We start from the raw sequence: 265,469 nt of genomic DNA on the forward strand, positions 1-265,469 counted from the left end.
TCGAACCTGCGACTTTGTTTCGCAGCCCGAGCTCAATCCACTGAGCTACGCCAGCCAGGAAAATGCAAGATTTTGAAGTGACAGCTGATGCTCACTGAATCATCTCCTGACCCTGCTAATCTGACCTTTCCTGAAAGTGTCCTTACTTTTCCCGGCAATGCTAACGTTTCTGTGGGTTCACTAGGAGCCTGTCACTCCTTTCACCACGGCCTACCCAGAAACTGGTGACGAACCCCGGGCTGGCGGGCTGGCGGTGCGCTGTCCTCCTGCTGGAGCTGCTCGTGACGCGGGTGTGATGGGCCGCTCTGATGGGGCTCGGGCTGGCCGCCGGCGTCAGTGCTCACACAACCCTGCCGTTCTGTGGGTTCTGGGCCCTACAAGTGATCAGGAAGGTCATTCCCTGCTGGGCCCAGGAACTGAGAAATTTGCCCAAATGATAGGAAGTGTGTTTCTCACCTTGGGAAAACAAGGAACAGAGCCTTTTGGAAGTCAGTCTGAGGCTTCTTATGAAAATTTCAGCAAAGCAAACTTAAGGCGGTCCAGGTGGTCTGGGAGCATTTGGAGCACCACACAGGCAGCGGCCGCGCTGGTTAAGGGGGTTAATAGCAGCTGCCCTTGAGGGCCCCGAGCGACCCTTATTTGAAATCTCCTGTGCTACTCAGAGGGCAGCTCAGGTGGTTAGAGTGTCATCCGATACACTGAGGTCGTAGGTCTGAGCCTCTCCCCGGCCAGGGCACACACGAGAAGTCGCCCAGTGAAGGCACACATGCACCAGTGGAACAGCAAGTCAGCGGCTCCCTCTCGCCCTCAGATCAGTACGTAAAGGGTTTCAAAAAGTCAGAGGGGTAGGGAAGACCGTGATGAAAATTTTAAACTTCGGGGTAAACAGAATACATTACTGATGCTTCCGGCGGGAGCCCTCGCGGGGTCTGCGTCCACCCCTGTGGATGTCGCAGGTGAGTGACGGCAGCACCTGCCCTTCCTTTTCACGGGCGTGCCAGTCACCTCGGTCCCCTGGAGACACTGCTGTTCGTCTCGCCTCTGGAAGAACCGTCTCCGTCTTTTAAAAATTCAGTTCAGCCTTCCTGCACTCCATATAAATCCGAGGTTTTGAACTTCTCTTTTGAACTTAGAACCACACTCCTGGTTCTCTCATTAGTTAATGGCCTAAATAAACCTCTGACACACTGCACTAGTTTTTGAGTTGCTGGTGGAACAAATTACCACAAACTTGGTGGCTTACAGTGACCAAAGTTGATCCCACCACAGTGCTGGAGGCCCGAGTCAGAAACCAAAGTGAAAGTGTGGAGGGGGGAGGTTTGCTGGCTCCTGCTGGAGGCTCCCGTGCGCGGGACTCTGCTCCGGGCCCCTCTCCAGCCCGCGCAATTCCCGACAGGTTGTGGCCCATCACTCCTGCGGCTGTGTCTTCACGGGGACTTTTCCGGTGTCTCAGACCTCCTCCTCCTCCTTGTCCTTGCCCTTCGAAGGGCACCAGTCACTGGATTTAGGACCCATCCTCATCCAGGATGATCTCATCTAGAGAACCTTCATTGTGTCTGTAACAACCCTATTTCTGTATAAAACCACAGGACAAGTCTGGAGCATACTGCTTGGATATATCTTTGGGGATGGGACACATTACTCATTTTATATCTGTGTGATAGTCATCCTTCTTAACACACTTCTTTTTTTTTTTTCTTTAACAGCAGTTTTGGAGACTCAGGGGCTTGGGGACACGGGGATGCTGGGAGATTCTGAAGACGGGTTTGGGCGTGGGGAACTGAGGTGGGGAGGAGGGTGGAAGTCAGGGGTTTGAGCAGAATGAGCGTGGTAGTCACTGGAGGGACTGTCTTCTGGCTGCCCCTGGGGCCCAGCAGCCCCATTTAGGGGAACTGACTCCACACAGCTCCGTCAGGGGTGGGGGACCCCCATGCAGTCCTGGGGCTTCTGCCCTGCTGTGGAGACGGAGCCCGGCAGCCTGGGACAGAAGCCAGGCCAGTGCTAGTGCCCCTTGATGTAGAAGTACGACAGAGTTCATTCCTTTGTTCGTGTGGGGTGGGAAACTGCTGTCCCTTGTTCCCCAAGAGTGGACAGGACAGCCCTCCTCCGGCCCCCAACTCCCAGCCTCAGGGCAGTCCACGGTCCAGGCATTCAGCAGTGCGTGTCCCGCACAGCCGGGCTCACGCCCTGGTGTTGCCACTCTCAGATGCCCGGGAAGCACTTCTGCGGGGGCCTGGCCTATTTCCTGGACCCGTTCCACAATAAACAGATGGGGTTGGGTAGGGAGGCCGACCATGTGCAACTGGGAATGTTGGCGGGACACCAGGACACAGGTGAAGGCGACACGGTGGGCAGAAGCTCAACTAGGACGGCGGTCGGCGGGCAGCCTGGAGGCGGTAGGGGCCCGGAGGTGCTGCGGCACTGGCGGCAGAAGAGGGTGTTGGCTGTTGGGGGGCGGAGGCCGGCTTCGCCTGAGCCCGGGGACGGGGGGAAGAACAGGCCCCTCCGGGATCACCGCGTGGAAGACGGCGCCACGGGGGGTGGGGTGGGGGGCAGACTCCCCGGAGGCTGGCGTCGCCCACCCCGGGGCGTCGCTGCAGGGACGTCGGCAGCAGGTGGACGCGGGCAGTGTGGCGGCCGGACCGGAGTTTGCAGACTGTGCCCGGCAGCGGCGAGCGGAAGCGGGCGAGGGCCGCGAGGACCCGCGACGGCGCGCGGGCCCTGGAGCTGCGCCGCTAGGGGCCGGCAGGGGGCGCCGCGGCGCCGCAGTCGCGGGCGCGCTCGGGGCCGGGCTCCGGGCCCGCGCGCCCTCGCCGCCGGGCGCGCGTGCGCAGTGCCGGCCTCCCGCGGAGACTGCTGGCCGCGGCGAAGCCGGTGCACCGAAGCGGCGCGGAGCGGCGGCCGAACATGTGGCGACCGGTGAGTCCCTTCCCCGGCCGCCGTCGGCCGCCCGTCCGGGACTCTCGGGGCTCCGCGACCCGCTTCCCCGCGCACCACAATGGCGCCTCGCCCGGGCCCCGTCAGAGACCCCGCCGCCCGGGCCCGCGCCCCCGGACCCTCGGGGACCCTGCCCTTCGGACCCCCCGCGGGGCCGAGACCCGGCGGCCGAGGCCGGCGCCACGGAGGAGCCTGCAGGCAGACGCCCCCCGCACCCCCGGGTCCGCGCGGGCCCCGCGGCTTCCGCCCTGGCTTCGGGCCGCGGGCCGTCCCGCCCCCGCGTGTCCGCGGACCCTCGGGGCGTCGGGCTCGGCGGGGACCCGGGCCGGAGGCCTTCTGCCGGCGCCTCTGCTGCTCGCGGGGCGCCCCGGCCCCGGCCCGCGCCCGGGCCCGCGGGTTCCGACCCTGGCGCCGGCGGCCGGGGGGCCCCTCCCGTCGGCGGCAGCTCCGCCGCCCGCCCGCCCTCCCCAGGGGCCCGGCCCTCTCCCGCCGCGGTGCGGGGCGAAGGGCCGGGGGCTCCGCGGCACGTGCACTCGGGGCGTCTGCGGCGCTCGAGCCTCCCGGCAAGCCCGGCCGTGCGGGGCCAGACGCGGATTCGCGGCGCCGGGGCCCCCGTGGACCCGGGGCTGGCGGCGAGCGCCCGCCCGCCCGCGGGTGTGGCTCGGGCCGGAGCGGAGCCCGTCACAGCTCGTACCGCGGCTCCGCGCCCCGGATCCCCGGGGGCCCCAGGCCTGCCCCCGGGGTGAGCCTGGGGGTCGGGGCGCAGGGGCGGGGTTGGCCCCGGACTGTCCCCGCGCCCCGCTTCTAAGTGCAGCGGGCGCGGCCCGCGGGGCTGAGGGTCACGGGCGGCCGCGGTCCCTCCTCCCCGCCCCTCCCCGGGCGCGCTTCCCCGCTCCCCGAGGACGAGGACGGGTCTGGGCCGGCCCCCCCGCCCGTGCGGGGTGGGTTGACCCTGAGGTTCACCCGCGGGGTTCTCGTCCGCTCTCTGCCGGGTCCTGCTGCCGGGGGCCCAGCCTTTCCGGGCCGCGCATTAAATACACAAACGCTCAGGTTCATACAGAAAACAGGTTTTAAGTGAATTTACAGTTTTGTGCTGGGCCGCACTCGCAGCCAGCCTGGGCTGCATGGGGGCCCGGCGTGGACCCCCCTGTTGACAGCATCGCCCTGAGACTCAGCGGAGGCTTCTGGCGGCTGCGGCCCGCAGGCCGGCCGGCGGTCTCCCCCCCTCCGACGGGCAGTGTCCCGTCTGATCTGCGCGCGATGGGGAAGGGAGCAGCCGCGCCAGCGCCCAGCACGCGGCTGCCCGCTCGTTGTTCCGAGTTAAAGAGTACGTTTATGAGCTTCGTGATAGCGATTGCAGTGTCCCCGTGCCAGCTGGCAGGGACCTGCGGCGAGGTGGCGTTGTGGGCACAAGGCCTCTCGCTTGCAGTCCTGGCCGGGCTTCTGCAGGGCTGCTCACCTCTGCTGGCCGTGCCCTCCTTGGCCTGTGGCCCACCAGGTGTCCTCCCCTGGGCCCCCTGGCTCCGGGCTGCTCTGGAGCAGTCTCAGCGCAGCCAGTGCGGGCGAAGCGCATGCTAGACCCCAGAGGTGCAGACGGGATGGAGGGGGGGCCCTGCTCAGGCTGCCGGGGACACGGAGGCTATGCTGACAGTCACTCCTGTGTGACAAGGACAGCGGAGGAGGGACACACCAGGACCGGCGGTTGAAGGCCACTCCCTGCAGGCAGGACAGCAGCTCAGAGAACAGGTCTGGGCGGAGCAGGGCCCACCCCCTCCCCCGGCCCCGAGTCGGGGAGCCCCAGTGAGGAGTCAGGAGCCAGGGCTCCCGTGAGGTTCCAGGGAGGTCCACTCGGCGCTGTGCCGTCTGGTGCTCAGGAGCCTGGGCCTCCGGCCCTCCGGCCCCCCAGCCCTCCGGCCCCCCAGCGTCCGCCCCAGGGGCCCTGCCCCGGCCTCGGGCTTCACTGTCCAGTGATTCAGACGAGTGTTCTCTCCTGTAGAGGGACAGCATGCTCTGTTTCTATTTAGTCATTTTACCTACAATGCAGTCCATAGTCACATAGTCGTTCAAACGATCCTGTAGTTATCAGCTGGTTGATAATTTATGCTAGAACAGAAAAAAAGTTAAATTATTTTATTGGATTGCTTGGGGTGGGATTAAGAAAGCTGTGTGTTTTATTGCATTTTTTCCATTGCTATTTACCCCTCCACCCTCTCCCACCCCGCCCCCGCCCCCAAGAGGGTGTGTAGTGTCGAGGTGGTGTTGAGGGCTGTCCCTGAGGAGGGGGGCTTGGTAGTTTCTCACCACACCCTCGCCTGCGAGGGGCTCTTGGGGGCAGGGTGCTCCGCTCCGGCTGCCAGCACCCTCTGCACTAGGGGGTTTCGGGGCGGCCGGTCCAGGACCGGGAATGGTGCCGCCCGCTGCCGGCTCTGCCCGGAGCTGCGTGGCAAATGCCCGCCCTCCCTCCTGCGGGCGCCTGCTAGGGCCCAGCCCTGAGTGTTGTGCTGTGCTTCCACCACCGCTCACCTTTCCAGCCTTGCAGGGGGACACTGCCGCCCCCATGCAGAGACGCAAGGTGTCAGGGTGGGCGTTGGCCCGGCCCAGGTGAGCGAGTGAGGCTGCAGACCCGTCTGCCTGTCCCAGAGCCTGGTCTCACCGGGGTCACTGGGAAGCCCTGGGGGCCATGACCCGCTGGCTCCTCTGGGAATGAGTCCTCTCTGCGCGTCCCTCCCCCGAGGGCTGCGGGCTTCTCCAGGAGGGGGGTCCGGCTCCGCTCGCCCCGCCCTCCTCACTGCGGCAGCCCCCCTCACCCCTGAGCACACACTGTCCGGCCGCACAGGTCTGCCCCTCAGAAGCCCGGGCCCTGTTCTGGCTCCGGGCCTTCTCGGACACTGTGTCCGCCGCCCATGACACCCTCAGTGTCCCCGGGGACGTCCCCTCGCTGCCCGGCCACGGGAGCCTGGTCACACACGGGGCCCACTGTCAGGCCGGCCCCCGTGGCAGGGCGTGGTGGTGGACGGCACGTGGTCAGGTGAGGGCATGGGGCGGTCTGGACGGGGCCTGCACAGCAGTGTGGGGGGGGCGGGCAGGGCAGACCCCCTCCCCCAGCACTCACTGACGCTCGTGCAGAGCTGGCCACCGGGGTGCTCACAGGTCGGTCCCCGGGGCTGCTCTCCCGTGGCGGGGGCGCTGGGGCACAGAGAACGCCTGGCTGCTCTGGCCCTGGCCGTGCGTGGCCTTGCTGGCGGAGGCTTAGTCAGCGCCGCCCGCTCTGGGCGCAGCAGGTCACGGGCACTGCCCCTAGACTTCTGCGCGGGCGGCTGTCCTTGAGGCTGTTGTCAGGCTGCTCTCGGGGCGTGCCGGCCCGTCGGCGCCTCATCCGGCCCGGAGTCCAGCTCAGGGGGCCCTCGGGGACAGCCCAGGGCAGTGCCGTGGGCCACGGTTTGCTGTGCGCACCCTCAGGCGCCCTTCTCCCTGGAAACCACGACTCCGCAGCTCGGGAAGCTGCAGGCGAGGGGCTCTGGCGCGTCACAGTCGAAGTGAGTGGGCTACCAAGGTCGCCCGTGAGCAGGGGGCCTCCCAGGGGCCTCGCTCCTCGGCGTCCGTCCCGCCGGCGGCCTCTCCGCGCTGCCTCTGGGCTGGGAGGACCGGTCCCCGGGGCCTTCATCTGCTTCCTGGGCGACGGCCTGGGCACGGCCCGATTCTGGTCTTCGTGATTGTGACGACCGTGTGGTTCAGCGTTCTCTCTGCTCATTGGTTTAGAGAGAGGAAGGGAGAGAGAGGAATGTCGAGCTGGAGTTCTGCGTATTGGTGCGCCACTGGTTGCTTCCTGCGTGTGCCCTGACCGGGGCCCCGGGACCTTGGCAAATGGGGACGACCCTCTGACCAGCTGAGCTCGCCAGCCAGGGCCCGCGTTTAGGCATTCTTCACAGTCCCGTCCGGAGAGTGCCTTCCCCAGGCCGTGGTCCGGGGGTCTCAGCAGCAGGAGACAGGACCGCCCCCCGGGCCCCGACAGTGCCGGCGCAGGGCCCAGGGCGGGGGGCTGCCCCGCCGACCCCGTGCTGTCGCTCACTTTGCAGTTGCCCCTCTGCCACGTCCACTGTGCTGTGCTGCAGGGCAGGCCGCGGGGCTGGCCGGTCCCCGCCGCCCGCCTCAGGAGAAGCCTCAGGATCCTGCCTGCCCGAGGGTGAGTCCTCCGCAGCCTCTGGATCTTTGGGGGGCCTGAGGGTGGACCTTCTCTGAACACCCCCCTCCGCCCAGCCCAAGACAGGCTGCGTCCGGCTCCTGGTGAGGTGGGCTAACCTGGGGCTGGGGTTCAGGGGCAGGTCCCCTGCCACCACATCACTGTGAACAGTCGGCAGCCAGAGCTGGGGCTCCCACAGTGGGGGGGGGGGGGGCCTAGCAGGGCGCAGGGGCAGGAGGGTCAGAGAGCACGCTCTGCTGACTGACCACACAGGCGCCTGGGACCGACCCGGTCGTGCATCGTGTCCCTCCAGGTCCTCGAGGCCCCCGCCCCTGTGGAAGAAGGTGCTCTCCGCCACGGCGCTGGGGCTGCCCTTGCTCCTTGGCGTCCGCTACTTCTCAGCAGAGCCGCAGGAGAGGAGGAAGATGCGGCTCATGGTGGACGGCGTTGGGCGCTTTGGCAGGTGGGAGGGCTGGTGCCCCCGCCTTCATCCCCCCCCCCCCCACCGCCCCGAGCCCTGGTGGAGCTCATCTCCCGGGAGCAGCCCCACGGGCCGCGCTCCTGCCCTTGGTCAGACCCAGGAGGCCCTGTAGCTGCAGAGCCCTGAGAGCCAGCTCTCGGCCCTGAGTGAAACCTCCGCTGACCCAAACGGGCCTCCCCGCTCCCCCCACCCCCCAGAGGGCCGGGGAAAGGCCTCGTGTGGGGCCGCCTAGGGCGGGCCTGACCCACGGTGGCTGTGAGTGCCTCTGCCTCGCAGACCTGGGCCGCTTGAGGCCAGGGCCACTGAGACCTTCAGGCTCTCAGCCAGAAGCTTCACTGAGATTTGCGCTCAGGCCAGAGGCGCCAGGTGGCTGCCCGCTGCCCGCTCCTGCCTCCCGGGTGAAGCAAGCTCGAGGCTGGTTCACAGCAGAGCTGGGAGTCAGGTCCACTTCTTCTTCTGTGACCACCGCGCCCCCCTGCTCGCCCCCCTGGGGCTGTCCCTCTGCCGCTGGGCTCTGCACTGCCTCGTGACCAGCTGGGGCGCATCTCACCACCCCTCTGCTGGGGCCAGGCCCCCGCAGTCTGCGCCTTCTCGTCAGCTCGAAGCCTTAACAGCTGCTGGGATGGGCGGGCCTGCTGCAGGCCGGACACACGGCGGGGCCTGGGCACCTGGCAGCGCGGGTGCAGGAGCCCGGGAGGAAGCAGGGTGGGGGTAGACCCTGAGACGCCGGGCGCCCGTCCCCTGGCAGGACGGCCGAGCGGACCAGAGTGGGGGCAGTCTGCAGCCGGGCCTGGCCTCTGTGTGGGGTCTCCGGGCCCTCCCCCACTTTTTGGTCACAGCCTCAAAGGTCCAGAAAAGTTGCAAGAAGAACAGAACTTTTTGCTTGAAACTTTTGTTGCAAGTGCATCATCGGCCTGGACTCCCGCTTTCCCCCGTGGGTTGCTCTGTTCGTGTCAGTGCTATTTTGTTGCTGAACTGTTCCAGGGTGGCAAATTGGCACCGTTTTGACTTAGCTCTTTTTTTTAAAGATTTTATTCTTGTTTTATTTTTAGAGAGAGGAGAAAGGAAGGAAAAAGAGAGGGAGAGAAGCATTAATGTGTGGCTGCCTCCTGCACGGCCCCCACTGGGGACCCAGTCCGCAACCCAGGCCTGTGCCCTGACTGGGAATTGAACTGGCGACCTTTTGGTTTGCTGGTGTGGCTCAATCCACTGAGCCACACCAGCCAGGGCTCAGCTTAGCTTTTGTGACCCTTTTTAAGAATCAGCATTTTATCGTAAAACATTTCAAATGTAGGTGGGGATGTGCTTCGGAGAACTGAGATTTTACCACTAACATCGCCAAATCTTTTGGACATGTCTCCGTTTTCGAGCATTTTTTTTCCGCACTGCAGAACAGTCCAGGCTCATGTTGTCCCTTCACAGTGCTGGCGTTGGCCGCGGGCCCTTGGGGTGGACACAGGCCGGAGGTCTCAGGGCCGTGATGAGCAGGCCCGTGTGCAGCTGGGCCCCAGGCCTCCGTGGACGGGAGCCCTGCGTGCTGGGCCGAGTCGCGGGCGCCCACCTCTGCGTTCACGCAGACGCAGCTCGCTGTCTCTCTATTTGTAGCTTATTTTCTCCAGCTGCGAAGCACCTGGCTCCTCTCACCCACAGCCAGGGACGTGCTCCGTGGGCACCCCACCCCTGTGCAGACCTCGCCCTGGGTCTGGGGCTGAGTTTCTCAGGAGGGGCCCTGCCCCCAGGTCACCGGGGAGCTCCGAGTGCCGGTCTCACTCACGCTCGCTTCCTCCCGGACAGCCCTGTCCGCGCCTGTGCCGTCTGTGGTGCTGGTGGCCGGGGCGGGGCGTGGCCAGGCGGGAAGGAGGGGCTCGGGACTGGCCCTGGGTCCCGCCAGGGCTCCCGCCTTGAGGGACAGGAGCCCCACGACCCTCCTGCGGAGGCCGGGGTGTCTGAAGCCCGGGCTCCAGGCCTGGGTCCCCCTTCCTGTCCCACCCAGGGCTGCCCGTCCGGAGCCTGAGGCGCGGCGAGCGTCCGTGAGAAGCCGCCGACAACAGACAAGGCCTGGGCCTCCGGGGTCGTGCTGGGCTGTCCCACTGGCAGGAGCTCTGGGGGTCCCCGACCCGGAGCTGACTCCCCGGGGGCTCCTGTTCACGGGCAGGCCTGGGAGAGGCGGCCCAGGAGTGCAGAGGGGGCGGGGCGGGGAGTGCGGGTGCGCCCGCGGAGGGTCGGCGTGGGGCTGGCGACAGTGGCTGTCTGGCCGGCAGCCGCAGCGTGCCGGGTCCTGGTGGGCTTCCTCTGTGGCAGGAGCTCCGCTGGGGCGGAAAGACCGTGTGCATCTGGTTGCTCGGGCCTGAGGCCCCCCAGCTCTCACCCTTCCCTTCGGCCTTGGGCACCTGGCAGCGGTGTTCGGGGGCCGAGGGTCGGCTTGGACGCCGGCGGCCTCTTCTGCAGACCAGCAGCCGACACTGACGCAGTTCAGAGAGCGAGGCGGCCGGGCTGCGCGTCCTCTGTCCCTGGTGCGCCGAGGGGCCGGCAGGGCCCGGGCCCGCGGTGCTGAGGGAGCCTGTGCCGGCAGGTCCGTGAGGATCGGCCTGCAGATCTCCGTGGACTACTGGTGGTGCACGAACGTCGTCCTGCGAGGGGTGGAAGAGGTCTGTCCGTGCGTCCCTGGTGGTGGCGGGGCCCGCCTGTGCCGTGGGGCGGGTGTTGGGTGGACTGAGATGCCCGCCTGTCCCCATCCCCCGCCCCTGCCTGTGGTCAGAACAGCCCGAGGTACGTGGAGGTGATGTCTGCGTGTCATCAGCGGGCGGCGGACGCCCTGGTGGCCGGCGCCATCAGCAACGGGGGCCTGTACGTGAAGCTGGGCCAGGGGCTGTGCTCCTTCAACCACCTGCTGCCCCCCGAGTACATCAGGACGCTGCGCGTGCTGGAGGACCGGGCCCTCACGCGCGGCTTCCGGGAGGTGAGCCCCGCCCCCCGGGGGTGGAGCTCTGGGAGGCGGCGCCCGGCAGCGGCCTCCAAGCTGCTGCAAGGCCCCGCTCTGGCCAGGTGGACGAGCTGTTTCTCGAGGACTTCCAGGCCCCGCCCCAGGAGCTCTTCCGGGAGTTTGACTACCAGCCCATCGCCGCCGCCAGCCTGGCCCAGGTGCACCGCGCCCGGCTGCACGACGGCACTGCCGTGGCCGTGAAGGTACAAGGCACCCGCCCCGGGCGGGGGGAGGCAGCAGGCTGGGGGGGGGGGGGGCGGGAGTGGGCTCGGTGGCGGCAGCAGCCCGTGCCTCCCCGCCCTTGCAGGTGCAGTACATCGACCTGCGGGACCGCTTCGACGGGGACATCCACACCCTGGAGCTCCTGCTGCGGCTCGTGGAGCTCATGCACCCCAGCTTCGGCTTCAGCTGGGTCCTCCAGGTGCCGCCGCCCGCGGGCCGGCCTGGGGCGGCTCCTGCCCGGGCTGCGCCGCTTGGCGCCCGACCCTGACCCCCCGCTGCCCGTGTGGCCCTCAGGACCTGAAGGGGACGTTGGCCCAGGAGCTGGACTTCGAGAACGAGGGGCGGAACGCCGAGCGCTGCGCGCGGGACCTGCAGCACTTCCCCTACGTGGTGGTCCCGCGCGTGCACTGGGGCACCTCCAGCAAGGTGGGCGGGCCTCCCCCCCCAGGGGGGCTGGGGGCTGGGGGCTGCTCGGGCCTGCGCGCTCAGCCTCCCGCTCTCTCCCAGCGCGTGCTCACCGCCGAGTTCTGCGAGGGCTGCAAGGTCAACGACGTGGAGGCCATCAAGGCCATGGGGCTGGCCGTGCGGGATGTGAGTGCCGTGCGTGCGTGCGTGCAGGGCGAGGGAGGGGCGGGCCTGTGCGTGCGTGCGTGCGTGCGTGCAGGGCGAGGGAGGGGCGGGCCTGTGCGTGCACCCGGCAGGGGCACCCGGCAGGGACACCCGGTCGCTGTGTGACGGTGTGGCCCTGTCCTCGCCCCAGATAGCGGAGAAGCTCATCCAGGCTTTTGCAGAGCAGATATTCTACACGGGCTTCATCCACTCGGACCCCCACCCTGGCAATGGTAGGGAGGGCCCCGGGGCGGGGCGGGGCGGGCCGTGGGGCTGGGGTGGGGCTGGGGTGGGGCTGGGGCGGCCTGAGTGAGCCCGCGTGCCCTGCCCCTAGTTCTGGTGCGGAAAGGCCCGGACGGGAAGGCGCAGCTGGTGCTGCTGGACCACGGGCTCTACCAGTTCCTGGACGAGAGGTGAGTGAGGTGGGGGGAGGCTGGGCCTGGCCTCTCCTGTCCGGGCCTCGGCCTCGGCTCACTCTGGGCCCCGCAGGGACCGCTCGGCCCTGTGCCAGCTGTGGCGGGCCATCATCCTGAGGGACGACGCCTCGATGAAGACGCACGCGGCTGCGCTGGGGGTGGAAGGTGAGTCTCGGGGGGTGCTTGCGGGGGTGGGGCCGGCGGCCGCGCCGCCGGCTCAGCCCCGCCGCAGACTACTTCCTGTTCTCGGAGGTGCTCATGCAGAGGCCGGTGCGCCTGCGGCAGCTGTGGCGCTCCCACCTGCTGAGCCGCGAGGAGGCGGCCTACATGCAGGCCATGGCGCGGGAGCACTTCGAGGACATCATGGCCGTGCTCAAGGCCCTGCCGCGGTCCATGCTGCTTGTGCTGCGCAACATCAACACCGTCCGATCCATCAACACCACCCTCGGCGCCCCGGTGGACCGCTACTTCCTCATGGCCAAGAGGTGGGTGCCGGAGGGGGGCCCGGGTGGGGGCGTGGGGAGTCCGGGCTGACTTTGTCTCCCGCAGCGCGGTCAGGGGCTGGAGCCGCCTGCTGGGCACAGCGCAGCCGAGCGTCTACGGCGCCAGCCTCCTGCGCCACCTTAGGGTCGTCTGGGAGACGTTCAAGTTTGAGGTCGCCCTGAGGTGAGTGGGCAGTTGGAGCCCAGCGGGCGTGGCGGGGGCCAGTGCCTGCTCCCCACTGACCTCCCCCCCTCCACCTCCTTGCCCAGGCTGGAGACCCTGTCCATGCGGCTCACCGTCCTCCTGGTCCGAGCGCTGGTGTACCTGGGCCTCATGCCCCAGACCGAGGGGCTGTACGAGTACCTGGAGACCTAGGCCCCGGCAGCAAGACCAGTGCTGGCCAGGGCTGGAGGCACTGGATGGGGGAGATACCTGGGGCTCTGACCACTGGTGGGGCCAGTGGCCCTGCAATGACCACACACACTTCTCAAACCCAACAAGTCTCTTTTCTGTGTTTTGTACAAAAAGGGGGTGGGGCTGTGTCCAGGGGTCTAGAAGTGGGCAGTGACACGGTCTGTCTCCAACAGGTCGTCCAGGATCTGTGGGGAGAGGGGCGGGTGAGGGTGCTGAGGGCCGCAGTGGGGGCAGGGTGAGGCGCGGGCTGGGCAGGCCACTCACAATGTCCGGCGTGGTGCCGATCTTCTTGGCCAGCTCGCTGCGCTCCATGGTGCTGAGGTACAGGTAGCGGTTGAGCAGCTCTCCGTCCAGGATGTTGCGCACGGCGTTCTGCAGGGTCCGCCGGTCCACGTGCAGCATCCTAGGGAGGCGTTAGGTGGTGGGGAGCTGCGGCAGACCTGGCGGGGGGGGGCAGGGGGGCGGGGGGGGAGGGCAGGCGGGCTCACCGGAAGGCGCGGGGGTTGAGGCCGGCGTGGTGGGGCAGCATGGTGGTCAGTGCGTTCTGCAGCATCAGCAGCCGCCGGTAGGTCTTCTCCTGCATGGGCAGCAGGAGCCCGATGCCACCGTCCAGTGTGGCTGTGGGGACAGTGTGACCACAGTGTGACCCCCGCACCCCCGCCCTGGCCATGTGCCCCCCGCCTGCCCGGCACTCACCGAACCAAGTGATGTGCTTGTTCTCCCACACGACCGACTTCTTGCTGGGGCCCTCGGCGGCCCCCCGGCACGGCGTCCTCCAGAAGGTGTTCACGTGGGCACCCACGTGGAAGTCGGCCCGGCGCAGCAGGCGCATGCCGCCGAAGCTCTCTTTGGCTGGGCAGAGGGACCTCGGGTCAGGGTCCGCCCCGCCCCCGCCCCACCCCACCCCCACCGCGCCCCCGCCCCGGGGAGGGCGTGCTCACCCTCCGGCAGGTACATGTACACCATCAGGTTGCGGTCGCGGTCCGACACTGTGGGCAGAGCCCAGAGTCAGCCGGGCCCTGGCCGCAGTTCCGGGGGCACCCTGGCCCCAGACCCTGCACTCACCCAGGAAGCCCAGCTGAGCGTTGTCCACCATGAAGTCCACGCTGTACACTTCCAGGGGCTTGGCGTCCTGGGGATGGCGGGAAGGGGGCGTCAAGGCCCGCCCAGGCACAGGGACCCCCAGCACAGGGTGCCCGCCCCCCCGGGTACCCTGGACACGAGGCTCAGCGTCTTGCTGTCCTCCTGGTAGCGCAGCAGCGAGATGCTCTTCATGACGTCCGCGGCCAGGATGAAGTTCTTGACGCTGATCATCTGGTGGATGTAGAGCTGGGTGTCGATGAAGGCCATGCCCGTCAGCTCGCTGGCCCGCAGGCTCCACAGGAAGATCTGCGGGCAGGAGGGAGGGCTGGTCGCCAGCGGCTCGGGGGACGGGGGGACAGGCGGGGTGGGGCAGAGACGCACCTTCTGGCCGATGGCAGACACCAGGTGGCCGTTGCAGTGGCACAAGGCAGTCACAGGCCCCTTCTGCTCCTTCTCATACAGGACCTTGAACTTGTTCTTGGTCAGGGGCTGGCCAGGCTCGGGCACCACCTCAATCACATCCATGATCAGGATCTGCACGCAGGGAAGGTGGCCGGTGACTGGAGGGCACACCACAGGGGGCTCCGGTGGGCCCGCCCCGGCCCCCGGCCCTTACCCGCCCGCGGCACGTGACCTCCTCTCCCTGCATGAGGCAGGTCCCGGCGGCCACGTAGCCCTTGAGGCCCGACACGGTCTCCTCGCTGCGCAGCGACACCGTCTTCATGCACGTCACGTGCTCCCACTCCTCCAGCTCGATCCTGCAGGGGCTGGGTCAGGACGCAGACCGGGCCGCCCGCCCGCCCGCCCGCCGCCCACCCGGCCCAGCCTTGCCTGGCATTGGGGATGGCCTCCCAGCTGACCGGGGAGATGAGCTGGATGGAGAAGGCCTCCTGCTGGGGGTGGATGTACCGGTCGTCTGCGGAGACAGGGTGCTGGTCAGGGAGGGGCGGCCCCCCGGGCAGGCCCAGCCCGGGCGTCTCCTACCTCGCTCGATGGTCTCAAACTCCTTCTCCTCGCCCGTCATGCGTGGGATGCGGGTGCAGGGTGTGTTGGTGCTGGTGGCCACAGCGTACACCTGGGGGAGCGGAGAGTGTCACACACCGGAGACCAGGCCCAGAAGGTCCCTGGCCTGGAAGAGGGTTCAGACCTTGGACTCCACGTGGTAGGCCACGTAGTGGGCCGTACAGCGCAGTGGGATCTTCCTGACAGGCCACGGGGCGTCATAGGACAAGTAGGCAGGCAGGACACTGATCCTCAGCTCGCCCTGGGGGGAATGGGGGGGGTCGGTGAGACTGGGCACCTGCTGAAAGCAGCACAGGTGACTGCAGGCCCGGGGGTCCCTGGGGTCAGCCCTCGGCCCTGCTGGAACCCCTGCCCCTCTCCTCCTCTCTGGCTCGTCCAGGGTTCGGGTGCTGGCCACAGCTGTGGTTGGGGCAGGGCAAGGGAGGGCCAGGGCCAGAGGGCACAGGAGGCCAAGGGTGGCCCACACTTGCCCTGCAGAGAGGTGAGGGAGCCCCTGCCAGGGCCCCGGCCCCCCCCTCACCCAGTCCTGGGCGCATCAGCACCATTGTCCCTGAGCCCTCGGAGTGGCCCTGGGGTCACTGCCATCATCTGCCTGACACAGATGAGGAAAGCGAGGTGGGAAAGGTGGGCACGTCAGACAGTCACACGGCTCCTAAGGGGCCGAGCTGGGGTCCCAGCTCACTGAGCGGTGACACTGACTGCGCCCCGGCCACCCAGGCAGGTCCCCTGGGCCCCCCACAACCCTTCCCAGCGTTAACCCCCACACTTCACCTCCTCGGCCCCGGCCCCACCACCTCTGGGTGCCCCACCCCAGTCTCCAAGGGCCTCGTTCCAGGCCCCAGCACTCGCTCCTGCCCTGGGTGCTCCGGCCGGGCACCTACCTGTCTGTTGAAGTACAGGAAGCCCCGGGGGCAGTTGACGTTGTGGAATGGGGCGAAGGAGTCGATGGGGCCGTCGATGCCCATGGGGTGCAGCCGCAGGGCCCCGCGGCCGGTCACCAGCAGCCAGTGGGGCGAGGGGCCGCAGACGAACACCTGGGGGGCAGCGCCGTGAGGTGGCCGCAGGACCGGGGTGCCCACCACACCAGCCCGGCTCCCGCAGAGCCGCCTGCCTACCCCCGAGTAGCCGTAAATGTCCTCGAAGTAGCGGAACCGCGCCACACGCCCTCGGGCCCCGGCCCCCTCCTCGGCGCCGCCGCCATCCGCCTTCTTCTTGGACGGCTTTGGCCTCTTCTCCCGGAAGTTGATGTTGTGGGGAACCTGGGGTGGGGGCGGCTGTGAGGGCCGGGTCCCTGCCCCCGCCCCACCCTGCCCCTCGGTCGCCACCGCACCTTCTTGAAGCGAACTTTCAGGTTTCCCTGGCCGAGCTGCGAGTCGTGGGCGAAGGCCTCGTAGATGAGCAGCTCCTGGTCCACGTGCACCTGAGGACGGACAGTGTCCGGTTGTCCGGCTGTCAGGAGGCCCGGGCAGGCAGGCAGGCATGGGGCGGGGGGGCAGGTGCGCACCGGCCTGTGCTCACCAGCAGGTAGGGCCTGCTCTGGCGACTCCCCAGGGCCACCAGCAGCACCTCCTTGACGAGGGGCAGCTCCCCCTGGCGCGTGGCCTCCTCCTTGCGGGCCTCGCCCTGTGTGGTGGGCTGGCCGAAGGAGCTGTCCACCAGGACCCGCTGCCCCACGGGGAAGTTCTTCACGAGGAACACCAGCCGCCAGTCGGGGAGCTGGTAGATCTGTGGAGGGAGCGGCAGTGGGCACAGGAAGGCATGGGGGATGGGCCGGGCGGGGCCGAGCCGCGGTGCCGGCACAGGGTGCCACCCACCTCCATGGTGCCGTTCTCCCGCACCAGCAGGCACCAGTGGGTGGGCTCGGCCCGGAAGGGGGCGGGGTCCCGATCGGCCGGGGGCTGGCTGCTCCGGCGGGCCTCCTCCTTGCCGGGGCTGAAGAGGGAGCCTGAGTCCCCGTAGAGCATCTCCTCCTCGTCATCCACTGTGGGGCTGCGGGCACACGCGTCACGGGCGGCCCACCGCAGGGTGCAGGGCCCCCCGGCCCCCTGGCCCCCGGGCCCAGCCCCCCACGCACCTGGTCTCTGAGCCCTGGCCCTCCGCCTCCGAGCCGCTGCGGCCCCCTAGCTCATCACGGGCCCCGCCCAGGCGGCTCTCGGTGGTGAACATGCCGCTGACATCTCGGTACACGCACATGGCGATCACCTTGGATTGCTGTGGGGAAAGGCGGGCTGGGTGCTGGGTGCTGGGGAGGGGTGGGGGCAGCGGTGCAGGGATGGTGCACTCGGGGGGGTGGGGGGGCCTACGTGATGCAGCGGCGGCTTGTGCAGCGCCAGGCGGTGGTGGCGGCCCCCGTAGGAGTCGCTCTTGAGCAGGAACATGGCCACCTGGCCCTCGGCACTCATGATGACCACGCAGGGGTCGGCCACGGCGCACTGCACGATGGGGGAGCCCAGGTCCACGGGGATGAAGTGCAGCTGGTTCACTGCAGGCACAGGGCGGTCAGCACGTGCCACCCTGGCCCCGCCGGCCCGCCCACCCGCCCACTCTACCCACCTCCTTCCAGCAGGCGGATGCCCAGTGGTGACACTTGGACGATGTAGCGATTGTCCCCGATGTTGCCAGCAAAGACCGTGGGGCCCTGAGTGGCAAAGCCACTGGTGTCCAGCTCCATGATCTCCTGCCCAGTCTGCAGGATCTGTGGGAGACCATGGTGAGGCGCCCCGCACCAGTGGGACCCCGACCCCCCCGGTGGGTCCCACCTGCCAGCAGACCCCTCACCATGGTGGAGTCCTCCCGGCTCAGGATCAGGAACCCGTGTCTCCGCCCGTCCTCCTCCGTTTCAGGGGCGCTGGGCTCCTGCTCCGTACCCTCACTCTTGGGGGTCTCCTCCTGTGACACGAGGGCAGAGAGAGCACAAATCCCAGCAGACAGCCGGGGGTGCTCAGACAGCGGGCAGGCCCACAGCTGAGCCAGAGCGAGCTCTCGACGCAGCCCCTGGGGCCCGCGCAGCAGACCCCGCTGAAGCCCCACCGCTCACAGGCCGCCCCCCCCCCCCCCGGCCTCACGAGGACGGAGCACCGGGTCACCGCCCCTCAGGGCCTCCTTGAGGTGCTGAGCGCACGTACCTGCTCCTTGCGCACTGGGGCAACCACCGTCCACATGTCGTAGCAGCCAGGAAGTTCGAAGGTCGTCACCACCTGGGGCCGGATGCTCTTCTGGAAGGACGACGGAGCATGTCTCTCCACCCAGGCCCCCGGGGGACACCAGCCCCAGCCCCCACCCACGCACCTGCAGCACGGACAGGGCCCCGTTCTTGCCGTAGCCAGAGCACATCACGATCTCCAGGTCCGGCTCGGGGCTGTTCTGAAACTGCGGGGCCGAGGTGAGGAGGGGCCCCCCGCAAACGGCCCCTCCACCCGGCAAACCGCCCCCGCCCGCCTCCCCAGCCCAGGCACCTCTTCGGACAGGAAGGCGGGCTCGCCCATGGCCGCATTGGCACAGGGTCCGATGTTGAGGATGCTGTCACACACCTGAGGGCACAGCAGTGGTCAGGTGGGGGGTGGGCCGGCCGGGGCGGGCCCCTCTGTGCACAACCTCACCTCGAAGGAGTAGGTGGCCAGCTGTGTGCCCGACTGGGCCTCGCTGCCGTACACCTCGATCTCGTCCACCTCGTCCTGCGGCACCGACTGGCCCCCTGAGGCACAAGGGAGCCCCTCTGAGCCGCCGAGGTCCCCTGGCCCCGCACCTCCACCCCACCCCCACCCGGCCCCTGGCCCTCACCTGACCAGCCCACTGTGGAGTCCACTCGCTTCTTCTTGGATGAAGGCTCTTCCTGGGAGGTGGGAGACAGTGAGCGGCCCTGGGCACACCCTGCTCAGGGTGGTGTCCCCCAGAGTCAGGGCCGCGCGCAGCCCCGGGAGGCTGTGCATGCGGTCCAACACAAACCGTAAATTCACTTAACACGTTGAGATTTTGGGTGATGACACATCGCAATGTATTTACCGTGTGGCCCGGAGACGCCCGAGGGCCGCACACCCTGCACTAGGCAGCCCCGGGCACCCACCTTGTCAGCGGCCTCGCGGACGGCGCTGGCTGGGGCCTCCTGCAGCTTCTCCGTGTACTTGAGAAGGAGGGAGTTGCCCAGGCGAGAGCCCAGGAACAGGTACCCGGGCTCCATGGTGACCATCTGAGGGAGGGAGGGAGGGAAGGAGGGAGATGGGTGGTGAGGGGGCCCAGGCCCAGGCCCCGGGCCCAGGCCCACCCCCAGCCCCGACTCACGCTGCTGGTGAGTACACTGGCGGCAGCCTTGTCGAAGTGGAAGGAGCGGACACTGCGCATGCCGTCGGTGATGAGGGTCAGCACGTAGCTGTGGGAGGGAGGACCCTGAGCTGGACGCAGGGCTCGAGGGGCAGGGGCTGGGGGTGACACCCCCGAGGGGCACAGGGCTCACTGAGGGGAGACTCACATCTCTCCGCCCTTGAGGGAGATGACCATCTTGTCATAGGAGATGAAGGCCGCCTGGGCACAGTCGAGGGTGATCCTCACGCCCTCCTGGGTGCCTGTTCGGTGGGGGTGTCAGGCGGACTCAGCAGCACCCCCACCCCAGCCCCAAACCCACCCTGAGCCCCGTGCCACCACACTCACGCAGGGGGAAGGCAGTGGTGCCCGAGGTGAGGCTGTTGAGGGCCACACCGTATGGGGGGACACTCTGGTTGAGGTACAGCAGCGAGTTGACAGCAAAGATCACCACCCCACCTGCAGGAGGACATGCTGGTCGGCGGGGCCGGGGTGCTCCACGCCACCCCGACTGCCACCGCCACTCCCCTCACCTATGGGCTTGGGCACAGCGAGGGCCTGGGTGCAGTCGAAGGGCAGGCTGGTGAGGGACCAGATGACGGGGTGGACCTTCTGCGTGATGTTCAGCGAAATGGCCACGATGGAGCACGTGTCCTGCCGCACAGCCACCCGCCTGGGGCCACAGCAGGTGGGTTAGCCGGGGGACCCCGCCCCTGCGCCGCCCCCTCAAGAGGCCCATGGCAGGGGGCCTCACCCGGGCCAGGTCTGGTTGGGCTCAAACAGGATGAGCAGGGTGGGCTCATAGTAGCCGTGCAGGAACTGCAGGTCGACGATGTTGAGGAGCTTCTCGTCCAGGGCCCGCACGTCGATGATGTAGCTGGGCAGGAAGCTGGACCTCTGCCTGGGGGAGCGGGGGCTTCAGCGGGCGGGAGGTGGAGGCGGCGGGGTTCAGGCACCGCCCTGCCCCCACACTCACCCCTCGCCCATGAGCCCCTCGTGTTCCTCGGCCAGGCTCTCCCTGCGGAAGGGCAGCACCACCAGCCGTGTGCCGTAGATGAGCATGGCGGCGCAGCGCCCGTCGGGGTCCACGCGCACCCGCGGCGTGTGCACGTTCTGCACGAAGCCGTCCTGGGGGTGGAGGGCCACGGGGCTGACCACGGGCAGGCGGGAAACCCCGAGGGAAGCAGCGGGGCAAGGGCTGGGGTGGGAGGGGAAAGGACAGGCAGGAGGGGGCAGGGGTGCGGCCGGGCCCTACCCGGAGCTCCGGCTCCTCGAAGTAGTGCAGAGACAGCGTCTTCAGGTCATGGGTGCCCGGGTCGTACTCCACCACCGACAGCTGGAGACAGCAGGTCAGAACCGCAGCCCACCCGCCGCAGCCCTGCCCAGCGGGCTGCCCCCACCCACCACTGTGCCCAGGACCTCCCGCCAGGCCCACCACCCACCTTGGCATCCTTGAAGCTCAGCAGCAGGGCGTCCCGCTTGGCGCCTGCCAGCTGCACGCTGGCCATGGACATGACGTTGCCGAAGAAGGAGAAGGAAGCCACCAGTTCCAGCTTCTCCCGGTGCTCCCTGTGGGCCTTCCCCTCTGGGGCAGAGGTGGTGGGTACAGGTCGGGTTCCCCGGCCCCAGCCGCCTCGCCCCCAGACACGTGGCCGGGACAACCACCCGTGTGCTCACCTGTGCTCCTGTCATTCTTGATTGGTGCCTGGGGGGGGGGGCAGGGAAGAGACACACTGCTGCCATGGGCGGCCCCACCTTACGGGGGGACAAGGGGAAGAGACCACCCACGGCCGGCCCTGCCGCCAGCAGCTCTGACCGAACTCTCAGGGTAGTGGGGACACGGGGCCAGGCACTCCTGGAGGCAGCCACACACGCCCCGGCCCCACGCGCACAACGCCACGCTCAGCCTGGGCCCCCAGCCTGGGCCCCCAGCCCGGCCACAGGCTTCTCCTGAGGAACCCACCCCGCAAGGGGGCCTAAAAGGGCAGAGGCGGGGCAGCCAGCTGCCAGGCTGTGCCCCCACAGACGTGAAACACAGGACCCCAGAACAAAGGGTGAGGGCGTGCGCAGGGCTGCAGCGCCACAGGGGTTCTGTCCTTCGGGGCAGAAGCCCTGGTTTGGAGGCGGACTTGCCGCCTAACGTGACTGATAAGAAAAACAACACGGACTACGCACCTGAAAGCCACTAGCGAAAATAAGTGAAATAAAAATACCTGGCTAACCCGAAACAAAGCCAAGAAGGAGGAAACAGAAAGAAATAAAGGAACGTGCAGAAAGACACAGAGTAAGATGGTCACTCAGACCTGGTTTTGCAGGAAAGCACATCCCATGTAGACAAAAACTCCAATGAGAGGACAAAAGCCACCAGAAAGATAAACAACCATTTGCTATGGAGTCAGTTTAAACAGCAGGACACAGGTTTTAAAAGGGCGTCCCCCATAACGGCGTGAGATAAAGCAGGCTGGGGTGGCCACATTACTACTGGACAAAGTGGATCTAAAGGTAAAAAGTATTTGAGATAAAAAAGAAGTTTCATGACAAAAAGGTCAATTCAAAAGTAAAACAATATGTATGTTTTAAAAGTAAAACTAATATTCTAAGTTTGTCTTAAATGTACCTAATGACACACCTTTAAAATAAAGATTCTTAAAAATCCTGTCAGGCAAGTGCATCACCTTGTTTATGTTTAAAATTATCTTGGGCCCTGGCTGGTGTGGCTCAGTGGATTGAGCGCCGGCCTGCAAACCAGAAGTTTGCGGGTTCAATTCCCTGTCAGGGCACACGCCTGGGTTGCAGGCTGGGTCTCCAGTAGGGGGCGCATGAGAGACAACCACACATTGATGTTTCTTTCCATCTCTTCCTCCCTCCCTTCCCCTCTCTCTAGAAATAAATAAAATCTTTTTAAAAAACCCACACATTTTAAAAATAAAATTACTTTGGATGTCATTAATTTTTTACTCTTTCATGTAAATTTGAGAATTGGATTACTAAATCTAGACAGAAACCTTACTGCAACAAATTTATTGTTGTTTGAGATAAAGAACAATAAATTTATTAATTAACCTAGGGATGGCTGAAATCTCTGCAATGAGACTTCCTGTTTGTAACCCTGACATGTTTTCTATTTACTGGGGTCTCTTATTAATTTCAATAAAGTGCTACATGGGTTTGCCTCCCAAAGGTAAAGGGCCTGCCTTGTGGATGGCTGTCACATTACACCTGCCCCTGGCAGGGCACCTGCCCACCTCCCGCGCAGCTTCTCCATCCTCTGCCCAGCCTCAGAGCAGAGGCCAGGGGTCCCGCAGTCCAGGCTGTGCCCCATCCCAGCTCCCGACCCACCCACAGCCATGCGCGACCAGGACAGGCTGTTTCGGGTCCATGACTGACTAGTGACCCCTCTCACCCACTCCAGGCCCCTGTCCAGCTCTCCCTCTGCATCTCTTCCCACCCCACACTTTACTCTCCAATGTGAGAGGTGGCAAACTTTTTGGAAAGGGCCAGACAGCAGATAACTGACTTAGCAGTCACATCTAGTCTGTTGAGGATTCTTCTTTGGAATTTTTTCGCAACTCTGTAAGGGTGTACAAAGCGTCCTTAGGGCTCTGTGGGCTGTGCCCACAAACCCTGCTCTCACGGCTCATTCCCTTCTTGCACAAACCTGCTGCTGTCTGCTCACCTCCAAAAAGAGCCTTTTCCTGCCAGTTACTGCTCCATCCCTTCCTTCCCTGTGTACCAACCTCCTTCAGGGACCTGTCTGTGCTCACGGGACCGACTCTCCCCTTCCACTCTACATCCCAGTCCAATTTTCCACGCCCTCAGCTGCTCCGGCTTCCACCCCGGGCGTTCCTACTGCCTGGGGCATCCTCCACTCACACGCTGAGCCTTACGACGAGCTCACTTCACTTCCCTAAAACTGGGTCTGTCCCCATCCTAAATCCAGCCCGTTCCCTTTGCCGCAATGTTCTCCCGGACAATTTCCTGGTCAGCCAGCTGGAAACACATAGCCTCCTTCCTAACCTGTTTCCGCCGTTGCACAGGCTGCAATCTACAAGTGTGCTTACAGGTGTGTCTTTATTTGGAGGAGTTCCCCTAGCCCGTTTGTTTCAGGTTTTGTACCCCTACTGCCTAGCCCACAGCAAGTGTTCACGTCGTCTAATCAGTTAGATGCACGAGGGCAGGGCTCGTGTCCACAGCAGCGCCGGGGGTGGGGGTGCAGAGTCACGTTCGGGCGCTGCAGACCAGCGGGCTTCTGGTTCTGCACCTGGGCACCCGCTCCCGCGAGCGGTGGGAGGTGGAGGAGGGGGAGCCGGCGGGACTTGGGCCTACCTCGGCGTCGCGGTTCAGGCGGTACACGTACAGCTGCGAGGTCCCGGCCACCACGAGGTTGCGCTCGCTGTTGTTGAAGAAGTTGCAGTACATAGAGAACTCGAGCCCGGTGGGCGGGTGCGCCTGCTTGTACACGGCGTACATGGCGCCGAGCCCGGGCTGCGCGGGGCCAAAGGCGACAAAGTGAGCGAGTCGCCGATGACGGCTGCCCACCTGGCAGTTGGAACCGGCGCGCGGGGGACCCGGACAGCGGTGAACACGGTCCGGCGGGGAACACGGCCCGGCGCCGCCCGGAAGCTGAGCGTGAAGGTTCCGGGCTCGTGCGTCTGCGCAGTGGCGCCTCGGTGGAGACGCTGGGCGGGGGGGCGGTGCGACAGCGGCCCCTGGTGGCCGCGGGTAGTCAGGAAGCCTTGCGGCTCCGCCGCCCGCTCCGCGTCTGCTGCTCCGAGATCCCGAACTCGCCTGAATTCCCGGATCCCACTGAGGCGGAGCGCGGCAGGGATGCGAAACTCAGGGCAGGCTGGGTCCCCTGCCTGACCCAGAGTGGGGTCAGCGTGCAGCCTCTCCCCGCAGGAAGAGGCGAGTCTCCTTTCCCAAGGCCTGGTGCGAGATGCCGTGCCAGACGCTTGGCCCCTGGGTGAGCTAGGCGAGCCCCGAACTCGCGGAGCCGGGAAGGCAGGCACGGCCCGGCAACTGACCCGGTGTGGAGGAGGCCCGACCAGCCCTGGGCTGGGAAAGCTTTCCGGAGACATCCCGTGCCCCGTCTCTGCTCTGTGCTCCCTCCTCAGAGCCACCCCACCACCGTTACCATCAAAGCCTGGGCGCTGAGGGCGTTCAGTCCCCGGCGCCTGGGGACACGTGTTTGCCAGCCTACACGCCCACACCCTGCAGTGAACCCCTCTCCCTAGCGCGGCGATTTTCTCCTGATCTTGCTCGCTCCCCAGGCCTGGCACGGTTGCCCACCTCCAGGATCCTGGAACCAGGACTTCACACAGCTGAGACTTCTCCAATGCTGGGGAGTCACCCCAGATACACAGGGACAGGCCTGGGCCTTAGAAACAGAATCATAAGAAATAAAACAAGCAGGCCTGGCTGCTGTGGCTCAGTGGACTGACCCCTGGCTTGCAAGATCAAAGGTTGCCAGTTCAGTTTCTAGTCGGGGCACATGCCTGGGTTTCAGGCCAGGTCCCCAGTTGGGGGCGCACGAGAGGCAACAAGTTGATGTTTCCCGCACTCATCAATGTTTCTCTCTGTGTCTTTCTTCCTCCTTTCCCCGCTCTCTAGAAGCAAGTAATAAATAAAACAAGCAAGTATAGTGACGCTTGAGAAAATGGCACGTGAACTTGTGTGCGTGGTGTGCAGGCTGGGCTGCTTGCTCGGGTCGGCAACAAGGCTCCGAGTTCGGGCCGTGGAGCAGAGTACAAAGGGGCCACTTGGATGCCCAAGCAAGTGTGTGACCCCTGAGCCCCCCCCGGGCCCCTTCACAAGTCACAGGTCCTGAAGCCAGGCCTGGGAGGGTGTGCTGGCGGAGGCAGCTCAGGCAGAACACTCCTTCTCAGCGTCACTGACATGCGGACAGTCAGGGCACCGGCGTCACAGGGCGCCGGCGATAACTGAGTAAGTCCATGCCCACGGGGCTGTCAGACTGGGGACCAGCACCTGGCAGGAGCTCCAACACCTGAAGAAACACTGTGGGGCGGAAGTGGTCCCTGCACAGAGCCGGATGCCCTGCAGGAGCATGCCCAGGGAGGGCAGCAGCAGGTAGGGTGAGGCTCCAGCCCAGGCAGAGGGGCTGCTGGCCCCAGGCCTGGCAGGGGGGCGGCCAAGGTGCGCCGACCTGGTGGACCCTCTTTCTCCATCGGTGGAGGAAGGTCTGAGGCTGGGGCGCATGGCTGAGTTGGCTCCCCATGAGGGCCCCCGGCGCTGCCTCACTCATCAGCGTTTCTGGGTGGAGACCCTTCCCTCCCAGCAGGAGCAGCAGGCTGGGCAGCAAGGGCAAGAATGCCTTTATTGAGTCGGAGCTGCTGGGGCCTGGGGGAGGGAGACTCTCAAAGGCCTGGGGCACTCCAGGGTACCCGGCTGTGGCTGAGACAGCACAGGCCAGGAGCCAGGCTCGGGGTCCCAGACGTGGAGCGGAGGCGTCAGAGGATGAAGCTGTCCTCGTAGAGAGACAGCAACAGCAGGATCGCCCAGCCGCCCAACAGGCCCACGTTGTGCAGCAGGAAGAGGAGCCAGGGCCGCCGGTCCCGCACGCGCAGCATGGCCGGGAGCTGAGGAGGTGGCATCGCGTCAGCGGTCAGCCCGGCGCTCAGCTCCCGGCCTGGGCAGTTCCCTCCGCGCCCTCCGCACCCTCCTCGCCCTAACCATGTCGCAGAGCGCCACGTAGAGGAACAGGCCGATGGCTACCGCCAGGATCCAGGACTCGCTCTCCTCACCGACGCCCATCGCGAGCGCGACATAGAGGCCAGCGAAGGCGGTGAGCGCCGAGGCCAAGTTCAGCAGCAGCGCCCGGGGCGCAGACAGTCCGGCGTGCAGCAGGGCCGCGAAGTCCCCTGGGGCGGCAGGTGGGGGTCAGGCGGAGAGCCTGAGCCCCGACAGGCCCCGCCCCCGCCCTGCCCGCCACACCCTCCACCGCGGGCTCCGCCACTCCTGGCTCACCCAGCTCGTGGGGCACCTCGTGGCAGAACACCGCCAGCGAGGTGGCCAGCCCAGTCTTCCAGGAGGTGGCGAAGGCAGCGCCCAAGGCCAGCCCATCCGCGAAGTTGTGTAGGCCGTCGCCCAGCGTGATCATGTAGGGCAGCAGCCTCAGTTCTGTGGGGGCAGCAGGCATGGGCTGGCGTCGGCCTGGCCACCAGGAAACCTCACGCCTCAACCCGTGGGGGACCTCCCCAGGGCTTACCTGGTTTCAGTCTCCGGGGCCCGGGGTTCAGCAGCTCAGGGCTCTCCTCTGCCACCTGGGGTGGGGTGGGGGCATGGTGCACGTGGATGAGCCTCTGGACAGGTGTGGCGGGGCTGGGGCCCCAGACCAGCCTCAGAGGCCGGGGGCAGGTGCCCAGTGGTGGGGGCTGGGGTGTAGGTACTAGAGGGCCCTTGTGGAGGGGCTGTGTGAGGTGGGGACGCCTGGGCAGGGAGGCTCACCAGGTCTGCTCGGGAGCCCTCGTGGGGCTGCTTGGGCTGCCGGAGCTCCCTGGGCGCCAGCTGCAGGGACATGCCGTGGCTGTGGCCACCGTGACCAGTGTGGCTGCAAGGCTCGTCCTTCTGGTCCTAAAAGGACAACAGCTCAGGGCCTGCTACACGTCCTCCCCACCCACCTACCCTGCCCAGTCCCCACAAGCCTGACCTCTGGGTCCAGGGGCAGCAAGAGGTCGCAGAGTTTCTCGAACAGAAAGAAGGTGTAGAGGCCCCCTATTGCAACCAGGAGGCGCCAGGTGGGCTGTGGGCTGTGGCCGTCCCCTCCGTGCCAGCCATGCTGGTGCAGCCCCAGAACCTGGGTGGGGGAGGGGGCACTGGGCTGGCTGCCTCGGGGTCCCCCTCCCACAGATGAAGAAGAGGGCTTGGGGTTTGGGGAAGGGCCTCAGGAGGGTGTGCCCGGAAGGAGAACCAGGCAGGGGAGTCCCTGGGGTGGGGGAGGGAGGGTCCTGGCAGGCTGGGGCGGACCTTGGGTGTCAAGTGCAGGAGGGCGTCTCCCGTGAGCGCGCCCACGGCCATGCCCAGGAAGGCCTGGACGACGTAGTGCGCGGCCTCGCTGCAGCCGGTGCAGATGAGGAGCAGGAGGCCGAAGACCGAGCAGAGGCCGATGAGCAGTGTGGCCAGCGAGCCGTACAGGTACTCTGGGGCGGGGCGGGGGGTGGCCAGGGCCGAGCTGAGAGCATGCCTGCGGCCCTCGGCCCTCGGCCGTCGGAGGGGAGGCCAGGGAGGGCGTCCAGGGGTGAGCCACAGCTCAGCAGGGCTGCAGGCGACCAGGTGCCGGCCAGGCCTCAGAGGTCCTTCCTCCTCCCATCCAGGCTGCCCTCACACCCCCCCACCCCGTCTCTTCCTGCCAGCCCGGCACTGACCCCTCCCCCCTGGGAAGCCCCCCACCCTGCGGCCAGCACCCCCAGACACAGCTAGGCAGGCAGGCTGGGGGAACAGGCACTCACTCTGCGCCTGGCTGAGCTGGTCCTGGGCCGGGCTGCTGGGCTGGGGGCTGCAGGCCCCGCTCAGCTGCTGCTGGAGCAGGGCGGGGCTCAGCCTGGCCCAGGCATCTGGGGCCACCCCGGTCTGCTCAGACAGCCCGTACACGGCCATCACGTCCCCAGCACTCAGGCACACCTGGGAGGTGGCAGGACGAGGGGTCAGGGACCGGGCAGGCCCACAGGCCCCGCCTCTCCTCGGGACGCCAGCGCCTGGCTGCTCACCGAGTCCCACACGCTGGAGCTGCCGTTGCGGGCGGCCGGGCCGGCCCTCTTTCCCCGGGAATGGTGGTGATGGTAGAGACCGTGGTCGCCGTGGGGCTCGGGCATGCCGCCCACCCCCAGGCGCTGCATCAAGGCCTCCAGCTCTGGCAGGGAGGACAGAACCGGCGTTGGCGTGGGCCCCTGGCCGCCCCCCAGCTCCGTGCCCTGCTCAGCGGCCTGCCCAGGCCTCACCGTCCAGCGTGATGTTGGGGGAGTCACTGTGGTGCTGCCGGAACACGAAGTCCACAAAGTACTGGGGGGTCGGCAGGGCATGGAAGCAGGACCCGTTTCTGACGTGGTCCAGCAGGGCAGCCAGCACGAAGCCGGGGCTGCCGGGAGCGCCGGCCCCCGCCGCCTCACCCAGCAGCTGAGGCAGGTCCACGCAGGCCTGGGGGGCGGGGGGCTGGGCCTCAGTTTCACCTCCACTGTGGTCCTCCCGGCCTGCAACGCTGCCACCCCCCAGTGCCCCCGAGGTGCCAATGGCCCCAGGATCCGGCCCAGAGTGGCTCACCACCCCTTCCTGCTCACCTAAGACCCCTCCCCTTCCCTCCCCGCCCCCAGGGGCCACAGGCCCCTAAACCCTCGGTTCTCCTGGTCCCGGCTGCGACCCTCTGGGCACTCCCTGTGGCCCCAGGAGCCTCTCAGCCCGTCCCCCAGTAAGGGCATGAAGGCACCTCCAGGGCTCCTGACGTCTCCGCCTGGCCCAGGGATGAACACGCATGAGACGCCCCCGCTGGCCAGGCCTGCCCCAGAGTGTGTCCCCAGACACCCTCAGGCGCCCACAAGGGTTGGCGGACTGTTCTCCCCACCACAGCCAGGGCCAATCCCCTGGATGGGTGCCCCCTCGGTCCCCCTCACCCGCCCCTGGCCTGCCCACCTGCCTGGGCCCTCACCTCCTCTGTGGGGGGCTGGCCGGCGGTGTGGACCCGAATCCTATGCAGCAGCCTGCTCAGGCCTGCGGTCAGGGCCTTGGGGCCCTCGAGCAAGGCCAGGAGGCGGTCAGCGCGGGAGGCCCAGCGGCCCGCCTGGACATCCTCACACGTGCCCTCGGGGTCACTGAGGTAGAGGACGGCGGCCGCACTGAGGCGGGCGATGTGCGCGGGCCGCAGGGCCGGCCCCGGGCTGGGCCCCGGCTGCTCAGGCCCGCCCAGGGCCAGGAGGTCGTCCACAGTCAGGCACTGCGGGCACAGACGGGTGAGCGGGGCCGCGCCCCTCTGTCGGCAGCTCCCACGCACTCCCCCCAGTTACAGGGGTGCATGCACACAGGTGCCCCCCTTTCGGATGGCTTCTCCCTGGATGCACTTCCCGGGGGCCAGCAGGGGAGGTGGGCCTGGCTTCCTGGAGCTGTGGGTCCCCGTCACGGCACCCCCACCCCAGGGAGGAGAAGGGTGGGCTTGGGGCGGCAGGCAGGGCCCGGGCGCCGGGCCGCTTGGCCTCTGCCCGCCCCCTGGAGTTTGCCCAGGCCTTCTGCCGCCAGCCCTCGGGGTGGAGCAGGCAGGGCTGGGCCGGCGGGAGGCCCGTCGGGTGGGGCACTCACCTTTCCACACGGCCCTGAGGAGCAGTGCACACGGGCCGCTAGTGTATTTAACAGGCTGCCCAGGGCCACGCGGTCCAGAGCGCCCTGGCCCGAAGACAGCGAAGTCAGCAGGTGAGCAGGCTGGGCCGCTGTCCCGGCCTCCACCAGCACGGCCAGCAGCAGCCAAGGCCAGCGGCAGCCCCGGGCCGAGACCGCCATGCTCAGGCCACAGACGCTCGGAGCTGCGGAGGGGAAGCCCGGAGACCAGGGCGGCACTCGAGGGCCGAGGGCCGGGAGGGCTGCCTGGGCCGGACTGGGGCCAGGCCCAGGATTGCTCCCAAGTGTTTCCTGCAGGGCTCTGTGATTGGCTGTCCGCGGAGTGCAGGTTAACCATTCCAGGGGCAGGTCCTCCCCGAAACAAGTAGCCGCTGCCTGTGGGGCAAGAGCTGCCTGGGGCCAGGATCTTCCCCAGGTATTTCCTGACTGTCTGACGGGAGGCACCAGGTGGAGCATTCCAGCCACGGGTCCTCCCCGAAGCCGAGGCCGGGGGCTATGCTCCTGGGGGCGGGGGGGGGGGGGAGGGCTCGGCCCCTGTCCCTGGACCGGGAGGCCGGAGCATGCACCTGCCACCCCGAGGGCCTGGGGCAGAGCCGCATGGACACCACACCCAACATGCCCCTGAGGGCCCCCCTGCCCCCCATCCCAGGGGTCCTCCCAGGCTCAGGCACCCAGAGCCCTGGGCAGCGACCTTCTGGGCCCCAGGCTGCGGTCTCCCGGCTGGGGGTGGGCTGGAGCCGGTGGAACCACTAACCTGCCTGTTGGCTGAGTCACCTCTCCCTCCCCAGACCCTCCTGGGAAGATTCCTCACAGGAAGCCCAGGTCATCTCCCCTTTGGCACCTGGCGAGGGGCTCTTGGGTGTGACTCCCTGCCCCACCCCTGTCCGCAGGCTCCCACTCAGGCCTTGGACCCCCTCCCCACCTTGTCTCGGCCTCCTCTCCGCGGCCACAGCAGAGCTGGCACCCGGGGAAGGGGCGGGCTTGCCTTCTGGAGGGAGCCTCTGGGCTGAACCCCTCTGCTCAGCTGACCCCTGACCCTGCGCCCTGTGGAGTGTGGCCAGGGTGGGGCAGAAGCTGCAAGGCAGCCAGGATCCCAGGTCCAAGGAGTGTGTCGCCAGCGCTCCGTGTCGCCCGGGGGCAGGGCTTCAGGCCAAGGACAGCGTGGGGCCGAGGGGAAGGCTTCTGCAGCGCCTCACCCGGACCCAGAGACCACAGGGCACCGTCTGTGGGCTGGGGCCCCTGTGGGCCGGGGCGGAAGGCGCAGGGGAGGGGACAGAGAGAGCCTGGAGGGCTGGCAGGTGGCTCCTGGACGCCTGGGCCGGCGAGGGGGGAAGCTGGGTTCAGGCTCTGCTCACGCAGTTCTGGAGGCTGAGCCCAGACTGGCCTCCCCCCTCCCCCCCCCGCCCAGAACCCACAGCAGGCTGGAGTCCTGGGTCCGGGCTGCCCCTCAGGCCACCCCCCGCCCCCTCCCACTCCCGCAAGCTCAGGGGCCTGTTAGCTTCTGAGCAAGGTCTCATCCCAGCCTTCCCTCCCTGCTGGCGCCCACCTATTCCCACCGCTGACGCCCTGACGCCTCTGCCTGGTGCAGTTGGGGGCGGAGGGGGCCACCAGTGGCCCCCGGGCCTGGTGCTGGGCTGCCCAGGAGGTGCCGGGCCCCCTCCTCTGTCCCCAAGCCCCTCCAGCATCACCCTGTCGCCTAATAAACTCGTTGCAATCACCGCTGTCTTCAAACACACACCCAAGCCCACAGCAGGCTAACTGTGGACACGCTGGGCGTCCCCCACCCGCCGCTGCCGGGGAATGGACAGTCAGTCGCCACGTCATCTGACCGCACCACGGGATGGGGGTCAGCCTTCAAAGGAAGAGAACGGTGCTGAGGGAAATAAACCCGCCCTGCCCTGCCCCTCCCCACAGGCTCCCTCGGAGACCTTCGACCCCGGCTTTATCTCTGCCTAGCTGGCACTTGGGGGAGGGGCAGGCCCCAGGGGGCCAGCCCACACCCCTGCGGGTTTCTGGTCAGCTTTGCCTTACAGAGGGGGCCGCCCCCTGGTTCAATGACCTCCAGACCCCTGACTCTGAGCCCCGAGGAGGCGGGTGGGGTGGGGCGGGAGCTCGTGGCGGCAGGGAGACCAGGCCCGAGGACTCTGTCCCCACTGTCCTGTGGCACATGGGCAGGGCATCAGGCTGAGGGCAGTGTCCCGTGTCCTGTGTCAGGTGTCTCTGCCTGCCACCCACCTCCCCCACACACAGAACGAGGTTCGCCCAGCCCTGGCCGGGGTGGCTCAGTCGGAGCAGTTGCCCAAATGGAAAGGTTTTGGGTTCGATTCCTGGTCAGGATGTGTACAGGAGGCAATCAATCGTTGCTTCTCTCACATCATATTAATCTCTCAATCTCGCTCCCTTCCTCTCTCTAAAAGCAATAAAAAATGTCCTTGGGTGAGGATTAAAAAAAGACTTTTTAAAAGTGGTCTTGATGTTGGAAAACTTTTAGTTTCATGTAATTGCTAATAAGCTACACTGGCTGGTGTGGCTCAGTGGACTAAGCGCTGGCCTGCGAACCAAAGGGTCGCTGGTTCGATTCCCAGTCAGGGCACATGCCTGGGTTGTGGGCTAGGTCCCCAGTAGGGGGCGTGGGAGAGGCAACCACACAGTGTTATTTCCCTCCTTCTCTTCTCTCTAAAAATAAATAAATAAAATCTTAAAAAAAAAGGAAAGGCTAATAAGCTTAGCAACCAATGCGTGTAAAAGCTATTGTTCAAGGAGCTGAAGGTGTGACCTGCACTGACTCCAGGAGACCACAAGCAGTTCGACTTTTGTGCCCCAGGAGAGGGTGCCTGAGCCATCGGGCTCCGGGGGGGTGGGGTGCGTGCCCACCACCCAGGGCACAGCTGAAAGCACGCTGCAGCTTTTATCTGGTTAAATTTCCCCCTCAAGTCCAAGCCCCTTACCACACTTTTCCCCTCCTTGTAAAAAGGGCTGGTTTAAAATGGGCACTGAGACGGTCTGGGAGGGCACGGGCCCACTGTTCCCGCAGACCGCCGTCCGTCCGAAGGCAGCGCTCGAAAAGACGCGACCCCATCTCTGCTTGGTGGGTCTGGTAGGCGACGGGCGGCAGGAAGGCCGGCTTTTCCGGTTTCCTGCACTGGTGACCCCACACGGGGACCCGTTTGGGGACCCTCTCTGGGAGTCTGGGTATTTGGCAGGGAGCCCCGTTGGCCGCCTGGACTGGGGGGCCCTGGGGTGAAGATCTGGAGACCACCTGGCAGCTGCCAAGCGGTTTCACTCGGGGACTCTGCTCTGACTCTGGGCACTTCCTGCCCCTTCACGTTTGATTGAATCATCGTGCTTTTCAGCTCAGATTATAGTCCTGGTCAAGAGTCAGTAATCAGGGTGCTTTCCGGCTCACAGAACTCTGTCTGGTAGAATGGGGGTGGGGGGGGCCTCCGTTCAGGGAAACAGCCCTTTGGGGCACGTTTGGGCTGATTGGTCGACCTGTGCTGACTGCAAAGAAAGTGGGATTTACTGCAATGCCTTTTGGCTCGTGTGCCGCATAGTCTAGACTCCGGGGAGCCCTGGCCGCTGACCGGGTGGGTCCCTACTGCTTCTGCTGCAGCTGGAGTTGTTCTGTCCAAGGCGGGGAAGTGGGACGAAATGCCCTTCCTAGGAACTTTCCTGAGTGTCTATAGCCACGGTGCGGGGCTGAAAGGAAACAGGTGGGTGAGTGGTCCAGACAAGAGGGCGTTTGCCTGTGAAAGACAGCAGATGCTGGAGGACGGGCCCGGGGAGGTCTGGGCGTCATGGCTGCTGTCAGGGTTCCCAGGCCCTCCAGGCCCAGGGCGGGGGTCTTCCTCCGTGCTGGGCTGAGGGAACCGGGAAAGTGAACTGGTCTCGCAGTCTCGACCCCGTCAAGGAACCAGATTCAGAGGACAAGCCCCTGCCGGGGCCGGGCGATGCCCTTTGTGGAGACTCCCGGTGGCCCCAGGGCCCGAGGGCCAGCCTGCTGGGCGTTATTAGGCACATGCTCTGCTTCTACGTCAGGTCTGTTAAACTGGAGAAACTCTGGAAGGGCCAGAGCGCATCCCTTCAGAAGGGACGAAGGAGTGCACCCAGGCTTCCGAGTCCCTGGAGGCACTCCTGGCTTCTGCACCGGCCTTGGGGCTTCCAAACCCGCCGGAGCCCTTTCAGTGACACTGATCTTCAGATTCGGGAGAGGCAGGAAGTTGCCCCAGGCGTCTCCACACACAACCCCCGGCATCCTTGTCAGGGAAACTAGACCACACTGTCCAGGGGCGGCCAGCCCCCTGCGAGCTCTCGCAGGAAGCTGGAGTCTTCCCTGGGGCAGCTCACGCCAGCTGCGTGCCCCAGCGAGTGCTGAGCCTGCTGGGATGGAAGGGACGTTCGAGGCCCACTGCTGGAAGGAGGGGCAGGTACGAAGCCATCCTTCTGGACAATTTCAACATCTCCCTCAAAACTGTAGGTTAGATCCTGCCTCTCTCCTCCCGGAGCCTGGTCCAGCTGCAGATGCATGACTGCGCTGAGAGATCATTGGTGAAGTGCATCCTAGCAGAGTTGACTTCCAGGACCGACCTCTAGGAGAGGCGGCCTGGACTCTCTCCGCAGATGGAGGCAGTTAGGTGGACAAGGGAAGCAGAGAGACTGGGCGTGCAGCTGTGACTCCTGAAGGAGCAGTGGAGGCCAAGGCCTTGCCGCCAGGGGCCTCTGCCCAGAAAGCTGAACTGATTGCATTGACAAGGGCACTGGAATTGTTGCAGGAAAAGAGAGTGGAAAGTCCTGGCTAGTGCGGCTCAGTGGACTGAGTGCCAGCCAGTGAACCAAAGGGTCACTGGTTCCATTCCCAGTCAGGGGACATGCCTGGGTCCCCAGTAGGGGGCGCACAAGAGGCAAACACACACTGCTGTTTCTTTCCCTCCCATCCCGTCTAAAAAACATATTCACTACTTTTTGTTTAACCCCATGTTATGGAGAACTTGTTCCTTTCAAATGAGATAAAAATATTTAGGTATATTTAACAAAAATGTTCTAAACATCTCTGACTTCTGTCTTGCAGGAGGAACTTACGTAGAACAACTTCCACCACATGTCTTATAGGTGTTTGTACTCCCCTGGGAAGCTGCTGAAATTATAGTTTGTTTCAGCATATCAACAACAAAACACTTTACTTATAATGGGGGACCTGGGATAACTCTGAAGGACAAGAAAATGCTGCCTTAAAAGTCACTAATGCAGGAACTAGGGGAGTAAGGTACACACACAGAAAAAAGTCACTAATGCAGCCTCAGCTGGAGAGCGCAACTTTTGTCAATTGTGCTAAAAACTGTTTTGTGCTTTATTAGGGCTCGTTGCTGCCTACAACATGTGCTGTTATGTGGATCTGCAGTGAAATGTCTTTCTGGGCCCCTACCAGGCGGTCTAATAGGTGCTCAGCAGCAAAATGAGTGCTTCCCTGCGGAAGCGTTCGCCTAAAACTGAGATGGTAAGCCCTGGCTGGTGCAGCTCAGTGGATTGAGCGTGGGCTGCAAACCAAAGCATCGCAGGTTCGATTCCCAGTCAGGGCACAGGCCTGGGTCACAGGCCATGGCCCCCAGCAACTGCACGTTGATGTTTCTCTCTCTCTCTCTCTCCCTTCCCTCTCTAAAAATAATCTTTTAAAAAAAATGAGATTGTTTAAACTAACCGTGGGGGGATGGTGGGGAATTCCAGAGTTGTAAAATTATAGTTTAGGTGATTGCTAATAAGCTTGGTAACTGATGCATGCAAAAAGCTAGTGTTTGGGGAACGGAAGGAGCGACCCACCCTGACTCCAGGAGACCACGAGCAGCCCCACCTTGGTGCCCGAGGAGAACTGGGGGCAGTTCCAGATGGAATCTGGGCCATCAGGCTCCAGGGGGAGCTGCCCACCGCCTGGACACAGGTGACAGAATGCTGCAGCTTTTAATCTGATTGGCCTGTTCCCTGAATTCCAAGCCCCTTACCTGCACCTTTCTTTTCTTTACAAAAAGGGCCGGTTTAAAACGGGCTGAGGCGGTCTGTTAGGGGACAAGCCCCCGTCCTCTCAGATGGGTCTGCCAGCCTTGCGTGTCCAGCCGCCCACCCGACAGCTCCCCAGTCAGACACGGGTCCAGCTCGCCCTCTGCAAGCTGGGCTCTGGCCTCCCCGTCACAGCATGCTGTGCCCTGCAGGCGTCCACGCTCCCACTGGCCCTCCTGTGCTGTCGCTGACCCCACGCCACGGTGCCAGCTCGGACGGACTCTCCCCGCAGCACACACGGGGCGCACCGCCCCGCACAGCCTGCACCCAGCACTGCCGGCCCTGGCGCTGACCCCCACACAGACACCCTGTCTCTGCTCTCTGCCTTGTGCAACACCAGCGAGGCCCCTCCCTTCACTGCCTCTAGCCGCCACAGATATGGAGAAACACCGTCAAGGAGAAGATGCCGATTAAACCCTGGCTCGTCTCTTCTTCAACTCCACAGGTGCTCGGGGTGAAACACCTCCGGGGCCCCGAGCCCTGGCCGCGCCTTCCGTCGCCGTCTGCTTGGGTTGCTGCCAGGCCTGGCCCAGGTGGAGGCCCCACCGCCACTTCACGTGTCCAGGCGGCACCCCCAGGGAGGCGGGCACCCCAAAGTGGGGCCCAGGAGGCCCCTCCCCGACGAACTGTGTGCAGAGCCCCCGGGCCCCAGGGCAGCAGGGTCCGGGCGAAGATGCAAACAGGCCCTGGGGGTGGGACGCCCACCGCAGCCGGAAGCTCAGAAGACATGTTTATTACGGGGAAGGGGCTCTGGGGCCGAGACCCCAGGGACAGAGGGCTGCTGTGGAGAGTCCAGGGGCCTGCGGGCCGCAGGCCACGCTGGGAGGCCAAGAGGCCCCGCTCCGGCGGCGGGGGGGGGGGGGCCGGACTCAGGCGTGCAGGAAGCGGTTGAAGGCGTTGTAGGCCGACTCCAGGTCGAACAGCATCTGGCGCACCTGGGAGTCGTCCAGCTCGTCGGACGCCGACATGCCACTCAGGGTCTGCAGCCTGCGGGGTGGGCGCGCAGGGGTGGGGGGCTGCTCGGAGGGGCCCGGAGCCCCCAGGAAGGGTCGGTGGGGGGCTGCTCGGAGGGCCCGGGGCCCCCAGCAAGGCCCGAGACTCACCACTGGCTGACCGTCTGGCGGCCCTCGAAGTCGGGCGGCAGGTGGCTCATGCGGTGCATCGTCTCCATCAGCTCCCGCAGGTCAGGCTGGATCTGCCAAAGCCACGCGGTGAGGCCCCCTCCCCGGCGCCCCGCCCTCGCCGGCAGGCCCGGGAACGCCACGCACCTCGTCCATGGCGCGGATCTCCAGGCGCAGCTTGTCCATCACCGTGATGAAGAGCTGGGGCAGGCGCGTGCGTGAGGAAGCCCGCCCGGCCCCGGGGCTGCCCAGGCTCCCGCTCAGCCCCTCTCCGGCCACGGGGGCCCAGCCTTTCCCTCCTCAGCCTCCACCCCCTGGTCACCGGACTCCTCCGGCAGTTCTGTTCCATGGCCCTGGGCTACCCCAGGGGGGTCCCGGGCTGCGGGGGAGACTCAGGGGCCTCCTGGACACTGCCCCCCCCACCCGAGGAGGGGCCTGCCCACCCCTCTCACACGGAGCCACAGGCCCCCTGCTGTGCAGGGGGTCAGTGCCGTGCAGCTGGGAAGCCCCGGGACCCTCGTCCCCGAGGCCGCGGCGGGCTCACCGAGACCACGTCGGCGATGCAGCGGTTGAGGTTGCCCTTGTCGTCCTTGATGGTGATGGGCCGGTCCTCCTTGATCCTCTCCATGGCCAGCGGGCAGTCCAGCTGAGGGGGGCACGGGGGTGTTGGCCGGGCCACTCTCGGCAGTGCCCACGTGGGCCCCCTCCTGCCCCCCTGGGGACGCACGCGGAACTTGCGGCAGAATTCGTCAATGGAGCTGATCTCGGAGCCCTGGACCTGCCGGAAGGCGGCTTTGTACTGAACCAGGAGGCGGGAGCAGGCTGCAGTGTACCTGGGGAGAGGGCCGGCCTCGGGCTCAGCACGGCTCACCTGGGTCCCCACAGGGAAAGAGCTCTGGTCGGCTGCCCCAGGGTGCCAGGCCTGCAGCGGGCAGTTTGGCCCCAAGCCCAGCGCCGGGCAGAGGCCCAACAGCGCCCTCTGCCCGCCCTCCCGGGCCACGCTGGTCCTCCGAACCAAGGCTCCACGGCCCTCCCTGCAGCACCGGGTCTGGCAGGCAGCACCTCACAGCCACCCCCTCCCCAATTCTCCCCTCATCCTCTGATGCCCTCACACTGCCAAGGACACCTGCACCCAGGGGAGCAGGCTGGCGGCCAGGGTGGTAGATGCACCTCTCCCTGCGGACACTGCAGAAAAGCCAGGACTTCCAGGCTGTGAAGGTGCCCAGGCTGCCAGCACCCAGGGGTGGCTGCCCAGCCTGACCGGGTGGCGGAGGCCCCCAGCAGACCCCCCTCACTCTTGCTGAGCACCCAGGCCCTAGAGGGCGGAGACAAGCCTCCGGAGCCAGGCAGCCGTCGGTGGGCCCAGATAGGACCCTCACTCGTTGGGGGTGACGCAGTCCTTGATGTACGCCTTCTCCAGGGCCTGCATGGTCTTCACGACGGCAAACAGCTCTGCCATGTTGTCATACCTGAGGAGAGCATGTCCATCAGGTGGCCGCCAAGGCCCCCAGAACCCAGGGCACGGCTGCGGCAAACCCCGCCCTTGGCCCAGCCCGACCGATGTCCCCCAGACCCTCGGAGCGCGCCCGGGCGGCAGCCTGGGTGCCGGACTCACTTCTCCCGTTCCCGTGCATTCTTGTACAGCTTCACTTCCTGTCGGAGAGAGGGGCCGTGTGGGCACGGGGTGGCTGCCCACCCGAGCGTGTGCTGCTGGTGAGTGCCCTCCAGGCAGGTGCCTGCCACTCACCTCGTACAGTTCCGGCTTGTTTCCAGGGGCTGCAACAGAGCAGGCGCAGAGCTGGCAGGCCTGTCCGTCCGCCCAGCCCCTCCCAACACCCCGCCCCCCCGGCCTCTGTCACACAGTCTGCCGGGGCCCGGGAATGCTGTCAGCTTGTGGGGAGACTTGGAGCCTGGACCCCCCGTCCCACCACTGCTCGTCGGCCCCCTCACCCTACAGCAGGGAGACCATACCCTGCTCACATGACGTGATGGGGCACACATGTTTGTCACATGCACCATGCGTGATCTCGCCCCTGGCTGGGTGACTCTGGCACGCCCAGAACCTCCTGGGGTCCCAGCCACACTAACGCTGTCATGTCCGTGTGCAGCCCCTGCCTGGAGGGGGTCTCTGGGCCCCGGTGATGAAATGCACCGGCCCCTGAGGCTGTTATTGCGGAGGACACATAGACACCCCCCTACAGCCCTTGGCCACGGCTCCCATCAGTCTCTGCAGCAGGCACTTCCAAGCCTGGGCGTGCCCTGCCCCTGGGCACAGCTCAGGCACACTCACCTCCCATGCCTGGGGTGGCTGGGATCCCGTGAAACATCCTGGAAGGTCAGGTGGCCGCAGCAGACACCTGCGGAGCAGAACCAGCAAGGACTCGAAGGGGGCCCCTGACTCCTCACCAAGAGCTTCCCCACCCTCAGCAGAGATGGATGAGAAGCAGAAATGGACACACAGGACAGCGAATGCTGTGCAGGGCCCCCGGCCTTGCCCTGGACACTGTCAGGGGGAAGCACCTCAGGGGAGCAGTCGAGGTGCAGGGAAGGGCAGGCTGCTCAGAGCCCCGAGACCAGGGGAAGATGGACAACCCGAGGACCCAGAGGGGTGTCTGGGCAGAAGAAACAGCACAGGTGACAGCAGGTCTCCGTACAGGTGCTGATGTGGGGGAGCAGACAAGCGGGGGTTAGAGGGCTTTGAGTGAGGAGCATCCCAGGGGCAGGTGGGGCGGAGAGGAGGGAGAGGAGGCAGGGCCACCGTGCACAGGGCGCACAGGTCAGGGGTCTGAGTGTGAGCTTTCCGCTGACTCAGTGGGAGCCCCTGGAGGGTCCAAGACAAGCTCTGGGGGTTCTGGGTGGGCAGTGGGCTGGAGGAGGGGAGGCAGGAGGCCATTGGTAGGGTCCTGGCCAGTCAGGAAGCAGATGCAATGGCTGGGGCTAGTTCCAGACATGTTCTGGAGACCGACCCGTCCCTCTGAAGGGTTGGAAAGGGGCGTAAAGGAGCCAAGTACGACACCCTTGTTTTGGGCCCAACGGCACCACGACGGTAAGATGAGCTGAGGAGCAGGTTTACAGGCAGGCAGGGGGGGCAGGGAAGTGCACCCTGGTTCGGATATGTTAGCCTTGAGGCTCCATTAGACACCCAAGACGAGTGCAGAGGCAGGAGGAGGTCAGTGTTGAGCTGGTGCTGTCCCGCGAGGGGCAGTTAGGGGCAAACGAAGATAAAAAGGAACCCTGGGCCACCCAGCTGCAGGCGCTGGGCATGGGGCAGGTAGGGTGAGTGCTGGGAGAGCGCAGCGTCGTCCAAGCCGAGCCGCGCATCTCGGAGAAGCAAGGGCCGGGACTGAGACGGCTGGTGCAGTGACAAGAGCCCACTGGGTGAGGGCACGGAGACTGTGGAGCGGCCTTCCCGGAGGCCCAGGGAGGGGGCGCCCAGGCGGTGTGACAGCCGCATTCCCTTCAGCCACGCAAACCCTAACCCTAACCCCCTGGCCACAGGCGAGTACGCGGCTGAACCTCGCAAACCGGACCTGAGCCAGAAAAGCGAGTTTCCAGGGAATGCCCGTGATGTAGGAGACATCGGGTCTAGGCCAGCAGCGAGTCCACCGGGTCCAGGCCAGCAACGAGGCGCCCAGAGCGGGGGCACACTCGGGGCCCAGAGCCGGCCGGAGGGGGCGCTCAGGCGGGGGCTGTGGGAACGTACCCCGGGCTGCTACCCACCACTGCCGGGCTCGGAGACGCCAATCCCGGGGCCCGGGAGAGGACGCCCCAAGACGAGGGGCCAGAGCTCGAGGAAGGGTATCGTCCGCGGGGTGGCGGCGCCCACGGGCCGAGGGCCAAATTGCCCGTCCCCATCGGGTCAGCCGACCCTTGCCCGCCCGCCCCCCAGTTCGCAGTACCTGGGCAGGACGCACTGGTTGGAGAGATGGCGCCGGGGCGGGGCCGGTGCCGATCGACCGCTCGGCGATCCCTCGCGCCTGCGCAGGCGCGCGGCTCCCTGCCATCTGCACTCAACTCTCACGCCTGCGCCTGACCACGATAGCCCCGCCCCCGGCGAGGCGGCTCCGGGGTTCCGGCGCTCAGACCCGTGAGCATCCCGCGGGCCCGGACGGACTGACTGACGCGGGAGGAGGAGCCGGGCCAGGGCTCTGCCGTCGCGCACCAGGCCTCTCAGTGGCCGCGCCCGCCCTCGACTCTGCGGCGGCTTCCCGGCAGCAGTGCCGGCCGAGCGCGTCTCCCGCCCACCCCGCAGGAACAGCCGGGGTGAGGCGACAGCAGCATTCTTTATTGGGGACACCGGGAGGGTACAAGGCGGCGCCGGCGTCAGAGGCACCGGAAGAACTTGGAGCCTCGGTCCAGCGTGCGGGAGCCGGGGCCCGGCTGGCTGGGCAGCAGCTGGCGCAGAGCGGCCCGGTCCTCGGAGGAGAGCTTCCTGCTGCACAGTTGCAGCTCCTGCAGCCGCGCGGTGATCTGGTCCCGGAGGCCCGGGTCCAGGGGACCCTGGACAGCGCAGCCTGCGGAGGAGAGGCAAGGCAGGCCTCAGGGAGCTGCTCCCAGCTGGCGCACCGGGCGGCCGCGGTGCGCGGGGGAAGGACCGCCCGCAGAGAGCGAGGTGGGGAGCACTCTGGGAAGGGGTGTGCTTTCCCAGGGGGCCCGCCGGGTCCCTTTTCGCAGTCAGTGGTCAGGTAAGGGGGAGACGGGCTGGAATAAACGCTGCGTTCACAGCTGCGCCTCTGAGCGTGTCTATGCCGCCGCCCAGGTCTTTTCATCTCTCAAGTGTGCACAGTAGGGCTGCTGGGGTGTCGCAGGCACATGGGGCTTGGTCCTCAGAAGCCATAGCATTCTGGGAGGCCCGGGACCCCAGGGAGCATGGTTAGGGCGCAGAGGCCTGCTTTCAGGGCTACCTTCCTGGGGCCCCATGTAAACCCCGCCCCCAGCCCTTGCCCGCCCGCAGGCGGACTGTCCGGCCCAGGCTCCAGCTCGATGCGTTTGGCTACTGGGTGGCCTGCGGTCATGGAGGTAGCTCCAGCAGGGTGCTGTGGGTGTGTGGCCCGCACTGGGACAAGCTGAGTCAGGTCCCAGGCTGGGAAGGTAGTCTGTCAGCCCCCGACGAGAACTGGGAGGGTCCCTCGGTGGCAGCTTTCACCACTGTTCCCCTGAGCTCCCTTCCTCCGCTTGACAATGGGAATTGGATGGTTCCCTTGGAAGGGGGTCCCACACCCTGCACCATGATCCCTGAGGGTCTGGCCAAACGGGCCAGAGGCAGAGACCCCATGCTCCTCCTGCCCCATCATTTTAGGAACTGGGCTGACACCCCTTTCCAGTCACCTGTCCTGCACTGTGTCAGCCTCAGGGGCCCTGCCCACCATGAGGAGGAGGCACCTGGGCCTCAGGCAGGTCCCCGAGGAGGAAGCTGTGTCACCAGCCCTGGTGTGGCAGGACAGCACCATACCCAGAGCTCACCTGCCAGGCCCAGGAAGCTCAGGCCTTGGGGCCGCTCCTGGAGGGCAGACAGGAGCTCCTCCAGGCCGGCACAGCCAACCTCGGGGTTGGCAGACAGGTCCAGCGAGACAAGTGAGGGGCACAGAGGGAGGCATCTGGGATGACGAAAGAAGTGAAGGGGTCAGTTTCCAGGGAGGGAGGCCCCCAACACGGGGGAAAGCTGCCCAGACAAACCCACGGTTCTGAGGGCCACCAGCTAGGCCCAGTAGGTCCTGCCCCCCGGCCTGGCATGGGCCCAGGCGTCCCCCCAGGGTGTCAGGGCACTGTCAGGGGCCAAGATCGCAGTGGCAAGGCTTGGGGCGCACTCAGGAGAGAGCTGGCAGCACTCCCTGTGCCCTTTCCCCGCCTGACCTAGCACCCCAAACCCCAGGCTCAGGGGCCTCGATACGAGAACCCCCTTCAGGACGTGGGCAGGACAGTGTTACCTGCTCAGCTCTCTCACTGCCTTGTTGCCCAGGTGGTTTGCGGACAGGTTCAAGTGCACCAGAGCGCAGCCCTCCTAGAAAGCGGAGGCCCAAGGCAGGCTGCAGTGAGCGGGCACTTGCCCCCCCGCCTGCGGTGCCGGCCAGACAGCTTTCCTCTCTCCTGGGAGTGAGGGGCGTCGGAGGGAGGCGGCGTCTCCTCAGTTTCCAGGTGAAGGCCGCACCTGGCACACTGTGACGGGAGAGTCTCGGGGACCCAGCCTCAGCGGGAAGAGAGGGCCTCATCCCAGGAGAGAACCGGGAGACGTGGTTCTTGGGACCTGCCCGGGGCAAGTGAGGCCACCTGGGCCCCCAGTGTCCTTCCTGCTGGAATTCACAGCCCGAGGTGGGCAGCTTCCCCATGGCAGCTCTGCCTCAGAGGCTGCGACACTCTCCCCAGCCTCAGGCTTCAGATGTGGGTTGGCTTTTGTCCCCACCCATATACCTTGGTCAGGTATCTGACCACGGGGTCCATGAGGCCGGCGTCGCTCTTGCTGGCCACCACGGAGCTGACCTCCAGGCGCAGGAGGGTCTGGGCAGGCAGGCTCTGCAGGGTCTGGGCCAGGGCGGTGGTGCCCAAGATGTTGTAGGACAGGGACAGGGTCTTCAGTTGCTTGGCATCTGAACCGGGGGCCGGGGCCCACGTCAGTGCCACCACCCCGGCTGTGCTGCGGTGTCCTGCGCCCCGAGACTGTGCGAGGAACAGGCTGCTGCTGCCCAGGGACACGGGGCTGGGGAGGGCATGAGCCAGCCTCCCGAGCCCAGGGACCCGGCATCTCCCCACCCTTTCTGGCCTCAGCCTGCCCTGACCCACAGCCGGATGCCCAGGTTGCCCGAGATAGGCCCTGGGCAGGAACTGGTGTGGTGGGGTTAGGGAGTGCTCAGAGCCCCGAGCCCCACCCCCGAGCCCCACCCCTCGGCAGAAAGGCCCCGGTCTCAGTTCTGGGGCAGTGGCTCTCGAGGCCCTGGGGGCCTGCAGTGGAGTGACCGCAGGCCCACGCGTGGGACAGGGCCAGTGGGACTGCTGGGACTGGGGCTCTGTCCTGCGGTACGGCCCCAACTGGGCAAGTACCAGATGCCCCGGCGCCCAGCAGGTCGCGCACCCACATCTGTCTACCCACGTGTGTCCAGAAGCCAGGCCAATGCCTCTTGCTCAAGGCACAGCCCCTGGGGCCAGGGAGTGGACGTGCAGTCAGCTCACCTTGGAAGGCGCAGCCCAGGGCTGCCTGGTGGCTCAAGAGGAAACCGGGGCCAAAGCCACAGGCCCGGAGGTGCAGAGTGCTGAGCGCAGGGCAGGCCCGCAGGACGGAGGCCAGGGCCTGGCCACAGCCATCCCCAAGGGGGTTCATGCTTAAGTCCAGCTCCTCCAGGTTCTGAGGAAGACACAGGCCCCAGAGCACCTGGTGTCCTTGCCGTCCCAGCTCTGGGCCTCAGCCAGCACAGCACCCCCGGCTGCACCCTCCCACCAAGGCCTGGCCCAGCGCGGGTGGCCGAGTGTTCCGACGCCGCCCTGTCACCGACCTGCTGCTCCCCGCGCCTTTACCTGCAAGGTGGCCTGTCCCGGGAAGCCTGCGGCAAGCTGCCACAGGCCCTCGGGGCCCAGGTGGTTGGAAGAGAGGTCGAGGATGGTCAGGCCGGGCACAGTGCTCAGGAGAGCCAGCAGCTCGGCGGCACAGCCGTCCCCCAGCCGGTTCCCTGCCAGGCGCAGCTCCCGGAGCGCCGCATGCAGCTTGAGGGCCCGCAGCAAAGGGGCGAGCTGGGCCCGGCGCAGGGCCAGGCCGCAGGCTCGGAACGCGGGCCCCAGGCCCTGGCACTCCACAGCTCGCAGAACCTGTGGGTGCTCCCCTGCGAGGGGCCGGGGCGTCACTGGGGCCGGAGCCCACCTGTCCGCCAGCAGCCCCCCTCACTTCCCAGCCCACCTTCTCCAAGCCCGTGGGCCCCAGCGCCGGCTGGTGAGCGGTGCTGGCCGCACCTGCCCCGTCGGACCCTCCCCAGCGGAGCCCTGGCCTCTGCCAGCCACCCCCCATCTCAGCCTGGCGGCTCCGGGGTCTCTGCCAGGTCTCGTCTCCACGCGGAGCCACTTTCCCCACTCGCGCGTGTGGACAGCGGTCGGGGAGGAAACCCTGAGGACAGGTGGGCAGGGGACCCAGGGGTCTGGGACTGCCCGTCACGGTGGGAGCCCACGTGCCCAGCCCCTCTACCCAGGCGACTGGGGGCCGCCGGGGCCCTTACTTTGCCCCAGGCTCTGGCAGGCCCTGCGGTAGCGGTCTGTCAGCGGGGGGAGGTCCCACGAGGTCACTTCGGCCAACACCTGGAAAGCACCGTCCGGTCAGTGGCCCCGGGAACACCCGGCACCAGGGATGCCCCCCACTCAGGGCCTGGCTCCTGCCGCTCACCTCCTCGTTGCTCTGCAGCACGTCGGGGATGGGGTCCTGTGGGGCCAGCAGGGCCCCCTCCTTCTGCAGGGTGAGCCTCGGCAGCAGCCCACAGGCCTGGTAGTAGCGTTGGGCGGCCTGGTCGGCCAGCCAGGCCACGGAGTGGGCCTCCTTGCTGTGGGGACAGAGGGCACACTGAACCCTGGGGGCCAGGCCAGGCCCCTACACACGCAAGGAAAGGTCCTGGGGTCCTGCCGTTCGTGCTCTTGGGTGAAAACCTCCTCATCTGGCTCCTCCTCCCCGACCTGCTCAGGATGCCTGCAGCCCAGCCCACCTCCCACTCCCAGGCCGCTCCCAGGGCCGCAGGACCTCACCTGACCCTCCGGGGCCCAGGCTGTGCTTGTGCAGAGTGGCCCGACCTTGCTGCTGCCCTGCCTGCTCCGCAAACCCCCGGGCTCTCGGCTCCCACCCCTGGCAGAACCCATCGGGGCACACGGAGCCGGGGCCGGGAAGGACAGGGGGCACCCTACCTGTGTGGGACAGGGATGAGGAAAAGGCTATCCCGTACTCGAACTCGAACCCGGATGGCAGGGGGCAGGACTGGTCCCTGGCAGAAAGGGGCAGGGAGATGGCAGAGTTACAAAACACAGCCCCCTGCCCACCTTCAGCCCCCTTCGCAGGGGCCGGCTCTGGTCTGGGCCTGTGCACCCACCGGGGCACGGCCTGCCGCAGGGGCGTCGCCGCCAGGCACCTCAGGGCTCCGTGGGGGATCCGTGGGCGCGCCGCAGCCTCCGCTCGCTCGGACCCCTGCACCCCGACTGCCGAAGCGGTGCAGCCGGCTCTGCCGGGCCTGGGCCTGCGGCCTGACGGGGCTCTCGTCGCTGCTCGACCCCGAGGCGCTGCGCCGGGCCCTGTACCCTTGGCCCCGGCGGCCGTGGGTCAGCAAGTCGTCTTCCAACCAGGCCCCCGCCAGGCACTCCTCCTCGGGGATCAGCGCCGACGGCGGGGTGGGGGCCTTGCCTGGGCCCCGAGGCGGGTCAGGCCCCAGGCGGCAGCTCTGGGCACTGCCCACTCCCTGATCGGCTGTCCGGCCGCCTGTCGCTGCCTCCCTGGTGCTGCCGTGGCCAGGCACCCGGGCCCTGGCTCGCTGCCCCGGGGCTGTGTGTCGGGGCCTCTTCGGCATTGGCCTGGGCGGGCCCGCGCTGGCCTCACCCTCCGAGCTGCTGCTGCTGGCCAGCTGGTGCCTGCTCCTCCGGACCCTGGCCGTGGCTGGCCCTGCCTGCGCCCCTGAGACTCCGGCGCTGGCCTGCGAGGCCTCTGGGGGTCCTGGGCAGGGTCTCGAGGAAGGGGAGGTCTCGGGGTCAAACAGATGGTCACTCGGGGGGGACCGGGGAGCCAGGGGGCTGTGGGGAGCTGTGGGGAGATGGAAGCTGCCGTGAGGCGGGCCCGACACACTCCTGCCCCCCGAGTGGGCGTGCCCAGGGGGCCCAGGGGACCCTTGGGCTGGGGGCCCCTCCTCGCCTCGGCCGGAGGAGGACGCCCGGAGCAGCCTCTCCATCGCGCTGGCCTTCTCCCGCGTCTCGCTGTCCAGGTCCCTGTGGTACAGCTTCACCCACTGCCGCAGCGTCTCCAGTGGGCTGTGGCCCTGTGCGGCACCCACCTGAGCAAGGCTGGCGGGAACAGACCCGCCAGCCATGGCCCAGCCCACCCGGCCCTTGTCCCCGCCCACCTTCCTGGTCCGGAGGGTGACCGATGCCCCCCGTTCAACGAGCAGCTCGGCCACCTCGAAGTGGCCGCAGTTGAGAGCATCGTGCAGGGGAGTGATGCCCTCGCAGCCCGGGCCGCCCGGGTCATCCACCGCGGCCCCGTGGTCCAGCAGGAAGCGGACGATGTCTGTGGGATGGGGGACGTGAGCCGGCTGCCAGAGCCTCCTCGGACCCTCCCCGTGGCGCGACAGCCCCCGGGCCCAGGCTCACCCAGGTGCCCGTAGTTGCAGGCCTCGTGCAAGGGTGTCCAACCGCAGTAGTCCCGAGGGTTCAGCGGATGGCCCTGTGACCAAGGTCAATGGCAAGGAGCCTCACCGAGTCCCCGTGGCCTGGCCTCCCCTCTCCTCGGGGCTCTGAGGCCTGAGGAGGGCCAGGTCCCGGGCTGCAGAGCCCAGAGCAGGTCCCGAGGGCCCAGCCACAGCCTGACCTGGCCCAGGTCCCACCCGCGCGGAGGAGACGCCCCCCCACCGAGAGGCAGAGTCCCTGGCGGGGCCCCACAGGGACGGCACTCCCTCCCACCCCCTCGGGGCAGGCAGGGCACCCAGCCCGAGAGTCCCCGCTGCGCCCCGAGGGGTGCGGGGACACGCGCAGGCCCACCTGCCTCACGAGGTCCTGGACGCGGCGCAGCTGGCCCTCGATGCAGGCTCGGTGCAGCAGGGTCTCCCCCACGTCGTTGCGCCGGTTCCACTGGGGGTGCGGCCACCGCAGAACAGGGGCAGAGGGTGAGGGGGCCAGGCCACGCCAGCGAGCGCCAGAGGAGACACCCACCCACGGTCCTCACCTTGTTCACCTGCCGCCGGCCCAGGCAGCCCCGCAGCTCCTCGTCCTCCTCCAGCGGCTGGGACTGGCCGTCCGCCTCGCCCTCTGCGACAGAGCCCAGCCGGCACCCCCGGTGAGCCCAGCCCCCGCCTGCCCGGCCCCCGCCTGTGGCACGCAGGCCCCGCTGGGTGGGCAGTGTCCTTCCTCTGCTGAGACGTGTCCTCATTGGGACAGGTTGTACTCATGTTAAGAACAGCTTGTCCTTGAGCCTGGGAGCCCTCTGCCTGCCCAGCCCACTGCGGCCCCTCCCCCTGCCTCTCCCCTCCTGTGCCTCCGGCCCCTTCTAGAGCCTTTCTTCACTGACCACCTGCTGAACAGCATGGCCTAAAGTTTTCTCTGATCCTCTCTCTGCGCCCTGTGGCTCCCTGCACTTACCCCCCGAGTGACATCCAGCCCGACCCCCTTTGGCCAGGCCCTAACCTCCCTGCAGCCCCTGGACAACCGCCAAGAGCTTCTGAAGGCCCCTCAAGCCCAAAACTGCACTCCTGGCCCCAGCCCCCCTTCCCTGTCCCCCCACCCTGCAACTGCTGCGGCCCATGCCCACCCCAGATGCCCCACACGTCCACCTGCCACAACGCCGACCACGCGGGCAGGGGAATCTGCACCAGCTCTCGGGGTCTCGGGAAGCGCTGAGCCCCACACCCTCTCACCTGCCCGTGCTCGCAGGGTGCCTGGTCTGCAGCTCTGACCCTGTGCCCCCTCCCTGGGGTGCCTACCCACCCCCATCACCAGCCCTTCTGGGAAGGGTCTGGGGCAGCCCCAGGCTCCTGCACACACCCCTCTGTCCTGCTCACCGGCACTGGTCACCCCCCTTGCATGAAGGTGTCTTCCATCACAAACCTGGACGCAGGCCCACGAAGGCACCACCCTCAGCAGCTGCAGCCCAGGGCCCAGCTTGAGCAGGTGTCGGGGAGCAGACCCCAGGGCTGTCAGCGACACTCGGGCCTCACCGCTGTCTGAGAGCTCCAGCTCGCTGGCCTCCAGGGTGCTGCTGTCCTCGTCACCCTCCCCGTCCTCCTCGTCCTCACCCTCGCTCTGGTCCGCACTCAGGTCCTGCAGCCTGGCTTCCGTGCTCGGGGCCTCCTGGGGCTGCAGCCGGAGCTGCACCGTGTGGAGATGCTGCAGGACCTGCCTCTGAGGAGCAGAGCACGCCCGGTCACGGCCACAGACACAGCAGCCACACCGGGCGGGGAGACACGGCGCAGGGGGCGGCGGGTACAAGGGTTAGGGACGCACCTGCAGCCGGGGCTGCTGAGCCCGCTGGGCACAGCAGAGAGCCTTCTGGAAGCACGGCGCCAGCTCCTCGTAGGCGTCACCAGCCTCCTCGCGGGACAGCGCAATGTTCAGCCAGGTCTTGGCTTCCTGGAGCAAGAGGAAGAGTGAGCTCAGCGTTGGCCTCCCCTGTCCCCTCAAAAGAAACGCCCACCCCACCCACCCCCAGAGCGGCGGTGCCGAGGCCGAGCTGTGGGGACAGGCGCAGAGACCTGAGTGCGCCGCCGCCGCTCACCTCCAGGGCGTTGCCGTCCCGCAGCCTCAGCTCCTCCTCGTAGTGGTGCACGGCCCGGCGGTGGTCCCTCATGTCCCCCAAGGTGGTGGCCAGGGACACGTGGATGACAGCCAGCTCAGGCCCCGGCCGGCCCAGCTGCTCTGCAAAATCCAGCTGGGGACCAGACAGTGAGGCCAGGGCCCTGCACACCTGGGGAGCCCAGAGCGCTGCGGTCCCTCCCTCCCACCTGCCCAGGTGTGCACCTGCTTCTCGTAGGCCTCGGCTGCCTTGGGGAAGTCGCCTGCCTTGGAGAACAAGTCCCCCAGCTGCTCACAGAGGGCCATGGCGCCACGGGGGTCGCTGCTCTCAGACTCCTCCAGGCGCTGCTGCAGCTGGGTCACCGCCAGCACTGCCGGGAAGAGCCCCGTGCGAGCGGCGGTGCAACGCGGGGTCCAGCCCAGCTCTGCCGCCTGTTAGCTGTACACCCTTGGGTGGGCCGCCCGCCCTGCCTGGCCCCCACCCACCCGTCCGCAAGACAGGTTAGCCGGAGACTCGGCCTTGTGGGGTTTGTTACAAGGACTGAAACAAACAGACGACGCCTCCGAGCACTGCTGCCTCGAGTCACAGGCAGGCCACTGCCGGCCACTGCTGACGCCGCCCGCCAGCACCCCGGGCCACACACTGCGCCCGCTCTAGGTGGGACGACATTTGTCCAGTTTGCCAAAGATCCAGGTTCCCGGGGAATGCCCAGCCAGGCTCCTGACCTGCCCCAGGGCTTCTCCAACACTGAGCTGAAGACTCGGGGAAGCAGGACTCTCCTCCCAGCAGGAAGTGGGGAGCTGCCACCTCCTCAAGGACACATGCCCGGTCCCCTCTGCTGAGGGAGGGGAGCCCCAAGCCCCAGGGTGCCGTCCGGGCTCACCATGCTTGAGGGCCCGGCACACGGCTGCCTTCTGCGACGGTTTCTGGGAGCCCAGCCTGTAGGCCTTCTTCAGTGCTCTCTTGGCAGCCAGAAAATCGCCCAGGTCTTGGAGGACCTGGGGGTGAGGGAGGTCAGGCTGGGGCCCCAGGCTGCCCGAGGCCGAGCCTGAGCCCTCGCCCATGAGAGGGCACCTGTGAGATGAGCAGGCAGCACTCGCTCTCCATGAGCCCCTTCTTCATGGCACGCGCGCACTCCCGGGCCCCTTCCAGGCAGCGCATGGCCTGGGAGTGCTGCCCGTGGCGCCAGCGGATGGCGCCCAGGTTGTAGCGGGCACGGAACAGGTCCTCGTACAGGTGGTTTTGCCTGCGGGGGGTGGCAAGTGCTCAGGGCGCTGCACGCTGGGCCCAGCCGCCCGGCGGCCCCTCCCCCCGCAGGAGGCGGACTGGCCAGGCTGCCCGCCCCACAGCTGCTTCCTCCTGGAACGGGGGACTCTGCTCCCTCCTTGGCTGAGCAGGGCAGGCTTACTCAGCGAGAAAGATGCTCTTCTTGAAGTAGTCGTTGCACAGGGCAGCCTGCTGCAGGCTCTCGAAGGTGAGGCCCAGGTTGAGGTAGAGCCGGGCCCTCATCTCACTCAGCTCTCGCTTGGACAACGTCCCTGGAAGATGACCTCTGGACACTCAGGGCCTTGACCCCAGTTAGGGTCTCCAGCTCTGAGCCCTGTCCCCCACCCCTCTTCCTGCCTCTCTCGGGGGTCGCAGCAGCCACGCTGCGAACAGTGCGGAAAGACAGAGAGCAGAGGGCTGACTTCCAGCGCTGATGCTGCCAGGAGTGTGGGTGATGTGCCCCCTCTTTAGGGGGCTAATGAGAACAGATCCCAACCCTACCCACACAGGTGGAGCTGCAGTTTCCTGGGCCCATAGCCCTGGACACAAAGGGTGGGGAGGGCTGCACCCCAGGGCACCCACTTTGCAGCTTCTCATCCACAATAGCCAAGCTCTTCTCGAAGGCAGCCCGAGCCTGCAGCAAGGCGTCCTGGGACTGGCAATGGTAATAGACGTCCAGGTGGGTGCGGCCAATGGTCGCCCAGGCCCTTTGCAGCTCCGTGTGGTTGGACAGGGAACGGGCCAGCTCCAGGTACAGGTGCTGGTGCTGGTGCGCAGAGGGATAAGTGGCTGTGAGCCAGCTCCTGCCTCCAGCAAACCCCACATTGCAGGGGCTCGCTATCCTTGCACAGGAGAGCCCCTGCTCCCCAGAACACCCCCTCCGTCCAAAACATCTCCTGTATGCCAAGGGCTACCTGTGGGGACACCAGTTCCATAACCCAACGGGTACTTGTCAGGACAGGGGCGGGAGGGGGAGCGGGGTGTGTGGACACAATGTAAAGGCTGGGTTACTACAGCCCCACCCAGAGCCAGGCCACCACCCCCTGAAGGTGAGGCCCAGTTGCACACAGCACGTCACCGTGCTGCCAGAGGCCGGAGCTTTAGAGACTGTGCCTCAGTCCTCAAAAAGGGATGCCCACGAAGGACAGGCCCAGGACGCCTGGGTCCGGCCTGGGTCCGGTGTTGGGTGTGCCGCCCACCTGCAGGGCAGCCGAGTAGTCCTCCATCTCCGCCAGCCGCTCCCCGATCTTCCGGTGGGCCACGGCGCAGCCCAGGGTATCGTCCGTGCTCTCCAGCAGCCGCAGCTCCTGCTGATGCTCCTGCAGGGCCTCGAGGTAGCGGCCTGGAGGGCGGGAGGGTGGGCGGGCTTCAGCAAGGCTGGGCAGTCGGCCCGCCGGGGGCCGCGGGCAGGGCGCTAGACAGCGCTACCGCCCCCATCCTGAGTGCGCCGCCCCCCCCCCCCACGGCCGTGGACGTCCCCACCGCCGGGCTCCGCGCGAGACACGCACCATGGCTGGCCAGCAGCTCCCCCAGCTGGTGACAGAGCGCGGCTTCCTCCCGCAGCTGTCCGCTGGTCTGGGCCTTGGCTTTAGCCTTGCTCAGCTCTGCAGAGAGAGAACGAGGCCGGGAAGCTGAGGCCCTCCACCCGCGCCCGCCAGACCGCTCCCGGGACCGCGCTCGGGCGGTCGGCTCGGGGACTTACGTCGGAGCTCTCTGTCCAGGCTCATCGTGGTCCGGTGCCGCTCAGGGATCCGGACTTCCCGCGCTCTCACGGCCCCGCCCCCCGCTCCCGCGCAGGTCCAGCTCCTCCCCGCCCCGCGCGTCGCGGAGCATCCCGGGAAGTGTAGTCCGGCCACCCGAAGCATCCTGGGAGCTGTAGTCTGACCGGCTCTGGACCGGAGGAGCGGCGAGAGGTCTACCGCCTCCAGGGACCCCCGAGGTCGTGCGGACGCCGAGGCGCCCCCGCGCCGGCCCCGCGGCGGCTCCCGCCCCGTCCCGCCGCCGACCCCACACTCACCCAGCCTGCCCGCAGGTGCGACTTTTCCGGAGGAGCGTACTGCCGTCGTGTAGGAAGTGACCCGTGATCTCGCCGGCTGGAGCTCTCGACGTACCCGTGGTCCGTCCCGTCTGGGGACGCAAAGCCAGTGCTGCCGGGGGAGGGGGACGTTTTCCGTTAGAGCCGCAGGCCCACCCTGTGCTGCGAGAGGCGGCAGGAGTGGGTCTGGCCATGAGCGCGGGGACCCGCCGCTCCTGCGTGGACCCCCAGACCCCGGACTCGAGTGCCCGCACCTGCCGCGCCAAGGGCTCTCGGCCCGGCCGCACGGCACGCCTAGCCCAGGGCGCCGGAGCCACGGCCAGTGTCCCGAAGGCCCCAGAGGAAGCCTGGAGGGAAGGAGTGGGAGATGGACGTTCTTATTTTCTATGGAAATAGAAAGACACCCAGTGGGGTCAGAGCCTCGGGCAGTGTGTGGACGTTAAGGTCTGATAGGGAGGCAATGATGTGCGGGCGGAGGGGTCCTTAGGTCTGAGAAAGGCTGCCCAGGACCCGGCCACAGGAGCGGCAAGGGGAGGGCAGCTGGGCCCTTGGGCCACCCTCACCACCCCGAGGAGTGTGACCCCCGCCAGCCCACTGGGCAGCGAGGCTCTGAAGCAGGCTGGCTCAGCCGAACAGGAGGAAGGTGGAGGGCACCGTCTCAGAGCTGCCGCGGAGATGTGGCCTGGCTTCTCCAGCAACCCCGCATTCTCAGGGCAGCCAAGTCCTGGGGGCCCCACTCCCTTTCGGGGAGGACCCAGCTGCTCTGTGCCTCAGTTTCCCCACTGATCGGCCGGTGTGTATAGGAGTCGGTGCTGAGCAGAGGCTGGAGGCTGGGGATGGAGAGGCCCCGGGCTGGGAGCCCGCAGGGGCAGAAGCTGAGCCCCGCCGGAGGCCTCCAGAGCTGAGGGAAGCCCACCCAGGAGGCTCTCTTCTCATAAAGAAACAGACAAAACATGGTTTGGAATTCTTTTTAAACTACAGTTACATACAAATGATATCCGGAGAACTCAGACCACAAAAGTGACATGTAAGTCATTTCCAACAGCGGTAAAAACACCTCTCCAACCGCTCTTTAGAAAATGTTTATTGTTTTTGTAAATATCTCACTCTGGGTGAACTGAGGATGTAGTGTTCACAGTGTGTGCGGTTGAGAAAGGGGACAGGGCCGGCTCGGGCGCCCCCAGGCCTCCCCACCTGGGCAGAGGTGGCACCCCCACCAGCTCCAGGTCCGGATGCCAAGGTGGCAGGGGTTCCTGGAGACAGACCACGGTTGTTTCCGCACACCAGTAGCCTCCAGCAACACGCCACAAGGTTTGCAGCAACTCCGTGGGGGCTAGGGTCCCCCAAGGTACCGGGCTGCCCTAAGCTGTAAGGTGGCCATCACAGGCTGGGACATATCGGCAGTCCTCTTGGGCACCCCAGATGCACACCCATGCCCCGGACAGGGAGGGTGGGCCGGCCTGGTCCCTCTCCCACACACACCCTTGGTGCGGGAAGTGTGGGCTGGAAGCCCCGACAGCGTGGTGGAGCCTCCTGCCACACACATCGGGCTGTTTGCCCCAGGACTGCCCAGCCCTGTCTGGCAGCCATGTACTTTCACTGGTGCACAGAAATCTGCCATCTCCCACCCTGCCCACCCCCACACTGCCCAGAAGAGCCAATGGGGCCGTCCTCTACTGACTCACACAAGCCACCCAGACACCTGTGGGCCCGGCAGTTCCTGCCCACACCGTCTCCTGGAAATCCAGGAACTCTCCAGGGGGTGTCAGGCCTGAGAGAGGCCGAGATGCAGGGGCACAGCACAATCTCCTACACACAGGACACCTGGCATGCATCTACCTGCGTGCCGTCCTCTGCACCCACCAGGCAGGGGCATCAGCCGAGGGCGGTGGGACTCACACCCGGGTTGAGGCTGAAGGGGGGGGGCTGTGGTGGGACCTTTGTAGAGGGCAGAGAACCCAACACTGTCCCCTGGTCCCCTCAGTGGCCAGGCCATCAGCTTTGAAGGAGGGGAATCCCCCAGAGCCCCATACCCTGGGCTTGGAGCAGGAAGCCAAACAGGATCCTTACAGTAGCTTGGGGAACCACCCTGGCAGGAAGGAGGAGCCCCCAAGAGAGGCCAGGCGATGGCCGCACTGCCCGTCAAGCCCTGCAGGGCTGGAGCAGCGGGGCTGCTCTGAGGCATGGGGCGGGCCTGGTCAGGGTCAAAAGAAGAGTTCTTTGGTGTTGAAGCTGCAAAAACCCATCGCGGAAGAGCCACGTCTCCTGAGAAAGGGTGGGGGGCGCAAGCTCTCCAGTAGCTCCGGGGGTCCCAAGGTCCTCCAGACAGGGCTCTTTTGCTGAGGCCCCCTTACTGGCACACTCACTGAGGCTGTGAGGACAGCAAATTTAAGGCTGGAAAGGGACCACATCTCTCTAGTGAGAAACCATGCTGCCCAGGCACTGACCTCCCCAGGGGGCCCCAGCGCAGGACCAGCAGCTGGTGCCTGAGCGTGGGGGCAGCTGGCTCACTCCGACCCTTACCCGGCCAGGCTGGGCCACTGCCAGCAGCCCCCAGAGCTTTCCTCACAGCCAGGTCACAGAAAACAGATTCTCTCTCACTAAATGTGCGTAACTTATAGAAGAGCCTATAAAGAGTTTCATTTATTTCCTGGGAAGAGACAGAATTTCACCCTGCATTCCGAAACGCCAGCTGAGCCCAGGCGGCCAAGTCCTGCCTCCCTGGAGCAGCTGGGAGGTGCGCCGAGGATGCTGTGAGACCCCTGATCCTGCCCACTCCCCTGCCGGGGCCCGTCACAGAAGGGGCAGCATCTCCAAGTGTCTCCCAGGGGGCACAGTGGAGGACGAGCAGGCTCTGACCCCCAGGCCAAACCAAAGCTCCCACACTGTCCAATCATAGCCACGCCTTACCCTTGAACAAGACAGAAAGTAGGAAACAAGGGTGCCTTTTTAATTGCAATCAAATATGCTGTCTGAAGCCAGCGCCCTGTGAGCCCGGCCCAGGAGCCGTGTGCGTGCGGCCCAGGGCAGGTGGGGCGCCCTGCCGCGGGACAGGGACCGGCAGGTGTGCTGTGTTCGCCTCGCGGTGTCCCTGGACCAGCTTCGGTGCCCTGGCCGGGGGCAGAGGGCGAGGTGGTGAGCGCGCACACCTTCACACACGCATGCAGACTCCCCCCGTGTTCGCATCTGCTCCTCCTCCTCCTCCGCTGGAACGGTCAGACAGCACTGCGAAGCCGAGGCTGGGCAGGTGTGGGCAGCGCCGCGGGCGCCTACTTCTGGATCTGGAACAGGAAGAGCCGCAGGTTGATGTTCTTGGCGGCCAGCAGCTTGTTGCACTCCACGGAGTCCACGATGGGCAGTGGCACGTAGTCCGTCTCGTTGCTCTCGTTGGTGAAGACGAAGTGGTAGATGACGGGGCTGATCTTCACGTCGTCGTAGGGGCCCTTGAGCAGCAGGAAGGAGCACTCCAGGGGGGCCGTGACCTTGCTCTTGAGCAGCAGCTGGAAGGACAGCGTGCGCTTGCAGGACAGGTTGGGGTTGCGCTCGGAGTCGTTCACGCGCGCCTTCAGGACCCACGTCTGGTTCAGCACCGTGAACCGCGGCGTCTCGTAGTACAGGCGCGTGATGAAGTCGTCCGTGCGGTACGGCCGGAACTGGACCTCTGTGGAGACAGACAGGCCGGGAGGAGCCGGCAGTCAGGCTGGGCCGGGGCAGCGGCGGCGCCTTCCCACCAGCTGAGAACACAGGCTCAGCCGGGGCGGAAGGCAACTTACCGGGCGGACACGGGTGCTCTACTTGTCACAAGGCAAACCAAAGGCAATTAGGGCAAACGGAGGCACACACAAGCTTTGGGGGGAGAACTACAAACAGAAGTGACACGCGTTAGCGGCAGGGAGTCCAGAGGCTGCAAAGTGGGCGGCAGCCCACCCCCTGGCCTCCCCCTCCCCCGGGCCCCCCGCCCGCCCGCCCGCCCGCCCCAGGACCGTGGGTAAGCAGACACACAGACAGGATGCAGTTCTGAGAACAGTGCACTTTATTGGTTCCATACACAGCTGCCAGAAAGTCGGCAGGCAGGCAGCCGGCACACGGCATCCGGCCAGAGTCGAGCGCTGGTGTGCGGCCCGCTGCTGGGCTCTGCTGTCAGTCCTCAGCACGGCCCACGCCCAGGGCTGGCTCGTCCCTCCACGGAGGTGGTCAGTCCTTCCTGCGTGGACGGGCTCCCTGCCCTGTCAGCGCCCAAGTCAGGATGCCTTGGCCGCCCAGGCACAGAGGCCTGGCCCGGACTGTCTGTGCCACGGCGCCCACCAGGGAAACTGAGGCTGTAACTAACCGAGCCCCGGGGCCCTCAGCCTCTCAGGCCTGTGCAGGCTCACGCTAAGCCAGGCCCAGTCCAGGCAGCCTGGCGGGACTGGCTGCCAGCGACAGCCCTCGGCGCTCGGAGGCGGCCCCCGGCGTGGGTCGGGCGGTGGAGGACGGGCGTCTCCCCGAACGGCCTCAGCAGCAGCAGGTGCCTCTGGCTGTTCAGTGTCTAGACCAGGCTCTGGCCCGGCTCCTCCTCCCGGCACGTCCAAAGGCAGTGGCCAGCAGAGCCCACGTGATCCAGTGGGCCTGGATGCAGTCCAGCCTGCCTGTGCCCGGGCGTCCACTCCCGGCTCTGTATTTTGAGCTCGGCACCCTCAGCTCGCTCTGGAGCCCTGGCCCTGAGCATCTTCTCGCTGGCCTCAGGAGGTCTGTGGCCACCGCGGCCTCACACCCACAGGCAGGACCCAACACGCCGACATGTCTTCTCGCCTTTGGCTCTGCAGGGCCGGCCACCGGCTCCTGGGCCCCCCGAGACACACCCACCTGTGGCTCAGACTGACTGTCCTAAGGCTGTACGGCCCCATGCAGTGAGGATGCCACCTGGCTGAGGTGGCAGGGCTGGGCTGGGTGGGGAAGATGGGTGGGAGGGGCCTCTGTGAGAGCCATGCAGGTGCCCCTGAGGTCCTGCCCCAGCCCCTCCCCTGCTCAGCTTCTGGGCCATCTTCTCCCCCAAGCTGTCCCCCCATTCACCAGGAGCTTGTCCAGAGCCCAGCCGCCTGGCACAGCTGTGCCCGGTGCTCAGAGCCCACCGCTCCCCAGGCTCCCAGCTGCCAGCCCCCAGGCTCTGCGGCGGGCTGTGGGCGGTGGGCGCCTCACCTGTGTAGCCGATCTTCTCGAAGCTCAGCAGGCTGAAGATGCTGTTGTAGAGCTGCATCTCCTTACGGTGGCTCTGGTCCATCTCATCCAGGATCTCCATCAGCTCGTTGCCCGTCTTGGTGGGGTGGGCACAGGCGGCCTCGTGCACGGTCAGCTCGTGGAAGGGGCCGTGCCACGGGCAGCCGATTCGCTTGTACTTGCACTGGGTGACCCTGGGGGGCAGGGCACCATGGTCACAGCCTGGACCCCACGCCTCCGCTCAGCCCTGCTGCCTCGCGAGCCACTCCCCGAAGGACACACTCGGCGCGTGCTGCCCCCAGGGAGAGGCCGGAGCGTGTGAGCGGAGGAGGAGCTGTGCGAGCCGTGAGTGCACCAGCCAGCCACACCCACTGCTGTGGGGTCTCTGTCCTGCTCGGAAACAGTGGCTGCTGACCACAGTCCTGGACCCTGTACAGCTTCACCCCAGCAAGGCTCGGGGCTGGACCCAGTGGCCAGGGACAGCAGAGTAGCTGGGGTGCCGAGAGAGACGCTCACCGAGGTCCCAGAGCTCCTGAGCTGGCTATTCTCTCCTGGGCCCAGGGACGCCAAGAATGGCCTTTAAGAGGCCACCACACAGCCAGAGAACCTTGGAGAGCCAGCCAGGGTGATACGCAGACAAGACAGCCACTGTGCGCAGAGGCAAGCCCCCCACCCTCCGTGGGCCCATGTCCAACCTACTACAGGGCCTGGACCCTGAGCAGCTTCACGCTGGCCCAGCCCTGCAAGGTCACCCGAGGGCGGTGCGTACAGAACCTGAGACCCAGGCAACAAGGGCCAGCCAGCGCGTGCTGCACGCTGGGGCCTTGCCTGCACCAGGGGCCTGCAGCCCGGGCGGTTACCTGTCTTGGCATTCCTCCTTCTGGTGCCTCTCCAGCAGGGAGCGGGGAAACTGGCGCAGGCAGAAGCCACACTCAGAGGGCAGCTCGCTCACGGCCTTCTCCACAGCCAGGTTGCGGCAGCAGAGGCTCTTACTGATCTCGCAGCGGCAGTTGGGGCATGTGGCCTGCTCCTCCTTCAGCCGGGCATCTGCTAGTAGGTGGATAAAACAGCCAGCGCACATCAAGTGACCGTTAGTGCACTGCGGAGAAGGAGAGGGAGACGAAGCTCACAGACCTGCGGGACTCGCACACGCGCACGCGCCGCCCGCCGGCCCCAGCCAGGGCCCGGTCGGGCCACCCTCGGGGGCTCGAGCTGCCGGAGGGGCTGCTGTGACCACAGGCGCTGGCGTGCTGGTGCTTTGCGCAGAGGGACACCGCTCAGGAGGGGCAGGCTCTTGCCGGGAGCCCTGCGCGGACACAGCCAGCTGGGCTCCTGTGTGAGCTGCCGGGGCGACTGGCCACAGTGCAGCTGGGGGCCTGGCCCTTCCCCACCCTGGGGGTCAGAGACAGTCCTGAGTGCCCTCAGGCCCCGATTTCAGGACGCCCACAAGACCCTGGATTCTTGGCCACGCACGGCAGCAGCACCAAACCAGCAGCTGCCGAGGGGGCAGTGGATACTGCTCCCTGGCCTTCCGGGGGGCCGCTCACATTGGGGGTCGGCCCCTCCCCTCCACGCCTCCTCGACCAGCACAGGTGAGAAGGCAGCTGTCGCCCACCCAGCGAGGACAGCTACCCTCAGGGCTGGTGCAGGTGGGGAGACCTAGTTGGCCTGGGACAAGGGTCCATGGGCAGCACACACCGAGGGGAGGTGGGAACGGGGCAGGGAGGGGGAGAAGCGGACGCGCTGCTGCCTGGGTCAGGAAGAGCCAGGCCTCCACCCCTTTCTGAGCCTGAGGATCGGAGACCCGGACGCTGCCTGTCACCAGCCGGCCCCTCCTGCTGGGAGTCTCTGCCTGTGGACGGCAGGCCACCAGCTCAGCTCCTGTCCATCGTCTCTCACTGGGCCCACACCAGGGGCTCGGCGTTGGGGGAGGAGAGACCCACGAAGGAGCCAAGAGGTACAAGAGTAAAGACTGGAGCCGAACTCTGGCCCGCAGCTCAGTTGGTTGGAGTGTTGTCCCGATACACCAAGGTTGTGGGTTCAATCCTCAGTCAGGGCACATACAAGAATCAACCAATGAATGCATAAGTGGGTGGAATAACAAATGGGTGTTTTTCTCTCTAAAACCCATTAAACAAACAAAAAAGAAGAGTTGAGCTGAGTGTCCCCTTGGGGCAAACACAGCTCCTCCCAGGCCCGGCTCAGGGGCAGGTGCAGGGGCGGTGGTCGCATGGAGCCCAGCAGGGCCCAGCGAACACGGTGGGCAGCCGCTGGCTGGTGCAGGCGGTGCACCGGCTGCAGCAAACCTCCAGAAAGCCAGTGGCCACAGGATTCCCTTGGGGTCCAGGTCCCTTTTGAGAGTGGGGGCAGCGTGGCAAAGGTTTGCCGGGCCGTCGCCAGGCCTTGCCCACATGCGCGGGGTCCCAAGCAAACATTAGCTGCCGTCCCACTGCTTCAAGGGTCTACGCACCCCGAGCTGAGGAGCGATGAGACCTGTGAGCTAAGGACCAGCACTGGGGGCACCGCGAGTGGGGACGAAGGCCTCCTTTGCAGAATCCACGCCACACACACACGGCAGATTATCTGCACTTGAACCTCGATTCCTAAGGCGGGCCGAACATTAGAACATGCAGGATGACGGGGAGTCGGCCGGGCTCAGGCTGCAGGAGCAGGGTGGAGAGGCAGTCTGTCCTGCCCACCCTCCAGGGGTCAGTGTGACCCAGAGAGGCAGCGAGTGGGGCAATGGGGGGAGGGGAACGTGTGCTGTGGCCGTCCGCTGCCATGGCAGGGCCTGAGCCGGCAGAGCCCGGAGTCCTCGCTGCGCCACGGTGTCCAGAAGAGGACTGCCACGGCCTCCAGAGGCAGGGAGGGCAGCGACACACCACCTGGCCACTTGTTCACGTTAAGAAACTTCAGGCTGAGCCCCATAGCCCCAGGCTCAGAGACACCAGCATGGAGACCCTAGGGCCTGGACCACACCCCTCGGGGCCCGGAACCCCCTGCTGAGCAGTCCGGCAGGGCAGACGGCACAGCGCGGGGCCCACGCCCAGCTTCTCTTCTGTCTCTGGGAGCCCAGTCAGGGCGCGGGACTGAGGAGGAGACTCAGGGCACACGTGGGTGGGTGCAGAACGCACACCCCCACAACGGTCGTCGTGCAGCAGAGCTGGGACAGCCCCCCTCTGCCTGGCCACAGACAGCTCACTGCATCCAGGCTGCACAGGCCAGGGCCTCCGCCTGGGCCAAGGGGGTAAACGGACCGTCTGGACTCACGAGGAGGAGCCCTGACCCTGGGACTTGGGTCTTAAGCAGGTCCTAGAAAATCCCTCCCCTCAACTCCCCTGAACCACGCCCATGGTCAGCAGGCCTTCCGGGCCCTCTTTCAGGCCCGCGGTGCGCGGTGGCCTGAAACGCTGCCCCCGCCCCGCCACACTGCACTCTCCCTCTAGAGGAAGGCTCCGCACGCAGCCCCAGGGGAGCAGCCCCAGCCAAAGGCCCCGAACGGACAAGTGCCACTTGGCCTAGCAGGGCCTCAGGCACCCCACGTGCTCGGCCCAAGGTGTCCACCTCTTCAGTGGAGGTGCCTGGGAGGGGCCGTGCAGCGTGTGAGGCCCACAGCTGTTTCGATGGGAGCCACACCTCGAGCACGGTCCACAGCGCTGAGCCAGCGGCTCCTGCTGCCCCGCCACCCGGACAGCCAGGGCTCAGGTGGGAACCCGTCACTCCCAGAGAGTCGAGCTCTTCGCCGCCAACACAAGTGCTGCCTGGATCACGAGTCAGTCCAAATGACAAACCACCGCAAGCACCCAACCTCCCGTCTAGGCAGAGCCCAAAACCCCTCTCTCTGCCCTGGCTTCGGACGCCTAGGCAGCTGTGCCTCCAAAGCTCCCCTCTGCCACCTCTCTTGCCTCAAAGCACGAGCCGCCTGCAGCCCGAGAGCAGCCCAGGGGCTGAGGAGGACCCCAGGCCGCGGGGCAAGGCGTGCCCACTGAGACCCGCTTGGAACGGCACCTGCAGCCCCAGGTCTGCCGACAGCTGCTGAGGAGGTGTGCCTGGTGCCTGAGGCCTGTGCCATGCCCACCGGCGCCCGGGCAGAGAGGGAGCCAACCCTGCTTCTGGGCCCCACCTTGTGCCAGGACCTGGGCTGAGTTCTGGCAGAGACAGGAGGCCTTAGGGGTGGGAGGTACAGCAGGATGTACCCAACTGTCACACAGCACAGACATGTGCAAGTGCCCTGGCCTCCTGTAGCAGGGAGGGGGCAGTCCCAGCAGGGGGCGCTGCTCAGCAGGGCCCATGAGGATGAGCAGGAGGGGCACCCAGGCAGAAGGGGTGCAGGAGCAACAGGATGGAGGAGCAGGCCCAGGTCTGAGGCCAGGAGTCGGAAGTACGGGGGTCAGAGGGCCAGTTGGGGCCACGTCCCAGAGCCTCCTTTTCCCTGAGGAGGACCCCAGGGAGCTTCTCTGGCTGAGAGCCGGTGAGGAGGGGGGAGCTGTGCGGCCCCTCCCTCCGACGCCACCCCAAGGCTCAGGGCCGCAGCTGCACTCAGCAGGACCAGACGGAGGATGAGCTGGGCCTCATGCGAAGGGCCGGGGGAGACCTGGGAGGGCGGTCAGGGATCAGGCCTCAGCTGCCACGCTCCAGGCACCTCCGAAGCTGTTTGTCCCCGAGCAGGCACTCTTAGGGCAGAGGGTCCCGTGGCTGTGACCACACGGCTGCACCAGAGGGAGTGCTGACTGGAGTTTCAGGCCATCCACCGCCACACGGAGCAGCTCCTGCAGCCCTGCTGCCCCCCACGCCAGGCACCCACCTGCAACTGTGGAAGGTGGCCGCGCACCTTGTCAGGCCAGTCACCAAGGACACGCCTAACACCCACACACCGAGAACATCAAAGCCGGCACCTGCTGTACCTGCTCTGGCCTTGACCTGACCTGACGCAGGCCACAATGAGAGCGCCGAGTGCCTCTCTGCCGTCTGTGGTCTGAGGCCCGAGCAGGTCTCCCAACCCAGGCATGTGGCGTGATGGGTCAGGACAGCCAGCCCTGTGGGGCCGAGGGCTCAGACTCGAGAGCAGGTGGACAACCCCACCCGATCGACCCGTGTCTGCCCAAGGCGAGCTCTGGCCGCCATCGAGGCTTCCCCAGTAAAACAGGGGTGGGTGGGGGCTGACGGCCAGAGTGCAAGCTCTTGAGCGACCAAGCACCCAGCCAGCTCGAGGCTCATAGAGGGTTTTTCTTTATTTTATTTTAATCTTTGTTCAAGTACAGTTTTCTCCTAGGCTCATAGAGTTGTTCCCATGCCCCAGTGCCAGGTGCAGCTCACAGGGACACCGTCTGAGACAGCCCTCAGAGGCACAGCCTGGCTACTGCCCGCCCCGAGCCATGGGTCTGCAGGGGGTCAGGCAAATGTGGCCCAAACTAGTTCACTGCCAATGGCCCATCAACACGGCTCCCCAGAGAAGGCCAGCAGAGGGGAGAGGCTGCGTCCAGACCCACAGATGGTGGCCAGCAATGACTCTGGACCCAGCATTTCAAGGCACCATGTGGAACCCAGATCCTCCCAAGAACAAACCCAGTACTGGTGCTGACCAGGCCCACCTGGACTCCTGCCCTCAATATCCCCATGCAGGCTCACTGTGAGGGTGAGATGGGACTCTACACACAGCAGCAAGCCACCAAGAAGCTTTCCCTTCTTCCCCCACCCCTGTCTCAGGCCCCTCCCACCCCAGCTTCAGCACCAGCCCTGCCCCAAGCCCACACCCCCACAGCAGATCCTCCGGCAGCCACAGCTGAGTTCCAACCAGGACAGGGCTCCCTCCCATCAGCCCCTCTAGAGCCAAGGACTCTCCTACTGATCCCGCATGCTGGGGCTTTCTCCAGGCCTCTTGTGGCGAGAAGAAAACCATCCCAACCAGGCCCAAGCGTCACTGGGAAGCACAGGGCTTGCGTGGGGTCCAGTGCCAGAGCCGGAGCTCAGCGTCTGTGGGCTGCCCTTGCTCTGCGAGCATGTTCTCAGGGAAGCCACGGGCAGAGCCCACTAGGCCTCGGTCAGTGCCGCCCCAGCCCCTTCACTCCGCATCACAGCTGCTCAGCTCCCAGCACCGTGCAGGCCAGTTGGAACCGGCCAGGCTCAGAGGCCTGGCCGCGGCATCTCTGGCCACAGGCAGAGCTGCCCCTCTCTGTGCTGAGTGGCCCAGGAGCCGGCACCCTGGGTCCTGTCGTCCTGCCAGGTCCAGCTCCAACCCACTCACTGGGGAAGAGATGAGGAGACCCCCAAATCCCCCTGGGGCACTCCACCCACTGGCTCGGCTTCCTGGGCTCTCACCCGAGGCCCAAGGAAGTCCTCCCACCTGGGAGGATCCAAAGATCCTGGGCAAGGGAAAAGGGGCTAGACAGAGGACATGTCCTGAGGAGCACCCCCGAGGCTGAGGGGTTGTGAGACGTGCTCCCCCAGTTGGCCCCAGACCAGAAGGCCTGCAGCATTCCCGACCTGCGGCCTCTGGCCAGGAGCTCCCCAAAGGCCAGGAGGCCGGGTGGAGACCTGGACCCACTTGGTCACCAATGCCTTCTCTTCCCATCACTGGCATGCCTCGGTCCTCCCAAGCAACCTCCTAGCACAGCAGAAAGGATCTGGAGATCCAGGTGCCGGGGAAGTGGCAACCCAGATGAGCCCCGCACGGCTTACTACAAAAATGGCCTTCTCGCCCACAGTCTCCAGACGGAGGAGAAGCAGGTGCACAAGGCCCTATCAGCTAAGCCCTACACTTGCAGTGCAAAGAAAAGTGACAAGAAACCTGTTTCATTCCTCAAAGGGACTCAGAGGGGAGGGGTGGAAAGGTGAGGGGGTTGAGGTAGAGAGATAAATGGACACAGAAGGCAGGACCTCGTACACCAACTCTGGGGCCAGGGCGTGGTCCCTGCTGCTCCGTGGTACGTGGTTAAGACCCACCTGGGCCAGTTCTCCTTGAGAACGGCCCTGAACTGCTTAAGGACTCTGACAACAACCACGTGGAAAGTGAGGTGGACAGACCTCCTGGAGTGCCTGGAGTGCCGGTAGCCTAGGAAGCCAGGCCTGGCGTGGGTGAGGCAGGCTGGGCTGGGGAGCCTCCCCTGAGGCACAGCATGTCCACAAGGAGCAGGGGGTCAGACTGGGGTCCCAGACTGTGCGGCTCGATGCAGGTGGTTCAACCCAATCCAGGAATGAGGGGAAGGGAGGAGGAGAGGACGGAAAAGAGGCGATCCCCTCCCTTCTCAGTGTTCTTCCGGAAAGAACAGGGGGCCAAGGGGGTTCTTCCACTCAGGAGGGAGGAGGGACACAGAGAGCCTGAGGACAGGTTTGGTGTGCAGCCGGCGGCAGCCAGAAGAACAGAGGAGCCCTTGAGTGAAGAGGGAGCTCAAGAATGCGGGAAGCAAGCTCTGGAGTGGGGGAGGGGCGTGGGCATCTGTCACCAGCTTTCTCTGGTGTCAGCTTGGGAGGGTGGGCCGGGCAGTGCAGAGGGGGCAAACGGGGAGCTGAAAAGACAAGCACCATCTAGGTAGGAAATAGCAGATTCAGGTCGTGAAATAAGGGGAGTCGGAACAAGTCAGAAAGGGTCTCGGAGCAGGAAACAAAATCCTGAGAGAAGAATGAGCAGCTTCCGAAGAGACGCCGGAGTCCCGACCGCTGGGCCCCGGGGCTCGGGCCTGGCCTCCAAGGAGACGCGGTGCCCGGGGCGCCGGCCGGATCGGGCCGGCGGCCCTACCTGGTACACGGAGGCCTTGGGCAAGTCCAGGCAGACGGTGCAGCACAGAACCGAGTAGAGCCGCTCCTCCAGCTTCCCGCTGCCCGCCGCCGCCGCCTCGGCTGCCTCGGCCGCCCGCAGCCGCTTCTTGGGCGGTGCGTCGGGGTCGCCGGCTGCCTCCTGTAGCTGCCGGGCGCCGGCCAGGCCCGCCTCGTCCGGGAGCCCAGGACCTGCCGCTTCGCCCAGCGCCGCCGCCGCCGCCGGCCCCGCGGCCGCCCCGGGCCCGGCCCCAGCGGGCACGGCGCCGGCAGACCCCGTAGCCGGACCGCCTCCGCCGGCCTCCTCTGCGCCGGACATCGCTGCCGGCCGGCCCGGCGGGCGGGTGCGGGCGCGCTCCCGCGGCTAGAGGTTAGAGGCGCCGCGCGCTGCCGCCGCCCCCTCGCCGCCGCCGCGACCCCGCAACCCCACTCCCTGTGTCGCTGTCTCAGGGAGTCTGGCCCGCGCGCCAACCTGCAGCAGCCGCGGCCACCGACCCCAGGGCGGCCGCCATCTTTGTTTTTGCTGCGCTCTTCCCCACCCCCACCGCCCCCCTGGGTCTCCCCGGTCACGGGACACTCTCGAGCCAATGGGAGGGCTATACGGCGCTGCGGCCAGAACCAATCGACGCGTGAGGGCCTGCCCCTGCAGAAAGTGGGCAGGCAGGAGGCGGAGCCCAGGGCTGCCCGCGGAGGGCACAACTGGGGCGCCGGGAGCTGGTGCTGCGCTTCCGGTGGTCCACAGCGCGGGCCCCGAGGACGCAAAGAGCAACCGTGGGCGCTCACGTCGGGGTGTGCCCGAGTCTTTGTCTCTCCACACTCGAGCTTGAGTGCACAGGGTCCACGGGAGCGAGAAACTCCGTGGCCACCCCTCTCCCTCCTGTGTGGGACCAGCTGTGCTTACACAGTACGCAAGCAGAGGGGCTCCCAGAGGAAGCACTCAGGGCCCCGGACTCTAACTCACTGCTCGGCCCAATCTCGTTTCCTACCCCTGGGGCAGGTGGCTGAAGAGGGGTGCATTGAGGAAAGTGAGCGTCTTAGAAAATCATGACTTGCCTTGCATAGGCTGGAAGGCAGACAGGCAGAGGGCGAGTCAGCCCTGGAAGGGGCCTGTTCGTTTCCGGGAACAGCTGTGATACAAGCCTCCCTTGTCCCCACCCCAGCCAGCAGCCCGTGAAGGTCACTGTCCCAGAGGGCCTCTTGCTAGGCTGTGCAAGTGTGTTCAGAACTCCACCATGTCCCCAAAGAGGAAGCTCCCAGGGTTACGTCTTCTTAGTCCAGGGGCCAGCAGGAGGACAGGCTGGGTGAGGACCCAGACTGCTGCCGGTACATCCCCTTTCTTTGCTCAGGGAATCTACTTGCTGACCTGGGAACCTTAGAAAGCTCACTCCCTCTCAAGAACGGGCAGATCCCATATTCTTGCTTAATCCCTAAGGTTTATTGGAGACCAAGCCTCTATTTGGATCCACAACCATGGCCTGCCCAGTATCAGGTTTCAAAATGTGCCTGAACCCCACCCCCTTCATTCTGGTCTAGGCAGGTCCCCATACTCCACCAGAGGGACAGGGCCCAGACTCTGCCCCTGACCAGTCATCCTGCAGCAAGCCCACTGTGGGAAAAAGGAGATCTATCTCTAGGGAAGGAGGCTCCAGGAGGGGAAGTGGTACCCGGGTCACCTGCCTTGCAGTCTCCAAACATCACTCCCACTGCAGGCGCTGTGTGTGCAAGGCCCGATGGTAGGCCCAGCTCCCTGCAGCCAGGACCCAGCGACAGACGTCCTCCTTCGGCATCAACAGCAGTCTGTCCTGCTCTAGCCGACTCAGGAGGCCTGCAGCACCCAGCATCAAGCCCCCCCACATTCCGTAAGTGTTGGTCGTGAAAACGGCCACAATAAGAATGGTTACTGCCACCACGAGCACCACCGCCTGACCAGCCACAGAACGGCCCTCCGCGCCAAGGTGGTCACCAGCCACTGCCAGCACCATGCCTCCTCCCAAGAGCAGGTTTGCAGAGGAGCGGTCCCCATTCACCCAGTGAAAATCGAAGGCCAGAAGGGGCAGGCCAATGACAGTGGCCACCCAGGCTCCAGTAAGACAGTCTTCATCTGTGCCCTGCCCTGAGGCCAGCATGGTGGCAGCAGCCAACGCCTGGAGCAGGAAACCAGCAGCAGCCCCTCGACTTGCCTGTCAACACAGGGAGGGGAGATGTGGGAAAAAGAGGACAGGACCTTACTCTAAACAGGGAAAAGTTTAGGGGTCTCATGGAAGCCTGACCCCTACACTCACCTCCCACCACCCTCCCTGATCCAAGGCACTGGATAGGCCCTTGGGTTTGGGGAATGGGATCCTCCCCTATCCAGCCCCTGTGTACTCACCTGGGCAGTGCTCAAAGCTGCATGCAGAGACACCACTCCCAGTGCCATGTGGGACAGGGCCATGCTCCACTCAACCCACGGTTTGGGTGCCATGGCACCTAGGACGGTAGTAAGTTTGAGGAGACCGGAAGGGGCTCGTCAACTTTGGAGAGGACGAAGTAACGCAGAAGCCGGGGACCGGGATCGCTAAGGGTGGCTCTCCAGGACTCCCAGTTTCCAGAGCCTCATTTCTGAATGTTGGGATAGGCTCATCAGAAACTTTCTGTAGCTATGAGGTCACTGGACACAACTGTGGGGAAGAAAAACTTATTTGGCCGGGAAAAGAAAAGAGAAGACAGAGGCGGGCCTGTGTTAGGCGGGAGTGAGCCTTGGAATCCAAGTGGGGGCGCCGGGCCTGGGGGACAGCGGCGCGGGACGTGCGCAGGCCCACTCGGCCTGGTCCCCGCGCTCTGGAAGGCGTCGTCTTCAGAACCCAGCCCCGGAGGTGCGACAGCACAGGCCCTCAGGGGCGACCCCAACGCAACGGAAAGCGGGAGGCCGGAATTTGTCCACCGTACCGCCCGCCCGTCCGCTGCTGCCCCGCCTTCCGCGCCCAGCCAGTGGAGACTCGAACCAACGAGAAGAGCGGAGGCTAGAGCGTCGGGGGGGTGGGGCCGGGGCTGAGGAGGGCTGAGCCAACGGGTCGAGGGGAGGGCGGGGCTTGAAGGAGGGCTGTACGAAAATAGGGTGTTATTGCCCAGTGATTTGCAGGGATATGTGGAGGGGGGAGGGGCCTGAAGAGGGGCTGCGGGCGGGGGGCGGGGAAGAGTCTGAGGGCGGGGCAGGGAAGAGAGGGCTGTGGGAGGAGCAGCGCGCGGCAGGGGAGTAGGCCTAAGCCTGGAAATGGTGGGTGGGGCTGTGAGGAGAGGGGCGGGGCGCGGTTGTCCGGGGCAGGTTTCTGGGAGGGGCTGTACGAGGAGGGAAGGGCGGTACGAGGTTGTGATGGGTGTGGCTGAAAGAGAGAGGGGGCGGGGCTGTAAGGGGAGTGGAGACAGGATACCCGTGGGCTGATGGCTCTAGGGGGCGAGAGCAGTGGAAGCTTCCTCGGAGATCTGGCAAGGATTCCGTGAAAAGGAGGTGCGGAGTCGTGGGTGATTTCAGCCTGGGGTCTCCATGAAGTATGGGTAGGGGCGGAGGGCAGGTGTCCTGGTGTGGGCGAGGGGACACCTGTCTCTGCACCTCTTTCCTCCGCCGCGCATCCTCCACCCGCAGGAGCGGGGCCGTGGGGGCGGCCGTCCCGAGCATGCGCACCGGGTCTGCTGCGGGCAGGCGAGCGGGCACGGAGTCCGGGCGCGGGGACGCGGGGCGGCGCGAAGCCGGGCCCTCTGCCGCCCCGCGCTCCCATGTACGCCTTTTACTCGCTGCTCATCTACATTTTCTACAGCCTCTTCCGCAGGGATGGCGGGGCCAAGGCGACCGCCGACCCCAGGGACCCCAGCCAGGTGAGCGGGGGCGGGTTGTGCAGGCCCGCGCAGCGTAAGTCTCCAGGGCTGCTGCTGCGGAGAGGACTGTGCTGAGGATCCCCGTGTCTTCTCTGGTGTTGCCATCAGAGACCTCAGCCCCAGAGGGAGGCTGCGGGCCTCTCCTCAGGCGCTTCCCGTGCTCCCTTCCTAGAGTGCCAGCTGCAAACCCGAGGGTAGCCGCCGCCCTGACCAGCCCCCTGCAGAACTCTGGACCGAGCTGACCGGCCTGGTCGGTAGGTGCTATCGTGCATACGGAGCGCTGCGTCCCCGGGGCCATAAGAGAACCCCACCGTCCGAGAGAGGGGGAGGTGTCGGTGACCTCATTGGGAGCGAGACCCGACAGGTGCCATCTGGCTGCCTACCCTTCACCACGTGACCCAGCACGACTTCCCTTCCCACTGTCTGGCCTCGCAGGACGCTCGGAGTCAGAAGATGGGCCGGGAGGGGGAGCCGAGGGCCGCCCGACCGAGGTCTCCCTGGAGGAGGCTCTCGTGCGCCTTGCTGAGTTCCTCTCAGTCCAGCTGGGGGCGGAAGAGAGCTGTGGCTATCCTCCCGATCTGAGCAAGGTGAGCCGGGCTGTTGGGTGAGTGGGCTGGCGGTCTTTCTCCAGCAACCTGTCCTCTCTCCCCAGGCCTGACCTCCACACCCCGGCCCGCCTCAGTCTCCTGAATTCTGATTCTTCTCTCCTTCACAGCCTGGTGATGTCCCCCCACTGTTGACTGTAACTGGTCAGCTCTTGGCCCTCCTGGCATGGATGCGGAGCCCCAGGGGGAGGCAGGCCCTGCCCCAGGGGACTCAGCCAGCCTCGGGGGTGCAGCCCCCTACTCCAGCTGGTGCGTAAGAAGCAGTGAGTTGAAAAGTGTGTGCATGGAGTGAAGCCTACCAGAACCTGAGTGCCCTGGAGCACAGGGTCCTAAGCCCTGCTCCCAAGGTGCCTCCCCTTCAGGGCAGAAACCCCAGTTAGTCCTAACTGGGTATGCCCCACCCCAGGACCCACACCCCCAGAAGAAAGCCCTTCCTTTTCACTGAGGGGTGAGGCCCAGGGGCAGCAGGCCTCGCAGTTGGAGGAGGATCAGAGGGCTTGGCAGCGGCTGGAACAGCTCATCCTTGGACAGGTGAGGGGCCTAGGAGGTGGTGGGCGCTGGGGAGGCTGGGAGGAGTTTTGCCACTCCAACCCCCTTCCTCCATGCCAGCTGGAGGAGCTGAAGCAACAGCTGGATCTGCAGGATGGGCTGGGCCAACTGCACCTGGGAGTGGTGAGCTGTGGGGCTGTGCACAAGCAGGAGAGGGGAGTGGGGCCAGGGCTTTCCCGTGAGTCCATATGACTTCCTCTCCTCCAGGGGGCGACAGATTCCGAGAAGAGGGTTCAGCATCTAACCCTGGAGAACGAGGCCCTGAAACAGAGTCTGATCCTCACTCAGGACCTTCTGAGGCACTGGGGTCCTGGCCCCCATACCAGGGCCCCCCAGGTATTCTCAGCTGCTGCTGTCCTCTGCAGGCTGGCTTTCCTGCACACCTGGTCTCCCTCAGGACCTGGGGCTCTGGAACAGAGGCAGGGTGTTCTCTGGCTTGCCAGGGCCAGGGCTAGTACTGTGGACAGGCCCAGTGCCATCAAGGAGGCTGATGCCCATGGGGGAACAACCCCCTCACAACCTCCCCACCCCCATGGCTCCCTCAAGTGACTGACCCCAGGGGAGCAAGGGACTTGGGGGAAAGCCCTGCATGGATTCATGACTGGCTCTTTTGACCTGACTTCCCCTCACGTGAAATGGGGCTGTTAGAATGCCCCTCCCAAGTTTCCTCCTGGCTCCACAGTTCACGGGGCTCCCACCCCTCCCGCAGGAGGAGGCAGAGGCCCTGGTAGAGCTCCAGGGCCAGCTCCAGGAGGCCCAAGACGCCACAGAAGCGCTCCGAGTCCAGGTGGGCACTGGGCCCAGGGGCTGGGAAGACTGGGAACACTGGAAAGGGGGAGGGGATGCCTGAGGCAGGGCCTGGTAAGTGCCTATTTCCTCAGTGACGGGGTGGGGCGGGGCAGCTGGGGGTCCAGGAGGTGCAGCTACAGGGCCTTCAGGGGGCCCTCCAGCAGCTCCAGCAGGAGACGGAGCAGAGCTGCAGAAGGGAGCTGCAGCAGGTGCACGGGCAGCTGGCAGGTAAGGCCTGGGGCAGTGGGCTCCTGGGAAGCCCACTGGGCCTAGGCTTCCTCTCACAAGCACCTTCCCTCACCAGGACTTCGGGCACGCATGGCCAGCCTCCGCCAGGGCTGTGGGGACCTCCGAGGCCTGGTCAGCACCTTTACCCAGAGCTGTCAGGGTTCACTGAGCGAGGCCCGGGGCCAGGTCAGGACCAGCTGCTCGCTCTGCAGCGGGTGCTCCCTGGTCAGCCCGGTCACTGTTCTTGCCGTGGGGAGCCCCTTTCTCCCATCCCGCCCCTAGGGAGCTGCCTGCTCTAATGGAGGTTGTAGGCTCTAGACCCAGGACAGCTCCCGTGGCCCAGGGTGTGACCTCACTTCTGGGTCTCATTCTTGTCCTGTGCAAAGGAAGGTGACAGCGAATCCCTGACAGGGTTGTCAAGAAGCCCAGAGGAGACAGATGACGCCCTTGCCCATGGTCCTCCTGATTGTGGGCTCCACCCCAGGCCCACCGAATGATACCCCCGGGAGCCCTAAGCCCCTGAAAGTTGTGGATCACCACAGCTGGTGGCCACACAATGGCTCCATATTGCCCTTAGCACCCCACCCCAGCTACCTGGCTGTCCCCGCTGGCTGGCTTGCTCACATCTTTGTTCCTCCAGGTATCCTGGGCCCTGGGGGCACTGTCAGACAGTGGGGCTGGGACTCAGCTCCCTGAGGAGCAGCTGGGGCCCCCAACTGGATGCCCAGGGCGGCTGCTGGAGCTCAAGGGTATGGCCGCTTGGGGAGCGGAGGAGTGGAGCCGGCGGACCGGAGCAACTGCGGCCTCCCCGTGCCTCAGGGCTTGGGAGGCAGGCCAGTGACCCGATCTCCACCCCAGGAAATATCCGTGTGCTATGTCGGCTGCGGCCAGGGACACCCTCCAGCCTGGTGAGCTCGGAGCCTGGCCCAGGCGGCACGGTCACCACCTGCTATCGCGGGCACCAGCATCGATTCCGCCTGGACTGGGTGTTCCCTCCAGACGCCAGCCAGGAGGAGGTGAAGCTCCACCCTCGCACCTGTGCTGGCTTCCCTCAGAGTCCCCAGGGGCTCTGGTCCCCTTCCCTGCCCTTTCGCCCTCCCAGGAGCAAGACTGGCTAGATTCCAGCAGGGAAGGGGAAGGCAGCGGATGCAGGACTGGCAGCCGAGCTGGGCACCGCGGTTCCTTCCAGGGTCTTCCCTCTGTGTCCACCCCTCCCCCCAAGCTCTGCAGGCCCAGGGGAAACATCTGGTTTAGACAGGAAGGTTAACGTTTTCAAAAATAATTTTTTTACCGGGAAACTAAGGAACATGAACCTGTGTGAGGTGATGGGCACTGTTCACACAGGGCTGGCTGTGGGGCACAGCGTGATGTGCTGGGACCATCCCCCAAGGCGTCGCTGGCCGCGGGGTCCAGAGCCTGGCCACTGTGAGGACAGGCACCTTTCCTTGCCTTGTGACCGAGGGCACGGAGCAGGGCACTGGCGAGCAGGCCAGCCTCAGCCTCAGCCCTCTCCGCTGCCCTGTGCTGGTGCCGCCCTCCTTTCCTGCTGGGCCCAGTGGAAAAATGGAGGCGCAACCCAGCCCACCACCACCTTGCTTCACACACGCCAACTGTTACACACACATTTTGCTGGTAGGGCTTCCACAGCTCAGGAAATGGAGGCAGACCCAGGAGGGGATTAGGCCAGGGGCAGAGCTCAGACCCCTGTTGGCCTCAAAGGGTGGCCAGGTCTCCCTTCCCCCACTTTCTGGGGTCCCACGGCTGTTTCCCACCTGCCTCTCTATCCAACACACTCCCCAGGCTTCAGCCCCACCGTGCAGCCCTGCACGGGCCCCTGGTACTGGACAGGGCCCTCCAGCGTAAGTGACCCAATGAGAGAAGGGAAGGCACCCATCACTGTTCTGCAGGTCTGCAGGGCACCACTGTCGCCCCCAGGGCCCCCTCCCAGTCGTGGAATTTTAGGGACCCAACTGCAGTTCTGGATTCTGCCCCCATGGCTGGCAGCCAACACCTCCAGCAGCACCGACAGTTCATTCTGTTACCAGCCTCCTGTGCAGGAGAGCTGGCCATGCCACCGCTCAGAAGACTGCGGTCGCTGGTGCTGGTGCTGCAACGGGACACAAGCCCCAGCCCCATCTGCCCCGCCACCGCCTCCCTGCACCCTCCCTGGGCCCAGGTCCCAGCAGTCCTGGCTGGCCACTATCCCCCACACCCCACCCACAGGGCCCTGTCTGGAGTCGCCCTCCAGGCACACGTGCCCCCTGACCCACACAACAGGTGCCACTATAGTCCCTGCCCCCCGGGCGGGGGCACCTCGGCCGTCGTCCACCTCGGATTTGAACCGGGCAGTGAGCCCAGTGTCCGGGCTCTTGACTGCTAATCCCCTTGGCCTCCCGAGTGGTGGCCGGGACTCCAGTACTCTGCAAGTCTGTTCCCTCTTCCTGCCATGGCTCTCTCTTTGCCCGGAAAACTCTCGCAAATGACAACTCCTCCAGGGAGCCTCTTCTGCCTGCCAGGAGACCCACCCTTCCTGTGGACTGCGCCCCCCCCACCCCCAGCCATCCCAGGGGAATCAAGCTTTACTCACACCCTTCTCCAGGCCAGGGGCTCAAGACTCCTCCCCCCACTCCCCTAGGTCTTCAGGGAGCTGGAGCCCACTGTGCTGTCCTGCCTCCGAGGCTACAGTGTCTGCATCTTCACCTATGGTCAGACGGGGACCGGGAAGACCTACAGCATGGAGGTGGGAAGGGAGGGGGGAACTCGGGGTGGCTCCTGGGGCCAGGTGCTGGGATGTGAGCCCAACATGGCACCCCACCCATCTCCAGGGCCCACCTGAGGACCCCGGCATAGCTCCTAGGGCGCTGCAGTCACTGTTCCGGGAGATGAGGACGGGAAGGCGGCACTGCGTGACCCTCAGCATGGTGGAGATCTACAACGAGGCTGTCAGGTCAGGGCTGCGCCCTGGCTGCCTCCCACTGTGCCCCGCCCCCCGCCCCGCAAGCCAAGAACCCCAGAACCAAGCCCTCACCTTTCTCACCAGGGACCTTCTAGCCCCAGGGCCTCCCCAGCGCTTGGTCGTGAGGCAGGGCCCCGCAGGCCAGGGGGGACTCCAAGTGGCCGGCCTCACGTACTGGGACGTCCCCAACCTAGAGACACTGAACCAGGTAAGGCTACAGAGGGGGCGCGCGGTCCTCCAAGGCCCTGTCCTGTGCTCACACCTGGAGGTGTGGTCCCTACAGCAGGACAAGCATTGTCCTGCGTCCTCCAGATGCTGAGCCTGGGGAGGAGCAACCGGGCGACCGCCGCCACCGCCATGAACCAGCACAGCTCCCGCTCGCACGCTCTGGTTACGCTGACGCTGCGAGCAGCGTCCCCAACGCGCGGTTCAGGCACCGCAGGTACCACGCCGGCCGGCGCCCTGCCCTGCGAGGAGCCTCACCGCACGGGAGATTGGAGTTCCCTCCACGTAGGCTCGCTCGCCCCTGCAGGCACGCTGCACCTGGTGGACCTGGCGGGATCCGAGCGTGCCTGGAAGGCGGGGGCCGCCTGCAGGGCGCGGGGAGACCCTGAGGATGCCCAGCGTTTGCGGGAGGCCCGAACCATCAACCGCTCGCTGCTGGCGCTGGGAGGCGTGATGGCCGCGCTGCGGGCCCGCCGGCCACACGTGCCCTTCCGCGACTCGCAGCTCACGCGCCTGCTTCAGCCCGCGCTCGGCTCCGGCGCCACCGTGGTGCTGCTGCTGCAGGTGGGCGCCCGGCGCAGGCGTGGGGCAAACTCAGGGCGGGGGAGAGTGGTTTGCATGCAGGCGCCGCCCACTAGGGGCCGCTCACCCGCGCTACTCCCCGGCAGATCTCCACGCGGCCCGAGGACCTCGGCGAGACCGTGTGCTCACTCAAGTTCGCTGAGCGAGTGGGCCAAGTGGAGCTGGGGCCAGCTCGGCGCCGCAGGGCCCCGCGCTCTGGGACGCCCTCCTCCCTCAGTACCGACACACCGTTCACTGGGACTCCCTGCACCCCAACACCGTCCCCGGGCAGCCCTCCAAGCCCCAGCCCCGACAGTGGCTCCAGCTCGGCTCGTGCGCCCCCAGGGAACTTGCTCTTTTAGTCTGGGGTTGCGCCTCTGCCGGCAGAGGCGGCAAAGCCCCTGCCCCCCAAACTCCCAGAGTTGTCCCCTCAGCCCCTCCTGGCGAGGAGTGTTCCGCGTGGGGGTTGGAGGGGGAACAAATGCCCGCCCCCGGGCCCCACTCCCTCCTTATCACCATTTGCTGCTATCGCTGCCCGCACAGCAGGGGGCCCCAGAGCAGCCGGTCCTGGCCTACTGGTCTCCGAGTTGCGATGTCACCACCCCGCCACCAAAAATCAGACTTGGCATTAAAGTGTGGTCCATTCCTTTACTGTTACCTTCCCCACTCCACCACCAAACCCAGGTAGGGCCCTGCTCCCTTCGCCCTTCCCCGAAAAAGGTGCTACCTCCTTCCCTGACAGTTGAGGGAGGACAGGACTTCAGGCTGGAGCCGCCATTAAGTTCTCCCTCCCCCACCCCTGGAGCCAGGGAGGGGAGGTGACAGATGGTGATGGATAGATGGACGGATGGACAGAGGGCCGAGGAGGTGGGAGCAGGAAGGGGACAGGAAAGGCTACTCCCAGCAGCTCCTTTCCCCCCAGCCTTGCTTCTGGGGGTAGGAGAGGGCTGTCTGGCCATCAGGGTGGTGCCCAAGGGGCCACAGCCCTTGGTGGGTCACCCAATAAACATTGTGGACTCTCAGCATGGCTGGGGCCTGGTGTTTCAAGGCAGCCGTGGCCACACTTCTTGGTCCTCTTGGCCTTGGTTCCCCTCACCACGTCAATGGCAGCAGGGGGTGGGGCTGGGAGAGGGAAGCAGGCCCAGCGCCAGAGCCTCACAGGCTGTACCAGGAGAGAAGCCAGCCTGGAGTGGGGGCCGCCAGTTCCCGGGGGTGGCTGACCCACACATCATAGATGCTCTTGTTGGGTGGCACCCCCTGGAAGAGGGCATCCAGGTCCCACAGCAGCCCTGGGGGGCCATGCGTTTCAGGGCCCACTCCCCAGTAGGCTGGGCTGGTGGAGGGTGGGCACTGGGGGCAGGAGGTAGGTGGTAGTGGGGCCAAGGGCATTACCACGTTGGGGGTGTAGATGGGCAAGTAGGAGGTGGGTAGCTGCCCCCACAGTGAGGCCCCGTGGCCCCCACCAGACAGTCCCCCAGGGTCGGGGGTACCCTGCAGTAAGTGGAGAGGCCAGGCTCTGGGCTCGGGGGAGAGGGGCGAGGGCCGGCTTGTTCCCCCGTGGGAAGCCTCCCCTTCCACCCTCATGGTCCCGGGGAGGGCGCAGAGGGGCCACGGAGGCCTCTCAGAGGGCAGGGGCGGCGTGGGCACCACTTCCCGCTTACTTGGAAGGGAACCTGCCGGACCTGGGCTGCTCCGTGGCACTCCCTTCCCGGGGTCCCCCAGCAGAGACTTTATGCTGAAGCCCTCACTGGGTGGCGGCTGGGGAGTGGGCGGACTGGACAGCTTGGGCGGTCGGTAGGGCCGGCCGTGAAGCACGTAGGGGCCCAGGTCCTTGGCGAAGGCGCCCCGAGCGCCCCTGCTCTGCCAGCGCCGGCACAGGGCCGTGTTCTGCAGCCGCAGCGCTTCGGCCGGGATCAGGCTCACGTCGACAGCCCAGAAGTTGCCCTTGGCCTTGGGTTTCGCAGGATCCTTGGGCACCTGGTGTGTATGGAGGTGGCAGGCTTGGTGGGGCTACCCGACCCCAGATACTCAGGATTTCTGCCCCCACCCTGCCTCCGCCCCGGCTCGCGCTCGGACCCTCGCCCTGCCCCACCTTGCGGAAGCATCGGTTGGAGGAGAGGTTGTGGCGGATGGAGTCCTTCCAGCCTTCGTAGTCGTCCCTGAAGAAGGGGAACACGGCCTGAACCTGACGGATGATCTGAAACCACCAGAGCGGTTTCAGCAAGCACTGTAAGCCAGGGAGCGGACGGGGGAGCGCCGCCCCTCCCCCACAGCCGGGCGTAGGGGCGCCGGTGCGCGGTCCCCAACACCTGCGCGCCGCAGGGAGGAGAGGGCACCTCATGGGAAGGGTTCTTCGGAGCACCTCAGCTCTCTTCCTCAGGGCCCGGACCGGGACTAGCCCCGCTGGCATAGCTGGGTAGGGCCAGGTGGGCTTGGAGGCCGGAGCCTTAGCCTGGGAGTAGGTGCAGGGTCGGATCTGGGAAAAAGTGGGACCACGGCATGGGAGGGAGAGCAGGAACCCTCTCACCTGGGCCAGCTTCAGCCTGCGGGAAGGTGCGGCCTGGATCACCAGGGCGATCATGGCCAAGTAGGTGTAGGGGGGCTTGTCATGCCGCAGGTATCTCTTCTTCCTCCTCTTAGGGGGCTGGGGGGGCGACTCTACCCCGGGGAGCCCCAGGCGTGGGTTGCTGCAGGGTCCCATGAACAGGAGGTCAGCAGCGTGGGCAGGGGCCTGGCCGGTAGGAGGTCGCAGGGCAATGGGGCAGGTAGTGAGGCAGGGCCAGGGCCTGAGGCCGGGCGGGGGCAGGCAGGCCGGGCCCTTTATCATTCGGATGGAAGGGGGAGGGGAGGGGAGGCAAAGGGAGGGTGGAATAGGCAGTGGGGGAGGGGAGCAGGCAGAGGGCTGCCACAATTAGCAAGTTTCAGTTAATCTGGAAGGGAGGGGCAGCGAAGATTCCAGTGGGGGTTGCCTGCGGCCACCCAGGCCTCGCTTCTCAGTCCTGGACTGCCTTTGGCAAAGTCTGCGAGCTGGAAGGAAAAGCCCCTGGAAGGGGCCCATGACTCATGGATACTTATCAGTCTGTCTGGGCTGGGTCTCAGGCTCCCATTTAACAGATGGGGAAGTGATTTGCCCTGTCCCAGCTGCCAAGAAGGGGTCAGCCAGCCCAGAGTTCAAGGCCAGTCCGCTGGAAGGACCTGAGTGGTGGTCCGGTGGGTCTTCGTGGAGGAAACCTCAGGAAAAAAGGGGGACACAGTTGATTCAAGGGATTTTTCTCAGGGGCTGCTGCAGGACCTCAGTGGGGCCCTCGAACCCTGGAGACCACGTTCCTCCCCCTCGATTCCTGTTAGCCACCGGCCTTGAGAGCCGGCTGCCCTCGTTATTTAATTGGGCGTCTCCCTGGCCCTGAGCGAGCGAGGTCTGCTAGGCCACGGAGGACTCCTTGGAGCCAGGTTTGCCTTGCTTCTCTTCTCATCCTTTGGGCTCAGGTGCTCTGGGGTTGCCGCTGGGGAGGATGCCTCTCATTCCTTGGGGGCACTTGGGCAGTGCTCTTGGCTGCTGTGCTTGGAGGGAGAAGTCTCCTAGGTGTAGGGGTTTACCAGCCACTTGGCAGGACAGACCTTGGGTCACAGTCCCTGTCCAGGAGAGTCTTCGAGGACCGCCTGGCTTCACCCTGGGTGAGAGTGAACACAGGGATGTGGTGTGTGGGGGCCCAGGAAGGGCTTCCCAAGCAGCCACAAGGCCCTGCGGCTCAGTCTGGAGCAGTGATTTTCTCCCTTTTTCATGTCGTGGCACACTTAAACTAATTACTAAAATTCTGCGGCACACCAAAACATGTATTTAGTCAGAGGTTGGTGCCCCGACTGAGTGGTCAGATATTACATGCTTTAAAAATTTTCGAACACACTGGTTGAAAATTGACGGTCTAGAAGTGGGGAGATGCTCTCCAGGCTGCTGGGGGCTGGCCTGAGCAGATGAGGTGTTGCCCTAGGAGACGCAGTGGAGGCTCAGGCTGGGGAAGCCCACTACAGCCCCCACAAGGGTCTGCCCCCCCCCCCCCGTGAGGGCTTTGCAGGGACAGGACCTGACCCAAAGGTGTGGGCCTAGCAAAATGCCCCCGGCAGCTACCCAGAGACTCACCAGTCCTCCTAATTCTGAGACCCTCTCCGGCCCCCTCACCGTGTCTTCCTTGGCTCTCTGAGCTGTTGCTCTGCCTCTCAGTCAGTCACGGCCTGTGTTCTCCCTCAAAGCCCAGGTTTGCCCACCCACACACACACCAGGCAAGTTTGTCCCAGGGGACATCACAGGCAGTGGTGGCTGGTGTTGGTTCCAGGGCCCCCAAGCCCCAGGGAGGCCACAGGAGCTGAGACAAACTTCATATTTGTTTACTCCGAGAACTCAGCTTTTCTTGTGTAGTCCCTGCCATGATTTCCTTGAACTGTTGAGGATCCGCGGCGTGCAGTGGTGCCCGGCTCATGGTAAGGAACCAAGGGAAGGGCTGAGCGGTGGGTGCACTAGAGGAGGAAGCCTGGGCTGAGAGGGAGGGTGCGTGTGGGCACCACACTGCTCCCACTCCCTCAGGCTCTCCCTTCTTGCCTCATCCGGCTCCCTCTGAACTCCCACTTTCCCAGCTACTTCCTGTGTCTAGGGGTCTAGTTGAGGGTCTCTTGTGTCTCACCAGTCTCAGTACCTATGGCCTCCTAGCCTCACTCCAATCGCAAATAAGTCTTTTTCTTGTCCACGTCTTTTTTAAAAAAGATTTTATTTACTTATTTATTAGTTAGAGAGAAAGAGAGGGAGGGAGAAAGGGGGAGAGAAACATTAATGTGTGAGTGAAACATCAATTGGTAGCCTCTTGCCTGCCCCCAGCCGGGAGACTGGCCCACAGCCCAGGCATGTGTCCCGACCAGGAATGGAACCGGGCCCTTTTGGTTTGGAGGACACGCCCCACTCACTGAGCCTCACCAGACAGGGCTCCTCCCGGTTTTAAGTCACCCGCTCTCCTCCAAAGGTCCTCCCTTGCTTCCGGCTTTTGTCCTGACCACACCCCCCTCCTAAACCGTCATCCCACTGCTTCCCTTGGCCCTAGTGCACCGGGTCCTTGCGCGTCGCACAAGGTGTCCCCTCCGTGCGGGAAGTCTCTGCTTTGCCAGCTGAACCTCTACCTTTCTTTAGAAGCCCAGCCTACCCCTGGCCCGGTAGCCCAGTTGGTTAGAGCGTCGTTCCCATGGGTTGCAGGTTGGATTCCCCCCTAGGTTGATCCCGGTCCGGGCACAGACAACCTATGAATGCCCAAGTGTGTGGAGCAACAAATTGATGTTTTTTATCCCCTAAAACCAATAAATAAAAATAAAAGTCCCAGCCTAAACAGATGACCACCCTCCTGGGAGCCTTTTGACTACTTGCCCTCCCGCCCACCCCAGCACGTCCACTCCGAGGACGCCCCTGCCATCGAGACTCCCGCGGCTGCGCTCCACAGAGCGTCTACCACGCGCTCCTGGCAGGCTCCGCCCCCGGCTCCCACGCCGCACCGCCGCTTCCGGCTGTGGGCGCCGCCAGCCGGAAGTGTAGCGTTGCCATGGCGAGGGTGCGGCGCCGGGCCCGCCCCTGCGGCGCCTGGGGAAGCGCGGGGCTGACTGACCGGTGGACCGGATCCGGTCCACTGCACGAGGGGAAAGGTAAGAGTCGGACTTCCGGAGCCTGCGGCGGGACCGGAGGCCGGGCTCCCGGGAGAGAGGAGATCGGGCCCCGGGAGAAAGGAGACTGGGTGCCCCGGGAGAGAGAAGGCCGGGCCCCGAGGGAGAGAGGAGATCCGGCCCCGGGGGAGAGGAGATCGGACCCCGGGCAGAGAGGAGATCGGGGCCCGGGGAGAGGGGAGGCCGGGCCCCGAGAGAGAGAGGAGATCCCGCCCCAGGGGAGAGGATCGGGCCCCGGGCAGAGAGGAGATCGGGCCCCGGGAGAGGGGAGGCCTGAGGGCAGGCTGAACCGAGCTGAGAGAGGAAAAGAGGAGGACCAAGTGGAGAGGGGGAGGAGGCAGGCAGAAGGGTCTCCACGCCCGACCGAGGCACTGGCACCTCAGGCTCCAGGGGGGCGTGGGCCCCTTGCTTTCCTGGAGCAGAGGCCGAGGGGACCGTGAGATTAGTTTCCATGGCTGCAGAGAGGGCGGTGTGCGTGGGGGGAAGCCAGAGAAAGGCTGGCCCTCCCCGAAGCGCTGCCTGCCATTTCTCCCTGGACCCTCACCTGGGGCGGGGGCGGGGGGCACCGCACTGCTCTCAGTCTCTGTCTTTGGGCCCCAGGGGCTCCCCTGGCCGGCTGGGGGTTTCACCGACACACGTCGGTGTCCAGCTCGGCCATGTAGCCCACCGCACTGGCTTCCCGCATGGGTAGGCCCCTCTCGCCGAGTGGGGTGCCCCGTCGTGTAGGTGGACGGCCGGGTAGCCTGCCACACACCTGCGCCCACGCCCGCCTTTGGCTGTCGGGAATAACGCTGCTCTGGGCGTTCACAGACGCAATTCTTCGTGGGACATGGGCGTTCTCTCTCTAGGTCTGAGAGGACGGAAAGGGTGGATGGAAGTGTGTGGTTAACTTTGTTAGAAAGTGGCGGACTGTTTTCCAGAATGACTGCGCATGCACCTCACCTTCCCTGTAGTTCCAGCCTCAGTGCCGTCAGCCTGTTCGCGTGCAGCCATTTCTGCGCCATGGCCCTCGCGTGCGCTTCCTCCCGATGAATGGTGCTGAGCGTTTTTCCACGGACGTACTTTCTGTGCTCTTTTAGTTCACGTGCTTACTTTCATGGCCATTTGTATATCTTTTGTGAAGGGTCTGTTCAAGTCTTCTGCCCTTAAAAAACTTGGTTTTGCCTCACCAAGTTTTAAGCATTCTTTGTACCCTTAGGGTGCCAGTCCTCTGCCAGGCTTGCGCTGCCAGTGCGTGTCGCTGCCTGTGTGTCCGGAGCAGGGGGCGCTCTTCATTTTGACAAAGCCCGGCTTGGCGGTCTTTCCTGGGCGGTGTTCACTTTCTCTCCTGCTGTGAGGAGGAGCCGAGGGTCCTCGTTTCCCATGTGGACGCCCAGGCATCCCGGCACCACTCTTTGAAGACCGTCCTGTCTCAGGTGTATTGCCCAGCACCTTTGCCGAAAATCAGGGGACACTCACCAGCGGGCCTATTTCTGGATTCTGTCTCACTCATTCACCTTGTGCTGCGATCCATAGATTTGGTGGTTGTAGCCTCGAAGCCTTGAGATCAAGGACTGTGAGTTCTCCAGCTCGGTTTCTCTTTCTCATGTCGTTTTGGCTCTTCAAGATATTATGCAGTTCTTCATACGTTTAGAATTAGCTTGTGAGTTTCTACAAAAAGGCTTACTGGAATTTTGAATGGGATCGTATTAATTCTGGAGAGTTGACTTAACAATATAGAACATGGTATTTATGTATCTGTATCTATCTTCCTTTATGTAGGTCTCTGCACTGTCTGTCGCCGAGTAGTAAATAACTCTAAAACAGAATGGCTGAAACAATAAACATGTTATCTCCCTGTTGCTGTGGGTGAGGAATTCAAAAACGGCTTAGCTGGGCGGTTCTGGCTCCAGCTCTCCTGCGGTTGCAGTTAGGGTCCTCAGCCAGCGCTGCATCGTCTGGCGGCTGCACTGCCAGCTGGGGAGCTGCCCACAGAGTGGCTCCGTCACGTGGCTGGTGGCCGGGGGCACCTGCCTCACGGGTGGGGGTGGCGTGGACTGCTCAGTGTTACAGCCCCTCCGGGAGAGGTGGAGACGCTGCTGCACTGTTTGGTGATGTAGCCCCTGAAGTTGGGCGTCGCCATTTCTACTTTGTTGTTGTGAGAAGTGAGTACTCCAGGGGAAGAGGTATCAAAGTATTTCAGGCTTCGTGATACTAAGTTTATAAATGACACTTAACACTTCGCATTTTCCAAGCACAGAGGCATACAGTTGAATTTAACATACTGTCCTTTTGTCCTACAACCTTGCTGTTCATTTTAGTAGCCCTCTCCTAGATTCCTGCGGTATTTCTGCATGTCTGCTACATGCCTTCCGCATCTAAAGAGTTTTGCATCTTCTCTCCAATCTGCGGGCTTTTCGTGTCTTGCCTGAGTGCACTGCCTGGGGCCTCTGGCACAGTGTTGCCAGCCTCCCTGGAGGACCCTCCCTTGCCCTGGGCTGGGCCCTACCCAGGGTTAGTGATCCGTCCAGACTCCCGGGGCTGGGGTCTGGGGGTGGTGCGTTCTAATGTGGAGCAGGTGAGGGTATGTGACAGCCAATCCCCATTCTGCTGCCGGAACGATACAGGTGGCTCCCCGTGGCCAGCCAGGCCAGGTGCTTGGAAGGCCACTCCTGCCCTCTGCCTTTGGGCGTGCGCTCCCGCTGCTGTGACCCAGTGCAGCTGGGAGCCTCAGGGAGCTGGACGTCTACCGTCTGAACTAAAGCTGGCACTTCAGTTTCCGGCCCAGGCCCCAGCTGGCCGGCTGTCCTGGGAACGTCTGTTACAGCGATGGCCTAGAACAGGTTCAGCGTGGGAACCCAGCGCGTTTCCGTCTCCGCTGGGGGCACTGGGGGCAGTGCCGGGAGCAGGACGTGAGTCCTGCGTCTGCCGGTCACGTGCTCCCACTCCCCTGAGCGGTCTGCGCAGGGGGGCGTGTCCGGTGGGTGTCGGGTTTCCAGTGCGTCTCCCTGATGACTAAGTGCCTGGGCACCTTCCTGCGTTTGCTGGCGTGAAGTGGCTGTTGAAGCCTTTGGCCTATTTTCCTGTTGGGTGCAGGGCTTTTATTTGTTGCTGTTTTGTTTTTTTATCCTCACCTGATACGTTTAGTGACTTCAGAGAGGGGAGGGAGAGAGAATCATCAACGTGAAAGAAACATCAGTGGGTTGCCTCCTGTAATCGCCCCAACTGGGGATCAAACCCACAGCCCTTTGGTGTACGGGATGCGGGCTTTTTTTTTTTTTAAGATTTTATTTATTTACTTTTTAGAGACAGGGGAAGGGAGGGAGAAAGAGGGAAACATCAACGTGTGGTTGCCTCTCATGTGGCCCCCCTATCCTAACCCTAACCCCAGGCCTGTGCCCTGACTGGGAATTGAACCTGCGACCCTTTGGTTCAGAGGCCGGCACTCGGTCCACTGAACCACACCGGCCAGGTCTGCCTTTTAGTAGTTCTTTTTATATCAGTTGTTGGTTATGTATTGCCAGTATCATTTCCTATTCTGTGGCTTGCTTTTTCACTCATTCACTCGTTTTATTTTTAAATTCTCTTGGGATTGTTGTGGATGCACACACAGTTGTAAGAAACAGTTCAGAGAGACCCCTCCTCACTTTCAAGTCCCCCAAAGGCACGTAACCGCGCTCAGAGCCTCACCTGAGACACCGACCCGCGGGTCGCCAGCTGCACACGCGCCGACGTGCGCGCTCACGTCTGTGCAGCCTCATCACAGCCACGTGGTCCTGCGCTGTGCCGCCGCGCTGTGGGGCCGCCTTTCCCCAGCCCCACCCCCACCCCAGGTCTGGCCATTCGGGGGGTCCATTGACTGCACCCAGCAGATGTGGCTGTTGGCGGTGAGCCAGCGCCCTCGGGACGCCCGAGCTGTGCGCACTCGGCGCGGGTGTTCCCACGAGAGGCAGCTGTCTCCCGCCGGAGGCTCCGATGACTCGAGTCGCCGTGAAATCCACACACAGGTTTTTGTGTGAACTAAAGATTTTCATTTCTCTGGCATAAGTGCCCCGAAGCACAGCTGCTTGGTCTTGTGGTTTAGTTTTTTAAAAGAAACTGCCACTGTTTTCCCAGTGGCTGCACCGCCAGCACCATGGGGGACCCCTCGCTTCACTCCGGCGGGCTGAGGCTGTGGGTGGGCTCGCTGTGGCCGTCACTCGTGTCTCCCTGCGGGTGAAGCCGGCCAGCGCCTTCTCACCCTGGGACCTTGTCAGTGAAGCGCCTGCACGCGTCACGTGCCCATTGTCTGATTGGAGTGGTTTTATTTTTTGCTGAGTTTGGGGAGTTCTTTGTGCTCGCTGGACAGAAGCCCTTTGTTGGGACTGTGGTTTGCAAATATGTTCTCAGGTCAAGAGCTTGTCTTTCTGGCCTCTTCACGGGGTATTTACCCGAGCAGAAGTTTTAAATTTTGGTGCATCCAGTGTGTCCTGTGCCCTCGGCTTGCTTCTGGTGTTGCCGCTGCAGACGCTGTGTGGCTGTACCCTTTGCACCTGATGGACAGGGTTGCGCCCGCTGCTGAGTGCAGAGCTGGGCTCTCGCGTCGTCAGTGGAAAGACTCCCGGTCTAGCGGCCTGGGCCGGGCTGCCCGCCCGCCCGGCTGTCAGTCTGCTCTTGCAGGCCCCGCCTCTCCATGGGCCTGTCAGTGCCTCAGCGTCTTCCTCACCAAACTTCACAGTAAATCTGGATGCCCAGACGTGTAAGGACTTGCCGCCTGGTTGTGTTTAGGATTGTCCCTGCTGTCCTTGACCTTTCGCATTTCATGTAAAGTGGAGAATTAACTTGGAGAGAGAACTGAGTTGGAGAATGAGAGTCTCTGATACAACTGCAGGATTTGCATTGCGATGCGTGGAGTGTGAGCTCAGTTTGGGGGAAATGACGGGTCCGGGTGGTGGGCGCACTGGGCGCTCATGTCTGCCTGGACTCAGAGTGGGGCTGCGGCAGCGAGGGCCGGGGAGTTTCTCTCCCTCTCTTTCTCCCTCCCTTCCCCTCTGACTGTAAGTAAATAAAATACTTAAAAAATAATTAATTAAAATTAAATAAAATCTTTATTTTCACTTTTTAAGATTTTGTTTATTTATTTATTGGGAGGGGGAAGGGAGGAAGAAAGAGAGGGAGAGAAACATCGGTGTGACAGAGAAATAGCGATGAGTGGCTCCTCATAGGTGCCCTGATCAGGAGTCACCTGTGACCTTTCACCTTGTGGGCTGATGTCCAGCCCACTGAGCCATACTGGTCAGGGCATCCCTTAAGATTATTTATTCCCTGGCTGGCATAGCTCAGTGGATTGAGCGCGGGCTGTGAACCAAAGCATCGCAGGTTCGATTCCCAGTCAGGGCACATGCCTGGGTTGCAGGCCACGGCCCCCAGCAACCGCACATGGATGTTTCTCTCTCTCTCTCTTTCTCCCTCCCTTCCCTCTCTAAAAGTAAGTAAGTAAGTAAATAAATAAATAAAAGATTATTTATTTATTTTTAGTGAGGGGAAGGGAGAGAGAGAGAGAAACATCCATGTGCGGTTGCTGGGGGCCGTGGCCTGCAACCCAGGCATGCGCCCTGACTGGGAATCGAACCAGTGACCCTTTGGTTCACAGGCTGGCACTCAGTCCACTGACCACAACAGCCAGGGCCCCCTCCTTTTAAAAAGACAAAGAGGTTTGTTTTCTTTTGGGAAGGACCACCTGTGCAGGCGCACCTGCAGGGCAGATACGGGGAAACAGCGTGTGGGGTCTAAGGCCTGGTGCATTTCGGTGGGTGCCTCAGGGCCTCCTCTGCGGCTCAGCAGCCGGCCACCTGAGCGGTCCAAGTGGGTCCCGCTTCTCGTGTGCGTGTGCTCACTGTCTGGGTGTTTTCGCCGTGACCCGTGTCACTGTCCTGGGAGCTCTCTTGCTCTTTGCCCACCGTGTGCGCCCCTGACGACGGGCTCGCGACCACTTTGCCACGTTTATTGTAAATGTTTTGGCCCAGTTGACTGACTCTTCTGTAGCGATATATATATATATATATATATATATATATATATATATATATTTTTTTTTTTTTCCCCCCTAAAAGAGAAAGTTTATTTAGAAAGTCATAGAGGGCCCTGGTTGGTGGGGCTCAGTGGATTGAGCTCCAGCTTGAGACCCAAAGGGCCGCTGGTTCGATTCCCAGTCGGGGCATGTGCCTGGGTTGCGGGCCAGATCCCCAGTGTGTGTGAGAGTCAGCTGCACATCGATGTTTCTCTCCCCCTCTTTCCCCCTCCATTCCCCTCTCTCTAAAAATAAATCAATAAAATCTTTAAGAAAATAATAATAACAAAAAAGAAGTCACGGGGGTAGAGGAAGTGACCGGTAGAAGAACTGGGCTCAGGAAACCAGCCACAGAGGAGACCGAAGGGCCCTCGGACCTCCGGAGAGAAAGGTCGAGGGGACGGGGTGGGGGGGGGTCCTGGGGGGGTGCGCACTGTAGGTCTGGGTTTGTTTGCTCAGTGCAGACATTTTTAAAACCTAATGTAATCGGATTAATCCGTTTTCTTTGAGATTTCTGGGCTTTGTGTCTGGCTGAGAAAGGCCGTCCCTCTGCTTGTTCCTGCCCATCTGTGTCCGGTGTGTCTGCGGCGGGCGGTGGGCCCTGCCCTGTGTCCCAGGCAGCCGGCCCCCTACAGCGGCCACTCTCGTCTTCCTCTGGCGTCTGCTGACCACTGGCCCCTGGGCTTCCCGGCCCCGCCTCACTCTGGACACTACTCAGTTCCACTCCTCAGGGCCCTCCTGTGTTCCCTAGGCTGCCCCCCCCCCGCCCCGTCCTTTCCGTGCATCCCACAGCCCTCCCCACCCTTCCCTTGTTGCTGCGCCCTCTGCTGCCCACGCCTGCTGGTGGGTGTGCGGGTGCCAGCATCTCTCCTGGGAGGTCCCCCCGCCCCGGATCTGATCACATCGCTCATTTGTCTGAAAGCCTCTGGCTCCCTCGGCCTGCTGGGCAGAGGCCAGCTCCTCGGCCAGGGCCAGAAGGCGGAGTGCGCTGTACACCCCTGCCCTCCCAGCCCGACCCGATACCCGGCAGGCGTGCACACCTGCCCCCCAAAACAGAGTGCTTAAAGTCGCTTTGAGGTTTGTCCTCACAGGCCTCCAACGTCAGACAGCAGAAACGGTGAGGCGAAGCCCCCATCCCGCCGCCCTCCGCCCGCCCTGTGACCTCCGCCCGCCGTGCCGCGGGCTCCTTGCTCGCAGGCTAATCCGGCGTTCCGTCCCTCTCTACACGAGAGGCGGGCAGCGCCCACAGGCGTTGTGCCTTTACCCAGACAAACGCCGTTCCTGGCGCCCTCCCCAGGGCAGTGCACACGGAGCTCCCGCGCATCGGCCCCCCCACCCCGGGCTTCTTTAATCTTTCCCCTTTGACAGACTGGGAGGTCGTTTCCACCCTTTCCTGTCCTAAAAGTGATGCAGCGAGGGGCCTGACGGTAGTGCTGCGGGATTAGCTTCCGGAACACTCCAGAACGGGCCTGCTGGGGGCCGGCGGGAGCCTGGGGCCGGCCGCCCTGCACCCGCGGGACGGCCACGGTGAGGGCCCCACAACAGCACCCAGGGCCACTCTTCCCCGGGCGTCCACACGGGCCCTTGTCGGTCACGTGGCCTCAGCACCGCAACACGCCGCCGGCTCTGCCCCACCGATCTCGAGCCCGCCCAGCGGCCCGTCTTGGACTTCTGCCAGGGCTGCTTCCTCCTCCTCCTCCTCCTCCTCCTCGCGGCGGTCTGGGCACACAAGCCCGCCCCACGGCCACCCCACGACCTCTGCCCGCCCACCGTGGACCTTGCTAAAAGCAGGGCCTGCCCTCGTTGCTCTTGTCCCCCGTCCTTAGCCCAGGCGGGCCCGGGTGGAGCAGGACAGGGAGCGCGGCTTGTCGAGGGACCCGAGCGCGCACCCCGGGCGGGTGGCCGTCAGGAGGCGGGTTCCGCCTCCTGCGCCGGGTGGGCCACCTCTCCGCGGCCTGCTGCCGCGCGTGCTGCGGCTCAGGGTCCCGGCTGGCCCTCAGCAGCAGGAGGGGGCCCGCTGGGCCCCCGGCCCCCTCAAGACGTGACCGAAGGCCCCCCTTCCAGGCGCCAGTGCTGGGCTGGCCAGACGGACAGCAGTCTGCCCTCACTGCGCCCGTCCTCGGCGGGGCGGGCCGGCCCAGGATGCAGAGCGCCTGGCCTTCGCCTGCCTGGAGGGCCACTGCGGGGCCCTCGTGCGTGCCGGGTGGGCAGGTTCGCAGGGACATCCTTCTGGGCGACCTGGGTGGGGCAGGAGCCTGCGTAGGTGCTGGGGCCCCGGCACCCGGTGAGGTTACAGCGCCCCCTGGAGGCTGTGCTGCCACGGGTGCCCTGACTGCCCGGGAGTGGAGGACGGGTCCCCCGCCCTCTGCTCCCTCTCGCCTGCGGCGCTGACCCTTAACCCGAGCAGCGTCCACTCTGCGTCAGGGGTCTGCTGACCGTGACACAGCCCCTGCTGGGGCTTTCACATGGCCTCATCCAGACTCGTCTGTGTGTGTCTTTTTGCAGGATGATGGCAAGCTCCGCTTCTCCTAGAACCGGGCGCTGGCGGGGCTGCCCGGGGTTTGCTGCCACAGATACAACGCTGGTCCCCCAGAGGAGACCAGCTCTCCCGGCCGCAGGGGTGGGAGCCTGCCCCACAGTCGCGAGCAGGCAGATGCGAGGCCCCCGCCGCCGCCGGGAGGTGGACGGGCCCTGGGCTCGAGGGCCGGGCTGTGCCGTCTCGGGGCATCGCTCTGAGGCTCTGCCTGCCCCACCCGCCCTCCCTGGCCCTGTCGCCTGCGCCCACAGATGCTGCGAAGGGGGCTTGAGGGGCAGTGTGGTGTGACGGCTACCAGGGGCTCTGCGTTTAGGCACAGCCTCAGTTTCCCCACGTGGAAAACAGGGACAGCAACAGGGACCAGCCAGGGCAGGACCTGCCAGGACATGGCCTAGGCTGGGGTCTGGAGCCCAGGGCCTCCCGTCCCCAAGGCCAGGCGTCTGGCAGTGTGCTCCGCAGTCCTGGGGACTGCTGGAGGTTCAGGCTGAGGGGGAGGGGCAGTGGCCACTGTCCCTCTGGCAGGCTCCTCCTGCCTGGCTCCACACCCGACACGGCTGGCCTGGGCACAGAGCTGAGACCTGGGGAGAGTCGCCCAGATAATCTCTGTGTGACATTCCAGGGAGGCTTGGGGGAAGCTCTGTAGACGGGGCGGAGCTGCCCTGCTGAGCCCCCTCAGCCTGGGCGTGGTGTGGTGTGGTCGCCGCTTGGTGGGACCCCACTGGGCTGGGCTGGCCCCCCTGGCTCTGCCGGGGGCCGGGCTCCCAGGCCGGTGGCTGTTCCCCGACTGTGGCCGCAGGAGGAGGCCAAGTGCGGTTCGGGCAGCAAGCAGGGTTCAGGGGCTCCCGCTGTGGGGAGCCCGCCCCGGGAGCTGCGTGGCCCCCTCAGTGGAGACGGCCCCAGGGCAGAGTGCCCACGTGGCCACCCAGGGCACCTCCCTTCTCCCAGAGGCTGCGGTCTGGCTGCCCGGGGCCGCCCGGAGGCCGCCTCCCGGCCGTCTCCAGCAAGGAGTGCAGCCGAAGGGCCCAGAGGGGATGTCGGCTCAGTGAGGAGCCACCAGAGTTGGGGGCAGAGGGCCTGAGAGCCGCCTGGTGCCGGGGGCTGGCGGGGGCCAGGTGCACGGCCTCAGCCAGTGCCCTGCGCCCGCCCCCCCCACAGCGGGGCGGTGGGGGGGGGGGCTGTCCAGAACCTGCTCCGAGGAGGCCCCACAGAGAAACGGCCTTCCGACCAGAGGACCAAAGGCAGCACGTGCCCCGCGGGCAAGGCCAGTCGCTGTTCCAGGCTCTTTTCTGGGGGGCGTGGGCGTCGGAGTCCCTGTTCTTGTGCAAAGCGATGGAGTCTCCGGAGTTTTATTAAGTGGCACGAGGGCAGGCGGTGGCTCTGCCGTTGGCAGCGTCCCGGAGAGCGGGAGCCAGCCCCTGGACCCTGCGCTGCGCTCCACGGGGGCGCCGCGGCCCTGGGCTTGCGTTCTCGTGGGTCCCGCCGGGACCGAGGCTGAGGCCTGCACGCCCTGCCCCCGGCTCCCGGTGCCCCGGGTGGGCTCAGAGGCTGCCCGCCGAGGTAGAAGTCCCGCCTCGCAGTTGTGTGGCGGTGGGGGGGTGGGGTGGGGTGGAGGGGGGGTCCCAGCTTTCAGGCGGAGAGGGGAGCTGTGAGTGGTGTGCGGGGTGTGAGGGCTCTGCTGCGTCCCGGGGTTGTCTGGGGCTGGCAGGTGCCTCGGGAACTGGCTCCCAGCCTCTCTGCCTGTAGAGAGGGGCTGTGTTTCCGGGGGCAAAGGCAGGACTTGGGGGACAAGCAGCGAGTCTGGACAGCTTGTCTGCCCCTGGTCCCCGGAGTCTGCAGAGGTGCTGCCTGGAAGACTCTGTCCTGGGCCCTGTCAGCCCCAGTCCTGTCCTGGAGAAGGCACCGAGGCCCGGCTTGTGGAGGTCGGGGGCACGGTCGGGGGCAGGCTGGCCCTGTTCAGTGAGGCGCCAGGTGCACCGGAGGCCCTGTGGCAGGAGGGACAGCTCCCGTCCAGAAATGAGGGGGTACGCACCGAGTGTTCTCCACGCAGGTGTGGCCAGAGGACGCTGTGTCGGTGTCTAGGTGTCCCCAAGGCCTGGCTGGGGGAGGGTTGGTACCCCCGGGGAGCTGTGGGCCAGCTCCTTCTGGGTGGAACGCAGCCAGGGCCTCCGGGGGCGCGTCTCCTGACCACACGCAGCAGCCACACCAGGGGTGCTGGGCAGGGCCGGCCACGGCGGACTCTCCGTGGCCGTGCCCCAGCCTAACTCCTGCTTGTCTTGGTGCAGCAGATCCCCGCCCAGCAGGCGACCTGGCCCATGTCCACACGATGGGGACTTTTATTGCAGCCCAGGATGGCTGGCCAGGGCATTCGCTGGACTGAGCTGGGGACTCGTGGAGGAAGGGGCCCAGCTGCTGGGCAGTGAGGAGCTCGGTCTGAACGGGCTGGGGCCCTCCTTGGCCTGAGGCCCGGGAGGCAGGGCCTGCCCTTGGGGCAGTTCCCACAGAGCCCAAGGACAGGGCGACCTTGCCCGGCCCAGCCTGGGGGCAGGCAGGTCAGACGCCGTGGGGGCCGGGGCCTGGGGAACCTGGGGAGAACAGCTCCCCAAGCAGCGGGTGCCTGGCCCGGAGGGCAGCCTCCTGCTCCTGTCTCAGCCCTTTCCCGGTTCCTGAGACGCGATGTGAGTCAGGGTGGGGCAGAGCAAGCCCCCCCACCCCCGCCAGGACGGTCGTCTAGCAGGGCTTACTGTGGGCACCTCGGGGGGGGGGGGGGCGGCCCTCCCACAGGGCAGAGCCTGGGCTCACCTGCGAGCCACTGGGAGCCCAGCCAGCCCCGCCCTGAGCCAGCCTCCCTGTGCCTGTGCTTCCTCTTCCTCCTCAGGCCCCTGGAGCCGCCTGCTGCCTGCGGCCCGGCTGCCCACCCAGGACTCCTGCAGAGGGGACGCCCCCCTGGAGACAGCCACCAGACCAGCTGTGCGCGGTGCCCTGGTTGCTCGGAGCCTTGCCCCGGGCACCGGGCCGGGGACCCCAGGACGCCCAGCACACACCCTGCTCTGGCCTCGCTGGCCGTGGCGCCCGCCCTCCTGCCACACCCCCTCGCCGGCACCCACACACTGACCCTGGGAGGCAGACAGGAGGCGACGGAGGGCAGGGAAGGCTGGCCCATGGCTGCTCCCAGGCCCCGCCCGGGCTCCTGAGGCCCGTAAGGAGAGGGGGCTCCTAGGACTCCCGGGGGCCTCTCTGCCCATTGTCCTGCCCCCCCACCCCCGCCCCTTCGGCGAGGTGCCAGGAAGCTGCAACTTTATTATCGGGGCAACTGGCTGCAGACCCGGGACTGCGGCGGACAGGCCCTGCGGCTCCCTGCCGCTGTGCACCCTGACCCCAGGAGGGCGGGCGGGAGGCCCTGCCCTCGAGCAGCTGAGCAGCCGGGGCTCCGTAGAGGCAGCTGCCCTTTCTGCCCAGAGCCTGTGCCCCTCGGGCTGCCCGGCCCGGGGCCTGGTCACGGGCTGGAACCTCCGGACCCAGCCTTGCCAGGGGCAGAGGGCACCAAGCCTTGAGGGGATGCCCCCAAGGGTGCCAGTCCAGCCAGCTGCCCCACCCCTCAGGCCCAGCCTGGCCCCCTCGTTCCCCCGCCCGGCACCCCGTGCAGCCCCCCTGGCAGGCAGCCCCCGCCATGGCCGAGCACCTGGAACTGCTGGCGGAGATGCCCACGGTGGGCAGGATGAGCGCGCCGGAGCGGCTGAAGCACGCCCAGAAGCGCCGGGCCCAGCAGGTGAAGATGTGGGCCCAGGCTGAAAAGGAGGCCCAGGGCAGGGAGGGCCGCAGGGAGCGGCCGCGGAAGGAGGCGGCTGCCGGCAGGCCCCGGAGGCGGGTCCTCTTCCCTGCCAGCGTCACCCTGCTCGAGGCCGCTGCCCGAAACGACCTGGAAGAAGGTGAGTGTGGCTGACCCCAGGGGCGTGCACCGCCCGAGCCTTGTCCTTGGTGCCCTCGCACGACCTCGAGAGACCTGCCGAGGACACGGCTGCGTCTCATGGGGCTCGGGGTCTGGCCCGGCCGTGGGCTGCAGGCGAGGGGGCAGCATGCGGGGCCCCCGCCGCGGGGTCGGGGCCGAGGTGGGCGGGCCCCCAGGAGCCTGAAGTGCCCGGGTGCGGCCCCGGCGGGCTGGGGGCAGCCCAGTCTGCCTGCCTCTTGCCGGGGCACAGCGCGCAGGGCAGGAGAGTCTCACCGTCAGAACCTCCCTGGCCCGAGCTTTGGCAGGCCCCCGCTCTCCCTGGGGCTCCTGGGGGTTCTTCTTGCCTCCCCAAGGGCAGGGTCCTCGGCCGCAGAGGCCGGAGTGCGGGAGGCCGGGGCGAGGGAAGTGGACAGGGCGCAGTGGGTGTGCCCGGGACCCATGGAAGGGGGCGCCCGTGTGCGGCCTGTCAAGCCCCCTCAGGGAGGTCCAGGCCACCAAGGGGGTCCCAGGGGACCTTGGCAAGAGCCTGGGCCCTGGGTGGGACTTCTGAGGAGTGAGGGCGGGACCACTTCTGCTCATGGGGAGACCCCGGGGGGGGGCAGCCTGGGGGCCTCAGGCCCCCCACTCCAGACTGCAGCAGGGCGGGGAGCCCACAGTGCGGGGAGGTGGCCGCAGGCACCGGGGAAAGGCGGTGTGTGGTCTGCCGGGGGGAAGGCTTAGGGGAGACTCGGGACGTGGTGGGGGGAGGGTGCCAGCACCCAGGCCAGCGGGGGACGGTAGGAGCCCAGCAGGGCTGTTGTCACTCTAGAGGGGGCGTCTGGGAGCCTGAGCACTGGAGTGCCAGGTTCCCGGGGGCTGGAGGCGGAGGGCCGCCCTGTGAGGCCCGCTGGGACAGAGGGTCTCCTGCCACCTGCACCCCCACTGTGCTCACCCTCTGCCCCCCAGCTGCAGCACCGAGGGCGGCCTGGGCCCCTGCCAGCACGGGCCTCGCCAGGGCGGTGTGGGCCTGTGGCAGGACCTGTGTCCCTGCGCCCTGAGCACGCCTCCCCTTTTGCAGTCCGCCAGTTCCTCGAGAGCGGGGTCAGCCCTGACCTGGCCAACGAGGACGGTCTGACAGCCCTGCACCAGGTCAGCGCCGTGGGGGCCGGCGGGGAGCGGCGGGGGCAGTGGGGGCAGGCCGGCCCGGGGCTCAGGCTGCCCGGTTTGCAGAGCTGCATCGACGACTTCCGGGAGATGGCGCAGCAGCTCCTCGAGGCCGGGGCCACGGTCAACGCCCGTGACAGCGAGTGCTGGACACCCCTGCACGCCGCGGCCACCTGTGGCCACCTGCACCTGGTGGAGCTGCTCGTTGCCCGGTAGGACCGGCCGGGGGGCAGGTGTGGCCAGAACGGCTTTTGTGTCGGGGATGCAGCAGGGCGGGCAGTTCGTGCTGAGACGTAGCCCAGTGTCTCGTCCGCAGGAAGGGGGCCCTTGCCTCTTCCGTCCCCACTCACCTCTCCTCACTGCCTGCGTCCTGGCAGGGAGAGCTGGGCCTGGGCAGGGGCCACAGGCACTCAGAATAGTGAGGTTGTCTGCCCCCCGCCCCTGCGCCCCCTGGCTGTGTCCTGCCAGGTGCCGTTAGGAATCTGGGAGTTCCTTGAGGGTAGGTCTGGACCTCCAGCTTCGGCCTCCCAGCCCCCAGGGTCTGTGCGGAGAAGTACCATTCTGGTCAGTGAGGGGGTGGGACTGGCCAGAAGGGAGGGAGTGTGCGGACTCAGGTGGGCCTTTACCAGTGAGAGGTGGGCTGGATGCTGGTTGGCCTCACCAGGACCCAGGAGTCCCCTGCCATGGCCCCCGACTCTGACCCTCTGGTAGGACAGAGGGCCGGGCGCTCAGACGGCCTGAGGACCAGCCCAGGCTTTGGGGGGTGGGGCCGGTGGGGCCGGTGGGGGCGTGAAGCTCTGTGGGGTGTCTTGGCGCCTGGGCTCTCCTCCCCGGGCTTTCCAGAGTTCTGGCACCCCCTCCTGGCAGGTGGGCCCACCGTGCGTGTTCACAGGGGCTGATGGGTGCCGGTGACCTGGAGACACAGGGGGAGACCGCAGGACACCTCACCTGGCTTGAGGCGGGACCCAAGGCTGAGGGGCGGCCTCTCCCAACAGCATCTGGGGCCTGGGCCTCCTCCGTGGCGGCCTCTCGGTGTCCCAGAGCGCAGCCCTAGGCTGGGAGGGGGCTGGAGGCCTCCCTGGGGGGGGGGAAGGTAAGAGGAGCCCTGTGGCCACGCCCCACCCACCTTCCCTGCAGGGGTGCTGACCTCTTGGCGGTCAACACGGATGGGAACATGCCCTACGACCTGTGTGAGGATGAGCAGACGCTGGACTGTCTGGAGACGGCCATGGCAGACCAAGGTGTGTGCAGCCCCCCGTAGCCAGGCTGGCCCGCGGTGGGTGGGGGGCACCAGCCCTGAGCCTGCGGCCCTGCAGGCATCACCCAGGACGGCATCGAAGCGGCCCGGGCCTTGCCGGAGCTGCGTCTGCTGGAGCACATCCGGAGCCTGCTGCAGGCGGGGGCGGACCTGGATGCCCCTGGGGACCACGGGGCCACGCTGGTGAGGACCCGGCTGGGGGATGCGGGAGGAGGGGCGGCCGCGGGAGGGAGGAGGCCGGACTCGGGACAGGGACATCTGCCCGCAGCTGCACGTCGCCGCGGCCAGCGGGTTCGGCGAGGCGGCGGCCCTGCTGCTGGAGCACCGGGCCAGCCTGAGCGCCAAGGACCGAGACGGCTGGGAGCCGCTGCACGCCGCGGCCTACTGGGGCCAGGTGGGCGTGGGGCTGGGCGGGGGGCTGGGCGGGGGGACCGGGGGGGCCTGCCGCGCCAGAGCACTCAGCAGCCCGGGCTCGCCGGCCGCAGGTGCACCTGGTGGAGCTGCTGGTGGCACACGGCGCCGACCTCGACGGGAAGTCCCTGCTGGAGGAGACGCCTCTTGGTGAGTGGGGGCCTGTGCCTCCCCCTCCCGGGGCCGGGGCCTGGCGGAGGGCGCCCCTGAGCCTCCCTCTGCGCCCCCCCCAGACGTGTGCGGGGACGAGGAGGTGCGCGCCAGGCTGCTGGAGCTGAAACACAAGCACGAGGCGCTCCTGCGTGCCCAGGGTCGCCAGCGCTCGCTGCTGCGCCGCCGCGCCTCCAGCGCCGGCAGCCGGGGGTGAGCGCCCGCCCACCCCACACCTGCCCACGCCTTGCCGGCTGTGCCGGGTCTTTGCCCTCGCTGGCATCAGCCCTGTGCCCTCTGGAGCCGGGGGCAGAGTCCACGGGGCGGGCGGTGTCCTCCCCCCCTCACTCTGCCCTCCCCCAGGAAGGTGGTGAGGCGGGTGAGCCTGACCCAGCGCACCAGCCTGTACCGCAAAGAGCACGCCCAGGAGGCCATTGTGTGGCAGCAGCCACCTCCCACCAGCCCAGAGCCTCCCGAGGAGGACGAGGATGGCCAGACAGACACTGAGCTCAGGCCACCGCCCCCTGAGGTGAGCGCCTCCCCACCCTCCCGCGGGGCAGGCCTCCACCCCAGGAGCCGGTGGGGTCTGTGACCCTGCACCACACTCCCGGCAGGGCCCCCCCCCCAACCCTCGTGCCCGCCTCTGGACCGCCCCACAGTGGGGGCCCACAGCCGGGCAGTGCCCTCCTTAATGGCCTCTGGCACCCACGTTCCCCTCACAGGAGGACGACTCTGAGGTGTCCAGGCCACACAACGGCCGCGTGGGGGGCCCCTCCGGGCGGCACCTGTACTCCAAGCGGCTGGACCGGAGTGTCTCCTACCAGCTGAGCCCGCTGGAGGGCACAGCCCCCGACACCCTGGGCCGGGCCAAGGCCCACCACACCCTGGCGGAGCTCAAGCGCCAGCGAGCAGCTGCGAAGCTGCAACGCCCTGTGCCCGATGGGCCCGAGGCCCCTGCGTCCCGACCGCCCACGGAGGCCACGACACCCTTGCCCGGGTGCAGCTCTGGGGCTGCGGGGGACCCGCCCCTGCTCAGGCTCACAGCCCCCTTGGAGGAGGCCCCCGCGGAGAAGAAGCCCTGCTGCCTGCTCATGTGAGGGCGGGCGGCCCGGCCCGGCCCGCGCCCTGGGCCCCCACCCAGGGTCAGGGCCTGCCTCCTCGCTCAGGGACAGACCTGTGCCCCACATCTGGGGGCACCTGGCTCCAGAGACCTTGTTTCACTCTGTGACTCTCGATAAAAAGCCCTTCTGCCACCTGCCTCGTTGTGTCTCAGCTGGGCCACTGTCCCCACGGTGGGAGCGGCCGAGTTCCTGGGCCTGGGCGCGCCGACCCTGTGCCCGCCTGTCTGGGCCCTCTCGGTGCGTGCTCTGCCTGGTGGCGGCCCAGCCCTTGTGTGCGAGTGAGGCCTGCAGCCTGGTGCTGCCTGCCTTCCCAGCCCAGCGGCCTGCAGGCTGCTCTGAAACTCGACTCCCCTGAGGGGAGAGGGAGCTGGGGAGGACCCTCCCCGGGGACCAGTGGTCCTGGTTTGGGAAGGGAGGGGCCAGAGCCAGATGTATTGTGTAAGGCTGGCATCAGAAACGTGCGCAGGGGGGCAGCTCCCCACTCCTGGCCTGTGGCCTGATCCTGGAGCCTAGCTGCCAGCTTTTCCCTGGGCTGGCAGAGGGGGCAGCAGTTGGCCACTCAGGCTCCCAGCTGGCTGGGCACAGGGGTGACAGGGGCCCCTTAGGGGCCTCGCGTGGGAGGGCTGAGGGCACTGCCCACTCACCTTGCCCTGGAGGGCAGTGCCACGTGGACCCCAGCGCTGGGTGGCATGGGGTCAGGTCACCTTCCCCTCCTCACCGGGCAACCACCTGGTCAGCCCAGTGTCGCAGGGCCAGCCCATCCTGAGCATTGGTGGTGGGAGGGGTGTGCCCTGGGGAGGGCTAGGCTGCTGGTTAAATTTAGTGCGGGGGCCAGTGCGGCTGCCCAAGGTCCGCCTGCCACCGGGGCTGCCGCTCGGGCCCTGCTGCCAGGGGGCGGGCGGGGCCAGCCCCGCCCGGGGCTGGGCCCACATTAGCCTGCACTCTGCCCCGGGGGCCAGAGGGACAGGCCTGCATGCTGGGCGGCTGAAGTGGCAGCGAAGTGACAGCAGAGCAGAAAGGCACAAGGTGAGGGCTAGGCCAGCGCCCGGGCTCCCGCGTGTCCTCTCCAGCCGGCCGGCACGGAGGAGCTGAGGCTGCCCCCTGGCCCGGCCAGCGGCCCTGAGCCCGACTCCGACCAGGAGGGTGGCTGCCCTGACCCTCGGCCTCCTGCCGTGGCTGCCGTGGCAAGGAGGCAGCCATCCCTGGGCAGGGCCTGTGGAGGCGGGGCCCTGAGGGCCTATCACTGCTCACTCCCCACTCTCCACCAATCAGCAGCCACTGGGAAGCAGAACGGAGGTCACCCAGCCTGTGGTGTGGCCCAAGGGCAGCCCCAGGCTGTCCTGGTGAAAGGGCACCCCAGTGCAGGGCAGCGGGTGTCCAAGGGCCCCTGCTTGACACCCCAGCCCAGAGACTCTGGCCTCCCAGTGCTGATGGCCACCAGGGTCTGACCAGGGGGCCCTTGCGGCCCTGGTCATGGCCACCAGCCCGGGGGGGCCAGATGGAACCCCCTGTCTGTGCACCTCGGCCCCCTCCCCCGACACCCCTGGGTCCTGAGGCCTGGCCCAGTTACCTGGGAGACAGGCCTGCTGAACCAAGAGAGGATGGGGGCCCCGAAAGGGCCAGGCCTCTTCCGAGGCCTACTGGGGTAAACCCCCTTCCCCCTCCTTGCCCCACTCCGCCAGCCGCCGAGGGGCACTCCGCCCACCTCCCCTCCAGAGCCAGTTCCTCAGCGCTTCCCCAACCGTCTGTCCCTGCCCCCCACGAGGGTCTCCTGCTCCCCTGCCGCTGGGACAGGGCGCTGGGCAGAGCCCCAAGCCCCACCCACCTCCTCACCCACTCCCTAAGGCTCCCTGGGGCAGAGCTCTGCCCATTGGGCAGAGCGGGGCCCCTGGGGCCCCAGCTCCTCCTCCAGCCTGTCGTGTCCCTTTCAGTGGGGCTGAGAGGCTGCAGTGGAGAGGGTGCCCTCTTACCTGAGCCCCTGCCCAGGCCCATCCTTGCCAGCCCCGGCCCACTGAGGGGACTGTTTCCCTCATCCCAACTTCGGGGTCCTGCCACCTCCTGAGCCTCCTCCTCGCCTGGTGTGAGCAGGGTCATGGCCTTGAGGGCAGGAGAGCACAGCCAGGCCGCCATGAACGGGCCGAAGGAAAAGGTGCTGACGTTGGACACCATGAACCCGTGCATCAAGAGGGTGGAGTATGCTGTCCGCGGCCCCATTGTGCTGCGTGCCCTGGAGCTGGAGCAGGAGCTGCGCCAGGTACACCCCGGAGCCCACCCCTGCCCTCCAGGCCGCACCTGGGCAGTCCAGGGGCACAGGAGACCAGGGTTTTCGGGATCGACGAGGCCCATTCTCAGTGTCCCTGCCTCCATCCTCCCAGGGTGTGAAGAAGCCCTTCACCGAGGTCATCCGCGCCAACATCGGGGACGCACAAGCCATGGGCCAGAAGCCTATCACCTTCCTGCGCCAGGTGAGACTCGCGCTGCCTTGGCAACCCCGCCCCCCCGCCCCACCTGCAGCCTATGTGCCGCGGACTCAGCACTTGCTCTCTCAGGTCCTGGCTCTCTGCGTCCACCCAGACCTCCTGAGCAGCCCCGACTTCCCGGAAGACACCAAGAGAAGGGCGAAGAGCATCCTGCAGGCTTGCGGGGGCCACAGCCTAGGTGGGCACCAGAGCCGGGCCCCAGGGAGGCGCAGACGCTGGGGAGGCTCCAGGGGGGCGGTGGGCTCGCCCGCTGCAAGGGGAGGGTCTTCTCCGGACCTCACCCGTCCTCTCGGGTCCTGCCCCACCCTCCGGCACAGGGGCCTACAGCATCAGCTCCGGGGTCCAGCCGATCCGAGAGGATGTGGCTCGCTACATCCAGCGGCGCGACGGAGGCATACCCGCGGACCCCAACAACATCTTCCTGTCCACGGGGGCCAGTGACGCCATCGTGGTAGGCAGGGGCCAGGGCAGGAGGACGCCGTGGCTGTTTGTGCGCGGCCTGCCGGCCAGGCTCCTCCTGGCACGGCAGCGCGTGCTTGGGGTGGAAAAGACGGGTGTGGCCCCGGCCCCGCCAATGCCGCCTCCCCACCCCACTCGCAGACGGTGCTGAAGTTGCTGGTGTCCGGCGAGGGTCGCACGCGCACGGGCGTGCTCATCCCCATCCCTCAGTACCCGCTCTACTCGGCCGCGCTGGCGGAGCTCGCCGCCGTGCAGGTGGACTACTACCTGGACGAGGAGCGCGCCTGGGCGCTGGACGTGGCGGAACTGCGGCGCGCGCTGCTCCAGGCTCGCGACCACTGCCGCCCACGCGCGCTCTGCGTTATCAACCCGGGCAACCCCACAGGTGTGTCCCTCACCCCGCCCGGGCCCCGCCCCCCTCCGCCCCGCCTCCCCGACCCGCGGAGAGCAGTGCGCGCTCTCGGGTAACCCGGGGCTTGCCGCGTCTCCCCTCCACCCCCTGCCCGCGCCCCAGGGCAGGTGCAGACCCGCGAGTGCATCGAGGCCGTGATCCGCTTCGCCTTCGAGGAGCGGCTCTTCCTGATGGCTGATGAGGTGCTGGCAGGGGCGCGTGGGGTAGGGGGCCGAAGGGCAGGAGTGGGCGCCCCCAGTGACCCCCGTCGCTCGTCCAGGTGTACCAGGACAACGTGTACGCCGAAGGCTCTCAGTTCCACTCGTTCAAGAAGGTGCTCATGGAGATGGGGCCTCCGTACGCGACTCAGCAGGAACTCGCCTCCTTCCACTCCGTCTCCAAGGGCTACATGGGCGAGTGCGTGCGGGCCAGACGGGCGGGGGCTCTGTGACCCCGGCCGCCCGCCTCTGTCGGCCCTGCCTGGACGCCCGCCCTCGCCCCCAGGTGCGGTTTCCGCGGCGGCTATGTGGAGGTGGTGAACATGGACGCGGCGGTGCAGCAGCAGATGCAGAAGCTGATGAGCGTGCGGCTGTGCCCGCCCCTGCCGGGCCAGGTCGTGCTCAACATGGTGGTCAGCCCGCCTGCGCCCTCGGACCCCTCCTTCACGCAGTTCCAGGCGGTGAGCAGGAGGGGGGCGTGGAGGGGCGGCTGGGGCGGCGAGCGTGCTGGGCTGCGGGGCGCTGCTCCCCCGCCTGATGCGCCCTCCCTCCGCAGGAGAGGCAGGCGGTGCTGGCGGAGCTGGCGGCCAAGGCCAAGCTCACGGAGCAGGTCTTCAACGAGGCTCCTGGCATCCGCTGCAACCCGGTGCAGGGCGCCATGTACTCCTTTCCGCGCATACAGCTGCCCCCGCGCGCGGTTCAGCGCGCTCAGGTGCTTCGCGGGTCGGGCATAGCAGGGCAGGGCAGGGCAGGTCGGCGGGGAGGGCGGGGTCTGCGGAGCCCCGCCCTGATCACGCCCACCGCTCCCGCCTCCCACTCCAGGAGCTGGGCCTGGCTCCCGACATGTTCTTCTGCATGAGCCTGCTGGAGGAGACCGGCATCTGCGTGGTGCCCGGCAGCGGCTTCGGGCAGCGGGAAGGCACCTACCACTTCCGGTGAGGCCCCGCCGTGCAGCCCCTCCTCGTAGCCCCCACACCCTTTGCCCGTCGCTTATCTCCCTCCCCTTTTAGGATGACCATCCTGCCCTCCATGGAGAAGCTGCGTCCCCTTTTGGAAAAGCTGAGCCAGTTCCACGCCAAGTTCACCCGCGAATACTCCTGAGTACTGCTGGGGACCAGGCCTGGCGGCCCCGGACTGACAACACACTGGGGCCCGAGGGTCTTGCTGCCCGTGGGGCTGGGCCCCTGCCTCCCTGCAGGCCTCTAATAAAGCCGAGCCTCTGGCTGCTAGGCGGAGGCGTGCTCACCTGCGTGCGCCTCCCCCGTCTCCTGATTGGCCTTCTGCGCAGGCCTGGTCTCACTTCAGGAGGAGTGGTCGAGGAGGCCTCCCAGAGGAGGTGACCTTCTTGCCTTCGCAGCGCCTCCGGTGGGCTCACCCTCCACCGTGGGGCCTCAAGGAGGAAGCCTTGGTTTCCCTCCTAGCTGCCACCTGGGGCTGCTGTGCAGCGCAGGGACCAACGGGTCTCGCTCAGCCTGGGTTGTTTGAAGAGCGGGGTGAGAGCGTGTGACACGCAGAATGGGTCGCCTTACCGGTCCCTACCCCGGAGGCCAGCCCCTGTCGGCGGCTCGCGCGCAGTACCCAGGGTGGCCACCGGGGGCGCCTGCATACGGCCGGCGCTCTGGCCCGCTCCGGCGCTCTATGGCCCGCGTCCCCGGAAAAAGGGGACCGCTTGCGGCTCAGCGGGGTACGGACGCCAGCCAGTCCAACCCTAACCCCTCGGCGCAGTCCAAAGGTCATGCTGCCGTGTGACCCTTGACCCGGCCAGACCACCAGCGGAACCGCTCCGCCCAGGCCGGCCTTGAACTGGGCTCCAGCTCCCCGTCCTCTCTCCTGGCTATGCGTGGGAAGCTGCTGCCGCTGGCCGGCCTCTACCTGGTGCAGGGCCTGCCCTATGGGCTGCAGTCTGGCCTGCTGCCCGTGCTGCTGCGAGCAGGTGGCCTCTCCCTGACCCGCGTGGGACTGGCCAAGGTTCTGTATGTTCCCTGGCTGTTCAAGCTGGTGTGGGCCCCACTGGTGGACACGCGGGGCTCCCCCAGGGCCTGGCTGACGCTCAGCACGGCGGCTCTGGGCCTGGTGTGTGGGCTGCTGGCAGCCTTTTCTCCCGCCGAAGATGGCCAGGCCGAGCTGCCCGTCATGGTGGCGGCACTGCTTCTGCTGCTGAACCTGGGTGCAGCTGTGCAGGATGTGGCCCTGGATACACTGGCTGTGCAGCTCCTGGAGCCGGCGGAGCTGGGACCTGGCAATACCGTGCAGGTGGTCGCTTACAAGCTGGGGTCGGTGCTGGCGGGTGGTGGGCTGCTGGTCCTTGTGCCCACCCTCTCCTGGCCCCGGCTGTTCCTGCTCTTGGCTGCCACCTACTGGCTGGCTGCTGCCCTGGCTTGGAGCGCACCCGCTCTCCAACAGCTGCCCTCTCCCAAGCCCTCGGGACAGCCCCCCCACACCCTGCAGCGTCTGCAGGACTTGGTGGCTGTATCTGGGACCCTGTGGACCGCGGGCTTTGTGCTCACTTACAAGCTGGGTGAGTGAGGGCTTAAGTCAGGCAATAGCAGGGGTGGGGACCTCAGGGGAAGCTCCAGGTGGGTCCCCAGGAATCCTGGGGTCCACCTGTAGGGCTGCCGTCTCTGGGGCATGTATGCCCTGTGGGCTGGAGCCCGGCCAGTTCAGCAGCTTGCCTCTTGTCCTCCAGTTCTAGCTGCACAGCCACTCTGAGCTCTAGCCACAATCCTTCGCTCATGCTGACCCTGAGCTTGGCTGATGCGGTTTCCTCGGTCCCTCAGCACCAGAGGCAGGGTAGCAGCCTAGCTGGGGAGCACGACCCAGGCCACAGGTGGACAGGGAGGTGGGTGACACCTGCTCACATTCTCCCCACAGGTGAGCAGGGCGCTAGCAGCCTGTTCCCACTCCTCTTGTTGGACCGAGGCCTCACTGCCCCAGAGCTGGGGCTGTGGAACGGTGTGGGCGCTATGGCCTGCTCCATCGCTGGATCGTCCCTGGGCGGGGCCCTGCTGGCCAGGCACTGGTGAGCTTTCTTCAGTCTGCCCCACTCACCCTTCGACCTGTCCCACATTCCTGACCCGCCCAACCTCACCACCACAGGAAGCTGCTGCCCCTGCTGAGATCAGTGCTTCAGTTTCGCCTTGGGGGTCTGGCCTGCCAGACCACCCTGCTCTTCTACTTGGACACCCTGGGGGCCAAGCTGGGCCCCGGCACAGTCCTGAGAGGTGAGGGGCTGGCCATGGGGGGGAAGAACACGGTGCAGCCTGGGCCCCGCTGACCTCCACCTTCCCAGGGGCAGCTTTGCTGAGCCTGTGTCTGCAGCACTTCCTGGGGGGCCTGGTCACAACTGCCACCTTCACCTTGATGATGCGCTGTAGCCAGTTGGCACCGAGTGCCCTGCAGGTGAGGAGGCTGGGACACCGAGGACATGCAGGGCTGGGGTCCAAGCAAGTCCTCATCTGACCTCCTGCCCCCACAGGCCACACACTACAGCCTCCTGGCCACGCTGGAGCTGCTGGGGAAGCTGCTGCTGGGCTCGCTGGCCGGAGCCCTGGCTGACAGCCTGGGGCTGCACCTCTGCTTCTCCTTCTTCCTTGCCCTCTCGGCCACACCCATTCTGGGCCTGGGCCTGGCGCCCAGAATCCTGGCCTGAGTTGGGCGGCTGGACTGGTCAATAAAGCCAAACCTAAGTGTGGCCTGTTTGTGTTTTTCTGGCGTGTGTGGTACCGGAGGCTGTCCCGAGGCTGTGGCACCACCCCACCCAAAAGGAGGATCCCTAAAAACTTCAGCATCTTTTGTTTTTGCTTTTTTTTTTTGGGGGGGGGGGAACTCCTTGTGCCCACAGTCCTGGCAGTATGCTTTGCCCAAGGTGCTCAGTCACTGTCCTGGCCACTGACGTTCCCTTGTCTGTGTCTTACACCTGCCACTCTCTGTGCGGTAAGACATCCCTGTCCACACCCCCGTCTGACGAGGGGAACAGGGCCTGCCTGAGGCAAGGTGGTCAGCGGCCCCACAGCAGGATCTCCTCTGTGGCCAGGCGCATCAGGGCGTGGAAGCTCAGGTGCAGGTACTTCCTCCAAAAGCGCCGGTCTCGCCCATACACCTGGGCTGGAAAGCAGGGGCTTCCTGTGGTGGAAGGGGAGACACGGGCCTGAGGCCGTGCGCTGAGTCCAGCCCTGCCCGCGCCCGAGTTGGGGCCGAGCCTCCCGGGCCCTCACCGATGCCGTGGAAGATGCGGGCCACAGCCCTGCCTGAGAACTGCTGCTCCGGCCACAAGGACAGGAAGTGACGGACCTCCCTGCGGACCTGGTCCTCCCAGTCCTGGAGCTGCGGGTGGGGGCACGTCCGGCCAACTTGAGCTTCCTGGGCGCGTGGCTCCACAGGCCCCAGGACAGAGCAGGAGGTGGGTGTGTGCATGTGGGTGAGGCTGCCTAACTCTGCCCCAGGGAGGGCCAGCACTTACCTCGGCCTGCCCAGGCTCTGGGCCCTGGGCTTCCCCCGAGACCCCTGGACTCTCTTCCTCAAAGTAGTGGCTGAGCAGGGCCTTGAGCCTGGCGCTGCGGTCCTCGTCTGGCTGGTCCAGGCACGGCCCGCAGCTGGGGAAGGCTACACTGGGGTGGGATGAGCTCGTCAGAGCTGCCCTTGGGGGTGGGGTGGCCGCGTTCTGCCCGCCCTCCCCCGCACCTGTGAAAGGCCTGGAACACAAGGCGCAGGCAGGCCAGGGCCTCCTGCTCTCTGGCCCGCACTCGGTCATACAGGAAGTCACAGATCTGGTCCTTCTCCTGGGCCGTCAGGTCCCCGGGGCTGCGCAGGTGGAAGGCCAGCTCGCTGAACTCCACCAGCACTCCCGTGTCCCGAGGCACACCTGCCACAGAGCGTGTCAGACGGGCAGACGGGCGGGCAGGTGCCTGGCAGGCAGGGCGTGGGGCGGGGCACACCTGTCCTGGGCTCTGGGTCCCACTGCAGTTGGCGGAGCGCCTTCCGCACAGGGGCCAGCTCCCAGCCCATGGAGTCCACCAGCTCGACCACGTTCAGCTCCACAGAGCTGCTTCCCCCGTCTGCGTTCTCGGGTGGCTGCTGAGCCAAGTACGCAGCTAGTGGGGGACACCTGTGCCGGGAGGAGGGACGAGTAATTGGTAGCCCATGTCCTCTGTCCCCCTCTCCACTCTGGGGCGGGACCCGTGCTCACCTGCCGGCCAGGGCCTGCAGCTGGGTGGGGCCCCCCGGGAAGCGCAGGCGGCAGCAGGCGTAGGTGGGTGTCAGCAGCTCCAGCCAGTGCTGCGGGTGCAGCTCCAAGTAGCACAGCAGGGTCTCAATGACTGGGGACAGGACTGCACTCAGGGTACCTGGGGCTGTGCAGGGACCCCCCCCCGCGCCACAACACCCGCCCCAGCCCCTCACCCTCTTCAGGCATGTCCAGAGCCTGCACTGTCGGCTGCACCGGGAGTGCCCGCACATGGCCCAGGCACCGCGCCGCCTGCTCACTCAACGGCCCCTCCTGCCTCCTGCCTCCCTCTTGCTCTGGCAGCCGCTGGGCGCAGGAGCAGGGCGGGAACACGCGCCGCACCAGCTTCTTAACGGCCAGGAAGTCGGTGGCTCTGGCGTGCACGTGTCTGCGCAGCTCCCGGAGGTCCTCGCCCTGCAGCGGGAGGGCTGTGAGCGTGTGGCGGTGGTGCCGGGCTGGGGGCGGCGGGGAGGCGGGGGAGCTCCAGCGGGTGGGTACCCACCTGGGGCTGGAGGAAGAGGTGGCACTGCGCGGGCTGCCCGTCACGCCCGGCCCGGCCTATGGCCTGCACGTAGCTCTCGAAGCTCGGGGGCAGCCCCAGGTGCAGCACAGCCCGGACATCCGGCCGGTCCAGCCCCATCCCGAAGGCCACCGTGGCCACCACCACCCGCAGCCGGCCCGCCATGAAGGCCTGCTGCACCCGCCGCCGCTCCCGGCCGCACAGGCCGGCGTGGTAGGCTTCGGCCACGGCCCCCCGGGCCCGGCCTGCAGGGGCGACACAAATGCTCGGTGAAGTGCATGCGTGGGCGGGCCGGTGGGGCACAGGCCTGTCCCAAACTCACCTCCACGCCCCGGGGCCCGGGCCTCAGGGAGGCGGGTGCGGAGCAGAGCAGAGACGCGCTCGGTGTCCTCTCGCCGGGTGCAGTAGACGATGACCGAGTCCAGAGCGCGGAAACGGTCGCCCTGCAGCAGCGTCACCAGGGCCTGCGGAGACACAGCGGCGGCCCAGTGACGGCCACCGGGCATCCGGGCCTCTGCCAGGTGTGTGCGCACCCACCTGGTCGGGGTCCCTGTCCATGGACACGGAGAGGTGCAGGTTGGCGGGGATGGTGACGGGTCCCCTGAGGACAGCCTCCTCGGGCACGCCCAGGTGCTTGGCCACGTCGAGGGCGGTGCTGCGCGTGGCCGTGGCCGTGAGGCCCAGGAAGCAGCGCACCCCCAGGTGCTCCCGAAGCACCTGTGCAGGGACGGCTCGGTGAGGATGGCCCCCTCCCTCCCGCCCCTGCTCACTGCACCCAGGACAAGGCTCACCTTGCATACACGCAGGTAGCAAGGCCGGAAGTTGTGAGACCACTGGGACAGGCAGTGGGCTTCGTCGACGCAGACAAAGGCCACGGGTGGCAGCCGAGAGAGGCAGGCGAGGCCCCAAGCTCCAGCTCCGACCACTGCCTCGGGCGACAGCATCAGCACTTGCACCTGGGCTGCCCGCGCCTGAGGACCAATGGTTAGGACCGCCGCCCAGGGCCCCGCCTGCCACCCCCAAGGGTCTTGCCCCACAAGGCCCTCACCCTCTGCAGGGCCGAGTCCTGCTGTTTCCTGGTCATGCCTGAGTGCACGCAGGCCGCCTTCAGGCCTGGGGGCAGGCCAGACACCTACAGGGATGGGAGCAGAGCCTGTCGAAGGCCACTCAGTCCCGGCCCTATCCCAAATGCCTCTCCAAGTTGCTCAGCTCTAGCTACCACTGTCTCTAGCCCAGGGGAGAGACAGGCCCACTGGGGACATGTCCCTTCCCCACGGCTCCTTTCAGGGGAGGGTCTGGCTACCCTGTCCCTGCTGTCCTTGGGTCACCACCAGTGAGGGGACTATGGACAGAGCTGGTGGGCTGACAACTGTTGAGATGCTTGCAGCTCCGGGACTGGGATTTGGTAAGAAGTAGCAGTGCAAGGGGACAAAAGGCCACGGGTGCCGGTGCCTGCCTTCTGCCCATGCCCGAGGGTCCCGTCCACACACCTGGTCATCCATGAGGGACAGGAGAGGAGAGATGACCAGCGTGAGGCAGGGGCTTCGCCGGGCGTAGAGCAGGGCAGGGAGCTGGTAACACAGGGACTTGCCAGTGCCCGTGGGCAGCACCAGCAGCGTGGACAGGCCTGGGTGGGACGGAGGTCAGCAGTGGTTCTATGCGGCCTGGCCTCACCCCTGCGTGTCCCCCGGCAGCCACGCTCACCAGACAAGATTCGCATGATGGCGTGTTCCTGCCCAGGGCGGAAAGCATGGTGCCCCAGCTGCTCCAGGGTCTGAAACACCTCAGCTGGCGTCTCTGTGGACACAGGTGTTGGTCAGTGTGGCCCCAAGTTGCCCCCACCCCTCAGTAAAGGCTGGTAAGCTTCCACTCACCTGCCACCTGCCCCAAGGGCCCCGGCAGGTAGAGTGGTGGCACAGTCTGGGGTGTACAGGGTGGCCTGGGCACAGGCCCCTCCGTGGGCACCAGCAACTCAGGCCCAGCAGGCTCTCCATCGCCCTCACCTGCTGGGGGCAGGAGAGGGTGGTGTGGGAGCCCAGACTGGGCTGGCGTCATTCTACCAAGAAGGCCGCCGGCCACACCGCCTCTCACCAGCGTGCTGGCGGCAGGCAGGGCCTGTCCTCTGAGCTACTGCTTCCAACATGGACAGCGCTTGTATGTCATCTTCGTCTTTGCCACCCTCCTCCTGGGGGGCCGGGGCAGGTTCTGGACCTAGGACAGGGAGTTGAGAGGGCCTTTGCTGAAGCCAGGCTGTCCCCACCCCAAAAGGCACAGCACCCTCTCCAAGCAGTGTTGACCCAACACTGTCCAGGACGGGTCTGGAAGGGCCTCACCTCGTTGCAGGCACTGGGATGCCCAGTGGCCGAACTGCCCACATCGAAAGCAAGAATCCTTGTCTGTGGCTCCGGGCTGACCACCCCCAAAACATTCCCCTTTCTTCTTCCACTTCTGCTTCCACGCCTGGGTTGGGGCACAGAGGACAGTCACAAGGGGAGAGGCCTCGGGGTGAGGGGAGCACCCGCCGCCATCTCACCTGCTTCCGGAGGAGCCTGCCACGGTGGGCCGGGCCCCGCACATAGCGCTTCTGCTTCATGTTGAGCCGGACATAGTTGCCCCTGTTCCGCACTGCTGGCCTAGAAGCGACACGCAGGTGCGCTCTGCCCATGGCCCTCCTCACCCTGGCCCAACTCAAGGCGACCCTGCGGGGAGGCTGTAGTACCTGGGGGCCGACGGGCTGCTGAGGGGCTGTGCCAGCGCGGGCTCCCCTGGACCGTCGTTCACCCGCACTGCAGCCCCAGCTCCCTCGGAAGGGGCGCCCGCCTGGCTGCTGTGCTGCTTCGCCTGTGCAGGGGGCGTCTCTGGCTCCCCGTTCCGTCTCCGCTTCTTGCCTTGACTGCTGCCCGGTGAGGGGCTCCCTGCACCGACTCCAGCTGCCTGACGACCTGGAGCCTCCGGGCTCTGTGAAGGTGCCTCCAGGCCCATGCCGGGGCCGAGGACAGACGGGACACCTGAGGTCGGGGGCTGTGGCTCTTCTGCACCCAGGGCGGGCGGGCAGGCCTCAGATGCCCCCGGAAAACCTAGGGTCACTTGGTGACACCGCTGCAGCCAGTCGGGGTCCAGGGAGCCTAGCCGCAGGCTCAGGGACTCCTGCAGCTGCTGGAGCCGGCCTGGCCTCGGCAGGGGCCTGGGAAGCTGCAGAGGCACCTCACTGACCTCTTTAGGAGACACGGGGGTAGCCCCTGCAGCTGGTGGCCCCAGGGAAGGCACCTTGGGCGAGGGTCTTCGGGGAGTCCGGGGTGTGCGGCTCAGGGCCGGCCCAGCCTGGGAGGGGTTGGACAGAAAAACAAGTGGGAACCAGGCCCTGGGCTGCTGCAGACTCTGGAACCTGCCCGAGTCCCCCTAAACCGCCCGCAGTAAGGCTGCAAAAGAAAGGAAGATGAGAGCGGAAGCTGGTCCCGATCACCTTTCAGAAGTTGCGGCCTGATTAATGCTGGCACACGCGTGTGTACTAGTGCGCGTGCACTAGTGGAGTTTCTGGTGATCCTGCCCCCGGGGAAAAGGGCAGTTCTGGCCCAAGGTCTGACCGCGTGCAGTGCTTTACTCCTCACCTGTAGAGTAACCTTTAAGTTTGCCTTAAGCCTCTCCCCATAGTCCTGCACAGACCCCCGGGGACTTGGCCCTGGAGTAGGATGGGGACAGCGGGTTACAGCCCGATTCAGGTGGGAGCCCCAGCAGCTAGGCTCTGGCATCTGCAGGAGACAGTGGGGACGGAAAGGTTGGTGTGGGGGACAAAGGTGTCTCCAGCCCACCTCCCCAGCCCCTCAGAGACCTGAAGTGGGTCCTGGATCTCCACCCAGTCGAGCCCTTCCCCCAAGTTCTGTGCCCTACGGGGGTTGGGACACGACTCCTCTTGGCGCCGCCAAACAGAAAGCTAAACCGGGAGACTAGAGTATCGGGGCCCGGGTACCTCCTCCGCTGCCGCTGGAACCGAATGCTCGGGGCCACGGGAACCGACGCCGCCGGCCTGTTGCAGGGCCTCCTTCAGAGCGCGATACTCCCGGTAGAGCGCTGGGGGCGGGGTCAGGGGTTAGGGTGGGTCCCGCTCCGCTCCCGCACTCCCCGTCCCTCTGACCCGTCCGCCCTGCAGTCCTCTCCTCCTCGCGCGCTCACCGCGGGTCTCCTTGGGCGCCGCTTTCACGTCCTCCTGTGAGGGGAGTGCATCAGCCCGGGGCCGCGCCCTCAGCCCCCCGCCCCCGGGCAGCCCGCACCTGGCCCGGCCGCCGTCCGCGCTGCTCCCAGAACGCGCGCTCCCACGCCTGCAGCTGCGCCCGCACGTCCCGCAGCCGCTCCATGGCGCGCGAGTCCCACGGGCTCCGCGCCCCGCGAATTTCCCGCGGCGGGGGCGGCCCCTGGGCCAGGGCGGCCAATCCTCGCGGCCCTGGAGGGGCAGCCAATAGGGGGAGATTACGTCATCGCGGCGCGCGGCCGCGCTGGGCGGGGCGCGGCGCACGGCGAGGCGAGGCGGGGCTGTCTGCGGTGGAGGCGGCTGCGGGGCCGGCGAGCGCGGGCCGCCTGCCGACGACGGAGCGCGGCGGCGTGCACTCCCGGCCCTGCTAGTCCACTCGAGGCGGGCGCGTGAGCCCGGGTGGTGAAGCTGTGGGGCAGGGACGGACCCGGATTCCCGCGCCCCGCTGAGCGGCCTCGGGTCTCGGGGGCGACGCACCGGGAGGAGGAGGGCGTCGGATTGAGCGCCTCCCACAGGGCCGGGAGGAGCCTCGCCGCGGCCTTCGAGAAACGCCGGGAGCCGCGGGGCGGCGGGAGGGGGCGGCGGCTACCGCTCAGAGGCTCCTCCCTCGGTGACCATACTGGCTGCTTTCGTTTCCTCTCGTGACAGGTGCTCGGTTGATCTGTCCTGTCACAGCGAGGTATGAATCGTCCTCGCGAGATTTGTCCACAGGCAGAGTGAGGCTGAGGCTTGGCGGCCGGGACTTCTCAGGAACCAGTGCCCTAAGGGCTCACGTTGTGTGCGAGGTCCGCGGCCAGACTTCCCCTCCCCGCGCTCAGCGCCCGGGCTGCAGCCCTGCGGGGAAGGCCGAGTGCTCAGCGCTCATCCGTTTTCAGGGGGCTGATCGGGAGGCAGTTCGGGGGATGAGGTACTCTAATTCAGCAGAATAGCCGACACCCAGGTCCCTGTGCCTTCAGCCTCTTCTTTGTGCCTCCTGTGAGCCTGGATGCCACTCTGGCGGCTGCCTGTAGCCGTTTGAGCCCTCTCTGGCCTGGGTCTTCTGAATCCAGTGGGTGTGAGACTTGGTCTCTCAAGATGGTTCTTTAGCAAGGAGGGAGATGTTTAGATAGGTGACAAGGCCCTCGGTGGGTGACAGTTGCTGTCCATGCCTAACGACACTTCTGGACACAGAAGTTAGGACTGGGGGTCATGTTGAGGGCTTGGATTACTCAGGCCATCTGGCCTCTCCTTGGGTCCTGGTCCTTTCTACCTGCCCTGGTGTTTATTGAGGTGCATCTGTGTGCTTCCAGCCGCTCTCTGCAACTGTGCACAAGATCGGGGGCAGCCTGCAGGATCCTCTGAGAAGGGGAGGGGAGGGAACTGTGATGCAGCCTCCAGCCCCTCCTTCCAGGATCCCACTCCTGTAGTGCTTACGAAGTGCGAATGGCCGGAACTTTATTCTACTTTTCAGGGAGAGAGGCTCTCTAACAAACAGCTTTGTAATTTGGAAGGCCCGAAGTACAGATGGGGGGCCCTGCAGGCAACAGCTGTCAAAAGCACACCCAGACGGGTGTGTCCTCTTTGGTGCCATGCTCTCATGTGCTGTTTGATGGTTTTGTGTCCCTGAAGAGGTCCCGGGTTTCTGGAGGGTGGGAACTAGGGGGTTGCCTTGTTCCCCTCTGCACTCTGCCTGGCTCATTGCTAGGTACCTAACATTTGCTCTTCAGGGCTGTGGCCCCACTGAGCACTGACTCTGGCAGGCACTATGCTGGGCTTTCCTACTACTAGTGTGTGAAGGAGTCTGTGGCAGGTGGTGGCCTGTGGTCTGTCCTCCCCACTGAAGGTCCCTTCCCTGCAGGTGGCTTGCTCTCTGGCCCAGCGCCATGCACACTCTTGTGTTCCTGAGTACACGGCAGGTGCTCCAGTGCCAGCCCGCAGCCTGCCAGGCCCTGCCCCTGCTGCCTCGTGAGCTCTTCCCCCTGCTGTTCAAGGTGGCCTTCATGGACAAGAAGACCGTTGTGCTGCGTGAGCTGGTGCACACGTGGCCCTTTCCTCTGCTCAGCTTCCAGCAGCTTCTGCAGGAGTGCACCCATTGCAGCCGGGCGCTGCTACAGGAGCGGCCCAGCACGGAGAGCATGCAGGCCGTGATCCTGGGGCTCACAGCCCGGCTCCACACCCCAGAGGCTGAGGCCGGCACACAGCCCTTCTGCAGGTACGGGCTCACCCCGGGGGGCCCTCGGGCTTTGGGGGGTTCAAAGAGGATCCCCTGAGAGGTTTCAGGCTGGTGTAAGAGTTCACTGCAGGAAGAGGCATGTTGCTTCTGTCCTAGGGTGGCTGGGAGTGGGTGTGGGCTCTGCCCCTTGTCACCTGCCTCAGCCTTCCCATGCTCCCAGGAAGCATGCACTGCGGGTGCTGGACATGACGGGCCTCCTGGACGATGGTGTGGAGCAGGACCCCGGCACCATGAGCATGTGGGACTGCACGGCAGCTGTGGCCCGCACATGCATCGCACAACAGCAGGGGGGCACTGTGGAGCCCGGGCCGGCCCCTGTTCCTGTAGAGGTGCGTGTGGACCTTCGCGTGAACCGGGCCTCTTATGCATTCCTGCGGGAGGCCCTCCGTAGCAGTGCGGGCAGCCCTCTACGGCTCTGCTGCCGGGACCTGCGGGCTGAGGACCTGCCCATGCGCAACACCGTGGCCCTGCTGCAGCTGCTGGATGCAGGCTGCCTGCGCCGCGTGGACCTGCGCTTCAACAACTTGGGCCTGCGTGGCCTGTCTGTCATCATTCCACATGTGGCCCGTTTTCAGCACTTGGCCAGCCTTCGGCTGCACTATGTGCATGGGGACTCACGGCAGCCCTCTGTGGATGGCGAGGACAACTTCCGCTACTTCTTGGCCCAGATGGGCCGCTTCACCTGCCTGCGGGAGCTCAGCATGGGCTCCTCTCTGCTCTCGGGGCGGCTGGACCTGCTGCTCAGGTGTGTGGGCCCCGTTACTGTTCTACTCCTCCTTTCCCCGAGACCCTCCTTTGGCCCTGCCTGCTCACAGCCCCTTGTTTTCCCTACAGCACACTGCAGAGCCCTCTAGAGAGCCTGGAGCTGGCCTTCTGCGCTCTGCTGCCTGAGGATCTGCGCTTCCTGGCACGAAGCCCCCACGCTGTCCACCTCAAGAAGTTGGACCTAAGTGGCAACGACCTGTCTGGCAGCCAGCTGGAACCCTTTCAGGGTCTGCTGCAGGCGGCAGCAGCCACACTGCTGCACCTCGAGCTGACCGAATGCCAGCTTGCTGACACCCAGCTGCTGGCCACACTCCCAGTGCTGACTCGCTGTGCTAGCCTCCGCTACCTCGGCCTCTATGGCAACCCGCTATCCATGGCAGGCCTCAAGGAGCTCCTTCGGGACTCGGCAGCACAGGCTGAGCTGCGCACGGTGGTGCACCCCTTCCCTGTGGACTGCTATGAGGGTCTGCCCTGGCCGCCACCTGCCTCTGTCCTGCTGGAGGCCTCCATCAATGAGGAGAAATTCGCCCGTGTGGAGGCTGAGTTGCACCAGCTGCTTCTGGCCTCAGGTCGTGCCCATGTGGTCTGGACCACGGACATTTATGGGCGCCTGGCCGCAGACTACTTCAGCTTGTGATCTCTGGGCTTCGGGTGAGAAACAGGCTGTCCCGGAGTCCAGGGCTGCTGGAGGCCCCACCCCCTCCTGGGTAGGCAGAGCCTTTGCTGGGACCCTGCTGGAAGTCTGACACAAAGGCACTGGTCTTGATTTCCTTGCTTCTTGGGTGTACCTTGAACCTCCCTGCGCATTCTGCGGGGCCCTGCACAGCTGGCCCTGCACCTGCTTCCGTGACTTGCCCACGTCTGTGGGCCTGGCGTCTGGATTCCGGGCCTGCTCACTCCTGCTTGGTTTGGCTGTACTTGGCTACCCTCTGCTGTCCCGGACCTCTCCAGAATATTCCTTGGGTCCCAGCTCTGAGAGAGCGGGCGTCTCTCTGGGTCCTCTTCAAGAGAAGACTGCTCTGGGTTGTGGCTGGGACAGGGACCTGCCTCAGGGGGGGGTTGGCCCTCCTGCACTTGGGCCTGTTACGGTTTTCCGTGTGCTGGCACCCTGGAGACTGCCTGTGAGCTGGGCTTTGGGGCCAGAGGGTGTCATTAAGGTACAAATGTGTAGTGTATTTGGAACTTAAAATTTGCGGCTGTTCTTTCTGTTCCAGTTGGTTAGAGTGAGTTGTCCCTGACTCTGCTGTCATCCTGGCATGGCCTTGGCTAGCAGCTGCCTCCCAGTCTGCTCTCTCCCTCCACTGGGCATGCCCGCCACCTCCACAGTAGTTCGTGGCTCGGGCCTTGCAGAGCTGGAATCGGGCGTGACTGTGGGAGGGTTTTCTGGAGGACCTCAGTTGGATGCTGGGAGCCTCCCTGACCATCCGACGGTTACCTTCCAGTGCTTCTATCAGCAGAGCTGGGGGTCTTCAGGTGCCTATGCCCCACCCCACCCTCGGGGTCCCCAGACCTCACACACAGCTCGCCGCACAGTGCGCAGCATCCACCCTTTACTGACCGCGCAGGAGCATGCGCGAAGCCAGTCCCCTAGCCGGCCAATCCGCAGGGCTCACGTCATCAGAGCGCGCCGCCCCGCCCCACCCTTCAGCAGTGGATCTCGTAGGCGGTGGGTGGTTGCAGCGGGAGCCCCTGCGCGGGCCCCAGTCCGGGCTCTGCGCCCTCTGCCGCCTCCGCTGGGCCTTCGGCGAAGAGCGGCTTAGAGCGGTCGATGACGAACATTTCGTGGCCCCGCTCGTCGCGGAGCTCCTCGAGCTGCGCGAAGGTGCAGGGCCCGTCCGAGTAGTCGTTGACGAACAGCGCACCCTCCCCCGGCGGTCCTGGTGCCTTTTTCCGCCTGCGGCGCCGACGACAAATCAAGGTGGCCAGCAGCAGCGCTGTGAGCGCCAGGAGCGTGATGGCCGCCGCAATGGCCGTCTGCGTGGCCAGGCCCAGAGCGCGGAAGGCCATGCTGCTTTCTTCGTGCAGGGGCTCGTGGCCACCAGAGCCCGCGGCCAGGGGCGGCCGAGGTGCTAGCTGCAACTGCTGCTGGGACAGGTTGACCAACAACTGGAAGGGCATGCGAGCGGCGCCGCCGGCGTTCGAGGCCTCGCACTCGTACTTGCCTGCGTGGGCCAGGGTGATGTTGGTGAGGAAGAGCATGCCGCTACCGGTATCAGAGGCCGCATTTCCACCTGAGCCCGGCGCCCAGCCTTCTGGCTGGGCCTGGGCCCGCGGTTGTCCCTCGCGAAGCTGTGCCACCTTTCTCCAGGTTACCAGAGGCTGGGGGTAGCCGGAAGCCTGGCAGGCAATCCGCAGGTCCTCACCTAGGTTGGCCATCACCTCCAGCGGCTCAACGTGGACAGAAGGCGGGATGCAAATGAGGCTACTACCAGAAATGTCCAGGAGACTCTGAAGTGCCAGGCGTGGGGGCTCTGCACACATGATTTTCTTGTCCCTGGAGCTGAGCAGCCTCTGACCCCCCTCCTTGATCCAGGCTCCCAGCCAGTGCAGGGCACAGTCACAGCGCCATGGGTTCTCTGTGGACAGAGCAGTGATGGGCAGGTAACTCAGGGGCTGCGGCAGATCGCAGCCTGTGCAGTTGGGGTTCTTTTAGCTACAGCAGGAGACCCTTTGCCACCCCTCAGTGTCAGGGGCCCCTTTCACCCCTTCCTCTGACCCTGAGCTCCTCAGAGTGTAGACAGGCTCTTCCCACATCCTTTCAGTTCTGTGCACGTTCCTCCTGTCTTTCCGAAGTATCTCTCTGCAACAAGTCCCACTATTTGGGGGGAACCCTGGTGTCCACACAGACATCACATCGTCACTAAAACCTCGCAAGTCCTGGCAGCCTTGTCTCAGGGGCTGTCCTGGAAATGCCCCCAATCCCGGTCTCATCTTTTCAGTTTCTGCCTGCCCACCCTCTTATGGCCCCAAAGTGTGCCAGTCCCTCAACCACGTCTAGTCCGTTTACAGACTTATACCTTTTCTGTTCTCCTTACAAAGTTCCCTAAACTCTGCCCCTACCAGCACCCCCTTTCCTAGCAGCATTCTAGTGGCTTCCTAGCAGGGTTGCCGAGTCTGCTGCTCAGAGCCACTGCTACTGGAGCTTCCTCGACACCTGAGCCTACTCCCTACTGCCAGCACTGTGGTCAAGGAGGATACCTTTGCATGAGACCCCTTGCTCAAGAGGTACCTGTGAGGCGCAGGACCTGCAGGCTGGCCAGGGGCTGCAGGGTCTCACGGCTGATGGTGCCTAGCTGGTTCCTGCTGAGGTCCAGCAGTGCCAGTGAGGAAAGCCCGGCCAGGGCCTGGTCCTCCAGCAGTGCGATGCTGTTTTCCTGCAGGTGCAGCTCCTGCAGGCGCTGAAGTGAGGACAGCAGATGGTCAGGGACAGGGGCCCTAGGGAAATGCCTCCTTCTTACCAGGCTAGGCTGGTTGACTTGTCCCCTTCACCACTCCAGTCCACAGAGCAGCTGGCAGCACAGGATGACCCTTTTCCCCCACACCCTCTCACCGGCAGATGCAGGAAGGTGAAATCCAGCAGCTGCACTAGCTGGTTACCAGCCAGGTAGAGTACACGCAGCTGGGCCAGGCCAATGAAAGCACCGAGGCGCAGGCCTCGCAGACGGTTGCCTGTGAGCGCGAGCTCCAGCAGGCGAGACTGTGCACGAAAGGCGCCCGGCTCCAGGGCACGCAGGCTGTTGTTGTGCAGGTACAGGTGACGCAGGGCGGCAAGGGGCGCCAGGATGCCCGGCTCCAGGCCTGCGATGCTGTTGTCCTGCAGGAACAGTGTCTGCAGGCCAGAGGGAGGGAGGACTGGCAGGTGTTTACCACCCTGAGGGAGTGTCCTTCTAACATAGAGTCCCCATCTACCCACCTAGATACACATCCTTCCCTCCTGTTGTGGGCATTCCTAGCCTGCAACCCCATGCAGCTCCCACCTGCGTCCCAGGCGGGATTCCGGGTGGGACCACACGCAGCTGCAGGGCCCCACACTCCACCGTGGTGCTGTAGCAGCGGCAGTCGGCGGGACAGCCAGCGGTGCAGGGTGGGAGACTGAGCAGACGCAACAGCAACAGCAGCAGCAGCGCAGGAACCCCCTGGGCCATCTCCCGAGAGACACGCTGCGGACCACAAAGTCAGAGCGGCAGCCTCTTCACCAGCTTCCCTACAGTCAGGGCCCGGATGGGATGCACTTCCTGAAACATAGTTTGGCGGGACTTCCCCTAACGCTTAAGAGCCAGTGAAGAGCATGAATGGAAGCTCACACCATGTCTAATGTTTGAAAAGTTATCAATCTAAGAAACTGATAAAATATTTCTTAACAAAAATAGTCAAGGATCTGCAGCATCAAGTTCCAATTTAGAGTTTCTGATGTCCTCTGTCTCGCACGCAGGCTACATGGGGAGAGCCGCCCCCCCTCCCCCCACCATCCCATCTCTGCTGGCTCTGTGAGGCTTCTTGTTCAGGTGTGTGGACACCTGGGTAGTGCAGTCCTCTACACCCTGGCAACCAGCCACTTTCTGGATCTAGGGTGCAAGAGGCTGGTGCAAGGCACGGGTTCAGGAGCCTGTGGATGGTGAAATCCAGGGCCCAGTTACCCAAGTGAGGGCCAGACGTAAAGCAGGCTCAGGCCGACATGTCCCCGTGTGCATGTGGACTCCTCACTCTGGGGACTGGGTGGGAGACCTTGTGTGGTGCAGAGCACAGGCCCCCACTGTGCTCCCAGAGTCCTTGTCCTCACCCCCACCTGCCTCACTCGAGTCCTTCATCCCTGAGCCTCGTGCTCTGTCCCTTGATGTGATAATCCACCTGTTGCCACTTCACAGGAGACAAGGGCGGAATTGGTCTCAGGGGAGCCACCAGCCACAGAAAAATCAAGGCACTGCCTTGTCCTGTCCCTGCCCTGAGGGTGGGGTGGGTGGAGCGGCTTACTTGGAGTGAAGGCTTGTTCTCAGGGAGCGTGTTAGAGAATGGGGTGATGAGGCAAACAACAGGGAAGAACATCATCTCGGAAACTACAGGCCTGTGTTCTCCATGCTGGCTCCCAAAAAGGTGCCTCTTCTGGGGGGTTGGTGGGGCCCTAGAATGGTTGGAGTGTGAAACAGGGCCCTTGGGCCACCAACTGGGTCCCTAGTATAGTTTCAGTAGCGACCTGGGCTGTGAACAGATGTGCAGTGTGCCGGAGGGTTGATTGTACACATGCAGCTGTGATCCTAGGGCCATGGGGAGGCCTGGGTCTACCGTCAGGCACCAGGAGTCCAGCTCTAATGATGGCAGCCTGGGCCGAGAAGCCAGCCAGGGATGGCACTCAAGCCCCACTTCAAATGGTTGCCACAGTGAACCACCCCCCACGTCGATCACCAGGTCTCCCTGCTATCCAGAGTGAGCCATGTAGAAAGGTACCAAGTAGCCTTGGTGTTTGCTTAAACCTTGCCCTAAGGTGTAACTCATGGTTATTTAAAGTCAGTAGAGATGAGGTAGGCACAGCAAAAGTTTTAATGGAATAGGTTTGGCCCAGGCAGAGGCAGTTCCCAGGTGTCTCAGGATGTGTGAGAACCCCAAGAAACTGGGAGACTTCTCTGGGCTCCTGGCATTCATCTCCTTGAGCAAAAGGGCAGACCTCGGGGCTCGCCCACACACCTAGCCTCCAGGGCAAGGCCTCTCCAGTAGAGAAGGTTCTTGGCTTTCTCCTTGGGACTCAAGGTACTGCTGCTCACACGGACACCCTTAGATGCGGATCCGTGTCGACGGGCCAGCGGGACAGGGATGAGGGCGCAGGTGGGAGGCACCGTGGAGGCCCGGCCACAAATCCTTTTACCCAGCGGACAACCCCTAATCCGGCTGGGCAGGGGTGAAGGGTCACGCCTACGCTTCGGAATAGCTGTCACTGCCTCCAAGACGCCGATCTGTGTGGGGCTGGGGGAGAAGGGAGGAAGGCCCGCGACCCGGTCTGGCGCAGTGCAAGCTGCGAGCCAGGAGCCTCGTTCCCCACAGCGTCCCCCGTGACCCCTCGAGCACAGGGCGTGGTCCCGCCAGGTCTCACGTCCTCCTTGGAGCGTGTCCTGGAGAGACCTGGGACTGCCCCCATCCCGCCCCCACGCCCGCTGACCTTGGGTCGGGCGCCCCCTCACCTGACGCTCCCGCGGCGCGGCTCCCCCGCGGAGCCGGCGGCGCCTCGGCCCACCGAGCAGCGCTGGGCGGGGGAGGGGCAGGCGCCGCTCACGCACGCGCACTGGAGCCCAGCACCTCCCGCCCGTCTCCCGGGCCTGTCGTCGCGAGTGCGGTCGGAATCAGAGGACACCCCAGGCCCGAGGTGTGGGGAGAGAAAAAGGCCCGGGAGTCCGCCCCTTCCCGCCGTCAGTCGGGACCGCCCGCGGCAGCACCTTGGACAGAGCCGGGAGGGGCGGGACCGAGGTAGCTCCCCGCGCACGCGCACTAGGCCAGCGCGCGCTCCAGGTGGCGCGTGCGCAGCGACGCGGGCTGGAGGCGCGGGAGGGATGCCCGGGGCCCTGAGGACCCGCGGCCTCCCGCCGGATGCTCAGAGGGGCGGGCCAGCAAGCAGCAGCGGAGCCAAGTCCATGGTGAGGGCGAGGCGGCGGCCCTGCCAACGCACGTGCGAGGGCAGCGCGGACCCGCCGGGCGAATACTCGAAGCAGGCGCTGAGCTCGAAGGCCAGGGCCGAGCGCACCAGGCCCACGCCGCCCGCGCGCTCTGGCGCCGGGTGATAGAGGCGCCCGTTGGTGGCCAGGGGCATCAGGCGTGCTGGCTCGAAGGGCACGGCCAGGGCCTCGCCGCCGCCGCAGTAGGAGAGGCGCGGAGCCCCGGGACCCGCTGCTAAAAGATGCGTAAAGACCACCGGCCGGTCCTCGCAGCGCAGGAAGTTGCGCTCCCTGCCGCAGGGAGAAAGGAAGGGGAAGGAGGCCTCGTAGCGCCCGCTGCGGTTGGGTCTCAGCCGGGTGAAGAAGGTGACCAGGAACTGCGGGTCTGGGGAGGCGAAGGACAGGGACTGTTCACCATGCCAGGCCCCGCCACCCCAGGCAAGCTGCTCGCCCTGGGCCACCCTAAGGGCCGGCGCCAGCAGTCGACGGTCGGAGGGTTGCCCTGGCTTCACTCTAGATAGCGGGGTTCTTGAGCTCAGGATGCCCATTCCCATGCTGCGGGCCGGGTTGGGGAGCGGAGCCCTCCAAAAACCTTCCCCGAAGGGAGAGGGGAAGTGGGAGAGGAGGGCACAGCAATACCTTTGAAGCAGGTGATGAAGTTCTTCATTTTGGAGTCATCCAGGAAAAGCTGCAGAGAGGGACAGGCCGTAGCCCATGAATCCCAGCTGGAAGACCTTCCCAAGGCGGGGAGGTCCGGGCTGGCCTGGGCCCAGGCCCGTGACTGCTTTCTTTGCTCGTCCGTACACACCGTATACAGAGAGGCGCGTGGTAGGTAAACCTACCCTTTCAATTTCCCCGAATCTACCCCGCACCCCGAGCCGTGCTTCCTCGAGCACAGGTTCACTAAAGTGGCAAGCCTTTTCCGTCCCTCTTCCCTCAGGTTTCTAATCAGATGTGCCACCTCCTCCGCGGAGGCTGCCTCCTGGAAGTGGCGATCGTCTCCCTCAGGGCTTCCCAAGAAGGCGGGGCGGCCCAGGGTTGGTGGCTGAAAGATGGGGAAGGGACTGGGGATGCAAAGCGCGCGAGGCGCAGCCATGTGTGGAGCTGGCAGCTGGGGACCAGTCTAGGTTTGGGACCAGGGCCCCAGTCTCTCCAGCGCGTTGTCGTAGCCCAACGCAGTGGGGTTCACTAACTTTACAGACTTGGCCCAACCTTCCGGGCTCGCCCCGCCCTCAGGGGTGTCAGCCCCCGGGCCCCGCCTCTTCCCGCCCGGGTCTCCCCGGCCCCGCCCCCAGCCCACCTGGCCCTGATGATCCACGTAGTAAAAGTACTCGCGAGTGCGGGGCTCCGGGCTTTGGCCTTGGGTGTAGGAGACGCCCCCGCCCCCGCCGCAGGCCCGGGCCCCGGGGGACCGAGTCAAGGGCAGGGCCCAGGCCCGGAGCGCCCTGCACACTGGCCACATCTTCCTCCGGCCCCGGAAGCAGCCGTTGGGTCAGGTGGTGGAGGCGCTGCGGTAAAAAACCTCCGCCCGTGGTCAAGGCCTCGCGATTTGGGTTCCGGCAACGGCGACCGGACTCGGCCAGCCTGGTCCCCCTGCCTCCTAAGGCTCCTGGGCTCTGGGCGACCCGGATGCTCTTCCTTTGCTGGGCCTGTGGGGGTGGCCTGCCCTGCCGACGGGTGCGGGTGTGAGGCGAGGGTGCAGTCGGACACCCCTACGTGCTTGTCTTCTCGCCGACCTCCTAGGAAGCCAGTTCCGTACGGCAGTCGGCTGTCCGATTAGGTGCTGAATAAAGAGGTGGTGAATCAACTGTCTAGAAGCCTATGCCAGGTTGGGGGAGGAGGGGCCACAAAAAGCGCACGCCCGGGCTGTCCTGCTGGGCATTTGGGGTCAAGTCAGGTATCCCAGGTGGCCGAGGCCGGCCCCAGGTCGGAGCCTCCTTCCTGGCTCGTCACCTCGCCCCGACCCCGGAAAGCAGCCTGCTCTTTCCCAACCCGCCCCCTATTTGCCGCCTCCCCCATTCTCCCTTAGCGTCCCTCCAGAGGCCCGTATCAGCAACCGGCTGGGGACGGACTGCCCAAACCCCCACAACTACCGGAAGGAACGGAAGGCGACAGGCAGCGACCATGGCTCACAAGTTTCCATATGTACTTTATTCACACAGAGTTGTCACCTCTCGAGTCCATGCGTCAGAGCAAGAGTCTGTGGCCCTAGTCGCCACTGCCCAGGCCCCAAGACCATCCGACTGAGGACCACCCCCCCCCCCGCCCCAGGGTCACCGGGGCCTCTGCAGGGCTGGGCTTTTTTAATAAATAAAAACTCAACTCTAAAAATATATATATATATAAAAAGTAGGGAGAAATTAAGTTTTATAATTGGAACTGAAAATTCCAAAATGGAAAATGTACAAACTGAAAGTTTAGGTGTCCCCTCTCCCCAGCTCGAGCCCCCAGGAAGGGCAGTCCTGGGCCCCCCTGTTCCCCCACATCAGCTCCTCCCCTCTCCTCCGATGCAGGTCCCCTTGGGGATGGGGCAGGGTCTGTTTTTTGGTCAGAAGCCAAGAAGTGGATAAAAAAAGAAAGGAATGACAACTTGCTCTGCACAGAGGGTGGGCTAGGAAGGCTTGGAGATAAATAGCATTTGGGTTAAAACTATGTCATTAGCAAATTTAGTTCTTATATCTTTCCCTCTATTTATATCTCTATACACAGGCGGGTTGGGCTGCAGGATAGATTCTAAATTGTAGTTACACCAAGAAAAAATACTCTCGTCCCTCCCCCACCCTGCCCCAAGAATGCCTGCCCAAGCCAGCCCCCCCAAGAGGACTTTGGTTTGGGGGCCCCTCCCCACCCCAGAAATACTCTGCCAGGCCCTGGGCCAGCTGGGCCTGGCTCTGATGGTGGACAGCCCAGTGCCCTGGAGCCCCCAAATTCCTGTGCAGTCACTACGGTGGAGGCCACAAGTGGCAGGGGGAATGGGTGGCAGGGGTTTGGGAGGGAGAAAGCTGCAGACCAGGAGACTGAGGGAGGGTGGGGCAACCTGGCAGGGCTCTGGCCAGGACCAGGCTGAGCAGAATCCCTGGGGAGGCAGCTCTGTGCCCTACGGCTCGCCAGGGTGGGGCAGTGTCACTTGGCTCCAGGAAACAGAAGGCACTTTCTCAGGGCTGACCGGTGGCTGGCTTTGGGGGGTGGGGTATTGGGGGCCAAGCCCAGGAACTGGCCACGAGATGGGTGGGGCCAGAGGCACCCTTCTGGCAGTCCCTCTGCCCTGGCTGAGCCCTCAGGCCTGGAAAAGGGAGATGGGGGGCAGATTTCCAGGGCTGGGGCGGGCATGGGCGGAGCCTGGCATGCTACCTCCGCAGCTGGGGCATTCCCTCCCCCCTCCCCGCGTGCTCGCTGGCCCGGGTGCCCCCGAGCCTGGCTCTGTCCCCACCCTCAGTCCCTTAGCCCACGTGCTATAGCACGCCCTCCATGAAGCTGGTGTCCAGGTGCTGGATGAGCACTCGTAAGAAAGACATCTCCTTGCGAGTGTTCTCGAAGATGACACGCGGGTCATCTGATCGGCAGCGAAGGCAGTTGGGCGCCATCACCATAGCCAGATTGCTGACGTCCATCTTGGTGATGGCCACGTTGGCGGGCTGCACGAACACCTGTACGGGGCAGCGGCTGGTGGGCTGGGGCAGGAAGTGGGACGTGCCTGGGGGTCGGGCATGCGGGCAGTATGATGGTGGGGGCGGAGCCTGCCTGGAGTGTAGGGGTATGGCAGGTGCAAGGTCAGGGATGCGGGTGGGACGTGTCCGAGGAGGGGCCAGCCACGCACCTGGAGGAAGCGGATGAGGTAGCACAGCACCAGGCGGTTGATGCGCGGCAGTGCATGCACCACGGCCACGGCTGCCTCGGGGTTTTCATAGTGCGCGATGCACTGTTCGTAGAACTCGTGCGGGATCAGGGGCTCCTCCAGCTCTCGGTACCACAGCTTCAGCAGCGATGCTGCGGACACAGCGCGGGCTCAGCCCTGGGCAGAGCGCAGTGTGGAGGAGCGCCCTCCTGACCCCGCAACTGGGGCATGAAAGGGGCTGTGTGGGGGCGGGGCAGCAGGCCACTCCAGGGGCTGGAGGGTGGATCAGACTGGCAAAGGTCCGCCCGGCCAAGGCTGTGGTGGCCCAGATCCTAGTGAGGTCAGGAACCTGAGGAGCTGGACTGATCCCAGAGGCCTGGAGGATTATGCCAGGATTGCCCTGCAAACCCGGACGTCTCCGAGGGGTGCTGTACAGCTGCTGTGAGCGGGCCAGGCTGGAGAGACGACCGGGGCGGCCTCGGGTGGACAGGGTTGCTGCCGCATCACCGGCAGAGCAGGACCATCTGAACTGCATGCATTGGGCCTGCTCCTGCTACCACAGGGGCTGGGGACTCACCAGGGACGTGGGGGTCCTCCAGGCCTGTAGGCACCTTCCACTGGTCCACCTGTAGCTTCAGGGCATTCACTTCATCGATGTCCCCAGGGACTCTACGGAGCAAAGTGAGGGTGTCAGGGAGCAAGAACCCGGCTTCCTCAGTCAGGGCCGCTCAGCCCCTGTCCGTATGACTGGCCTCCTTCCCACGCCCTGCAGACCCATTCCTGTGCAGGACCACTGAGGCCCAAACCCACAAGCCTCAGTTTCCCCAAATGTCTTTCTGGGGACCTGGGTGAGTCACGACAGCAGGATGGGACAGGGTGTCACCCCCAATCACAGGTGAGGACCGACCGCTGGGCTTGCTGCACCTCTCCACCTTCCTACCTCAGGCTCTGCCCGCGGGTGGAGTTGGAGCACCCCCTGGGCCCCAGGCGGCTACGTCTGCAGGGGCCCTGCCTTGCCAGCAACTCTCCTGCCTGGGCCTGGGAGTGCTGCCGTGCAGCGGACCTGCCTCTTAAGGAAGGCTCCCACCCTGCCTCTCCTGGCCACAGTGGCCTGGGCCTCCCGCTTGCTCCAGTGTGCCGCTCCCCACCCTTATGCTAGTGCCTCTGCCTGCTCAGAGGCCCGGTGCCCCATGGCCCGTCTGCCGAGACGTGTGGTGGAGCCACTGAGGCCCTCACACCCCGGGCCCAGGTTTCCGGCACCTGAAGATGCCTTCCGTCTGGTCACCGTTGAGCGCCAGGACCTCCTCAGACAGCCGTGTCTGTACCCAGGGCAGCTGTCGCTCAGGGTAGCGCTCCTTCTGCATGCTCATGACCTCCTGCAGCGCACTGCCAAACATGGACGGGCTGAACACGGCGTTCTTGGCGTGCCGGATCTCCTCCACATTGGGCTTCTTCAGCCCCTGCAAAGACAGCCCCACTCTGTCCTGCCTGGCCCAGTTCCCCAGACTGCCCCTAGCTTTGGCTGCCCCCTCCTTTGTCCTCTCATCCCCCTGAAATTCCAGGTTTTTGCCCACCCAGAGCTGGGGCCACCCCAAACCCCTGGCCAGAGTCACCAGGGGCACTCCTGCTGCACTGCCTACAGCACCCGGGAGCATGGGAGGAGGACGAGAGTGACTCCTGGGCAGGGCAGTCCAGGAGCTGCCTGGAGTGAGAGGGACCAGGCTGACAGGTCTAGGCCACATGCGGTCACCCTGGGGTGGTGGTGGTGCAGAGAAGCCTGAGTGGGTGCAGGCAGTGGCTTCCGAAGTCTGTGTCAGGGCTGGAGCAACGCATTCAGCAGAGAGAGGAAGTGGGGAGACCAGGCTCTGGGACAGTGGGAGGCAGCTGTGCCCTCAACAGAGGTGGGAGTGGGTCAGGCGCAGGAGAGCCCCGGGCTTCCTGGGTGGGCAGTGGGTTGAAAGGGAGGATGGGGATGGCTGCAGACACTGCACCCAGGAGGGTGGACGGGAGGGGAGAATGGCTGAAGGTCCCAACAGTCCAGGGGATGAGGCCCAGCTGCGTAGTGTGACTAAGGCCTCCTACCTGCTAGGAGCCACAGAGGACAGGATGGGTTGTGGGAAGAGGTGTGGCTGCCAAAGTCCTCCAGGTGGCAGGTGGTCCCCATGATGGCCAATGTCAGGGAATCAGTAGTGGAAGGCACTGCTGGGACCACCTGCCCATCTGCCCACATGGGAGGGGCTCACCCCTCTGTGGGGGTGGGAGGCTTCCTTGGCAGGAACCCTGTGATGGATCTGGGCTCTCAGACCTCCATGGCTGGTAGGTGGCCCGGTGTGAGCAAAGGAGCATGTGGCGGTCTTCTGAGCCCACCTGCCAAGGGTGAGGGTCCTCTCTGGGAAGGGTGGTCCCAGGGCCTGCCCTCTGCACCTAATCACATCAGCCAAATGGTGGCAGGCTCAGGGCAGCTGGTGCTGCTACCACCCTCACTAGGCTGACCGCCTGACGCCCTGGCCCAGCTACACTCCCCTTTGTCTGCAGTAGTTCCTGAGCTGGGGGTGCGTTCTTGCCCGAGGCCTTCCCTGACTGCCAGCCCAGGGGGCTCCCTGTGGCACTCTTTACACTGTGGGCTGCTACCGCCCCTCCCTGAGTGCAGGCTGCCCAGGGGTCCCCGCCTCCCTTGGTACCCTCTCCGGGAGTCTCTGGCAGAGCCCGCCCGCCCCTGCCCGGCTGTCCTGGGGGATGCTGATACCTTCTTGGCCCCAGTCAGGGCTGCCTTCTGCAGCTTGTGGTAACAGTACTTGGCGTATGTGCTTATCGCCACCCCTGGAAAAGAACGGATGCTGGTCGGCTTGGCGTGGATGTATGGGGCGCAGGGGCTGCTGGCCAGCCAGCAACTAAGAGAGGAAGCAGCAAAGAGGGTGAGAAGAGGCAGCCCTACCTGAGCCCTGGGCATCCTGGCTGGCCTACCCCTGCCTACCCCTCGCCCAGGGCAGTGGGTCCTCATTCTCCAGGGCTGTCCTCTGGAGCAAACATCCACATGGAGAAGCAAGGGGCACTTCTCTCACCTCCAGAAGAGCTAGGCTGGAGCAGGCATCCCTCTGCCAGCCCCCAACGCCCCCTCCCCATGGTCCAGGAAGAACAGTCTGGGTATGAGACCTACTCTCCTGGATGAGTCAGACAGGACGGGGCAGGGCCTGGGTCCCAGGACCTCCAAACTTCCAGCTCCCTTCCCCAGCTGGCCGTTTCGATGTGCAGCAAGCATGGAGGTACTCAGAAGCCGCTGCCTTGGGCCAGCACTGAGGGAGGGTTGGGGCTGGCTGGACAGCAGGCCCAGCTCTCCTGCAACCCTGGCCCCCATCAGAGACCCTGGGTGAAGGCCTCAGCCACTAGGACCCCCTGCCTGCTGGGTCTAGGGTTGCCTGGGTGGGGTTCAGGAGAGGGACACCCAGGTCTGGTCCATGGTGCAAACGGGATGAGTGTGGAGGGTGGCCTGTGTCTTGAGCCCGGGTGTTGTGGGGAGGGCAGACTCTGGGCTCCCTGCAACTCCACCCTGGCAGCACAGCTTGTCCCTGGGGGTCGTCAGGGGCTGGGGGGCTGGGTCGGCATCCTGAGGGCAAGGACCTCAGGGACCTTGGCTGTGGGCTCTGCAGATACAGAGGGAAGAGGGAGAGGGGAGGAGACCCTACTCAGGAGGGTCTCGAACATATGACGCATCTTTCCTGGCCCAGGAAAGGGAAGCGAAGGGGAGGCAGCAGCGAGACAGAGCACACACAGTGAGGCCAAGCCCAGGGGGCCCGTCTGCTTGCCCAGGGGAGTCTCCTAGACCCAATTCTCCAACCTACAGGTCTGAGTCTTCTAAAGGAAGCAGTTTTTTGTGGGCATAGGGATCCTGGGACCCCAGTATGAAAAACACAAACATGTTTCAGTCATGAAAATCTGTTCATTTCTAACTTTCACCAAAGTTCTGTTGTTATAACTGGTAAGGGGACTCTTTTTTAGAATCATCAAAATAAAAGTAAACATTTCCTGGGGAGGGCTGGGTGGGTGGGCTGGATTGGAAGTAAAAGGGAGGAAACTGTACTTGAGCCATGATTAAAATAAAACAAATGTTAATTAAAAAATAAATAAACATTTCCCTTAGATGTTTAGACCCTGGAGAACCCATTTCAGGTCCCCAGGGACCTGGACCCCTGGCAGAGGAGGCTGCCTGCAGCCTCTGACCAGGCGGACGCAGCCCCTGGACCCCCCGCCACAGGCTGGTGCGGCCCTCGTGGGTGAGCTCTTGCTTTGGGAGAACGGACGGTGCTTCCACAATGAGGCCTGGGCTGAGCTCCGAGCACTCAGAGCCCTTCGCAGCAGGGACTCGCTGTCCCTCACCCGGGGGGACAGCAGGCCGACCTCTCCCTCAGGCGAGTGACACCTGCCCTAGTCTCGGGGACTGGGGGAGACACGCCCTGACCTCTGTCCCAGGGCCTCCTGGGTCCCAACCTGGCTTCTCCGACAGACTGGGGTCTGAAGACCCTGCGGCTGCCCCCTCTCAGCTGGTGACTGCTGCCAGGTGCAGCCGCCTGGGCCCGAGCTTCCTCCTCTGCGGGGCAGGGGCAGGGGCAGGGGCAGGAATGCTTGTTTCCTACGCGCCGCCAAGGGCTGTTCTCTGGTCCAAGCCCACTGCCCCGTCTGGCCTTGCCAGGGCACGCCCATCCTGTTTTACAGGCAGGGAGACAGGCTGCAGAGGAGCAACAAAAGCAGCTCTCCCAGAGTCCGTGCTGTTGTGCCAAGGTCTAGACCCTCCCCCCACCCAGCACCATCTCATGCTGCAGGGTCCTGCTTGGCAGCTCCAGGCCCACAGGGGACCAATGGCTGCACCCCTAGCTCCACCTGGCGGCGGCTACTTGACTCTCGAGAAATGGGCTCAGGCCGGAGCTCAGGGCTCCTTCCCCGCCTGTCCCAGACAAGAATGGACCAAGGGCAGCCAGAAATCCTGGGTCTCAGCTGCCCCTCCTCCTGAGGGTGGAGTGGCCTCAGGAGAAGAGCAGCAGGTTAGGCAGAAGTGCACCCAGGATGGGGAAGAGGGGAGGTGGGGGGCGTTGACCTGACAGCAATAGGACTCATAGCGCCCCCTGCAGCGGGGGGGCACAGCCCCGGGTAGATAGGGCTTCCCTAGAACTGGCACAGGATGGGGCTCCTGAGGCAGGGCTGGAAGGTGCTCACCCGTAAGGTACTCCCTCACCAAACACCTACCTGGGGTGCCTCTTGCAGGCCCTAGCCACCTAGTCCTCACAAGCCCTCCCCACTGAGAACCCAGCATGCAAGCTGAAAACTACCGAGCACCACGGAGAAAAGCACAGGGCTGGTGTGGCCTCTCCCAGGAGCCCGTCAGGGACAGGGCCCCCAGCCTGCTCAGGACGAGGCCACAGGCCTGAAGGTTAGTGCCCCGCCCTCAGCCCAGAAGCGGTTAGAGAGAGGAGGTCAGATGGCCGAGGCCGGAGAGCAGAGCTGTGCAGACGCAGCGCATGGGCTGCAGAGAGAGGCCCTACCATCCGGCTCCTCAACATAGGGCTTGGGTTTCTTTCTCAACTTGGACTTCTTCTTAGTGTTCCTTTCCAGGAGTTCCTTCATGTGCTGTGTCACTGGGGAGCAAACAGAGCTGTGAGGACCATGAACACAAGGCTGGAGCGAGTGCCCACGCGGTCCCCGTGGGGCTAGAGGAGGCCCCTGGGCCTGCTGAGGCTCCGCCTGGTCGGCTGCCAAAGGGCTGCACCCCTATCCCATTCCTTCGGGAAGGTGGGGCCACCAGCCAGTGCCCAGCTGGGGACTGTGGGACCCCAGCCCAAGAGTGCTGATGTGGGCGAACATCCTATTCAGTGACTGTTTCCTGCTCACACTCTGGGGACAGGGCATGTGCTCATACAGACATGAGGTGGTGTGTTCAAGCCGGGCCGTGGGGCTGGGGAGGTGCCAGAGGCCCTCTGAGCAGGTGTGGGAAGGGAGCACAGTCAGCTCAGGACCCGCCAGCACAGGAAGGCAGGGGTGCACCCCTTAAGTGGCTATACTCTAGGCCTGCTCCTGAGCGGCTCTGGACATGCCACCCTCGCCCCCCCCCCCCCGCCCAAAAATACCTGCAGTTGAAGTGGACCCTTTGCTCCCTGTCCATACGCGATACCTAGAAGGAAGTCTCAGCAGAGGCCACTCTGAAGGTCAGAGTTACACTCCACTCACTGACAGTGGGCCACCCACCTCCTGCATGGGAGACAGCTATCTAGTCATTTTTTGTATCAGAATGGAAATACAGATAGTTAACATTTCAGGTTATAATCTGACACAACTTTATTTTGTTGCTAAAATGCTCCAGCTCTGGGCACTGGGAGCTCTTTTAGTGGCTCCTGTGTCCTGCGATACACCCAGTGTCACCCTCACCCTCCAGCACGTCCTTGCTTTGGCACCGTGTACGTTCCCTGCACCAGCCCTGGAGCCAGCAGTTGCTCCAGGGAGCTCTGGTTCCTTTTGATACAAAATGGTATTAGAAACCAAGATCTGTGTGTCAGGTGTGCTCACTGCTCTTGGGGTGCCACTGCTTCTGGGTGCTCTTGGGGTGCCGCTGCTTCTGGGTGCTCTTGGGGTGCCGCCGCTTCTGGGTGCTCTTGGCTGACACTCCAGAAAAGACGTGTTACGTCCCTGTGTATATGCGTCTCCCAGTATCCCCATCCCGAGCCTCCCACTCTGACTCATCGCCACACGGATCCCGCCCGCCTCCTTGTCCTTGCTTGTCTGCAACTTCGTTTATCTTTTCATTCTCTTAATAGTGTCTTTTGAAGAGCAGAGTTAATTATGGTGAAGTCCAATTCATCCATGTTTTTTCCTTACAGTGTTTTAGATGTCACATATCAAAACCTCTGCTTAACTGAAGAAAACAAAGATCTTCCTCTGTGTTCTGTTCTAGAAGTTTTATAGTTTTGTATTTTGGTTTATGATCCATTTTGAGTTAATTTTTGCATATAGTACAAAGTATGGGTTGAAGCTCACCTTTTATGCACTTGGGTATCCAACTGCCCCAGCACCACTTGAGGAAAACACTCCCCGCTTTACTGTGCGTCTGGGTCCACCTCTGCATGCCCCTGTGCCCTGCTGGCCCTCTCTCTGCCTTTAGCCAGCACCACATTCTCTGCATTGTTGCATCTTTAAATCAGTCCTGCAGTCAGGTAAAGTCAGTCCTCCAATTTCATTCTTTTTTTTCAAAAGTATTCTGCCTATTCTAGGTTCTTTGCATTTTCTATGAATTTTAGAAACAGCCTGTTAATTTGTAAATTAAAAAAAAATTAAAATTTAGATTAGCATTGAATCTACAGAACAATCTGGGTAGAAGTAACATCTTAACAGTAAGTCAGTCTTCTGATTCATAAACATGGTATATCTCTTCATTAATTTAGGTCTTCTTGACTTTCAGCAATGTTTTGTGATTTCAGCCTGAAAGTGTGATACATCTTTTGTTGGATTTACCCATTTATCAATTTTAAATCTATTGCAAATGATATTTTAAAACATCTATTTCCAATGGTTTGTTGCTAATACATAGAAACATGATTTTTTATATCGTGCAACCTTGCTGAATTCACTTGTTAGTCCCAGTAGTATTTTTATAGATCTCATAGGATTTAAAAAAAATAAATTTTATTTATTTATTTTTAGAGAGAGGGGAAAGGGGGGGAGGGAAACATCAATGTGTGGTTGCTTCTCATGTACCCCACACAGGGGACCTGGACTACAACCCACAGGCATGTGCCCTGACTGGGAATTGAACTTGTGACCTTTCGGTTCACAGGCTGGTGCTCAATCCACTGAGCCAAACCAGCCAGGGCAGAATTTTGTACATAGAGACTGTGTTGTCTACAAGTAAAGACAACTGCATACTTGCTTTCCCATTTGGATGCCTTTTGTGTCTTTCTCGTGACTCTGCCCTGGCCAGACCCTCCAGCATCAGGGGGCACAGAAGTGGGGAAGGGAGGTCTCAGCTTTGGTCCTGATCTTAAAGAGAAAGCAGCCAGCCTTTTACCTTCCACAGAATGCTGGCTAGAGGATATTTTCCTGACACTTTTTAAGTGTGCAATTCAGTGGAATTAAGAACATCCACAGTGGCCCTGGCTAGTATGGTTCAGTGGACTGAATGCTGACCTGTGAGCCAAAGGGTCGCTGGTTTGATTCCCAGTCAGGGCACAGGCCTGGGTTGCGGTCCAGGTCCCCAGTAGGGGGCGTGTGAGAGGCAACCACACATTGATGTTTCTCTCCCTCTTTCTTCTTCCCTTCTCCTCTGTCTAAAAGTAAATAATAACATCTTTAAAAAAAAAAAAAGAATTTTTGCTCTAGGTTCATGCTAACAATATGCACTTTTCTCTTTTGTAATTTTGGTGTAGAATGAATTGGGAAATATTCCCTCCACTTTAATTTTATAGATGAGTTTAGAAAGAACTGCTGTACAAACAATAAAATGTTTGGTAGAATTTACCAGTGAAGCCATTTGGGCCTGGAATTTTTTTTGTGGGAAGACTTTTTAAGCACTGATTAAATTTCTTTAATATACTAGAATATTAAAAACCATAAAAACCTTAAACAAATGTCTTTAGATATATGACTTTTCTGGTCATCTATTCTTTTTCCCCGTTTTCCTTCCTGCATGTAGTTGCAGTTTGGTTATCTATTTCTTATTGAGAGGACTGAGTTTATTACATCCAAGAAATTTAAGTTATTTATAACATTTCCTTAATATGAACATCTATTGACTCTGTAGTGATATCATTTCCCGTTCTTGATACTGGTAATTTGTGTCTTCTCTATTTTTGTTCTGATCAGTCTGGTGGGTGGCTCATCAATTTTACTGATTTTCTCAAGAATCAGTATTTTGTTTCACTGATTTTCTGCATTTTTTTCCTTCTACTCTGATCTTCATTATTTCCTTTCTTCTGCTTATTTTCAAGATAATGTACTCTTTTTAAAAAATGTTCCTTAAAGTAGAAGCTGAGGTCACTGACTTCAGATCTTATTTTCTAAAATAGGCTATAAATTTCCCTCTAAAAACTGCTTTGGCTGCATCCTATATATTCAGAATGTTTTGCTTTCACGTTCTTTCAGTTCAAAATACTTTCTGATTTACTTTTTGATTTTTATTTGGCCCATGGGTTAGTCAGTAGTACACACTTTAGTTCCCAAATACTTGGGGATTTTCCAGACATCTTTGCATCACTGGTCACCACTTTAGTTCTGTCGCGCTCAGAGCGCACACTTCCTGTGGTTTGCGTTCCTTAACATTTACTGATGCTTATTTTACTGCTCAGAGTATGTTCTGCTTTGAAAATGTGGCTGGGGTTTGAGTGCAGATGCTCTGGGTCCAGAATCCCTGCTCTTACCGACTCTACTGTAGCTGCTTTTTTCCCTCAAACAGACTTTCAACTAGTTCTTTTGTTTTCAGCTTCGAGGTCACACCCTTTCCAAACCATTGTTAGAGGAAAATGGCTCTACCCGCTACTGAACCTTCAGGGGATTTCTCCGGCCTTGGCTTCTGAGCCTTCCTCCTCTGGCCTGGGCCTGCCCGAGGCCCCCTGCTCTTGGCCTGCCAAGTCAGTTTCCTGTGATGGGTCCACGCACTCTGATTCTCAGCTTCCAAAACACAGTTCTTCCTTTTCCATTCTCTTTGTCCTTGTAAGTTTTATTTTTTTTATTGTGCTAAATATACATAACATATAATTAACCATTTTTAATTGTGCAGTTCAATGGCATTAACTACATTTATTTGTTGTGTAACTATTACCACATCTGTCTCAGAACTTTCTCATCATCCCAAGGGGAAACTCTGTGTGCATTAAACAACTCTCGGTTTCTCCCTCCCCCAGCCCACGGTAACCACCCTTCTGATTTCTGTCTCTATGAGTTTTACTGCTCTGGGGGCCTCGGAGGAGTGCAGTAATACAGGACTTGGTCTCCTGTGACTGGCTTCATTCACTTCATCCATATGGCATTAGTATAATTCATCCATGCTATAACATGTGTCAGAATCCCTTCCTTTTTGAGCTTGAACAATGTTCCACTGTGTCCATGGGCACTCGGGCTGCTTCCACCTCTTGGTATTGTGAATACGCTGCTATGAACGTGGGTGTGCAAATGTCCTTCATGTCTCTGCTTTCAATTCTTTTGTGTCTGTACCCAGAATCGCTGGATCTTACGGAAATTCTACATTTAATTTTTTTGATGAATTGCAACTCTGTTTTCCACAGTGGCTGCACCAAGTTATATTTCCTTGTGAGGTTATTTTCCCTTTTAAAAATTTCTTCACTGTTCTTTTTTACCAGGAGCTCGAAATGGAATACAAGTAAATGCAGGTGTCCAATCTGTCTTTCCCTGGAAGCCTCTAAGTGCTGGGGAGGCAGGAATGGGTGAGCAGTAAGTGAAACCCCAGGGTCTGCAGATCTGCAATGTGCTGCTCTGCAGAGGAGATGGCAGGGCTGCAGTGGGTGTGCCTGCCACCAAGCGCCCTGCAGTGTCTGGGTGAGCACCTGCTGAGGGCAGTCCCCGGGAGACAAGCTGTGAAGTCACCCTGCTAGTGAATGGCATGCAGGCGTGACCATGTATGAGACGAAGCTAAGCTGGGGGTGGGGGAACACGTGAACCAGGGTTCACTGTGTGGTGCCTTGGTTCCTGACGGTGGCGACCACACAGTAGATACCACGCACACGCTGGCAGGTGAATCAAAGGCTTCTGAGGCCACAGCCAGCAGCACGGTCCAGGGTGAGATGCCCCACGTGGGAGCAGACAGGCTCAGCTCTGTCCTTGCTGGCACTCCCGACATGGGGGGCAGTTCCCTTTTTCTGAGCAGAGGCTGCATTCTCCTGGGCCGATGGGGCCCACCTTACCCATCAGCCAACACCCATGGTCTTGACACGAGCTCTGGGCTCACCGCTCAGCGGGGCCTGTGGCAGACACCCGCCGGGAGTGGGTCTCGGGGCTGGGGAGGGCCCCGTGCCATGGAAGTGAGACCAGACCCCACAGCCCAGATGCAGATGTCTATCAGCGTGACCACACAGGCCCCGTCTCCCTTTGTGGGCCCCGGGGCCCACGGTGCTCCGAGACCACCTGGGCCTCACTCGGCCAGGGCTGCCCAGGCCAATCTGACTCCCTCTTACGGGCCAGCCAGGCTGCCAGAGCACAGACACTAGGACAAAGGCACACAAACCTCTGTGTCAAAAGAAGGTCCTGCTGGACCCCAACTGGGGCCAGGAGGCCAAGCTCCCAGAGGAATCCCTGGCAGGCAGGAACGGCCCTGGAGGCCTCTGACCTGTCTGTGTACTGCTCACTCACACCTTTACCATGGCGGGCCCTCCCTGGCCCCAGGGCTGCGTGCTGAGCAGAGGACATATTCCTCTAAGGTTTCAGCTCAAAGTAGTGACATTGTAAAGCCTCTGGGAGAGGGTGAGCCGGACCAGGAGCCCACAAGGGCCCACTTGCTCCTGGAAAAGCCCAAGAAGCCCTACACAGAGCCAGGCTGCCCACCAACCAGCATGGCTGCATGTGCAGGGAGCTTCCCGGGGAGACCTGTCTGCTGTGTTCAGGATTTGGCTTCAAAACCTGCACACCTGGGTGAAAACCTCATGGTTCCCATGATCTGCTTCTAAACAACTGACATGCTGGATGATGCCTGTGCTCCCTCCCCTCCCCCAGGACCCAGCACTGTCCTGCCCTGAGACCCCATCACTGTGCACACACACATGCTTGCGCCCCCCCCCACACCTGGACTGGGTACACGGTTACTCCTGCAGAGCAGGCTATGTATGTGTGTCTGACTTACAGGGCACGTGTGAGAGTGTGCGTGTGTGCGCACGCGTGCATCCACTGCTGATGGCCCTGTCCCCGCGCTCCCTCTGCCTGGCCCCGGACGTGGCTCAGCCACCTGGCTGGCAGCACCACGGCCCCGAGTCCGGGCCACATCTACGTCCAGAAGGACTCAGTGCGCGGCCTTTGGGAGCCTGGGGTGGAGGCTGGCCCTGCACTTGGCCCCAGGCAGCTGTCAGCAGGTGGCTACCTGGGCTGGTCCCAAGCTCTGACCACCTTGGGCAGCTTAGAACCACCTCAGCCGACAGCACCTTCACATCCTGCTGGTGACAGGCCAATTCACGCTATGGCCGCCACGCTCCTCCCTGCTTTCAGGAGCCCTCCTCCAGGACCCCCGTCTTCTCCCCAGAACAGACCGCCTGAGCCAGGCCAGGGTGGTCACACCCCAGGCCGAAGGAGAGCTGAAAATGAATACAGTAAGAGCACACGGGCCACAGGCAGGGCAGGGCAACTGTCCACAGTGACACCAGCTGGCTCAGACACAAAGGCTGTGCATCCTCGTCCTGGCCCCCGGCCTCTTGGCCTGCGGCCACGGACCATGCAGCTCTTCTCAGGGCCTCAGTGCCGGGGACAGGCTCCCTGAGGACCCCGCGTCCTAGTGGAAACCCAGGATGTGGCCTTTGGGGGACACGTGTGTTTGCTTGGAGGTACTGCGCCCGCCCTCACACATCTGCTGCCTTTGAGAAGCTGCCCGGCACAGGCCAGGAAGCTCTCAGTTTCTCCCTTACCTGGCCGGTGGCACAGCCCGGGGGGCCAGGGGCCCGGATGCTGGGCCTTACCTTTGGTGTCGTTGACGGGGTCCATGTGCCGGTAGATGTAGCCCTCCAGGTAGGAATGGAACTTGGGTGTGGGTGGGAAGAAGGCCAGGCAGATGGCCATGAGCTCCCAGCCGCGCGCTAGGCTCTCCAGGCGGAAGTTCTCGGTGGTCTGCCGGCACAGCTGGATGTACAGCTCGTCCCGCAGACCCTGCATGCTCCAGCCCTTGGTCGCAATCTCCAGGGCCACGTGCAGCGGGTCTGCCTTGGCGCGCCGGTCGCCCATGTACATCTGGATCAGCTTGAAGATCTCGCATGCCTCCTTCTTCACGTGGCGGTCACTGGTCACGATCATGGGCTTCTTGATGGACTCGCTGCTCCAGGCCAGCATGTTGGCGATGGACACCTTCCGCCGGAAGAGGCCCTGCGTGTGCTTGTTGAAGTGCTTGGAGGCCCAGTTCTCGATGTCGGTCTCCGAGGACGGCTTGCGCAGAGTGAACGTGGGGAACACGCAGCTGGCGCTGGGCATCACGCTGCGGGTCTGCCGACTGCTCTCAAACTGGGCACAGGTGCCGAGGTCCTCGGACTGGGGAGGACAGACGGGCCGTGAGGGGGTGGGGGCCCTGCCCGACCAAGCCAGGGGAGAGGCATGGCCCCCCTTCCAGGCCCCAAGGTGCTAGGCAGGGCTGTCGGATAACCTGCTGGCGGGGGAGGCGGAGCGGGAACACTCGCCGGGTGTCCCTGGGGTGAGGCCACGCCTGCACCTCCAGCTCCGCGCCTCTCTGCGTTCTGCCAGCCGCACAAAGATGCACGAGCATCCTCCCCATGCAAGGCTGTGCAGGGATCCAGAGAGGCCCCCTCCCAGTTCCAGAGACCAAGGGATGGGGGGCAAGAGGAAGCCCCCTGTGTCACAAGCCATGGACAGAAACTGAGCTCTCCAGGCTACAGGGCCACTGAGGCAGCCTTGTCGCCGGGCACACTGACCACCCAAGGTCCCTGGGCCATCGGGCACATTCTCCCTGGCAGGGCTGGGTGTGGGCACGAGGAGCCTAACACCGCGAGGCATTCTGTCTGTCACCAGCTTGCGCAGATGCCAGTGTGTACCCTTGCACAGTGGTTTCATGAAGTGGGTCAGGAAGGGAGAATCAGAACACCGGCCCGTGTCCAGTTCTAGGCACCGAGTTCCCAGCATACGAACTGGACAGGTGCACGCAGGCCCCGAGGGCCTGACCGGGGTCCATGCCTGGCGCTACCTTGGGCGGACACATCTGGCCAGGCATCCGCTTCCGCCCCAGGTCCTGCAGCCACTGGAGGCCTGCTGAGGACATCTGGCCCCAGAGCCAGTGCTGGGCTCCCTGGTGCAGGAGCCTTGTTCAAGAAGGGCTCTGAGCAACCTGAAGAGCACCTAATGCCCTTCCTGCACCACTCCTCACCTGAGAGCCTGTTCGTTCACAGGTGGGAGAAGGCTCAGGCTCAGGGGCTGGGCATGCTCACCCGTCTCCCCTGCCTCCATGGTCTGGAATCAGGGAATGGCCTCTGGTCCCCAGGTGACTTGCCAGATCCTGGCCAAGGTGGCCCTGCCTTGGGGACGTCCCTGTGGGTATTCGCTGCCTGTCTACGTGGCCACCAGCACCATCTTGGGGCTACCGCCTGCGCCACCCCTGCCTGGGGCCCTGGCACCAGCTGCTTGTCCCTACCTGTGAGGGGTGGAGGTAGGGCTCAGGTGAGGCCAGGTTGGTCTGCACGGAGACACTTTTCTCGAGCAGGATCTGGGGGAAGGCGAGCCTCTCCAAGGCGCCCCTCTGCCAGTGCTTGCTGCTCTCCTGCTGGGCCAGGGCCTCGTCCTCGCTGAAGGCGCGCACCACGGGCCCAGGCATGGGCAGCGGCACGGCCCCGTCGCTCTCGTAGCCCGAGCCGTCCTGCTGGGAGTCCCAGCTGCCCCGCTGCTTCATGTGGAAGTGGGCCTGCTGCGCCTCCCAGGCCAGCCTGGCCTGGGCCAGGAAGGGCTCGGCCCCACCCCGAGCCCCGTCCGCCTCGCCTGCCTTGGCGTCTGCGTGCTTTGGGGCCACGCCGGGCCCACACCTGGGCCGCTCCTCAGCCAGGGACTGCGGGAGCAGGTCGCGGTCTCCAGGGCCGTCAGTGGACGAAGCGCTGGGGGCATGGCACAGGGAGGGGTTCCTGCTCTTCCTCTTGCGTGTGCCCGGGGAGTAGCCTGTCGAGGACATGGTGTCCTGCTGGCTAGACCAGGACATGGCGTCGTCCTGGGTCTGGGGGAGCGGTGAGGGAGGGGGGGCATGCCGCGGCTCGGGCCCCTCCATGCTGCTGTAGTCCCCGGACGTGATGCCCAGGCGCTGGTCCCGCAGCAGGCAGGGGCTGGGCTGCAGGGAGAGCGAGCCCCCTCCGGGGTTGGGGGTGTACTTGTGCCGTGGGCCTGCCCGCAGCCTGGGGCTGGAGCCGGCCTGCTCCACATAGATGAGCTGCCGCACGTACTCCTTGCCCGCGGGGCTGTACTCCAGGCTCAGGAAGCGTTCGGGGCACTTCTGCCGGGTCAGCACCAGCTGCTGGAAGGGGGAAGGTGAGGTCTGCTTGGGCGACTGTGGGAAGGGCACCGGCTTTCGGCCTGGAGACCGCTGGGGTGAGCCGGCCTGGCAGGCCCCACCAGCCTCACACTGTACGTCCATGGGGGGTTCGTCGTAGATGGGGGCCTGGTACTCGATGGGGGGCTCCTCATAGAGGGGGGGCTCATAGGCATAGCGTGGGGAGGAGGGCTGTGAGTCACAGGCAGGCTTGCGGGGCTGGGCCAGCACTGGGGAGCAGCTGCCCAGCTCAGCCCTCTTCAAGAAGGGCGACGGCCTCCGCTCGGGGAAGAAGACCGAGCCGTCTGCGTCCGGGGTGAATGTCTGCAGGCTGGGTGAGTGCGGCCCACCCGAGGGTCTACGGGAACGGCCCCCTGGCTGGCTGTCCAGGGGGTACCCATTGCCCTGAGGGGAGAAGAAGCTGGGCTCCCGGTCAGCCACTTTGATGAGCATGCGCTCCTTGGTGCCTGAGTTCCACCGGAGGGAGGAGGTCCTGGGGGAGGCGACAGGCACAGGTTACCTGGGGAGGTCCTGCAGGGGGTCAGACGCTACCTGGTGGAGGCAGTCTGGCCTTGCTTGCCAGGCTGGACTCATGGCCCACCCACCCTGGCCTCATGCGTGTCTGGAGTCAGGGCCCAGAAGGCGTGGTCATTTCTGACCCCCCCCCCTTGGCCACCCCTCAGTGGGGGCTGGGAGTCTGGTCCCTATACAGGAGGGCTCCCTCTAAATGGCCAGTGCGCCCTTCGTTGCTGGAGCCCCACAGAGCTGCCCTCCCGTCCTGGGAGCTCCCCGCACACAACTCCTCACGCAGCTCTGCAGCCGTCCCTTCCAGGAGGGCTCCCTGCCAGGGAGCCCCCCCCCGGGCGCCTCACTGGACTGCTGCCCCACGTGGCGCTCCCTGCTTCGGTCCCAGCCAAGCCCCATGCACAGCACTGCTCGTAGAACGGGGAGCGGGGCAGCCTCCCCGACTGCGGAGTTGATGCGTATTTCTCTGCAGCCCTCACTCAGCACTGCCCATGCTCCTGCCCGAGGGAAACCGGCACGCCTGTCCCCCACCCTGTGCGCGGGCATCTTGGGCCCTGTTTTCAGCCACACAGGCTCCTACGAGCTACTGAAGGCTGCGTCCCCCTGTGACTGCCTGCACAGTCGGCATTGTGCACCCGGACGGAGATGACAGGCTGCTCCCCGGCACCTGCTAAATCCAGATCGGACTAAGGGCACCCGCAACCCCGGGACCACACTAGGCTTCGGGGCCTCCCTTGCTTGGTAACAACACAGGCGACGGTGCCCTTGGGACGTGGAGGGCAGGACCCAGACCGGACGCCCACACTGCGCTCCGCCTGCCCACGGTCAGCAGGGCAGCGCTCCAGGGACAGCACCTGGAGCCCAGGGCAGATGGCAGGGCTCACCTCTGGCCACTCCCTCGACCGACTCTGGGCTGCCTCAAGGAAAGCTGCGTTCCCCTGATGACAGACGATGGGACGCATCCTTCATGTGCTCGTTTGCCGTCTCTCCATCTCCTCTGGGGCCCAAGTCTGGCCCATTTTTAAATCTGGTTCTTTTCTTACTGTTGAGCTTTAAGGCCCCTTGGACAAACCCTTTATCAGATGAGTCCTTCGCAAATATTTCCTGTCTGTGACTTGTCTTCTCAGTCTCTTCTCAGACAATGTCGGTCAGAGAGCAGAAGCGTTAAATTTTAACAAAGCCCAGGTTATTAATTCTTTTCTTTCATAGGTTGTGCCTTTGGTATTGTATCTAAAAAAGTCACCAGCACATCCAAGGTCGTCTAGGTTTTCTCCTGTGTTGTCCTCCAGGAGTTAAGTTTAGTGTTTTACCTTTAGGTCTGTGACCCATTTTGAACTGATTTCTGTGAAGAGTATAAGGTCCTCATCTCGTTTCCTTTTTTCTTTTTCTTGCATGTGGATGTCCCACTGTCCCAGCACTATCTGCTGAAAAGACAGTCTTTGCCCCACTGCACTGCCTTTGCCCCTTCTCAGAGACCAGCTGACTGTACTCATGAGGGCAAATGTCTCAGCTCTCTTGTTCTGTTAACCCTTCTGTCTATTCTTTTTCCAGTAACACATTGTCTTCATTATGGAAGCTCTACAGTAAGCCTTGAAATCAGGAAGTACTGATCTTCCCACTTCGTTCTCCTTGTATATTGTGTTGGCTATTCTGGGTCTTTTGTCTCTTCATATAAATTTTTGAATCAGTTTGTTGATATCCATAAAATAACCTGCTGGGACTATTTTTTAAAATTTATTCACTTTTAGAGAGAGAGAGGGAGGGAGAGAGAGAGAAAGAAACACTGATTGCCGTCCCACTCATTTATGGATTCACTGGTTGACTCTAGTATGTGTTCTGATCGGATCGCGGATGAAACCCACAACCTCGGTCTGTGAGGACAACACTCTGACCAACTGAGCTACCCAACCAGGGCCTTGCTGGGATTTTAATGGAGATTACATCGACTCTGTAGATCAAGTTGGGAAGAAATGACATCTTAAAAACAGTGAGTTTGCCTATCCATGAACACGAGCCACCTCTTCATTTATTTAGCTTTTCTTCAACATCTTTCATTAGAATTTTGCAGTTTTCCTCATATATAGTTTGCACATGTTGTTAGATTTATACCTAAGTATTTCATTTTGGGGGTGCTAATGTAAATGGTATTGTTTTTACTTTCAAATTCTACTTGTTCACTGCTAGTATACAGGAAAGCAATCGACTTCTGTACATTTATCTGGTACCCTGCAACCCTGCTACAATCACTAGTTCTAAGAGGTTTTTTTGTCAATTGTTTAGGATTTTCTACATGGATGATCATGTCATCTGTGAACAGAGTTTTATTTTTTCCTTTGCAATCTGAACACCTTTTATTTCCTTTCCTTGTACTGCATTAGCTGTGGCTTCCCACATGGTGTTGAAAAGCAGAGGAGAGAGAGGACAACCTTGCCTCACTCGTGGTCTTAATGGAAAAGCTGACCATTAAGCATGGTCATTCTCACCATTAAGCATGATGTTAGCTATAGGTTTTTTGCAGATATTCTTTTATTAAAAATATTTTATTTTTTTACTTTTAGAGGGTAAGAAAGGGAGAAAGAGAGGGAGAGTAACATCAATGTGTGGTTGCCTCTCACGTGACCCCTACCAGGGACCTGGCCTGCAACCCAAACATATGCCCTGACTGGGAATCGAACCAGTGACCCTTTGGTTCTCAGGCTGGCACTGAATCCACTGAGCCACACAAACCAGGGAGGTTTTACGTAGATACTCTTTATCAAGTTGAGGAAATTCTTCTCTAGTCCTACTTTATTGAGAGCTCACGCCTCCCCATCAAGAATGAGTGTTGGATTTCGTCAAGTGACTTTTCTGCATCTGCTGATATGATCCTGGGTTTTTCTTTCCTGAACTTTTGATATGATGGATTGTATTAATTTTTGCATAGCTGGGATAAATCCCACTTGGTTGTGCTTTATAATTCTTTTTAAATATTGCTGAATTTGATTTACTGATGTTTTGTGGAAGATTTTTTATCTATGGTAATGAAACATGATACTGCTTGTATCTTCCGAAAGAGACGTAGAGAATTGGTGCGATTTCTTGCACAGACGTCTGGTATTGAACTCTACCGAATGTTTGGCCAGTGAACCAACCTATCTGGACTTGGTGCTGTTTTGGAAGATTAATTATTTATTCACTTTCTTTAACACATATAGGCCTATTCAGATGATCTATTTCTTCTTGTGTGAGTTTTGGCAGATTGTGTCTTTCAAGGAGTTAGTTCATTACACCTAGGTTTTCAAATTTGTGTCCACAGATTTGTTCATAGAATTATTTCATTATCTTTTTAATGCCCATGGGCTCTGTAGTGACGTCTCATCTTTTGTTTCTGGTATTACTAACGTGTGTCTTTTTTCTTAGCCTGACTAGATGCTCATTGATTTTACCAATGATTACTGATTTTTATCAATTATTTCAAATAAACCAGCTTTCTGTTTTGTTGGTTTTCAACCTGATTTCCCATTTTCAGTTTTATTGATTTCTATTCTAATTTTATTATTAATTTTATTTTGTTTTGGCCCTGGCTGGCATAGCTCAGTGGATTGAGCACGGGCTGCGAACCAAAGTGTCACAGGTTCGGTTCCCAGCCAGGGTACATGCCTGGGTTGCAGGCCATGACCCCCAGGAACCGCACATTGACCCCCCCTTCCCTCTCTAAAAATAAATAAATAAAATCTTTTTAAAAATTTATTTTGTTTTGGATTTACTGTCTATCCTCTCAGTTTCCTAAAATGAAAGCTTAGATGATTGACTTTAGATCTTCCTTCTTGTCACTGATACAAATTTCCCTCTAAGTACTAACTTTGCTGCATCCCCAGAATTTTGGTAACTTGTGTTTTCATTTTTACTTCAAAATATTTAAAAATTTCTTGAGTTTTCTTCTTAATCTATGAGTTATTTAGAAGTGTGTTGTTTGATCTTCAAATATTTGGGAATTTTTCAGTTATCTTTCTTTCTATTACTGAATTCTAGTTTAATTCCATTGTGGTCTGAGAGGAGACATTGTGTGATACCTGTTCTTTTAAATTTGTTAGTATTTGTTATATGGCTCAGAATGTGCCCTATCTTGGTAAAATCATGAGTTTTTAAAACTGCCATTTAATATCTTATATATATGAACCATATTTACTAAAGTCAGTGTCTGATAACTCCAACATATACATTCCTCTGGGTCTGTTTCGGTTTTTAATCAGTTCTGTGAATTTTGGACTGAAATTCTGGTGACTGCGTATGAAACGCTGCAGAGACCACCTGAACCTCACGGTTTGCTTCTGCTTCTGCCTCTGCCAGGCAGCCGGGTGTGCGCAGATCCCCGGGCCCCATCTGGGGCCGAGCCGGCTGGGGGTTGGGCTGGTCCCCTTCCTCTCACCGTGCTCCTCGTGCCAAGGCGAAACGTGGAGTGTCCACTGGGGCTCTTCTCTGGGCTGCCAGGCTCTGTGTGGATTCCCAGCCCCGTGGGACCAGCCACAGGGCTGCTCAGTTCTCAGCCTCTGGACTGTCCTGAGGGGCAGGCAGTGTGGCCGGGCCGGGCCGGGCCGGGCTGTGCTGATCGGCAGACCTTGGCCCTCGAGTCCTTGCTGCTCGGCAGATCTCCGAGGGTTTCAGGGCGATTTTGTCTATTTTGTTCCTGTTGTGCAGGTCGGCTTCAGGTACGTTAATCCACCATCACAGAAAATGAAAACCCCAACGTCTTTAAGACACCAGTTGTGCAGTTTGACCCCTCTACCTCTGTCCCCCCGATTGTCACTGGGCCTTTCATGACAAGGCCCCAGGTCCTAACTACTGGGAGCGAGTGAAGAGGCTTCTGGAGAACAAAGGCTGGAGACAGGAGCTCAGGGTGAGGGAGGGCCCCATGCCACTGTGGGGCAGGCTGCTCCTGGACGCCTGCACACGCCCCACCCCGAACAGACAAGAGCCGACCGTGCGGGTCAGTGCCAGTGTCCGGCAACCTGGCCTCACCATCTGAGGAGCCAGAGGGGGCAGGGCTCAACATGCAGGTTCCTGTTCCTGGGGGCTCTGCTCCCGGCCTGCCGCTCACACCGGCCGGGTGGGGCAGAAGGTGGCAGTGTGCCGGGGACCAGCACACCCTGAGGGCGGGCTCTGGAGTTGAGAGATCTGGGACTGAACCCCACCCACCGCTCCCCGGCTGTGGGACTCGGGAGCACCACTAGCCCCCTTGCCTCAGTGTCTCCCTCAGCTCCTCTGAGGGTTAAATAACACACGGCGCAAAGTCCTCAGTCTACTGCCAACACAGGAAGCACTAGCAAGGGGAAACCATTACTTTCCGCATCTTCTTACCACTCAGCAGATTCGGCCCCAGCGTGAGGCCTTCCGCGGTGGCCACTGTAAACAATGGTCCCTGCCTGGTGAAGCGTGCTGAGGGCTGTGGGCTGCCCCACTGGCCTGTCAGTCATGAGCCATCAAGTCACGCTGCGGGATGGAGGGCGGACAAGAGTGTCAGGCAGAGTCTAGAGCACATGAGAGGCTGCTGGTGAGAGGACACCCACCCCAGGACCTGAGAGCAGTGACATCTGGTCCAGGCAGAGACGGGAGAGGACACGGCAGGAGGAAGCCCTGCAGCCTTTTCCCTTGCACTGTGCACTCAGCACCGCGGGGCTGGGGGCGGGGGCCAGCATGGCACCCCTTCCATGCCCAAGTACCTCCAAGAAGTCTCTCATTTGATCCTCCAGACAGGCCCGAGGTCCCTGTAGGCTCCACATGGCAGATGGGATGCAAGCCCCAGAGAACCGGAGAAGGCCCTTGGTCCCAGAGAATCATGCTGCAGCCAAGCACTGCCTGGCCCTGACGTGGCGTCTCTCCCGGCCTGTCCCTCCACGTGTCGCTGCACTGCACACCACGGTGCAGGCGATGTCACCCGTCTGGTGATGGGCAGAGCCCCGGGCCTCTCCACAACACCAGGCTCTGCACGCCGACCAGCCCCCACTGCTGGGTCCACCCCTCAGGGCTCCTCCATGAGCCCCCACGGCCGGTTTCCGGGTCCTGCTATCGGCCTTTCACCCAGAGTCTCTCTCTCCAACTTGCCCCTGCCCCCTGGACCACTGAGCAGACCCTTTGCCCAGTCCAGCCTCTCCGGCCTGCCCTCAGACCTCTGTGTCTTCACAGCTCCCCCAACCCAGGAGGCCTATCCTTCTCATTCCCTAACTCCCTGCCGCTCCGCTGCGTGGAGGCATGCAGGCAGAGGGACACCGCCTGAACAGAAAGGGACGACTGCGCGGCTCTCCCCCGGGAGCAGGACCGTCACTGGCCCTAGAGATGCCGGGAGCCAGGCGGCAAGGGTGCCGGTGGGCGCTGAAAAGGCAGCACAGGGACACAGGTCTCCATTTAGCACGGGGCACTCTCCCCAGGGGCGGTTTCAAAGGCAGAATGGAGAGCCCCCACCAAACCAAAGCCCCGAAGGGCTGCTCTGCAGCCGCCTCCTCGGCGACGTGGCTGCTCTGGGAGTGACGGCTGGACCTGACTGCCCCACGCCTCAGAGGGAAACCTCTGCAGCAGGGTGCAGGCGTGGCTCCCAGAGGAGGCACACTCACGTTCAGCGCGAGAAGCCGCACGTAGGAAGCAATGTCGGAAAACACTGAAACCTCGACGGCCCGGCAAGCCTTCAGGCGCGGGGATGCCTCCCCGTGTCCGGCCGGGCGGGTCTGTCCACCGCCACCCCTGCCCTGCTCAGTGCGGAGCCTCGGCGGGCGGACTGGGCTGTGCCTCGACGGGCTCCTCCCCACTTGCCCTTCGCCGGTGCACGGTGCCGGGCGAGGGTGGTGGTGTCTCCTCTCCACCGCACCTGTAAATGTCAGCTTCCCCCATTTTTCCTGCTGTAAACGACTGCGTCCACCCCTAAAAGCACATGCTGTTCCCACGCCAAGCCCAGCGGGGACCCGGGATGGCAGGGCCAGGGCAGCACTTGCAAAGACCAGGCGGACAAGTCCGGGGACCTGGCCTGACCTGCCTCTGAAGCAAAAAGGGCTCTAGTGCTTGATGCGACCAACACCGTCTTAAGAAGCAAGTTGCTCTCAGTGGCAGCCTGTTCAATCTGGAAGAGATGGACCCATATCACCTGAAAGGAATGTCTTTACAGAGGTAAATGAGCTCATTGCGTTCCACGCTCCCCTGGAATACACAGCTCCTAACAAGCACACGCCGCTCAGCTACAGCCACCCGTGTTCCCGGGGGCCACATGTGTAAAACCCACACCTCCTCTGGGGCGTGAAGGTCCGAGATTCAGCTTCTTAATAAACGTCTGTTTAATTCTGGACTTGTCAGCCTCTTTCTTCAGGCCATCGGCCCCATCCTCCGGGGTGGGGTGGTACCCGAGCAGCTCTGGAAGTTCTCCTGGCCCCGCGGTGGCGCAGAGGCCCCCTGCCGTCAGCCACCCACGCCCCATTTCACTGAGGGGGACGGGAGGCACAGGAAGCTGGGAGACAGTCCCACAGTCACGGAGCCACAGGGCTGGGCCCAGAGGCAGCTCAGATCCCCTCCTGACATGTTGATGTACAAGCCCAGTCACCACGTCCGAGCTCAAGCTTTAAAACTGTCTGAGCAAACTGCCAAAGGACCCTCAGGTCTTGAAATGCTTCTCCAACACTGGGGTTACTCCTGGTCTGTGCTGGGGGCACCGAGGCTGCCCAGAGGCACACACCTCCCTGGCCTCCCACAGCCGGGGTGGAAACTCCTGCTACCACCTGGACACACAAGCTGGCCAAGGGATGGCCCTGCCCAGCCTAATGGCTATTGCACCCCAGTGTCCTGAGCGTCATCTCTAGTGCTTTCCAGCACCTTGGAAGGCCAGAGCCAGGGGGCTATGAGAGGCCCAATCCTCCTTCCCGACAAATAAAACCAAAGTCCCCCTTCACCTGGGAAGTGTTTGGTGCACGGCTGGGAGCTCCCAGGAGGACTCCATGCTGAGGACACACCAGGGCCTGGTTCCCTGGCCAGGGGCCAGGAGCAGCGCCACAGGCTCTGTGATCCCCCAAGGTAGGCAGGGGGGTTCTTCTAGGACCAGAAGCGGCCACACGAGCCTGAGGCCACTCCAGGAGGCCCCTGCCCAGGCACCAGGGGCCCCACCAGCCACTCACGTTCCACCGGCTGGTGCAGAGCCTGCCCGCCCAGCTAGTTGCCTCCTGCTGAGCCAGACCCTTTCCTAACTGCCCCAAGAGCTTCTGAGAAACCACCCTTGGTCAGGAGACAGGGCCGAGCCTGAGGCGCGGGCTCTACCTGTAGTGGAGCAGCTGGCCGTCTGCGCCGTAGTCCCGGTAAATCTCGTAGTCCTTCTCAAGGAACGCTCCTGGCGGGGAGGGGCTGAAACACAGCAAAGTGGAAACAGGACACGAACGTAAGTGCGGTACTCTAGAAATACGGCACTTTCAGAATCGCACGCCCCTCCCTGTAAACAGGGTGGGTGTGGCCTTTTGTTTCTCAGGAACGACCTGTGTCCTGGCTCCCGCCCACAAAACTGTCCCCTTCATCAGGGCAAAAGCCTATCTCCTCTGCCCGAGGCCTGCAGTGCCCGGACCACGGCTTGGATGGCCCCAGTGCGGCGCCACCCGGAGGCGGGGGCCAGGCAGGCCAGGACACGGAACGCCACTCTGGGTATTAGGAGCTCAGACGACTGACCGCCACTGAGCCTCCCATTCCCTGGGGTCGGCAAGGTGGTCCGTGAGAGGCCGAGCTTCGACCACACAGGAGCAGATGACCTGAGCGGGGACCAGGGTCAGAGGAACCCCGATGGGGACGGACGCTTCTTAAGGGCGGGGACTCTGGACACACCAGGCACCCAGCACCTGGGCGATCAGTAAGTGGGCATATGATCAAATTAATACGTATTTATGATTGTAAAAACTCTCAGTAGCCCAGAAACAGAGGAGAGTGTGCCTGACGGAGAACGTGCAAACCAAGCCCCAGGCCTGCACAACGTCCAGCCGTGAGAGGCTGAAAGCAGGCCCATCGGTGTCGGGAGAGAACACCCGTGCTCAGCACCCGTGTGGGGTGGGGTGGGAACACCAGTCAGTGCAGCAAGGGTTTTTAACGAGCAAGAAATGTAAATATTTGAAAAAAGAGATAAAATTATCATTACTTGCCAACCCAGAAAAAATAAAATAATCAACTGAAAAGCGATTAGAAGTACTGAGAGAGGCTACTAATGTAGTGCTCACGTCTGCAACACCCTTAACCTGACCTGAGAGCAGCGTGGGCCTGGCCTCCCCGCCCCCACACACACGCGGAGACACTCGCAACTGCAGAGGACAAAGGGAGACGTCAGCACATGGGCAGTGCACTCCCAGGGGCTCGGCGGCCCTGGCGTGAGGACAGACAGACGGCAGTGTCGTCCAGGGGACAGAGTCCCTGTGTGGTAAGGGGACACATGTCACGTCGCATTGTGGGGCCAAGGGGGTGACGTGGGAGGTGAAACCTGGGTCCCTCCTGGCCCCTCACAAAGGTGGCTCCACACAGATCCAGGCCTCAGTGTGCAAGATAAAGCTACCAAGTTAACACAAGACACATAAGAGGGTATCCTTGGACCTAGGCCAAGGAAGAACGTTTAAACAGAACATTAAAAACATAAACCACAAGACAAAAACCCTGTAAACTTGGTTGCATCAAAATCAAGGACACTGGGGACCAGACAGCAGGCAGGTGGCGGAGTGGAAGAGCCTCACGCCGTTGGAAGCCAGGGAGGAATGGGTGTCGGGAATGTGCAAGGAACTCCTGTAACACAGAAAGTCAGACAGCAACTCCAGAAGAAAACTGAGTAAAAACACTTCAGCAGGCAATTCACATCCGACAGAACCCAGAGGCTAAGTGCCCCAGAGACGAGAGCGAGAATCCTGGAACCAGAGGTGAAAGCGAAAGGGCCAGCGAGCCCCTCAGTGGCCAGATCGGCTGGTGAAACCCAGTGCCGGGGCCACCCTGCTGCCCACTCCGGGCGGCCTTGCCAATCCCAGCGCCGCAGGCCCCAGGGCAGAGGTGAACGGAATGCAGGGATGGAGCCGAAGCGCAGGACACCAGGAGGAAGGGGAGCCCCAAAGGACACACCCCAACAGCGAGACGCAGGGGAGCCACGGCACGGGCACGGGCACGGGCAGGGCGCAGGGGACGACCGACCAGGTCCACGCCCCGTGCCAGCTGTCAGTCCCAGGAAGGCACCTGCAACCCTCACGCTCCACGGAAGACAGGCGTTCCGACGGGTGGGGAAGAGATCACCTGTGAGAAGCCGCAAACACAAGCAGCATAAAGGACGACCGTCTGGGAAAGACATGAAGAGGCCAACACCACCCAGAGGGAAGCAGCAGCGAGCGCCGAGTCAGCACCAAACGAGGCTGGCTCCAGGGTGACCGCCAAGCGAGGGAAAAGGGGACTTGCAATGACAAAAGAAATGACTCACCGGAAAGCCACGGTCATTCCACATTTATGTGCGAACAGCCCGTGGCCTCAACACAGAGAAAGCAGAAATGGGCAGATTTAGAGGAGAGACAGGCCAATTCCAATGAGAGGCTTTACCTCTCAGAATCCGTAGATCAGGTGGACAAAAAATTTGTAAGAAACTTGATACAATTAACAGATTTGCTCTAACAGACACAGAGAGGACCCTAGACCTAGCAAACAGAAAATATAAATTGTTTTTGAAGCAGTCATAAAATCATCTACAAAAATCCAGCACAAAGAGCGGTGGGACCAGGCGCATAAGGCGTCCCGGCGCACAACACCGCAGCAGGTGGACCCTGGGAGTGCAGGCGGTGGCCGGCAGGCCCAGGGCTCAGGGTGGCAACTAGCAGGCCCAGCAAGGCAGCGACGGTGAAGCGAGGCACTGCGCGCAACCCAGGGTCCCACCGTGGGGGACATAGAGCCTCGGGCACTGACTGAAAACACCTGTGGGGGCTGAGGTGCTCCCAGCCTCACAGGAGAGTTCACTGGACAGATCCACCGGGTCCTAGAACGTACACAAGCCCATCCACCCGGGAATTAGCACCAGAAAGGCCCAGTTTGCTTAGGGGAAGGGACTGAAGTCTGACAGAGAGCAGAACAATTGCCACTGTTCCCTCTCGGACCCCACCTTCACATACAGGGTCACAACCCAGGGAGCTGGGATGCCCCACCCTGGTGAACACCTAAGGCTCCGCCCCTCATACATAACAGGCATGACAAGAAAATAAAAATGGCCCAAATGGAAGAACAGATCAAAGCTCCACAGCAAATACAACTAAGCAACCAAGAGATAGCCAACCTATCAGATGCACAGTTCAAAGCACTGGTGATCAGGATGCTCACAGAATTGGTTGAATTTGGTTGCAAATTAGATGAAAAATGAAGGCTACACTAAGTGAAATGAAGGAAAATGCACAGGGAACCAATAGTGATGGGAAGGAAACTGGGACTCAAATCAATGGAGTGGACCAGAAGGAAGAAAGAAACAACCAAACAGAAAAGAATGAAGAAACAAGAATTCAAAAAAATGAGGAGAGGCTTAGGAACCTCCAGGATATCTTTAAACATTCCAACATCCGAATTATAGGGGTACCAGAAGGGGAAGAGGAAGAGCAACAAGTGGAAAAGTTATTTTAACAAATAATAAAGGAGAATTTCCCCAATCTGGCAAAGGAAATAGACTTCCAGGAAGTCCAGGAAGCTCAGAGAGTCCCAAAGAGGTTGGACCCAAGGAAGAACACACCAAGGCACATCATAATTACATTAGCCAAGGTAAAAATGAAGGAGAGAATCGTAGAAGCAGCAAGAGATAAGGAGACAGTAACCTACAAAGGAGTTCCCATTAGACTATCAGCTGATTTCTCAGAAGAGACCTTGCAGACAAGAAGGGGCTGGAAAGAAGTATTCCAAGTCATGAAAGGCAAGGACCTACATCCAAGATTGCTCCATCCAGCAAAGCTTTCATTTAGAATGGAGGGGCAGATAAAGTGCTTCTCAGACAAGGTCTAGTTAAAGGAGTTCATCATCACCAAGCCCTTATTTTATGAAATGTTAAAGGGACTTATCTAAGAACAAGAAGATAAAAAAGCATGTATAGTAAAATGACAGCAAGCTCACAATTATTAACAACCGCACCTAAAACAAACAAACAAAAAAAAAACAAACAAACTAAGCAAACAACTAGAACAGGAACAGACCCACAGAAATGGAGATCACATGGAAGGTTAGCACCAGGGGATTGGGAGGAGGAGAGAGGGGGGGAAAGGTACGGAGAATAAGTAGCATAGACGGTAGGTAGAAAATAGATGGCCGGGGGAGGGCAAGAATAGTATGGGAAATGTAGAAGCTAAAGAACTTATGACACATGGACATGAACTAAAGGGGGGGAATGTGGGTGGGAGACGGTATGCAGGGTGGAGGGAGGTGAAGGGGGGAAAATGGGACAACTGTAATAGCATAATCAATAAAATATATTTTAAAAAATTACAACTAAACTACAGAACAACCATCACTGAGAACCATCAGACATCACGTTGAATGAAGTCCAGCAGCTACAGAAGCACAAAGCCACGTCCATCCAGACTGGTAGGAGGGGTGGAGACACAGAACGGGCTGCTCTCTCACCCACATGTGGCGGATAAAAATTCGGGAGGGGTATCTCAGGAGCGAGGGGCCCCAGCCCCACACCAGGACCGCCAGCCCAGGGCTCCAGGGCCAGGAAGAGAATCCCCCACAGCTTCTGGCTGCAAAAACCAGGGGGGATTGAGTCGGTCGAAGAAACTGCTGGAGCCCCAACAGTTCCCCTTAAAGAACCCACACACAGAGTTACTCAGACTCACTCCCTCCGAGCTCCAGCGCCAGGGTCGCAGCTGGAAGGGCACCAGTGGCACACTGGGAGGATGTGAAGTGTCTGGCATCAGGGCAAGGGCTGGGGGGCAGCCTTCTCCCAGAGAGAAAGGCAGGCAGAGGCCACTGTTCCTTTTCTGAACCTTCCCCCCTAACAAGGCCGACAGGCAGGTACCATGTCTGAGACTCCATCAACCTGGCTAACACTGTTTGCCCTGCCCTGGTGATTCCCTGAGGCTCTGACCCACCCAATATCTGGGCCCACCCAAGATGTTTTTCCATGTGAATGGCTTATCTAAGTTCATGCTTGGCATCTTCCTAAATTCTTTCAAACAAGCAAGAAAAATACAAGAAAAACTAAAGGAGTTCATCATCACCAAATCCTTATTATATGAAATATTAAAGGGACTTAATTAAGAAAAATATCAGTCTGTCTGGTATGGCTCAGTGAACTGAGTACTGGCCTGTGAATCAAAGGGTCGCTGGTTCTATTCCCGGTCAGGGCACAGGCCTGGGTTGTGGGCCAGGTCCCCAGTAGGGGGCACGTGAGAGGCAAACACACATTGATGTTTCTCTCCCTCCCTTCCCCTCTCTAAAAAGAAATAAATAAAATCTTAAAAAAATAAAATCTTAAAAACAGATCAAAACTATTAACCATAAAATGGCAATAAATACATACCTATCAACAACTGAATCTAAAAAGCAAACTAGAGAAACAAGCACAACAGACAGAACCATGTCTACGCAGACCATTCTGATGGCTGCCTGATGGGAGGGGATGCAGGAGAATGGGTAAAGAGTTGAGGGGATGGAGAAGTAGTTCCGGAACAGCCAAGGGGATATACATTGTACAACAGGGAATGGAGAAGCCAAAGAACTTGTGTGCATGACCCACAGACAAGAACAATGGTGGGTGGGGTGGCGGCTACTTGAGGGAGTGGGGGCTGCTGGGTGAAGGGGGACAAAGGGGGGAAAATGAGGACAACTGTAATAGCATAATCAATATAATATAATTTTAAAAAATGCCAACTGCAGTATGGTCCAGGGGCTGCAGTCACACAACGCCACAGCCTGGGGCTCAAACAGCAGAAACTCGCGCTCTCACGGTCCAGAGGCCACGAGTCCAAGCTCAGAGGCCAGCCCGGCTGGTCCCCTCGGAGGCCGGTCCCCTCGGAGGCCAGAAGGGCCCCTGTCCCAGGTGTGTGCAATCCTTGGCTGCAGACTCGTTGCTCCAGGCCCCGCCTCTGTGGTCACAGGGCGTTCTCCCTGGTTGCTGTCTTCTTACAGGACGGCACCCTCACTGGCTCAGAGCCCGCCCTGCTCCAGGTGACCTCATCTCAACTAACGACGTCGGTAAAGTTCTGTTTGCAAATAAGGTCACGTTCACGGGACTGAGGATTAGAACTTCTATGTATCTTGGGTGGGGGGCAAAATGCAACATCAATATCAAGATTCAAGACATATCCTTGATGAAAACACTACATCTATTCATGGTGAGAAGCCTAGCAGTAGAAAGGGACTTCCCAAGACAGTGTCACCAAGCTACTGGGCTAGCAGGTTTGCAGCCTGAGCACGGGGCAAGATTGCTGGCCCTCCCAGGTCCAGTCCCGGCCACCATGGGGCAGATGGCCAACGTCACAGGAGATGGATGGTGAATCTTTAATGAGACTAATGAGCTCAAACAAAAGTGTAAAAGACAAGACTGACATAAAAATCAATGTCTACTTACCAGTGGCAATCATAAAACATGACTTAAAAAAAAAAGAGATATAACATAAAAGCCAGAGCTATAAAATTGGTAACATGCCTAAAAATAAACCTTAAAAATAGGCAAGTCCTTTGTGGAGAGAAGCATAAAACCCACCATCCTCGTACACGGGAGAAGACAACCCAGTGAAGGCGTCCCCGGCACCCGGACTGATGTACACATTCAACACGGTTGTGATCCAAGCGCTTGTGGTGAAACCCTGATCCCACTGACCTGCTGATGTTGCTTCATGGCAGAATACCTAAGATGCTTTTGGAGAAGAGGTACTCTGGGCCCCAGAAAGCTTGTCACTGGGCTGGAGGGTACGGGGTGGGTGGTGGCTTCTCCAGGCCAGTACCCACAGTGTGGGTGACAAAGACATTTATCAACAGAATCCTAAAAGAACCCAATCCCTTCACCTGAGTAGGCAATCCATAAAGAATTCAGAACCACCACAACCCAATAAAAAATGAGCAGTTCTCTCTGAGTCCTGGATACGAGGAAACAGGACAGCCTGTGGGCTGCAGCCCAGTGGGAGCTCCTGGACGGCACCCAAGGCCTCTCAGGCCATGCACCCAGCTGCTTTGTCCTCCTGCTCCCCCCTGGTGTCTTGGCTCCTCCCGAAGAGAAGGTACGTTCTCTGCCTGACTCCCAGCACCCACTCGGACCTGCCCCACGGCAGACACCTCCCGGTGTTGGTCCAGCACGCACACTGATCTCATGTCTGCGCATGTCCGTCTCCTCCGCCCTATGAAGGCGCACCGGCCAGCTCTGCAGCCCCCAAGCGCGCAGGAATCTGCCTGCGCCCACACACCACAGCACACACACAGTATGCACTGGCCACTCTCCTGGCGGCAGACCTGCCCCTTCCTTTCCAGCTGCTTGTGTGTTGCTCTCAGAGGATCAGGACGCACCCTACTGTACACATCAGGTATCAGTGGCTTCACGGTTTCTGCTGTTCCTGCTGACACCCAGCCTGCCCCCCACCTGCAGGGCACCACCCACCTGCCCCACTGCCTCACCTGCCGCTCTCCTCCTCTGCAGCCCCAAACGCCATCTGCCGGCTCCTCCCCAGCGGCTCCTGTGCCTTCCCGCAGGTGTCCGGTTCGGGATCCAGGGAGGAGCTGGTGCTGCCGTCGCGGCTGACACTGCTGCCACGCCCCGGGCTGTTGTCCGCTGAGGCCCGGGGGGACTCAGTGTTCTGCTTCAGGGTCTGCAGCTTGGCCAAGGGGATGATGTCGCAGCCCTGAGGCCGGTGCCACACGGTGCGCTGTGTGGTGGCGCTGTAGTAGTAGAAGCGCGACGTGTTGGGGTCGAAGAGCTCCCACCACTGGTTCTCGCTGGTTCGCTTGATGCGGACGCCCGCGGGTGGGTCCCACACGCACTCGCCCGTGACCAGGTTGGCGTACATGCGCTCGCGCGTGCGCGGCTCAATGATCTCCACCCACTCCAGCCTGGGAAAGAGCCAGACAGTGTGAGCACAGGGCCCGTGGGCCTTCGCCCCAGTCCCTGCGCCCCCTGGGTACGTCTGCAGACGCTGCATCTGGAGTCCGTCAGCTTCAGAGGCGAGACGTCCGGTCCCTTCACAGTAAGAACCTCTAGAAGCTTATTAGTGTTTCCTCACCGCTGAAGAAGTCCGGTTGGGGAGGAACACAATCAGTTCATAACAGAAACAATGTCAGGTTTATAAAGAAGTTGGAAAAACGGGCTTCCTCCTGTCTGCCCAGTCAGTACCCCAAGGTCCAGCAGGGGGCGTGGGCCACACGGGCTGGCTCCCCGCCCCCACACTGCTGCCCTTTCTCCGGGGCTGGAGCGCCTAAGCACCCGCTTCTCATGGCCTCACCCACCCACGGCTTCAGCACCCTGAGGACTTGTGCCTGCACCCACACGAGCGCCAGCACAGGCTTCCCTCTCCCCCCTCCGGTGTGGGGTGGGCTTCTGCCCTCCTCTGGTGGTGCAGCACTGTCATGGCAGCACTGGCAGCTGCACGTGACATGCCACTTCCTCTTCTCTTCCTTTCCGTTCCTCCTTTCTCTCCCCCTCCCTCTCTTTCAACAGTTGAGAGGACCTGTGGGCCGAACGGCCCACACATGGAGGGGATGCTCCCAACACCTACTTTGCTGTAATTTCCAAGTTTTCTACAATGTTCACAGATTACTTTTATAACTGGACAAAATTAAGACACATTATCTTCTATAAAATAGTGTATTTTCCTACTGCAGTGTACAATAAATGAGACTTTCAGTGTCAATCTTTAAAGTTTTGGGGGTGTCTCTCCCTGGGGGCGTGGTCAACAGGACCTCCTTGGAAAGATGTGAGTTTTAATGTGAATCCAAACTTAATGACAGGGATAGTCTTGCACAATAACTGAACACAGTTATCCAAACTTTTTAAAAAGCTACCTAAGTGTTTATACATATGTATTTGTGTAGAAAACTCTGGAAAGGGCATTAAAAGCAGTTACCTTTTGGTGGAATGTGCCACAATTTTATAACTCCCCTTTTACTTACTTGATTTTTTTCATTTTTTTAATAATGGAAATTTTAAAACGTGCACCAAAATAGATTAGTATAATGAATTCCCATGTATATGGCTTTAAATTTTTCCTGATCATTAATGCAATCAAGTATCTTTCTCATATTCACAAGCCATTTTTATTTCTCCTTCACTAAAAACACATATGACTCTTGCCCTGACCAGTATGGCTCGGTTGGCTGGGTGTTGCTCTATGAAGTATTGCCAGTTTGATTCCCAGTCAGGGCACTTGCCTGGGCTGCAGGCTGTGGCAGGCAGCCAATCAATGTTTCTCCCCCTCTCTTAAAAAATAAATAAATAAATAAATAAATAAATAAATAAAATCTTTAAAAATTGTTTTCTTACTGATTTACAGGAGATGTATTTTAAAAATGCAAAGATATCTTTTTTCAACAGTAACCTCCCTCGATTTACACGCATTACAAATCTCCTGCTTGATGCTTGTCTCTTCACTCTTTTTATGGTACCTTTGCCTTTTGGTGTAAATCTTTTAATTTCAATATGTAAATTGAACTTATAAATCTTTTTCTTCGTAACTTCTCCTCTTTCTCTCCTGTGTAAGAAACCTGGCCCTGGCTGATGTGGCTCCGTGGACTGACCACCGCTGGCCTGCGAACCGGAAGGTCGCCAGTTCGATTCCAGGTCAGGGCGCATTCCAGGTCCCCAGTTGGGGGCGTGTGAGAGGCAATGGGTCAATGTTTCTCTCCCTCTTTCTCCTTCCCTCCCCCCTCTAAAAAATTAAATGAAATAAAATCTTGCCTACTTCAAGGTCAAAGATATTCTAAGCTGACTTGCAAAGTTTTATTGCTTTGCCTTTCATGTTGAAGATCTTAATCCACCGGGATTGATTATTGTTTAGTGTGTGAAACTTTATTTCCCCCGTGGACAACCAGGGGCCTCCACGGCAGGCAGTGTCAGGGCACCCGTGTCTGGGCGCCCCGCTGGCTCGCTGGTCAAACCTGCTCCGACCAGCGCCACACAGTCTTGACAACAGTAGCTCTGCACTGCATGCACAGTCTCCTAAGACCCCACGTCCTGCTTCTTCACACACCTTGGCTATCGCTGACCTTGTTTTCCCCCATGAATGGTGGGATCAGCCTGTCAGCCCCACAACCTCTGCTGGCACCTTTGCTGGATCTATTCCAGGAGAAAACAGAAGGCTTTGTGATGACTGTCTTCCCCCCAACTGTGGCATGACCACTCATCTAGGTCTGCTTTGTAGGGTCAGGTTCACTCACGATGACACCTATCCTGGGTGACATTAGCCAACACTGGGCCATGACGCCTATGACCCACCCGACTGTGTGTGGAGGGGGGAGGAGCACACGATGGTCACAAAAGGTGAATCTGGGCGGGGGACACATTCCTGCTGTCGATACCTTTCTGTAAGTGTACAATGATTTTTAGACAGAGTTAAAAATTAGGAAAATAAAAATGAAAGAATAAAGAAAAAGAAACATGATGAGCTGTGGCCACCTGCTTTGAGGCAGACTGACGTCCAGCCAGGGCACAGCACGTGGGCCCAGCCGCAGGGCCGGCAGGGTGTCTGGTCCAGGCAGCCAAGTGCAGCTACATGAGCCTCCACCTGCCTCACATCTGCAGCAGGAAGTGGGGCTAAGCCTGGGGACCAGGCTTCCACAGGAGGAAGTAAGCACACATCGGCCTCGATTCCTCCCCCCTGAGCCAGCCCTCTGATCACCTGCAACCACCGACGGCTCTTCCTCACCTGGTGCTCGACCCTGAAATCCGAGGCTCCTGCGCACTGGCATTACGGCTCTCGCATTCGTACTCCTGCGTCTGTGACATTGCAGTCTCTTCTCAAGGACCCAGGTGACTAGTCTCAGTGGATCATCGGGATGCCCCCTCCAGCATCAGTCGGGAAGATGCTGCCCTGTGAGAGAGCATTACCGTCTAAGCACATCCATTTAGAAAACGTTGCGCTGCACCTTTGGGTTTCGGGAAGCAAGAGCCGTCCACCTAGTCCCTCACAGCCCAGCACACTGGCGAGGATGAGGAGCACCCAGTCCAGAGCCGGTTTCTGAGCTCCCTGGGCCCGGCCCCTGAACCCCTCCCAGGATCCGGCCCTTGCCTACCCACGAGAAGGTACCCAGAACCCCTCACAAGCTGGACCCGAGGAAGCTGCCCACTGCCTCTGAGACGTAGTGCCCTCGGTATCAAATAGGGACGGCCCCACCCACCTGGCACTACTGCAGCAACCTGGCTGAAGCACACCTAACAGCCCTTAACAGGGCAACACTCAACAATATTCGGTGTACCTAATTTGACAAAGATGGACTTTTCAAAAGTGCTGTGTTGACTGCATATAAACAGAAAAAAAAAAAAGAACCTTGACCCGAAACTCAATTCTAGATAAATTGTAGATGTAAGTGTTAAAACAGTAAGGCTTTTAGAAAAAACATATAAGAAAACCTCTGTCGGCTTATAGAAGATACAGGTATCTTAATCAGAAAAATTAATAAACTGCACTAAAATTAAGAACTGCTAATCGACATTTCATTATGAGCAAAAAGGCAAGCCCAGCCCTGACTGCTGTGGCTCAGTGGATTGAGTGCCAGTCTGCGAACAGGTTGTGGGTTTGATTTCTAGTCAGGGCGTGTGTCTAGACTGCAGGCCAGGTCCCTAGTTGGGGGCATGTGAGAGGCAACAGATCCATGCATCTCTTGCTCTCTCTTTGTCCCTCCCTTCCTCTCTCTCTCTAAAGTTAAATAAATAAAATCTTTAAAAAAAGGTAAGCCCAGGATTTGAAATATTTGCTATACAGAATACATTACATTGGTCCCCATGTTGGCTAAGGGAGAGAAATCCAAAAAGGACCGTCACTTTTGCAAACTAGCGTTCCACGTTTATTTTGCAGCGAGTGAGCCGTTGCAGAGGCAGCAGCGCCCTGAGCAGGGAGGGGGGCCTTGCTGAGCTCCTTCCTGGGAGCCCCACACAGCATCTCAGCACCGAGCCTCCAGAGCTCTGAACTGTCTGTGAGCGTGCCCTTTGTCGCGACTCAGCCTGTGAGTCCCTGAGCAAGATGTGTCCTGAGGCGACGTCTTCTTTGCTTCACGCCCTTCTGGCTCACGGGAGGCTTCACAGTCACGCTGTGCTTCGGGAGAGCAGGGGAACCAACCACTGTCTTTTTTTCTGGCTGCTTTTAAGACATTCCTCACCATCACTGGTTTTGAGCAACTTGATTATGACGAGCCTTGTACAATTTTATTCATGTTTCTTGAGCTTACAGTTTGTTAAGACCGTTTGATCCCGTTTATAATTTTTGTTGAATAGTTTTTCCGTCCCTTCCTTTCCCCTTGGGAACTCCAATTATACAAACATCAGCCCTCTGCCAGGTGCCCCCCACCTCAGTCATGCTCTGTTTTGCTTTTTTTTTTATTTAAAAGTGTTTTCCCCCTCCTTCTTTCACTGTGGATTTTTCTTGCTGTTTTGTCTTCACATTCACCAATCTCTTCTTCTGCAATGCCTATTCTGCCGTTAACCTCATCCAACGTGCTTTTCGTTTAGATAATTTAGTTTCAACTGTGGAAATGTAATTTGGATTTTTAAAATCTTAGTACTTACTGTGCCCAACATTTCCCTCAGGTTTGAACATATGGAACGTAATTATAGCTGCTTTAAGGCCGGGTCTGCTCAGCCTACCATCTGAGGCAGTTTGGCATCAGTTTGATCGACTTCTCACTGCATTATGGGTTGTATTTTCCTGTATCTTTCCATGCCACACATTGTGAATTTTACCCTTTGGAAACTGCATTTTTGTGTTCCCATAAATATTCCTGAGCTGTGTTTTGGGACACAGTTCCCTGGAAACAGTGTGAAACTTTGGGATCTTGCTTCTAAGGTTGGTTGGGGCACAACAGCAGCATGTATTCTGGGGCCCATTGTTCTCCTCTGCCCAGGGAATTAAGAAGGTTTTCAGTCTGCCCAGTGACGACACCCTGTTCACACACCCCACCCCTGGCCTCTGGGAGTTCCCTCAGACCCAGAGCAGCCAGCACCCCTGCAAGATAAGGCAGGTCCCGTGCCCATCTCCATGCTGTTTGCAGCTCTCTGCTCTGTGGTGCATCCCTGCGTAGTCTAGTCACCTAAGTCCCCCGGACGCTGAGCTACGTCTCCTGAACTCAGGGAGTCTGCCAGGCTGCTTGCGACACAACCTAGAAACTCCCTAATGCGCTGGGCTGGGGAAACAGCCAGCCTCCTCTTGTTTGATTTGTGTCGTCACATCACGCCCGAAATTTAGGAAACCAAGGTTCCACACACACGGTCCAGCTTTCCATTAGCTCCTGGGGGCTGATCAACCTGTTCCTGTCACTCCATCTTCTGGGTGATGGATGGTGTTGCTTCCCATGAGCACGGTTCACAATTCTGACACTGCCATGTGTGCACATGGGAACTGAGCAATTAGGCCAAAGGCTTGTTGTCGCTGACGGAGTGGGAGGGTTCGGACCAGCATGGGAGGAGTCTAGAGCAGCCCATGTGGGAGCCATTAGTAGGGACTTGTGCTCAGTGCAATACAGACACTGATGGCTACATGTAGAAATATTTACAGGTCAATACACACAAATATACTTCCTTGCTGTGGCGGTTGAAAAGGCTTAGACACCAGCCCATAGCAACTTAGCACACCCTGCCCAGATCCTGGCTCTAGCAGCACTCTACAATGACAGGGGCTAGGAACCCCGGAAGAAACGGCTGAAACGACTGGGGCAGGACACAAGGTGCAAAGGGGAGCCAAACGAAAGCAAAGCCCCACCACAACGGGGTCCAAAAGCGCTCCCCATGACCAGAGCTGGAGCAATTTGAGCAACAAGAAAAAAACGTTAGGTTAAAACCCAAACTATAAAGTTAATATCCAAAGCCCTGGCTGGCGTAGCTCAGTGGATTGAGCATGGGCTGGGAACCAAAGCGTCGCAGGTTCGATTCCCAGTCAGGGCACATGCCTGGGTTGCAGGCCATGGCCCCCAGCAACCGCACATTGATGTTTCTCTCTCTCTCTTTCTCCCTCCCTTCCCTCTCTAAAAAATAAATAAAATTTTTAAACAAATAAAAAAATTAATATCCAGGAGTCCATACTGATGTAAGCAAACCACTGCGTTAAGTAAAGCCGGGAGAAGAGCGCCCCCGGCGCAGAACAGCCTGTGTAGTTCCTCTGCCCTCCGGCAGGGGCGCACGACAGAAACCAGCTCCAGCAGGAGGCACCGCGCCCTGCGCCCCCACCTGTCGGGCGACTCCAGGAAGGCCTGCAGCTGCCTCCCCTCAGGGCTCGGGCAGGCTGCACTCGCGGGCCAGCTCTGTCCACCACACACGAACACCCCATGCCCTCCGGTTCCAGCAACAGTCCTGAGGGTTCACCAAGGACCAGAAGGGCCTCCGTCGTGGCTGGTGCTGCAAGTGGGCAGACGGGAGCGTGGCCCCACTAGCACACAGAAGGGCCCCTAGCAAGGACTCCCCCAGCGAGATCATCGACCTTCCAGCTATGTCCTTGGAAGCCACGTCCCAGGAGCGCGCACAGCACGCGCAGACCTGAGGAACTGCCAGGGCCCACAGCCGCAGAGCGATTTGCATTTTCTCTGCGACTTCCCCATCTCCCCCAGTTGGGGTCTCTAGAAAATGCAGACGACGCGCCTGCGCCCTCCTGTGTCAGCTCCCCTCCCTCACCAGACCCCTGCACCGGGCTCTCCCACGCCCACCCGGGCCCGGGGCCAGCTCAGCCCAATCCACGTCATCCCCGGTGTCCCCGAAAGTCCTTCTCAGTAGCACAAACAGCCAGCTCCAGGCTCTGCCTCTCACTCCTCCCGGCTGGCTGACATCCTCCTCTGACTTAAATCTCGTTCCCTCTTTTTCACTCCTTTTGTTCATTTCAGTGAGTTTCAGGGAAGGAATAAACAAGCGTTGACTCAGCCGCGGGCTCCAGAAGGCCTGAGGTCCACTCTCAATGCTGTTTTCATGAGCTCCCCCGCTGCGAACAAGGAGTGGTCTCAGTCTCCCGGCTGAGCGCGGGGCTCCGGGCAGCAGGCACAATGCCCCATTCTGCGCCGGGCGGGGCGGCTGGCATTTCCGCATCGCGCCTCTGCCGCAGCTGCTCTCCTCGCCTGGGCCGCCCTGGCCACGAAAACTGCGACGACCCATTGTCAAGTCGTGGAACACCCGCAGGTCAAGACCGGCTTCCAAACCTCCCTGGGGGCCGTGCCACACCCACCCACAGAGCAAGGACACAGAAGATGGGCCTGACCGGGAGCAGCTCCTGGGAAGCTGCCATTCTGGGAATGGCCCTCGGCTTCTGCCTGGTGCCGGAGGTCACAGGACAGGCAGTCAGGGTAGACGCAGCACTGGGCCCCCAGCCAGGCCCCTGCCACCCATGCCTTCCTGGACTTCTCTCACCAATGAAACAGCAGCAGAGGCCCCTGTGAGACTGTTTAGAGAGAACAAAATATCCGTCCACACGCCAGTGGTCGGAACAGAGAAGCCGGCTTGTTACTAGGAGCAGGGGACACCAAGGTCCCTCCAGGAGAGCACGGCGTCCTCCCACTGGGCCCTGAGACACACAACAGTGGCCAGGAAAGGCTTGTGACGGAAGACACAGCAGCTCTCAGCCTGCAAGGCTGTGCTGACGCAAATACAATCACACCTTCTAGTGCCCACAGGGTTGGAGGTCACCATGCCACCCTCCCCACACCCCTCCAGCTTGGCTCCCCCGCACCTGACGACTTAGGGACTTCAGCATGGGCACTGAGGGTAGCACAGTGACCTCAAACACCAGGACAGAGGGAGACCTGGGTCCCCAGGGGAAAGAGTCAGCAGCACTTTGCGGCAGAGGATATTGTTATTACTGAAATCTCACTGTGACTGTTTAAAAATGCCCACTTTGAGGACAGTGCCTTCTGCTCATGGCTGCATCCTCAGTGCCCAATCTTTTGCTCAGTGAACCAGCAAACACTAAATGAAATAACTGGCTGATTTCTCAACAGAAGGACCCTTTAGAATGAAAAAATGGCTTAAGAGAGTGGCAGGCAGAGGAAGGTGAGAAACACACAGGCCAGGCCGAGGGGGCTGAGTTCTCCCTGGTTGCACCCTGGGGCCAGGGCAGAGGAAGCCCACAGGGCACAGGGCAGCGCAGCATCTGGGCTCACCTCAGGCCACAGCGGCCAGAAGGAGGTGCCCAGAAGAAAATGAGGAGTCAAGAGGAAAAGAAGAGTCCTAAAATCACATAGAGAAACTGAAAATACAGCTCTGGCTGGTGTGGCTCAGTGGATTGAGCACCTGCCAGCAGGCTGAAAGGTTGTCAGTTCGATTCCCAGTCAGGGCACATGCCTGGGTTGCAGGCCAGGTCCCCCGTTGGGGGAATGTGAGAGAGAGGCAATTGATCGATGTTTTGCACATTGATGTTTCTCTCCCTTTCTTTCTCCCTCCTTTCCCCTCTCTCTGAAAATAAATTTAAAAAATGTTTTAACTTAAAATACAGAGAAGGTCCATTAACAGACAGCCCGCCCCACCTCCCACACCCAGGCAGTGCCTGGTCTGTGACCTGAGGCGACCCGAGCTTGTGCTTCCTGACGGCGGGGGCTGAGCCGTCGTCTTCTCGTGCACAGTCCACTTTCTTTCTATAGTTTTATGCTCTGCTTTTGTCATCTGCATTTATTTTTTAAATTGTATTTTCAATAGAGTAGTTTTAATTTCTATCAGTGGTCACTACAACTTTTCTCATGAAGTCCTGAAGCCTGTATTTTTCCACTTCTCAGCTGTTTCTTTTTTTTATTATTTATTATTTTCTTTATTTTAAAGGTTTTATTTATTTATTTTTAGAGAGGGGAGGGAGGGAGAAAGAGAGAGAGAGAAACATCAATGTGCGGTTGCTGGGGGTCATGGCCTGCACCCAGGCATGTGCCCTGACTGGGAATCGAACCTGCGACGCTTTGGTTCCCAGCCCATGCTCAATCCACTGAGCTAGGCCAGCCAGGGCTCTCAGGTGTTTCTAGGTCACTTCTCACCTGTCTGTGCAGGTGGGAGGCGGGCTCCTGGAGGGGGGTGCAGTGTGGAGAAGACACCTGCCACTCTCCCGACCCTCTCTCCTGCTCAGTGACCTCGTATGAGCCTTTGAAACAAAATGGAGCTGCGGGCACAGCACCTCTGCGGGCACAGCACAGCTCCTCACAGGTCTTCCCACCGGAGGTGTGTGCGGCCACCCTGCCCTCCACCTGAGTCCTCACCTACAGATGAGCACAGAGTGGCCCGGGGTCACTCGCAGGCCAGACGTGGCCTGTGCTGACACTGGGAGCCTCAGGCGGGAGAGCAGGGCAGATGACAGTTGAGGGCGCAGACAGAGCAGGACAAGACGCTGCAGCCTGCACTCCGTGTTCTGAGGCCGCCAAACCGCCATCTGGGCCTCCTGCCATTCCCCCGTCCCCACTGTGGGAAAGTTCCAGTCGTGAGTGGGCGAGAAGGTCTTTGATGCCAACTTCCCACGCAGGCTCCGGAACAGAAGACGCTCTGTGCCGGCTCCTCACAGGTCTGTGCTGAGAACGAGCCCCTGGAAGCTGCAATCTGCTCCTGGAACCTGGCAACGCTCCTCCCACAGGCGAGGCAGCCGCGTCTGCTCCTCTCACCCCGGTGAACATGTGCGTGTACACACACGACCGCATGTTGTGACTGTGTGCAGATGGACAGGTGCGTACAGACCATGCATGAATCACACACGAACACGTTACCATGCATGGACATGTGTGTACAAACACGTGTGAGCCTGGTGTGACCGTGTGAGCACATGCAGGCACATTGTGGCCGTGTGTGGACAAGTGTGTAGGCACATGCAAGCATAATGTGCTGTGCCTGGACATGTGTGACCAATAGCCACAGGCCCAATGGGTCCCGAGTGGCCCTCCCTGCGTGCTGTTCCTCACTTGCTTGGGATCATGCTTCACCACAGTGGGGACCCCTGCACTTGGCCCTGCTTCGGATATCTCCAGGATCCCCTGCCACATCTGGAGAAGGGGGATGAATGGGACCACGGCAATGGCAGGGCATCCTGAGACTCCCCACAGCCACCATGGATCACTCAGGTGGGGGTGAGCAACTGGAACATTAAACAGCACCCATCAGAGATGGGCCACCCCCCAGGAGGCCTTACATCCTGCGGGAGATCTGACTCACTCTGGAAGGCAGTGCTCCAGAACACAGCCCAGCACCCGCCCCCATGTCCCTGTCCCCCAAGTGGGGGGGCACTTCTCAAATGCAGTGGACAATTCCCACAAACACACGAAACCACGCAGCTGAGCAGAGCCCAGCCGAAGAGGCAACTCACAGCAGCCCCGGAGGACGTGCAACCACATGGTGAAGACTGAACCCAGAGGCAAAGCTGAGAACAATGACCAGTGTTGGGCCTAAGGTCGGCCAGACTCCCTTTCAGAAAGAGGAGTGAAATAAAGTTCTTTTCCAACACAGCATCAAGAGCAGAACTTCCCACCCCCAGACCCTGGGAGCACGAAGGAGGGAGGGCTGGGAGCCGGAGAGCCCAGTATTTTCAAGCCAGTAAAAGAACATTTTCAGTCAAAACTACATAAACAAGCTGGTTCAGTGAGCAGTTACACAAGTTGTTCTCAGGTCCAAAGGAGAGCAGAGGCTTTGTTAGGACTCACTGTGAAATTTCATCAATACTAGAGGAAAATAAAACAAAATAGAAACTTTTAATGCAACAGAAAGCGGCGCAGAAAAACGTCAGGAAGAGCACATAATCAGAAAGCACAGGTCTTGGGTGCTGGACCACTGGGTCTGCACAGCACCCCAGGCACAGCAGGGCCTCGGGGGGCTGCATCCTCCACCAGCAATAGGGTCTGAGGGGCTGCTGCCGCCTCTGGGGGAGTCCCTTCCAGTTACTGCTCGAGTTTCCAGAAAGCTGTTCATAAGCCCGAGAAACATTTCGCCAACTCTGACTGTCACAGGAGTTTCCTGCCAAGTCGCAGGTACAGAGGGGCCAGTGCTGTCCCAGAAGGGCCGAATGCCGGACCAATGGGAGGACCAGGAGCAGCCCTGCTGGCCCGAAGCGCCTACTGGAAACAGGTGGGAGTAAATACGTCCATCTCTGTCACAATAAGGAACAAGACAGCTTTGACCAGCCCTCTAAGAAAGAACAAACAAACAAACAATATGAGAGTTTTAAACTATTTTTTTTTAAATTTCAAATCTAGTGATGAGCAGGGAAGAAAGTTCAGAACCTCAGAGGGGAAACAAATAAAACCAGGAGCAGGCACGTGAAGGCCTGGCCAGCAGCAGCTCTCGAAGGTCTGAGAAGATCGGAAGCAGCGGAGGACAGAAAGCCTAGGACAGGCCCGGTGACAAGCCCAGGGGACACCCTGAGGCTGAAGCCCAAGGCACCGAGGTGAACCTGGCAGGAGCTGGGACAGGAGGGGTCAGCCTGGGGGAGGGATGGAAGTCACCACTCACAGGTCTAAGGTCTCTGAATTGTCCTGAGAACAGTAAATATAATATTTAGTTTGGATTTTGATAAGTGATTTCTGCACGTTAAGACATCTGGGGCAGCCACTATGGAAGCTGAGTGAATGAATTCCAATCCAACAAAGGAGGAAAAAAAATCAATCCAAAAGAAGTTAAGAAAGGAGAAAAAAGCAACCTGTCCCAGACGACAGGAAAACCAGAATACAGAGACGTCAGAGTAACTCAAACATGAGAATCGCACTAAACGAAATGGACCAGTGGTCCGATGAGATAAACACCGTCACACAAGAGTTTCAAAGCCCCAGACGTGTGCTTTACACCAGACACTCACAACGGGGTGTGAAATGCTGGAAGTCAAGAAGGGACAAGCTGCACTGACGGGAAAGGGCAGCTCCGTGAGCGCAGCGCGGAGCGCCGCCGCCAGCAGGCCGCGCTCCCCAGGAGACGAGAACCGACAGCAGAGAGGCTCGGCCAGCCAGGCTTCCCCTTGGGGCACACAGGGCCAGGACTCTTTCCACCGTCCACGGGACACTCCTGAAAACTCACCACATAACAAGGACACAGGTGGGTGCTCAACAAGTGGCCAAGGATGGGCTGTCCCCTGCAGTCCCCGTCCCCAGGTCGGCTGGCGGAGCTGCAGCGAGAACCGACACCACGCTGCCAGGCAGCGGCCGAACCCAGCGTCTGCGCTCACGGAGACGGCCTGCCCAAGGGAAGAGGAGGGACACGGACGACGTGCTCCCAGAGCCAGCAGCCTCGGGCGCCAGAAGGCTCACAGGACAACCACGCGTCACCAGCCTCACCAGCCGGCGAGGCTGCAGCTGCCTGGCGGACAGGAGCGCAGGCCCCACCGGCCCCCGCACCGTCTCTGCAGCACGCGGACCTGGGGGCTGACCGCGGCGCCGCACCGCACCGCGCAGGGAGCTCGGAGGCAGCGTGTCCTCGTCCGGGTGGGGAGCTGTCTCTGCGTGCTGTGTGTGAGCGCGCGGCTGGGTGGCTGGAGAGAGTGAACCACCACAGAGACAGCCGTCACGCGCAGTGACGCCGCGCCGAGAGGGGCAGCCAGCGCCACCCGCACAACGCACTGGGCTTGGGCTGGAGCGTGAACCCTAGGTCCCATTTTTAAAATGCGAGTGTCTGAACTTGAGCTCCACAGCTCCTTGCTGCTCGCCCTGGGCCCAGCCAGAACCACAGGGGCTGGACACACCTGTCTAAGCTTCTGTCACCTCCCCTCCTCTCGAGACCCCCTTGCTTGGGCCCCTCCAGGTGTCTGAGTGCCCCCCTGCGTCCCCTCACCAGGATGGGCACAGAGCCAAGGCAGCGGAAGCAGCCCCTGCCTGCTGAGAGCACCAGCTTTGGGGCCACTTTGTCCTCGGTGGGGAGAGACTTCTCAAAACAACACCAGGAAGCAGAAATAACACGTGAGGCACAGGAGCAAGGCCACTCGGCGCTTGGATCCAGTCCCCCTGCAGCCAGTCCCTCCCGAAGGAGCCAAGTGAGGGGACAATGGACCCCTTATCACCCAAGCTGGCCACAGCTGGTCATCAGCAGCGCCTTCCCGCTATGTGGCCACCACAGCTGCTGCTGGGAGGGCAGGGGAGGGGGGGGGCGGCAGGAGGGAGCAGGGTACATGAGAGTCTCCAAGTCCGCCCCTTCTCCCACTGAGGACACAGACCCACCTCCTGGGTAGGTGCTGCCCGTGCTCTCTCTCTAGGCCCGACTCCCACTGGGGTGCACGGAGCCCTGCTTCCCTGCACCTCAACACCCTGCTGCTGGGTGAGGGGAGCACAGACACGGGCCCACCACATCTCAGCCACACTCCGCGTCAGGCACCCTCCCCGGATGCATGGGCGCACTCTGGGTAGCTGGTGGAGGCTGTGCACAGAGTGTGCGTGTCATCTGCTGCACGGGTGCAGCCTCCCGAGTCTGTGTGGTGGCCCACGTGACAGAGCTCTCCCTTTCGCCGCAGCCCACGCGCAGCCCCTAACAGGTGGCAGCCCCAGTGGAAGGCACGGGGAGGTGGGAGGGCTGGACTGGCCCTGTGAGGGGAGGCGGCCCAGGCACTTCCTCCGCAGGTCCGACAGTGCGTCTGCAGCGGGCTCTGCGGCAGCTCCGGAAGAGGCCCGAGCTCTGGATACAAGTTTAGAAGAAATCAGCATATGACGGGAATTCCACTTTCCTAATCAGCGTGTTTACAGGCATGAGGGGATGGGCTCCCCAAGGGGACCGGGCAGCAAGCCAGGGTGAGATGGACGCGCAGAGACGGCTGAGGGGGGCAGAGGGTGCCGGTGGCCTGGAGACAGGCAGTGGGCACGGCCTCGAGAGAGCAGGCAGGAGGGACAGCAGGTGGAGGGACGGCAGAGTGGCGGCCTGGAGGGGACAGGTCGGAAGCCAGCTGTTTCACGCTGTGCAACGTGCAGCAGGTGTGCGCTGACAGGCAGAGCTGCCACAGGGGACAACGGGGGGCACCGTGGGGGGCAACAGGGCCTGACTTCTCACTGAGAGGCGAGAGCTGGAGCTCTGGCAGCCCCCAGCCTGCTGCAAACGACGGCCAAGCATTGCCCCCCCCCAGCCCCCGCCGCCCTGACCACCAAGGTGGCTGTCAGCACACTCGGAGTGAGCAGTGTGGCTGGAGGGGACAGCCGGAGGGGACAGCCAAGGTGCCCGAGAGGCTGGACAAAGGTGCAGCAGGTGAGCAGAGTGCACAGGGCCCGCGGACCACCAGCAGAGCAGCGGTGCCTGGTGCTCTCGCTTCTGCCTGTGGGGGCGCCACCTCTCCATCTGCGAGAGCCTTTTCCTGGCTCTCATTTCTTTCTTTTTTTAAATCCTCACCCGAGGATATTTTCACTGATCTTAAAAGAGGAAGGAAAGAAGGGGGAGAGTGGGAGAGAGAGAGACACACACACACACCGATGTGAGAGGAACACCGACTGCCTGCCTCCCGCGCATGCGCTGTCCGGGGATCCAGCCCGCAGCCCTTCCGTCTGCGGGCCGATGCGCCAACCCACTGAGCCCCCCTGGCCAGGGCTCTTCTCCCTTCCTCCTGAAAAAGGGTAGGTGGGAGGTACGTTTGAAAACACCTTTATCTATTTGGCAGTTGGCTCATGATTTGTGGGGCAGAGGGCACGTTCTCAGGGTCTGGACAGTGCTTCCCAGGTTCCCTGCCGGCGGTGCTGACAGGAGTCCCCCACCCTGCTGGGCCGCTGCCCTGAGCCTCCCAGACCAGCCTCTGCCGGCTCCTTTTAGTTCCTGTTGTCCACCTGCCTTCCTGCTCCTGCTGTGGGCGATGGCATCCACGTCATCTACCTGCAAACCGAGCCTCATTCCTGCTCTGGGGTGCTCCTCCTGTCCTCTGCTCCCTTCTTCGCGACGCCCTGCCCGGAGAGAGCTCCCTGCAAGCTGGTCTGAGCCTGCTGGAAGCAGGCTCCGGCTCTGGTGGAGTCGCAGGGTGGAACATGACTGCGGCTTACGCAGAGCCAGTCCGACACGTGCTACGGCAGCGGCACCTGTTCCCATACTTCTGCCTCCTCCGGTTCACCGCCGACACTCCGCCCCTGTGGTCAGCGGTCAGCCTGGCTGGCCCTGCCTTGCCCCAGGCTCGCACCCCGAGGGCCCTGCTGCATGTGTGTTCCTGCCCCGTCTCGGCTGCAGGAGGCAGGCGCCTCAACCTGCAGACCGGGCCCAGCACCACCTCCCGGAGCTCCGCAAGACGAAGGACTGAGAGACACAACCACCAACCACACTCCCGCCGCCCCTCGCCACCAGCACGCGGCTTCCTCCTACAGCAGACCCCCAGCCCCGGTCCTTTGCTGGCTCCCTGGCTGGCTGGGGAGGCAGCGCAGGGTCACCAAGCACAGGGCCCTCAGACCAGGCAGCGCCAACTCCATCCAGTGGGAAAGTCCCAGAAGTTGGTGCCCGCTCTTTAAGGACCCCCCAGCCGGGGTGAGGTGCGCCCTGCCTCATCCCCCACGGGGGCCACCACACAGAGCTCGAGGGGCACTGATCGAGGCCCTGCCCACAGCGTTTCCCAGAAGGCTCTTGCCAGGGATCTCTGTTCTGACTGAAAACAGAATGGCTCAAGCGAGCAGCGTCTTCGTATCAGCTCTCGTGTGTTCCGGAGAGGAGAGGGCAGGGAGGGCCGGGGCCTCTCACAGAACCACTGTCTGGGCCCCGGCATCACCGGTGTCACCGGCGGTCTGACTACGGCAGGCGGCCGTGCCAGGCGAGGGGTGCTCCCTCCTGCCTTGCACTCACCTGCCGACCTCTGACCTGCCCATCCCAGCCTCACTGGGCGCACCAGCACGAAGTGCTCCGGCAAATTCTGCCACCCCACGGCCACTCCTGCTTCGTGCAGCCCCTTCCACCCGAGACGCACGGCTCCTCTGCCTGGTTAGCGCGCTGAACAACTCAGTCACACATACCCCACCTTTCTAGACGAGACACCCCCTCCCCTGGAAAGGCCACTTAAACTCCACGTCCCCAGCTGAGGCTAGCAGCCACCTTAGCGGTCTCCCCAAGACCCCCGACACCTCCACCTCTGCTGTTCATGGGAGGTTACCGCAGCCCACTCCTGTGTGCCCCCACCAGGGGCCTGGTCTGCCTCCCTGTCGAGACACCTGTGTGGCGAGTGGCCGGCACACAGCGGCAGACGGCAGGAGGAGCGTGGGCGAGCCTGGAAGCACGGACCGGATGTCCAGTCCTGCCAGACCAATGCAGGCGGGCTCTACTCCACCCCGTCCTGGGCCCCAGCAGCCGTGGCGGGAAGGCTGGCTGCACCAACAGGAGGCTGCTACTTCTCGGGCTTCTCAGAGTCCGAAGCACTAGGAATCCTACTAGAACAGCTGCATTTTAAATATAAAATAAAAGGCTGACACTGCAATGAAGTAGAAAAACGGCTTCTAGAGTCCAGGTGCTGCTTCCCCTTACTAGTGACCCACAGGGCCCCATGCACAAACACCGTGAGGTCTGTGGGGAGGCCCGACAGTGCCCGTGTCTCGTCGTCGTCCGCACTGCCAAGAGGAGCACGCTGGCTGCCACAGAAGTCCCCAGAAATGGCTGAAGGGGCCTACCAGAGAGCCACAGCAAGTGTCTGAGGGACAACCCTGCCGTGAAGCTCCACGGTGACCTTTCTGTCCACACACCAGGGCTGTTTCCGTGCAGCTGTCTACACTTGGGGCTTGTCTCGTCTTCCACAAGTCTGCAGGAGGACAGAAACGTGCTCTGCTGGCTGTCAGCTCCTCAGTGTGGAAATCAATGCTTTAAAACTTCACGCACATCGAATGTCCAGTATTTCACAGGCTCCTCTGAAACTCAGCCTTGCCTCAGCCTCACGACACCCCTGGAAAATGCACAGGACAAACATAACCTGGTCCGCAGACAGGGCTAAGGCTCAGGGAGTCATGTTCACCAGCCAGGACTGCGTCAAAGTCTCACTCATCTCTTCGGCACAGGGACCACTGCTGCACCACCAGGCCCAGCATCTGAGAAACTGATCAGGGACCCATCAGCTGGCTCTCCCGCCGCCCACTGGGCTTCTCACCACAGTCCCAGGACTGTGTCAGCACCTGGGCCCTCTGCAGGCTCAGAGCACCTGGAGTGCAGGAGAACTTTGGGGCTAAGGAAAGGACCAGGAAGGGGTTCTTGCTGCGACAGGCCCCAGGGAGGGCCAAAGGCCCTGAAGGGGATGCCTGAGCTTTGCTTTTTTGTGGGAGGCATGGAACATGGAGCAGGGCTGGGCTTGGTGGCACTCGGCTGGTGTCGCTGGAGAGCAGAGCTTGAGTCAGAGCATGCAGGGCCTTGGAGAGCAGCCTAGGAGGCATGGGGAGCAAGGGAGGAGTGCAGGGCAGGGGAGTGACCCACAGGACACGCTCTGGGCCCGCTCCTTGGCCAGGCAGACTGGCCGTGGGGCTGTCCTGTGCACTGAAGGGTGCTGAGCAGCACCTCTGGCCTCATGTAGACAACACCAGCAGCACCCCTCCCAGCTGGAACCACCACCACAAGTGGCTCCATACAAATCGCCCCGAGAAAGAACCACTACTGCGCACACACCGCCTGCTCAGCTCTGTGGAGCAGAGGGAGCCTGCCCAGGAGGCACGGCCATAATGCCGAATGGACTAGCACAGCCGCTGCTTGGCCAGTGGCCCTGGTAACAGAGGGACAATGGATTTGGTAACTACTTGGGAGGTGCATGAGCAAGACCCAGAGCAATGGGATGTGGCAGTCAGGGGAGAACCCAGGATGCCAAGCTTGCAGGCAGTAACCAAGCAGATGATGGTCCCCAAGCACTGAAGGGCAGAGCCCGGAAGTGGAGAATGCAGGGTCTGAGAAGCATGAAGGTCCGAGGCTGGTCCCAGGATCCCCAGCTGAGCAGGGAAGGCTGCTCAGAGCATGGGGCAGGCTTGCCTTTTTGGGGGTGGAGGAGGGGCCACCGTATGGTCTCCACTATTTGCTCAGTCCTTCCCCATAAGAGGGCTGTACCTCTTCCATCCTGCCCCTGGCCATGGGACTTCCTGCTCCCTCTAGGGAAACTGCATCCACCCCTCCCCCTGGAGGTAGGCTGGGCTAGGTGACCTGATTTGGCCTGTGGAAACTGAGCTGTTAGCTATAAAGCTCGAAAAGACAGTTTCTGCCACTCTCTGGCATAAGAATAGCGTCGTCCACGCAGGGGCTTGTTCTAGGTCCAGGAATGGACTCTCAGAAAAGAGCCACAAGCAAAGGGAATGTGAGCAAGAAGTGGTGTTGTAAGCTACTCAAGTGTGGGGGTAGTTTGTAACCTTGGCCTTCCCCAGAGGAAGGTGTCCAGTACGCCCCCTGAATCAGGTCTCTCTCTTCTCCGATCCATCCTACACGCCACCGCCAGTCGCGTGTTCCCCCGCTTCGTCAGGATTTCCCTGCTCACAGACCTGAGTGGCTCCCTATCAGCTGGAGAACTACAGTATAAGGCCTGTCACCTGAATTCAGAGACATTCACATTATAACGCTTGGGTCCTCTTATTCCTTACACAACCTCTCACCCCTCAAACCACACACAGACCAACCTCACACCTTTGCCTCCAAACCGGAAACACCTTCCTCTGTGGTGCGGCAGTGCCCCCCCCCCCTCCCGCTGCGCAAGGTTTGGCTGGAAGATCATCCCTTACTTGAAACTTCCCCTAACGCTAGAGCTCCACCTGTACTCACTTCCCCCTGCATTTCTAGGGCAGGGGTGTCAAACTCATTTTCTCCGGGGGCCACATCAGCCTTGCGGTTGCCTTCAAAGGGCTGAATGCAATTTTAGGGCTGCATAAATGTAACTACTCTGTAACATTTAAATGAGAGCTCAGCACTGCCACCAGGTAGAAACAAGGTGCCAGAATGGATAAAACAAGGTGGAGGGCCGGGTTCGGCCCGCAGGCCTTGTGTTCTAGAGCCTTTTTCTGTAAATGGGCCACACAGCAGACAGTCTAGGCTTCGTAGGCCGTAGTCTCTGAAGCACGCAGTCAGTTTTGCCAAAGCAGCCACAGGCCAATACAAAAATGCAGGGGGTGTGTTTCCATAAAACTTTGTTCATAAAGCCAGGCAAGGGCCCGCCAGCGGCTGCAGCGTTGAGACTCTGGTCTGGAGCACTGTGTGGAGGGCTCACAGTCTCAGCTGACTTCTTCGCAAGCTCCTTCAAACAGCAGTGTGCCGCAGGCCTGTGGGACTACAGGACACACACAGCTGACTGAGCATATGTTGGACATTCAGTTAGCATGTACTGAATTAATGGTACTTAGGAAACATTATAGAATATTAAAACTCGTTCCTAATACTGGATAGCATGGTTTTCCCAAAGACCTCAAAGAAAGTAGAAAAAATCCACACCAATGACGAACCAAGAAAAACTCCACCGGGTGGAGCAAGATAATGGCCCATAAACTCTTTTCACAACACACAAACTACATCAAAGACCGTTGTGAGTCGGAGGTTAGCAACAAGCTTGTGGATGGTGGGATGCAACTCCTATTATCTAAGTTCTCAGACACATGATGATAAAATTCATTTATGTCACCACCACATTTTGGGGGCCTGAGCAAGAGGGCAGGCACTGCTGAGGAACTCAAGTTTCAGGGAAATACGAAGCCCTGCAAAATATCGGTCCCAGAAAGCCCGAGGCAGGAGCACGGCAGAAGGGGAGTGGGCCAGGCTCTAGGCCCCGGTGAGGAGGTCCATCGCAGCAGGTGAAACAGTGTGGCCAGAGGATGGGAGTCAGGGTCACTCATGACCTTGGGAAGCACGGCAGAGCTGCCCGATAACATCAAGGACAAGTCCCAAAGACTGGAAGAAGGCTCACAGAAGCAGGTACAGGAGGCAGCAGAGAAGGCCAGTAACTGAGGGTGTGGACTTTACTTCGGGGAGCAAGTAAAGTCACAGGAGAAGGAACATGGGAGCAGGCAGGCAGGCGGGCAGTCCAGCTCATTCTGCCAGAGGTGCCTGCCAGTCCCAGCACGGCACGTGGGCTGCGCACCAAGGCTGCGCTTCCGAGACAGGACACTCACAGAGCAGCCTTTGGGACAGAAGGCGTAAGACCCACAACAAATGATCCAACGACCACTGGTCATGAAAAGGCACAGCAAAGGGGTTTTGCTAGTAAAATTAGGCACCTCAGTACGAGAATGTATCACACAGGCATCTTTTTCAAGAGCATAAAGAACCTGGAAGAAGCCTAACAAGACACTGTATTTGCTGTTATGAAATTGTTCAAGGACAGTCCACCCCAGCACACACGCAAAAGAGGCGGTTTCGGCAGACACTTTATTTTTATTTTTAAAAATATTTTATTTATTGTTAGAGAGAGGGGAAGGGAAGAGAAAGAGAGGGAGATGAAACATTGATGTGGGACAGAGACATCCATGGGCTGCCTTTTGCACACCTCCAAGTGGGGACCTGGCCTGAAACCCAGGCATGCATCCTGACCGGGAATGGAACCCACGGCCTTCCATTCACAGGTCAGGGTTCGGTCCACTGAGACCTACCAGCCAGGGTGGGACGGACCCTTTAAAATCCAGAGATATTTTAAAGTTTGCCCACAAACCCTGTTTCGTTACCATTTGTTCTGAACATCAAAGCTTCTCACCGTAAACCCCGCAAATGCCAAGTCTCAAAGTGGAAGGGTCTCTGCTTAGCCTCAGTGCCACACCGATGAAGGCGATGACATGTGGTTGTATAGGGTAAATCTGAGGTCCTTTCCCTAGACCTGAGGAGGAGAATCAGCTCCTCCGGAAATAGAAGTCTAATTGCTTCCAACAGTTTATTTAGCAAGACAGAATGTTACAGCACTGGTAAATCCGAGTTCTCACTTCCTGTTGCTTATGTCCTTATTGTTACTCAGAGTTTGTTAAAAAGTTACCTTTTCTATTACAAGGATAACACTGTGAAGTATAACTATGGCTTGGGTAGTTTAATTCCAACACAGAATCACCCAAGAACTGCTCTAAATTTCATCTCTGTCGACAACAATCCCATCAATTCTCCAGGACAGTAAGAGCTAGATATTCCAGTTGCTCACTGGAAGCTTTTCCTAAAGACACTTTTAAACAGTTCTATATAATAATTTATCTAAGTACTTGAAATTTGATCCTCGTATACCTTCAAGAAGACTTGTTTCTCCAAATGCGGCCCCACCTGGTGCGTGTAAGGAAGGGGAGCCGCAGACTTGATGCTAGGGGACCACAGCAAATGCACCTGGAAACCACACCTTGGCAGTGGTAACACCCTGAATTTTTTGAACGCTGGCAATGCACCAGGTACAAAGCGTTTTACAGCCTCTGGGATGTGCTGAGTCCCCAGACCAACCCTAGGAGGCCAGTAGGACTGGTGCTCCCATTTCACAGTTGAGGAACCAAAGGCACTGAGTACAAAGGCAGTAAACAGAAGAGTCACGACTCAGAGGCAGGCAGTCTGGCTCCAGAAGCCACGCTCCTCTCCACTCTCCTCCAGCCTCTAGGGAAGACAGCTGATGAGACGACCTGCAGGCAGGGAGACTGGCCGGCGGCGTCTGCTCATTCACTGAGCCAGCGTCTTCGGGTCACCCAGTCGGCCAGGACGCTTTGGGGAATGAGTCTCCTTGCTTTACAGTCACACCTCCTATCAAATCTCCTTCCCCTTCCCCCAGCGAGGAGAAACACACCTTGCTCATTGTGAATGGGGAGCCGCCGACCGGGAACCACCTGCTGTTTGCAGAGGCACCCAGGACCTACAGGGTTCCATTCCCCTCACTGGCTTCAAAGACAAATCTCCTATTGTCTGCCCGGAGGGAGGAACACGAGCCCTGCAACTGTAGGTTTCTGCAGAGGTCACTAGAGGTTCGGTTAAACCACGCGACACTGAAGGGTTGGGGGGGGTGGGGCGCCGCATTTTCGCTGGTGAAGGCTGCGCAGCGCCCACAGCAGCTGTGGTGGGAGCCGCACTTCACACACCCACAGCTGCCGCGGCCTCGCGGCCCGGCCGCGCGTTTCAGATGAAAGACGTCTTGACCCCCAAGACCGCCGCCTGCCTCGCGAGCGGCCCTCGGCACAGAACACCCTCCGCCCACTTCGCAGCCGGAGGAATCCCACTCCGGAGGGCGGCCGGGAGGGAGGCGGGGCGCCCCAGCCCACCCTGCTGCAAAGGCCAGGTCCGCGGGGCTCGGCGGCCACGGCCAGCTCCCGCGTGTCCGCCGAACCGGACAAAGCCGAGCGGCCCCGCACCCGCCCCGACGGCACCCCGGAAACCGCGCCGACGCCCCGAGCTCAGGCCCTGCAGTGCACTCACGCCCACCCTCGGGCCGGGCACATTCACGCCCACTCGCGCCCACCTCACACGCCTGTCCCGCGTGGCCCGAGACCCTCGCCTCCCGCGCACGCCCGCCCCCTCCCGGCCTCTCCCGCGCCCAGCCGCGGTCCCACCCGTCCCCTCAGTCGCCGCGGGTCGGGATCCTCGCGCGGTCGGGCGGGGGCCGCAGCGCCGGCCTCTCCGCCATCTTCCCGGCCCGCACCGCCCACCGCCCGCGCTCTCACCAGCCGGGTGCGCGAGAGCCGCGCCGCCACAGACCCTCATCCCGGCCCGCGTGCAGCGAGGGAGCTGCCCGCGGCTCTCCCGTTGCCGCCACCGCCCGGTCCGCGTCCTCCGCCGCCGCCGCCGCCACCGGCCCAGTGAGCAGCGGCCGCGCGTCCTCCCGTCACCAGCGCAACCCCCCGCCTCCGGCCCCGCCCCCATGCCGACCCACGCCCGCCGCCAGGGGGCGCCGCCGCCTCCGGTCCTGTGCGCGTGCGCCGGTGCGCGGCCTGCCGGGAGCCGGGAGCTCGGGCGACCTCGCCCCGCCCACAAGGCCGTCGCTGGTGGTGGCGGCGGGAGGAGGGTGCAGCTCCCGGGCCCACACCCGCTCGGGTGCGGCGGTCTCGGCAAGCTGACCTCTCCATTCTCTGCTGTCTCCTTTGAACCGTCCCACGGGAAATTCCAGCGGCCGGAGCACTGAGCGGACCGGCAGCCGGCGTCGCGGGGGCAGGAGCAGGATGAACATCCAGGCGCCTATTGCTGCATTTGCCTGCAGAGAACAACCAGGTTCCATCGGACCTGCGCTTCGGTCACGCGTGAACTTTCCAGACCTGGCCCCCATCACTCCCCAGGAGCCAGGCCTTCTTCCCCAGGGACTGCTCCTGCCCCAGAGCCGGCCCTCACCTTCCCCACCCTCTCTGCAGCCAGTGTGGGTTCTTTCTAAACGAGTTCATCTCAGTCCCCGACTTCAGGTACCACAGCCTGTCGACTCCAGGACGGCTACACCTGGTTCTCCTCCACCTGGCGCTGCAGCGAGGCCGGGGCGGGGGCGGGGGCGGGGGCGGCGGCTGGGGGGGGGGGCGCGGAGCGCCGAAGAAGGGGTTCAGACTCCCGCTCCAGGACCCGATCTCCTCTTTGTAGCTGGAAATGGCCCAATAAACCCTTTCTTCTAAAACGGCGTTCAGCTCTGGAAGTTAAGATTTTTTGTTTTACACCTATAATTTGTTAGACAAAGTGGGCACTCTGTGTCCTCCATGTCTATCATTTTTTTTTCTTGCTCTGCCATCTTAGCCCTCGGTAATTGTTCACCGTCGTCTTTGCTAGTGCTCTCTTTAGCACTTTCTAATCTGCATTTCGCCTGTTCTTCAATCTTTTTAACATTGTTACCTACATTCATTTCCAGAAGGTGTATTTGACTTCCAGTTCTAGGCAGGTGGAAGCTGAGCAGCCTGAAACTCACGCAACACAACACTGAAGCCCACACCACTCACCCTGTGGCCACACCCTAGATCCTGTCATCACAAGAAACTTCAGAGCTAAAAGCTCAATTTCAAAAGCCCTGGGTTGAGTTCCCCATCCTGTCCTGCAGCTCACCTACCCCTTCCCTGTGGCCCAGCCTCACTTCTTGCATGCACATGGACAGGTGGTCTCTGCTCTCCATTGCACCCACTTGAGAAAACCGGATGGGGCGGCCGGAGGGGGTGGGGTGTTGGGAAGGCAACCATTGTCCATCATGACTGCAGAAACATAACAGTGGGACTGGCTGGCTTCATTTTAAAAGGTGAAAGGAGCACTTTGTGGCAATCTTGTGATTTTCTCCAGGAGGATAAATCTACCACTCTCCAAAGCGACCATCAGAATTTCTCATGCCTCTGTAGTTGAGCCTCCCAGCTGAGACCAAAACTCAAAGGCTCAGCCACATCCACACCGCCCCTTCACCGACCCTCCTGAAAATGCATACACCATACTTTCTGGTTCCTAAGGCAGTCCCTTAGGAATGGAACCCACTCCCTCTACTGCTGTCAAAGATTGTGCTCAACCACCTCCTCTCCTGAATCATTTTTCTTGCCTGCACCACTGCTTACACCAGACACAAGCACAGGATGTGGGTCTTCCCAGGAGATCACTCTGGGGACCTCCAGGAGCTTAGGAGTGAAAAGGGCTATTCACCCACGTGCTTCACAAACAAAACAAGCAAAAACTTACTGCATCTGTGCTCCACATTCATGCACTGCTTTCAGCTGGCAAAGTGCTTTCATGAGTTCTTTCTTTGTCCTCCTCCTCCCTCACTTCTTCCTCTCTTTGTACCCAAACATGTCTGAAGCACCTATCTGTGTCACATGCTGGTGATAAAACAGTGCCTAATAAAAATCTCTGACAGCAGAGAGCTCCAGTTGTAATGTACAAGTACTCAGTAGAAAGGGAACTAAAGCATGAGCTGTGAGATAGTGTGGCTGTGAAGGTCGTGCTGTGAGACACGAGGTAGGAGACTGACTTTTTCTGAAGGATGTACATTCTGTGGAGCAAGGATTTTCATCCCCATTTTAGAGATGAGGGGAAAAGCTACAGAGTAAGCCCCACACAGAAGACAAAAGGAGGCCTACAGACCCTTCCACACAGACCACTCTGGGGCTGGCTGAGCTCACATTTAAAGGATTCTGTGATTAAGAATTTTTTTTTTTTAGTTTTTATTTGTTTTTAGAGAGGGAAGGGAGGGAAAGAGAGAGAAACACCGATGTGCGGTTGCTGGGGGCCGTGGCCTGCAACCCAGGCATGTGCCAACTGGGAATCGAACCTGTGATGCTTTGGCTCGCAGCCCATGCTCAATCCACTGAGCTATACCAGCCAGGGCTTGGGATTCTGTGATTAAGAATCTTAATATTGATGGGAGAGGCAGAACATGAGCAGGGCAAGTAAGTCAAGCAAATCCTGGGACAAATGTTAAACCAAATGCAGAAGTGATCCCAAATTCCTTAAGACACAGGAAGGGTGGGAGCAGAAACTGAAAAAGCAACTTGAAGGGGTCATATTTGAGTTGACCTGGAGGGAATGAAGAGTGGATTTGACAAAAGATTCCACACCCTGGATGGTGGGGCTTGGTTGATTGGAACGTCATGCTATATGCCAGAAAGCTGTGGGTTTAATCCTCAGTCAGGGCGAATGTGGGAAGGGATCCATGTTTCTTCCTCACATTGATGTTTCTCTATCTCTCTCACTTCCTCTCTGAAATCAATAAACATTTAAAAAGTAAAAAGATTCCCCCAGGTAGAGTCTCATAACTGAGTCAGGACGGCAGGGTACTCGCACCATAGAGATGAAACTGGTCCAGTGTTTTGCAAACTTCCCAGTAAAACTCTTTAAATGTAAGTGTGTGGCTCAAATAACAATGAATAGGGGAATTAAGATTAGAATATCAGATACTGTGACATCCCGATCAAGATGGTTAGAATAAAAAAAACAGGTGAGGGTTTTTTTAAAGTATTTTATTTATTTCTAGGGAGAGGGGAAGGAGAAAGAGAGGGAGAGAAACATCAACATGTGGTTGCCTCTCGCATGACCCCCACCAGGGACCTGGCCCACAACCCAGGCACGTGCTCTGACTGGGAATCAAACCGGCGGCCCTTTGGTTCATAGCCCGTGCTCAATCCACTGAGCTACACCAGCCAGGGACTGGTGGGGATTTAAATTAACTAAAGGCATGTTGCCAGTGGAGATACAAAAAAGTCTTTCAGCTCCCGAAACAGTTAAGCATAGCTTACTATGTAGCCCCACATCACTCTCCTATCTGTGACCGAGGAGAATGGAGAAATTATGTCCACAAAACAGCCTGTCTTAAATGTAGCTTTATTCATACTTGCCCCTGATGGAGCAACCCAAATATCCTTCAGTGGGGAACAGATAAACAAACTGCCACATCCGTACAATGGATGCCACTGTGCAGTAAAAAAGGGGGAACCATTGGCACACGCAATATCATGATGAATCTCCAGTATGTTAAATAAGAGATGCCAGCTTCAAAAGGCAACTGATTCTGAAAACATAAAACGTCTGTGAATTGTCCAATGAAGAACAAGGTTTGTGCCACGGCTGTAGGCTCGGCTGTGTCCATCACACACAGGGTGTTTCTCTCCGGAGTGCATCTGTCTGTGTGACCTGAGGCCGGAGCCAGGAACAAAGGCTGGACCACACTTTCTGTATGCACGGGGGATCCCAGCGTGGACCCTCTGATGCTGAGTGAGGGTCGACCTCCGGCTGAAGGCTTTCCCACAATCACCACATTCGTAGGGTTTCTCTCCAGTGTGAACTCTTCGGTGTAGGGCAAGTTGTGAGCTCTGACTGAAGGCTTTCCCACATTCCACGCACTGATAGGGTTTTTCCCCAGTGTGAACTCTTCGATGCTGGACAAGAGTCGAACTCCGGCTAAAGGCTTTACCACACTCATTACACGTATAGGGCTTCTCTCCTGTGTGGATCCTTACGTGCTCAGTGAGGTGAGAGTTAAAACCGAAGGCTTTGCCGCACTCATTACAAACATAGGGCTTCTCTCCAGTGTGCACCCTGTGATGGAGAAAAAGGCTTGAGCTCTGACTGAAGGCCTTCCCGCACTGGTCACACACATGGGGCTTCTCTCCAGTGTGGATCCTCTCATGCTGAATAAGGCTTGAACTTCGGCTGAAGGCCTTCCCGCACTGATCACATTCGTACGGTCTCTCGCCAGTGTGGATTCTCTGGTGCTGTGTCAACTGTGGGCTCTGGCTGAAGCCTTTCCCACATTCATTACACTTGTATGGTTTCTCTCCTGTGTGAATGACACGATGCTGGATAAGAGTTGAGCTTCGACTGAAAGCCTTCCCACATTCACCACATCTGAAAGGTTTCTCTCCAGTGTGAAGTCTCTGATGGAGAACCAGGTGGGAATTGAGACGAAAAGTCTTCCCACAGTCATTACATTTAAATGGTTTGCTCCCAGTGTGAACTTGATGGTGGAGAATAAGGCCCGAGCTGAGAGCAAAGCCTCTTCCACACTGAACACATTTATAAGGTTTCTCCCCGCTGTGACTTCTCTGATGTCTCCGTAGGTCTGAATTGTATCTGAAGGTTTTGCTGCAGGTATCGCAGGTAAAGGCCTTCTCTCCGGTTTTATTTCTGGGAAGTCTAACAGCACTTCGGTTCGTATTCAAGTTTCCATCAAATGCACCATAATCCTGGACTGTTTCTCCTGGAGATCTTTCCCTGAATGTGGCAGTTTCACTCCAAAAAACTCTGTTGTGAAGATGGAGTTTCTTCAAACTCTGTTCAGAATCCCCCAGGTGTCCTTCTACTTTACCCTCATGGTCCCAAGCTTCCTGTAACTCAGGTGCCTGTGGATTACACCCTGAAAATCTTCTTGACATCAGTTCTGGGGTTTTCACTTCTTCAGAGCATTTCTGGTTTAGAATGGGTAGTTTCTTCTCGTTCCCAATCTCAAAATCTGTTACATAAAAACAAAAGGGCATTATTGGAGAAAACCATCCATTACAGATAATAGCCATAATGTCTCAAAAGCCCCCATAAAGCATTATGTAAAAGGTAAATATAGGTGACAGGCAGAATTCAGAAGTAAAGATAGCCAATCCATAGACTAAAAATATTTAAGTTCATTAGTAATCAAGGAAATGAAAATTGAAACAAATTATAACTTTTCACCCATCAAACTGGCAAATTATTCAGTAAATACTCAGAAGGCCAGGTAAGTGCTAGGTAAAGAATGTAACAAAAAACCTGCGAAGCAAAGAGTCACAGGTTTGATTCCCAGTCAGGACACATGCCTGGGTTGCAGGCCAGGTCCCTAGTGGGGGCCAGATGATGTTTCCACACATTGATGTTTCTCTCCCTCTCTTTCTCCCTCCCTTCCCTTCTCTCCAAAAATAAATAAACAAAATATTTAAAAAATATATTATCTTAAAAAAAAGAATGTAACAAGAAGGTAAATATAGTCTCTGACCTCAGGAAGCTCACATTCTACTCAGGCACACAGATAATTACGCTAGTAAATTTTAAACAAGGGCGACAAACCACGTGCGGGGGAAACTGTAAGACACGTGGGAAATATATCACAGCCTCTGAGCTGGTCTACATGGTCAGAGAAGATCCCTAGAAGGAAGTGAGGTTCCACTGAAACTGGAAGATAAAACAGCAATGGCAGATGAGGGCCTGGATGTGAGGTATGAGAGCTCCATCAAGTTCAAGATATTTGGAGAGTGAAGGGACTGAGCAAAAAAGGGGGAAAAAAGAAAAACCTCGTGGACACAGAACAGTATGGTAACTGCGGGGGTGGAGGTGGAAGTTGAGTATAGGAGAAACAAATGGTGATGGAAAAAATAAGTAAATAAAAATTATAATAAAAAAAGAATCTCACTGAGGCTACAGCAAGAAATATGAGGAGGAGAGAGTGGCAAGACAGGACAGGTGCCTTGGCCTGTGTGGCTCACAGGGCTGGGCATCACCCTGCAAACCAAGAGCTCTCGTGTTCTATGCCTGGTCAGGGCACATGCCTGGATTGAGGGTCCGGTCCCCGTCCGGGGCTTCTGCAGGAGGCAGCCGATTGGTGTTTCTCGCATCGCTGTTTCTCCCCCTGTCTCTCCTCCTCCCTTCCCATCTCTCTGGAATCAATAAGAGAAAAAAGAGAAAAGGTGGGACAGGGAACGGTCGTGGCAGCACCACCACAAGCTTAAGACCCTTAGACTTTATTCTAAATACTTAAAAAATTATGTATCCAGTGTTGATAAGAACTGAAGAAACAATCTGTCTTTTACTATTGGTGGAACTGTTAATTAATGACTTTTTAAAAGGGAAAGCTGGAAATATATACCAAAGATTTGGTATATTATATATATGTAAAACTGTCACTATTTGCAGATGACATGATTTTGTGTGTGGAAAACTGTAAAGACTACACCAAAAAAAAACTATTAGAACTAATAAACAAATACGATAAAGTTGCAGGGTACAAAATCTATATACACAGAAAGCTGCATTTCTATATAGTGACAATAAACTATTAGGAAAAGAAATAAAGGAAGCAATCCCATCTATAATCACAGCAAAAAGAACACAATACCTATGAACAAACTTAACAAGAAAGGTGAGAGACCTGTGCACTAAAACTGTAAGACATTGTTGAAAGAAACTGAAGACACAAACAAATGGAAAGATATTCTGTATTCACATATTAGAAGATTTCCATATTTAAAATGTTCACATTACCTAAAGCAATCTAGAGATTCAATGCATTTCCTATCAAAATCCCAATGGCATTTTTCACAGAACTAGAAAAAATAAGCCTAAAATTTATATAGAACCACAAAAGACCCCGAATAGCCAAAGCAATCTTGAGGGGAAAAAACCAAAGCCAGAGATATCACACTCTGTACAAAACTATAGTAATCAAAACAGCATGGTGTTGGGGAAAAACAGACACAACCACCAGTGGAACAGAATAGAGAGCCCCAAAATAAACTCACACATACATGGGCAACTAATTTGCAACAAAAAAAGCCAAGAATGTACAATGGAGAAAGAAAGTGTCTTCAATAAATGGTGCTGGGAAGCTGGAAAGCCACATGCAAGAGAAAGAAACCACACCCTTACCTTACACCACACACAGAAAGTAACTTAAAATTGAAGAGCCTGAATGTAAGACCTAAAATGATGAAATACATAAAACATAGGCACTAAGCTTCTGAACCTTGGTCTCAGTGATGTTTTTGTGAACTTGACCTCAAAGACAAGGGAAAAGAGCAAAAAAAAAAAAAAAAGCAGAACTACAAGAAATTAAAAAAGCTTCTATGCAGTAAAATAAAAACATTCCACTGTGACATGGTCTCAACTCCATGTGGACAGAACTGCTTGCCACTGTGTGGGTGACCACCGTCCTCGGCACTGATCTGACAAAATGTGCCAACAAACCCCACAAAACAAAGAGATAGACCTACAAGCAGAGCTTAGCGCACCTGGCTGCCAGACGTCAGGACAATCACCTTGGCCACAAAGAGCAGCAGGGGTGACGATCTGCTGCCTCCCAGGGGTCAGCCATGGTAGGACAGCACATGCAAAATGACAAATCACTACAGAGCCTCACAGCCCACGTCCTCCCAAGGATACTGAGGCCAGTCACTGCAACCACAGTGTCATGGCAACCACAGCATAATGGCAACCACGCATGACAAGAGAGGCAGGCTGCTGGAGCCCAAACAGCAAGATCAGAGAAATAGAGGTGCCTTAGGCCTCAAACCACGAGAAACATTCTCTCCCTCATCCAGCGCTTGCCAGGTTCCACCTGGGCACCCTGTCCCTCTACATGGGAAAACCCCAGAGAAACAAAACCACCTCTTCCCATCCAACTGAAAAGCCTGGACACCCAGCCACTCTGTGAGGACTGCCCCTGTAAGAACTGCCATGGTCCCCACACTGTCTCCTGGGCAGCCCACTTTCCCACCAACCCCACCAGGGTTTCAGGTTCCTAAATAAGGACTGTTCTCGTGAGCACTGCAGGGAGCCCCTGGTATCAGAGCTCATCTGAGAAAACCCATGTGACGACTGGACAGAGAGCTAGCCCCACACTGGGCATCTGTACAAAATGTGGCACTAACTATACAGAACAGCATAATCACATTACAAGTTTAGAATAGCACAATCAACACATTAGTCAAAATAACCACAAAACAGTGGCTATTAGACCATGGTTTTTAAAAGTATCCAGCTCTTTATCTCTAGCCAAAAAAGGCCTGTACGTCCTCAATAACATGTACCGCACACCCCGGAAACCTTCTGGGTTATGGTGATGTTCTGTATCTTGACAGAGATTTAGCTGACAGAGTTCTGCCTCTTTATTAAAACTCAGCAACTTGCCCTAGCCAGGTGGCTCCGCTGGTTGGAGCACCATCCCTGTACACCAAAAGGTTGTGAGTTTCATTCCCTAGTCGGGGTGTGTGGGCAGGAAGCAACCAATCAGTGTTTCTCTCTTTCTCTTTCTCCCTTTCTCTCTCTAAAATCAATAAGCACATCCTTAGAAAAGAACTAAAAAAAAAAAAAAACCCCTCAGAACCTTTATGCTACTAGAGGTTTAACTCCATCCAACCAAGAGATGAAGGAGAAAACTTTGGAGAAAGGATGGGAGCGAACACTTAACACAGTCCATTACAGATCGGGGGCACACTAACAAAGGTGGGGACACGAGTGATGACATGCTGTGTGCTTCGTCATTTGACCAAAAATGGGAGGATAACGGGGAAAGGTGGAAACCGGAACACGTCACTGGTTGTCTCAGTAGCTGGGAGTCAGAGATAATGCTTAGAGTTGACAAGTCAACTAATAAAAGTATGTTCGACAGAACGAGGTAAACACTTAGAAATACTACTAAGACTAGGACATGCAGCAGAAAAAGGATAGAAGTTTGTGTAATAGGTGAACCTGGTAGATAACCAATAGTTACTGTGTGAAAGAGGGTACCAAGGGTATGATATAAAGGAGGAACAGGGCTGTTGTACACCTTTTCCATAGAGATAATTACTAAATGCAAACTCCCCTGATTACCAGAAGAACCGTGCATTTTTGAAAGGAGTACAAATGAATCAGTAAAATCAGAGCTGTTAAAGCATGCGCAGAAGTCTGCAGGAGTATCTGCTGCTGTCCAAGATGGCCCCCGGGAGCCCATGGAAGTGAGCCCCATCACCTAACCCGCCCCAACCCACTCTCACCTGTGCTGCAGCTGCTCAAGGGCTCCAGTTCCTCAGGTCCCATAAGATCCAGGACCCACAGCTCTTCACCTTGCTCCAGCTGGGAGATCAGCTCTGGCTTAGGGACAGGGAGTCCTGTTGAGGCGAGGGCCCTGGGTGAGCTAACGTGGAGGGGAGAGCTGGAGCAGAGCACTGCCCACTGGGTGTTCCAGGCCAGGTGCGAAGTGCAGGTTCCCAAGAGACACCCCCCCACCACACCCCTTCTCTGGGAGGTACGAGTGGAATGGGGGTCACAGAGTGTCTGTATCTTGGGGAGTGGAAGGGGTTGGTCAGGGGGAGCGGCAGAGAGTGAGCGCTGAAGAATAACTCATCAGTTCTCCTGCCCCAGGGGAAACACAGGTGGGCGCGGGCATTCAAAGTGCATTCCGAAGTGGGAGCCAGGCACAGACCAGATTGGTACCTGGGGACAAGTGGTAGGACCCTCCTCTCTAGGCTCCAAAGTTTGGAGGCAGCCCCTGAGCTCCCTAAACGCCCCCACCGAGAGTCCAGGGAGAGCCGCACCCAGCGAGGCCACGTGCCCGTAGTTCTCCAGCATCACATCCCTGTACAGCGCCCGCTGGTCTGGGCCCAGCTGCTGACCCTCCTCCTGAGAGAAGTACACCGCCACATCCTGGAAAGTCAGTGGCACTGCCTCCTGAAACGACAGGTGGCCGCTGCCCCGAGGCTGCGCCCACTGGGCAGACGTGCTTCGCTCAGCCCGTGGATGAGCCTGTCTCTTGGGCCAGTGGGCCCAGATTGAGACCCCAGAGTCCGTCTCCCTGGGGAGAGCCCGAGTCCAATCCCAGAGCCCTGTCCTTGGGTGCCAGGACACCTCACTTCTGCAGAAACTGGGCTCACCACCTTGGAGGATGGAAGGCAGGGAGGAAGGTAAACTCACCTGGGGCACTGGAAGCCCAAGTGCAGCTGCCATCCTGGGGGAGCAGGATCTGAAGAAAGACTCAGGACCTGAGCGGGGCTGACCTGGCCTGGGCCTCCCCCAGCTCACCCTTAGAAGGAGGGGACCCACACTCAGACCCACTCGGTGTCATTAACAGCCAGGACCCAAGGGGTGTGAGGGGTAGGCAGGTGGCATTCATTGGTTCCTGCAGCGGCCCCTGGGGCAACGAGCACAACCCCTTGTAGTGGTCAAAGGCAGGTCACTCTGCAGCAGGACTCAGCGTGTGCCCGACTGCCCAGTGACACGGAAAGTCCCCAGAACTGGCAGAGCCAGAGCCAGGTGGGGCGGGAGCTGCGGGGTGAAAGCTGGCAGCCCCAGGGCCCAGTGCCCGGACCCAGCTGCTGGAGAGCCGCACCTCGCACAGGCTGAGCAGCAGCCCCCAACCGCAGGGCAGGCGAGCAGACTGCGCAGAGGCAGGTGGGGCTGAGCTAACCTGGGCGAAGCCCCGGGCCTGCCGCCCTTCCCACCCCTTCGCCCCCAGACCCCTGGGTCGCCTCCAGTACCCTCACCGGCCCTCAGGCCTAACTGCAGTCCTCATTTTCCCAACAGCCCCCCCCACTCCCCGCGGCCTCCTCGCGGCCCGCGAGCTGTGGCCACCCAAGGTTGCAGACAACGCCTGTTACGTCTCCCTCGCGCCCAAACCGCTCGGGGCCGACCTTCCTCCCAGCAGTCTCCCCTTTCACCTCCGCGCGGACCCCCTACCCCGTCGCGACCTCGGCCGAAACCTCCCGACGCTCCGCCGGGCCCGCCCACGCCTCCTACCGAAACCACCCCCTCGGCCGGACCTTCCACGGTTGGCAACCTGCCCCCGTGGCTCCCGCCTGCCGCAGGCCGACTGTCCGGGACCCGGAGCCAGCGCGGAGGGGGCGCTGCACACCTGGGAGTAGCGGGCCGCCGGGCGGGGGCGGGGCCACACGGAAGAGGCGGGACTGCGCTGCGTGGAGCAGGGCCTCCTGCCGCGACTCGCCCTCTAAAGACCGAGGGGGCCGGAAACGGCTGCGCCGTTCCGCCAGGCACTTCCGGGGCCGCTCTAGGACCACAGAGGACTCCTGCCGGCCGCGGTCGCCGGGAGAGAGGCGCGGCGCGGCGCGGGAGGGGACTGGTGGTCGGCCGCCGGGCGGCAGCTGGACCTCGGCCTCTCGCCGACGCTCCGTTCCAGGCCCCGCGTTGCTGTTCGAGCGTAGTTGGGCCCACCTCACGCGCCTCTCTGTTCCCGGGCCGAGGCAGCACAACCCTGTCTTTATTTCCTTTTCTCTCTGTGACAAAGAAAATACCCTGTGGGGGAATGCGTTGGGGCCCGCGGATCACAGACGGCCGTCTACTCCCGGTGTCCTAGAGCTTCCCGGAAGTCTTTGTAGTCGCCTCCCGGCCTGGCCCCGCTTCCGGCCGGCCCCTTGCTCTCCGCCGTCAGGCCGCTGTGCTCCAGAGCGCGCGTTGCAGGTGGGGGGCGCCTCGGGCCTGGGGACGCAGTGGGTGAGGTTGGGAGTGGGGGTAGCTGACCTGGACGCGGACCCTTGGTCACCGCGCCTGGGGGCTCTGGAGGCTGGAAACCTGTCCGCGACAGTAACGCGCCGGCCCGCGCAGCTTGGGCTGGGACCGCAGGGCGCTGTCCGCGACTTGCGCGCACTTCGGGTGTCCAGGGCGCCGCAGCGAAGCCATGGCAGGAGAGGAACGGGTCCGCCTCTGTCAGCTCCTTTCTCCGGACCCGGTGGCCACTCTTCTCCCTGGTTCTGCGCTCCCTGCCCTGTCTCCCCTGCCAACTCCTGCCTCCCCTCTTCCCGGGACCCCCTGCTCCCAAGGTGCCTCCCATCACATGGGCTGTCATCAGTGGTTCACACTGTCAGTGTCTTCAAGGTGAAAACTCAGTCACTGGGCTTCTCTCCACCCCTCCAGGCAATTGCATCTGGGACCTGCCTCTGGGCTGGCTGATCAAAAAGGAGGCAGTAGCAATGTCTGCTGTGGGGGCTGCAGCTCCATACCTGCATCACCCTGGTGACAGTCAGAGTGGCCAGGTGAGTTTCCTGGGGGCCCAGCCCCCCCCAGAGGTGGCAGCAATGCCCCGGCTCTTGGGAGACCTGGACAGGGGCACATTCAGGAAGTTGCTGAAGCTGGTGGTCAGCAGCCTGCAGGGAGAAGACTGCCGTGAGGCTGTGCAGCGCCTCGGGACTGGTGCACACCTGTCAGAGGAACGGCTGGGGGCCCTGCTTGCCGGCACCCACACGCTGCTCCAGCAGGCCCTCCGGCTGCCCCTGGCCAGCCTGAAGCCCGACACCTTCAAGGGCCAGCTCCAGGAGCTCTCCATCCCCCAAGACCTGGTAATGGACTTGGCCAGTGTGGTATTTGGGAGCCAGCGGCCTCTCCTTGACTCTGTTGCCAGGCAGCAGGGGGCCTGGCTGCCCCATGTTGCCTACTTCCGTTGGAGGGTGGATGTGGCAATCTCTACCAGTGCCCTGGCCCGCTCCTTGCAGCCAAGCGTCCTGATGCAGCTGATGCTTTCAGATGGGTCGACATACCGCTTTGAGGTCCCCACAGCCAAGTTCCAGGAGCTTCGGTATAGCGTGGCCCTGATGCTGAAGGAGATGGCCGACCTGGAAAAGAAGTGCGAGCACAAACTACAGGACTGACCCGGGTGCCCAGTTGCTTTGGTCACCTGGGGACAGCTGCTCAGACATCTCCAAAGTGAAGCCCGCCCTGCCCAGGAGGCCCTCTGCAGTGAGAGTGTGGGACTGCAACCATGTCATTCTCAGTTTGATGGAAAAAAATAGCAGTTTCTCTCCCCCACTTGGAAGTAGAGCAACTATAAAGTCGTATCTTCCCAACTGCTGTCACCTGCACACCTGCCCCCTGGCCACTGGCATTGTTGCTAGGTGAGGGTACCCACTGCTCCAGGCCAATGCCTCGGCGCAGATGCCGAGCTCCTTTAGCTGGTCTCCGTGTGGAACCTGATCACTCTGCTCATTTGCTTCTGTGAACCCTGTGTTTCAGTGTGGACCTTTCTCCTGTCTTAAATCCTTGACCTCATGAAGCCAACACTGTAATGGGGAGGGGAAGACATTATAAAGCACACAACAAATAAATGGTATAGCTTGTTAGTGGATGGTAAAAGAAGCAGAAAATAGAAGCCAAGGGACAGGGCCGGGGCCAGGGGAGAACTGCATTGTCATTTCACAGTGGGTCATAGGGTGGGCCTCCTAGAAGATGTGGTATGTGGACAAGGACTTGAAAGGGGCAAGGGAGGCCCACCTCTGGCAGAGGGCAACTGAGGTGGAGGGGAGTGAGGGGCACTGAGGGCAGGCCGCACCCTGATAGCTGTTTTAGAAAGATCCCACTGCGTGCTGTGTTGAGAGCAGGAGGGGAGCAGGAGCCTTTCCTGGTACCTCGAGGGCAGGTGTTTTGGGCAGCTTGGGCTGCTGGTTCCAGAGGGAGGACACATATTTAGTGTTGAAAGCTACTGCAACTTGGGGGCTCCTGGTGTGCAACATTACTAGCCACATTCATTCGGTGCAACCAGAAATGGAGATCTGGGGTTGGAACCTGGCCTGTGTACCCCAGAAGGGTGCTCCAAGCTTCACTGCCACCGAGGGGCCTTGTGACTGGGGCTTTGTAGTTCTAAATCATGCACCTGGTGACTGAGGAGAGGTGCCTTCTGGGCCACCCAGGTGTAAGGGACCTGATAGAGGAGGACGACCTGTCATTCAGAACCCACTGTGAGCCTCTCAGCAGTACCTGCAGCAGAAGGTGGGCAGGCAGGCAGGCTGAGACCCCTTGTGTGCCCAGCCAGGGTTGCCGGCCTGTTTGCATGGCTGTGTTGATGTGTCTACTCTGGTAATCCACTCTGAGGGCCCCTGGAGAGTCAGCACACTCTTCTGGGTTGGGTCTGGGCCCTTCAGAGACACATCCGGTCACATGCTATCTGTTCCCATCTCCACCCTCACCAGGTTCCAGGTAAGTGGGGGGATAGTGCTCTGCTAACCTACTAGCCGCTGGCCCACCAGAGGGCGTTGTTCCTTCTGTCATCTGTTCAGGAATAACAGCTCAGGACGTGTGGCCCTGATTGCTACCCACAGCAGTTCTGGGGCAGCCCTTCCCTCCAAAGCTGACACGCAGCCTGGAGCTGCACAGACCTGTACCTAGTCCTGGGATGAGCTCTTCACTTTCTGATGCGGAAATTCCGGGTTTGTGGAGGCAGCTGCAACCCGACTTGAGAAGGGCCCTTTCAGCTGTAGGCCACAGATTTGCAGGCCAGCAGGGTGGGCCTTCTCACCCATGTGCTCAGGGCTTGGAGGGCATTTTTATGCAGGGCCAGACTGAGTACTTGAGTGTTCCAGGTCATGATGATTCTGTAAGCTCTGACACCATAGTTTGTGAGCAGAGACAGTATGCTAGCAAATGGGCATGATCATGTTCCAATAAATTTTTCACAGGCATTGAAATTTTCATTTCAGGTGTCACAAAATACTTGTTTGCAACCGTGTAAAAACCGTTCTTACTCTGGCTGGCGTGGCTCAGTGGTTGAGCGCTGGCCTTCAAATCAAAGTGTCGCCAGTTTGATTCCTGGTCTAGGGCACATGCCAGGGTTATAGGCCAGGTCCCCAGTTTGGGGGTGCACAAGAAGGAACCACATGTTTCCCTCTCTTCCTCCCTCCCTCTCTCTAAAAAGTAAGGTAAAAATAATAAAAACCATTCTTGGCCTTGACCAGCTAGTTCAGTTGGTTAGAACATCCCAATAAACTACGGATGTGGGTCCAATCCTGTTAGGGCACCTACAAGAATCAACCAATGAATACCTAAGTGAAAACAAATCTGTTTCCTCCTTAAAATTATTGGCATTGTTGTTTTTAATTCCTCACCCACTATGTGTGTGTGTGTGTGTGTGTGTGTGTGTGTAAGATCTTTATTTATTGGCCTTGGCTGGTGTAGCTCAGTGGATTGAGCACAGGCTGTGAACCAAAGGGTCACCGGTTTGATTCCCAGTCAGGGCACATGCCTTGGTTGCAGGCCAGGTCCCCAGTAGAGGTCATGTGAGAGTCAACCACACATTGATGTTTCTCTCCCTCTCTTTCTCCCTTCCCCTCTCTCTAAAAAAAAAAAAAAAAAAAAAAAAAATTTAATTTTTTATTTACTTAAAGAAATAGGAAGAGAAACATTGACATGAAAGAGATTCATCAATTGGCTGCCTCTCACACCCCCAACTGGGGACCTGGCTTACAACCCAGGCATGTACCCTGCCTGGGAATTGAACTGGCAACCCTTTTGGTTTGCAGGACGGCACTCAATCCACTAAGCCACACCAGCCAGGGTCCAAAGATATGTTTATTGCTTTTAGAGGGAGAGAGAAACATCTATATGAGAGATACATTGATTGGTTGCCTCCAGTATGTGCCCCAACCAGGGATGGAACCTACAACTTAAGATATGTACCCTGACCAGGTATCAAATCCACGAACGTTTGGTGTATGGAACGATGTTCAAACCAACTGAACCACCTGGCCAGAGGGGAAAAAAAGAAGCCATTCTTTTAGCTCCAGAACCGCACAAAACCAGGTGGCAGGTGGGTGGCAGCTCTTAATGGGAACACCTTCCTGGGCCCAGTTCTTGCCATGCTGGGGTGAGATCCTGTGCACCCACGACTACCCCAGGCTGTGGAGGGGACTGTGCACCCTCTGGTGGTAGGTAAGTAGGTCACCATGAACCCAGACTTGGGGCAGGTGCTGGCCTTGTCCACCTTTGTACATGGGCCTTGCACAGAGAGCAATGCGATTACCTCTCAGGAAAATTACCTTTCAGTTGTGTTGACCTTATTAGGTCTCTGAAAGCTCTTAATGGTTAGTCCTCTTCCATGGGTCTCTGACTTGATCTTAAAGCCTGGATACTTCCCAAATGCATCATTCCTTCCTTCAACAATCATTTCCTGAGCTGTGAGGGACACGGGTGTGTAAACCCACATGGGTTCTGCTCTCCCTCTCAACACTTGAGGAAGCTTCAAGAAACCTCAAAATAGTTACCATCCAATGTCATAAATCAAAGTTTAATAAATGAGAATGAAAGCAATTTCAGGTCAAAATTGTGGGTTTAATTTATTGACTCCAAAAAGAGAAGTTCAAAGTATTTTAAAACCTACTCTGAAACAGTTCTGGAAATCCTTAAAATGAGTTTACTGTTATGTTTACTGAAGCCCAATTTGGGAAACGAAGATTGAGAGTAGGACAGAATATTCCAAAACATACATGGCCCCATGGCAGCCCACAACCTTTCTGTCCTGCCCAGCGACCCAGTGCTGATGCACACCCTTTCCACACGGACACAGCTAAGATGCTCCTCGTCCTGCACTGCAGCTGGTATTTCCCACTGGAGTGCAGGACTTGGGGTTAATGCTGTTGAACTCTCAGTTGTATTGCAACATTTATGTAAACAAACCACACACTGAAATTTAACTTCAACAGAATTTTCAAATGTCACAAAAATTGCATTTTGTTCCCCCCATCATTTAAAAATGTAAAACCATTCTTAGTGCTGCTAAAAGGTAAACTGAGGTACACCACAATTTTGAAGACTTTACTTGAGCAAACATGGGTTGGAATCTGCCAGTGCCAAACCAAGCACTCTGCGGAGGTATAGGGAGAAGTTTTCATGAAGATGGAGGCAAAGCACGGAAACTGGTTGACCACAGCTCAAGCAGTTGGCTTACTTGGGAAGCCTGATTGGCTGTGAGAGGTGCATTTGCAGGAAATGACTAGCTGAACTTCTAGTCTGCTTGGCAGACTGAAAGCATTCAAGCCACCCAGTCTTAATGGCCTCAGTGTTTGGTTAACACACCACACAAAAGCAGAACATGGACTGGGTTTGGCCCACAGGCCACAGTTCACCAGCACTGAATCCAGGATCGCACTATCCAGAGAGACGTAGGTGGTGAAGTAGATTTAAGGTGGAAGGCTCTGCCTTCTTGCCTGTCCTGTGGTTACTGTTCAGGGAAAGAAAGAGTATTGTGCCCAGGGAGGAGTCTGTAAAACCCTTCTTCACCCCTTTGTCCCTCATCACTCAGGAGGAAACCAGGGAAGTGGAGTCTGATGGAGAGGCCCTCCCGTGTGTGACAGTGCTAAGTACCAGCAGACGGCAGGAGTGTGGCCTGTCCACTGAGGACCTTGGCTCTCATCCTATTGTTGGCTGGCCTAAAATATTTAAGGCCTTTAAATATTTGGCCCACCTGTCCAGATGTGCCAGCAGTGACCACCTGGCTGAATACGGTAGCTGAGGCAGGGACACAATGAGCAAAACCTCTGAAAAATACACAGAAGTGCCAGATCCTCTGGCATTGACCCTTCCAGGTGCAAGTCCTGGGTGGAACAGGAGTGACTGGAGAGGCAAGCACACTGACTTCATGCTGTCCTGGCACCAGGAGGGGGACAGCATCGGCTGGCAATCATGCTGACCAGCTGCAGGGTCAAGACCGCCCCCCCCAACGTATTGTAGAAACAAACTCCCATGGACTTGACCATCTCCAACTCTGCTGCTCCCAACTTCACAAGAAAGCTCTGGAACCTCCTGGTGCAAACACACAGGAATCAGCAAGCATTTCCTTCACCTAACACAATCCATAGTCTGCTACAGGCTCTGTGGTGCATGGTGATTGAAGCAGCAAGGTCCTGGGGCCCTGCCCATGGGCCATACCAATACCATACCAATGCAATAGTGACCCAAATCAAGTGTTGCAAGAGATCCTCAGGTGACCTGTGCTCTCTGGTCTATCTGTCCACATGTGAGATAACTGAGCCTCTCTGCTGGGACAGGGGTCTCTCAAATATCACCTCTGTGACTATAACAATGACTCCAAAGGTCAGCAGGTCTCAAGTGGGTGGCCCTGGGCAGCAGCTTCTCTGAACCGGACTTCTAGCCCCAGCTCATTCACAGCTGGTGAATCCAGGACCCTGGGCAGGGCTGGAGTCCATGATGCAGGTCTGCATCATCCTATGGCCCCCAGGGCCTTAATTACATACTCTGTGAGACAAAGTGAATGGACATGGTCCCAGCCTGTTGGTCCAATTCACCAGAGTGGCTGACCCATCTAGAAACTCAACTGGATGCTGGGTGGCTGCCTGCCTGGGCTGCTGATGTGGGAAGGAAAGGGCTTAGATGAAGGCAGAAGGAAATTCCAGTAATGCCTCTTTTGGACTTCTGTGCATGTGAGCTCACACATCCTTGCTGCTGAAGCCAGTCTGAGTAACTGGTGCTGAAGACACTGAGCATCTCACATGGCGGAGCTCACGGGGCTCTTAGGCCTCGGCCACAGAACCTGGTCTTCCCTCTGTGTACTCAGAACTCTACGTGTGGGCACCCTGATGTGAGGGGCACAGGCTTTACTGAGTGGGATAAGGTCAAACACTCTAGCAAATAAAACACATACTTTGTATGAATTTGGACGTCCTTTCTTAAAAGAACAATTTTAAATCTTTAAAACTTGTCAATACCATTCCAACTTGTCAATATCAATGATCCCATATAAAATAAGTATGTTAAGGCTGTGGGTTTATTCTCCCTTACATGCAAGTGCATTTACAGAGGTGTGTGGTCTATTCTATGTGAGTCTTCTGATGCTGAGTGAGCCTAGAGCTCCGATTAAAGGCTTTGCCACATTTGGTACATTTATAAGGTTTCTCTCCAGTGTGAATCCTCTGATGTATAATTAGATGCGAGCGCCATCTGAATATTTTCTCACATTCATTACATTTGTGTAGTTTCTTTACAGTGTTAACTTTTTTACGGCTCACATGGGTAGGACCCTCCAGGGTGCCCCCGTATTCATGGTACCACTGGGCTCGTGTGTGAATCCTCTGGTGCTCGATGAGGTATGAGCTCCGACTGAAGGCTTTCCCACACTCACTGCATCCATAGGGCTTCACTCCAGCATGAATTATCTGGTGTTGGAAAAGGGTGGAGTTCTGACTGAAGGCTTTCCCGCACTCACCACATTTATAGGGCCTCTCCCCGGTGTGAACCCTCTGATGGATTGTCAGCTGTGTGCTCATACTGAAGGCTTTTCCGCACTCCAGGCACTCGTAGGGCTTCTCCCCTTTGTGGATCCTCTGATGGTAAATGAGGCTTGAGCTCTGGCTGAAGGCTTTCCCACAGTCACTACACTCATAGGGCTTCTCTCCTGTGTGAATTCTCTGGTGCTGAATCAGGTGTGAGCCCTGAACAAAGCCCTTCCCACACTCATCACATTTGAATGGTTTCTCTCCAGTGTGAGTTCTTTGGTGGCGAATAAGCCGTGAGCTACAACCAAAGGCTTTTGCACACTTGTTGCATTTATATGGTTTCTCTCCGGTGTGAGTTAGCTGATGCTGACTAAGGCGAGAGACCCACCTAAAAGCCTTCCCACACTCATCACACTTGAACGGTTTCTCTGCAGCATGGGTTCTCTGGTGAGCAACGAGGCCGGCACCATCCAGTGTTCTTGGAACTGAAGGCTTCTCCCCAGCGTGCATCCGCTGGTGCTGGGCCAGGGTTGAGCTCTGGCTGAAGGCCTTCCCACACTCCTGGCACAGGTAGGGCCTCTCTCCAGTGTGAGTCCGCTGGTGTCTGACCAGCTGAGACTGCTGGCTGAAGGCCTTCCCACACTCACGACATCCATAGGGCCTCTCTCCCGTGTGCACCCTCTGATGGTGGATGAGGCTGGAGCTCTGACCAAAGGCTTTCCCACACTCCTCACACCTGTAGGGCTTCTCTCCAGTATGAATTCTTTGATGCTGAATAAGTTTTGAGCTCAGGCGAAAGGCCTTTCCACACTCAATGCATTTGAATGGTTTCTCTCCTGTGTGGATTCTCTGATGCTGATTAAGCTGTGAACACAACCTGAAGACTTTCCCACATTCATCACACTCATATGGCTTCTCCCCACGGCAGTTACTTTGATGTTTCCCCTGTGGACAATCAGATAACGTTTCTTGGCATTCTTGACATCTGTTCAGTTTCTTCTGTATGTTAACTTCGTGAAGCAGAGTTGTGAATATGAAACCCCTGCCACACACATCACATCTTAGGGATATCCCATCTGCAGCAACCCCCTGACTTTTATCAGGCTGACAACCCATGCCGCCACAGCCCTGCACATCCTCCTGGGTAGAGATCTTCCTGGCAGCCACAGTTCCTGTGTGCAAGTGGTGTTTCTGGAAGAGAGAGCTCGGTTTACTCTCCAGCCAGACCTCAGAAACAGAAGTATCTCCGAAGCAGGGACTCTGAGGAGAATCACGTGGTGGGGTTTTGACCATTGCTGCCAGGGACTCTGATTTCAGTATGTATACATCCTCATGGGCCTGCCCACCATCAGTGCTAATTGCAGAATCTGAAACATACAGGAAGAATAAGGCTCTTTCTCCTGAGCTCAGACAAAGGACAAAGGCTGGGGTGGAGGTCCTCCCCAGGAACTGAGCTCCCTCCCAGGCCACCCCACATGCAAAGACACCATGGAAAGTTGACACCTTTGACAGTTCTCAAAATTTGGTTTCATTCATACTTTTTGCTTCACAAATTGATTCAACCACAGTGTACTCAGGTGAGTGCTAATAGCTACCCTCCCACAAGGGGGCTACGCCAGCAGAGGTTCATCCTGTGGGGAAACTGTGAGGAAGTCCACAAAAAAGAAAGTGAACCTGAGAGGGTGGGGGGTTTTGTGAGAGGCAGGATTAGCCTGAGAGGTCAAAGGAGGTGGAGTGTAAGGAAGAAAGAGGGAGTTTGGGCTATAAGCAGAGGGATGAGCAGGTACTGAGATAGTCGAGGCAGGAGAGCTATCAAGGGTCATACAATGGTGAGCCCGAAGGGCTGGGCCCCGGGCTGTCTCCTGGGTGGGTTTCTGAGCAAGACCCAAGGGCTGAACTTTGCTTCCTCCAGCAGCCAACGGGCCACTCCCTCCACGGAAATCACACCTGATCATGTCCCTGGTCAGTCTGCCCCTCTCCTTCCCCACATGGACATCTCCTTCCTATGTGTTTCTGGGGGCTCTGCCTACCCCATCTGTCCCTACAAGGCCCTCCTCAAATCCACTTTCCCTCTGGATTCTCCACCTAAGTGTCAGCCTCCTTCCTACTCTGCAATCCCAGGAAGTGCCTTTGCTGAAGTCAGACCCTGTTGTCCCTAATCATATCTAGGGCCATCATTAGCCCGCTGCTGTCCCACAGTGAAGCCCAGGGCCCAGTGACAGGGCTCCACTGGCTCCTCACACCAGTGCTCTCTCCACCCAGCTGCAGCAACCTACGTCTCTGTCAGTCCCAGCGCGCGGAAGGGGCTGCCACACTGTGCATCTGTGCACAAGGACAGCTCCTGCTCCCTCCTGCCACTGTTCTTCACAACAACCCAGTGGGGTCAAGAGTGGATAAGGGGCTCGTGGCTCAGAGAGATTACGTTACTCACCCATGGTCACACAGCTAATGAAACACAGGAATGGACCAAGTTCTGTTTCCCTAAACACACACCCTTTCAATATCTCTGTACCCTTAAGACGGGGGACATCTCCTCCCTGGTCCTCACTGTTTCTCTTTCTCTGCACAAACACAACCTTGGCAAACCTGCTCCTTCAACACGGCAAGAGCAGCCACAGAGATAGAAAACAGACAAGCACTGCTGCCCTCTGCCTGCCGCTTCAGTGCAGAGGCCCCTACAAACAGCCGTGAAGAAGGAAAAGCCACGAAGAGCAGCCAGGGACAGCTGCACTGCCAGCCCAGCCACGAGCCCTGGGCCTCCTGCTGTGCTTCAGCAGCCACAGCCTCAGCGACACTGCAAACCAGCTGCTCTGGAGTCCGCCTCCCTCTCTCCTATAGTCAAGTCAGTAAACGGCAGTTACATTATGAAGGTCTTGCCACGTCCCCAGCACCAGCATTTCACAGTCATCGGCCTCCTTTCTGGCTCAGAGTGCACATGTTCCCTCCTTTCAGGCCCTTGTGACACCTACACACAGCACAGCCCATCTCTTCCTGTCCCCACTTACAAGGGACCATTCCTCTGACAAAGACCCAGCCCAGCCAGTCTTCTCTGAGCCTTCCTCAAGCAGGCCTCTCCCTGGGTCTGTAAGGAGAAAACACTAATGTGGCTTCTAATAACTCAAGGCCACACCTGCAGGATGACCCCACCCCAATTTAAAGCACCTGGCAGAGAAAACTGAAGGATGCGTGTTCCACCCATGCCCAAGAGCAGGGCTGGTCAAGACGCTCAGGTGGTATCACATGGACCTGCCTCTCCTCTTCTGGGATCCATCGGGCCCCTGCCTGCTCTATCACCTTGGGGCAAGTGGAAGCTGGGCTAGTGCTTGTGAACTCTGACCTACTGTAGTCCTCACTCCGACTGAATTCTGTGCTCACCACAGCAACTATGACTCATCCCAAGGAGCCCCTGGGGGCCTCAAGTCCTGGGGCAAGAGTGGTGGTTTCGGGGCAGCTGCAGGCCCTGGGGAGGGTCCTGGGATATCAACTGCACCAACTGACAAAATCACATCTTAGGCAACTACACTTCCTAACACATTCCACAAATTTTCATCCACAGGCTGTCCTGTGTGCTCAGGTCCGCAAGCAGCTCTAGGTCTCACTGCAGGAATGCCTTCCTGTCACCTAACCACAGGAAGGCCATTCGCTGCATGGGAACCACTAAGGAGCTCGGCCCACTCCAGCTGGCTCTCCTGCCATGGTGCCCCCTTTGAAATCTCCCCCTCCTTGGAAATGTTTACTGGGGGCTGGGTTTTAACCAGGCTGGTCTGTCCCTTTACTCCTTCCTAAGAAGGGTAAGAAAGGAGTCTAAATGGGAGGTCCCTGTTATGGTCTGACTGTGCCCCTGAAAGGTGGGCTGAAGCTCCAGCCCAGGATCTGAAAACATGAACTTACTTACAAACAGGACTGTGCAGATGAAGTTAGTTCTGATGAGGTCACACTGAAGTATGCAGGGCTCTCACCCAATGTGAGTGGTGTCCTCAGACAGAGAGACATGGGGACAGCGCACTGTGATGGCAGAGGACTGAGGTGGTGTGGCCACACCCAGAGAACACCTGGGGCCACCAGAACCTGGAAGAGGCAGGAAAGAGCCTCCCCTACAGATTTCAGAGAGGACCCAACACTGCCAACGCCTTGAGTTTGGGCCTCTGGCCTCCAGCCCGTGATGCTTTGTCACAGCAGCCCCAGAGCCGGATCTCAGAAGCTGGCATCACCCAGGGCCCCGAGAAGTTCTGGAGGGAGCGCAAATGTCCCTGGGAGGCTGCTCAGAACCAAGTTTACTGCTTCCCTTGCACCCATGTTTACATCTCTGATTGATAAGGGTATTGTTAAGATTAGAAACTGAATAAAATGTGGTTTCGAATCAAACTTGCATACTGAACTGTGGAGCCCACCTCCCCAGGCACAGGTTCTCTGCCACAGGCCCATACCTCACCTGTCTGAGGGGTCCTTGGCAGCTCTCTCCCCTCAGTTCCCTGCAGGTCAAGGACCCATGGCTCCTCCCCCTGCTCCAGCCGGGAGATCAGCTCAGGCTTGAAGAGCAGAAATCCTGCTGTCAAGGGGACAAAGGAAAGCATATTGGCATTGCTGGGAACATAGCTCAGGGTCAGTGTCCCCCGGATTCCAAGAGTAAAGGGGTATGGGGCTGCTTGGGCACAGGAAGGGTCTGTGAAAGCATTACAGGGTGAGGGTCTGGGCACAGGGGCACAGGGGCTCTCTCTGTCTGATTTAGCCCAGCTCTGGGGTCTGGGCACTGAGGCATGCCCGGACTCCCAGCTGATTCCCTTCTGCTTCAAGGACCCAGGACACCTTGCCACCCAACAGTTTGCCAAGAACAGGCTGCTCTGCCCCAGGAAGAGAAAAGCCAGGCACGGCCAGTGCACCCCTCAGTTCAGGCACAGTCCAAGAGATAGGGGTTAAGAAACAAGACAAGAACATGTGAAATCTTGCTTCCCAGCATATGACATCAGCTTGGCTCAAATTAACTGTCATTTAAATTAAAAAAAAAAAAAAAAAAGCCCTGGCCTGGTAGCTCACTTCGTGAGAACCTTGTCCCAGTGTGCCAAGGTTGTGGGTCCGACTCCCAGTCAGGGCACATACGAGAACAACCAGTGAGCGCATCAGTAAGTGAAACGACAAAGCCATGTTTTTCTCTCTCCCTCTCCCCTCCTTTCTCTCTCTGAAGTCAGCAAATAAAAAATCTTTAAAAGAAACAAAATGGAAGAACAAAAATAAACCAACAAATGAACCCGTTTTAAGTCAGAAGGCACTCAGGTCCAATCATCACCTGGTGGCCCCCAGTCTTGCACCCTTTCACAAAGCGAGGGAGCCTAGGCGGCCCGGGGAGTGGCAGAGACCTGTGGGCCCTCACCTGGCACCCCCCTTCTGGGGCCACCAGCCCCAGGCTATGGGGCAACAGTGTGGTAAGCTCCCAGCCCTTCTCAGGGCCCAGTGGTTGGAGCTTCCCTCAGGTTTCTGGCCATGGGGGTGGAGAAGGGCAGGCAGAGAGATCCCAGGTCAAAGGCCTCAGGTTCAAGCAGAACCCCACACTGAAGCGTGTTGTCTCCACGCACACGTGGAACATTCAGAGAAACATCTGTGGGCCAGCCATGAACGGGTCATGATGCAGGCCACAGAGCCTCAGAACACAGAACCAAAATGCAACAGGACATGAAAGTTACCACAATAGGCAGTTCAAATCTTTTTGCCACTTGGGAATTCAGTAAGGAGATACTAACTGGCAACTGTATTTACTGAGTCAAAATGTGTAGGATGCAACGGAAGCAATACTTAAACATATCTTTAAACAAACTTACTAGAAACAAAAACAGTAAGAAACAAATGAGCTAAACATTAAATTCAGTAAGTTGAGAACAAAACCACACAGCAAATACAAGCACAAAGGAAGGAAATACTTAAGGCAGGGCAGGATTCAATGGGATAGAAAACAAGGACTGGCCCCCTACACAAACACCATTCCCCAAAACTGAGCAGAGCCAGAAGCTGGCTGTTCGGAAAGATGAACAAGCAATCCTGAGGAAAACTGATCAAGGTACTGCCAAAAACTCACATAAGGGAACAGCTGCAACACCACAAAGATTAAAAATAAAAACAAAGAATATTACGAACAAACACACGCTAAAAACTGAGTATCCAAATGAATACACTGACTTGTAGAAGAACTAGAAAAGACAGAAGTGGCACAAGCAGAAATTCAGAGGCTTGCGAGGCCATCAAGCATGAACAAAAAGGACGGGCTTCCCCTGGGGCCCAGGAGCTTTACAGGGAGTTCAACCAAAAACTTGTAAGGTTCCATTAATTCCATTCATGTAAATTCCTACCAAAGTAAAAAAGACAGTGAAACACTTATTTCTAGTGTGGACTTTATCTTATAACAAGGAGGCTTTATTACCTCCCGGAAGTCCATGCACCCTGTGAGGATTAAACCACGTGACAAGAGCAAAGCTGGGAGCCTGCCTGGGTCACCACGACCCGTCCCAATGGGGTCAGGGCCTGACCACATTGCCTCCAGATCCCCAGCTCTCACAGAGGCCTGGCTCTGTGGGTGCTGACCGATGACTCGGGGGCGGGTCCCAAGCTACAGCCTCACCTAATCCAGCCACACTGCTGTGGTTCTCCAGCATCACCTCCTTGTAGAGGGCCCTCTGGCCAGGATCCAGACACTGCCACTCCTCCCTTGAGAAGTGCACAGCCACGTCACCAAATGTCACAGCCTCCTGGAAGGACACACACCAGCAGCTCAGGGACTCCTGGGTGCCAGCCCCAATCTGGCACCACCTCATGGTGTATCTTAGGTACGTGCACCACAGGGTTGACTGAGACAGTCGCCAGGCCCCTTTGGCTCTAAAATCAAGGGGAAGGGGGGCAGGGAGGGAGGGGAGGGACCCAGACCCTGGACATCTACAGCCCTCCCCTTGAGAGGACCAGGCAGGTCCTCAGACCAGGCACACCACAGTCTGGGCAAACGTCAGCTCTCTACTTCCGGGATGGGCATGCCTGAGTCTGACAAGGGCCACAAGGTGGGGGCGGGGGGGGGGGGCGCGGGGCGGCAGCGTTGAGGCAAGGTCTAGGCCCAGGCCCAGTGGGCAGCGTGGGAAACCAGATGAGGTGGCAGGGCCGTCACAGGATAAGTGATGGAATGGAGGGTAGTCAGACTCCTACCATGAGGCTCCGTGAGTGAGTATCGATGTGTCCTGGCTGGGAGACCTGTTGACAGTTTAAAAAGGGTCAAAGGTCAGGATGCTGGAAGGCTCCCCACCCCTGACTCCCAGGCTAATGCAGGGAGCCCAGGGTTCTCCTATCCTTTACCTCTACCTCCAGATATTCTCCAGCAGGCATACTGAGCAGAATCAAAGCTGCCACAGCACTTGAGCATCTGCCCCCAAGGCCTGGGTCATTTCTCAGTGTGAGTGGCAGCTGTGAGTTACCCACGAACACTTAAGGGATGGTTGCTGTGTGGGCTTGAGCCAAGCAACGGGATGCGGCGTGAACAATGCACAAGGACTCTCTCTGCCTTCACGCAACAGTCTAGTGGAGGAAAAAGTTAAATAGACACAAATAAATGCAGAATTATAACCGCAATGGCAGTAAAGCACAAGGAACTCTGAAAGCATCTAAACTAGGAAACCCTGACTCAGTCTGCGGGGTCACTTTCCCTAGGAGCTAATTAGACCAAGACGATGGAGGTGGGGAAGGCACTCCTGGCAGTAGGTACAGCATGTGCAAAGGGGCTGGATCACAGGCAGCAAGAAGCGTGTGACTGGAGATCGGAGTAGCCAGGACCCTAACAATGAACCTTTGGGAAAAGAGGAATGGCTACAGGAACCCCCTCCCATGCACTTGGCTCCCTCCCCTTTGTCCGCCTGGTAGGTCTGAATGAGGACTGGTGTTCCCAGTGGAGCTTCTGGGTCAGAAAGTGCCTTGTAGGTGGACGTCCCAGACCGTGTGCACAGTGAGGCTGACGGGACAGAAATGACCACCGTCGGGTGGGCCCCCTCCTGGGCCTTACCGGAAGGAGGCAGCTGCCAGCGCTGGATCCTGGTCTCCGCACAGATGGGCAGGCCCTGAGCGGCAGCCAGAATTCTGAGAAGGCAAACTTCCTACCCACGCAAGACACAGCCCTTTCAACAACTGTCACTAAGTCTAGATCTTCCAGGGCCGTAAATGGAGGGAAAGGGGGCCCTCGACGAGGATGGTTATTCACGAAGGAGACCCAAGATCCCTCTGGAGCCAGCTGGTGGGAAGGCCGAAAGAGAGGCTACGGGAGTCGGCCAAAAGCCTCCCGCCTCCGCGGACAAGGCGGCCGGGGCTCCACCACCCTCACGGCCCTTCCAAGCTGCCCACTCCTCCCGAGCTTCCTCGCCTAAAGGCGGGGGGAGCGCGAGGCCCGCACTGCCGTAGACTGGAAGACTCGGGGGTCCGCCGAGGGCGTTGCGCCTGAAGGTGCGACCGCCGCCTTGACTCACTCTTCCACAGCACCGCCGACGGATCCAAACGCGCGACGCCGCTGGAGATGGGCCTAGACGCCCGCGCCCCCTCTGTCCCACAGACTTCCGGCCCTTCTGGGCGGCTTGGAGGCTCGCCGTCTCGATGGTTCCCAGCCGGAACGGAGGCGCCGAAGAAGGGGCGGGACCAGACTGAGGGGAAAGGACACAGACTGCGGGGCGGAGCATAAGCCTGAAGGGGGCGGGGCCACAGACCGGGAGGGCAAACCCCTGGGAAGGGGCGGGGGCTGAGCCGATGGGGGCGGGGCCGGGGCCCGTAGGATGGGGCGGGGTCGGAATCCAGGGGAAGACGGAGCCCAGGAAAAGAAATTCTCTTGCACCCAAAGACTCATTCTACTCTTTGGTTTAAGGAGAATGAAATTGACTGAGGTTTTTTTTCATAGTACGTTTATTAAGGCTGGAGACAGTGAAACAAGAAAGAAGCAACAGGAGAGAACCTTGGCGGGGCTGCTTTGGCTTACTGGAAAGTCAGAGAAAAGGGGATCTTGGAGACAGGTTCAGGGAGTTAGCCCTGCACGAACTTTTGCTGCCCATTGTTCCTCAGGTTACAAGTCTTGTAGGGTCCTAGAGTTTAGCAGATGCATTCCTCAGAGGAAAGAAGAGGGGGGTAAGGGAAAGGTCTGGGCATGCTCCCTGGACGGAGAGTGCACTAAAATGGACTGTTTAAAAAAAATTCTGTCACATGCTACAACATGGATGAACCTTGAGGTCATTATGCTAAGTGGAATAAGACAGTCACAAAAAGACAAATACTGTATGACTCCACTTATATGAGGTATCTGGAGCAGTCAAAGTTATAGAGACAAGAATCGGAGGGTTGTTGCCAGGCGCTAGGAGAGGGGAGGATGGGGGGTTATTGTTTAACGTGGGCAGTTTCAGTTTTGCAAGGTGAGAAGAGTTGTAGCCCTGGCTGATACGGCTCAGTGATTGAACACTGGTCTGTGAATGGAAAGGTCTCTGGCTTGATTCCCAGCCAGGGCACATGCCTGGGTTGTGGGCCAGGTCCCCAAGTGGGGCCACTCAGTGTTTCTCTCCCTTTCTTTCTCCCTCTATCCTTTCTCTCTAAAAATAAATAAATAAAATCTGGGAAAAAAAGAGTTCTATAAATTATTGGTATTGATGGTTACACTACCAATATGAATGTACTTAATACCACCAAAATGTACACTTAAAAGTGGTTAAGATACTCAGTATAAGCTGAACAACAAACTGATGCTTCTCTCTCCACCTTTATCAGCTTCCTCCAGGTCCATATAGTAAGAATAGCCCTATCGATGGAATGAACCTTTGCTGTGTGGCATATTTGTCCTCAACAGCCTCATGAGATGAGGGGCACAGCACTCAGATTACAAGGAGGTAGTACTAGAATTCCTCCCACATGGGCCTGAACTGAAGTCACTGTGTCTTAACCTGACCCTGCAGGTGACCCTCAGAGCCTCCAGATCATTTCCATCTCTTCTGAGGAGGCTGATCCCTTGGTCACAATGCACAATGCACTTAGCCTTCCTGTGGTCATGTTACCACCCATAATCCCTAACCTCTCTTCTTGCTTTCTTTTTTCCTATTGCTTCAAACTGAGGATGACTTGAGGACTTTCAAATTCACAGACATTGATAAGAAATTTGAGCGAAATTCTCCACTATTGAAGAGAGAGCAACTCCAAACACTGTGAGCCTGTACAACTAACTGGGTGGGGGCAGGTCTAGAGGGAGAGCCTTTGGAGCCTCTGGTTGTTTGAGTGCAGGACCACGAGGGCAGTTCCCAGGTGGGGGACCTCCTTAGCAAAGCAGGAGCCCTTCCCAAGAATGAAGAATGATGAAGTACGGACACCACTGCAGGACAGAAAGTCTGGGAATTGAGACAGTCGTCATTCTTTGTCACCTATTTGATCACATTATGGGGAGGTGTCCAGGAACATGGTTCGTGGGCCACAATGTCCAGGATATTCAGATGTAATGAAACCCAGAAGACTTCGTGTGTGCGCAGCACAGTGGCACAGCTTGTCTGTCAGCTACAGGTTCCGAAATCCATCACTGGAGTCCACAGGTAGAGAAAGATGAGGAGGTCGTGCAGAGTGTGGCTGCACCACAGACTGGCTTGCAGGTGACACTGGGAACAGAGCAATGGGGGTGAGGGGGAGGTGAGGGAGGCGACGCTGAGTCCCTGGGGCCCTTCCCTCCTGGCTGCAGCTCGAGATGAGACCTCCACTCTCCCAGGACCATGTATGAGCACAAGGAAAACCCAGGGTCAGTTATCTGCACTCACCCTTATCACAGAATCACCGGAATCCTGTTCACTGTGGACCAGTCAACAGCGCTGATGTATGGCGGAGCAGGGGATGAGGTGACCTGGAGGGGCTCAGCACCAAGGACAGCGCCAAGCGGCCTCGCGGGAGGACGTGGGAGTGAAAGGAACACGTAGGCTTGATCCAGCCCCATAGGCAGTGCAGGAATTTGGGGGACACGGGGAAAACGTAAGGTCAAGGTCTACTACCGTTCAAGTACGCAGTGTGAGAGGAGCAGTTCCAAGTGAATGAGAGCACAGCGAGCGGCGTGACAAAGAGCTCATTGGTCAGGCGAGGGGCTGTCTCCTGCTCACATTTGCTCCTCCCATCTCCTTCTTTCCAACCCCTGCACCCTGTCTCCAGGACTACTGGCTCTTGTAGTTGGGTTTGGCCAATGGAAACCTCAACAGGAGATTGGACTGTGAAAAGGGAGTGAGGCCAGGGACCTGGAATCTTCTGGACACTGAAGCCTTGCAAAACCTCCCATCCTGGGCTCTGGCTGGTGTGGCTCAGTGGACTGAGTGCTGGCCTGCAAACTGAAAGATTACCGTTTAGATTCTGGGTCAGGTCACATGCCTGGGTTGCTGGCCAGGTCCCCAGTTGCAGGTGCGGGAGAGGCAACCCAACGATGTTTCTTTCCCTCTCTCCTTCCTTCCCCTCTCTTTAAAAAATGAATAAAATATTTTTTAATACAGAAAGAAAATGTTCTTGCTGCATTACTACATTAAACAGACTGTAAGCAGAGAAATAAACTTGGGAGCACATTCCCCAGCACATTAACCTTAGTTTCTTTCTGGGTCCTAGAATTATGGGTGGTTCTTATGTTTCTTCTATTTTTATGATTTTGCCAAGACTTATTATTTATTTACAAATGTGTGTTGCCTCTTTGTCTGAGGAAAAATTATTTAAAAACCAATACATACAATCTTGATTGAGCCATTTGTATGCCCCTGCCTGGACAGACACTTGACCTCCTGTGTTTGGTGGAGGTCTCTGGGGTATCCTTTTCTGTGGGGCTTGAGATTCCTAAGTTGCTGCCACTGTGTTAAGTGATGGCCCCTTTAGGCATCAGTTAACAGTAAGCCTGCAGTCATACTGTGAGGTGACATCTTGCAGGAGAGCCTTTGTAGCATGTGAGAGTATAAAGAGCTACAGAGGGTGATCTGGGAGGCTTGATGGGTCAGTTTGCTGCAAATGCACAGAAGAGCAGAACCACATCACAACCAGCCAGCCCCCACTGGGATGTTGTCCAGGGCAGTCTGTAGGCAGGACCTGTCTGCACCATTGCTGCTGGCTCATCTGATAGAGATGCTGTCCTCCTTACCCTGACAAAGCAACAGAGAATCTCAGAGGATGGGCATCTCAGGGAAAGACCTGCCCCCACTCCTCAATACACACTCCCTCCACTGCTAAGAGGGGTAAGTCACCACACTGATTCTTGTTTACTCCTATCAGGGGAGAGCGTGTACTTGGGGAGGAGCCACCAGATTATTGGGGGAGGGGGACCTGCTAGTAGTTCTGCTTTTGGAGCCAAGAAATAAGTCTTCAGTCAGATTAAAACTGTGCTGGGTGGAAAAGATCGAGCAGTGAACATAATGATAACAAAACATCAGGTTTTTGCTCAGAGTGACAGGAGAGACAATATCAAGAGGAGTGCTAATGTAGCTGAAGCATTGGTCTGACAGTTCTCCGGGGAAAAAAAAGAATGCAGGGGGACTGGTCGGCCACCACCTGCTGCTCTGGAGCAGGTGTACTCAGATGCTTGCAGGTGTGAGGTTCAGGGGGCATCAAGCAAACACTGACAGGCTGGTCCTCCCAGGGCTGCCTCCCTTGCACCCTCAGCTCTGTACAAGCAACCCAGGCTCCCTGTGACAACACTGAAAAAAAAACAACATTATTTTTTTAGCCCTGACTGATGTGGCTCAGTGGATTGAATGCCCACCTGTGAACCAAAAGGTCACTGGTTCAATTCCCAGTCAGGGCGCATGCCTGGGTTGCGGGCCAGGTCCCCAGTAGGGTGTGCTGCAGAAGCAACCGCACATTGATGTTTCTCTACCTCTCTTTCTGTGCCACTTCCCCTCTCTGAAAATATAAATTAAAATTTTAAAAAATAACACTTTTTAAAATGTCATTGATTTTAGAGAGAGAGGAAAGGAGAGAGAAAAAATGGATTCGCTGTTCTACTTATTTATGCATTCATTAGTTGATTCCCGTTTGTGCCTTGAACAGAGATCGAACCCACAGTCTCTGTGAATCGGGATGACGCTCCAACCAACTGAGCAACCTGGACAGGGCCAAGAATGGTTTTTAAAGGGTTGCAAACCCACCTCCCGGGCCCTGCCCTCAGGACGACCCCACTGCGGGAGAGCAGTCCGCAGGCTAAACATTCCGGACTCCTCTGACGCGGCCAACGCCCGGCTTCAGCTCAGAGTCCACGTCGATAGGAGAGGACTACAAGTCCCGGCGTGCACTGTGCCCGCGGCCGCTGCCGCGGCGCTTGCCCGGAAGTGAAAGTGGCTTTCAGCCTGGCCCCGGAAGATAAGGCAGTTCCTGGGCCCGCCTACTCTCTTTCGGCCGCGCTAGGCAGCAGGTACGTTGTGTTTGCGGCGTGGCGGTCTCAGTGTCATCCGCCGCCATCCGCCGCCATCCGCCGCCATCCGCCACCCTGGGGTCCGCAAAGAGCTCACGCCAACTTCTGAGAGGACTCAGTTCGGGGATGGGGGCGCGGAGGCGGTCGGGGGCTGGAGGGAGGAGCCTGGGGAAAGGGGGCCCTGAAGCCGGGCAGCGGGAGTACCTGGGCTCCTTTGGCGCTGACCGTGAGCTTCCGCTAGACTGCCGTCATGGGCCGCGTTATTCGTGGGCAGAGGAAGGGCGCCGGCTCCGTGTTCCGCGCGCACGTGAAACACCGCAAGGGCGCCGCACGTCTGCGCGCCGTGGACTTCGCTGAGCGCCACGGCTACATTAAGGGCATCGTGAAGGTGCGAGGCGCTGGTCGGGATGGGTGGGGGCGCGGGGCGTCCTACCGAGACCCCACACTCACTCTGTCTCGGCCCACAGGACATCATCCATGATCCAGGCCGGGGCGCGCCGCTCGCCAAGGTGGTCTTCCGGGATCCGTACCGGTTTAAGAAGCGGACGGAATTGTTCATCGCAGCCGAAGGCATCCACACCGGCCAGTTCGTGTACTGCGGCAAGAAGGGTGAGCACCGCTTGTGTTTGTGATGGGAGGACGGGGTTGGTTGCATGGAGAGGTACACACCCCAAGTCGGGCAGGGGAGGCATCCAGGAGGAAGGGTCACCTGGTGAGTCCTGCTGGCCCGAACGTCGCCAGGGGGTGCCCGGAGAATGAAGGGGTGTTGTGACTATTTGGGGGTGCTGTGCCGAGCGGGTGGGTTTACGGTGCCTGTGGTTAGCAGTCGTTAAGACACCACCTCCCCGTGCTGACTTGAGCACCGTCTGCTCGTTCTTGCAGCTCAGCTGAACATTGGCAATGTGCTCCCGGTGGGCACCATGCCTGAGGGCACCATCGTGTGTTGTCTGGAGGAGAAGCCTGGTGACCGGGGCAAGCTGGCCCGGGCCTCTGGGAACTATGCCACCGTCATCTCCCACAACCCCGAGACCAAAAAGACTCGAGTCAAGCTGCCTTCAGGCTCCAAGAAGGTCATTTCCTCCGCCAACCGAGCTGTGGTTGGTGAGTGACTGGTAGCAGTTGGATGCTGTGGGTGGCTTGTGGACAGCCAGCAAGTATACCTGGGCTCTGGAACCTAGCTGCTCACTCCACTGGAGTAGGCTCTGTGAACTTGATCATGCATGTGGCCTGTGAGTCTTAATATTTGTAAAGTCAGTACAGTGGTACCTGTACTTACTTCACTGCTGGTTGGGAGTTGAAGGAGACTGGGCTTAACTGCTTGGGACTTGTTTACAGTCTCGCATAACCTAGACTTGTGTGATTTCTGCCTCATACCCACTTGTTAACTACCTTTTCAGAGATGTGCAATTTCTTTAAAATCACCCAGTAAGTAAGATTTGCACTCAGGTTTGTTCACTGTGCTGTTTGGTAACACCTTCCAGTTCTGTGGCAAACCCAGTCCTGCGTGGGGGAGTCTTTTGTGCGTATGTTCACAGAATAAGCAAAACTGGCTGAGATGTGGGAGGATGGGTTAGCTGTCATGTTGGGGTTGGGTTTCCGAGGTTGAGTAACCTACCCCGTGTCAGACACGGTGAAGGGCTTACCTGGAGAACACTGGATTGAGATAGGCATTCCAGATGATGTGGGCAAAGGCCTGGCCTGGCACCCCATGGAACCTGAAGAAACTTCCTGTCAGATGACAGGCTGCAAAGGTGTTCAATGCTGGGTGGCCATTGCACAGTGTTAATGGGGCTTCTGTGGACTTTGTGATGATACATGACAGTACAGAGTGAGTGTGATTGGTGCAGGTGGTGGGGTGGTGACAGGGACCCAGCAGGGTATATTCTCTCTGATAGGATAGGAAGCACCTTTCTGAAATGCCTGATCTTCAGCTCAGTTGGGAGAGCGTTAGACTGAAATGCCTTATCTTCCTAACAGGTGTGGTGGCTGGAGGTGGCCGCATTGACAAGCCCATCCTGAAGGCCGGCCGTGCCTACCACAAGTATAAGGCAAAGAGGAATTGCTGGCCACGTGTGCGGGGTGTGGCCATGAATGTAAGTAGCCCAGAAATGGGCAGCTGGGTATCCCAGATACAGGGATCGTGAGACTGGATGGGCAGGCCCCTTCCCAGACAGTCTCCTCTGGTGGGGTCTCTGGTGTGAGCCTCTGAGTGATGGTTCCTAGGCGCAGTCTTGTTGATCCTGCCCTTCCTCGGCCCTCCTGGGGTAGGTTGGGGCCACCACCATATTAATGCCACCTTCCTCTGCCTGCAGCCTGTGGAACATCCGTTTGGAGGTGGCAACCACCAGCATATCGGCAAACCCTCCACCATACGCAGAGATGCCCCTGCTGGACGCAAAGTGGGTCTCATTGCTGCCCGCCGGACTGGGCGTCTACGCGGAACCAAGACTGTGCAGGAGAAAGAGAACTAGGGCTTGGGGGCTCAATAAAGTTTGTCCTTCTGCCACAAAGCAGTTTCTGCCCGTTGTTTCAGAGGGAAGGGTCCTGCTGGGAGGGCCACTGCTCTGCAGCGGTGAGGGTGCTAGTTCCCATCACACCTTGGTTCCTGGAACCCTACCAGCACCCAGCACATGGAGTAGAAAAGCCCACACCTGTGTTTGAGAGAGTCTAGGTGAGGGTGTGGATGCTCTTGGGTAGGTGGTGTTCTGAATCCACAGGTTGGACAGCAGAGGGACTGTCCTGTGATGAGAGGACCTGGAGTTTCTCCAAACAAATGGGCTTTGTGTTTGGCCACAGCTGACAACACCTTGTCCAAACTTTGTCCTAGTTCTGTCAGAGATAACAACCATTTGGGTAGGCGCTCACTGCGCAGATCTTGGGGGGAAGGCACTGGCCAGGAGACTCCACGATGACCACTTACCTGCATGAGATGACCACAATGAGTCCTGTGTGAGAACTGGTCACGTGGTTCTGAGGCTGTATTGCAAGGGCCTCTCCTGGATGATCAGGCCTTGCTCTCATGGTCTAACCTCAGACCCAGTTCTCAGCCAGCCTTCCCCTGCCCCAACGGCCCTGGGCAGTGAACCCAGCAGGGATAGGCTCCGTCACTGGCAGAGAAGGCAGGAGGGTAACGTTTCCTGAAGAAAAGCACAGATCTTGTAGATTGGGGCATTACGTGGCCAGGAGACAGGCCATCATGGGGGGTTTGCTGCAGAACATTTGGGTGTTGAAGGAAGCCCTTCATCTGTGAGTGGACACAGGTTAGCTGGCTTAACCAGGAGAGCCTCCCCTGCACTTCTTGGGTATCCCGTGACCCTGGTGAACGGCCTGCTTTGCTTCCCCTCGTTAGAGGAAGGCCTGGTCTGGTCTTGGTTGCAATGCCTTTAGCGGCTCTCCAGAGGGGGTGTCATTGGAAATTACTGGTATCTGTTAGTCTTTGAAATCGGTCGCCAAAGCCTCACTCTTGCCCCGATTCTGAACCCCGAGGCTCCAGGCTGCCTCCCCCAACCCCCGTAGCAGCGTTCCCAATTTGTTGGGCTGTTTCCCGTTCCTGGAGGACTCCCGCTACCGAGATAGAAGCAGCTTCCCCGGAGCGGTCCGGAAGCAAGGGGGAGGGTCTTACATCACTTCCGGCTGGTTTCCATTGGCGGAGCCGGTGCGGGCGGTCCCTGGACGGGTGGTGGCTCCTCTGCCTGCTGAGGTAGGTGTGGGGCCGACTGGGCGGGCTGCGGCGGGGCGGGGACGGTGGCTGGCCGCCCGGGGGCGAACCTCCGGCGGCTGCACCTCCCCTCCTCGGCTCCCGAAAAGCCGCAAACCCTGACCAACCTCCGTCGCGGCCCGGCGGCCCCCTACCTGACTCCCCAGATCGCCTTCCTGGGCCCTCGTCGTCCCTGCCCCCGCCCAAGGTAACCAGCCCCCAGGGTAGCCGACCGTTCCCTCCCGAAAAATTCCTCCTCCTCCAGGGTACACACCAGGTCCTCCCGGTTCCCGGTCCTCGCATGTACTTCCTCACTTAGTCTCCAGCTCCGCGCACTTAATGCGAACACACTGCCCGCCCACCACAGTGCCCCGCGCGCCCCCGTTGCCCCCCGTGAGCCTCCAGGGCCGCCCGCAGGCAGTTCCCAAGACACTGCTCTGCGCCCCCTTCCCTCCCTGGTTGGTCCCAGGCCGGTCTCTCTCAGCCACATTTTTGTTTCTTTTCCTCCTCTAGTTTGCTTCATGGTTTTGTGCGTTTAATATATGCATTACACATTTTAATGTGAAATGCACATTTTAATTTTTTTCACAAAAACTGTAAAGTAAATGGAAATATGGAATGCTTTAGCAAACACCCACGACTAGGGTTGCCAGTTAACTTTTTACCACGTTAGGTCAAGCCCCCTCTTCTTCTTCTTCTTTCTTTTTTAAGATTTTATTTATTTTTAGAGGAAGGGGAAGGGAGGGAGGAAGAGGGAGAGAAACATCAACGTGTGGTCGCCTCTCGCGCGCCCCCTACTGGGGACCTGACCTATAACCCAGGCATGTGTCCTGACTGGGAGTCGAACCAGCAACCCTTGGGTTTGCTGGCCAGCACTCAGTCCGCTGAGCCCGGGCCCCACCCTCCCTTTTTAATTTAGCAAAAACTATTAAAGTGAAATTACTCGGAGACCCGGGGTCCTGGTGCACAGCTCCCTTGGGCAGCTCCAGCTTTGAATGATAGCCTTTCTACCTTTCTGAGGTGTGATTGAGAAACAGGAATTGTCCATGTGAAGGCACACAGTTTCATGTCCTTATGTGTATGTACCCTGTGAAATAATCACATCCAACACACGGGTACCATTTTCTTTGTGGTGAGGACACTTAATAGTCACCTCGTCACAAGTTTCAAAGGACAACGTGTAGTGCTGTTGTCACCGCACTGTAGCTAGGTGTCCACAGATCACCTCACACGAGCGAAAGTTCGACCAGCAAACATCTCCCCATTTTCTCTCAACCCCAAAACCTTGGCAACCACTATTCTCTCTGCTTCTTGGATACAACTTTATTTTGTTTTTTTAAAAAGACTTTATTTCCCTGGCTGGAGTAGCTCAGTGGATTGAGCGCGGGCTGCGAACCAAAGTGTCGCAGGTTCGATTCCCAGTCAGGGCATATACCTGGGTTGCAGTCCACGGCCCCCAGCAACCGCACATTGATGTTTCTCTCTATCTCTTTCTCCCTCCCTTCCCTCTCTAAAAAAATAAATAAAATAAATCTAAAAAAATAAACTAAATTAAAAAAAAAGACTTTATTTATTTTTAGAGGGAGGAGAAGGGAGGGAGAAAGAGCGGGAGAGAGACATGGTTGGTTGTCTCTTGCACCCTCCCACCCAGGGACCTGGCCTGCAACTCAGGCATGTGCTCTGACTGGGAATCGAACCTGCAGTCTTTCGGTGTGTGGGATGACGCTCAACCCGCTAAGCCACACCAGTCAGTGTGGATTTGGACAATTTTAGACTCCACTTATAGGTAGGATCATGCAGTATTTGTCCTTATGGGTCCAGCTTACCTCATTTAGCACAATGCCCTCCAGGCCCATCCATGTTGTTGCAAATGGCAAGGTTTCCTTTTTTATGGCTGAGTAATATTCCATCATGTGTATATATAGGCCAATTTATCCAGTCATCCATTGATGGACACTTAAGCTACTCCCATGTCTTGGCCCCTGTGGATAATGCTGCAGTGAGCATGGGGTGCAAATATCTCTTCAAGCTTCAGGTTTCATTTCCTTCAGATATACACCTGGAGGTGGAATTGCTGGGTCATCAGACAGTTTTATTTTTTTGAGGAATTTCCATACTGTTTTCCACAGTGGCTGCACCAGTCTGCATTCCTGCCAATAGTGCATGAGGGTTCCCTTTTCTCCACATTCTCATGTTGTTTGTGGGTTTATTGATGACAGTCTGACAGGTGTGAAGTGATAGCTCACTGTGCTTTAGATTTGCAATTTTCTGATGATTAGTGATGTCAAGCATCTTTTCATGTGCCTGTTGGTTATTTGCATGTCTTTTTGGAAGAATAGTCTATTCAGGTATTTTGCCTATTTTTAAATTGGGTTATTTGTTTTTTTGCTATTCAGCTGTGTGAGTTCCTAATACATTTTGGAGATTCACCCCTTTATCAGGTAGATGGTTTGCAGCTGGTTTCTCCTGTCCCCTAGGTGCCTTCTCACTCAGTTGATGGTAGTTTTGCTGTTGGCACATTTTCTTAAACCTCTACACATCTAGTGATGTTTTTGTATTTTAAAATCTACATATGCCCTGGCTGGTGTGGCTCGTACATTGAGTGCCGGTCTGTGAACTAAAAGCTCAGCAGTTTGATTCCTGGTCAGGCCACAGGCCTGGGTTGTAGGCTGTGTCCCCAGTAAGGGGCATGTGAGAGGCTACTGTGTATTGATGGTTCTCTCCCTTTCTTCCTCCCTTCCCCTCTCTCTACAAATACATAAATAAAATCTTTTTAAAAATCTACATACATGACATACTATTGATACTCTGTGTTTAACACTCTTACTAACCCTTACAGCTCTGCTCCATCTTCGTGATGATGTAGCTCGTCCCTTTCAACCTGCCTGCTCCCTGATAATAGATATTGAAGTTGTTTACTTTTTCCCTTGCAGACAGGCATGTGGTGGGATTCTTGCATGTCACCTTGTGTTATTAGGGCACATGCCTAGAATTAGGTTTCCTGATGGATTTGCAGGCTTGGAGCTCCCCTAGGTAGTGTCAGATGGGTTTGCAGAGTGGTGGCATGGTCTGTACTCCAGGTACAGGACTCAGAGTTCCCGTGTTTCTGCACATCTGCAGCATGTGATATTGTGAAGTCTTTGTACGGTGTGGGGCAAAAGTAGGGTTGCAGCTTTAGTACATGAATTTAGAACAAGCTTATTCTTGTATTAATGCTTATTCATTATTACATTGTTTTCCATATGAACAATTGTAGGTATACCTACTTTTGCTCAACCACTGTTATTTCCCCGATCAATGGAGAGAGAAGTCTGGTTTTAATTTGCATTTCCCTCATTTTTACTGACATTGAAAATCTTTTCAGGTGTTTATGGACAGTTTATTTCTTTATTTGCAATTTAGTAGGTCCTGTCCTGTGTTCACTTTTTAAGTTGAATAGGGTTTTTTGGTTCTTTGAATATATTTTCTGTATGTATCTTTGTTATGTATGTTTGTGAACATTCTTTCACTTGACAGTTTTTTAAATTTTTGTCATGTCTCCTACCAAAGTTTTTTTTTAAGATTTTACTTATTTATTTTTAGAGAGAGGGGATGGGAGGGTGAAAGAGAGAGAGAAACACCGATGGGCTGCCTTGCAACTGGAGACTTGGCTCACAACCCAGGCATGTGCCCCAACCGGTGACCCTTTGTTTCATAGGTTGGCGTTCACTGAGCCACACCAGGCAGGGCTGAAGTTTTTATGATGAAGTAAAACTGAACATTTCTCTTGATGTGTTTTTTATATATTATTATAATAGCTATAAACATTTTTTTTAAAAACTTAGGTCTTCAACCTACCTGAAATGTTCTTTTGGTTTTTTTTTTGCATGCTGTGGAAGGCAGGGCGGTAACCTGGTTTTCCTATGGACACTGGTTGTGCCAGCGCCACGTATGGAATGCTGCCTGGCTGCTCATGTGGCAGGTGTGCCGTCAGTGCGCATTCTGTCGTGCTCCCACAGCCTGCGGGAGGTCCCGGTACCTGGAGGGTGTGCCTCTGGCTGCCTTACTGCTTTCTTTGGCATTGCCATGGTTAATCTTGGATCATACTCTTACGATAGTTGGAGTCATTTTGCTTAGGTTTCATGATATGTCCTGTTGTAATTTTTTACAAAACGTTCTTTTTATCTATTTTTAGAGAGAGAGGGAGGGAAGGAGAAAGAGAAACATCTTGATCAGTTGTCCCTCACACTGCCCCAACTAGAGAACTGGCCCACTACCCAGGCATGTGCCCTGACTGGGAATCAAACTGGAGACCTTTTGGTTCCAAGGCTGGTGCTCAGTCCACTGAGCCACACCAACCCGGCCTGTCCTGATGTAGTTTTGATTGCACAGAATTAATGGATTCATTCAGGGAGAGTTGACATTTTTATGGTATTGAGTCTTGTTTATGAACATTGTCTGTTTCTCCACAGGTCTTTTTAATGTCCTTTAATAAACTTTCATCATTTTGTCCATTAAGGGCTTACAGATTTTTCATTAGCCTTCTCAGATGCCGTATATGTAAGTGTTTGTGGCTGTTTTGTGAATGCTGGCTTTTGCTTGCTGATTGCAAGTATATCAGAGTAGTGTTGATTACTCTGTACTGACCTGTCTGTGGCAGTCCTGTCAAACTCTTATCATCCCAACAAGGGGCTGGTGCTCTTGGATTTTCTCTGTGGATGATCTCAAATAACGGTGATTTTATCTATTCTCTTCCAGTCCTCATGGCTTGTGTTTCTTTTTCCACTGTATGGAAACAGACTCGAATGCTGGGAACCCAAGGTCTCGGGCCACGCTGGGAACCACTGCTGGGTGTGGTATGTACTTAGTCCCCTCTTCTGTTTTCCACAGCATTTCCTTTTCTTCCTCCTCTCCGCGGCCCCTGCAGGCCCCCACATTGGACGTACCAGATGTTTGTGTTTTATTTTTAAGGAACCGATGCTGGGATGATTTTCTTGTTGAGATTATATTTTCATTCCTTTCATCTTCTTTCCTTGAACTGCTTTCTTATTCTGTGGCTAATTTCTTGTTGAGTGTTTAGATCATTTATTTCTGTTTCTCTTGTGGTCAAATTTGTGCATTAATGATGCATGTTACTATGAAAGAATTCTCAAAGAGAAGAAAGTATAGAGAGTTTTATTTTATTTTCCCCAGAGAGGGAAAGGGCTAGGTGCGGAGATATGCACCAGCCCTGAGGAGCAGGGCTTTGGGCTTTTGTCAGGTAACGGGGTGGTTGTGGAACAGAATGCTTCAGTTGCGCTGCAGCTTGTTTTGATGTTACCTTTGGGTGCACGGTTTGGTCCAGTTGTCGTGGTCTGCCATGTCTTGTTTTGTAAGTTCCCAGGGCCTTTGCACCTTCAGGGTGCTTCCAGTAATTTTCTAGTCCTGAGGGTAAAGGCTCATAAAACAATTAGGGTGCCTTAGCTTGTGTGGCTCAGTGGACTGAGCTCTGGCCTGCAAACCAAAGGGTCACTGTTTTGATTCCCAGTTGGGGCACAGGCCTGGGTTGCAGGCCAGGTCCCCAGTAGGGGGCGTGCAAGAGGCAACCACACATTGATGTTTCTCTCCCTCTTTCTCCCTTCCTCTCTCTACAAATTAATAAATAAAATCTTTAAAAAAAATTAGGGTCAGTGATACTTTATGGGGTTCAGACAGCTCTGGGAAAGAGGGCATTAGAAAGTGGCTTTTGTTCTATTAATGTCCATTTTTCCTTAGGGAGCTTTTGTTGCTATTTCTACCCTATATTCCATTTTTGTTTTTCTCGAAGCGGGGTACTTTTAAAACCATGTATTTGTAGTATAACAACAGTATGGTCAGAGAATGTTTTGGCAAAGGATGCAGCCATTGGAATTTGTTGACTTTTTTTTTTTTGGCCTGGTATGTGGTGTTTTTAAAAAAATATTCAATATACATCTTGAAAAAATGTGTGTTCTCTATGCTTTAGGTAACAATGTCTGTTGATCTACAGGTTTCTCAGGGAAGCGTGATAAAATCTGTCATCCCAGGGAGGGCTGCCACCAACTCTTTGCTTAGTCAGTTAGCTCTGGCTGTCTGCATTTTGAAAGTCTGTTGATAGATACACATGTTTGTAATGACAGCTTTTGGGTGGGTTTTATCTTTTTTTAATACACAAGGTTTGTTTTTGTTGCTATAATGGTTTTTGCTTTCAGTTCTGTTTTGGTTGGTGTGAACATCACTAAACCATACGCAGCAATGCACAGTAAGCTCAGCAGCACCACGCCGAGGCGGGAGCCAGCACAGAGGAGTGCAGCTGCGCAGTCCCTGGGTGAGCGGGGCAGAGGCACGGTGGTGCTGCTGGAGTCTGGGTGCCCCCCTGGGCGGGCGGCGAGGTCTGCGTGCCACTCTGGCACCGAGCTGCTTTACTTTCCCTGGGGCTTGTCCGCTGTGTCTTATACTCATCCTGACTGTGCTGCTTCATTTTAGGTTATATAGGTACATTTCATGTGTCTAATTGAAAGGTCTTGTGCTTCTCTTGAGCGAGTTTAATTCTTTTATTTCTCATCATCTCTCATTCATGGGACTTGTTTCTACTAATTTCTTACTTTTACCTTCTATACTTTGTCTTCACTATGTGCCTTCTGTTGATTTCTGTAAAAGATTTTATTTATTTATTTTTAGAGAGAGGGGAAGGGAGGGAAAAAGAGAGGGAGAGAAACATCAATGTGTCAGAGAAACATTGATTGGTTGCCCCTCTCATGCCTCCCAACTGGGGACCTGGTCTGCAATCCAGGCAGGTGCCCTGACCCAGAAATTGAACTGGTGACCTTTAGGTTGACCTGATCATGTCCATCCAACTCACTAAGCTACACTGGTCAGGGCTATTGATTTTTTTTTTTTACATCTTTCTCCTCCTGAACCTTTAATGTCTTTATCTTTTCATCTAAAGGGAATGAGAATCTCTGTCCTCCTCCTGAGTGAGACAACTTAGTGTGCCAGGGAGGAGGAGGGGCAAGTTACCTGGGCAGCCCTGTGTTCATCTGGTGGGGGTGGGGAGTTTGCTGGGAGGCCAGCTTTGTCATCGGGATGAGCGAGCCCTGAAGCCACATGCAGGAGGAACCAGACTGGGCCTCCATGTGTTCTTCTGTCTTCCCTCAGCACCTGAGTGATTGGCTCATGCATACCTCCCCTGGGAGGCCCAGGGAATCACGTGATGGCAGCTCTGCACCTGTCTTCTGCTTCCCAGGTGAGCCTTATCCTCCCCGGGTGATGTGAGGTCTCCACCCAGGGCTTCTCCTTCCTGCTCTACCTCAGCAGGTGCTGTCAGACATCTCTGGTCTGGGTGCTGAGCAGTGGAGTGGTGACCTTAGGATTCACCCAGCCACCCTGAGTTGGCTGGCTCAGCAGCCAAATGGTCAGACCACCCGCCAGGCAGTGCTGGGGGATCAGGCCTGCAGACACCCTGTGCTGTGCACTGAGCATGCCTCTGCTGCCCCTGCCCCCGGGGCGCTGTCTGAACCTCACCTAGTCCTGCAGCAGCTCCTGTCGTTCCAGGCCAAGGTGACTTTCGAGGACGTGGCCGTGCTCCTCTCCCCAGAGGAGTGGGGACAGCTGGGCCCTGCTCAGAGGGGCCTCTACAGGGACGTGATGCTGGAGACCTACAGGAATCTGGTCTCCTTGGGTAAGGCCCCTCGCTAGGACGAAGCTCAGGGAACAGCCCTGGGCACTGAGGGCTCACAGGGGGGCTGGGCTGGGGACCTCGTCGCTGGGCCCAGAGACAGGTTTGGTCTGTCTGACCCAGGAGAAGCCCAGTGGGGCTCTGTCAGCCTCTCTGCCCTCTGAACTCCTGGATAGACTCTCCCTGCCCCCAGCCCAAGGCAGATCGTCTCCCAGGGCAAGCTGGGAGCTGCGCGGTACTGGCGGGGCAGGCCCCTTGCCCTGCTGTCCCCTGTGCTCAGGTCTTCATCTCCACAACTACCCTAGTCCCCCAGGGTGTTCTGACTCCCCATCACTCCTGCATCTGCCCTTCCCCTCCCCCTGCCGGCCCCCAGCCCCATGTCCTTGGCACCAACCCCATGCCCCATCTGCTTCCCAGGAGCTGGACCTGCAGGTCCCAAGCCTGGGGTGATCACACAGTTGGAGCAAGGGGATGAACCGTGGGTCCTGGACACACAGGGTCCCGAGGGGAGAGAGCGGCTGGGAGTCCATGGCTCAGGTGCGCGAGGGGCTGGTTCCCTCACTAGTCACGGCACAAGCATTTGTGGGGTCCCGGGTATGCGGCTGATGACTGAGGAGCCTGGGGGAGGGTGCCTCTGGGCCAGCACAGCCGCTGTGGGAGTGGCCTCCGATGAAGCCTCCGTCCATCTGAGTGCCTCGGTGGGAAGACCCTGGAACTGAATCTTGTGGGCAGTGAGAGGGGCAGCGCCACTGAAGAGGGAAGGGCATCAGGGTGTACTGTGAGGGAGGGCCGGGCCCACGGGATCCTGGGGAGCCCCGCCCCCAAGAGCGCAGCACTAGGAGTGAGTGGGGTCAGATGGGCCTTGTCGCTTCCCTGTTTCCCCGTTCCCAGACCATTCGTTTCAGGGAAGTGAGAGAAGACACGTCACGTCACCCCATGTGCTGTAGTCCACACCTGCTGTCTCTGTTCTAGCCCTGTGTGGGCCACGCTGGTCACTCAGTGCGTGTCCATTTCTGGGCCTAGGGGGCTCAGTCGCTGCTGTTGCTGGAAGGCCAGCAGGAAGGGTGTTCCCTGGTTTCACTGAAGTGGACTGTGCTGCCTCTGTGCTGCCTGTCTTGATAATGTCCTAGGAAGAAACCCCAGGTTCAAAGGACTTGAATTTCTCTTTCGTAAATTTATGCATTTGAGTTTAAATACAGAAATGGGACAGACCCTGAGTTTATAGAGCTCAGTAAATTAAAAAAAAAAAAAAAGTCCTGTAGGTCAACATACAGCATGTTTCTGATTGCCCGGGAGCCCGTGGGGCCTCCTCCCTCATTTCCTGCTGTGCCCTGAGGTCCCTTCCCTCTGTGGCCTGGGCTCTGTCTGCTGGATGCGTGTGGGCCTCAGAGCTTTAGGAGGATGTCTGTGTTGTGTGGAGTTTGTTCTGCACTGTTGCGGTAGTGTTCTGTTGTGAATGTACAAGTTATTTTCTGCCACATTGTTGAGGTCATTGAATTATCCCCATTTTGGGGTTGTTGTGTCTCTTGGCTCACTGACAACATGTTTTTGGTGGGTGTGTTCCTGCCTAAGGAATAGTGTCTAGTGGAGGGCAGGAGGGGCAGCCTGCTTGAGGGCATCAGGAAGCATTCTGGTTGGCATCTTGAGTTTAAGGTACTGGGGCTCACTGGTGGCTTCTCATGCCCCAGGAAAGAGCTCTGGAGTGGGAGAGGCCTGCAGAGAGAGCCAGGGAACCCGGCCTCGGGGGGCATTGCCTTCCTTCACGGCTGACACAGGCTTGGCCCTCTGCTCCCCTTGGGAGACAGCTGGCTTTCCTAGCATGGACTTGGGGTATTTTTAGGTGACCTCAGACTTGCTTGGCATGAATTTCTTTTTCTTTCAGGTGCCCTCCATGACTTTGGGCCTCTCCGTTCTCTGTATGAGGACAGGCATCCCACTGTCCCACTCTGGCAGGTCTTGGAGGCAGAAGGCAGGCAGGAAGGGAATGGGTGCTGATCAGATCTGGGTTAAATGCTTGCACTGCCACATGACTGTGGCCCTGGGTGAGATTTTAAGCCTCCAAGTTCCAGGCTCTTACCTCTAGAAGGTGTGACTTTGGAGACAGTGGAATTTGTACTGCACAGGTGGTCAGCAGCATCTTCGTATCTTCCTTCCAGAGTGAGAACAGGTGACCCTGAGATGTTCTGTTTGTTTTCTCAGCTTATGAGATCAGCACTGAGTGCAGGGAGTTGACTTCAGGGGAGATGCTTGATGGGGCAGAACCGGACCAGCTCGGGGGAACTGTTCCCCAGGGAACTGAGCCAGAAGAAGCCCGCACACCGGTTGGGAAGGCGGAGGAGAGCCCAGACAAGCCCATGGAGCAGGGAGGCCCTAGGCCAGTCACACTGACCAACAGGGAAAGCAGCCAGGAGCGTGGGGGAAGCCTCCAGCTGGGGTCAAGCTCTGTCCCTGATCAGAGACCTCACAAATGCGATATATGTGAGCAAAGTTTTGAACAGAGATCATATCTAAATAACCATAAGCGTGTACACAGGTCAAAACGAACAAAAACGGTTCTTAATTCTGGGGAAATCTTCAGTGCTAATGCTGTTGTTAAAGAAGATCAGAAAATTCCTGCTGGCAAAACACTCCATTACTGTGGTTACTGCAGGAAAGCCTTTAGGTACAGTGCTAACCTCGTCAAGCACCAGCGGCTCCACAGTGAAGAGAAGCCCTACAAGTGTGACGACTGTGGGAAAGCCTTCGGCCAGAGCTGTGAGTTCATCAATCACCGAAGGATGCACTCGGGGGAGATCCCCTACCGGTGCGGTGAGTGCGGAAAGACATTCAACCGGAGGCCCAACCTAATGAAGCATCAGAGGATCCACACTGGGGAGAAGCCCTACAAGTGCAGCGAGTGTGGGAAACACTTCAGTGCCTACTCTTCCCTTATTTATCACCAGCGAATACACACTGGAGAGAAACCCTATAAGTGCAGCGACTGTGGGAAAGCCTTCAGTGACAGCTCAGTCCTTATCCGCCATCGTCGGACCCACACTGGAGAGAAGCCATTTGAATGTAAGGAGTGTGGCAAAGGCTTTACCCAGAGTTCTAACCTTATCCAACACCAGAGAATCCACACTGGAGAGAAACCCTATAAATGTAATGAATGTGAGAAAGCCTTCATCCAAAAAACCAAACTTGTTGAACATCAGAGAAGCCACACTGGAGAGAAGCCCTATGAATGTAATGACTGTGGCAAAGTCTTCAGTCAGAGCACACACCTCATCCAGCATCAGAGGATCCACACAGGGGAGAAGCCCTACCGGTGTGGCGAGTGTGGGAAGGCCTTCCACAACAGCTCCAGACTCATCCACCACCAGAGGTCACACCACGGAGAGAAGCCGTACAAGTGCAGTGATTGCAAGAAGGCCTTCAGCCAGGGTGCTTACCTCACCCAGCACCAGCGGATCCACACCGGGGAGAAGCCGTACAAGTGCAGCGAGTGTGGCAAGGCCTTCCGGCACAGTTCCAATGTGTTCCAGCATCAGAGGATCCACCTCCGGGAGGACCTCTCCACCTGACGCTGGAGGCCCGGGAGTTCTGCCAGGCCCTTCCCACAGCCCTGTTATTTATTGGCGTCGCAAGGTTGCCACAGGTGACGGACATTTCTGTCTGATTTTTACGGACCTTTTAAACCAAGGCAGTGCATGCTCATTTTAGGGAATCTGAGGAAGGCAAGCAAAAGGGAGCCACTCCTGTAATTTCTCCCTTTTAGAAACAGAAAATTCATCACCGCCGACTTCGAGTGCTTCCTTTGAGGAGGGCTTTGAGAGGGATGCAGATGTTTTAAAGAAAATACTGGTAGGCTTGTTACTGCAGCATCCAGGACCATTCCCTCTGCTCTTTCCTCAGTGCCAGAGAATTCACACTGCACAGAATTCCACATATTTACATATTGCAAACTTTTTAAAAAATTAACATCATTCATACTTTTCTGTGTACTTAATAGATGATTGTCTTTTTCACTGTGCTAAAATATACATAACATAAAGTTTACCATTTTAACCATTTAAAGTGTACAGTTCAGTGGTATTAAATACATGTACAATGTTGTGTAATCATCACCACTATCTGTTTCCAGAACTGTTTTATTATCCCAGACAGAAGCTCTGTGTCCATGAAACAGCAACTCTGTCCTCCCCTCATCCGTGCTGCTGGCAACGTCCATTCTATTTTCCATCTCTGAATCGACCTGTTCTAGGTACCCATACAAGTGAACTCACAATATTTGCGATTTATGTCTGGCTTATTTCACTCAGCATAATAAATGTCCTCAAGGTTCATTCATGTTGTATCCTGTATCAGAATGTTATTCTTTCTTTTAGATTTTATTTATTAGAGGGGAAGGGAAAGAGAAAGTGAGGGAGAGAAACATTGATCAGTTGCCTCTTACATGCCCCCAGCTGGGGACCGGGCCCACAACCCAGGCATGTGCCCTGACCAGGAATCGAACTGGCAACTTTTTGGTTTGCAAGCTAGTGCTCAATCCATGGAGCCACACCAGCCAGAGCCAGAATGTTATTCTTTTTTTATGGCTGAATAATATACCATTGTTTGTGGCCACTACATTTTGTTTTCCATTTACATGTTGATAGACACTTGGGTGTTTCTGCCTTTTGACTGTTGTGCATAATGCTGCTGTGAACACTGTTGTATGGGTATAACACTTCCACAGTAGCTACTTCAGATGGTTTCTGCTGCTCGGTGGTACTTTAGGTGGAGGGACAGGTTCCTGGGCTTCCTATTCTGCCATCTTCTGTGACTCTCTGGTAATTGCTTTAATTGACTAATTTTCTGGAATATTTATTGCGCGACTAATCACTGGAGTCCTTAAGATGAACTAGATGCTGCGACAGCTGCCCTCTTGGGTTTAGGTGTTGTTCCTTCACAGAATCCATGGCTGAATCTATGGGGTATGATTTTCAGGTGCCTCATGGGACCAGTCCCAGTGACATTTTGTCATTTAGACCTGGCCCTCCAGTTATACTACTTCTGCTTGGCGAGGCAGCTCCACTCGCCACAAATGGACTTCTGAAGGTGGCAGGCCTTCAAACCACTGCAGCATCTATAACAATTGACATAAGTTATAAAATATCATTTGGACATATTCCACAGTGACTAGTTTCAGGCCTTTAACTTAATTTTTTTAAAAAAAAATTTTTACTCATTTTTAGAGGGGAAGAGGAGGAGAGAGGGAGAGAAATATCAATGTGTGGTTGCTTTTCACTCGCCCCTTACTGGAAACCTGGCCCGCAATGCAGGCACGTGCCCTGAGAGGAATCAAACTGGCAACCCTTTGGTTCACGGCCCATGCTCAATCCACTAAGCTACACCAGCCAGGTCCCTTTAACTTAATTTAAAAAATTGTGTCTTTAGGTCCTAACTGGCATGGCTCAGTGGATTGAGCACTGGCCTGCGAACCAAAAGGTTACCGGTTTGATTCCTCTCAGGGCACATGCCTGGATTATGGGCCAGGTCCCCAGTATGGGGTGCATGAGAAGCTCCCTCCCTTTCCCTCTCTCTAAAAATAAAAATAAGTAAAATCTTAAAAAAATAAAATTATGTCTTTAGGATATATTCCCAGGAACAGGATGAACTTTTTAAAGGACGTCGTATATAATCATGCAAATGTTTTCTAGAGTGTTCATACCCAATATATAATGTCACCAGCACAGCCTTCCAGGATGCACTATTGACTAAGAACGCTCTGATCACACAGCCTCCCTGCACTGCACACTGTAATTTCAACCTCCGCTTGCTAACTGAATTGGCACGACTCTGTGGCTGGTATAGCGTTGGACTGATGACTCGGGTAACCTACCTTTCCTCATGTTAGCTTCAGAGGGAGTCATGCCCGTCACTGCTTTTGGCCCAGATGCTCTTCCATTGGGTTGTTTGTTAAGAACCTCTGTTCTGGGGCCCTTCATCCCTCAGCCTAGATGTTCCCTGACCAAGGGCACCCCAAGTGACTCTGGCTTCCTTGAAGGGAGCGCCTAAGCTCTGGGTGGGAGGACTGCAGAGGGGGCAGGGTGGTGGGGCAGTGCAGTCTGAAGCATATTGAATGGCATAGTGTACCTGGAGAGGAAAATGCTGGTGGTTTGCATTGTGTGAAACTAGAGAACATGTTTTTGACAAGGTTTCTGGGCTGCTTGTTTTGAGTTTCAGAAGGTTTGTAACATGAGTTTCTGATATTTTTACAGGGGCCCGTCTCAGGAGGTGGACGGTACGGGCAAAGGGCACCGTGGGTTCTAGATGTTTCTGCTGGGCCATTGGGCAGTCACTCCTCGGCGACTGGTGGGCTGGTTCCTTGTAGCTGTCCTGTTGCCTCTCAGCACACAGAAGGGCCTTCAGGAGCAATGTCATCTCAGACTGTGGGCTGCTTGTTGATGAATAATTGTGGATGGCTCTGGGCAGCTGGCAATGAGCCAGAACAGCTGGTGGGGTCAGAGAGTCAGATAGTTGAAGCCCTTGGCACATCTCAAGTCAGCATCCCCAGATGAGAGGTAACAGTACCTATCCTGATGGGCAGTGAGGCAGGTGGGGTCATGCTCACAGCATGCATGCTAGGTGCCCATGACCTAGATCTTGTGGCTGACCCTGAGTACATCCCTGGACAGAGACCCAGGCAGGACATCAGATTTGAGCCAGGTCACTGGAGCTGGAGCTGGGTCCTCCCACCCCTGTCCTCACGGCTGGGACAGTCCAAGTGTGCTCACTAGGCTGGCTTTGAGTCCCCCCTGGAGATGGGTGTGTGGCCTCCACACCCCAACCCAGCCTGTCCCATTTTCCTGCATGCTTCCTGTAGCTGAGGGCTGAACCTCTCCAAGATCCATTGGGGATTGTGGGATGTTTGGACAACCCCCTCACAGGGGTGGGCGCTCCCTGGCTGCTGCACCTGTGCAGAGTCCCACAGAAACTGAGTGCTGGGCTGGTCTTCCTGCAGTGATTTCATTTTCATAGTGACTCTGTGACATGGATGAGAACCTGAGGCTCAGGAAGGGAAGTGACTGGACTGAGGTCACAGAGCCGTTGGGGGCAGGCCTAGGCTCCAGCCCACTCTTTACCAGTTGAAGGTAAACGAGAGGACTAACCTGACCCCAGAAGAGGGCTGGCTTTTGCCTGATAAATGTTTATCTGCTAACAGTGTGATTTTATGGTGGGGGCATCAGTTTGACCCCTGTTGGGCTGGCGTCCGAGATCAGTCATGCAGACAGTCAGCTATGTGGTCATCACCAAGCCAATCAAAACCCTGGATGCCAAGAACCAGGTAAGCTTCGCTGGTTTGGCAATACCCATGCACACTGTCACACATCAGTGCCAGGGAAGAAAGGGACTGTAACTTCCCACGGAAAGGACCACAGAATCTCTGCATTTGGTACTTGTCCTGGATTCTGCCCCATGTGATGATCTCTTGGCTGATTGATTTTAGTGTCTGTTCCCTGTAATACATGGTCATCATGTATCAGCTTTCAGGGTGAGTTCTGAGTCAATGCAGCAAATTATTGCACTTGAGGGTGATATTGCTGACCTGAGAACTTGTGATGGTGTTAGAAGTGAAGGCAAGTCTTGGGGACCTCTGAAGTTCACACATCTGTATTTCTCAGCTTAGGAACTTTTATGCACGAAACCAAGTGTTTCCCAAAGTCACTCAGGTGGGCTGTAAGAGACCCCCAGTACCACCCCTGTGACCTTCCTCTGCCCTAGGTCAAGTCTACACTTGGGAAAGATCCTCCTGGGCCTCCATCACCAGACCCCCTGCATGGAATGTCCTGTGGTGGCCTTGCTTCCCCAGCCTGTCCTGCAGGAGTGCCCCTGCTTCTCTCAGGCTGCCTGGCACCTGTACAGCCATCTTCCTCCAGAGATGGGCCGTGCATTGTGCCCCACACTAGGTAAGTTGGATTGTATTAGTGACAGCAGCAGCCAGCAATCAAAGCACCCCCTCCCCATGCCTTCATAGCTCTGTGTGCTACAGAATACCCATTCCTAATTGCTTCTGTTTGGAGTTGGCACACAAGGCTTTTTCAGACTTTCCTGGTTGTATTTTCCTTTATTGTAGGAGACACTTATGCCAAAGTTACTGTTTTTCCTTCACCCACAAGTGTGTTTCACTCATTACTGTTTTTTTGTAAGGTACATCAGGTTATACAGTTACACAGAAAAAAAATTTCAGGTGTACTAAAATGTTATCCAAATAAGAAAAAATTAGAAAAGAACTGTCAAACTCTTGCTAGTTTTAAGGAGAAACACTATGAAGATATTTAAATACCTAAAAAGTGAAGAGTTCAAAATAAAAGTACTGAATGTTGCTGACAAGTCAGAGCTGGGAAGTAATGGCCAAGAAGGCAGTTATCAGGGTGTGGGGATCCCAAAGGTCATTTTGGCCTCTGATGCCCACTTCCAACAGTGACCACCATATGGATCAGCAGGTAGTGTGCTACCTCCTGCTCCTGGGGCAGAACTGCACAGTCTGCAAGCCTCCCCAGGGACAGGGCACCATGTGCTCACCACCCAGCTCCATGAACACCGATCCAGATACTCACCAAGGGGTCCACAGCAGCTGGTGCAAGAAAAGGCAGAACAGTATTCTCTACACTGAACAGCATGATTTGATGTTAACTCTTATTCTCATTCTGCTGGGAACATGACTAGTTCTAATTCTCCCATGGGATTAGGATTTGTGCCCAGAATAGTGGTGGGCTGTGGGTGGCATGAGTGAGGGCCACAGCTGCCCTCTGTGGGATGGGTGACTCCTCTGCAGAGGGGACTTGAGCTTTTGTCTGCATCACAGCACACTGCTGTGGGCCTAAGGGTCAACCCCTAGTGCTTAACTTCCTGAGAGGTGGATAATGTTTTAGGTAAAAGTTTAAAAAATTAAGAAACCAGGTAGTTATAAGGTACATCAGGTTAATAAACCAAAAATTAATAAACCATTGTCATTGCTATCATCCATTATAGCATATGACAATGGATAATACACTCTTGGAACCAGGAATTTAAAAAAAAAATGAAAACAAAATCCCTCAAATTTAGAAATAAAAATATTTGATAGGAGAAAAGAGCTATTTGAATTTGAGAACTTTGTTTTGGAAACAGACACCAAGTCTTTTTTGTAATTTCTTTTGGAAACACCTGTGTGTTGAGGCACCCACTGGGTGTTGCAGCCATGACACCTGGGACTGAGTGGAGCTCCCTGCCTACACCCAAATGGGGCCCAGATGCCCAAGACATCCCATGATTTTGGGGGCACAGAGTCTGTTGGTCACAAGGGTGAGTTTTGAGGAACAGATCCATTTTTTTAGTTCAATTTTTACTAAAAAGTTAGGACATCCTTTCTGATCTTGAATAAAGGTAAAGCCCTAGATAAGGGTTTTATAAATTTACATAGTTTGTAATGTTTACTTTTTTCCCCCATACAAAACAGGAGGTTCCACACACAGGATTTCTAGCCATACTACATGATGCTACTTCATGACACTTTTCAATAGCATTTCATCCACACAGTAGTTTAGTGGTTTAACAAGATACTGAAAATAGTCCAATATCCTAATTCTAAGTGCAATAATTAGGGTAGCCATTGTTTTTTGGAAAGGCATAGATGTTCTAAGAAACCTTTATTTGGAATGTAAGAAAGTTTTTATTGTGACAGTAATCCTTATGCCTTAGCTTCCTTTAGTTTCTCATTGAAACTACCTAATGTTAAAGAATTATGGCTGTCTTTACCAAAATTCACTATAATTGTGATTACTCTCCAATATGACTTCCAAGATTTTGAAAAAATTAAACAGGCACCCTCTGAAGTTTTCCCACAGGAATAACAAGCTCAGTGCTTTACCGTGGAGTTATTTTGTGACCCTCAATTACCACAGGGCTTCTTCCGAGCTACAGGATTCCCGGATCTGTGTGCCTGTGTGAGTGACTCTTGTGGCTGCTGAGGTCACAGCTTCCGGTGCACCTTCTGGTGCTGGATCAGGTGTCCGTGTTGGTTGAAGGCACGGCCACACTCACCGCACTCATAGGGCCGCTCACCCGTGTGGATCCGCTGGTGCTGGATGAGTACGGAGTATTGGCTGAAGGCCTTCCCGCAGCGGCTGCATTCGTAGGGCCTCTCACCTGTGTGTGTCCTCAGGTGCACAATCAGTGTGGCTTTCAGGCTGAAAGCCTTGTCACACTGTGTGCAGCGGAAGGGCCTCTCACCTGTGTGGATTCTCTCATGCTGGACCAGAGACCTGCGGGCGCTGAAGGCGTGCCCGCATTCACTGCATACGTAGGGCTTTTCTCCGGTGTGCACCCGCTGGTGCTGGATTAGGTGGGAGTGTTGCACAAAGGCCTTGCCACAGGCATAGCAGCCGTAGGGCTTCTCCTCAGTGTGGATCCGCTCGTGGTTCATCAGCGTGGAGCGGTGACTGAAGGCCTTGCCACACTCCCCGCACTCATAGGGCTTCTCACCAGTGTGCACATTGTGGTGCTGGATGAGGACTGAGCGGTCACTGAAGGCGCGCCCACATTCGCTGCAGGAGTACGGCTTCTCCCCGGTGTGCACCCGCTGGTGCTGCAGCAGGGTCCTCTTCACGCTGAAAGCCCGGCCACACTCTGCACACTCGTGCGGCTTCTCCCCTGTGTGCACCCGTTGGTGGCTGCGCAGCACAGTGCTGTGGTTGAAGGCCTTCCCGCAAAGCGGGCACACATAGGGCCGCTCCCCAGTGTGGATCCGCTGGTGCTGAATGAGGTGTGAGAGCTGAGTGAAGGCCTTGCGGCACTCAAGACATTCGTGGGGCTTCTCTCCTGTGTGGATCTTGTGATGCTGGGCAAGGTCTGAGCTCACACGGAACGCCTTCCCACACTCGTTACACTCGTAGGGCTTCTCACCCGTGTGGATTCTCCTGTGTTTGCTGAGGACCGAGCTCTGGCTAAAGGCCTTCCCACACACCCCACACACGTAGGGCTTCTCTCCCGTGTGGGTCCTCTGATGCTGGAGAAGGTGGGAACTCCGACTGAAACATTTCCCACACTCGATGCATTTGTAGGGTCTCTCCCCACTGGGAGTGGCCGGCTGCCGAGTGAGCGGCTTGCTTGGGCTGGAGAGCTGACCTTCAGGGGGGCCCAGGGGGCTTGGACTCAGATGGAAGCTCTGCTCAGGTTTGTCACTTCCGTGATCAATCCACCCAGGGGCTGTTTTCCCCAGAATTGTGGATACTTCCTCTGAAATGAATGGCTTCAGATTATTTTGGTTTTCTCCCTTGTTCTCACATTCTGAAACAACACATCCAAAGGAAAATATGTTGAACGGCAGCCTGCTCAAACTGCAGCTCACGTGCCCCTCTGTAGGTGGCTTTGCTGCCAGGGGTGGCCAGAGGTGCGGTGCACTTGCCTGGGTGAGCCGAGAGGATGGGAAAGCACAGCGGTGCGAAACAGGAAATGTGCACAGGCTGAAAGGTCCAACCTCTAGCCTGCGGTCACTCCTGTGTGAAGTGAACCCATGACCATGGCATCAGGTGACAGCTCAGTGTGGCCTAAGCCCTGCCTTCCTTGGAGTCCTCTGTGCACTGGGCTCCCAGAGGCCATTTGGAGCAGAAATAAGTGCAGGACCACCCACAACTGTGAGGAGCCCTGTCAGGCGGACACAACACACACACCAGTCAGCCTAATCCCAGAGACACAGGAACACACACTCGTGTGCGGGGGGCTATGAGCTCTTCCTTGTATAGAGTGCACTGCAGGGGAGACAAGAAACAAGTCTAGGCCAGAGATGGGGCCTCTGGGGAAGCCATGAGGATGGCAAATTTTATCTCAATAAAACAGGAAAATATCCGTCCCACCTTTGTTGCTGATGAATAGAAGTAAAACTTAATGTGTCTTCAGCAACATGGGTAATCGCTCTTGTGAATTCTAATCAATCTTTTTCCAAGTAGACAATCATATCAACTAGAAACAATATTTTTCTTCTTTTTCCCAAATCTTTTAGCTTCTCTCGTTTTGTTTCCCATGTATCTTGCCTTGCTTAGTGTGTGAGACCCCAGGACGCTATACAGACATGGGTGTGGCAGGCTCCCTTGCTCATCATCTTAAATAATGTGCTTTCAGCCTCACCACAGGGTCAGGTTAACCTCCCTTCCACACTAGGGTGCTTTGCTCTTTTCTGCACAAGCTAGGGAGCCCTCAAATTCTGTACATCCCAGATGGATAGGGACCTGGCAGAGCATAATCACCACAGGTGTGCACTCACCAACACCTGGCCTCTCCCGGCTCAGCCCTGCCAGCCCACAGGCCCCTTTCCTGGGAGAGACCCAGGAGGAAGCCACTCCTGAAGACTCCTGGCCACTCCTGGCTGGTGCTCAGCCCTCAGTACAAGAGAGCCAGCTCCTCTCACTCACCTGAACCACTGCTGCCCAGACCCTTGCTCTCCTTGGCCCCATGCCCGTCCAGGACCCAGGGCTCTTCTCCTCGCTCCAGCTGGGAGATCACGTTGGGCTTGGTCCCTGGAAGTCCTGCTCATGGGGAGGGAAGGCCTTTTGTTTAGAGCGCGCCCACCCAACCTAAGGAGTCTGTGGGTGTGAGACAGAGGACCAAACTCCCTTTGGAGCTGAGCACCCATAAGGAGACCGCAAGGTCACTACCATATAGCCCCACCCCCAGGGAGCCCACAGACAGGCTGGCCTGCTAGGGGCCTTACCCAGCGAAACCACGTTCCCGTAGGTCTCCATCATCACATGTCGGTAGAGGCCCCTCTGAGCAGGGCCCAGCTGGTCCCACTCCTCCTGGGAGAGGAGCACAGCCACATCCTCAAAGGTCACCTTGACCTGGAAAGACGGGCTGCTGCAGGTCAGGCTGTCTCCACATCCAAGACAGAGCAGGTGCAAGCAACATGGGGTGAGGTATACCCCGAAATGGGGAAAGCCTGATGATACCTGGGAGTTGATGGGGTAACGGGGGGGCCACAGACTTCAGGGGATGTGATGCCCAGGCTGCCACTGGGCACGGGAGGAAATGCAGCTACACAGGCCTTGGGCAGCTTACCTGGGGTCTTGCCGGTGGTGGCAGGAGCCTGGCTGCCGCCATCGCCGGTCCCCTGTTGTCTCTGAGGAAGATGGAACTCAGAGAAGCCTGTGAGGATGAGGAAGAGGAGGGAGCACATGAAGAGCCTGGTCTTGTGGCGTAGACCCTGACTTCCCAGGGGAGCCCTGCCCTCTGCGAGCTCCAACCCTACTGCTCCGGAGCCACAGAAACACACCATTCCTAAGCGTGGACCCAGGAGGTCACAACTCTGGGATGCCTGGGGACCTTTGTATACTCGAGGGCTCTGGGCCATCCGCCCTGCTCACCTGGCCTGGCCCAGCCCACAGTCTGCCCACAAGGGCCCATGCAAGAACACTCACACAGGTGCCAGGTAACCATCAGGTCTGGTGGGGGTGCCAGGTCAGGCTTCCCCAGAGACAACCCCTCAAAGAGGAGAGAGTCTGGGGACGGCTCTGCTGCAGGCGCACTCTCCTGTGGGGACCCCACCCCATGTCCTGCACGCTTGGCCTGACCATGACCCTCCATGGCTACTCTGACATCTCAGCTACGCCTGGTTGTGCCTGGCTGCCCCAGTGCCTGTGGGGGGCTGGGTTGTGGTAGAGTGAGAGTTAGTGCCCCAGGGATTTGATCTAAGCATCTGGCAGATAGGCCTGGGGGCAGGTGGATTCTGGACAAGTTAAGCTGAGGTGTCTGTCCCACCAAACTGCTGGAAAAAAGGGACCAGGAGCTGTTCTGACAGGAGGAGAGTTCCCATCTTCTGGAATGCAGAGGGGGATCTGCAATGGGGCAAAAAGCCCAAGAGGCAGATCACCTCCGAGAATTTCACAGTAAAGAACAGTCACCCTTCTGGAGAATGCTCCATGGGTCAGCCAGAAGGGATGCCTTTACATTGCTTTCTCTGCAGAACACCTGGTATGTGGACATTTGTCCAGAAGGTACACACTGAACTCACTGCAGCTGCTCCTCTGTTCACCAAAAATGCCTATTTCCCCCAAACTTGTGTGTGCGTACAATACAACTCTAATTAGAATTCCAATGGGAGTATTTTGTAGGCTGAAGAAAAACATGGATAGGATTTAAAGAAGGAACTGCAGAGATGCAAAGAGCTTAGAATTTAACTTTTATTATTATTATTTTGCTTTGTAAGCTAAGTTTTAGGAACACCCTCGTTGGAGTTCCGGATGGGTCTTTAGTTAAGGGAAAAAAGTGAGTTATTAGTGAAGCACTGAGATGGAGAGCAGGATACTCCACAAGCAGAGCAGTCATTTCTGATGGTCTTGATGCCTGTCTTTCCAAAGACACCACCTACAGTGACAAGCTGTGACAGAGTCCCTGGGCTGGGCAGCTGTACGGCTCCTAGAGTTCCCTCCCTTCACCCACAGCCCCCTCACCCCAGGTTTCCCTGCTGGAATGCCCTGCCCCCTCATGTCCACTGAGCCCGCCCTTCGGAGTATAAAACCACCTTAAGGTGCAGGGCTCAGCCAGGTGTGAGCACCAAGTACAACCAGCAACCTTCTGGAGTAAGTGACCACAAATAGGCATCCAAGCTGCCAGCTTCCTTACACCAGCAACCCCTAATCAGAAAACACAAGGAAAATGTTCTAGTCACAAATGGCAAAGAAACACATCGAGCATACACTTAGAAATGTGATGTCAATCCTGCCCACCACAGCCACAAAGCCCGGGCCAGAGCCAGGGTGGCCTGGATGGGAAGAGGGCTCAGGGACCCAGCAGCAGGGCCCCATCTATGGTCCAAATCGCTGTAACGGAGATGACTCAGTAAATGTCACCAGGTCAAAGGGTTCAGTGCCTTAGGAAAAACAAAACCACCTTTACATAAAGCTCAACAAATCTCCCAGAAAGTAAGTAGAACAAAGGCAAACAAACAAACAAACAAAAAGGACAAAAAAATTAGATCATCTTATATCTTATACAGAAAGTCAAATGAATCCATTTAGTTAATTAATAAATAGGAATTAAAATTTAAAATGATAAATAACTTGAATAAAAATACGGGTAAATTTTCATTAATTTCAGTAAGAAGGGCTTTTCTAAGCAATACAGCCAAAGCACAAAGGCTGGGGGAAAGACCTCCTTCATGAATTCAGATATTTATGTACATCAAGGACACCACAAAATGCAGAAATGGATCCAAAGGCACGTAAGAATGTAACACACAACAGCGGCAGTTTGCCAAATCAACGAGAAGATGAATTACTCAGTAAGTAAACTTAGAAATAACATGATTTAGAGGAAAGAAAGAAAGCTGGCTTCCCAGTTCACTCCACACCAAACCAAATTCCAGACGGATCCAGAGAAAAACAAGAATTTATTGTAAAAATTTTGGAGTGGGAAAAGCCCTTAAAACACAAACCCTTAAGGGTCAATATTTGATCATGAAATAGCTGAAGTTTTCTACCTCAAGAAACCCCAAACCAGAACCAAACCATCATTTGAGAAGAATGTTTTCAACGTGTACGGGAACTAGGAACTGGCAGATCACAAAGGAAACACCGAGGCTGAAACACATCGAAGTGCCGACCTCGCCGACGCTCCGAACGCAAACTAACAGGCTGGCGAGACCGGGGCTTCGGGCGTGAGGCCCCAGCTTCGGCCGCGTCCACCTCCCAGTCACCCCGCGCGGGGCCAGGCTTCGCAGCCCGTCGGACGCGCGGCCGACAAGGCCGTTCGCAGCAGAGAAACCCAACAAACGCCCCGAACCTCCTTTTAGGTTGGAAACAAAAACGAGCACGTAGATCCGGAAACAACACAAAGCAAAGCAGCCAGGGCCTCCTCCGCGCGCACGGCCGCTCGTCGCGGAGGGTGACTTTCACTTTTTATATTTTCTGACATGCTTGTATTTTTTAGAAAAGTATTACATATTGTCGACTACAATATTAAAAAGCAAATGAAAACGAGCAAAACATTTGCAAACTGGGAGGAGAGGTTGGCCTCATTCATTAAAAAGGGCTCTTACAAAGTCACAGGGAGAAGACAGCGTCGGTAGGAAACGCGGGGAGGGTGTGGGATCCAGAGACGCACTTCTGCTCACCGGCCCCCAAGGCGGCTTCCGGGGGACGCTGGGGGCGCCCCCAACCCCCGAGGTTGACAACCATCCCCCGGCATCCGCGCTCGCCCTCCCAGCCCAGACCTTGCGGAGACCTCCCGCACCCCTCCAACCCGCCAGGGCTGGCGCCCGCAGGCGGCGGACAGGGCGAGGGAGAGGTTGGGGGGCGGGGATGAGGCTCTGGGGGCCGGGAAAGGGGCTACTGCGCTTCCTAGCGGAAGGATACCGGCGAGGAAGACGGGAAGAGTGCGTGCTGGAGGGGAAGGACCAGATCGGGGGGAGGCCGCGTCGGCGCCCGCGTCAGTGAGGGGAGAGGGTCGTGGCCCGCAGGCGCTAACCGGCCCTGACTCACCGGCCCTGACTCACCGTCCGCACTGCAGCCTCACGCGCGAAGGGGCGGCCGGCAGCAGCGCACTCGGACAAAGGGGACGCACCGCCTAGTCTGCGCAGCCACCAATCCCTGGGGACCCCGCCTCCTCAGTCCCCGCCCACTCACCTGGACCACCAATCCTAGAGCGCAACATCTCCCTGGGCGGCTATCGTCCCCGCCTCCCCCTCCGGCGCCTTCGCCTAACGGACCGCAGAGCTGCGAGCTCTGGAACCAAGGAAAACCGAGGCCTCCGCGCCGCCTAGAGAGGCCACACCGCGCTCAAGCCTCTCACTGGCCGCACTTCCGGCGGTTTATAAGAGCTTCCTGCGCCCCCTCCTCCGCCCCCCACCACACCACCGGGCGCCAAGCTTGAGGGTGGCGGAGCCCTCATCTCGTAGAACTTCTGGCCTTCGCGCTGGCGGGTCCCTCCTCCGTTGGTACAGGTCATCACTTCCTCCGTGGGACAGCTTTTGGTTGCTGCCCCGACACCGGCGAGGGCCTGACGGTGGTCGTCATGGGTGACAGTGACCGCCTCGTAGTTACCCTCGCTGGTGTTTTTTGCGGGGCGGTGGGCGCACCGAGACGCAGACGCGCCCTCCGGAGCGGCGGCCCGAGGGGGCCTGCCCAGGCTGCTGGGAGGAGCCGTGGGCCTGAGATCCTTCACCTGGCACGCGTGTCGTGGGGCTCAGAGCGCTCAGGAGGAACCACGGAGACAGGTTGGTGCTGGAGGGCTTCGGTCCGCCTGAGGACGAGGCAGGAGGTCAGTGGGATGACGCGCGCGGTTCTGCAGGGAGGCAGCCAGGGACGCCGAGCCGGTCCTGTACCAGCGTGAGCGGCAGCTGTCTCCGGGGAACTTCGTATATCCTACGCCCCAGTGGAGCAGGGTCCCCGCGGCCAAGGGACTGAAGCTTGCGGACAAGGAGGGCTTTGCCAGTTGAGTGTTCAAGTAGACAAGGAGGCCATTAGTCTTGAGTGGTTCTTATGCTTTGGAACCTACGTAAGCAAACTCCAGCGAAGCTTCCCAGATGAGACAGCTGCTTGAACTGTAGCCAGTCAACAATTTCCGTGCTTTGCTTCTGCATCTTCTCTATGAAAACCTATTCCCAGCTCCCCTCCGCAGAGCGCTCGGTTGGGCGCTGCCTGGTTCCAACATACGTTTGCTCAAGTAAACGCTTCTAAATTTTAATGGAAGAGTTTAAAATGTACCTCAGTTTGTCTTTCACTACAGAGAGTGAGCTCTGTCCCAGCAACCTTGGTCCCAACAGAGAACTGATGCTTCTGGGACCCAGCACACCTTGCTCTCTCCTCCGTAAGTTTTTATTTTGAAAATGTTCATCTATTCATAAAGGTTGAAAGAACAATACTAGACACTCCCATTGGACGCTTCCCTTAGTCCGAACAACTAACATTTCCTTAGTTTTTCTAGCAATTCAACAACTAGCATTTCCCCAGCACATCTGTCTGGGCCGAGCTCTGCCACTTCGCTGTCTCTGCTCCAACAGCACAGTGTTGACTGAGAGCCTGGATGCGCTGGGCTGTTCTCAGAGCCGGCCCCATCAGTGAACAAGACAGGCAGAGTTCCCAGGATCCCTCTGCTCCTGGACCCCACGGGTGAGTGGGAAGGCAGGCAGCACACGGAATGTGTGAATCGCAATGTATGTCCAGAGGTGCTAAGTGCTATGAAAGGTCTGAGAGGCACCACTGCCTCTCAGACATGCGCCTTGGCTCATTGGGTGGCATGAAACAGCAACGGGCCACACACACCTTCCTCTGGATCCTTCAGCTTCACTGGTTCCTGGCTGTGTTTTGCTCAAAGACAGAAAGCCTTCGCTTCTTCAGGACACCTACACCATCAAGGAAAACACAATTTTCAGTCCATCCTGGATTCCAGCTTATGACCACAGGCCCCAACTTGTCTCCCTGCCCTTCCCAGTCTCCTGTCCTGACCCAGCATCAGGAATTGCTCAGCTATGTCCCATGATTCTGTGAGATGCAATCTCTGTACCGTCACATGGTTCTGTCTCCGAGTGGTTCTGCATCTCTGATTAAACCCCGAAACAGTTAGCTTATAGAAAACATGTGCACGTGTGCACAATTGCTCTATTTGTTAAAGCAAGTGGAGGATTAAACATTTAAATGTCACTCTTTAAATTATACCTACTTTTTTGTTTCCTTTATTATTAACACTTTTGAGTGCATGATGAATTCAAGGCCTGCTACCAACTCTACTTGATCCAATTAACTGCCATTATGATTAGTAGTTACTGTACTTTTTTTTAAAAAGTCCACACTGCTCCAGGCAGTCAGAGGGAGCCCCTGACCTTGTCTGACATTCTTCAACCTGCTGTGGTTTTTGACCACAGGACCCCTGACTGTGCTCAATGTAAAAGGATCAGAGACCAGAGCCTGCACTTGTGGGTGTGCACCTGAATTTTTTGGTCCTTTTCCTATGTTGTTAGAATGCCAAGCTGGAAATTGTCCCTTTGAGGTTGTGTTTACATTGACTTTTGACTAATTCCCAGTTTGTCTTTGCCTTTGTACTTGGTTATTTTTCGTCATGCAAAACTTTATTTCTATGTAGTCACACTTATCAGTGTTTTCCCTTATTGTTTCTTGATTTTGAGCCATACTAAAATTTCCCTAACTTCTAGTTCTAGAGGAGTTTCATACATGTTTTCATCTAGTACTTGTTTGGTTTTGTTTCTTTACATATAGATCTCTTTTCCAATTTATTCTGCTATATGATATGAAGAATGAGTTTGGTAACTAAATGGCTACTGGTTATCCCAGTACTACATATTATGTTTACCCCTTGCCCATGGATTTGAGACACCACTTTTCTCTTTTTCTTTTTCTTTGTTAAATTTACTGATTTTACAGAGCGGGGAGGATAGGTGGGAAGAGAGACAAAGAAAGAAACATCAATTTGTTCCACTTATTTATACACTCATTGATTGATTCTTGTATGTGCCCTGCCTGGGGATTGAACCCACGAACTTAGTGTATCAGGATGATGCTCTAACCAAGTGAGCTAGCTGGCCAGAGTAAGATGCCATCTTTCTCATATGTCCATGTGGAGTGGTCTCTCGAGTTGATATTCTGACATTTGGAAAGGCTCAGAGCCAGCCCAATGAGCACAGAAGACCCTGCATGCAGAATAAGCCCCATGGGCGCCTGGGACCCAGGCAGCACTGCCCCCCATGTCCAGGAGCCAGTGGTGATGGTCTGGCTATTGCTTGCAAAGACTTAGGTGAGTGGCCTGGCTGAGACTATGCTGCTGCCGAGGCTGCATGGAGTGGCCTACACTATCTTCAGCCATCAGAGTCCTAGGGGTTCTCCAGATCCACAAAGACTTACAGATTGCTACAGATCCAGCCCTGCTCTCCACATACCACACTCCAGGGTTTCCCTGCTTTGCCTGTGTAAAGGGAGCCAGTAGGTTTTTGGGGAGACTATTTCCCCACATCATTCTGACTCCAGGACTCTACCAAGAACATGAAGATCCTGGCATAGTTGGTACCAGGCCAGCTGCTAGCTGTTAGGGCTGCTTTGTAGTTGTCCTCAAAGGAATTGGGTTTGTTGGTTGGAGATAGGAAACCTGTCTAGAAGTGGGAACAAGGAGCAAGAGGAACACCCTCACTCCCAGTGGTACAAGGGGAAGGGAGGCTTCAGGGGGACTATGTGGTCAGTAGGCAACCAGGTGTTAGAACAAGGATTTGAAGGGGACTTGGCTGGTGTGGCTCAGTGGACTGAGTGCCAACCTGCGAGCCAAAGGATTGCTGGTTCGACTCCCAGTCAGGGCACATCTGGGTTGTGGGCCAGGTCCCCAGTAGGGGGCGTGCAAGAGGCAACCACACATTGATGTTTTTCTCCCCCTCTCTAAAAATAAATATGCAAAATCTTTATTTTAAAAAAGAGAGAGAGCGCGCCGGCCTGTGAACCAAAGGGTCACTGGTTTGATTCCCAGTCAGGGCACATGCCTGGGTTGCAGGCCAGGTCAGGCCCCCAGTAGGGGGCGTGTGAGAGGCAACTACACATTGATGTTTCTCTCCTTCCCTTCCCCTCTATCTAAAAATAAATTAAAAATTAAAAAAAAAAAAGTTGGAGGGAATTTTCAGAGAAGTCACAACACAGAGGGATTTATCTTAGCCCTTTCCAAGAATACTGTCGTGAGATAGGAGCAGGGCCCAGGCAGGTGGGCAGGGGCCCGCACACCACAGGAGGGGACGGGCTCTCTAAGAGATCTGGGCACCAGTGTGCAGCTCCCACTCCCCAATGGGCAAGGCTATTGTTTTTCTCCCTCTGTCTTTTTTCCCACTTTCCTTTCTCGTCTCCCCAAATGTCTCTGTGCTTCCCTGCCATATAGACTAGTGATTTAAATAATTAAGGCTCTTTTGATAAAAATAAGCAATCTACCAAAATTAGAAACAAAGGGCCTCTCTACTGCCTTGGAGTGGCCCCTGCCGTGCAGATGGGCTCCAGCCACCAGGCCTTGCGTCAGGGACAGGGATGTCTCAGGCTTTCGGTCACACGGGATCCATTGTTCCTGCGAAACACATTTCCAAGGACATCATGAAAGCAGTAGAAAACAGGTTGTGGTTGACAGACATTTGCTCTTCTAGACCATTTTCCTTTGGAAGCGAAATGTCCTGAAGTTAAACTCCCTCAGGCTGCAGACGGTGTGAAGCAGGCCAGCTCTGCCCGGATGCCTGGCTGGGCCCGGGGCCGGAGAAGCCCAAGGAGCGTGCCTTTCTGTGGACCACTCGCTCCGGCCTCCCGTAGCTGCTGTGCCCAGCACCTGTGCCTCGGCCCCAGGGACCTCCCCGCAGTGTGGAGGCTGGGCCGCCAGAGGCCAGTGGGAGTTGAGAAGGGAGTGACAGGTGCACGCACTTGCCCCACAGTCTCTTCCCCACACAGCGTGTGATCTTGTTAAAATGTCAGATCAAACCCTTGTGACCACAGGCCCTTCGTGGTGGCTCCCCAGTTCTTACCTCATCTGTTCTCCCTTTGCTCACTCAGGCCCAGCCGCACTGACCTGGCTCTCTGATGACCCTGGAAAGTCTAGGGGCACTCCCAGCCAGGGCCTGTCCCCCGCCCCATCCTGCTGTCCTCCTCTCACTCGCTTCACGTCCTTGCTCGGAGGACATCTCAGTGCAGCTACTCCGACTGCCCCCACCTACAGCTGGAGCCCTCGCAACACCCCGCCCCCACTCCCTGCTTCGCGTCGTTTCCTAGCCACGGGACCAGTGTGTCCTCTCCCTGCACGCAGGCATCTCCGCCTCGTCTCCTGCTGTCCCCAGGGAGGGCCAGCAAGGACTCACAGACAGAAGCGGTGACCGAGTCCAGGCACAAGGAGAAACGTGAAAGCAGGGGGAGCACGAGGGCTGGTAGACGAGCGAGCGAGCCGTTTGCAGGGCAGGCTGCCACCCAGGCTGCGGGTGTGGCGTTCTCTCCTGTAGGTGCGCCCTCGGGAACAGAGCTCGTGGCGGGGGGGGTGAAGCAGCCTGACTGTGGCTATGAGAAGAGGACAGGCAGCCTGCTGTGGCGCCAGCCCATGGGACGGGCCTTTGCCAGGCAACGCTTCCTCACTTTTTCACTCTTCCGGCTCCCCTCAGCCTGCCAGTGAAAACACAGAAGCCAAACCCTGACCTTCCCACCGTAACTACACACCTGACTACACCTGTCCATCTCCTCCTGGACAGTGCAGGAGGGGCCTATCCACCCACCCCGCTATGACACCCCAGGTGAGACCTGCTGGCTGCTGACCGGGGGCTCCTGGTGGCAGAAGTGGTGCTGGTGCACTGAGCTGACCCTGCCAGGGAGCCTGGGCACTGACCCTGACAACAGAGTTCCCCAGGGAGCCTGGGAAACTGAGGCGGGCTAGTTCCCACCTTCTGGGGGCACCTAGCAGGTGCTCCATAAACGTTGGGTGAGGAATGGACCTGGAACCCGCCCTACACACACACACCTGGGAGCTTGTAGGGAGAACCAGGGATGAGGGGAACACAGAGAGAGCTGTCCTCTGTGGGGCCAACAGCCAGGACCCTAAGGCAGGGAAGTGGAGGCTGGGAAACAGCCCCCTGCCATTGTGCAGCACCCCAAGCGGGGACCCGAGTCTCGCGGGCTGTGAGGAGGAGGAGGGATGGCGTCAGACTGCCGCGGGCACGCAGGCAAGGGGCCGGCGCTGAGGAGTGCGCGCCACACGGGGAGGGTGGCGGCAGTCAGACCCGACTCCACCTGGTTCCACGTGCACAGGACACGAGTCACCGAGCAGAAGTGCTGTTGTCTGGAAGCAAACGTCAGTTTACTCTTTTGGTTATGTTTGATTACAGCAGTAAACGCCATTCATAAATATGCAGTCTCTGCCTCCCCTCCTCACAAACATGGCAGTCTCACAACAAAACGGAAAAACCAGAGAGAAACAAGGTCACGTGAGGTGGGTGCACGGGCAGGAGGGAGGGGCTGTGACCCGCCCCCCGCAAGGGGGGTCCCAGGCTGTGTGAACAGCAGGTTGTGGGAGGAGGGCAGGGGGCGAGCCCCACTGAGAAGCGGGGGTCAGAGCGCCGCCTCGCCGGCTCTCACTCCCTGGTGTGGGTCCGCTGGTGCTTGAGCAGCTTCGAGCGCTGGCTGAAGGCCTTCCCGCATGCGGCACAGTCATAGGGCTTCACCCCAGTGTGGACCCTCTGGTGCTGGATGAGGACTGAGCGCTGACTGAAGGACTTCCCACACTCGGTGCACTTGTAGGGCCTCTCCCCTGTGTGGATGATCTGATGCTGAATGAGGTGTGAGCTCTGGCTGAAGCCCTTACCGCACTCGGTGCACGTGTATGGCTTCTCTCCAGTGTGAACTTTCTGGTGGTGGATGAGGTTTGAGCTTCGGTTGAAGGCTTTACCACACTGGTTACACTCGTGGGGTTTCAAGCCATTATGGATTCTCTGATGCTGAATGAGAGTTGAGCTCTGGCTGAAGGTTTTCCCACACTCGGTACATTCGTAGGGCTTCTCTCCAGTGTGAACTCGCTGGTGCAGGATGAGGTTGGAGCTGCGGCCAAACGTCTTCCCACACTCCCGACACTCGTAGGGCTTGTCGCCCGTGTGCACGCCCTGGTGCTGAATGAGGGCTGAGCTGTGGCTGAAGGCCTTCCCGCAGACGCCACACTCGTAGGGCTTCTCTCCCGTGTGGATTATCTGGTGCTTTCTGAGCACTGAGCTGTAACTGAAGGCTTTTCCGCACACGTCACACACGTGAGGCTTCTCTCCAGTGTGAATCCTCCGATGCTGAACCAGGCTTGAACTCTGACTGAAGGCCTTCCCGCAGTCGCTGCATTTATAGGGCTTCTCTCCTGTGTGCACGCGGTGATGCTTAATGAGGTTGGAGACCCGGCTGAAGGGTTTGCCACACTCACTACACGCGTAAGGCCTCTCTCCAGTGTGAACTCGCTGGTGCTTCCTCAAGTGTGAGCTCTGGCTGAATGCCTTCCCACACTCGTGACACTCGAAAGGCTTCTCGCCTGTGTGGGTCCTGCAGTGTTTGATGAGGTTGGAGCTCCGCCTGAAGGCCTTCCCGCAGTCCGTGCACACGTACGGCCTCTCCCCAGAGTGGATCCTCTGGTGCTGGATGAGGTTGGAGCTCCGCCTGAAGGCCTTCCCACACTCACTGCACTCATGGGGCTTCGTGCTCGTGTGAGACTTCTGGTGCTTCTTGAGGCTGGAGTTCTGGCTGAAGGCTTTTCCACAGTCACTGCAAACATAAGGCCTCTCTCCACCGTGGGTGACCTGAGGCCTGAGCAGGTCTGAGTGTGCACGGGAGGCTTTGCCACACTCGCTGCACCAGGAGGGCTCGTGCACAGGAGACCACTGATGATTTTTGAGAACTGAATTCTGGCTGAAGGTTTTTCCACACTCGTTACATATGAATGTGCTTTCAGCTGTGGTGAGCCCCTCATGGCTGGTGACATCTGCGCCGTTTTGGAAGCTTTGGCCACATGTGTAAGGAGGTGGACTCTCTTCCACAGAAGTTCCCAGACATGCCGCTGGGTCTGGGCTCCGACTGGAGCTTCTCTCAAAATCATCACAGCCCAGCTCTCTCTCTCCTAAGGGGCTGCCGAGGAGCGCTGCCACCTGTGCGAAGTCCTCCTCTGGGCAGAGGGACGGCCCCTGTCTCATGTCGTAGGGGACACCCCAGTCTCTTTCTAACGCGTCATCGCAGAGTTCTCTGAGCTCAGGTGCCAGGGAAACATCACTGGTACAGTTTTCTGATATTTCTGCCTGCGAGTCTAAACCCTCAGAAACGTCTTCCTTCTGAAGAAACTCCTTGCCCTCAGCCCTCGTGTTGCGATCTGAAATGACAAACAGAAAGTCCCACTTGGAAGAAACAGGGAAGCGAAGACAGCAAGTCTGGGAGTGTGGGACCCACTGGGGGTACAAGTCCCCATCTCTCATCCCCCAGAGGGGGCCAGGGAAGCTCCGAGGGGACAAGGCAGCACGGCAACGGAAGACTGACCAACCTTTAACCCTCTGCCCCCGCCTCCACACCTCGGGAAGTCGTCTGCCATCTACCTGCTGGGCAGGCCGAAGTCCCAGGCGCCCCCCGACTGCCCTTCCTCTCACCCACGGCATTTCGTTGGCAAGGCCTGTCGACTGCACCTTGTCGTGTGTCCCAAACCCAGGTGCCACCCCACCCCCAGAAGCAAACACGACACGCCCTGTGTGACGTGGGCCAGCGTTCTGCCTGGCTTTCTTTCCCACGGTGCATGCTGTCAGCTTCTTGGGCCATCTGTGTTTGCTCAGTGCCAACTAAGGGCTCTTGGGCCTCGCTGTGGGAGTGACCGAGGGGGGAGGTGGGCCTAGAGAAGCAAAGTGGGCTCCAGCTGGGTGGTGGGGACGTCGGAGCAGTGTCAGGGTCTGTCCTCTTCAACACAGGCCTTCAGAGACCTGCCGAAGCCACCTTTACCTTCTACAGCCTGCACGTCTGCGGTCAGACGAACAACTCTTGCCCTGGGGCAATGCTCAGGCGACTGGGCCCATCTTTCTGAGAGCTCCCTGTCATACCAAATGGCTCTGGCACCTCCCCTTGTCTCCTCACGCCTGGAAGAACAAGGAAACCCCCGTTCCCCTGTGTCTCATTCGCAGTGACACCCGGGCCATGCTGCCGCCGTCTGCTCCTGCCTGCCCTCCCTCCCACCTTCCCCTCCTGCTCTCGGGTGGCCTGTTGACAACACAGCAGTCCATGCTCCCAGTGCCCCCAGCCCCCAACACTGCTCCTGACATCTCCTGAGCAGGGCAGATACGCCACCCTTTGGGTGTGCCCTATGTGGAACACCCCCCACAGAGGGTCCTGTGCAGCCCAGACCATGTCCTGGGACTGGGCGACCCCTTGTCTGGCCACAGTCAGTGATGCCGAGTGGACAGGTAAAGGGTACCTTCCTCTACCTCCCGGCCTCCTTGGGCCCGTCACCCTCCAACCTGGCCAACACCACCTAGAACTGTGAGAATCTGCCATAGCAGCACTGTCTCCCTGCCTGACGTGGTTGCTGCTGTTCTCAACACGGACCTGGCTGGGCCACAGGCTCAGCTTGACTCCCACCTCAGCCATGCACCTGGTTGAAAGTTCACACTTGTCACCCGACTTGTGGTCCAGACACACTATGCAGGGTGGGAACCCTGGCCCCGGGATGTGCAGGGAATGTCCAGGTGCTGCTGGGTCCCAGGACTAACAGGAGGAGGACACAGCAAGGGCCACATGAAGCTGCCTGAATGGCCCAGGGCCCACAGCACCCCCACTAAACTGACCCGGGGTGGGCAGAGCTTTTCTGTAAAGGGTCAGGGAGAACCTGTTTTAGGCTTCATGGCTGTGTGGTCCCTATTGTGTGGTCTGCTTTGTTACAACTGTTAAAACTTTGAAACTGCTCCTTGCTTGCTGGGCATAAGAAACCACTGACTAGCTGGATCTGGCCTGCGGGCCACAGTGTGCTGACCTGATGGAGACAAGGTCACGGTGTGGCTCGGGCGATGGTGGCAGTGGGAATCCGGGTTCGGACACGAGGGCCTGCTGCCCTGAAAGTCTTTGAGGTAGAAAACAGAAGTGAGTCCTGTGGGTAAGGATTGTGCGAGGACCCTTTGGATTTGTTAAATTTGATTCTCTGTAACATAAGAACTGTTGGACAAACCAATTGAAGTTTCACTTTTTTTTTTTTTTTTTTTTTTTAATTTTAGAGAGAGGGGAAGGGAGAGAGAAAGCAAGACAAACATCCACTGGCTGCCCTCCATACACGCCCTGACTGGGAACCTGGCCCACAACCCAGGTATGGAATCAACCAGGAATCAAACCAGCGACCTTTTGGTTTACATGACGACACCCAATCTGCTGAGCCACACTGGCCTGGGCATTACTTTTAAAGGAACTATAAAATTAGAAACCTTTCCCTTAAGGAAACCTTTTTGTAAAAAAACCCCAAACAAGTAAAATGTGGGTTTGAAGCAAAGGAATGCCTTGAAAGCAAATGCATTGGCTCACAGTGCTGTGCGGCCTGCAGGCCCGACGGCCGGAGGAGAGGGCGAGGGCCGAGTCCTCCCAGCAGCCAGCAAGCCCACCAGCGTTCCCCACAAAACCCACTCAAGTTCTTCGTGGTCGTCGCTTCGGGGTCTGTGAAGCACAGCGAAGTCCACATCAGGGCCACAGCCTCCTGGGCACCACACGAGCCTGCGCTGTGCTGGCTGCTGCTGGCAGCACCACCGCGACCCACCAGGGCCTCACCTGCCACCTGACGGTCCCACACGTGGGAGGTGAGGCCCCACCTGTCACCCATCTCCCACAGTGGCTTCCGTCCACATCTTCCTAATTTACGGGGGTGAAGTTCACAGACGTAAGTGTCTGTCTGAACTGAGTGATTCGTTTGGCCCATTCGCAGTGGTGCGCACTCACTGCCTCTGCGCAGTTCCAGAACATCCTCATCACCCCAGAGTGAGGCCCTGGCTGGACTTGACTGCCTCCGCATCTCCCCCACCCCTGGGGCCAGGTCCTGGCAACCGCTGGTCTGCATTCTGCCACTGAGAATTTACGTGTTTCTGATGTCTCAGATGAACGGCACCACGTATGTGACTTTGTGTGGCTGGACTCTTCCCTCAGCCTCATGTTTTGCAGGTCCGTCCACACCGTCACATGTATTGGTGCTTCACCCTGCTTCATGGCTGAGCACTGCAGTGGTCCTCTCTTACCCACTGTCACTTTCTGCAGTTTCACTTACCTGTGGGCAACCGTGGTCTGAAAACATTAAATGGAGAATTCCAGAAGTAAACAAGTCAGGTTTTAAATTGCACACTCAGTAGCGCGATGAAATCCTGCTCCATCCCACCAAGGGTGGTGAATCGTCCCTTTGTCCAGCACACCTGAGTGCACACTCCACCCACCTGGAAGCTACTTAGGGACCATCTCGGCGACCAGATCACTTGCGGCAGTATCGCAGTGCCTGTGTTCAGGTCACCTTTATTTTACTTAGTGACGGCCCCAAAGCGCAGAGAGCAGTGGTGCTGACACTTAAGGTGTGCCAAAGAGAAGCCTCATGGCCTTAAAAAGAAGGAAACTGTATGTATAGAAAAAAAAGTAGTATACAAGGAGGACCCCCAAAACCCCGGAATTACCTTCTGGAGGGCAGGCCCCTTGTAGTGCAGGCTTCCCCCACTAGGTGAGTGTTCTAGGAACCCATCTGCATCAGGGCACCAGCTGGCCTTGTTGTGAGAGGCTGCGTTCAGCTTCAGTGATTTTTTTGGGGGGGGGGTTCTTTCAATGTGTTTGTCCATTTGATGATGGGTGATTGAGGAGCACACCTCTCTACACCATTCTGAGCGTTCAGCAGTTTTTGACCAAAAATGGCATGACCCCCGTGCCCCACCACCCCTATTCACCCGCTCTCACCCTAAATGTTTTTTTGTTTGTTTCCCTAGATGACAAAAGACCTCAAAGTGAAATGTGTTGCCAGTGTGGAAGAGATGAAACAAAAAACTGCAGAAGCACTAAAAGGCCTCAAAATCAATGAATTCAAAAACTTGTGAGTAGCAGAAATAACGTCTCGATGGGGGTATTGCATCAAATGGAGAGGGCTTTGGACGTGACGGAAGTTTACACATGTACAAATAAATACACGAGTTTTTATAAATAAATTCCGGGGTCTTGGGTCCCCCTTACTATACAGGGTCAGTACTACAGTTTCAGGCATCCACTGGGGGGTCTTGGATCATATCCTCCATGGGCAAGGGGGGGCTACCATATTCCACAGCACGAGCATCTGGCCTGCTTGCCCCGCTGGGCGCGTGTGAGCAGTGCTGCTACAAGCACGTCCGTGTCCTTGCGCCGATGCCCGTCTTCGGCTCTGCGGGTCTGTGTCTAGCTGTGGACTTCCTGGGTCGTCTGGTGATGCTCTGTTTAATCTTCTGAGAAACTGCCAGATTATCCCACAGTGGCCGCACCATTTTACACTCCTAACAGCAGTGTGCCAGGGCTCCAACTTCTCCACACAGTGGAAACACTTGTTATTTATTTACTTTTTTATTACACCCATCCCAGTGGGTGTGAAGTGGTCATCTCACTGCAGTTTTGATTTGCATTTCTCAAACGGCTATCGAATCGGAGCATCTTCCCACTTGTTTGTTAGCCACTTCTATCCTTTCTTTGGAGAAATGTTTACTCGGGTACTTTGCTCACTTTTAAACTGGGCTGTTTGTCTTTTGCTGTTGGATCATTAAGAGTTCTTTACAGATTCTGGGTACTAGACCCTCACCAGATGCACAACTTGCAGATTTTCTCCCATTCTTAGGGTGTGTTTTTACTTTCTCGACGTCCTTTAGTGCCCACAACTGTAAAATGCTGATGAAGTTCCGTTTACCTATGTCTTTCTGTTGTTGCTGTTTCTCACGGTTTAGGTGTTGTATCTAAGAACCCAGTGCCAAACCCGACATTATGCAGTTTACCCGTTTTCTTACAAGACTGTTATGATTTTATTTCTTTTTTCCCCTTTTTTTCTCCCTCCCCTCCATGACTTTAGTTCTTATATTTAGGTTGTTGGGCTGTTTTGAGTCAGTTTTGCATTCAGACGAGGTAGGGGTCCAAGTTCATTCCTTCGCATGTGGCAACCCACTTGTCCCAGCACCATCTGGTGGAACTTTCGCTCTCCTCACTGAGTGGCCGTGGCACCCTGCTGAACATCAGCCGGCCACAGGTGTGTGGGTCTGTTCCAGGCCCCCAGTTCTTTCCCACTCATGTGTGTCTGTCCTGATGCCGGAGCCGACCTGCTTTCATCACCGCGGTTCTGTGGTCGGTTGAGAAACTGGGAAGTGCACATCCTCGGACTTTCTTCTTCTAAGATTGTTTTGGCCATCTGGGGTCCCTGTATGTAACTACATACGAACTTTTTTAAAAGATTTATTTATTCCCTCTAGAGATGGGGAAGGGAAGGGACGGAGAAAGAGGGCGAGCAGCACTGCTATGAGAGAAACATCTACCAGCTGCCTCTCACACACCCAGTCCGAGGACTGAACCCTCAACCCGGGCACTGAATGCCCGACTGTGCGCTGACCTGGCGACCTTTTGCTTTCTGGAAGGACTCCCAACCAAGTGAGCCACTCCTGTCAGAGCGATAGTTTTACTTCTTCCTTGCAGATGCAAATACCTTTCATTTCTTTTTGCCTGTTGCTCTGGTTAGAACTTCCAGCATAAGGCTGACAAGCTGCGGGGAAAGCAGGTGTGTTTTCCTGATCTTGGTGGAATAGCTTTTACGCTTTGTCTAATGTTAGCCGTGTTTTTTTTTTTTTAATGATTTATTAATTTTTTTTTACAGGGGTAGGGAGAAAGGGGGAAGAAAACATCTCGCACACCCCCTACTGGGGACCTGGCCTGCAACCCAGGCATGTGCCCTGACTTGGAATCAAACCGTTGACCCTTTGGTTCGCAGGTCTGGGTTCAACCCACTGAGCCACACCAGCCAGGGTGTGACAGGTTTTCTTATGATGAACCACCCTGCACAGGGTGAACATGGGGATATAATACTATACTGCTGAGTTCAATTTGCTCATGTTGTTTTGAGAGTTTTATAGCCATAAAAGATCTTGATATGAATTTTCTTGTGATGTCTTTATTTGGCCCTTCTTTCTCTTCCAGTATTTGGAAGACTGTGAAAAAAAAAACTGGTATTAATTCTTCCTTAAATGTTCAGTAGAACTAACCAGTAAAGCTGTTTGGTCCTGACCTTTCCTTGGTTAGGAAGTTTTTAAATTATTGATTCAATATTTTATTGTTATGGTCTATTTGTTTTTTATACCTTTTTTTAATTAAAAAACTTTTATGGACTTTAGAGAGAGAGGAAGGTGGGGGAGGAGAGTAGAGAGAGAGAGAGAAACAAAGAGAACCAAACACTGATTTATTGTTCCACTTATCTGTGCATTCATCGGTTGATTCCTGCATGTGTTCTGACCGGGGATCAAACCCACAACCTTGGGTCAATGTTCCTCTCTCTCTCTGTCTCCTCACTCCAACTTCTCTCTCTGAAATAATTTTTTAAACATAGAGGAGAAATGAAGACATTCCAGATAAAGGATGAGGATGTTTACTGCTGATAGACCTGCCCTTCAGGAAGTTCCGCAGGCAGCCATGCAGGCCAAAGGACAGTGGGCAGGGCCAAGGGCCAAGGGCCGTGTCAGGAGAGGAAGGTCTCTGGTGGAGGTGACTGCACAGGCACGCACAAAAGCTGGTGCTATTGCATTTTTGGTTTATAATTCCACTTTCTATTTCCTATACGATTTAAAAGACAAATGCATAAAATAATTATAAATTTAAAAAAACCCTTTTATTTATTGATTTTAGACAGAGGAAGGGAGAAAAGGATAAGGGGAGAGAGAGAGAGAAACACTTTCTTGTTCCACTTACGCATTCAGTGGTTGATTCTTGTACGTGCCTGACCTGGGATCGAACCCTGTAACCTTGGTGTATCAGGATGATGCTCTAACCAGCTGAGCTGCCCAGCCAGTGCTATACAACTCTGTTTTTTGAACACAAAGTAGAAGATGCATCTGTGACAACAACAGCACAAAGAGGGTGACAGAGCCATATGGAAGTGGGAGTTTTGTGTGCTATTGTAGCTAAGTTAGTGTCAATTAGAATGTAACCGTTTTACTCTGGGACCTGATACATAGCATGGTGACTGGAGTTAACAACACTGCACTGTACACTTGAAAATGGCTAAGAGAGTAGATCTTAATCACCGCATCAAAAACACGGTAACCATGTGAGGTGATGGATGTGTTAACTGAACTTATGGTGATGATCATTTGCAACATGTACGTACCTCAAACCATGTCATGGCTCACCTTAACTCACACCCTGTCCTATGTGAACTGTATCCCAGTAAAGCCTGGGGTGGGGGGGGACAAGCCACAGAAGGAGGAACAAAATGACTGCTTTGGGATGTGAGGATGTTAACTGTAACCCCCCCTAAGAAAATGTTTTTAAAATAAACACAAAAGAAGAAGAAAATCTAGATGGTGCACTACAAAAAATAAACTAAATGCAAAAGAAGACAGTTACAGAGAAAATGAGGGACATAAACGGTAAGGGGTTCAAACTCCTGTCAAAAGGCATTTATTGCTGGAATAGGTGTTTTTTTTTAAAGGATAATCCTACGACATATGCTGTCTAATGATGGGCTTTAGATCCAGTGACACAAGTGAGCTTGAAGTGAAAGGCGAGCCCTGGCTGGTGTGGCTCAGCAGGCTGAGTGCAGGCCTGCGTGCGAACCAGAAGCCCCCTGTTTCGATTCCCAGTCAGGGCACAGGCCTGGGTTGTGGGCCAGATCCCCAGCAGGGGGCGCGTGAGAGGCAACCATACATTGATGTTTCTCTCCCTCTCTTTCTCCCTCCCTTACTCTCTGTAAACACAAATAAAACCTTTTATAAAAAAAAAGTAAAAATAAAGTGAAAAACGAAAAACAACATCCCGTGCAAACTGTAACCAGAACAGCTAGGGTGACTGAATATCAGACACAAGTAAAATAAGTCAAAAACTATTTTAAGAGAAAAGAACATTATATATTGATAAAAAGATCAGTTCTTCAAGAAGATAGAAAGTTATAAACAAACTCACCAAAAAAGAACCCTAAAGTATATGAAGCAAACAGATTTGAAAGGAAAAATAGTTTTATAATGATAGTTGGAGACTTCAATACCTCATTTCCAAACATGGACAGAACACCTGGACAGAAGATCAATAATGAAATAGGGAACAGCACTACAAACCAGCTAGACTTCATAGATATACACTGCACCCAAAGGACCAGGTACATGCTCCTCTCCATTATACACGGAACGTTCTTCAACATAGATTATGTTAGGTCACAAAACAAGTTTCAGTAAATTTTAAGAGACTGAAATGATGTAAAGTTTCATGTCCAACCAATGATAGCAGGAAAAGTCACACATATGTGGAAATTAAAGAACATACTCCTAACCAGTGGATCAAGGAAGTAGTCACAAGGAAAATTAGACAATACCTACAGACAAATGAAAACAAAAACATAGAATGTCAAAGCTTAGGGCATGCAGGGAGGGTAATGTGAAAGGGAAAATCTAAAAAGATTTCAAGTCAGTAACCCAGTGTTACACCTTCAGGAACTGCAGAAAGAAGAGCAAAGCACACCCACTGCTGGCAGAAGGAAGGCAGTGATAAACATTAGAGCAGAGATCACTGAAATAGTAGAAAAACAACGGAGAGCCAACAAAATGAAACGTTTTGTTTTTGAAAAGGTGAACAAAATTGACTAACCTTTAGACTGAAATAAAAGAGTAGACAAGAAAAATCAGAAATGAAAATGGAACATTAGTGCAAACCCTACAAAAATAAAAAGGAATATGAGAGCACTGATAACAGCTGTACACCGACAAACTGGGTGACCTAGATGAAAAAGATAGATTCCTGGAAAAAGCACAGGTGACTGAAAGTGACTCAAGAATAGGGAGAGGCCGGGCGGCTGGGTTGCATGGAGTACTGTCCTTGTCGCCAAAGTTGCAGGTTTGATCCCTGGGCAAGGCACACACTGGGATCAGCCAGCGAATGCATAAATAAGCGGAACAACAAACTGAGATTCCGTCTTTTTTTCTCTCCCTCCCTCTAAAAAAAAATTCAATAAATAAATATGACCTGGCTGGTGTGGCTCAGTGGGTTGAGTGCTGGCCCGCAAACCAAAAAGTTTTCGGTTCAATTCCCAGTAGGGCACATGCCTGGGTTGTGGTTCAGGTCCCTGGATGCGGGTGTGTGAGAGGCAACTGACTGATGTTTCTCTTGCACATCGATGTTTCTCCCCCACCATAAATAAATAAATAAATAAATAAAATCTAAAAATAAATAATCATTAAAAAATAAACATCACAGAGCTTTCCTACCATTTTAAGTTGTCTTTTCCTTGATTCAGCATTGGCTTGGTTGCTATAAGTGTATTTTCCAGATTTCTGACAAAGTTGGTCGAAACAGTTTCTGCTTATATCTATAAAATATTTCTGTGGCCCTGGCCAGGTGGTTTAGTTGGTTGAGGCATCGTCCCGCACACCAAAAGGTTGTGGGTTTGATCCCTGGTTGGGGCAGTTAGGGAGGCAACCAATCGATGTTGCTCTCTCTCTCCCTCTCTCCAAAATCAATAAACATATCCTTGGGGAAGAATGAAAAGTAATAATAAAAAATATTGACGTGGAAAACAAGTGTTTGGAGCTGCCTACTCCACCATTTTCTACACTGCGGCTTTTTGAACTTGCGCGGCCTCTGACCTGGGTGTCTTCTGGAGCAAACGTCCGAGCTGCCTTCCCCTCTCTCTGCACAGCACGCCCTCGGCCTCTGCCTGGGGCAGGGAGCAGGCCTCTATTTCAGAGCCGCCTCTTGGGAGCTCGTCACGTCTCTCTTCCCTCCCCCTCCGTGACACACATTGGACGACTGCCCCACGCCAACCTTCTCTGCTCCCAGCCTGGCCTTCCCCGGCCACACAGTTCTGACAAGGGCACTCTGCCCAGTTGTCCCTAGTGAAACAACAGGTCCCTGTAGGGCAAACGTGTCTTCTTGTCCAACAGCTCCTGTCAGACCCCAGCAGGGAAGGCTAAGGCTGAGCAGGCAGCCTGAGCACCGCTGAGACGTGCCCAGGAGAGAGAGCTGTGACGCCTGAGGAAGGACTCTCTGGGAGGGTCCTGAAGGGCACGGATGCAGCTGGGCAGGTGAAGGAAGGCAGAGGGAGCCAAGGCCTGATTAGGGCAGAGGTGAGGGAAGGGGGGGCCACTCCAGGTGGCCAGGCCGGGCAGGGCTCAGCTGGCAGCCGTGTGCCAGGTGGGGAAAGCAGAGCATCACACTCAGGGCACAAGGGCCGCCAGGGACCAGGCCAGCTTCCTCTCTGACACCCAGCCCCGGCCCCTCCAGTCCACAAAGCACCCCACCCCTAAAGATGACACAGACAGCTAATGAACTAATGGGGGTAACTGCAGGGTGACATGGACAGAGCTCCCCCAGAATGAGGGCACCAGGGGAGAATTCAGTCCTAGTACCTGGCTGCTGATGGTGCTGGGGGGCAGCTCCCTGGTCAGCGTCGCCGCAGCAGAGCGGAGCACACAGTGCAGACGCAGGGCGGGTCACGGCGGGCACATCACTCACACGGGCTGCAGGGGTCCATGGGGATGGTCCAGGAGCTGAGGGATCCATTTCCGCCTCTTCGGGGCGGGCTCTGAGGCTGGGCATGCCTGGGGCCTGCAGGCCAGAAAGGGCACTGGTAAGTGTGCACAGGATTGGCCGCAGGGACCCCCCCAACCCTGCAGCCCGAGATTGAGGAGAATGTGCTACTGAGCCTCAGGGGACCTCCACCACTGATCCAGACCCGAAAGGAGGGTCAGCCAGCCACAGGGACACCGAGGGCAAGGAGTCCACAGGGCCCTGCAGGCATGCCCTGGAAACACCCAAGCCTGCCTCAGCAGGAGGGCAGCCCCACAGAGCCTGCACCCGCTGGGGGCCCAGCCCTCGCTCCTGACAATGTCCTGAAGGACGTCCCCTGAGCCACTCACAGGGGGACCGGCAGTTCCAAAGTTTGGGTAGCCAGAGGCAGCCTGTGCTAGGGACATGTCCGTGGTCACCTAGTGGCCAGTCCTGTGTGAGCTGCGCCCTCATCCACAGATGACCTTATCCACAGATGACCTCCTCATCCCCACACTGGGGCCACCCTCCCCCTGCACCAGCAGTCCCCCCCCCCAGGCCCTTCATCCCCCTCTTCGTGTTGGTGTCCCAGGCTTCACTACCACAGAGGAAGGGCCCTGACACCAACTTCCTTGGTGGACGGTCCAGTCCTGTGGCATCAACAGCCCTTATCCTGTGAATACTCCTAAACCCGCTCATCTCCAGCCCCAACGGCTCCCCCTGAGTGGGGATATACCCCTCCGCGCTTCATCCACACAGTATCAGTGACGGGTCCACTGACCCCTCCACCTTTCAGGGGTGAAGATGAGGTCGGAAAGTTGGCAAAAGCCCAGTGTAGACATTGCCTGCCAATCTATGGCCTGGATTTTTAAAAAAAAGTTTATAGATTTTATAGAGAGAGGAAGGGGAAGAGACACAGGGGGCGGGTGGGAGAGAGAAGCATCAACTCGTTCCACTTATTTCTGAATTCATGGGCTGTTCCTTGTATGTCCCCTCACCTGGGATCAAACCTGCAACCTTAGAGTACCAGGACGAAACTAATTAACTGAGCTAGCCATCCAGAGTGGATTTTTCCCCTTGGACATGTGTTTTCAGTGTTTCCCAAACACCCATCACATGCCTGGGTCTGTCCTGGGGACGCTGTGAAAACACAGCAGTGACTGCGGCACTCACAGACTTCAGTGGGGAGACATCACAGCAAATGCATCGGTGAGGTGGGCAAGCGTTCTGGGCAGAGGCAGCAGGGAAGGGCTGCAGCCCTGGGGCTGGGGGGCATTTAAACTAGGCCCAGAAGAGGCTTTAGGCCACACTGGTTAGAAAGGTGGAAGAAGCGGCGGGGGGCAGGGGGGAGTGTTTGAAATGGGGCAGAGCTGTGGTCAGAGCCCAGGGGCAGGGTTACTGGGAGACTCCAAGAAGCCTTGGCTGCCTCCTGAAGGTGAGGAGGCACCAGCCACATTCCTACATTAGGAAAGAGACAGAACAGATGGACCGCGTGGGGAAGGTTGGCCTGGCCCTGGTGGCAAGTGGGCGGCGCAGACGAGGTGTAAAGCAGGGAGAGCACTGGTGTCCATCCCTGTGGCGACAGAACAGAGCGGAGGCGCTTCCACCAGGCTGGGGGGAAGGGCAGCTTCACTCTCCCGCTCCCAAGGGGAGACTCAGTCGTGTGGGTAGTTCAGTTTACTTTAAATTTCTTGAAATCATCATCGCTGTAACCAAACGGGGGCACAGGCATACGACTCAAAATTCGAGTTAAAAAAGTATCTCCCAGCCAGCCACTCATTTCCCCTTCCAGAATAAGCTTCACAAGCGAATATGCATACTTTTTCTTTGCCTCTTCAATGTAAAGTATAACGAACTATGGTCGTTCAGATGTTTTTCTGGATCTTGCCCAGGAGGGCACAGACCCAATCGGTAGTAGAGAGAAGGCCCCTTCCCACCCACATCCACATGGGATCACCTGAGGTCTGTGGATATGCTACACTATATGTAAAACATACTTTGCAGAGGGAATTAAGGTTTGGGCCCAAGGGTATCCTACTGGACGCCAAGTAATTACAGGAGTCGTTGCTGACGATCTGAGACACAGGTCAAGTGCAAGGACTGGGGCCTCCAAGAGATAAGGACAGGAAATCAGTCAGTAAGAAAACATGCACTTCAGTGCAACGACCTCAAGAAACTGGATTATGCCAAAGAACCTGGGAGCAAATTCTCGTTCTTTAGTGCTCAACCTGGAGCTGAGAAAAGAGGCAAGTGGAGCGCCCAGCAGTCACCAGACCACGGCAGGCACCCACGGGATTGGCACGACCCACCCCTCAGACTCACTCCGAAGGCCCCGGGTTCCTTCTCCACCCTGAGCGCGAATCTGCCACCGGCGGGGCCTCCAGGCGGGACACCGGGGGATTGCGAGACAGCCCACCCCTCACAGCCCGACGTCCGCGCCTAATTGCCGTGACCCTTCCTGCAACCCCACCGCCAAGACGCCACTCCCCGCACACCTGTCCCGTCGCTGTGGCAGCTGCGCCAGGCGCCCCCGCTGCCAGGACCCCGGGCTGGGGCAGGTCGGCCACTACTGTGTCCCTTCCCGAGGGCACCACCCAAGCCCCCAAGGCTCGGACCCCACCCAGGAGGAGCAGCGCTAGCCCCCGCGCCCGCGGTTCCCACGGCCATTGCCCGTCCGCCCTAGACAGCCCGGGGCTGGCACCCACCGCGGGGCCAAGGGCATCACGCGGGAGCGCGGTCGGCACCGTGGAAGTTTAACCCTCGCGAACCCCCGCCCCGGGGGTCGCTCCGGGGAGGACGCAAAGCCACGACGCCCAAGCAGATCGCCCGAGGCGGACTCCGGAAGTCCCGCCCCAACTTCCTCTCCGAGGGCCCGCCCGCCCTGGCCCGCGTGACCGCTCTAGGCGGCGGGAGGCAGCTGCGACTCGGTGGGTCCGACCCCTACTCCCTGCAGACGCAAATTCCAGCGGGGTCGCAGCTGCAGAGCCCGTCCGTGTAACTAAACATAAAAAAGACAGCCGATTAGCCCTGGCCAGGTGGCTCAGTGGGTTGGAGCGTGGTCTCGTACCCCAAAGGGCTGGGGTTCGATCGCGGTCAGAAGTCGTACTTAGGCTGCGGGGTGCGGCGGGGTGGGTTGGTCCCGACCGACCGGGCGCGAATCGGAGGCGACCGAACCCTGTGTCTCTCTCCAGTCTTACTGTGACATGGCCCTGAGCGACAACTTTGTTACCACTAGACTCTGTAAGCTCCTACTCTGACTGGTGAACAGCAGCGTTTCGAATTAACAACAATCCAGAGCGAGATCAAGCTCACCCCGCCCCGTCTGCAGGAACAAGCCTGCGGTCCGGCAGTCAGGGGTGTGGAGCCATTGCCAGGAGGGGGACGAGGACCGTGGGTGCCTCACCAAAGTAACAGCGGTTGCAGGACTGCGCGGAAGCATGCAGGCAGGTGAGACCCGCCTGAAGCCACGGTGCGCTTCAGCGCTGCACTGTGAGGTAGAGCCGGGCTCACCTCCCGGGACGTGGAAGGCGGTCCCCATCGCTTCTCCGGGGCAGCTTTAATTAAGGCTGCTTCTTCGTGTCCAAGGAGTAAAAATGGGGCGTTTCATTCTTGATGCAACGTCTAACACATTTCCGTTAGTGTAGGAGAGCGATTTTACGGTGTGCCGCTGCGATTTTTGAGATATACAACAGCAGCAGTCCTGGCTGGTGTGGCTCAGTGGACTGAGCGCTGGCCTGTGAAGCCAAGGGTCGCGGCATGGATTCCCAGTCGGGCACATCCCTGGGTTGCGAGATGGTCCCTGGTGAGGGGCGCGCCAAAGGCAACGGCACATTGATGTTTCTCTCCCTCTCTTCCCATCTCAAAACAAATACATAAAATCTTTACCAAAGGGGGAAAAAAAAGACACGCAATACCTGACTAGTCAGTGCCTTAGTCAATTAGATGACCCCTTTTCCCTTATATTGTCAAATAAACAAAGGACAACAGCCAACACAATGTTTGTCCGGTGTGAACGACTCAAAATTATACCTATTTTTCTGTCAGATGAGCAAAAAATATATTTTTAGTAATTAGTTTGTGTGTGCCATGAGATGAAAAAGTTTGAAAATCGCTGGTCTGTGACATTAGAAAACCAAGTTCCTCAGCAGGAAAGCAGAGAGGCGAAATGCCGACGTCTTCCAGTGGCACCTCTGTTTGGGAGAAATATTGCCTCCTAGTAAATTTGAAGCTGGTTTTAGCTGCGTCTGCTATTGCAGTGCAAGGAGTGACTTCAGAGATTTTTTTCGTTCTCATTCTGAGCTAATTTGTATTTCCTCATCCCTGAAAAGTGTGACTACTTCCTGTCCTCTGACATTCCATGTATGGAAGGGGAAAAATATATTGTTTTTTTGTGTGTGTGTGTGGTTTTTTTGGAGAGTATCAGAATCTTTCCTCATGGGACATCTGGCCTCTTCTTTTGTAAGGTCCAAGTGTCTCTTTAGAAGATTTAATGGCTTTTCACTTGCACTGAGAAAGACCGGAGCAGGCTGTCTACCTATTTCGCCCTACAGACACCATCAGCATTATTCAGGGGCAGAATGTCTGTCGCTAGACTCTCCTGATTACCATTCTGGGCCTGGGCCTTCGACGATGCACAGCTTTTGCCTTTGAAGGCTTGCCTGCTACTACTGAGTTACGGACCCATTTTCATTACAGCCTGCAGGAAATAGCCACTGGTGGCTGTTTCGCAGACATTGGTTCCCCCTCCGCAATGCCCTTCTCAAAGCCTGGGTGAAAAGTGTCTGCAACCCCTCCTGGGGGCTGTAAGAGGGGTGGGTGAGCAAGTCCTCCATCCACTCCAGCATTCCCATCTCCCCGAGCCTCTAGTCTCTGCTGTAAACTCGTGCAGTTCTGGCACACCTTGGAAGGGGTTACTAGAAAGGTACAGTGTCCACAGAGCAGAGCTCAGGTTCCTGGATTTCAAACTGTCCTGGCTGATGTCTCCCTGTGTCCAGGACGGCTCAGGTGATGAAGGCCTGTGCCATGGTGGTCTGCTGTGTGTCTGCAGGCACTGGTCTCACTTTCCTCCAGAAGGTTCTTTCCATCCATGGAGGAAATCTAAGACCTTCTGTTCTCAAGCGTAACTGATTTACTTGGTTTGGATCCGAGAGGCACCAAATAGGTGCCTGCTCTGTGCTAATTATCACACGTAGCACCAACAGGCTGTGGTACCATGAGTCACGACAGCCTGGCTCCCAGCCAATATTAAAGGCAACTTCAAAGCATGCAGCCAAGCCCTGGCCAGTGTGGCTCAGTTCTTGGCGCATTGTCCCATAGACAGAGGGTTGTGGGTTCAATCCCTAGTTCTAGTGACTCTGCCTCACCTGGGGTCCTGTCTTCTGCAGCAGAAGGGCCAGCCAGTCCCCCCACCGTCTGCTCAGTGCCAGGGACCCTGTGGATGGAACCTGCTGCTCACCTTCTCCTCCCAAGAAACTGCCACCTTGGTTTTAAAAACAGAACCTGTTATGTTGTGTCCCATGTTTCCATGTATCTACTTTATGCCCATTTTCCTCCCAATTCACAGTCTTTTATTTCCAAATTACAGAAAAATCCAATTTACATGTTTCCTTTGACTTCTCAGTGGGATCTCAAGTTTGATTCTACATACGAGCCTCAACTCATTCTTTAAAAAACGTTGCTTATACTTATACTCATGAGGTGCTCTCTGGTGCGGGTCACCTGACTTTCAAGGTTAAAGTTACCATATCCGTCTCAATAGAACAGAAACATTTTGAAGAGACCCAAACAAATAAGCAAAGAAACAATGAAACAAGAAAATGCTAGTGGTGTGTGGTTTTCTCAGACTCAAAACTGCAAGGATCCCCCTTACTTTTCTTTTTTCTTTTCCAGTTACATTTCTTGAAGCTGAAATAGATGAAGAGGAAAGAACAGCAAGTGGCCAAACGAAATGCAGGAGGGCTGACACCAGGACAGCAGGACCTGCATACATACATGTGAATTGCGCGTGTGTAACACACTCAAGCAGAGGGCCAGCCTTTGAGCTGGAGGGAGGGTCGTCGCCTTGGAAATTTTACCATGTAGCTGGGCAGCCTGTCTTTCATTAGCAGCTCACTAGGGGAGAGTTAAATCCCTTAAGAGCTGAATCTCCAAAAGCACAGTGATAAAGTGATGGCTTTCTCGCTGGTATGACTCTCCTGATGTGAGGCACTGGAGAACTCATCCAGCGAAGCGGCGTGCTGCACTGCGAGCGTCCTGATGCTGAGTGATGGCGGCAGGTGCAGGAGAGCTCCCCACAGTCACTGCGCTCCCCAAGGTGAGTTGTGTGGATTTTCTCATGACCTGTGAGAGTTCCTCTCTGACGGAAAGTTTTCCCACGTTCATTACACGTGAAAGCTTGCTCCCACTGTGAATTTTCTGGTGTCGGATAAGGTGGGCGCTTCCTCTGAAGGCCTTCCCGCACGCACAGCACTCGCAGGCCCTCTCTGCAGTGTGACTCCTCTGATGCCGAGTCGGTCGTGAGCCCTGGCTGAAGGCCTTCCCACAGGTGTGACCCACACAGGACATCTCTCCATCACATGTCCTGTGATGCGGGACAAGGAGGAGACACACTGCAGGTGCTCTCACAGTCATGGCTCCGGTGGGGCCTCTTGTCACTGCAGGTCTCTGGATGGCGACCAAGGTGAAAACTGGCTGCAGGCTTTTGCACACTCCTGACACTCACACGGCTTCTCTGCAGGGTGACTTCGCCGACGCTGAGTAAGCTGTCCCTTTTGCCTGAATGTTTGCCCACGCCCATGCCATCCACCAGGTTTTCCTCCAGTGTGGGGTGTCTGGTGGCAGGTAAGGGACAGGTGAGCGCCCAGGGCTTTTCCACACACTGCAGACACAAGGCTTCTCTCCGGGGTGAATCACCGACATTGAATAACTTGTGAGCGCTGACTGGAGAATTTTCCACATTCCTTATACCGATAGGGTTTCTCCCCACTGTAAATTCCCTGATGGACAATAAGGAAGCAAGCAGTTCAGGCGAAAGGATTTTCCACACTCATGGCACTCATAGGGTTTTTCTTGTGTATCAATCCCCTGATGCAAAATAAGGGATAATTGTGCACCAACAGCTGTGCCGCAGCCAGCACAGGCATGCGGGTGTCTCCAGTACCAGTTCTCCGGCGCCACATGAAGGGTGACTGTCGACCGGAGGCTCTCCCACACTCCCTGCCCCTGTGAGGTTTCTCTCCACCGAGGCCTCCCTGGGGACGAAGCCAGTCCGGCCAGAGTGGCGGTATCAGGTGGCAAGTGGTCAGAATCTAGGTTCATGTCAAAGGGTTTGCTGAATTGGATGTGTGATGAGACAGCAAGACTTTTGGCCCAAGCAATAGAGATGATGAAATTTGCATTCACGCAGA

The 265,469-nt window shown here is 59.0% G+C and overlaps 23 protein-coding genes and 2 long non-coding RNA genes across 59 annotated transcripts in view; 11 read left to right on the forward strand and 14 right to left on the reverse strand.

The window, feature by feature from the left end:
- Positions 1–2,793: 2,793 nt before the first annotated feature.
- ADCK5 (aarF domain containing kinase 5) lies at positions 2,794–12,811 on the forward strand. Its single transcript, XM_045860882.1, has 15 exons — positions 2,794–2,919; positions 7,014–7,120; positions 7,431–7,580; positions 10,171–10,246; positions 10,357–10,557; positions 10,644–10,784; positions 10,889–11,002; positions 11,098–11,229; positions 11,311–11,394; positions 11,564–11,645; positions 11,747–11,825; positions 11,902–11,993; positions 12,061–12,313; positions 12,378–12,494; positions 12,581–12,811. Exons 1-15 carry the CDS (start codon positions 2,908–2,910, stop codon positions 12,684–12,686), a joined length of 1,746 nt encoding a protein of 581 aa, XP_045716838.1. The 5' UTR covers positions 2,794–2,907; the 3' UTR covers positions 12,687–12,811.
- Positions 12,799–23,732, reverse strand: CPSF1 (cleavage and polyadenylation specific factor 1). Its single transcript, XM_045860810.1, has 37 exons — positions 23,454–23,732; positions 20,805–20,832; positions 20,570–20,712; positions 20,383–20,463; positions 20,104–20,255; positions 19,882–20,028; positions 19,661–19,800; positions 19,476–19,586; positions 19,297–19,390; positions 19,110–19,197; positions 18,895–19,017; positions 18,612–18,663; positions 18,431–18,525; positions 18,287–18,361; positions 18,120–18,200; positions 17,957–18,046; positions 17,610–17,720; positions 17,385–17,526; positions 17,135–17,313; positions 16,906–17,042; positions 16,646–16,820; positions 16,350–16,556; positions 16,162–16,251; positions 15,947–16,090; positions 15,713–15,865; positions 14,956–15,072; positions 14,793–14,883; positions 14,640–14,724; positions 14,425–14,566; positions 14,190–14,342; positions 13,938–14,114; positions 13,791–13,857; positions 13,667–13,714; positions 13,422–13,577; positions 13,214–13,343; positions 12,990–13,128; positions 12,799–12,910 (listed from the first exon to the last, which is right to left on the reverse strand). Exons 1-37 carry the CDS (start codon positions 23,595–23,597, stop codon positions 12,863–12,865), a joined length of 4,335 nt encoding a protein of 1,444 aa, XP_045716766.1. The 5' UTR covers positions 23,598–23,732; the 3' UTR covers positions 12,799–12,862.
- A 1,704-nt stretch (positions 23,733–25,436) lies between these two features.
- SLC39A4 (solute carrier family 39 member 4) lies at positions 25,437–30,871 on the reverse strand. Of its 2 annotated transcripts, XM_045860844.1 has the most exons (13): positions 30,385–30,871; positions 29,427–29,837; positions 28,783–29,067; positions 28,082–28,277; positions 27,851–27,993; positions 27,593–27,764; positions 27,111–27,283; positions 26,794–26,940; positions 26,592–26,717; positions 26,353–26,407; positions 26,112–26,264; positions 25,818–26,005; positions 25,437–25,723 (listed from the first exon to the last, which is right to left on the reverse strand). In XM_045860844.1, the coding sequence occupies exons 2-13, from the start codon at positions 29,622–29,624 to the stop codon at positions 25,595–25,597; spliced, it is 1,965 nt and encodes a 654-aa protein (XP_045716800.1). In that variant the 5' UTR covers positions 29,625–29,837; positions 30,385–30,871; the 3' UTR covers positions 25,437–25,594. The 2 variants fall into 2 exon arrangements, with proteins under 2 accessions (XP_045716800.1, XP_045716799.1); XM_045860843.1 differs by lacking the exon at positions 30,385–30,871 and having other exon boundaries at positions 29,427–29,915.
- Positions 30,872–36,223: 5,352 nt separating this feature from the next.
- VPS28 (VPS28 subunit of ESCRT-I) lies at positions 36,224–40,629 on the reverse strand. The gene is made up of 10 exons (XM_045860946.1): positions 40,531–40,629; positions 38,922–38,988; positions 38,379–38,407; positions 38,247–38,284; positions 38,011–38,100; positions 37,359–37,464; positions 37,176–37,277; positions 36,779–36,832; positions 36,614–36,705; positions 36,224–36,497 (listed from the first exon to the last, which is right to left on the reverse strand). The coding sequence occupies exons 2-10, from the start codon at positions 38,956–38,958 to the stop codon at positions 36,380–36,382; spliced, it is 666 nt and encodes a 221-aa protein (XP_045716902.1). The 5' UTR covers positions 38,959–38,988; positions 40,531–40,629; the 3' UTR covers positions 36,224–36,379.
- A 208-nt stretch (positions 40,630–40,837) lies between these two features.
- Positions 40,838–52,178, reverse strand: TONSL (tonsoku like, DNA repair protein). The gene is made up of 26 exons (XM_045860814.1): positions 52,048–52,178; positions 51,854–51,949; positions 51,545–51,687; positions 50,928–51,111; positions 50,488–50,617; positions 50,154–50,325; positions 49,963–50,077; positions 49,304–49,449; positions 49,062–49,214; positions 48,791–48,916; positions 48,505–48,688; positions 47,517–47,599; positions 47,333–47,422; positions 46,946–47,018; positions 46,699–46,862; positions 46,491–46,614; positions 45,682–46,382; positions 45,500–45,576; positions 44,991–45,144; positions 44,827–44,905; positions 44,138–44,439; positions 43,796–43,967; positions 43,040–43,215; positions 42,559–42,632; positions 42,095–42,228; positions 40,838–41,145 (listed from the first exon to the last, which is right to left on the reverse strand). The coding sequence occupies exons 1-26, from the start codon at positions 52,070–52,072 to the stop codon at positions 40,955–40,957; spliced, it is 4,068 nt and encodes a 1,355-aa protein (XP_045716770.1). The 5' UTR covers positions 52,073–52,178; the 3' UTR covers positions 40,838–40,954.
- A 3,131-nt stretch (positions 52,179–55,309) lies between these two features.
- CYHR1 (cysteine and histidine rich 1) lies at positions 55,310–68,296 on the reverse strand. Of its 2 annotated transcripts, XM_045860929.1 has the most exons (5): positions 67,700–68,296; positions 67,356–67,508; positions 58,437–58,675; positions 57,559–57,770; positions 55,310–56,041 (listed from the first exon to the last, which is right to left on the reverse strand). In XM_045860929.1, the coding sequence occupies exons 1-5, from the start codon at positions 67,790–67,792 to the stop codon at positions 55,650–55,652; spliced, it is 1,089 nt and encodes a 362-aa protein (XP_045716885.1). In that variant the 5' UTR covers positions 67,793–68,296; the 3' UTR covers positions 55,310–55,649. The 2 variants fall into 2 exon arrangements, with proteins under 2 accessions (XP_045716885.1, XP_045716884.1); XM_045860928.1 differs by lacking the exons at positions 67,356–67,508; positions 67,700–68,296 and adding an exon at positions 65,312–65,859.
- Positions 68,297–69,014: 718 nt separating this feature from the next.
- Positions 69,015–76,179, forward strand: KIFC2 (kinesin family member C2). Of its 5 annotated transcripts, none has more exons than XM_045860826.1 (18): positions 69,015–69,180; positions 69,353–69,434; positions 69,616–69,767; positions 69,896–70,034; positions 70,192–70,316; positions 70,395–70,457; positions 70,542–70,670; positions 71,044–71,121; positions 71,237–71,351; positions 71,428–71,537; positions 71,992–72,100; positions 72,210–72,367; positions 73,987–74,091; positions 74,177–74,298; positions 74,392–74,515; positions 74,620–74,749; positions 74,822–75,096; positions 75,201–76,179. In XM_045860826.1, the coding sequence occupies exons 1-18, from the start codon at positions 69,082–69,084 to the stop codon at positions 75,453–75,455; spliced, it is 2,370 nt and encodes a 789-aa protein (XP_045716782.1). In that variant the 5' UTR covers positions 69,015–69,081; the 3' UTR covers positions 75,456–76,179. The 5 variants fall into 5 exon arrangements, with proteins under 5 accessions (XP_045716782.1, XP_045716783.1, XP_045716780.1 ...); XM_045860827.1 differs by having other exon boundaries at positions 74,840–75,096; XM_045860824.1 differs by having other exon boundaries at positions 74,620–75,096.
- A 69-nt stretch (positions 76,180–76,248) lies between these two features.
- Positions 76,249–77,809, reverse strand: FOXH1 (forkhead box H1). Its single transcript, XM_045860948.1, has 3 exons — positions 77,621–77,809; positions 77,186–77,290; positions 76,249–77,070 (listed from the first exon to the last, which is right to left on the reverse strand). The coding sequence occupies exons 1-3, from the start codon at positions 77,792–77,794 to the stop codon at positions 76,249–76,251; spliced, it is 1,101 nt and encodes a 366-aa protein (XP_045716904.1). The 5' UTR covers positions 77,795–77,809.
- A 2,856-nt stretch (positions 77,810–80,665) lies between these two features.
- On the forward strand, positions 80,666–97,517 carry PPP1R16A (protein phosphatase 1 regulatory subunit 16A). The gene is made up of 11 exons (XM_045860913.1): positions 80,666–80,769; positions 92,227–93,277; positions 94,355–94,425; positions 94,507–94,652; positions 95,578–95,681; positions 95,757–95,881; positions 95,967–96,092; positions 96,184–96,259; positions 96,343–96,472; positions 96,623–96,788; positions 96,982–97,517. The coding sequence occupies exons 2-11, from the start codon at positions 93,019–93,021 to the stop codon at positions 97,354–97,356; spliced, it is 1,578 nt and encodes a 525-aa protein (XP_045716869.1). The 5' UTR covers positions 80,666–80,769; positions 92,227–93,018; the 3' UTR covers positions 97,357–97,517.
- A 704-nt stretch (positions 97,518–98,221) lies between these two features.
- On the forward strand, positions 98,222–102,177 carry GPT (glutamic--pyruvic transaminase). Its single transcript, XM_045860916.1, has 12 exons — positions 98,222–98,406; positions 99,469–99,634; positions 99,756–99,845; positions 99,930–100,038; positions 100,178–100,311; positions 100,461–100,704; positions 100,834–100,913; positions 100,991–101,127; positions 101,215–101,389; positions 101,485–101,640; positions 101,751–101,863; positions 101,939–102,177. Exons 2-12 carry the CDS (start codon positions 99,473–99,475, stop codon positions 102,027–102,029), a joined length of 1,491 nt encoding a protein of 496 aa, XP_045716872.1. The 5' UTR covers positions 98,222–98,406; positions 99,469–99,472; the 3' UTR covers positions 102,030–102,177.
- Positions 102,178–102,383: 206 nt separating this feature from the next.
- MFSD3 (major facilitator superfamily domain containing 3) lies at positions 102,384–104,619 on the forward strand. The gene is made up of 5 exons (XM_045860924.1): positions 102,384–103,446; positions 103,800–103,947; positions 104,025–104,149; positions 104,218–104,327; positions 104,404–104,619. Exons 1-5 carry the CDS (start codon positions 102,765–102,767, stop codon positions 104,575–104,577), a joined length of 1,239 nt encoding a protein of 412 aa, XP_045716880.1. The 5' UTR covers positions 102,384–102,764; the 3' UTR covers positions 104,578–104,619.
- Positions 104,620–104,731: 112 nt separating this feature from the next.
- Positions 104,732–111,097, reverse strand: RECQL4 (RecQ like helicase 4). The gene is given in 23 exon segments (XM_045860818.1): positions 104,732–105,050; positions 105,143–105,251; positions 105,388–105,535; positions 105,609–105,789; positions 105,863–106,032; positions 106,114–106,243; positions 106,326–106,563; positions 106,652–106,914; positions 106,992–107,133; positions 107,207–107,386; positions 107,461–107,640; positions 107,718–107,801; positions 108,160–108,296; positions 108,374–108,466; positions 108,544–108,675; positions 108,761–108,880; positions 109,003–109,129; positions 109,203–109,360; positions 109,363–109,990; positions 110,278–110,418; positions 110,637–110,737; positions 110,840–110,873; positions 110,938–111,097. Coding segments are annotated over 23 exon segments (3,705 nt in total). The 5' UTR covers positions 111,022–111,097; the 3' UTR covers positions 104,732–104,925.
- Positions 111,098–111,167: 70 nt separating this feature from the next.
- On the forward strand, positions 111,168–115,081 carry LRRC14 (leucine rich repeat containing 14). Of its 2 annotated transcripts, none has more exons than XM_045860918.1 (4): positions 111,168–111,700; positions 112,753–113,106; positions 113,288–113,872; positions 113,962–115,081. In XM_045860918.1, the coding sequence occupies exons 2-4, from the start codon at positions 112,778–112,780 to the stop codon at positions 114,527–114,529; spliced, it is 1,482 nt and encodes a 493-aa protein (XP_045716874.1). In that variant the 5' UTR covers positions 111,168–111,700; positions 112,753–112,777; the 3' UTR covers positions 114,530–115,081. The 2 variants fall into 2 exon arrangements, with proteins under 2 accessions (XP_045716874.1, XP_045716873.1); XM_045860917.1 differs by having other exon boundaries at positions 111,458–111,594.
- A 344-nt stretch (positions 115,082–115,425) lies between these two features.
- Positions 115,426–120,193, reverse strand: LRRC24 (leucine rich repeat containing 24). 6 transcript variants are annotated; one of them, XM_045860887.1, is made up of 5 exons: positions 120,063–120,193; positions 117,870–118,096; positions 117,443–117,721; positions 117,122–117,290; positions 115,426–116,468 (listed from the first exon to the last, which is right to left on the reverse strand). In XM_045860887.1, the coding sequence occupies exons 2-5, from the start codon at positions 118,035–118,037 to the stop codon at positions 115,537–115,539; spliced, it is 1,548 nt and encodes a 515-aa protein (XP_045716843.1). In that variant the 5' UTR covers positions 118,038–118,096; positions 120,063–120,193; the 3' UTR covers positions 115,426–115,536. The 6 variants fall into 6 exon arrangements, with proteins under 6 accessions (XP_045716843.1, XP_045716844.1, XP_045716842.1 ...); XM_045860888.1 differs by having other exon boundaries at positions 117,870–118,052; positions 120,063–120,176; XM_045860886.1 differs by lacking the exon at positions 120,063–120,193 and adding an exon at positions 119,572–119,688.
- Positions 119,410–122,258, reverse strand: CUNH8orf82 (chromosome unknown C8orf82 homolog). The gene is made up of 3 exons (XM_045860947.1): positions 121,831–122,258; positions 121,170–121,218; positions 119,410–120,915 (listed from the first exon to the last, which is right to left on the reverse strand). The coding sequence occupies exons 1-3, from the start codon at positions 121,990–121,992 to the stop codon at positions 120,470–120,472; spliced, it is 657 nt and encodes a 218-aa protein (XP_045716903.1). The 5' UTR covers positions 121,993–122,258; the 3' UTR covers positions 119,410–120,469.
- Positions 122,259–122,659: 401 nt separating this feature from the next.
- ARHGAP39 (Rho GTPase activating protein 39) lies at positions 122,660–178,837 on the reverse strand. Of its 2 annotated transcripts, XM_045860819.1 has the most exons (12): positions 178,679–178,837; positions 158,923–159,087; positions 155,684–156,115; positions 148,361–148,444; positions 138,689–140,060; positions 137,016–137,577; positions 129,900–129,992; positions 127,112–127,185; positions 125,626–125,825; positions 124,943–125,034; positions 124,348–124,517; positions 122,660–124,177 (listed from the first exon to the last, which is right to left on the reverse strand). In XM_045860819.1, exons 2-12 carry the CDS (start codon positions 159,000–159,002, stop codon positions 123,983–123,985), a joined length of 3,354 nt encoding a protein of 1,117 aa, XP_045716775.1. In that variant the 5' UTR covers positions 159,003–159,087; positions 178,679–178,837; the 3' UTR covers positions 122,660–123,982. The 2 variants fall into 2 exon arrangements, with proteins under 2 accessions (XP_045716775.1, XP_045716776.1); XM_045860820.1 differs by lacking the exon at positions 129,900–129,992.
- A 3,148-nt stretch (positions 178,838–181,985) lies between these two features.
- On the reverse strand, positions 181,986–190,347 carry ZNF251 (zinc finger protein 251). 7 transcript variants are annotated; one of them, XM_045860869.1, is made up of 6 exons: positions 189,912–190,347; positions 189,090–189,138; positions 188,714–188,885; positions 188,174–188,287; positions 184,970–185,077; positions 181,986–183,906 (listed from the first exon to the last, which is right to left on the reverse strand). In XM_045860869.1, exons 2-6 carry the CDS (start codon positions 189,120–189,122, stop codon positions 182,450–182,452), a joined length of 1,884 nt encoding a protein of 627 aa, XP_045716825.1. In that variant the 5' UTR covers positions 189,123–189,138; positions 189,912–190,347; the 3' UTR covers positions 181,986–182,449. The 7 variants fall into 7 exon arrangements, with proteins under 7 accessions (XP_045716825.1, XP_045716821.1, XP_045716822.1 ...); XM_045860865.1 differs by having other exon boundaries at positions 190,027–190,086; XM_045860866.1 differs by having other exon boundaries at positions 188,714–188,846; positions 189,935–190,052.
- Positions 190,348–190,450: 103 nt separating this feature from the next.
- COMMD5 (COMM domain containing 5) lies at positions 190,451–192,241 on the forward strand. The gene is made up of 2 exons (XM_045860945.1): positions 190,451–190,589; positions 191,043–192,241. Exon 2 carries the CDS (start codon positions 191,099–191,101, stop codon positions 191,771–191,773), a length of 675 nt encoding a protein of 224 aa, XP_045716901.1. The 5' UTR covers positions 190,451–190,589; positions 191,043–191,098; the 3' UTR covers positions 191,774–192,241.
- A 5,410-nt stretch (positions 192,242–197,651) lies between these two features.
- On the reverse strand, positions 197,652–206,679 carry ZNF7 (zinc finger protein 7). Of its 5 annotated transcripts, none has more exons than XM_045860847.1 (6): positions 206,148–206,679; positions 205,448–205,666; positions 205,301–205,345; positions 204,729–204,855; positions 202,554–202,667; positions 197,652–199,488 (listed from the first exon to the last, which is right to left on the reverse strand). In XM_045860847.1, exons 2-6 carry the CDS (start codon positions 205,475–205,477, stop codon positions 197,717–197,719), a joined length of 2,088 nt encoding a protein of 695 aa, XP_045716803.1. In that variant the 5' UTR covers positions 205,478–205,666; positions 206,148–206,679; the 3' UTR covers positions 197,652–197,716. The 5 variants fall into 5 exon arrangements, with proteins under 5 accessions (XP_045716803.1, XP_045716802.1, XP_045716805.1 ...); XM_045860846.1 differs by having other exon boundaries at positions 202,554–202,670; XM_045860849.1 differs by lacking the exon at positions 205,448–205,666 and having other exon boundaries at positions 202,554–202,670.
- A 4,765-nt stretch (positions 206,680–211,444) lies between these two features.
- RPL8 (ribosomal protein L8) lies at positions 211,445–214,027 on the forward strand. Its single transcript, XM_045860942.1, has 6 exons — positions 211,445–211,517; positions 211,759–211,905; positions 211,985–212,126; positions 212,400–212,618; positions 213,495–213,610; positions 213,830–214,027. Exons 2-6 carry the CDS (start codon positions 211,768–211,770, stop codon positions 213,986–213,988), a joined length of 774 nt encoding a protein of 257 aa, XP_045716898.1. The 5' UTR covers positions 211,445–211,517; positions 211,759–211,767; the 3' UTR covers positions 213,989–214,027.
- Positions 214,028–215,177: 1,150 nt separating this feature from the next.
- On the forward strand, positions 215,178–227,178 carry ZNF34 (zinc finger protein 34). Of its 9 annotated transcripts, none has more exons than XM_045860896.1 (7): positions 215,178–215,217; positions 219,952–220,049; positions 221,403–221,518; positions 222,349–222,436; positions 222,745–222,871; positions 223,286–223,405; positions 225,068–227,178. In XM_045860896.1, exons 4-7 carry the CDS (start codon positions 222,404–222,406, stop codon positions 226,429–226,431), a joined length of 1,644 nt encoding a protein of 547 aa, XP_045716852.1. In that variant the 5' UTR covers positions 215,178–215,217; positions 219,952–220,049; positions 221,403–221,518; positions 222,349–222,403; the 3' UTR covers positions 226,432–227,178. The 9 variants fall into 9 exon arrangements, with proteins under 9 accessions (XP_045716852.1, XP_045716850.1, XP_045716854.1 ...); XM_045860895.1 differs by lacking the exon at positions 215,178–215,217 and adding an exon at positions 215,244–215,422; XM_045860894.1 differs by lacking the exon at positions 221,403–221,518.
- A 3,749-nt stretch (positions 227,179–230,927) lies between these two features.
- Positions 230,928–239,413, reverse strand: ZNF250 (zinc finger protein 250). Of its 4 annotated transcripts, XM_045860910.1 has the most exons (6): positions 239,358–239,374; positions 237,387–237,498; positions 235,925–236,011; positions 235,581–235,707; positions 235,282–235,395; positions 230,928–234,160 (listed from the first exon to the last, which is right to left on the reverse strand). In XM_045860910.1, the coding sequence occupies exons 3-6, from the start codon at positions 235,964–235,966 to the stop codon at positions 232,845–232,847; spliced, it is 1,599 nt and encodes a 532-aa protein (XP_045716866.1). In that variant the 5' UTR covers positions 235,967–236,011; positions 237,387–237,498; positions 239,358–239,374; the 3' UTR covers positions 230,928–232,844. The 4 variants fall into 4 exon arrangements, with proteins under 4 accessions (XP_045716866.1, XP_045716865.1, XP_045716868.1 ...); XM_045860909.1 differs by lacking the exon at positions 237,387–237,498 and having other exon boundaries at positions 239,358–239,413; XM_045860912.1 differs by lacking the exon at positions 237,387–237,498 and having other exon boundaries at positions 239,344–239,364.
- Positions 239,414–239,581: 168 nt separating this feature from the next.
- LOC123832990 lies at positions 239,582–252,699 on the forward strand. Its single transcript, XR_006788149.1, has 3 exons — positions 239,582–240,077; positions 249,576–249,664; positions 251,304–252,699. It is a non-coding gene; the product is annotated as an uncharacterized LOC123832990 (long non-coding RNA).
- On the reverse strand, positions 245,396–260,905 carry ZNF16 (zinc finger protein 16). Its single transcript, XM_045860862.1, has 3 exons — positions 260,769–260,905; positions 257,925–258,123; positions 245,396–247,699 (listed from the first exon to the last, which is right to left on the reverse strand). The coding sequence occupies exons 2-3, from the start codon at positions 258,112–258,114 to the stop codon at positions 245,940–245,942; spliced, it is 1,950 nt and encodes a 649-aa protein (XP_045716818.1). The 5' UTR covers positions 258,115–258,123; positions 260,769–260,905; the 3' UTR covers positions 245,396–245,939.
- Positions 260,906–260,986: 81 nt separating this feature from the next.
- Positions 260,987–265,469, forward strand: part of LOC123833367 — a 5,862-nt gene continuing 1,379 nt past the window's right edge. Inside the window, exons 1-3 of the long non-coding RNA XR_006788222.1 lie at positions 260,987–261,510; positions 263,953–264,376; positions 264,723–265,469. The exon at positions 264,723–265,469 is cut by the window's right edge and continues 1,379 nt beyond it. This is a non-coding gene — a long non-coding RNA (uncharacterized LOC123833367). The remainder of the gene's footprint in view (positions 261,511–263,952; positions 264,377–264,722) is intronic.

This window comes from Phyllostomus hastatus, unplaced genomic scaffold (genome assembly GCF_019186645.2).
Source record: "Phyllostomus hastatus isolate PE091 unplaced genomic scaffold, TTU_PhHast_1.1 phas_scaffold_21, whole genome shotgun sequence".
Lineage (NCBI taxonomy): Eukaryota > Metazoa > Chordata > Mammalia > Chiroptera > Phyllostomidae > Phyllostomus > Phyllostomus hastatus.

Coding starts and splice junctions, on each gene's coding strand:
- ADCK5 (XM_045860882.1), top strand. Junction 11,826..11,901: donor TACCAGTTCCTGGACGAGAG/GTGAGTGAGGTG, acceptor TGGGCCCCGCAG/GGACCGCTCGGCCCTGTGCC. Junction 12,495..12,580: donor AAGTTTGAGGTCGCCCTGAG/GTGAGTGGGCAG, acceptor CTCCTTGCCCAG/GCTGGAGACCCTGTCCATGC.
- CPSF1 (XM_045860810.1), bottom strand. CDS start 23,597: ATGTACGCCGTGTACAAGCAGGCGCACCCGCCCACCGGGCTCGAGTTC. Junction 16,091..16,161: donor TGAAAGTTCGCTTCAAGAAG/GTGCGGTGGCGA, acceptor CCCCCACCCCAG/GTTCCCCACAACATCAACTT. Junction 15,866..15,946: donor ACATTTACGGCTACTCGGGG/GTAGGCAGGCGG, acceptor GCTGCCCCCCAG/GTGTTCGTCTGCGGCCCCTC.
- SLC39A4 (XM_045860844.1), bottom strand. CDS start 29,624: ATGGCGGTCTCGGCCCGGGGCTGCCGCTGGCCTTGGCTGCTGCTGGCC. Junction 26,718..26,793: donor TGCTGCCCCTGGACCCAGAG/GTCAGGCTTGTG, acceptor TTGTCCTTTTAG/GACCAGAAGGACGAGCCTTG. Junction 25,724..25,817: donor ACGTGGCGCTCTGCGACATG/GTTAGGGCGAGG, acceptor CCACCTCCTCAG/CTCCCGGCCATGCTGCGCGT.
- VPS28 (XM_045860946.1), bottom strand. CDS start 38,958: ATGTTTCACGGGATCCCAGCCACCCCAGGCATGGGAG. Junction 37,278..37,358: donor AATTCTGCCGCAAGTTCCGC/GTGCGTCCCCAG, acceptor TGCCCCCCTCAG/CTGGACTGCCCGCTGGCCAT. Junction 36,498..36,613: donor CGCCAGACGGTCAGCCAGTG/GTGAGTCTCGGG, acceptor CCCACCCCGCAG/GCTGCAGACCCTGAGTGGCA.
- TONSL (XM_045860814.1), bottom strand. CDS start 52,072: ATGAGCCTGGACAGAGAGCTCCGAC. Junction 50,618..50,927: donor TGTGGATGAGAAGCTGCAAA/GTGGGTGCCCTG, acceptor GTCATCTTCCAG/GGACGTTGTCCAAGCGAGAG. Junction 50,326..50,487: donor AAGAGCATCTTTCTCGCTGA/GTAAGCCTGCCC, acceptor CACCCCCCGCAG/GCAAAACCACCTGTACGAGG.
- CYHR1 (XM_045860928.1), bottom strand. CDS start 65,647: ATGTCCGGCGCAGAGGAGGCCGGCGGAGGCGGTCCGGCTACGGGGTCT. Junction 58,676..65,311: donor CCAAGGCCTCCGTGTACCAG/GTAGGGCCGCCG, acceptor CCTTCTCCGCAG/TGCACTAACGGTCACTTGAT. Junction 56,042..57,558: donor CGAGAAGATCGGCTACACAG/GTGAGGCGCCCA, acceptor CTGTCTCCACAG/AGGTCCAGTTCCGGCCGTAC.
- KIFC2 (XM_045860824.1), top strand. CDS start 69,082: ATGTACGCCTTTTACTCGCTGCTCATCTACATTTTCTACAGCCTCTTC. Junction 71,538..71,991: donor TGAGCGAGGCCCGGGGCCAG/GTCAGGACCAGC, acceptor TTGTTCCTCCAG/GTATCCTGGGCCCTGGGGGC. Junction 74,516..74,619: donor ACCTAGAGACACTGAACCAG/GTAAGGCTACAG, acceptor TGCGTCCTCCAG/ATGCTGAGCCTGGGGAGGAG.
- FOXH1 (XM_045860948.1), bottom strand. CDS start 77,794: ATGGGACCCTGCAGCAACCCACGCCTGGGGCTCCCCGGGGTAGAGTCG. Junction 77,291..77,620: donor GCAGGCTGAAGCTGGCCCAG/GTGAGAGGGTTC, acceptor TGGTGGTTTCAG/ATCATCCGTCAGGTTCAGGC. Junction 77,071..77,185: donor CCAACCGATGCTTCCGCAAG/GTGGGGCAGGGC, acceptor CATACACACCAG/GTGCCCAAGGATCCTGCGAA.
- PPP1R16A (XM_045860913.1), top strand. CDS start 93,019: ATGGCCGAGCACCTGGAACTGCTGGCGGAGATGCCCACGGTGGGCAGG. Junction 93,278..94,354: donor CCGAAACGACCTGGAAGAAG/GTGAGTGTGGCT, acceptor CCCCTTTTGCAG/TCCGCCAGTTCCTCGAGAGC. Junction 94,426..94,506: donor GTCTGACAGCCCTGCACCAG/GTCAGCGCCGTG, acceptor CCCGGTTTGCAG/AGCTGCATCGACGACTTCCG.
- GPT (XM_045860916.1), top strand. CDS start 99,473: ATGGCCTTGAGGGCAGGAGAGCACAGCCAGGCCGCCATGAACGGGCCG. Junction 100,039..100,177: donor TTGCGGGGGCCACAGCCTAG/GTGGGCACCAGA, acceptor CCTCCGGCACAG/GGGCCTACAGCATCAGCTCC. Junction 101,641..101,750: donor GCGCGGTTCAGCGCGCTCAG/GTGCTTCGCGGG, acceptor CTCCCACTCCAG/GAGCTGGGCCTGGCTCCCGA.
- MFSD3 (XM_045860924.1), top strand. CDS start 102,765: ATGCGTGGGAAGCTGCTGCCGCTGGCCGGCCTCTACCTGGTGCAGGGC. Junction 103,447..103,799: donor TGTGCTCACTTACAAGCTGG/GTGAGTGAGGGC, acceptor TTCTCCCCACAG/GTGAGCAGGGCGCTAGCAGC. Junction 103,948..104,024: donor GCCCTGCTGGCCAGGCACTG/GTGAGCTTTCTT, acceptor TCACCACCACAG/GAAGCTGCTGCCCCTGCTGA.
- LRRC14 (XM_045860918.1), top strand. CDS start 112,778: ATGCACACTCTTGTGTTCCTGAGTACACGGCAGGTGCTCCAGTGCCAG. Junction 113,107..113,287: donor GGCACACAGCCCTTCTGCAG/GTACGGGCTCAC, acceptor CCATGCTCCCAG/GAAGCATGCACTGCGGGTGC. Junction 113,873..113,961: donor CGGCTGGACCTGCTGCTCAG/GTGTGTGGGCCC, acceptor TTTTCCCTACAG/CACACTGCAGAGCCCTCTAG.
- LRRC24 (XM_045860884.1), bottom strand. CDS start 118,938: ATGATGTTCTTCCCTGTTGTTTGCCTCATCACCCCATTCTCTAACACG. Junction 118,053..118,863: donor AGAACAAGCCTTCACTCCAA/GTAAGCCGCTCC, acceptor TGTGGTCCGCAG/CGTGTCTCTCGGGAGATGGC. Junction 117,291..117,442: donor TCACCTTCCTGCATCTGCCG/GTGAGAGGGTGT, acceptor TCCTCACTTCAG/CGCCTGCAGGAGCTGCACCT.
- CUNH8orf82 (XM_045860947.1), bottom strand. CDS start 121,992: ATGTGGCCAGTGTGCAGGGCGCTCCGGGCCTGGGCCCTGCCCTTGACT. Junction 121,219..121,830: donor ACGTGGATCATCAGGGCCAG/GTGGGCTGGGGG, acceptor CCCTCTCTGCAG/CTTTTCCTGGATGACTCCAA. Junction 120,916..121,169: donor CTTCATCACCTGCTTCAAAG/GTATTGCTGTGC, acceptor TCGCCTCCCCAG/ACCCGCAGTTCCTGGTCACC.
- ARHGAP39 (XM_045860819.1), bottom strand. CDS start 159,002: ATGTCACAGACGCAGGAGTACGAATGCGAGAGCCGTAATGCCAGTGCG. Junction 125,826..127,111: donor CCCTGACTGGGGCCAAGAAG/GTATCAGCATCC, acceptor CTGTCTTTGCAG/GGGCTGAAGAAGCCCAATGT. Junction 125,035..125,625: donor CAGACGGAAGGCATCTTCAG/GTGCCGGAAACC, acceptor TTTGCTCCGTAG/AGTCCCTGGGGACATCGATG.
- ZNF251 (XM_045860869.1), bottom strand. CDS start 189,122: ATGGCAGCTGCACTTGGGCTTCCAGTGCCCCAG. Junction 188,288..188,713: donor CGGGCACGTGGCCTCGCTGG/GTGCGGCTCTCC, acceptor TCGCCTCAACAG/GACTCCCTGTCCCTAAGCCA. Junction 185,078..188,173: donor CTTGAGCAGCTGCAGCACAG/GTGAGAGTGGGT, acceptor TATTGATTCCAG/AGAGATGGGAAGGGAGGAGG.
- COMMD5 (XM_045860945.1), top strand. CDS start 191,099: ATGTCTGCTGTGGGGGCTGCAGCTCCATACCTGCATCACCCTGGTGAC.
- ZNF7 (XM_045860846.1), bottom strand. CDS start 205,477: ATGCCTGCTGGAGAATATCTGGAGGTAGAG. Junction 205,346..205,447: donor GAGAATATCTGGAGGTAGAG/GTAAAGGATAGG, acceptor AACTGTCAACAG/GTCTCCCAGCCAGGACACAT. Junction 199,489..202,553: donor GCCAAGGACCCCTCAGACAG/GTGAGGTATGGG, acceptor TGTATGTTTCAG/ATTCTGCAATTAGCACTGAT.
- RPL8 (XM_045860942.1), top strand. CDS start 211,768: ATGGGCCGCGTTATTCGTGGGCAGAGGAAGGGCGCCGGCTCCGTGTTC. Junction 212,127..212,399: donor CGTGTACTGCGGCAAGAAGG/GTGAGCACCGCT, acceptor TCGTTCTTGCAG/CTCAGCTGAACATTGGCAAT. Junction 213,611..213,829: donor TGCGGGGTGTGGCCATGAAT/GTAAGTAGCCCA, acceptor CTCTGCCTGCAG/CCTGTGGAACATCCGTTTGG.
- ZNF34 (XM_045860896.1), top strand. CDS start 222,404: ATGGCAGCTCTGCACCTGTCTTCTGCTTCCCAG. Junction 222,872..223,285: donor CAGGAATCTGGTCTCCTTGG/GTAAGGCCCCTC, acceptor TCTGCTTCCCAG/GAGCTGGACCTGCAGGTCCC. Junction 223,406..225,067: donor GCTGGGAGTCCATGGCTCAG/GTGCGCGAGGGG, acceptor TTGTTTTCTCAG/CTTATGAGATCAGCACTGAG.
- ZNF250 (XM_045860909.1), bottom strand. CDS start 235,966: ATGGCGGCAGCCAGGCTCCTGCCACCACCGGCAAGACCCCAG. Junction 235,708..235,924: donor CACCACCGGCAAGACCCCAG/GTAAGCTGCCCA, acceptor CCGTCTTTCCAG/GTCAAGGTGACCTTTGAGGA. Junction 234,161..235,281: donor TCTGGGCAGCAGTGGTTCAG/GTGAGTGAGAGG, acceptor GTGTTGTTTCAG/AATGTGAGAACAAGGGAGAA.
- ZNF16 (XM_045860862.1), bottom strand. CDS start 258,114: ATGCCCAGCCTCAGAGCCCGCCCCGAAGAGGCGGAAATGGATCCCTCA. Junction 247,700..257,924: donor CCAGCACCATCAGCAGCCAG/GTACTAGGACTG, acceptor TTGTCATTTCAG/ATCGCAACACGAGGGCTGAG.